This window comes from Typopeltis vanoorti, chromosome 4 (genome assembly GCF_054136105.1).
Source record: "Typopeltis vanoorti isolate ZY-2024b chromosome 4, IOZ_Tvanoo_1.0, whole genome shotgun sequence".
In the NCBI taxonomy this organism is placed as follows: Eukaryota; Metazoa; Arthropoda; class Arachnida; order Uropygi; family Thelyphonidae; genus Typopeltis; species Typopeltis vanoorti.
Window position 1 is genome coordinate 151948002 of NC_143552.1, and position 265247 is coordinate 152213248.

The following is a 265247-nucleotide window of genomic DNA, read 5'->3' on the forward strand; positions in this document are numbered from 1 at the left end:
GAAGGTGCTTCGAGAAATTTGCCTTGCCTTTTCTTCTCTGCTTGGGCTCGCCGAAAATGCCTGGACGACTGCCTTCTTTTTCTGCAGTTTCAACAGCTAGAACTGCTGTCAACTGTTAACTGGCTCCCTTTCTGGCCTGAAAACTTTTGTCCGGGAATTGGAACTCTTCTCGGCAATTTGAAACCTTGTCTGCAGCCTAGAAGTAGTCTCTCTCTTGCGACGCTCGAACCGAGAAGCTCCTTTCTGGAAGCGGGAAACTCCTCTCTCAAGCAACGTGGATTCGGGCAGCCTCTCTGTCTCTCTGACGGCGACTCTCGACAGGGGGGGAGCCTCCTCTCTGACAGCAATTCTAGAACCCGGGATCCCTTCTGCTTGCTTCAGTCCCTTTTTATCAGGGCTCCTCTGAGACCTCGCATGAAGTTTGGCAACTCACAAAGAATCGGTATGAGGCTTTCATCTTAAGTTTCAAGTTCAGCATGCCTTTTGTTCTCCTCCGCTTTCTTTTGATTGTTAGTTGCCGGCTATCAGAAAGTTGTTTGAACTCTTTCTGACTGACTGACTTCGAAGATGTTTACACTTAGAGCCTGCAAGCCTTTCTCATATATACAAGTTTCAATAACAATCTTTCTAATGCCGCCGTGTACAGCCTTCGGTGACAAAAACATTGACTTTGTTTTTAACACTCTAACATAATCTTATTAAAGCAGTATATACAGTTAGCTTCAAAAGAATTATTTACAGAAATATCTAATACAAACTATACCGAGACAAACAAAGTTTATTCTTTTAGCATATTCACATGGGACTTAACCTAAGTAAAAAAATCAATGTAATGTTCTTTGGAATAGTTAATATTTAAGCTACAATCGAGTTTTTGCACTTTGCTTATAATCGTATTCACTCGGCTCGCTGTTTGACTTCCACTGATCCAAATTAATTCATTTACCCGGACTTATAAGAAAATTACTGATTTGACAATTTTAACGAAAAATAAATAAACAATAGCAATACACTTAAAGCGAATTAAAAATAATACAAAATAATGATAAATTAAATATTATGTTTTCAGTTTTAATTAAATTTGTAAGTAAGGAGGAATACACAACAGATCAACCAAAAATCGCTCCTCGATCGACCGGTCGATCGCGATCGACGGGTTGAACATCCCTGCTGTACATTTATATTGATCTGAACAAAGACGTCAGAACAGGCTTCATTTCACACCATCTCGACATGTTTCTTGACAAATCGCGATGTCCTCCAAAGGGACACATTAAAATTCATTCATCCTAAATTTAGTTTCTTTTAGCCCTCTAGTGATCACATGAACAGAGACCCAAATCGCTATTGGTGGGTCCTCTGAGGGTCGATTGTTTTTCAGTCTTACAAAAGTTAAGAAATGATTAAGTTCGAAAAAACTAAGATAGTGCGTTCCCCTCATTCAAGAAAACATGTTTCAGCACTTTTTGGTGCCTCATCAGAAGATAGCTAGGGAGGAGGGAACAGTCTTATTTAAACGTTTCTTACCCTATTTCAACTGGAATTGTTCTGATTCTTTCTTTCTTTCTTTCTTAGCAACAACAACAACAAAAAAAACATTAAAATTATCTTCCGCCTTCATTTTGCCTGTTTAATGCTGACTTACTAATAAATAACAGAGTAAAGAATTTTCAAATTTTGTAAGAGAAACCTAGCTTATACTTTTGTATATCATTTAGATTTTTCTTTTAATACCCACGATTAGCTTTTAATATTGGGTTATAATTCGTGAAACAATTTTTTACTCAATCGAGAAAGAAAGATACTTTAAAACAGTGATTCAAGATGATAAAAAGATAGCATGAAAGCAAGTAAGAAGAGAAGGAAAACAAGAGGATGTAGACTGTCTCAGATTATTATTATTATTATTATTATTATTTTAACGGTGTCTCCATGGAGTCAAAACACTCATCGCGGGAGACCCGACATTGACACACTAACCATTATTTACACAATACCTGTTATACTTCTTAAATTCATTCAAGCATTCACAACTACCTCTGGCAAAGCATTCCACCCATTCACAACCCTCCAAGTAAAAAATTTAGTCCTAACACTCTTGTTAACCACACTCTTACACAATCTCCAGGAATGGCCCCTCATTCTCTCATATCCTGCACTGGTCTTAAAAATATCATCAGTATCAATCCTGTAAAATCCCTTTAACAATTTAAATACCTCTATCAGATCTCCTCTCCTACGTCTATCAGCTAGTTTTTGGAGCCCACAGATCATCAATCTATCCTCATAGGGAACATCCCACAGACCTGCAACAATCTTTGTAACCCGTCTCTGAATCCTCTCCACCACTTCTGCATCACCAAGAAATCCTGGCGACCAGATCTGTGCACAATAGTCCAAACGCGGCCTTATTAATGCCTTATAGAGTGGAACAATAACTTCCCTGTCCCTGCTTCTTAGTGTGTTCCTCAACAACCATGTAATTTGATGTGATGTTTTGGCAATCTTTGCAATATGCCGTTTAAACTTAAGTTCTCTGTCCACAATAACTCCCACGTCTCTTGTCTCATCAACTTCCTGCAGTTCAGTTCCGTTAATATAGTAAACGGCATGCGATGTCATCCTCCCAAAGTGCATCACCTAACAGTTAGCCACTTACCGCAGTCCATACCATCAGCCTATTTAAGTCATCCTGTAAAATATTTACATCATTTGAATTGATTATCGCTCTTCCAAATTTTGCATCATCAGCAAACAAGTGGATATTTCCATTCAAGGTATTTCCAATATCATTGATGTACAAATTAAACAATAGAGGACCAAGCACTGAGCCCTGAGGTACACCACTAGTCACTTGCCTTTTCCTGGACTTAGCTCCTCCGTAAACCACTCTTTGATATCTGTCCACCAGCCATCCTTTAATCCAAATCACCATCTTCGGATCCAAACCCATTTGCACTAATTTATGTAACAGAGTTCCATGTGGAATCCTGTCGAAAGCCTTTGGAAAGTCAAGCAGTATCACTGAGTAAGGATTTCCTTTATCCAACTCCACTGTTACTTTATTATAGAAAGTAAGCAAATTACTTAGGCAAGACCTACCCTTAACAAAACCATGTTGCCCCTTATAAAGTATCATATTGCTGTCCACCCAGTCCTGAATTCTAATTTTAACCAATTTCTCCAAAATCTTAACCACCACTCCAGATATATTGATTGGTATATAATTTGCAACCTCAGTCTTAGAGCCTCCCTTGTGCAATGGAACTATTTTCCCCTCTTTCCACTCTATTAACACTTTACCAGAACTGAAACTTAAATTAAACATGCTGGTTAGAGGAGTTGCTAATTCTCTTGCACATTTTCGTAACACATGGGCCGATATGCCATCTAACCCAATGGCAGTGTTAGCATTAAGGTGCTTTAATATATTAAGCACCTCAATTTCGTCTATATCTATGCTCTCATCAGTCAATGGCACATTTGACACTGCACTATCACTACGAATATGGTACACGTTTGCGAAATGATCACTAAGCAACTCAACTATTTGATTAGCTTCAGTAATTTCCCTACCATCAACACTTTTTAAAGTAATCTTTCCATGGGTATTCTTCCTTTTACTAGCCACATAGCAAAAGAACTCTTTAGGGTTTCTTTGCTATGTGGGGAAGCTAGATTCATCAGCTAGCTTCCTCTCATAATTAGCTTTGGCTTTTCTTACCATACAGGTTACTCTTTTTGCCTGTACCTTATATTGCTCATTGGAACGCTCTTCACCTTTTTCTTTAGACGTCCTCCACAACCTTTTCTTTATCTGCAACGCCTGTTTAATAGTATTATTCATCCATTTTACTCCTACTTGATTTCTCCTTCTGACTCTGAGAATACAGTCTGATACAGCTTTCTTCAAATACTCCTTGAGAATCTCCCACGCACTATCAACATCTCTCCCCTTGAATTTCTCATGCCATAGTACAGCTGAAAGCTGACTTCTCAGCTTGTCATAATCACCAGCCTTGTAATTCCACATATACCAATTCTTAATAGAATATTCAGCACATCTTACAATCTCACAGGTCAAGACCACATGATCACTTTCCCCAAGTGGAGACATTGTACTAAATTACTTATTGATATGTTTTCCAACCAGATCTAACACTCTATAATCTCTTGCCCCTTCCATCACATGCTGTCTGAGGTAATTATCTCTTAACAACTGTATAAACTCCATTTCCTTTGTTCCTTATGACCATTCCTCCCCCCAATCTATGTCCCCAAAGTTAAAATCCCCCATAATAATTACTTGACCTTCACTCATCGTGCTAATTTGCCAATACATGCTATCTACATTTTCCCTTATTCCCCTTATATTATAGCAACAACCAATTACATATTTCGCCTTGTTAATCTCTATCTCACATCAAACAGCCTCTAATGAACTGCCCTCTACATACCTGTCACAGTGAGATACTTCTATCTTTTTTTTTTTGGCTTTAATGTTTGGTCTATCATTAATAAAACCCCTCCCCCATTCTGTCATCTCTGTCCTGCCTGAAAATACTGTACCCCTTACATTCAATCCCAATAACTACATCATTCTTGGTTAACCAAGTTTCGCTAATTGCTATAATTTTTGGCCATGTTGTACTAAGTAATGACAAAAATTCTTCACCCTTATTCCTAATACTTCGAGCATTACTATACATAAACTGCAATACTCCCTTCCTCCCATAATCTCCCTGTGTGCGAATTAGCCCACTCTGTATACTGTTAACATTCTGCGAACAATTAATCCCAATTTCACAGTAATTAATGACCTTAATACTATTTACAGCTGACTCTATCACCTGCCTCCCTAGCAAATTCCATTTCCCTGTTTATGACCCTTTACTCTGTCCTTTATCAATAAATGTTCTAAATGCCAAGCTCCTAATCCATTTAAGTGCAATCCATCTCTCTTAAAATACTCCTTCCTTTTATCAAACTCATCCCAGACATTCATGAAACGAATATTCAGTTTCATTTCTTTGCAAAACCTTTTACACAATCTTGACACCATTCTATTTACTATAATTGCTCTTCTGTTCATTTCATCACTATCAAATCGTGGTAGCACACTCATGATCTTTCCACTCTCACTCTTTGCATTCATTGCTATCATTAAATCCTTCAAATCCCGTCTTACAGAAAATCTTTCGCTACCTAGATCATTCGTCCCTATAACTGCAATAATCTCACTTACTCTATCTTTCTGCAATTTCACAGTCCCAGTTATATCCTTAATCTTTGACCCTGGATAACACGCTTTAATTACTCTACCATCCTTCACACCCTTAATTATAGAATTCCCATACAGATTGATCAATGTTCATTGGAGTGAGAATTAAACTCTACAGAAAACAAAAATGAGGAAAGAACTCACAGTCGGCCATCTGTAATAAAGCAAAAATATATATAAATCATGCCATATAAAGTACTAGCTATCAGTAATTCATGAACAGATAAGACGAACATTAAGAAGGAAGTCGAAAAAAAAACAAGCTTCACGTAAAACTAGATCTTGAAGAAATGAATTTAAAGAAAATGTTAACGATCAAAACTCATCAGATATAGAAGAAAAGGATTAACCACGAAGTGTGAGCGAGATCTCAGCCGGAAGTGCCATCGATTATGAATTCTATCATCCTGCATCCCCCAAAGCACCCAAGAGCTCAACCACCAGTGTTCCTGATGCCGTCACTGTTTTGTGACAGCGTTCACCTTTCACTGTAACCGCCCAAACGCTCTACTAGTGCAGACATTGCACTAATGACACGCCACTGGTAAGGAACTAGCGTTTACTTTGGCGGTGTGACGAATCAACAATCTAAAGCAGGAGTGTCAAACTCAAATTGAACTGCGGGACATTTGCTATAAAACTGTATCTCAAGTGGGCCGCAAAAATATTTCGACTGCGCTAATTAGAATCGAAGGGAAGTGAAAAAATTAGTATAAATAAATTGGAAAATGAATAACAAAAATTTTATTTATTCTAAGCATTTACAAGACATAAAATAATAGTATTTTATGTCTTGTAAATGATTATGACAACTCAAAAAAATATAATATAAAGAATATTTTTATTATATTAATATTTACAATAGATAGCATTTAATCCAAATTAAAACGAAATTAAATTTTATTTTAATAAATCAAATATTTATATATTTATACATTCCAAAAAAAAAAAAGTATAAACTCTCATTAATAACCATCACAAAAATTTAGCCTCCTGTCAGTTTGAAATTTTTTGTGTTTGCGTTGAATTAAAATACTTCTATTTTTTTTTTTTTTTTTTTTTTTTTTTTTTTTTTTTTTTTTTTAGGTTGGGGGAGGGAGCCTATATTTTGAATTTTTAAAGGAATTTTTAAATGTTGCTGAAATATTTTGGGGGAAAATTATAATATTTTCGGGTTAAAAAAAAAAATATATATATATATATATATATATATACTTGCATAATATAATTATAATAATTTAATTTCAGTATTTTATTTTTTCCCGCCACTTGACAACGTTTATTATTAACCAGCCTGTCAAAATTTGGACTCAAAGATTGTGAGCATACGACCTTCATTGTGGCAGAACGGTTAACGGCGGTTAATCTTGATCTGTGGGCTGTTTTGTTACCTTTCATACATGAGAATAATTGTTCACATAAATAGGTGCTTCCAAAATAACAGAATATTTACTGCTAACTTTTTTATTTCGGGATATTTTTGAGCTAAATAACTGTATATTTTTGGTACACCAACTTCTTGGTATTTCGCTTTTAGAATGGAATCATTTTGGAAATCAATAAGTTCCATTTGAATACAATAGGAGCTTTTTCGAAATTAAAGGAAAAAGGATCCGTAAAAAGCGAAAAAACTTCTTCTTGTTCCTTGAAATCTTTAAATCGCCTATCAAATTCTTCTTTTATCTTTTCTAATTTGGGACAATATTGAGAAAAGGTAAAACTTTGATTCTTATTGTTCAACTGTTGACACATAGGAAAGTAATTTAGAATATTCTCTTTTAAATGATTTTGAAACAAAACTAACTTACATCTAAAACTTGCCAGTGCATCATACATGAGTATTATTAACTGATCTTTCCCCTGAAGTTTTGACATTTAAATCATTCAAATGTCCTGTAATATCAACTAAGAATGCCAGATCTTGTACCCATGTCTGATCATTAAGAAATGCAACATCGTGATTTTTCATTTCTAGGAACAATTTGATCTCCTCTAAAAGTAAAAAAAAAAAAAAGCTTTTTTAAACCTTATGACAAAATAACCAACGAATATCTGTGTAATAAGGTAGCCCTTCAAATTCATTCTCCAAGTCTTAGAAATTGTGCAAACTGGCAGTGATTGAGGCCTCTGGATCAGATGAAGTTCACGGTATTTGTCACAGGCTTAAGTACGCTGCTCATTTCCAACATTTTGGAGCACAGGACCTGCTGATGAATAATGCAGTGGAAAGATTGCAGTTTGGGAATGCCTGGATGCATTTCCTTCAACTTTGCTGCAAGTCTTGACACAAAACGTTTATTTTTGCCTGTCATTTCTGGAGCACCATCAGTTGTCACTGCTACGAGCCTGTTCAGAGGAAGTTGATATTTTTCAAAAATACCCCACACGGCGTCAAAAATGTCTTCCCCTGTAGTGGTTCCATGAATGGGAATCATTTCCAAGAACTCTTCAGTAATATTCATATTGTCGTCGCAAGCCCGAAGAAACAAAGCAACTTGAGCCACGTCGTGAATATCGAAACTTTCGTCAACTGCAATTGAAAAGCACTGTACGTTTGCGGATATTTCTTGCAACTGGTCATGCAGATTATCTGCCATTTCGGTTATTCTTTCGATCACAGTATTTTTGGACAAAGAAATATCGCGAAATACTTGCACATTTTTGGGACATACGTTTTCGGCTGCTTCTATCATACATTCCTTAACCAAGGAACCGTCACTAAAAGGTTTGGAATGTTTCGCCAATAAATAGCTGATTTCATAACTGGCTCTCACTGCTGATTCATTATCTTTCATAATTTTTGAAAACACTGTTGTTGACATTGAAGTGAATTCTTCATACTTCTTAATTTTTCTTCTCTCAGTTTACCCTCAAAGCGTGAATATTGTTCTTTGTGAATTTTATCGTAGTGCCTTTTTATATTATATTCTTTGGCGACACTAATTGTTTCATTACAAATAATGCACACACTTTTGTCCTTTGTTTCAGTGCAGAAGTAATTTAATTCCCATTTTTCTTGAAATTTTCTCCTCTCATCGGCAATTTTTCTTTTTTCTTGTTGGCTTGGAAAGCGACATTGCCTCGGTGAATAAATATAGAATTAATATTATTAATAACTTTTATAAAAATGTTTGAATAAAACCGCATAAAACTGTAGACCAGTGAACGATACTATTGCTACTAAAAATAAAAAATAATAATAAAAGGGATTCTTTCACTGCTAGATTGTCGTTGAATTGTATTCGGCGCACTGACTTCAAAGATCACTGATTGATTGTAGCAGGTAATTATAAACTCATGGCTGAATTCCCATGAGTGCGTATGCTGCGCGTCACGTGAACAGCTGGTAGCCAATAGAATTCAATTTTTTCAGTACGCTACCAGGGATAGAACAGATATGAGGATGGGGATATGATTTGTGCAATATTAACAAAAGATTGCGTTACCAAAACACAGAGTCAAGCCGACATTTTTGAGCTGAAACGCTAATTCTCTTCAACCAAATTCCATAATATCTGAAACTGTCTTAACAACATTCACTCTATATGTCTTAGTTTTAACACGTTTACGAATTTTATTGCAGCTTTGTGTTTGAGTTAGTGGGCACTCACACACATCTAACTAAAAACAATAGATTTTAGTTTGCTACTGTGTTTGCCGGTGAAACATATGGTTTTGCTTAAATCTAAACAGCATGGTTAATGTGGGAGGGGACATGTGATTCATTAGTTAGTGCCGTTTTTATACCAGTTGTCTCTAATTGCAGTTGGGGAAGGCATGTTGTTAACCGTGGGGAGCGAGTTATTGTTCCGACGTGAAAATGGTTAAACTTTATTTTCGTGTGCGATGTTATTTAAACTTAATTTCTTTTTTCATAAAGTAAAATCAGGATACAGAGGTGTGAGTCATATATGCGAGGGCGAGTTATATTCGAGTAAATACGGTATTTCTGTTTTATTATAAAAATCAATCATTCTTTTTTTTTAAATCTTTCCTTGAGGCATCGGGGGCCGCCAGTTTGACACCCCTGCTCTAAAGGATAGGATGGTCTTGCATCTCACTTCGAAGATGGCACTCAACTCCTACACTTCACAACAACAACAAAAACAACAACAACAACAATCATAATAATAATAATAAAACATTCTAGAAATTACGAAGAGAATCTTATCCAGTGTTTCAAATAAAACTACATTCAAATATTATACGTCCAATGAAAACAGAAGTAAGTGGGTTAACCACGAAGAGTGGGAGAGAGAGATCTCCGTCATAATGCTATCGATTGTGAATTCAGTCTGTCATCCTAAATCCTTTAAAGCATACAAAAGCTCAACCTCAGTGTTTCTGCATGTCATTGCTAAGCACCCTAACGTTACACTGCTGCAGACCTGACGACCCAACACTAGTGATCCGCCATCAGGAAGGAAGTATCGTTTAATTTGGCGGTGTGACGAATCAACACCCGAAGTTTTCGATGGTGTTACATCTTAATTCCACATGATACTCTGTTCACTCCAGTGCATTAAAAATATTTGTATAAGGGATTAATAAAAGTGTGAGTTATTCAAAGTTCCAACTGAACCTGTACAAAATCCAGTAGAGACAGAAGTAGATTGGTAAGATGACCGAAAGAAATCGACTCTAGATTATCTTTCATTATGGTTATGTCTGCAGCTCAAATGACAAATGCTCTACCAGTGTCTGATCATGGTCAGAAAAGAGAAGAAAAATTAATAAAAAAAAATGGTACACAACATAACCTAAACAGAAAAGATATTCTATTAATGATGTAGAAAAATCTCCCTTTATCAATGGAATACGGTGTGATGTGATGTCCTCATCTAAGATGCTATCCAGAAAAAACCTTATGGAAATGGCTTTTCAGAGTAAAAGTTACTAAAAAGTAAATATGCAAATTTTAACATGAAAAAGTCTTTGCTATTGTGGTATTCTTCCACCCCCCCCCCAAAAAAAAATTTAACTTTTAACTCCAGGATTATCGAAAAATAAACGTTATCTCTAGGTTCATTTTATTCACTCAAGTTGGAACTATACATGACACTCCATATAGAATTTTTTTCTATATGGAGAATTGGGGGAAAAGGAGGACTTGACAAGAATATTTTAAGAATGTAGAGAGTGTTATGACCTTTAAGTTGCAGTGTGATAAATATGTTGTGGGATTAGTGATTCTCCCACGATACATCTCCCGAAAACTCTGGGTTTTGATCCTGCATCCACGAAAATAAGCCTTCAGAACACACAATTTGCATATAAAAATACTAGTGGTGGTACTGTTTGACAGTAGATGCATTGCATGTATATGATGGTAGTAGCGGTTTGTTTAGTTGGTGGATTAGATAGTTGAGAGAAGGGGTTCAAGAGCATAGTGCCCTCACTCGATGAGTCTTTGGACTCCTTGGAGGTTTCATGCAACAATAATAATAAATCATTTAATGCCTTTCATTTGCTTATATGAGGTAGGTGAGGCCTTTAAACCCTATCCAGGTTTTGGAGACTATGGGCAGTTCAATATCCACGGATAGCCAACAGAACTAGCTGACCCATGACAATAACTAATTTTAAATGGCAAACTAGTGCTGCCAACTATTGGTACCTAAGCCTAACAGGATATGTTAATGTCTGAATTAATATGGATTCTATGGTCGATTTTCTTGAGTACAGAAATAACTGCTTTCAAGTGCCAAAGATTAACTAACTTCGGAAGTGGTCGAAGAAAGACTTAGAAAAAATTCCTCCAGTTGGCAGTTGTCTTCCTTGAAGCTTCTACCGAGCTTGTCTTCTTCTTTTCAGCATTTTAGTGCCAGACAATACTGAGGTCGGCGGCTTGTACAATTTTCTTCCACTTATTGCTATCTTAGGAATCCCACCTTTCCATTCCAATTTCTTCCATATCCCTTGTGATGTTTACCCACCATATTTTCATTGGTCTTCATATTTTCTCTTATCCTTCACTTCCATTGTTAGGACTCACTGAATTGGGTGATCTACTGGTCTTCTCCAGAGATGGCTGCCCCACCTCAATCTAGTTTCTCTCACCTTCTCGCTAATTTTTCTAACCCCAACTTCTTCCTTATATCTTCATTATTCCTATGCTCTTTCCTTGATGTCCCACATATCGATCTTAGCATCCTCGTCTCAGTTCTTTCCAATATTCCTCCGCAGTGAAAGTTATTCTTGCATCCTCTGCTCTAAGCAGCCTAAAGATTGACTTAAGTTCAAGTCTAGTCGCCGACTGGAGGAAACTTTTTCTAAGCTTGTCTTCGACTGGTTCCCGAGTTAGTCGATAACTGACACAGGCGACCATCGTTTTTCTCCAGGATATTCGGGTTTTTCATCTGTAAACGCAAGAAAATCAACCGTAGAACTCACATTATTTCAGATAGTAATATATTCTGTTAGGGTTAGGTACCAACAGACGGCGGCACTTCTTTGCCCGTCTCTTCATAGGTGGTTGACATGGGCAAGCTATCTCTGATTGGCAACCGGTGAAGATTGAACTACCCACTCAGTCTCCAAAGTAAGATAGGATTTAAAGGCCTCATGTACTCACTGTAACAGAATAGGGTGTTTGCTAGTATTAGCTTTTTAATGAAAAAAAATCAGCTAACGCCTTTTATTCCCGTATAGGGAGTTCATCAGGGTGGACAATTCAATCTCCACTGGTACCAATCAGAGCTGGCCCAAGGCTATCACAAATTTAGTAGCGTGCAGTGAAGAGAGAGAGCTCAACAAATGCCACCATCTATTGCACCTAACGCTAACATGATATGTTACTGTCTGAAATAATGTGGATTCTAAGGTCAATTTTCTTGTGGGACGAAAAACCCGAGTTTCCTGGAGAAAAAAACCCACTTTCCCGTGCCAGAGATCGACTAACTCGGGAACAGGTCGAAAAAAAGGCTTAGAAAAATTTCCTGTAGTCGCCAACCAGATTTGAATCTAAGCCTCACTTCGTGCGGTCAAGCATGTGGGGTGCAAACGCAACATCCACCGCTTAGTTTTTTTTTAATACATACATACATACATCTTCGAAGCCCATCTTTCCTAATTAGGTTGTGGGGGCAGCAGCTGCAAGAGGAACTTCCAATGGTCACGATTCTCTGCCACCAAGAGATCGACTAACTCGGGAACAGGTCGAAAAAAAGGCTGAGAAAAATTTCCTGTAGTCGCCAACCAGATTTGAATCTAAGCCTCACTTCGTGCGGTCAAGCACGTGGGGTGCAAACGCAACATCCACTGCTTAGTTTTTTTTTAATACATACATACATACATCTTCGAAGCCCATCTTTCCTAATTAGGTTGTGGGGGCAGCAGCTGCAAGAGGAACTTCCAATGGTCACGATTCTCTGCCACCAAGCTCAAGTGTTCTGGTGGGACTCCCAAATGTGTCCACCCAATGTTTTGGATATAATTTTTCCAGCGAATCCTTGGCCTTCCACCCTCTGGCTTGCAAAGAGGGCCTGCTGGGGAGCCTCTCTTGTGGCATTCTGACAACAAGCCCGTACCATCGTAACTGTGATCTCTCAACATGGAGAAGCAACGGTTGAGTATTGAGGGTTCCCGAATTGCAGAGCTTCTGACTCTGTCGAGACTTGACAGCGTCACAACCCCTCGAAGGAACCTCATTTCAGCCGCTTCGATTCGTGTCCGTATTCTTTCAGTCATTACGCAACTCTTTGACCATAGGTGAGGATGGGGACATAGACTGTATTGAAGACCGCCTGTTTTGCCTTCTGGCTTAACTCCCGCTTCAATACTACCGAACGGGCAACCTCCCGCAATATTACACTTGCTGAGCCAATCCGAGTATTTAGCTCTACATCCCTCTTCCATCATTCGTGAGTATGGACCCAAGGTATTTAAACTTCTCCACCTGCCTCACTGGGACTCCAGTCACATGTAGAGTGCACTGGGATGGTTGTCTTGAGATCACAAATGTTTCAGTTTTGGCCACTCTGATCTTCATTCCAACTTCTGCACAAACAGCTACAAACCTATCCAGGGTCCGCTGGAGGTCATTTGTGGATGAGCTAAGCAGAACCAGGTCATCTGCAAAAAGCAGATGTCCAGTGTAACATCTTCCAATTCTGACACACTCACTGCCTCGGCTGTGCCTATCAATCTAGTCCATAAATATTATGAAAAGGAGGGTTGACAGAACACACCCTCGGCAGAGGCCAACGGAGACTGTGAAAGGTTCAGACTTTGTGCTGTTCACCTTGACACAAAACTCCAGGCATTCATACAGGGACTTGATGGCCGCTAATAGTTGCCAAAGCTTATCCGAGGAACCCAGTCATATGCCTTCTCCCAGTCCGCGAAACATGTGTAGCCATTCTTGGTATATTCCCAAGATTTCTCGAAGACTTGCATTAAGGTGAAGATGTGGTCAGTTGTGCTTCTACCAGGACGAAAGCCACATTGTTCTTCCTGGAACTTTGACTCAACTATGTTTCTGCACCTTCTTTACAAGCATCTAGCATATACTTTCCCCGGCAGGCTGACAGAGAGATGCCACGATAGTTATTGCAATCTCTCTGGTCTCCCTTCTTGAAGAGTGGTATTATTGTGCCTGTCTGCCATTGCTTTGGTGCTCGACCAGATATCGAAGCAGCCTGACACACTGGAGTCAGCCAAAGAACGCCGTCTCGATTTAAGGCTTTTAGTATTTTAGTATGCCATAGATAAAACAAACAAAACTGAATATTTACTGCTAGCAGGAGATTTAAATGCCAGAATAGGAAACAAAAAATACAAAACAAACATAGGTAAATTTGGCGAAGATACATGTAATCAAAATGGTCGCAGATTGCGCGATTTTGTCATTTATAATAATATGAGAATAATGAATTCAATGTTTAAACACAAGGAAATACATAAATATACTTGGTCAGCCAGAGGATACAAATCAATAATCGACTACGTTATCACAAATTTTAAATTAGCGGAGTTAATTTTAGACGTAAGAGCATATCGAGGCTTTGAATTAAACTCTGATCATTATATGGTATCAGCAAAAATTCGTTTTAAACCAAAGTGGCTAAAAACACATAGAATTGAAAATTCTTACCAGCCAAGCTACAAAATTTCTTCATTACAGGATCCTCAAGTTAGACTACAATATCAAAAATGCACAAACTTAAAAACAGAAACCACACATGAATCAAGGGACATAGAAGATGAATGGGAAAATTTGAAACAAATTCTCACAAAAGCAGCAACAGAAACCTTAGGAATAAAGCACAAATGGATTAGAAAAAGAGGACTACGAGACTGGAACAAAGAAATAGAAAATATAATAAAAACCAAAAAGGACAGTTACCAGAAATGGCAAAATTCCAAAACAATAGAAGCAGAAATAGAGTATAAAAGAAATAGTGCAATTGCAAAACGAGAAGTAAGGAAAAAATATAGAGAAAGATGGAACAATTTCGTAACAGAACTAGAAAAGGATTTATTTAAGCCACAACCCAAAACCTATAAAGTAATAAAATACATGAATAAAGAAATAAAAGAAAAGATAAAAATACAAACAATAGATTTAGAAAAATGGGTGACCTATTTCCAAAATCTCTGGACAGATGAGAACAATGAATTAAAATTTTATAAGACAAAGAATGACCTAATAGAAAATATCACAATGTTAGAACTGAAAAATATAATAAAGAAGATGAAAAATAGGAAAACGCCAGGAGAAGACAATATAAATATAGAACTCTACAAAAATGCAGGTGAAAAATTTAATGAAAGACTTTTGAAATTTTTTAATATAGTTTGGATGTCCGGAAAAACTCCTAACACTTGGAAAAAAGTACTGGCTATCCCAATCTGTAAATAAAGGAAACAAAGACGATTGCAATAATTATAGGGGAATTAGCCTGCTGAATACAGGATATAAAATATATGCAGGAATATTAAAAGAGAAACTAAGCAGCATTGTAGAAAACAAATTACTAGAAGAACAAAATGGCTTCCGAAAAGGCCGATCCTGCATAGATCCAATTTTTACTTTAAAATTATTAATAGAAAAGAGAAGATAATTTCAAAAAGAAACACATGTGGCGTTTATTGATTATGAAAAAGCTTTTGACAAAATTAGTCGACAAAAATTGTTTAAAATATTAACCAATTTAAACATACCAAACCAACTTTTACAATCTATTCAAGAAATATATACAGGAAATAAAATAGCAGTTAAATTAGAACACACCTCAGAATGGAAAGATATATCAAGAGGAGTACGGCAAGGATGTACCCTCTCACCTCTGCTTTTCAATATATATATATAAATGAAATATTAACAATCTGGAAACAGCATAACCCATTTGGTATACAAATGACGCCGCAAATGAAGATAGATACACTACTATTTGCAGATGATCAAATAGTATTAGTTACATCAGAAGATGACTTACAAAGATCATTAAAATCATTAAATGATATCTCAAAGCAATATAATATGACAATATCCAAAGAAAAAACAAATATAATGGCATTCAAAGGAGAAAACCCAATAAGAAGTAAAATAGTGATAGATAATAAAATACTAGAACAAGTAAACACTTTCAGATACTTGGGATGTGATCTATCATACGAAGAAGAAAAAGACATAGACACTAAAATATCAAACTTTGTCAAAGTAAATAGCATAATAAACAGTATATTTAAGCCATCCCTGGTACAAAAACACACTAGAATCAGACTATATAATGTCTTGTCAAAACCAACTCTACTATACGGAAGCGAAACATGGACCATGAAAAGGAAAGATGAAAAACGAATTCAAACAGCAGAAATGAAGTTCCTCAGAAAAACAGCTGGATATACCAAGTGGGACCACAAAACAAATGAAGAAATCTTACAATCCCTAAAAATCAAACCAATTAATTACTACATAAGACAGTATAAACAAAAATGGCTAGAACATTTAAATCGAATGGACAGCAGCAGACTACCAAAAATATTATACAGATACAAAATAAGTGGAAAAAGAAGAATCGGAAGACCAAGAAAGAGATGGCATGAGACCGGAACAGGCCACAGCCTATATTTCATGTTAGGAAGAAGAAAGAAGTATTTCTGGCCGAATTTCATCATCACCAGCAGCCTTGCCCAATTTTAGCGATTTTATTGCTAAATTGACCTCTTCTGCTGTGAGACTAGTCATAACCCCGATCTGCACCTCTTAGATGTCCGCAACTGCTGGGCCAGCTGGGTTAAGAGGGCTCTCCAAGTATTCCTTCCATCTGTGGAGGATATCATTCTCGGTTGTTAAAAGTGCACCATCAGAGGCCTTAATTGTCCTAGCTGTGCACGATTTCCTCCCTCAAAGGCGGTGGATGGTCTGCCAGAATACTCTGTTTGCATTTGCATAGGACGAATCTAATCTTTCTCCAAAGGATTCCCAAGCTTTCTGCTTTGTTGTCTTTACTTTCTCATCAGCAGCTTTTGGTGCCTCAGTGTACCGGAAAGGCATCTCGGGTGACCTGACCCTAAGCCATGTTAGGCAGGCTTCCTTTTTTTGTCCGGACAGCTTTTTGGATTTAATATATATATATACACACACATTAAAAACGCCACATCCACTGTGTAGCTACAGTGTAACACGCTTTTGTTAGGTCGATAAAAGCAAGTAATCCTATTATTTTTTTATCTGTCACACCGTTTATTAGATAGTGGTGGTTTCGTTTCATGTCCCACAACAAATCAGGTGTCAATTTCTGTGCGCGCGCACGCACACACACACACAAAGGGAATTTTTGTTGTGTTAGCATGTAGAAACGAATCGAATCTATGTGCCCAAGGACAATCACTGCAGTGTGGGTTTAACCTTTTTGATGGGCGAGTTGGACAGAGTGAGTTTGCATGCCAGTATGGTTTTGAGAGACCTTCATTATGATTTTTAGTAATACCTCTCTAATTTCTCAACTCGATATAATATAATATTTGATCTGCCTCTGTCCATCGTCTGTGTATTGGAAGATATTACTTTTCTTAAGGGAAGTTGGGTAATGACATGTGTATATATGTTAAACAGAATTGGAGAAAGAACAGCTCCTTGTAATATTCCACATGTTACCAGTAGCTCCTTGCTGTGCACTGATGCCATATGTGTGATGCGCTGTCTGTTTTCCATCTATTATTTGAACCACAGGAGTAGATGTCCTTCGATTCCAATATGTGTTAGTTTGTTCAACAAGGTTTTTTGTGTGTTAGTGTGTCAACCGCATTTGTTAAAAGAAAAAAAAAATTCACTGCATCAATGACACAAAATCATGGATATTTCTCAAAAGCGAAAGTTATCAGTGTTTTGTATTGAAGTGTAAATGTAATAATAAGTTTCAACTGACAGACTGACTGTGTAGCGCTAGGATGCCTGAAGAAAGACGACCTAAGTTCAATTCAAGTCGTCCACTGGAGAAACTTTTACTAAGCGTTTCTTTGACTGGATCTGAAGTTAATAGATCCCTAGCAAGGGCAAGCTGGTTTTTCATCCTGCAAACTCGGGAATTTCATCCAGTAAACTCAAGAACTCAAGAAAATCCACCTTAGAACCCACACTATATTTCATACAGTAAATATAGTGTTAGGATTAGGGACCACGAGATGGTGACACTTGTCAGCAGCCTCTCTTCACAGGATGCCGTTTATAATTAGTTCTATTTTGGTCAGCTATCTCAGATTAAGTACTAGTGAAGATTGAACGTCTCTCCCCCTCAGTCTCCAAAAGTTAAAGCTATTCCATATATAGGAATAAAAAGTGTTAGCGGATTTTTTTAGAGTTGAACTTTTAAAAAATGTAGAAAAAAATATTACTTATCTAAAATGTAATGCTAATATTTTGAATTTTATATATATAATGTGCAATGTAACGATGAGAATCTGTAAAGTTCTGATAAACACCTAGAACAAAAATAATATTAAAAGCAACTGATATAAGAATATAAGAACATAAGTTACCTTCATAAATCTGCTAGTAGTATGTTATTTCTTGTGAGTATATCAATTGCTTTAATATCATTTCTGTTCTAAGTGGTTATCAGAACTTTCCAGATCTCACTCGCATGTTATTATTATTATTATGTGACACCTCCAAAGAGTCCAAACACTCATCGAGGGAGAGTCTGCCAACAGCATCGAACGATTAACCCCTTCCAACTACTAACCGCGCTCAAACTTGCTTAATATTTTGCGTGAACCATTAGTAGCAGAGGCTCTACCAATCGACCAACCTTTGTTAAACTGTATGTTTTAATTGCATATATGCTATTTAATAATGAACTTTGATACCAATAAAAATTATTATTTTTATTTTTACGTGACTCCTCAAAGAATCCCATGAACACTTCGTGGGAGGACACTGCTCCACAGCGCTAAACTCACTTTCAATTGAAAGACTATATAAAACGTTGGATGAATTCCAACGCTACCTAATTTTCCATTTACACAGAACGCCACTATTCATCTAGCCATAACACTATCTACCCTTCGTTGATTCTATTTTTATGTCTGTAAATGTTTGTGTGATCTCCGGCCGATTGGCCTGTATACTGGCAATAAAACCCTTCTACCCACGTGTGTGATCGGCTAACTCACTTTCAATTGAAAGACCATATAAAATAATACCTGGCTCTGTTTACGCAAGGGTTGATATTTTTCTCAACCTTGGTGCTACACACAGATTAAAATTGCATCTGTTCTACTCGTAATAGTATCTTTCTTCACACGTTCTTCTTTCAATTTCATCTAGTTTGTTTTTAATAATAATAACACCAACAAAAATTACAATCCATACACGATGACCATTGATCAAGTTTCAGTAGCTGAATTTTCTATGTAAATGAGTCTCTGTTATTATTAGCAGTAGTGGTATGATAATAATAATTATTATTATTTAATATCAAATGATTTTATATATTTAAGCAATAAGTAAATATTTACATAATCTATTAATTATAGTCTTATTTATTAATAATTTATTATATGTTAAATACAACATTATTATTATTATTCGTGTTTTGTAGAGTACTGATAGGACACTCTCGAAACATCTTATTTATTACTAAGTGTGAAATATTGAGAATAGTTATATTTGAAATGTGGTGTAAGTATAATTAGGTTGAAATCAAATACAATATTAATTTAACATATTTATAAGTAAAAAAAAAATCAAATGGATTTCATATTCGTAGTTAAAGGGCCACACACTCTTCCCTGGATTTTCTGAAATATTATCTTCAGTTATCAATATATTTTATTATTATTTTTTTTTTTCCGCTTAGATGTCATCACACTAGTACAAAATTGTACGCTAATCTCAGAGCCTAGTAGCGTGATATTACTTGATTTTATTAACAAATTCAGCATGTTGAGAGGAAATTTTCCTTTAATGTATATTCGTTAAATGATTAAAAATTGGATATGTGAAACATTTTGTTCCAAATTTTGAAACAGAAATTGCATTTTTTTTTTCTGCCTTTTTATTCTTTTCCAGTGCTTGTTATGTTCGATGTGTCATTGTGCTATGACCATTTTCATTTCCGCTTATTTGATCATCCAGGTTTCGGAAAGGAAGTACGCATGCACTTGATAGTTTTTATTTTTATGAATGAAAATGCGAAAAATGGCAACTGCTGTGTACTTGGAACATTATTTAGACAGTAAGTGTTATCGTTGTATTGTTTAGTTTAGAGAAACTGGCGAAATAATTTGTCCGATTAAGTATCCGTTTATTGTGTTCCCGTGTAAACGAGAGTTGTGGAGGAAAATTATTTGTTATAATAAGTTTTTTTCCCCTCCTAAGTATTAAAATTAATATGTAGTCCAGTTTCAGTTAATATAGGATAATCCTTTGATTTGCTTAGTTATTTGAACGGTTATTAATCTAACAGAAACGTAGTTTTCTGAGTCTGGAAAGTCTTCGTTATCACGAAATTATTGTGATTGGGGCCTTCTCGCCACGCGTATACTTATGGATAAATTTATACACATACATAATGGAACTGATATTATATTTAGAATTGTCGATTATGCATACCTAAAGTTTGCCATCACGCAAGAATATAACTATCTTTTGATTTCTGGTTGTTGCCGTAAGAGATTAAAAATTACATATCTGTGAATATCGTTATCCGAAATATACTGTGGGTCAGTAATCAAATCCCGCTGATACTCACCAATTCTCTCCTCTTCGTTCCCCATGGCACAAGGCCGAGATTCATCTTCTCCTGTCGTTTGAATCTGATTCTGCTTCTCTCCTAACCAGATGTCTTTCGTTTTCTGTTATTCTTTGCCCAGTTAGTTTAGGCCTGCTTTATGTTCCTTTCTCCTTCTAGGATCCTTACCAAAGAGAAATTCCTATCCTTGGAATTTCTCTTCTGTAAATTCACACAACATGCCTGTCGCATTTCCAGTAGCATCTTTGTATTTCACCGGTGATTTTCACTGTTTTTTTTAAATTATTATTTGCTCTGTATTTATAAATAAGTCATTTGTTTATAAACTGGCCAAACCGGTTTTAATATTCTGTGCAAACGCTTTGTTTGAAGACTATTTAATTTGATTTCCTCTTTCCTCATCGTTTTCCATGTCTTTTATCCATGGTCTTCACACTGTTATTGAAAATCTCTATTATGGTTTTTATTATATTTTGATAATAACCATATATTACTGAGTCTTCTAAAAGCTGTATTTACTGTTGTGAATCTTTATTATATCTTTGTCATTTCCACCTGTAGAATCAACATTTGTTCCCAAGTGTGTAAAATATTTAACTTCTATATATTGGACCTTTTTAATTTTTAATTTTTTTTTTTTGTTTGGGGGGGGGAGGTATTTAGTGATGTGGTGTGTTAATGGAAGATGAAGTAGTACAAATAGTGGTGTACTTCCTTGCCAAGTTTGAGTCTTTAGACTCCGAGATGTCATGTAATAATAATTTGTTGTTCAGTTTAAGAACTTTTTTGTTTAATTTATATTTAACTCCAACTTTTTCAGCTATCTTATACAATGGATCAACATCTCTCTCTAATCCAGAGTATTTTAGTAATAAGGTGACACCTTTTGACTACTTGTATATGGAAATATGACTTACTTCAACCTTGGTATCACTTCTGGGTCTGGCTCCCATTAATGAGACCTCAATAAAGGTCGAAACTGGTCTGGGTAGTGGCCCTTCCCATAATGCATAGCATTATACATGAACATAAGATATGTGCATTGCATTATGGGATACTAAGATAATTGATGTGAAGTCATTAGCCTCTATATACATGTAGCCCAGTCATGAAGTGACTTCATGCATAAACTTTGTTTGCTTACACTTGGATAAAGGATGAAACTAAGAATATAATTTCTTGGCATCTTTAATTTAAAATACAAATGTGATGTACAATACTTCCAGTTGTTCTAAAACCAACTATTCATACCTTAAAATCTCTTTTTTTTATCATATTTATCAAAATTTGACAAAAAAAAAAATTAGGGAGGGTTCTGAGAGTGGACTTGTTTTCTTCTAATTTTCACATATAATAAGATTGCCTTCTTTAGAGTTACAGTTATCATTACTTCTTTCCATTGTCTAGTTATCTTTTCACTCTTTAGTGCATTATTGAATATCACTTGCGGTTTATCAGCAGCAATTTTTTGTTTAAAGCATTTCTGTTTATTATTATTGCCATATGCCTCATCTTTATTACATTCATTACCTAACCTTTAGAATTGGTTTTAGTGTAATATTTACAGGTTGACTGGGTTTACTGGAGGTAGTTGTGAGTGCTTTGTCAGTGACTGAGTTTAAGGTAAGATATGATGGGTATTGAAAGAATAATGGGTCTCCTGCGATAAGTCTTCTGACTACTTGAATATACCTGTACAATATTTAAATCCATACTTATAGGAAGTTCCTTGATTATTGTACTTCTTATTGATGATATGATGATATTCAGCCTGTTTTTCTACCCACTCCCATTGCGGGGAGGGTTGGGTTTGCTGTCCCCCATGGTGACCCATTCCATCTTGGGGTAGTGTTTATTCACTTGGAGAGTGACTGGAGAGTGGATATGCTAATCACTCGGCCAACCAGGCCAGCTTGTGCATCTCTTTATGTTAGTTATATTGTTTTCTGCATTTAAAATTTCATCCAAATACTTTATTTCTCTCTTTCATCTTTCCATCTTTCAACAGTCTTATCCTCTTCAGTTAGTAGCACACAATTTTTATCCCTTATTGCGTTTGCTTACTTCTTTCTTTCTGAGCACATACCTTCCTTATCACCTCATACAATTTTTCAACATGGTGTAATACTGCATTTAGGTATTATCTGTTCTGTTCTTCCTCTGCTGTGCTGTCAATGTAATTTATCCTCTCTTACTGATTTTATAACTAATTTGTCTTTCTCTCTATATATATCATTTCTTTGTAGATTTAATTTAGTGAGACCTAACATTTTCAAAGGTACAAGTGTATAACAACTACTGCTTTCCAGTAACTGAGAAATTGACAAAACTAGAACATACATAGGAATGACTTTTAATGGGATTATATTGATCAAGTGATATAATAAACAACTATGTTATGCCAACTAGTTTTACCAACTAAGGCTGTTGGCATCTTCGAGGTACATAACTGATATAAGGCACTAAAAAGTAAAAAACTGTTACAAACTATAATCAACTGATTCCAATTATATTAAACAAAGAACAGAGCATGTACAATACATGCATAGAGCGTGCATGATATCACTTGTTATTTAGGAACGTTCTATAGTTGGCACTATAATTCAGTTCTGGCGAGTTGAGGGATCTAATAAGGGTCTTCCAGATCACGGGCAAGATTAGTCCCTGGTTCCTGTTAAGGTTTTGTATACAGCGGGCAACTGTTGTGGCCTCCTTAAAAATTCGGGAGCAGAAGTCCTCCTCCATGTAAGGAATTGTGCTTCTATCCCACTCTATGGTATGGTTCATTCTTGAGAAATGAAAAGCTAACCCCGATTTTTCTTCTCTGTTATTATTGACATCACCTATGTGTTCTTTTTGCCTAATTGAAGTTTGGCCGATGTAATTCAAGCCGCACGAGCAGGGTATGTTATAAACTCCAGCATATTTGGAGAAAGGATGGTTATCTTTTGGAGATCGTAAGAATTGTCTAATTGTTTCTGTAGGTTTAAAGGCCACTCTTATTTTATGTGGTCTAAGGAGTCTAGCAATCTTATTGGAAACTGTCCCTAAGTATGGAATGACGATGGTAGAAATATAACGTATATCATCTTGTTGTCTTTGTCGGGGTTCAGAGAAAAGTATCTTGTGGATGAGTCTTCCAGGAAATATATTCATGGTAAGGTTGGTGGATATCAGGGATAGTTCTTCCTGGAGGTCTTGTTGATCTGTTGTAAGGAGAGAGGCATGGTTCTTCAACATGTGTACAATACTAAGTTTCTGAGAAATGTGGTGGCAGGAAGTGAAATGTAAATAACATCTATTGGTAGGTTTGCAGTGAACTGAGAGGTTGATACCACCATTCGGAAGCTTCTTAATTAAAGTGTCCAGAAATGATAATTGGTTATCTTTTTCAAGTTCTAGAGTGAATTTGATTGTGTGGTGTAGAGAGTTGATTTTGTTAAGAAAGTCGAACAGGTCCTTTTTTGTGTGGTTGCAAATGATAAAGATATCGTCCAACAACAGATCAACAAGACCTCCAGAAGAACTATCCCCGATATCCACGAACCTTACCATGAATGGATTTCCTGGAAGACTCGTCCACAAGATACTTTTCTCTGAACCCCGACAAAGACAACAAGATGATATATGTTATATTTCTACCATCGTCATTCCATACTTAGGGACAGTTTCCAATAAGATTGCTAGACTCCTTAGACCACATAAAATAAGAGTGGCCTTTAAACCTACAGAAACAATTAGACAATTCTTACGATCTCCAAAAGATAGCCATCCTTTCTCCAAATATGCTGGAGTTTATAACATACCCTGCTCGTGCGGCTTGAATTACATCGGCCAAACTTCAATTAGGCAAAAAGAACACATAGGTGACGTCAATAATAACAGAGAAGAAAAATCGGGGTTAGCTTTTCATTTCTCAAGAACGAACCATACCATAGAGTGGGATAGAAGCACAATTCCTTACATGGAGGAGGACTTCTGCTCCTGAATTTTTTAAGGTGGCCACAACAGTTGCCTGCTGTATATAAAACCTTAACAGGAACCAAGGACTAATCTTGCCTGTGATCTGGAAGACCCTTATTAGATCCCTCAACTCGCCAGAACTGAATTACAGTGCCAACTATAGAACATTCCTAAATAACAAGTGATATCATGCACGCTCTATGCATGTATTGTACATGCTCTGTTCTTTGTTTAATATAATTGGAATCAGTTGTTTATAGTTTGTAACAGTTTTTTACTTTTTAGTGCCTTACATCAGTTATGTACCTTGAAGATGCCAACAGCCTTAGTTGGTGAAACTATTTGGTATAACATAGTTGTTTATTATATGCACTTGATCAATATAATCCCATTAAAAGTCATTCCAGATCTTTTTGGTCAAGAAAATTAAACGTTTTTTAACATAGAACATACATACATATGCTTCTTGTGATTCATATATTGATGCAAATATTCAGCTTCGCACTTCTCACCAATGTGTGGGAGTGATTGTGAATTGATCACCTTGGTTATGACTAGGCATATGAAAACTTCTGTGAGGCAAGGATATATGTGGAAGTACAATGCTGGTGATTATGACAAGCTTAGGAGGCAGCTTGGAGCTATAGCATGGGAAGAGGAGTTCAGTGGTAAGGAAATAAATGCTGCTTGGAAACCGACAAAGAAATACATACGGCATCAATGTGTGAATGTATTCCAAAGGTAAGAAGGCTGAATAAGATAGGGATAATGAATAAATGAGGGGATTAAGCATGAAATCTGGAAGAAGAAGGCATTTTGAAGATGGCACAAGTTGAATAATGGTAATAATCATTTGCATGAAGCATATAAAGGACTGGCCAGGAGAGTGACTCAGTTGGTAAGGACAACAAAAGTGCATTACAAGCAGAAATTAGAAAATCAGGCCAAGAAAAATCTTTGGGAGTGTTTTTGATATGTGGCAAGTAGAAAGAAGAATGACTTGGTAAAATGATATTAATGGATGAAAGTGGGAGATTGGTAACTGCTGCAGAAAACATAGTTGAGGTGTTCATTGAGCAGTTCAGTAGGGTGTTGAGCTGCTCAGTATGAAATCAGAAGTTCAAGTGTAGAAAATGAAATGAGAGAAGACTTAATGGTGAGCGAGCAGGAGGTATTGGAGTTAAATTGGCTAGATGTCAGTAAGGCAATATGATTGACATATCACCGCATATCCTAAGGGAATGTTCGAACAAGTTGGCATCGGCCTTTGCCTGCCTGTTTAATAGAGTCTTGCAACAGCACACGTCATAAAGAAGTGGAAGGAAGGTAAAATTATTTCACTTCACAAAAATGATGATAAAGCTAAAGTTACAAAATATAGGCTAATCTGTATATCTGAGGTTGTAATTAAGACATTGGAGAGGTTGTAAAAGTTATTATTATTATTACGGGTTACTCCAAGGAGTCCTTAGACTCATCAATTGAGGCCCTAAACATCGTGTCCATCACAACTATTCGACATTCACACAGTATCTATCATACCTTGCCTTGAACTCATTCACAGTCATGGCACCCACAACAGACTCTGGCAGCTTATTCCACTCATTCACCACTCTAAAAGTAAAAAACCCAGCTCTAACACCATTACTAACCACACTCTTGCCCAGCTTTCATGGATGTCCCCTAGTCCTTCCACCACCAGTCCTGTTCTCAAAAATATCCTCTGAATTAATGCTATAGAAACCCTTCAGCAATTTGAATGTCTCAATCATATCTCCCCTTTTCCGCCTATCAACCAATTTCTGCAACCACAAATCTTCAACTTGTTTTTCATAAGGTTCATTCCATAGACCTGTTATCATCTTGGTCACTCACCTCTGGATGAAGTGACCAAGAAGAAGAAATCAAGAAGAAACCTAGGTGACCAGATCTGGTCACAGTAGTCGAGATGTGGTCTTATCAAGGCTCGATACAGAGGAACAATAACTTGATCCCTCTCAATTTAAAATACGAAAGCAAGTCAGTCTGATTCTGATAAGGGCTCAGATCATCTGAAGTTTCTAGAACATCAGTACAAGGAAAGTACGGAGAAACAAGATGTAGGTAGGAAAAGAAGGAACCTTGGTACACACCATAGTGGGTCAGTCGGCAAGGGCGATTTTAGTGATTTCAACATTTGCAGAATGCAGAGTGTAGCATTAGCAGAGGTACAAGGAAGAGTACCACTGTTCCTAGTAGGAGGTTTATCAAGGAAATCCCATGTAGTTTCCTGTTTGACACTGGGACACATGTATCTGTGATTCCCATGTCATTGGTTAAGAAATTCAATACTTTGACTCTCGATAACTTCGTTGAATTACAGAAACCAGTTGGAATCATGGGAATTGCCAAGGTTGAACTCCTCTCAACAACCAAGGTTGTTATAAGACTTTCCATACCGTGTTTCCCAGTGAGTCTCACACATGAAGTGCTAATCCTCCCTGAGCTCACAGATACGAGCAATCAGGTCATATTAGGTCTTGACTTCTTAGAAAAACATCACTTCATGTGTGACTTTGCTAGTGAAACATTATCCCTTTGTGGGAAGAAGTTCAGACCAAGGTTTAAGACAGGAAATGAATGGGAAGCAAACAAGAGTATGAAAATTGAATTAAATAACTTAGAACAAGATTCAATTGAATGGAAAGTTGGTGCATGATGCTGTAAGTTTATCTAGCTCGGATCATGAAAGAACGGAGATCAAGAAATTTTTTCACTCTGTGTTCCATCAATATCCCAATGTATTTACAGAAGAGATTGCCTCCCTATCCTGCACTGATAAGGTTGAACATGCTGTGCAGATCACATCAGAATCTCCCATATATGTCAAGCAATATCAAATCCCCCTCAAGTACCTAGACAAACTAGAAAAGTTGTTGCAGGAATATGAAAGGGCGGGGATTATCGAGAGGTCTGACTCTCGGTGGAACAGGCCTTTTTTCCTCGTAGAGAAGCCAAATGGTAACCTGAGGTTTGTTTTAGATTTACGGGAAGTTAACAAAGTCACCAAACCCATAGATTTCCCTGTGTGTAAGATCAAAGACTTGTTGATGGGCCTGGAAGGAGCAAATTATGTTTCAAAATTAGATCTGAACTCTGGCTATTTTCAGATTCCCCTCAGGAAGGAGAATAGGAAATACTTTGCCTTCACCACCAGATGGCAAAAGTATCAACTTTGCCGACTTCCTCAGGGAGCCAGAAACTCAGCTATGAGTTTTCAGTGTCTAATGAATACTATTCTTTCTGATATGTTTGGGAAGGGAGTCATATGCTTCCAGGACGATCTGCTAGTCTACTCGTCTAACTTAAGGGAACTCCTGGTGGGGATCTGGATAGACTAAAGGGAGCCCGTTTATCGCTGAAATGTTCAAAGTGTCAGTTCTTCCTAAGTGGAGTATCTAGGACACGTGGTAAGTAAGGTGGGGATAATTCCCACTAAAAGTAATGTAACAGCCATATTGAAAGCCAGAGTCCCCATCACCGTGATGCAGATTCGAAGATACCTGGGTATGGTCAACTTCTATCGTAAATTCATTCCCGAGTGTTCTAAGCTAATGGAGCCTATAATGAGACTGACAAAAAAGGGGGCAAAATTCACGTGCCCACCAATCCCTAAACTTAGCTTTGACTAAGTCACCTGTTCTCACTTATCCCAGGCTCGGACAAACTTTTTTTATTTTAGCCAATGCCTCCAATGATACAATTGGTTCGGTAGTGGAACAAAAGGAAGGAGAGGATTTCAGACCCATTGCTTTCATTAGCAGAAAGCTCTCCTCTTCCGAAAGGAACTACTCCGTGATAGAAAAAGAGGCTCTGGCCATTATCTATGCCCTCGGGAAGTTCAGGTATATGTTATTGGGGCAACATGTCATCCTGAGATCAGACCACAAGCCTCTGTCCTTCATCTCATCCATGAAGGATAAAAATAAGAGGATTATACGTTGGTCTCTCGAAATGCAGGATTTGATATATAAGTAAATTATATCCTTGGGAAGGCAAATGTTGTGGCAGACTACCTGTCAAGGTCTCTAGGTTCTGAACCAGTGGACTGCCCAGATAAGGAAATTATCGACTCCATACTTAAGGCCGACGAGAAGAGGGAGAGAGAACTTACTCCTCCCCAATTTCAGATCTGGGAGAAACCTGTTATAATTGAGGCTCAGAAAATGGATCCAATGTGGGTGGGGGGTTATACCAGAAATTATCAAATGGTGAGAAGCTTTCGCACAAGCATTTGTTCTATTACACCTTGTACATAGATAATAATGGTCTTTTGTTGTCAAAACAAAATGTTAAGGGGAGATGGAAGGACAAAATCCTGGTTCCGAAAGTCATGATTCCTTGGGTGCTCTACACGTTTCATGGCAGGTCACCAAGGGTTTAATAGAACATGGAAAAGAGTAATGGACAGATATGTATGCAAGGGAATGAGAGTGGATGTTGAATCCACTCTCATTCATGCCACTTATGCCAACAGAAATCAAACATCACAGGAAAGGTTCCTCTCCAGCCATTCCCAATCCTCTCGTGTCCCTTTCAGGCTGTGGCCATGGATATTGTGGGCCCACTTCTCACCACCTCGAAGGGCAACAAGTACATTCTTGTAATAATAGATATGTTTTCGAGGTTTCCAGAAGCTACAGCCATGAAGGATCAAACAGCAAAGACTGTAGCAGGTAAGCTGTTTAAACTAATTTTTTACAGATATGGAATGTCTCAGACTCTCCTATCAGACCAAGGTCCTAACTTCACAGCTGAGGTCATGTTACAGCTTTGTAAACTGTTAAAGATAAAAAAAATTGTTCACCACTTCCTATCACCCACAGGGAAACGGAATGTGCGAGAGGATGAACAGAACTTTGAAACACACTCTTTCCAAACTGGTGGATAGTCGAATATCGGACTGGGACACTCATTTAGCACACACCCTGTTTGCATGCAGGACTGCTCTTCATGCTGCCATTAAGGAGGCCCCCCTGCAGTCATACTTTATGGTTTCGAGCCCCTGCTCCCAAATGATTTCAGAAGTTCCTAAGTCATTACAAGTTTCCCTGACATAGATTACTATCTAAACAACTTAATCAGGGAGAACAAGGTGGCATATGAATTGGTAGCTGAGTCTAGCAATACTTGTTCACAATGTGCAAGATCATATGTAAATAAGCTAAGAAGATATAAGGATCTGAAACCAGGGAACCTGGTCTTCCTGGAACAAAACTCCAGCAACAAGAAAAGGGGGAAATTTGGAAGGGGCGCCGCCGGGCGCCATTTGAGATCCTAGAAAAGTTGTCTCCAGTGACCTTCAAGATAAAAGAGAGGGCACGTCGAGGAAAGACTATGGTTGTGCACTCGAACCGGTTAAAGTTGTACAAATGTAGATCAGATAGACCGGTGTGTTTGGGGGATTCATTAGAAAGTATATGGGGAAAAAAGGAGGAACTCTCGCCTAATGGATAATTACCGTAGAAACAATGACGAAGTGGAGTCTACGGCATACAAGGCAGAGAAAGGCAACAACCAAGAGGAGGAAGAACATCCTGCCGCGAATGACCCATTCCCCAACTACAACAGACATAGAAGTCACTCTGGCACAAACTACACGGTGTCCCAAAATTCACGCAAGATTTAAATTTAGCGCCATTTGTGCGGTAAAGTGTTGCCAACGAGGAAAAAAGACAGCGTGACAGTGACAGTTCAGGGTTATTAAAAATGGAGCGCTACATGAAAGAACAATGCATTTTCATTGTTGAGCAATATTTTAAAAATAATGCTTATTTTTCGAACAAAATCTTCTTCAGCAATGAGGCTCATTTTCATCGATGGCTTTGTTAATCGACAAAATTGTCGCATTTGGGGTTCAGAAAATCCACGAGTGATTGTTGAGAAACAAATGCATCCACAACGTGTTACTGTTTGGTGCGGATTTTGGGCTGGAGGCATCATCGGTCCATTCTTCTTCGAAAATGCGCTGGTAAGGCAATAACAGTTAATGGTGCTCGCTATCGCGACATGATAATCCAGTTTTTTGTGCCTAAATTGCAAGATATAGATGTGGACGACATGTGGTTTCAACAAGACGGTGCCACATGCCATACAGCCCGAGAAACAATTCAATTACTGCATGAGTCATTTCCTGGTCACGTAATTTCTCGTTTTGGTGATCAGAATTGGCCGCCCAGATCATGTGACTTAACGGCGTTGGACTTTTTTTGGGGGGGTTTTTTGAAGTCTAAAGTTTATGCCAACAAGCCCACGACCACCCACGCCTTGAAGGAGGAAATTGAGCGCTGTATCAACGAAATTCAGCCACATTTATGCAAAATGGTCATAGAAAATTTTGACAAAAGAGTGCGTATGTGCCAGCAAAGCCGTGGAGGCCATTTACCCGATATGCTATTCCATGCATAACCCTATACTGTATACTTTATGAATCAATAAGAAATTACAATTTTTAATTAAAAACCTGTGTTTTCTATCAAAATTACTTCTTGCGTGAATTTTGGGACACCCTATATAAGGATGAGCAAGCTCAAAAAGATGAGAGAGGAGAAAGGCATATGATTGGACTGGAAATTTAACCCAGTCAAGATATGATCTGAGACCCAGGTGAAATGGCCAGGTCTTTCCCAGAGACTTGAGGGATTACTTAAAAAAAATTTTTCATCATCATCATCATCAAATTCCTGCCATGTACCCTCAAGGGGTGTACAGGATATGACAGTACTACATGAAAAAATTACATCATTACTAACTTCCTATCTACAATTTTCCTCCAAATCAGTCTGTTACTTGTCAAGACTCCAACATTATCAGATCTTATATTTCTATCATCTAAGGCACTTTGTACCTTATCAATCCACCTATATCTTGGTCTTCCTCTGGGTCGTTTTCCTGCCAACCTGGCAGAGAACACTTGTTTTGCTAATCTTTCCTTTCCCATTCTATTTAAGTGACCATACCACCTGAGATTAGCTCTGCTAACACATTCCTGGATGCTGACAATGCCAAGTTCTTTCCTAATATCCTCATTTTTAATATGATATTGCCATTGATGCCATCTGTTCACGCCTCTAATCTTTCTCAGGACTCTCATATCTGCAGTCTCTAGTCTTTGGTCAAGTGTTTTATTTCTGACCCAGCTCTCAGATCCATAAGTTAAAACTGGTTTGAACACTGTCTTGTATACAGCTAATTTAGCGTTCCGACTAATTTCTTTCTTATTCCATATGAATTTATTCAATTGACTTCCCACCATACCGGCTTTGCTGATTCTGTTGCCTATTTCTATATTTAATTTACCATCTTCAGTAAAAATCGTGCCTAAGTAGCTGAAATGTTTTATTTGTTCCACAGGTTCTCCATTCACAACACAGTTGACATTTTCAATGATTCTGCCTATTTTTATTGTCTTTGTCTTTTTATTGCTGACCTTCATACCATATCTATTACAACAGTTATTCAATTTAGTCAGAGAATCTTGCAGACTTGTAGCGGATTTATTTAGAAGTATAACATCATCTGCATAAAGCAAAGAGCTGACATTAACATCTCCAATTTTGATATCAGGTTTAATACCACATTCCTTCATAATGTGATCCATATAGATAATGAATAACAGAGGGGATAATGTACATCCTTGTCTCACACCAGATTTAACATTAAACCATCTTCCTATACTTCAATTCTAACTGCTGACTTACAACTCAAATAAAGACTAAGTATTGCTTGATATAATGCCCCATTGACACCATATAACTGCAGCGTATTGAATAGCTTCTCTCTTGGCACTTTGTCATATGCCTTTTCCAAATCGACAAAACTTAAATACAGATCTTTGTTATATTCCCATGCTTTCTCGACTATTTGTCGTAAAGTGAAGATCTGATCCTGACAGCCTCTATTTGGCCTGAATCCAGCTTGTTCTTCATCAAGCTTTTCTTCCACAATTCTTCTCAACTCTTTCTCAAGTATACTTGCATAGATCTTGCCAGGAACACTCAGTAGGGAAATACCTCTGTAATTCTCACATTCAGTTTTATTTCCCTTTTTATATATGGGTACTATGAGAGCTCTACGCCAATCATCGGGAATTCGTCCCTCTGTCCAGGCTTTCTGAACTTTTATGCAGTGCAGCCACTGTAAGACTTTTATACCACTATACTTCAGCATTTCTGGTCGAATATCATCTACTCCTGCTGTCTTTCCACATTTCAAGACTTTGATGGCTTTTTCTACTTCAAGTATGGATATGTATTCCTGACTGCATGCCTGGTCAGTGTTTTTTCCGACTGTACTGTCATCACTGCTTGTTTCATTTAGCAGTTTTTCAAAGTAATTACTCCATACTTCAAGGATATCTTTTTCTCCCGTTTTCATGTCACCTTGATCATCTCTAACTCCGTTTACAGCACTCTTTCCTCCATTCCTAAGTTTCTTCAACAACCTCCAGAATATTTTGCCACCTTCTTGATATTTATTTTCTATATTCTTGCCAAAGTCCTCCCATGACTTTTGTTTAGCTAGTTTTACACACTGTTTAGCTTTCTTACATTTGTCTCTGTATTCTGTAAGAGTAAAAGCTGACTTATTTGCCAGGAACTGTTGATATGCTTTCTTCTTTTCCTTCACTGCCTCTTTAACTTCCTGTGTCCACCAGGAGTGCTGATTTTTTTATCCTTGCACACAACCTCACCACATGCCTCTCTGGCAGAATCAATCAATGTTTTCTTCAGAGTTTGCCACTGAATCTACAAGGTTTGATTCCTGTTCTCAAACTCTTTCATTTTCTTTTCAATAATCTTTCTGTATTTTAGTCTAGTTCACATCTGAGAGCTGCTCAACTTTTATTCGCTTTAAAAATTTCTTACATGTTATTCTTTTCAATATGAAATTCAATTTTAACCTGCTCAAGACTAAATAGTGATCACTTCCAATTTCAAATTCTCTGTACGCTCTGGTGTCCTGCACCAGGGAGAAAACATCACTATCAACAATAACATAGTCAATGAGACTTTTCTTATTCCTAGCCTATTCTCTCCATGTGAATTTGTGCACATTTTTATGTTGGAACATGGTGTTAGTAATAACCAGTCCCTGTCCTGAGCAGAAATCCAACAGATATTTGCCATTATTATTAGCTTTGCTCTTTTCTCCAAATTTTCCCAAAATATTTTTGTATGTCTCACAATCATTTCCTACTCTGCTATTTAGATCCCCAACAAGGACCAAATTTTCCTTTTTCATTGTGTCAGCTGCTTTTTCTAAAGCCTCAAAAAATTCCTCCACTTCTACCTTAGTAGAACCTTCTGTGGGACCATAGGCACAAATAAGTCTCATTGTCCAATTCCCCATTCTCATATTTGGCCACATTACTCTACTTGAGACTGACTGCCATTCAAGAAGATTAGCCTCGTATTTTGTGTTGAATACTATGGCTCCTTCTTTTCCTTGATTGTCATTGCCTGAATATAACATTTTGTATTTATTGCTCAGAAAGATCTCACCAGTTTTGGTCTTTTTTGTTTCAGTCACCCCTATTATGTCGATCTGGTACTTATCTAATTCCTCAGCTAGCTCCATTTCTTTGCCATTCAGGCTTCTTACGTTGATAGTACCGATCTTTAACTCTGGTGATGTTGAGTTGGGGTTTGTTTTCAGATTTGTTCCAGTAGCTGACTTTTCGCTGTTCGCCCTGGTTCCCTGGCGAAAACAACGGGGGCCTTGTTTAACCGGGCGATGCCCCAGCCGGCATGAAATTTTGTCATGTTGTACCGTCATTTTTTATTTTGGTTTAACCAATAAGAATACAATTTGGTCAGCTAAATCCCAAATTGCCAGCCCATGCTCGTTCGTTCAGTATCAAAGTAGATACCCAACAGGGTGCACCACGAGAAGGTGAGGATTGGACATTAGGTCAGAAGCCCTGGTCGGTTCTCCGCATTCCTTTAAAGGCTATGTGGAGGTCTCCTCTCAGTTATACAGCTTTGACCCTTAAGCACCCCAAAAAAATTTTTTTGGGGTGCTTAAGCTGCTAATTTCAAAAAAAAATTTTTTGAAAAAAAAAAAATTTTTTTTTTTAAAAAGCGGAAACCTTTGTTAGATCTTGAATGAAGAGTTTTTTTTTTTTTTTTGAAATATTTCATTCAGGATTTCACTAGTTCAAATCAACAAAGATATACTTGTGCATAGGTAAACATGCAGATTGTTCAAGGATTTATAGATGAATATCTTTAATGTAGAATTACTCTATAGAAAAATAATAAATGTAATCTATTTTGTAAAGTTTAATGATGAAAGAAATATTCTATGAGAAATGTTCATTACGATGTAAGAATAAGAGTTCAAAGTTCACTGGCAAAATTTTCGGAAAAATGTTTGACCTGCGGCAATCAAGTATGCACGAGGAGTGGCGCGAGCTCGTAATTTCCCGGAAGATGCCGCAAAGGAGATCGTCTCGCGTGCAAAAAGATCGGTATCAGGGAGAAAACGTAATGCAGTGACAGGGGCACTGAAGGAGGAAAAGAAAAGGAGTCTGCTCCCCTTTCTCAGGGCTTTTTTCTTCTCGTCTCTTCTTGGGTTCCGGAGTCCTCTGCTGCTCGGCTCGGCATCGACACCCGTGGTTCCAGGGTCCTGGCTCGAGACATCTTCGGAGATGAGTAGCTGAATACAACCTTCAAAACTGCATGTCAGATGGAGACAAAGCGGGCAAAGGAGTGCACCAAGCGTGGACACGTGGTCAGCCTTCCGTAGAGATCTGTACCCGATGATCGCCATGAACGACCACGTGTATCAAAATTAAGCTGAGCTAATTCTAGTCCATTTTGGAGGAAGAAACCTAATAATGAGTTCCAGGTCAAGCCATGTGAGACAATCGTCCAGATAAAGAACAAGCATTTCGTAAGAATAGTTGAAGAATAAGTGATGGACCTGATGAATTTCCTGAGAGTTGGTAATGTACAACCTTTAGTGTTTCTTTTGTTGAGAACAGGAAGAAATGTTATGAATTAGTTAGCAGGAACATTCTATTATAGAACTCTTAGTGATTATTTAGTAGCAGTGTCTTAGCTGAACATATTAATGAGTGATTGTATAGATGAATTATGTTATGCATGTCATGTAAAGTAGTTAACGAAGTTAATAGAATAACTACTTTGGAGGAAATTGTAGATCGGTGTATTGATGAGAACTAAGAATTATTCTAGTAGTAATAATTCATGATAAGGTTCAGTAGTATCGAATTTTGTTGTCATAATTAGCTTTATAACCTAGAATGCCATTAATTTAGTTGAGTGTATAATTTGGATATGTATTCTAAGACTTCAGTAAATGTATTTTTTGTATTTTAACCTGACTTGTGGCCTGAAATTGAATCCAATGCACCACTGATTTTAATCAGAACCTGAGCGGGATAGAATAACGTAATTGAGACCACGACTGCAAGCGAAAAGTAGCATAAGTGATTTAGGTAATTTGATATTAAGTGTATTTGATAGATTGATCAGTTTTGTATATTTTCTGGAGTTGTTGCTTCGTTAAGAGTTCTTCTAACCTAAAGGTATTGGCTAGCACAGCTAAAACAAATAAATTTGTCAGTACCTAATTGAGGAGTAACTCCAGATAGTCATTACAAAGGATTTGGCTCTAACTTGAGACAAATCCTTTGTTTAATTAATTAATACACGTGATCAATCACAGGGTCGGTCATATGTGTAGATAGCTCTTCTACCACAAGTAGCGAAGAACAATCAAGTTAGTCTCGCATTTTAGAGTGAACAAAACATATAGGCAAAAGCAATACTTACATCAGCGCTTCCCAAACTGTGGGCCATGGCCCCCTCTTGGGGGCCATAGGTTTTGTTGAGGGGGGCCATGAAATAATGAAAACAAATTTAAAATGTTTTAAGACTAAGCAGATTTTTTTTATCGTAAAAGAAACGTATTTAATTTTTATTATTTACTATTTCTTTTTTGTTATTTTTTATATTTTAATGGGAAAAAATCACACAATGGTTCACAAATTTTGCTTCCTGCATATTTCGGTGCTTAATGAATATTAGTAAATATATGCTTATTTATATAAGTTTCATTTCAAAGCAGAAGTTTAAGAATAGCAGCTTCAAATATTTCACCTGATATTGACTTTTTGTGTAGTAGTATTGAAACACATCCTTCACATTAAATTGTTATTAAACTTCTTTTATGTTTTTAATTCTTTCTCTATTACTAATAGTTTTATGTTTCATGTATGCAAATGTACAATAACAATATATCTATCTATATAAAAATATGAGATAATGTGCCATGCCAAATGTGTATGTAAGATGCTAAAAATGTAATATTTGCATTTGATTTTTGCAATATTCGCTGTGTATGTTTTGTATTGAATATAAATGCAATAAATATTATAATAATATATGTCTATATTACGATTTTTTTCAAGGGGGCCGTGAAATATTTAAATTTTTCCAAAGGGGGCCCTGACATCCAGAAGTTTGGGAAGCACTGCCTTACATATTAAGAACAGTAAATTAATGTAGTAAAGGATACGAAATATCCTTTAAAAGAATGAGTTATAACATCAGTACATCATTGTAGGTTGTATATGTGTATATGCTTTTTTTTTTAATGTAACTTCCACCCACAAAAGGTTATAAACCTATTTATATATTAGTACCATGAGTAGGCTAAAGATTTTTTTTTTCTGTTTTTATAAACAATTATAATTTGTTTTGTATTTCTTATTCATTTTTTGTCTGGTTCAGAAACCCTGCTCTAGAGGCCAAACATGGAACTTTTACAAGCCAATTCAGTACTTCAATAAATGATGCATTAATCTCGCACTGGACAGTGAAATTCATCTAAAAAGACAATCGTGTACATCTGTTCCTGTGGCAGGATTGAAACCCACAACCTGTTGGTTGGAAAGTGAATATGCTAACCACTTGACTAACCAGGCCAGCAGTTTGAATCAGACATCTATAACCACCTCTTAAATATGCTTAATTAGTTTTGTAGTTATATTTTTTCCTGTTATTCTCTGCATTGTTATTATTATTAAGAGAGACCTCCAGGGAGTTAGGGACTTATTGAGAGAGGCCACATACTACATGCACCAGCTATCATACTTATTCTTGAATTCAAATCATTGCTGGAATGGTTGGCCAAGTGGATAGCATATCCGCTCTCCAGCTTAAAGTCTGGGGGTTCGAATCCTACCTTGGGATGGATGTTTGTGATTGTCTGATTGTCTGTGGAAATACCAGTGGTGGTAGATGGTGTTGGTGTAGTTGCTGTCAGTTAGTGATTGAATGGTGGAGACAGAGTTGTAAAGCATGCACCCCCTCCATTGATGAGTCCTTGGATTTCCTGAAGGTGTCAAATAATAATAATAATAATAAATTCACACTGCTTGCACTCACAACATCCAAAGGCAATCCATTCCAATCACACACCACTTTATGAGAGAAAAATCTAGCCCTCACCCTTCTTAGCAGCATTCATTCTTAGCTTCCAAGGATACCCTCTTGTCCTTTCCCCCACCCTCCATAAATTAAAAAATTCCATCAACTAAAATCCTGTATGACCTTTCCAAAGGTTTGTAAGTCTCAGTCATATCACCTCTCTTTCTCCTGTTTGCTAATGTCTACAGTCTATAAATTCTCAATCTTTCTTCATAATCAGTACTCCACAATCCTGATATCATCTTTAACACTCTCCTTTGCACACACACACACACTCTCTCTCTCTCTCTCTCTCTCTCTCTCCGCTGTATGAGAAGCACAACAGAAATCAGGAGATCAGACCTGTGCACAATAGTCCAAGTGAGGTCTTATATTTTAAATATGATAAAATCATTTCCACTGAGAGATAATTAACTGATTTTGCTAAATGTATTTATTTATTTTATTTATTCTCATAAAGTTAATATTATATATATATATTTTTTTTTTTTTGTGAATATAGGTTTGGAAACACTTCCATCAGAACTACAAAGGAATTTTTCATTAATGAGGGATTTGGACACCCGTGCCCAGGGTATGAAATTATTAGCCACCACTTTTGTTAATTAATATTGAAATTACAGAATGTTTAACAGGTGTTCTTCTTACTCATAATTCTCTTAGTACTATTCATCACTGAACAGTTGATGTTTGTTATCTTCCAGAATAAGGTGGTGAATTCCAAACTATTTGAGTGTTGACGAGTTGATGTTTGATCTTTTTTTTTTTTTTTCAGATAAGGTGACAAATCCCATATCACTATGTTGCTGGGTTGATATTTGACTTCCTCTTCAGAGGGATAAGGCAGTGAACCTCGCACTCAGTTTTTTATATCTGTCTTTATGGACCAGTTGCCAGTATGTGGGAAGAAACTCTTGAGTTAGGAGAATAGCAAACAAACAAAAACTATCTTTGGCAGTAATTTGATTAATTTTGAATAAGACCTGTAGTAAATGTATTCAAGAAGTTAACCTCATCTACAAAAGAAATGACTGGAAACTAATATCTCATATTTAATATCATGTTTATGATAATCTTCATTAATAACATGATCTGTATAAAGCATAAATGACAGTTGATAAAAGTACTATTACCCCAGTCCTGAAGATATTTTCAGGTGTAAACTTTGTTTGCTCACACTTGGATAAAGGATTAAACTAAATTTATTATAGTATACAACCCTGTCTTTATATCTGACTTATCATCAGATTGTCTTCTTACGCTTTTAATTTTAACTGTTGATTTGTAGCTTGCTTTTCTTATAGCAACTGCTCCAGATCCAATTTTGAGAAGAGGAGGGTCAGATGTAGAGGACATGTCTTTTCTTGAGTTTCTTTCACCTCTCTTGCAGCCAGGTAGCATCATCTCCCCCCCCCCCCCCAAGCTAATGTTCTGGCTTCATTCCTCACCTCCCGTTCCTGCACAGATCATCTTCCACTGTACTAGAACATGCCTCCTTTGGTATTTTACTTGAAAGAGAAGAATCCTGAATAGCTTCAATACCAATAGGTTTTTTGGTTCAAATGGTTATCCTCTTGCTCTTGTTTGGGATCAGGACTTGTACTCCAGGATTGAAGCCTGTGTTTTTTATACTCTATCATACTCATCTGGTATTTGTCCTACAGCATGGAAGGGCCTATATTTAGTCCATGGGGAAGATGATGTGTGCAAGTCAGCCATTGGGTCATTTTCCTTATATTGATTCTCTTGCAGGTGGTAGTCATTGACAGTCAACTTCTTCATCACTTGAAGTTCCACCAATTACCGTATTTGCCGGCATAAAAGACGCACCCCCCCCTTTTTTTTGTACACATTTTTTAGGAAAAAACTTTATCACTGAATATTATAATGAATTTACAGTATTTCAAATATAAAGTAATAAGTAGGTCTACTTTCAACAAATACCTAATCTAACTAGGAAAGAGTACCCACCTTTTAATCTTCTTCGTCAAAACCCAGAAATTCATCTTCACAGCTAAATGAAGAGAACTTGAAACCTCTTTTAAATCAGAATCTGAGTCCTCATACAACAAATTGTCCTCTGTACCATCCAGTGCATTACTAATATCATACTTCTTAAATGATTTAACCACTGTTCTAAGTTTTCACAGCATCCCATGAAGTTTTGACCCACTTACAAACTTGTGAAATGCTATGCTAGGCCTCTTCCTTCTTCCTGGTGGCATAACCTCAAAATCTGAAGACTGCATGCAGCTGTTTCACTTGTCCTTCAAAAATTCCTTAAATTTATTAATACAGACATCTAAAGGTTGAAGCTGACTAGTTAGACCTCTTGGAATTACAGCTAACTGAGTTTTCAATTCCTTGAGTTGATTTTTAACATCTTCTATTCTGTGAGTATCTGAGTATCGGCATATAAGATGCACCCTGTTTTTCAGCCCTATTTCCAAAGGAAAAAAGTGTGTCTTATATGCCGGCAAATACGGTAATCAGTACTGTGACTGCCTGTATGGATTTTACTGACTAACCTTAACCACCTCTAGGCACTGGCCATGGAAAGTTTGAAGAAACTTATGTCATTGCTCATGGCACGATCTCAGGACAGTTGGTCGGTTCTAGCATACAGACCTACTTGCTGAACTTCTTTTTAAGATCCACTTTATGCACTTATCATTATTGTGCATCTTCCATGGAGTTGACAGAACCATGGGAAGTCCACTTAACTAGCAACACTTGGTATATCATATTTAGCATTAAATCATTTATATTCCCTGCATTCACAATACATTTCTGGGATTGCATTCCACTCACCCGTCACTCTCCATCTAAAAAATCTACTCCTCACAAGTTTCTTCATCATAAAGGTGGTCTCTCATTTTTTCTTTCTCACCATTTACTCTTTTTTATAATCCCTCTGTATTAATCCATTAAAAAACCAACTTAAATATATCTAACATCTCTTTTCCTCCTATCCACCAAACCTTCCAGTTTGTATGCCCTCAACCTTTCTGTATAATCAGCATTCCAATGTCCTGATATTACCTTTATTCATCTCTGAATCTTCTCCAGGGTTTCCACATCACAGTGAAAATCAGATGAACAAATTTGAGCACAATAGTCTGTGTGGTCTGACCAGTATGTTATATGGTGGCACAACCACCTTCTTATCTCTACTTTCAGTGTACTCCTTATTATAGCAGATTGCAGAAAGTGTAATTATAGCAGTAATCTTCTATAATAAGGAGTACACTGAAAGTAGAGCTAAGAAGGTGGTTGTGCCACCATATAACATACTGGTCAGATCACACATATACTATTGTGCTCAAATTTGTTATTTCAAAGACTTTGCAATATGATGTGCTTGAATTTTAGTTGACTGTTAATCATCATCCCCTAAATCCCAAATCTCGTCTACTTCCCGAAGCACCATTTTGCCAATGCAGTACACATCCATATCTTGGCACTCCAAGGTGCAGCACTTTGTTTATTTATTAATATTAAAACTACAACCCTACTCATTTGTCCAAATTAATATATTACTAATTTGGCAATATACTACTTATATCTAGGTGGTATATTGTATCTTGTATTGTATTTTGCATCTAGGTTTTTTATTTTATTTTATTTTTTTTTTATATTGACCCCACCCATGAAAGGTCACAAGACCTATAACATTACAGTGCGATGTGTAGGCAAGTGATTAAGGAGAAAACATAGCCTGTTAATGTTTTTTAAAGAGTGGGAGATTGTGTACTCATTGAGAAAAACAGAAGGGGGAGATTGTTCCAAAGAATAGAGGTGGATGGAATGAGGGAAGCTGATGAGAAGTTAGTTCAGTGTGTTCAAAGCTGGACAGTGGTTGCTCTAGTTCAATGGTTAGAAGAAAGTAGAGGAATGGTAGCAGCCAGTTCAGAGGAGCAATGCCCATGAAAGTACCTATAGAAAAGGTATAGTGCTGAAACAGAGCATCTATGATAAAGTGATTGGAATCTGTGAGGGAAGGGTCATCAATTAAGCGGATCAGCCTCTTCTGAATATCATCAAGAATTCTTCCAGAGGTCTTAGGTGCTCCACTCCAAATGTGGGAACAGTACTCCAAAGTGGAATGTATTTGAGATTTATAGAGTGTTAGGAGTTGAGAGGAAGAAAAGTAATGTTTAGAATGGAAAAGGAGGCTATGTGAGTAATATGTTTGTGCCAGGATAAACTGGATGTGACAGTCAACCCAAGAAGAAAAGTTGATCTTGAAAGGAAACTGGAACCTTATCAAAAATGAGAGGGAAAGGAAGGATTTTTCTTGCAGGTAATGAGATAGGATTGAGTTTTTTTGGCATTGAAATTTACTATTTCTCAGGGGCTCACATTGGTGAGTACGGGCATGGCAAACCCAAGATATTCAAGCTAGACCTGATCTTACTTCATACAATATACACTTGGTATATCATATCTGGAGACTGGCCTTCTACTATTCTTTCCCTCCACTCTCTCTTACTTCTTACTCCTTCCCTCAGTGCTATTAGAGCAATTCGAGGGGGAGGGTGACTCTTTCCTCTCAAACTGTAGTTTCCACTATCTACTAAAAAAAGGCAAGCCTAGTTGTCTTAAGGTGGCAGCCCCACCACTAGGATACCTATCGTCATGCTAGTCACTTGACATAGGGAAACACATATTTCTTTCAAGTCTCAATGAAATCCAAACCGGACAGTGGGAAACAACCGCAAACTGGAAAAGGTTAAGAAACTTTGGAAAAAGAAAAACGTGGTGAAATATGCTACATGGAACATTAGAAGCATAGTACATAAAGAAGAAGAATTAGATAAAATTTTAAATGATGAAAATATAGAAATTGCAGTTCTTACAGAAACTTAAAGGAACAAAAGAAACAGCTAACTACAATATTATATATAGTGGAGTGGACAAACAAATACATGCAAAAGCTGGTGTAATGATTTGGATCCATAAATCAATTAAAGCAAAAATAACTCATTATACATACTGGAATGAAAGAATATTAGAAGTGTGATTAAATTAAATAAAGTGTGATTAAATTAAATGAACTGTTAAATTAAATAAAGAAAATTTAACAGTTGTTTGAGTGTATGTCCCTGAAGAAGGAAACGAAGAAGAAAATTACTTTTACAAAGAGTTACAAGGAATATATGTAAAATTAAATAAAACAGACCATATAATTATAGCCAGAGATCTTAATGCCAGAATAGGAATGAAAAAAAATTAACAATAATATACAAAAATTTGGAGAACCAATAGTAAATGAAAATGGAAAGCGACTCATTGATTATACAATATATAATAATTTAAAAATAATGAATACATTTTACAAACATATAAATATACGTGGTGTGCAAGAGGACAAAAAAAAAATAATAGACTACTTTATAACACATGAAAAAGCAGCAAACCTCTTCCTAGATGTTAAAGTTAGAAGAGGGCTAGAAATTGACACAGATCACTATTTAGTACAGGCAAAACTAAGATTTCCACCAAACTGGCTACAAAAAATAAACTAGAGAAACAAAATCTAATTACAAAGTAAGACTACTAAATGATTCAAGTATAAGAAATTTATACTGACAGAGGATTAATAACTACTTAGGAAAAAAACAAGAACATGAAGACATTGAGAAAGAATGGAATAATATTAAAGAAATTATCGCATCAGCAGCATATGAAAGTCTAGGAACACACAAAAAATATCATAAAAATAAAAAATTACATATATGGGACAATGAAATAAAAACAATAATTGGAAATAAAAAGCTGGCTTTTAAAAGATGGTTAAGTAGCAAAAAACAAGAATATGAAATTAAATATAAAAAAAGATGAGTAATGGCCAAAAGAGAAACCAGAAGACACAGAGAAAGCTGAGAAAAATTTGTATCATATCTAGAAAATGATATATACAAAATAAGACCCAATGCGTACAAAATACTAAAACACATCAATGCAGATATAAAAGAAACTGCAAATATAAATTGTGAAATAGATGTAAAAGAATTCTTGGATTACTTTACAGATCTTTGGAAGGATAATACTGGCATCAAAAATAATTACACCAGAAACTTACAAAATACCTTAAATGATAGATAACAATGAAAGAATTAAAGGACAACCTAAATAAAATAAAAACTGGCAAATCAGCAGGATAAGATGGGATAAACTCCGAACTGTATAAATTTGCTGGAAAAAAATGTCATCAAAGATTACTAAGATCTTTAAATAAAACATATACAAATGGACAAATACCAATACAATGAAATACAAGGATAGTAATACCTATATTTAAAAAAGGCAATAAAACAAAACCTGCTAACTACAGAGGTATTAGTTTATTGAATACATGGTACAAAATATAAAGCAGAATACTTAATGAAAAACTAAAAATATACAGTGAAAAAAAATATTATTAGAATGTCAAAATGGATTTAGAAAAGGATGCTCTACAATGGATGCAGCTTTCTGTTTAAAACTACTTATAGAAAAAAAGAAGAGAATTTAATTTGGAAACTCATTTTTTGTTTATAGATTACGAAAAAGCATTTGACAAAGTAAAAAGATATATGCTGTTTGATATATTACAAAGAATAAATATGCCTAATATTTTACTACATGCAATATTGAATATATATAAAGATAATAAAATAAAAATAAATTAAAAGTTGTCTGAAAAAGAATCTATAAACCAAGGAGTAACACAGGGATGCCCTCTGTCTCCAACACTTTTTAATATTCATATTAATGAAATATTAATACAGTGGAACATCTTAAACAATCAAGGTATAGAAATTTCCAGGAATAACAAAATAAATATTCTATTATTTGCAGGTGATCAGGTAATAATATCAGATAAGGAAAACAATTTTCAAAGACAATATATAATTTAAACATTATAGTAGAACAGTTTGGAATGAAAATTTCCATAGATAAAACAAAAACAATGGCATTTTGTGAACAAAATCCAGTTAGAAGCAAAATAGTTATTAATAATAAAATAATAGAACAGATAAATACTTCCAGTTATCTTGGATGTGAAATATCATATGAAGGAGAAAAAGACATAAAATTAAAAACTTCAAAATTTTTAGATTATAGACCAGATAAATAGAATACTAAACCCAAATATAGTACAAAAAGAAACACACTTGAAAATATACAATACTTTAGCAGTGCCCACATTATTATTATATGCAGTGAAATTTGGGCAATAAACAAACAAGATAAACAAAGAATAAAAACAAGTGAAATGAGATTTATGAGAACTGGAAAATACACATTATTAGGTCAAAAAAGGAAGACATTTTAAAAGAACTAAAAACCAAATCAATAGAAGAAAAACTAAACAATTATAAACAAAAATGGATTGAACATGTAAACCGAATGGTCAGCACCTGACATCCTAAACAAATACTAAAATATAAGCCAATTGGAAAGAGAAGGCAGGGTAGACCTGCCTTCTCTTTCCAAAAAAGGATGTTGGATGGATAATGAGACCGGAACAGACCAATATGGTCTGTTCCAACAGACCAACCCCGCAGTACCCAATATGATCTTGGGTATTGCAGGGTTTATCGAGTGATGAAGAGTATGTATTGTCATCGGTGAAGCTGTGATAGGATTTGAAGTCAGAGAAAGGAGGTCATTGATGTCATTAATATAAAAAAGGAAGAGCACAGAATCTTGAGGCACTTCAGCATTGATGGGGAAATCTGATGAGAGGATGCCATCAACCATGACACACATTCATTGTGTGTGTATCATGTCATCCACCATGACACAATGAATGACCAGTGAGGAAGCTGGTAATCCAATCACAGAGTACAGGAGGGAGATCATAATATGACAGTTTGTTCAGGAGGATCTTAGAAATATCGAGAGTGATAATTCAAGGTTAAATACCCCACCCTGCTTATTACAGACCTGAAGTGGCTGCAGCCATGTTTGGTCACTAGAGCAGAGGTTCAGGTTTCTGTTTCTCCCCCCCCCCCTCTCTTTTTACATGCATTGAAGAGACCTTCAATGACTTACCAGTCATACTGTAGGGGTGACCTGAGACCCTCACCCATTGGAGGGTACAGCAGTAAAACAGTTCCACAGGCAAGCTGCTAGTTAATGCATGGGACTGAACTAGTCAGTAATGAATCTGAAGACTTCCTGATCAGCTAACATCAAATCCTGCAGCCAAGTATTTTGCGACTTCATGACTGGATAGAAAGACCAAATATGCTAGCTACAGAGGGAACTTGGTCTCAAGTTCCCACTGTGTGGATGGTATGTTTGTAAGTTTATCACCTCTCAGTGCTTGTGCCACTCGTTTCCTTTTATCTTTTGCTTATTACATACACTGGATCACAACCCAAATAAATGTGATTTTGCTCTGGATCACAAATTTTTTCCCACAAAAAATAGTTGAAAATTGATCTGTTTTGGCTCAAAGTTTCCCTCCATTAAAAAAAAAAAAAAAAAAAAAAAAAACCAAATAACCCACCACCATTAATTCTTACCAAAAGTGATAAGTGGTCTGTGATGTTGGTAATCGACATCACAGACCAACATCTGTGTCCTAAATAGCAATATAAACAGTGTGCACCACCACCACCACCACTGGTCATCTCAACCAGAATTACTGTTCCTTTCAGAAACCCAACTGGTAATCTAAACAATCGCTGTCTGCCTCAATTGATGTCAGTCTTGATGTGCATTCATCAAGACTGACATACCATTCCTGAGATGGCAAAACTTTGAATCACCACAGTTTGATCTGTTTTGGCTCAAAGTTTCCCTCCATATCAACCTGTTCTTTTTGTATACTCTCTCTCTTGCCCCATTTCCCTTCCCTTCTCCAGTTTTGCCAATCAAGGAGGCAGGGATGCCAAGGTGTTTGACCTATCACAGATGATCCATCTCCCTACCAGAATACTTGACAACTCCTCCAATTTCTCCCCCATTTCCCTTCCCTTCTCCAGTTTCACCAATCAAGGAGTCAGGGATGCCAAGGTGTTCGACCTATCACAGATGATCCATCTCCCTACCAGAATACTTGACAACTCCTCCAATTTGCCAACACACTTGACTTCTTCCTAGCAAGTTCTCCTTCCAAATATACTGTTGATGTCAGTTCTCCACTTGGTAACTCAGATTACAAGTCTCTTTTGCCACAGAACAATCTTCACCCACTAGTTCTCAGTCTCATGTCCTTTGGCACTACTTCCTGCATTAACCTTCACCTCTGATCTTTTCTGGCACTACACATTAAGGCTGTTATTCCTTCACTTTCTTCTGAAATCGTTAGAACAAGAGCCACTGCTAACCAACAGCCTTATACAGTCCATCTTAAAGTTTTCTTAGTGGACCATATTGAAGTTGGTCCATCAAACCAACTTCACTACCTCCTCTTTCATTCCATGTACTTCTGTTCTTTGGATCAGTCCCCCCCAAAGAATACAACTTTCAACTCTTCCAACAAAATATGAACAGATTCCTTCTTTCTTTCTTCTTATACTCTTGCCCACGCATGGCAGTAATGTGCTGGGTCTTGTGGCCTTTCATATGTGGATCAAATGTAAAAATACATTTGTGTGTGTGTGTAGTAATATAATAATATACTACTCATTCATATATTATCCAGATATGATAGAAATGAATTAAGAAGGGCTATAATAGCAAATGATTTGTTGCATTAGCTGTGTAGAAAGAATGGTTACGAGTATTTAGATGTGTGGAGTGAGCTTGAGGGATGAATGGATTTGTAGAAGAGGGAGGACCTACACTTAAATGCATTTGGTATCAGGAATCTGGAAACATTATTAATTGATATGAGACATAACATCGAGGGTCAGGGAAAGTAGATTATGATAAGAGGAATGCCGAGAATCTGCATAAGAGCAAGCATGTTGTGTAACTGTGTTAATGAGAGGAACATGTATTATTATGAAGATAAAACAATTGTGTGTTTGCCCAGTTTAGACATTAAATAAGTGCAAAGATGTCAGCATAAACAAGGCATTGAATAAGAATAGAAATCTGAAAGTTATCCAACTGGGTCACACAGACTACAGAAGTGTGTATACAAAAAAAAAAAAAAAAAAAAAAAAAGAATGCAGGTAACTTATTATTTCTGTACACAAATGTTAAGAGTATCAGAAACAAAAGGATTTGCCTTGGTGAGCATATTGGATCCTCAGATTGTTGGTATTATAGAGACCTGGCTGTCAGTACAGAATTTTTAGGAAGGATAGTAGAGAAGATAACGTGCTGCTAATGATACTGGATGATTTGGATATAGTTAGGGTAGAAAGCCATGACTGCAATACTAGTAACAGTTTTCCATTTGGCAGTGAGTTTGAAGCCATTTAGTGAGGTGGAGAGTAAGGAAATCAAAATAGCACAGTGGGGTGTTGTTTATGGACTTAGTGGATCAGTTACTGGTGATGATGATGAAATGCATTGACCAATAAACATGAGTAATCATCATGGGGGACTTTAATTGTCTGAACATTGATTGGGTAGCAGTGAAATCACACGAGAAGAATGAAATGGAATTTATCTACAGTATCATCAAGCCATAAGAACTGCAACTAGAGCATTTCGATGCTGATCCCTAGTCTTTACATTGAGGCAAATGAACCACTTTTGTCACTTCAGTGTTAACAGCTATCTCTATTATAAACAATGAAAATAGAATCCCTGCCAGACCATCCCACATGGCCTTTTTTTTTTTTTTTTCCAATGCTGGGAGAGTCTGTACTGTTCCTGTCAGACTGCCATATGACTCTTTGGTTTGTGAAGAAAAGCTCTCTTACAAGCTGTAGATATTGGGATAAGTAACATAGACACCATCAGATATATCACAACTGTGACATACATACATACACACACATTACCATGCAGCTTTTCTTTCTGCAGGCTACTCAAACATTCCACCTCTCCTGTTATCTACCAGTGGCTCTTTCTAGCACATAGAAGGGAATACGCTGATTTTGTGCCTGCCTACACAGGCAATTCAAAATCAGAGAATCTAGTTGGATCCTCTACTGTCTTCTCAGACAGCATAATATTTGCTCATATTGCAGTGAAATTTAACAACTTCACTGTATGTGATAGAGCCTTACTTTAAACTACATCAGGTCTCTACAGGTAATAAGATCGCTAGAGCTGCAGAAACATCCACGGATCTCTCAAATCCAGCCTGTCTTTTTCTCAGTTATAGAAGTTATGCTTGGATGTACACTTCTGTTGGATTCCAAGTCACATTCGGATTAAGAGAAACAAGGCTGTAGATGTTACAGCTAGCTGCTTGTTTCTCTTTCACTAAATGCCTGTCCCATACAATGATTACCAGCAGATTATTAGATACAAGCTTTTATCCCAATGGCAGCCATCATGGAGTAGAGAGACCAATAATAAGTTCCATGAAATCAAGCCCGAAATCAAATTGTGGTAGCCTAGTCTATGTAGACTGGACTAGATTGTAAAAAGGAAGTTCCTCATAGGTAGTAGTAGCTATCTTACACACTCCTTCCTATTGAGGAGTGACGACATGCCTTTGTGTCAGTGGTATGGAACCGGACTAACCATCATTCATATGTTAATTGACTGCTCTCTTTTTGTCAATGAGTGCAAGTACCATTTTAGTCACATTCATAATCTGTCTGAGCACTAATATACTCAGGCAGATTTCACCAGAATCATCAAGTGCCACTCCTGGTTTTAAATTTTTACAGAGCATCAGTTCATATCATTTTATATAAATTATGTATATATTAGTTTTATCAGTTTAATTTAGTGTGTATAAGCTTCAGTGGCAGCCCGTGGCTTGAAATCGTGGGGGTGCTGCAACTTTCGAAATATACACACATACTGTAAGTACAGTGTATACATGTTTGGATAAAAATTTAAAAAAAATATTGTTTATTATCGATAAAATTATACAGTTTAGTATAATTCAAAATTATGGTAAAAAATAAAATCCGTTCCTTTAATTGTAATGCCCAAATATTTAAAGAGACAGAGTAAACACGATAAGCACTACAAACACTCTACTACTGGTGCAAACTGCATATAAACAACAGTAGAACTGCGCGACGGACAGTGCCGCATTATGCTAATAGCTCGCATCTCACTATGACATGCATATGCTTGCGCGCGTAGCAATATGACACTGGTAAACACAGTGCTGCTAGCATCCTTCGCCCTCCTAAGTGCTACAAGATGGATTTTTATTATTTTTTATACAAAATAAGAGAATTGTATAGGATTGTGATAAAATTAAATATTACAAGCAAATATATAAATAAATTAATAATTATATTTATGTATTGAGAAAAATTGGGAGTTCCGCAGTGACTATGCATGAGCTGCCCCTGATAAGCTTTTAACACCTGGTTTTTTATTAATGTTTTTCTACACTTATTTTTATACTCCTTTTTACATTTGTTTCTACACACCTGTTACATTTGTCTGTATATACTGATTTTTATACCCATTTAAGCTGCTTATTTATTAACAATGCAGTATGAATATAGCTCTTATTGCATCGTTAAACCCAAAGCAATCAAGCTTTTGCTCAGTCAAGCTTTGTCTGACTGTTGTATTAATATCCTTTCAGTTCTTCTGAAGAGGCACACCATGGCATATAAGAAAACTAGGAAGATCAATTAAATTCTTTTTTATGGTTATACTTACCTCAAGGGCTCACTTTAGTGAGTACAGGAGTGGCAAACCTGAGGTACCTGATGCCGGACCATGCCTTACTTCATCTAATACAGATCTGTTATATTATCTGTAGACTGGTCCCTCCCATTCTTTTTTTTTTTTCCTTTTTTTCTTTTCTTCTTGTCCTCCTCCCCCAATACTATTAGAGTATTTGAGGGCTAGGGGTGAATCTTTCTTATTTTGCTATTTCATTTCGTTTTATGCAGTGTGAGTCTCTCTCACCTAGTAGGCAGAAGTCCAACTCACCTGGCCAACTTGGGATGAATTGAGGAACAAAACTTCTCAGATATGTGGAAAGGGTCTCTTATACCACTTATTTTTCTTGTGGGTAACTTCATAGATATCAGAGGATTCATCTCAAGCCTTTCCTGACCTATCATTCCTAGGATCAGAAATCTTGAGAAATTGTGCAGTGCACTTTTATAATCTAAGTTATTGTTGCTATTACTGTTAAATCATTATAATCTTATTTTTACACACATTACTATGTTTCCATTTTCCCATTTTTCATTATATCTTTTCTTTAATTATAGAAGAATCTAAAAATATTGACCGGCTTGCTACAGAATACCTCAAGAATGTACGTAATATGTCACCTGAACAAAGGACTGAGTATTTAGATAAAATACACAGGTTGTTCAAAAAAGCTCAAGATTTTGGAGATGATAAAGTTCAGTTGGCAATGCAAACATATGAAATGGTAAGCTAATTTTGGTTTTGAGTTACATGCTCTTTAAATATTTGTAGATTTGCAATGTTTTAGTTTTTTATTCCATATTTATACATCCTTTATTTTTAAACACAATTTAATTGCAGTTTATTTATTAATTGAGATGGGAGCTGGATGGTTATATAGGTTGCCATAAATAATAAACATATTAAACATTGGTCTCCATGTAATTGATAATGTCGTAAGATGCCTTCTTAATTCAATCCCAGGTCACTTCAGGTGTCTTAGTCCCTTAATCTGTTGTATGCAGCCACAAGATTAGTTTTTTTCTAACCAATTATCATCGCAAATCATCTTAATGCAAACTGTCATCTTTTATAAGTTTTAAAATTTCTTAGGATAATTTTACTTTGATTCCCCCTTTTTTGTGAAAAATCTTTTAGATGCTTCCTTTTTATTGAAGTCCTTTTTTAGTATACCAAAGTTTTCTCTGTGTTCAGACAGTGTTCAAACCAATTTTAACTTATGGATCTGAGAGCTGGGTTAGAAATAAAACACGACCAAAGACTAGAGACCACAGATATGAGAGTCCTGAGAAAGATTAGAGGAGTGAACAGATGGCATCAATGGCAATATCATATTAAAAATGAGGATATTAGGAAAGAACTTGACATTGTCGGCATCCAGGAATGCGTTAGCAGAGCTAATCTCAGGTGGTATGGTCACTTAAACAGAATGGGAGAGGAAAGATTAGCAAAACAAGTGTTCTTTGCCAGGTTGGCATGAAAAAGACCCAGAGGAAGACCAAGATATAGGTGGATTGATACGGTACAAAGTGCCTTAGACGATAGAAATATAAGATCTGATAATGTTGGAGTCTTGACAGGTAACAGATTGATTTGGAGGAAAATTGTAGATAGGAAGTTAGTAATGGTGTAAGTTTTTAATGCAGTACTATCATATCCTGTATACCCCTTGAGGGTAATCAGGAATTTGATGATGATGAAGTTTTCTCTAAGCTTTATTTTAGTTTCCATGTTAAAAATTCTTTAGATTCTTCTTCATTGTCAGTCGTTTTTCACTCAGACCAGTTTCCTCCATACTTTTCAGTTTTGAATCAAAGAGCCTTAAGCACTTTAGCTAAGCAAATGCGATAATTTTTAGTTTAATTAATTGTAAATTACTTAAATAATTAGAAATTACTTGTATAATAAAGATACTATGACTATAGCCTATAGGCTGAGACTGTAGGCATTTCAAAAGAACATGTAATATGTTTTGCATGAAGAATTGCAAAGGAAAAAGATTTGTGCAAGATGGGTGGCGTGCTTAATCACAGCAGATCAAAAACGCACTCGCATAAAAATCTCTGAACAGTGCTTGAAGCATTTTAACAAAAATAAAACTGATTTTGTGTGTGGATTTATTACTATGGATGAGACTTGGATTCACCATTACACAGCAGTCAAAACAGTAGCCAGAAGTGGAGAGTGGACAAATGGATAAAATCGAGTATCATGCGGTTATAAAATTCTTTGTAAAAGAAGGTTTAATGCCAAAAGAAATTATTTGAAGTTCATGCGAGTTTATGGGCACTTGTTTCCTTTATTTTCAACAATTAAGAAATGGGCTTCTGAGTTTAAACATTGCCGTACCAGCCTTGAAGATGATCACGTGAAGGACATCTAAAAAGTGTAACAACACCAGAAATCATTGATCAGGTGCATGAGATGGTATTGTGTAAAAATGGTCATAATTTAAAATTATAAATATTTTTACAAATTGTTTATGTTAGTACATTATTAGTTTTGGTTTCATAATACATATTGTCGGCACTTGCGATGTGCCCGTTATTGATGTTATTTTTGTCAAAATGAAATGTGAAGCATTTAAAAAGCAATTATGTACTTACTGGATTTGGGTAGTTGTGTTACTTTCAGAAATTTTATTGTAGTTTAAAATTATTAAGTGTTGTGTTTTATGAAGAGATTCTCTTGTCGCTTACGAAGTATAATGACTGACACTTACGAAGTGTCAGCCATTATACCTAACTTCTTGCTTGCCATTTTCATGGACTGCGCATGCTCGCCGAGGAGTTTGATAGGTTGACAGCTGACAGAGAAAGCGTTCAGTATCGAGGTAACGAAAACAAAAGAGAACGTTCGTATCGAAATAACAGAGGAAAAACAAGGGAGAGCTAGCTAATGGAAGTTTAAGAACACAGATGAAGGAATTTTGTTTTTACAAAGTTTATTTAATTATATGTGACAGTGGGAGGAATATTAATAGAAGATTCCGAAAAGGGAATCGTAATTGTGAGCCTTTAAAGTGGAGGAGTTAATACTGTAAATAAGTATTGGTAAATAAAAGAAAATATTGCAATTGATGTTCTATAGGAATGTTCGAGGAAACGCTGATTGAAATTTCATCTGTTTTAAGGACGCTGGATCTATCTGTTATTTCTACTGGAAAAGGAGATGGAATTTAGCAACTTAGATAAAGCAGTAGAAGAAACCTTTTTTGTTGGTACAAAAATTAACAAAATTGAACTGCATGAAGTAAGAGTACTTATACTTTGGTGAATTCAGAATATCTTACTTCAGGAGGAATAATGTGTGTTACATAAGGGGGATGAGAAAGGATTCTATGGAAAAAGAAGAGGATCCTATATCATCAGAAAAAGGCCTTAACAAGGAAACTGACGATGAAAATTTTGTTATTGTGTAAACAAGATGTTTAGTCTAGTAGGGATGATTAAGTATTTGTTAAACAAACCAGTAATAGAATGAGTCAGAGAATGAGTGAGCTCTAAAGTGAAATTTTATTCTAAAAAGCCTCGGATCCAGTTAATTTTGTAGTTAGTTGTGTAATTTTATTTGAAGTGTATATATTGTTTTTGTTTTATTAAATGTGTATATATTGTTTTTGTTTTATTAAATGTGTATATTTTGTATTTGGTCTTGAGTCAGTGATTTTTCAGATTCTGAAAGAAACAGTTAAATCATTGCACCAATCGGAATTGAACCCTTGTGCATATAAATAAAAACACTCTGAAATAGAAATAATCATTATAGAGAAAATCTCAATAACAAATGAGGATTGATAAAAATTAAATAATAAATAATCCCTCTGTATAACAAATGGCTACAGAGATTTAAAATCTTTATAACAATTGGATGACTGGCGAGTCAAAGTACGTGAAATTGCTGAGACCATAGGCATTTCAAAAGAATGTATAGGATATATTTTGCATGAAGAATTGCAAATGAAAAAGCTTTGCACAAGACAGGTGCCGCACTCACTTGCTCACAGCAGATCAAAAACAGACTCGAATTAAAATCTCTGAACGGTGCTTGGAGTGTTTTAACAAGAATAAAACTGATATTGTGCATTGATTTATTACTATGGATGAGACTTGGATTCACCATTACCACCAGAATCCAAACAGTCAAAACAGTGGAAAGCCGGTTGTTCAGTGCCAAAGAAGATCAATTTGGTTCCATCAGCAGGAAAGGTCATGGTATCAGTGTTTTGGGATGCTAAAAGCATTTTGTTTATTAATTATCTTGAAAAGGGTAAAACAATAACCGGGGAATATTATTCCAATCTTTTAACCAGACTGGACAAAAAAAAAAATTCATGATAAAAGACGCTGTTTGCAGAAGAAAAAAAATCATCTTTCATCAAGACAATGCACCTGCCCACACAGGTGTTTTGGCAATGGGAAAATTAAGGGATCTGCACTATGAATTTTTGGAACATCCACCCTATTCCCCAGATTTGGCTCCATCTGACTTCTATCTCTTCCCAAAACTAAAACTCTTCCTTGCTGGTCAGTGTTTTTCTTTGAATCAAGAGGTGAATGCAGCTGTAGTGGGGTATTTTGCAGATCTTACTGAGAACCACTACAGAGACGGGATAATGGCACTGGAGCATCACTGGAATAAATGTATTAGTCTTAAGGGAGATTATGTTGAAAAATAAAATTAATTTTGAAATTATAAATTCATTTTTTAATTGTTAGGCTGAGAACTTTTCAGACCACCCTTGTATGAGTTCTTATGTACTCTTAAAAAAGTTCCCCGTTTCTTTTTTTGAATAAAGTAGATAAAAAAAAAGTCTGTTCTTATTCACTTCAATCAAAGCTGTTCAAATCATTACAGTTATATTGTGTGAATGGGATATATTGAGCAATGTATTCCACACCCAATTATTGAGCAACAGATACTCTGTATGTAAGGTGTAAATCAGCAGTTAAAATTGAAAGAAGTACAGGAAGGGACTATATTCATCATCTACATATCACATTATAATGGAAATTTCCATTAGGCCTTATATCAGAATTGGAGATGTTAACCTTATGCAGATGATGTTATGTTCTTAAATAAATCCAGTATACATCTTTGGGATTCCTTAACTATATTGAATATCTGCTGTAATAAATTTGGTATGAAAGTCATCAATAAAAATAATAACACTATGAAAAAGGCAGGAGCATTGAAACATGAACTGCATCTTGAATGGAAACCTAGATAACATATAAAACACTTCAGGTATTTATGCACAGTATTTAGTGAAGATAGCAAATTAAATATAGAAATACACAACAGAATTAGCAATGTTTGATAGGAAATCAGCTGGATAAATTAATATAGAATAAAAGTGAAAAATTACTGAAACACTCACTTAACACCAATTTTAGCTTGCAGATTTGAGTGTTAGGTTACATGTAAAATATTTGATCTGGAGACAGTTCTGAAAGTTTTGAGAAGTGAACAGATAGCATAATTGGCAGAATCATATTAAAAATGAAGATATTAGAGGGAAATTGTGAACAGGATAGATATAATATAAACTTTTCATGTACTGTACTATCAAAGTATCCTGTACATCTCTTGATTTCACATATCAGATATATCTTCTTACACCTGTAGCCTCACTCATAAGCAGCATCCATGGCCTTCTCTGCCTCAAAAAAAAAAAAAACCTAGGCACTTCCTTTCTATGCAAGACACATGTACAACTCCTCAAACTATATAAATCCCACATCCATGCTACACTACAGAATGTTGTTCTGACATATGTGTGGTAGTATACCAAAATCCTCTGTAAAAAAAATACTTGATGCCATTTAGAAAAGGACTCTCTGTTTAAAAAGCCAAACGGCTATTTTTTTTTTCTGGTGAAGTTAAATTTATTTAACTCTCTGTTTAGTCGGCAAACCCTCTTTCATGAACTTACTGCATCACTGCATTTACTGTATCAACTGGTACAACGATTCCTTCACCTTCCCTTAAACCTGTTGCATGCAACTGCTGATTAAGATCTGTTTACATTCCAGTTTGAAACATAATGAACTAACATCTTGTTCGCATCTTTCAGCTACTCCTGTGCTTTTGAACAGTCTCCTCCCCTCCCCAATACACATTTTCCCCTAAGGATTACAACCTGCATCTATTCAAAACACACTAGCAGGCTTCTTCTTTCTTTTTGACCACCTACCAACACATAGCACTAAAGTGCTATAGGCTTTGCAGCATGTTGCATGTGGATTAATATGGGTGGGGGGGGGGGAGCTGAGTTTTTGAGTGGCCGCTTTCATAAAGAGTATACATTCCTTTCTAGATTCCAAGGAATAACTAAACAAAAAAATAGAGGTGAATTTAGAGGTATTGAAGCTATTGCAAGAACTTAATTTGAATGCAGCAGCGAGATTGAATGGAATATCATCGTGTGCTAAAGGAATATGCAAAAAGGATTAGCAATTCCAATGATTTTGTTGTTCAGCTTGTGTCTCAGCATGAGAAAATTTCCTGATGAGTGGAAAGAGGACAAGATAATTCCCATTATATAAGAGTGGAGCTAAGTGCTGATGCAATGAATTATAGACCATTTGGTATCTCTGAAGTAGTCATTAAGATATTGCAGAGACTGGTAAGGGCATGCATCCAGAAGTGGGTAAATAGCACTTTGATTCTTTATATAAGATGAGATGGCTTTGTTTAAGTTGTCTTACTTTAGCAGTCCACTCACATCATAGACAGTAAGGACACTAGAAATGGATATGCCATAATATGGCTCACTGTGAGATAATAAGATGTGATTTTATATTGCGGTATTATTATCAGGTTCATTCCTGTGTATTGTCTAGCAGCCCATCTGTAGAACCACTCAACTGCAGTACCCCTGCATGAAGAGACTCAATATAATAAGGCATGTGCTCTTTGGAGGTGAGATGGAGTCCTTGCTCTCGAGACTAAACATGGTAGCGACCACTTCAAGTCTCCAGTAAGCAATATCAGCAAGCACAGTGGTAAAAAACACTGACCAGGCATGCAGTCAGGAATACATATCCATACTTGAAGTAGAAAAAGCTATCAAAGGCTTGAAATGTGGAAAGGCAGCAGGAGTAGATGATATTCGACCAGAAATGCTGAAGTATGGTGGTATAACAGTCTTACAGTGGCTGCACTGCATAGTTCAGAAAGCCTGGGCAGAGGGATGAATTCCCGATGATTGGAGTAGAGCTCTCATAGTACCCATATATAAAAAGGGAAATAAAACTGCATGTGAGAATTACAGAGGTATTTCCCTACTGAGTGTTCCTGGCAAGATCTATGCAAGTATACTTGAGAAACGGTTGAGAAAAATTGTGGAAGAAAAGCTTGGTGAAGAACAAGCTGGATTCAGGCCAAATAGAGGCTGTCAGGATCAGATCTTCACTTTACGAGAAATAGTCGAGAAAGCATGGGAATATAACAAAGATCTGTATTTAAGTTTTGTCGATCTGGAAAAGGCATATGACAAGGTCCCAAGAGAGAAGCTATTCAATACGCTGCAGTTATAAGTATCAAGCAATACTTAGTCTTTATTTAAGTTGTAAGTCAGCAGTTAGAATTGAAGGAAGTACAGGAAGATGGTTTAATGTTAAATCTGGTGTGAGATAAGGATGTACATTATCCCCTCTGTTATTCATTATCTATATGGATCACATTATGAAGGAAAGTGGTATTAAACATGATATCAAAATTGGAGATGTTAATGTCAGCTCTTTGCTTTATGCAGACGATGTTATACTTCTAAATAAATCCGCTACAAGTGTGCAAGAATCTCTGACTAAATTGAATAACTGTTGTAATAGATATGGTATGAAGTTCAGCAATAAAAAGACAAAGACAATGAAAATAGGCAGAATCATTGAAAATGTCAACTGTGTTGTGAATGGAGAACCTGTGGAACAAGCAAAACATTTCAGCTATTTAGGTACGATTTTTACTGAAGATGGTAAATTAAATATAGAAATAGACAACAGAATCAGCAAAGCTGGTATGGTGGGAAGTCAATTGAATAAATTCATATGGAATAAGAGAGAAATTAGTCAGAACACTAAATTAGCTGTATACAAGACAGTGTTCAAACCAGTTTTAACTTATGGATCTGAGAGCTGGGTCAGAAGTAAAACACTTGACCAAAGACTAGAGACCGCAGATATGAGAGTCCTTAGAAAGATTATAGGCGTGAACAGATGGCATCAATGGCAGTATCATATTAAAAACGAGGATATTAGGAAAGAACTTGACATTGTCAGCATCCAGGAATGCATTAGCAGTGCTAATCTCAGGTGGTATGGTCACTTAAACAGAATGGGCGAGGAATGATTAGCAAAACAAGTGTTCTCTGCCAGGTTGGCAGGAAAACGACCGAGAGGAAGACCAAGATATAGGTGGTTTGATACGGTACAAAGTGCTTTAGACGATAGAAATATAAGATCTGATAATATTGGAGTGTTGACAAGTAACAGACTGATTTGGAGGAGAATTGTAGATAGGAAATTAATAATGATGTAATTTTTTTCATGTAGTACTATCATATCCTGTACACCCCTTGAGGGTACATGCAGGAATTTGATGATGATGATGATGCTTACCTGGATAAATTAAAGTTATCTAGGAAGGATGTGCTATCTAGATCTTAACTTTTAGGATCTAGTTGGCACTTCCTCTTACTGGGAAAAGTATATGACATCAATACTCACCTTATATCAGATTCCCATTGGTGAAAATGGACCACATTTCAGAAAGATGGCATTGGCTTGACTGGAGAGGCTATATATATATACTACCCCCAGCATACTTGAGAAAAGGTTAAAAAAAATGTGGAAGGGAAGCTAGGAGAAGAATAAGCTGGGTTCAAGAAAAATAGAGGTTGTTAGGATCAGATTTTCACTTTAAGACAAATAGTTGAAAAATCATGAGAATATAACAAGGATCTGTATCTAAGTTTTGAAGATCTGGAAATGGCATGTGACAAGAGAAAAGCTATTCAAAACACTGCAATTACATGGTATAAATGGTACATTATATTGAACAGCATTTATATTTGAACTGTAGGTCAGCAATTAGAATTGAAGAAGGCACAAGGTATAAGACAAATTAGGTATAAGACAAGTGTGCATATTATCTCCACTGTTATTCATCATCTTTATGGATCTATTATGAAGAAAAGTGGCATTGGACTTGATATCAGGATTGGAGACATTAATCTCAGCCGTTTACTTTATGCAGGATGATGTTCTTCTTCTAAATTAATCTAATACAGGAACGAAAAAAAATGTATTATAATCCCATTGCACAAGGGTAGTGAAGAGATTGATGTGTCTAACTATCAGTATCTCTGGAATAATTGTAAAGATTTTAGAGAAGTTGGTAAGAACTCGCATACAGAAATAGGTGAACAACCTAGATATATTCTGCAAGGAACAGCATAGGTTTACTAAAGGGAAGTCGTGTAGGAATTTACTCATACATTATAATGATGTTACAGCTGAAATGGATAAAGGGAATGGATACACTATGATACTAGACTTTGCTAAGGCATATGCTAGGATACCACATGAAAGACTGTTGCATAAACTAGAGAATATGGAAGTGGAATATTAACTATTAGCTTGGATAAGTGGGTGGCTGACAGATAGGTATCAGAAAGTGGTATGTGAAGAATGTGAATCTGCTAGATTTAAGGTGACCAGTGGTGTGTCCCAGCGATCAGTCCTTCGACCATCGTTGTTTAATCTATACGTTAATGATATTGGAATAGGGCTGACAGGTTCAGTTGTTTGCTGATGATGCAAAGATAGGCAGGTCAATTAGAGATGCTACTGATATACAGCATTTATAGGGTGGTTTGAATAGGCTGGATGTGTAGGCAAACAATACTGGCTGTCAATTCAATGTTAGTAAGTGTAAAGTTATGCACTTTGGCATGATGTGATATCATACAGCATATTTATTCTTGGGATTATGCTTGTAGTAGCTGATGAGGCTGGAAATCTTGGAGTTATGGCAGATAGAAAGTTGAAGTTCAAAAGTCACATTACAAAAATTGCAAATATATCTCAGAGAATAATTGCAATGTTGAAATGAACATTGACATGTAAGTAATAATAAATTTAGTTTAATCCTTTATCCAAGTGTGAGCAAACAAAGTTTGTGCCTGAAAGTATCTTCAGGACTGGGGTAAGATAGTACAACACCGGGAAACTCGTTGCAAAGATGGAGCAAGCTAACATCACTCCAATCTCAGTATCTCCCATAATGCAAAACACATCTCCTTGTGGATATGTATAATGTTATGCATTAAGGGAAGGGCCACTACCCAGACTAGTTTCGACCTTTATTGAGGTCTCTTCAGTGGGAGCCAGGCCCAAGTGGAGATACCAGGCAGAAGCATTAGCAAGGTTATCTCTACCTATAGGAGTTGCCAAACGGTGTGCCACCTTTTTTTTTTTTTTTTTAATTACTCTGGATTTAGAGAAAGATGTTGAAAGTTTATTTTTCACTTGGTTAGACTATAATAAATTTAGTTTAATCCTTTATCCAAGTGTGAGCAAACAAAGTTTGCACCTGAAAGTATCTTCAGGACTGGGGTAAGATAGTACAACACTAAGCTAACATCACTCCTATCGCAGTATCTCCCATAATGCAAAACACATCTCCTTGTGGATATGTATAATGTTATGCATTAAGGGAAGGGCCACTACCCCCCCCCCTAAAAAAAAGGTGGCAAACCGTTTGGCAACTCCTATAGGTAGAGATGACCTTGCTAATGCTTCTGCATGGTATCTCCACTTGGGCCTGGCTGCCACTGAAGAGACCTCAATAAAGGTCAAAACTAGTCTGGGTAGTGGCCCTTCCCTTAATGCATAACATTATACATATCCTCAAGGAGATGTGTTTTGCATTATGGGAGATACTGAGATAGGAGTGATGCTAGCTTGCTCCATCTTTGCAACGAGTTGCCCGGTGTTTGTACTATCTTACCCCAGTCCTGAAGATACTTTCAGGTGCAAACTTTGTTTGCTCACACTTGGATAAATGATTAAACTAAATTTATTATATTAAAGTGTTGTACCACTTTACCCCAGTCAGGGCCGCGCTGTGGGTTGGAGGCGCACTTGTGCAAAATTTTTTTCAGCGCCCCCATAAAATAAGTTTCAATGAAAAATTTTACTTTTTTAAAAGTATAAAAGTTTATACGCAAGTATAAATGTAGATTTATTTTATATATTTATCCGTCTTGCTTTAACCACCACAAAATTTTTAATAATATCTTTAATGTCTAATGAATCCATAATATTATTTTCAATTGATATAATTGATAATTTCTTCATACAATTGATAAATTACATATAAATATAATTGATAAATGCTCTCCAGACATTGTTGACAGCAAATAATTTTTTATTAGTTTCAGTTTTGAAAAACTTCTTTCCCCTGATGCTGTGGATATTGATAATGTTAAATAAATATGCATCACAATCGCAGTATTTGGAAACGTGTTGGTTAATTTATTTTCATATATATAATTAAAAACATCCTGAGGAGCCGACTCTTTTTTAATAAAACACATTACTCGTAGTAGGGGTACAAGTTCTGTTCGCTACAAACTTGATATTAACCAGGTCTGGCTACTCACTGATGAGACCTCAATAAAGGTCGAAACCGGTCTGGGTAGTGACCTTCTCTCATAATGTGAACAAAAATACAGTTCCTAGGAGCTAAGTTCACATTATGGGCAAATATCAAGAATAGTGATCGGAGCTCGCTCCACCTCTACCACGAGTTGCCCCAGCTTGCACTACCTTTTGGGATCAGTGCTGCAGTATCCAGGTATTTGCTTACGCTTGGAATCGCCGAACTTTATATATAGTTTTTACCATATTCGGCATGAAACTCTTTGAGTTTCTTATTCGGCTAAGAAACTATATGGGATGTAATATCCCTTAACTTAAACAAGTTATATATGTCGCCGAATTGAAGCCTTTGGCTCTTCACATATCTAATAATTGCAAAGTTTTTTAATTCCTCAAATAAAGTTATACCATCAATATCACGATTGTCTCTCAGTTTTAAGTGCAAATCTTTATGATGTCTCATTAAATCTTCATCGCTCCAATCTTTTCATTTGCTAATGTCTCTTATAACTTTAAAGTCCTCACTATGTTGTTTTAAGAGTATGAAGTGATTGAATCTTTCCGTGACTGAAGTTATTATCGTGTCTAAAATCGTGAAGAAAAAATTTATTTTAAAATTTTGTTTAGGATCATGCGTTGTTGCATCTGATGCTTCGTAATCAAACATTTTTGTTTTTTCTTTTGCGAATGTCTGGAAAAATAGGATGAATATTAAGATCGTTTGCTACTTCTTTTGCAGTTCTAATAATATTTTCAAAATACTGGTCTGTTCGGCAAGTATTTAATTCTTATATAACATAATCAAGATTTTCTGTAATTTTTCCTATATCAAATGTCGGATTCTGCATTCTGCAAAGATATCGATTCTAAACTCTAGAATCGGTATCTTTAGTTTCATCTTCCGTAATATCAAAAAGAGCCTGGTAAATTTTCTTGATATTATTTTTAAGTGGTTTTATTGCTTCTACTCTACTTTCCCACCTAGTAGCAGAAAGTGGTTTCAAATTTAAAACACGAATGTTTTTTTAATATAACCCACGCTTCACAGATATTGAAAAATAATTATATAATTCCTGTATTATCCCAAAAAAATTTGCAGTTTCACAGGATATCTTAGCTGCATCATTAACTACCAAATTTAATGAATGAGCAGCACATGGAATAAAAAAAGCCCTTGAATTTATTTCAGGGATTTTTTTCTACAGTCCATTATGTTTGCCTCGCATATTTGAACCGTTATCATAAGCTTGGCCACGTAAATCCGAAATGTTAATATTCAATAATTTTAAATAATTTTTTATAAATTGAAATAGTCCTTGCCCAGTGGTGTCTTCTACAGATTGAAAACCCAAAAAATGTTCATGAATTTCTGCTATATTTGTATCTTTATTTTGATTAACAAATCTAATAACAATAGATAATTGTTCTGTGTGGCTTATATCTGAAGTAGTGTAAAGAATTAATGAATAATATTTCGCCTCTTTAACCATTTCTAAAATTTTTTTTGTTTTATAGCTTCAGAAATTATACGGATGATTTCATTTTGTATTTTATCACTAAATAATGAGCAATGTTCCTTTTTTGTGATGTTTGGATGCGATGCAAGTGTTCTGCCATTATCGAATCAAATTTAGCGACAGTTTCTACTAACTTTAAAAAATTGCCGTTATCATTTTCAACAGGTTTTGTGAAGAACCTCTAAAAGCTATACACTGTCTTGATAAATATTGTATTATGTAGATTAACCGTTCTATAACAGATTGCCAATATTTTTTCTCAGTTTCGTATAATATTTGTGTGCAATCAATAATGGATTTCTTAATCAACAACATTTTAAGTTTGCTGAATTTTGAACAGTTTTTAATGTGCGTGGAACTTGTCTCGTGTATTTTTAGTATGTGACTCAAATGTTGCCAATCGTTACAACCGTATTCGTTAGTAAGTTGGGAATTTTGACTACCAAATATTTTGCAATAACAGAAAACCTAATTTCGCGATTCTAAATAAACTAAATAACTTCGTAAAAGTTTTTCTCCATTTGCTAAAGTTCAATAATAGTATGAATCGGAAAACTTGCGGCCAGATTCATCTTTGGGAAATTCTTTATTAACTACTTGATGTGGGCAATGCTCAACTAAACAATCTCTAACTTTGGTAGTTATATGATTTGATAGTTATAAGTACCTGGATCATTAACATTAAAATTTAAAGTAAAATTTGAAGTTTTGTGTTTCTCTGAATCGGAATTCAGTATTTCTTGTGCAGCAACTTCTGTAGACAGTCCAGTCAGGCTAGTTTCATTTTCACATGTAACATTTGTTTCTTCATATTTATCTTGTGTCCTCTCTTTTTCTGTAGTAGAGCTACATGGAGTACCTGCTTTGTCAGAACTTTCTGTTCTTTGTTTTTTAAGTGGTCCTGAAGTTAAACATTTATTCAGCAATCCAGCCAATTTATGTTGCAATTGTCTTTTCCTGTTTTGTGCACCAGATAACTTCTTTGGCTTTTTTCCCGACATCTAGGGGTTAACGCACTTGGTTAGACTTTAAAATAAGAAGAGCGTTAAAAGTTGTCCACCAAAATAAATAATTTCCGAAATTTCCCCTTAAACTTATTTTCTAAACCCTTAACCGACTATTATTTTTAAGATGAATGGCCCAAGACTGACTTTTTTTTTTTATTATTATTATTACAGAATTTGACTTTTCAGATGTTTTGAATAATAAATATGCTTACATTTTAGGTAATTTTTGAAAATTAACATGTAGAGATATTAGCCACTGATTGATTTCTCAGTGATATTTATTTAATATTTTTCAGATTCTGGTAATTTCTTTAATTATTAAGAAATATCTAGAATATTAAAATTATTTATTAAAGAAATTAGTAAAAGGAACCCAACCCCAATGTCTTCCAACCAGAACAAGAACAAATATATAAATAAATCTCTTATTGAAAATTATTTATTTTCTAGACGTCTACCCAACATAACATAAAAATCTTTTGTTTTCAAAATAAGATAATTAACTAAAATGAAACAATTTAACTGATTTTCAAACTTAGCAAAAATATAATAGACGTACTTACTTTATGTGAATAATAATCAAAATTCACAAAAAATTTACTAAACAACAATAAATATATTTTATAAAACAAAAGGCAACTGCACAGTAATACTGTTACTGTAACGCACAAAATGATATAATGCAAAAATACACCAAAAAAGTATCAAAGGGCCAATTGCAGTATGTGTAAACAAAGATCATCTAAAGGGTTTAGATGATCTTTGTTTAATTAACAGTTTTATAGCTCATTAATGAGCTATAAAACTGTTTATTAATTCGAGCTGCATCAGCCTGACGTGCCGATAGTCTATCCACATATATACATGATTTTTAGCTATGGTCCCTCAGCTGATTAATATGTTTATAATATATAAACTATTATCTTTAAAATTTTGTCTATCAAAAATCTAAAAATAAGTACACAATTAAAATCAAAGTCAAATTGTCCAAAGTCACTTAAACAATTCAGTGTATTGTGAATACACAATACACTGAATATGTTTCACATTTAAAATTGAAATAACTCCGAAAAAAATGTAAGTGCGTATTTGGATAGACGCTATTTCCATCTATCCAAATTCGAATCGGAATTTAAGAAAACGAACATCGTAATGTACACCTATGTTTCAGACTAAATATTTTTGGATGGATCAGTGATTCTGAAACTTCAGATATCTGTGTACCCCTTCTTTAATTTTCATTATTACAAAGTATCTTTTCAAAATACCCTTATCATAATAATAATAAATAAAAATATATTTCATTGTAAATGTCTGTTTTATTTGAATTTAGATGTACATTTAAACAAAAAAAAATATGATTTATTTTTAATAGAACAAAATTTATAAAGATACTATACATTTTTACTTAATATAATTAATTTATTATCAACAAGACAAGTGAAATTGCTTATTTCTATATCTACTATATTGCTCTCTTTTGTGCGTTTTATAAATCCAGTCTTTAACCAATGATCCATACTTCACAATTTGAAAGCTAAAAAAAAAAATTACCGTATTTACTCGACTATGACTCGCACTTTTTTTCCCAAAATTAAAGCTAAAAAATCGTGCTGCGATATATATGTGGGGATATTCGGAAATTAAAGTTTTCAGGAGAAAAAAAAAAAACTAAAAATGGTTATGACTTACCAAGAAGCTTCTATTCTCCATCACTTCTGTCCTCAAGAGCAGTTTCCTTGTGTGCAATCAAAGTTATCTACCCAAATAGAGTCATCTTCTTTCCCATTATATCAAGCAAAAATTACCAGTAATTTAAGACTTGAGATACATAATGAACAATCCTTGACAAATTACTAATGAAAAGTGAAAGATGTGCGTGATCGTAGGCCAGTAGAGAAAGAGCAACTATTAAAGAAATGCATATGATTGGTGCGATATTAACAAACGATCGTGCGACCCAAACAAAACAAGCTGACAATTGAATTGAAATGCTAATTCTTTTAAACCGATTTCCATAATATCTGAAATGCATTCACTATATATTTCTTAGTTTTAACACATTCATGATGGGGTAGTGTCAAGCAAAACCATATGTTGCACTTGCAACATGTTGTTTGCTTGAGTCTATAGCAGTTTCTGTTGGGGGGAAGATGTGATTCATTAGTTAGTGTTTATATTCCCAGTTGTCTGTAATTGCACTATTTGTTGAGAAATATATTACACAGTCTGCAAATGACGTCTGTGAACCTTATCCAGTGAAATGATAAAACTAATTGGTTTTCTGCAGTATAATGGCTGTTGGGGATAGCTTATTATTTACTGCATGGAGCGAATTATCACTCAAATGTGAAATTCAGGGCGATAGAGATTCGCAACTTGAGTAGGAGAATTCATGCATAATAAAATTTAATATATATATATATATATATATATAGACTATAAAAGTTTATGAAATTCACATCGTATGATATTTTATGGGTTTTTTCCTTAAGTATCTAATAAGTGGGTTCTAAAATGTTTATTTTTATATGTATGACTATAATTTGTTTATTAATAAAATATAATAAGCACATTTAACTGTCAATGGGAAATGGCGCCTTTTTTATTTGGTAAACTAAATGCTGTATTTTTGTAAAATATCTTGTTGCCGTAATACGGCTGAACGAGTGCCCTTATTAAGCAGTGCCATGAGGCAGGCTGCCTCTATGCTACATCCTGTCGACGGTACTGGGCAAAGCACAGCATAAGAATGAATTCACGGTCTGTCTTAAACTAACAATTTCCACTAAAAATATAATAAACAATTGAGAATATTTATAAAATTTTCGCTGAGTCGATGGCTTACTCTGTGAAATTAAATCTGTGGTAATATTGATAACGTTTCACTTCAAACGATATAATTCAAGAATAAGAAAATTTATATTTTTTTATTATTTCCCTTGGTGAAATGGTGTCCCTATCTTCTAGCGCCTTTGTGCGGCGCACAATCTGTACAACCGCACGGCTCGGCCCTGACCCCAGTCCTGAAGATACTTTCAGGCACAAACTTTGTTTGCATACACTTGGATAAAAGATTAAACTAAATTTATTATAGTCTGACCAAGTGAAAAATAAACTCTCAACATCTTTCTCTAAATCCAGAGGAATTTAATAAAAAGGTGGCACACTGTTTGGCAATTCCTATAGGAGGAGATGACCTTGCTAATGCTTCTGCCTGGTATCTCCACTTGGGCCTGGCTCCCGCTGAAGAGACCTCAATAAAGGTCGAAACTAGTCTGGGTAGTGGCCCTTCCCTTAATGGATAACAGTATACATATCCGCAAGGAGATGTGTTTTGCATTATGGGAGATACTGAGATTGGAGTTTTGGTAGCTTGCTCCACCTTTGCAATGAGTTACCTGGTGTTGTACCACTTTACCCCAGTCCTGAAGATACTTTCAGGCACAAACTTTGTTTGCACACACTTGGATAAAGGATTAAACTAAATTTATCATAGTCTGACCAAGTGAAAAATAAACTTTCAATAAATTTATTATAGTCTAACCAAGTGAAAAATAAACTTTCAACATTGACATGTAAGGTTATGGAAGTCATTTTGCCACTTTTAAAGGCCTTGATACAACCACATCTGGACTGCTGCATGCAGATTTGGTCTCCTGGTTACCAAAGGGATAAAGAAGTGCAAAGGCTCCAAAGTATGTCGACTGCAGACACTTGTAGATAGAAGAAAGGGTGGGTGGGTGATATGATAGAGGTCTATAAACTTTTCAGAGGGCATTATAGGATATCGCTTGATATAAATTTTCATTATATGAAAGGTGGAGTGGGACAAGGGACATCTGGAGAAGTTAAGTTTGTGTGCAGTTAAGAAAGGGGTTAAATGCTAGATTTTTTTCTCTCATTGAATCATGAGTGAGTGTAACAGTTTGCTTGATGAAGTAGTGAGTGTGCATCTAGTTTGAATGAGTTTAAGAAAAGGTATGGCAGTTCTTATAGCCTACCTCAATGAGTACTTGACTTCCTGTAGGTCTAATAATAATAAAAGTCTAAAGGATTCAATAACTAAATTGAATAACTGCTGTAATAAATTTGGTATGAAATGATCAGAAATAAAAAGACAAACATGAAATAATGAAAAACAGTGAAAATAGGCAGGAACATTGAAAACATCAACTGCATGCTGAATGAAGAACCCTTAGAAAAAGAAAACATTTCAACTATTTAGAAGCAATTTTCAGTGAAGATAACAAATTATTGTAATGAGCATTGTATGTCCGTGGAGTCCGAAGACTCATTGTGGGAGACCCAAACTACCCACACATCTATCATGCCTCTCCTTGAATCCATTAATGGACAAAGCACTACCAACTGACTCTGGCAATCCATTTCATTCCTTCACAACTCTCCAAAAAGTAAAACATTTCAACTATTTAGATGCAATTTTCAGTGAAGATTACAAATTATTATTATTGTATGAGCATGTCCGTAGTGTCCGAAGACTCATGGAGACCCAAACTATCCACACAATCTATCATACCTCTCCTTGAATTCATTAACAGACAAAGCGCTACCAACTGACTCTGGCAACCCATTCCATTCATTCACAACTCTCCAAGTGGAAAATCTAGTCCTCATGCCCCTACTAACCACATTTTTACTCAACTTCCAAGGATGACCTCCTGTTCTACTCACCCTCTAGCCAACTGCTGAAATCCAACCCCTGCATCAATCCTATAAAAAACTTGAAGTAACTCAAATGTTTCTATTATATCCTCTCTGTTTTGTCTATCAACCAACTTCTGCGGTTCACACACACACAATCTGTACTCATAGGGAACATGCCACAAACCACTCACCATCTTAGTTGCTTGTTTCTGAATTCTCTCTCTCTCTACCACTTCCTCAACCCAAGAAACCCAGGAGACGACCAGAACACAGTAATCTAGAAATGGATGTATGAAGGCCTTATAAAGAGGAATGACAACATTTTTTATCGCTACTTCTTAGTGTGCTCTTCAGTAGCCAAGTAATGTTATGAGCTGCCTTAGCAACCTCTAAAGGTTGCTAAGGCAACTCATAACATTACTTGGCTACTGAATAAACCCTAGCGATATGTCCTCTAAAGGTTCAATCCTCTGTCTATGACCACCCCTAAATCCCTTGCTTTAGCTATTTCCTGGAGTACAGTTCCATGAGTGTGGTATACAGCTTGTAATCTGTTTATTCCTAAATGCATAACTTTACATTTCTTCACATTAAACTGACACCATTGTCTTTTGCATATACTGACAGCTTATTTCAATCATCCTGCAATTTCTCCATATCCCCTTAATTCACTATTACTGTACCTAATTTTGCATCATCAGCAAATAACTGAATATTTCCTTTTGGGAATAAACAGTGGTAGTCCTAGCACTGAACCTTGCAGCACACTTCTAGTGTTTAATTTGTACATAAATGCCATTAATCTGTCCAGCAGCCACCTCCTTATGTGGATAATGGAGATTTTTTTTTATGTTGTGCCCATACACAAGAGGTTGGTTGATCAACCTATAGTACTTTAGTACCGTGTATGAGTAGTGGGTTGGGAAAGGAGGAACTTGTTTACATTTAATTTAAATGACTGTAAATTGTATTCCTTGGGAAACACAGCAGGCGGAGACTGTTCCACAGTGCAGCAGTTGCAGGGATGACGGAGGAGGAAAAGAAACTTGTTCTGTTTTTTTCTAGGTGTACTGTGAAGGGATGTTGAGCAGCAGCTGCACATGTTCCAACGAGCTTAGTACTCAGTGGAGGAATTATTGATGTTATTTCAGATGAGCATTTCCCATGGAAATATTTGTAGAATACACATTCTGCAGAAACTATACATCTGTGTGAAAGTGGGGGGAGAGAGAGTTGGTAAGAGATGAGTCATTGACTTCTGTATTGAGTCCAGCATTTTGAGAAAGCTTTTAGGGTCCCCACCCCATATGTGAGAGCAGTATGCAAAAGCTGGGTGGATTTGTGATTTGTGTAATGTTAACAGTTGTTCAGGGGTGAAGTAACGTGAGCGAAAGGGAAATCCTAGGGTTTTTTTTTTTTTTTTTTTTTTTTTTGAAGCTGAGGATGGAGATGGTTGCTGGACAAATTAACAGATTAATGTGGAAGAAAATTGATGATAGGAAATTAGTAATGATATAACATTTTCATTTAGTACTGTCATAACATCCTGTATATCCCCTGAGAAATTAGATATATCAGATATTTGATGATTATATACTTGTCTTAGTTTAAATTTTTATTTTTCCATATTGTTGTGTTTAAACATTCAGAAATCTTGTTTGTCTAAGCTGTTCTTTTATTTTATTTTGACATAGAAAAAAGATTTTATTTTTATTTTTGATTTTTATTTTCCGAAAAAAGATTTGATTGTAACCAAAATTGAATTGACACACTTTAGCGTGTATCCTATATATGAAATTTCATTTAATGATATTATTGTTTTATATAATTATGAAACATTTTATCATATTTTGCATTTGTGCAAGTGATTTTGAAACAAAAATTGAAATTCAGTGAAAAATTTTCAGTTACTGTCTTTCCCTATAATTAAAATCTGTTTAGTCAAAGCCAAGGAATAGTGTGTGTGTTTGTGTGTGTGTGTGTGTGTAATAAATGGATGTATCGATGGGGGAAAAAAAACAAACTGAATATGTTCTTACACATTTGACAAATGGTATTTGGAGTGACATTCATATGCAATTTTAGCACAAAAAACATCGAGTTCTAATTGACATCAGAATTGATATGGCTCAATAAATTTTTGTAATGATTCCAAATACTAAATTTCAATAAAATCTGTTCAAGTGGAGCACAGAAATGACTTGATTCGTGCAAATGACATTGGGTAAGTTGCCATCTTGGTTGGCAAGTGATTAGCTTATCTGCTCTCCAACCAGCAGGTTGGAGAGTAGGCTGTAGGTTTGAATACTGACATGAGTTTGGATTTTAGGGATTGTCTTTAGGAGGGAGATGAATTTCATCATCCAGTGTGAGACACTGTCCCGCTTATCGGAGCTTGAAGTGGCTTGAAAAATTCCATGTCTGTTCTCTAGAACAGAGTTTTCAAACTTTTGAAATTTTTAATTTTATGATTAATTCATTTTAATCATAAAGTGTTGGTTGGGCTACTCTTTACAGCCTACTCTCCAACCTCTACTAGGTTGGAGAGTAGGCTGTAGGTTCGAATACTGACATGAGTTTGGATTTTAGGGATTGTCTTTAGGAGGGAGATGAATTTCATCACCCAGTGTGAGACACTGTCCCGCTTATCGGAGCTTGAAGTGGCTTGAAAAATTCCATGTCTGTTCTCTAGAACAGAGTTTTCAAACTTTTGAAATTTTTAATTTTATGATTAATTCATTTTAATTTAAAAAGTGGATTAATTCATGTTAATTCTCTATTTTTACTTGGGAATGGAAGGGACTAAATTGTATAATAAAACCTATATTATTTTATTTTGTAAAATTTCTCTTAGGTGGATAAGCATATACGTCGACTTGATGCAGATCTTGCAAGATTTGAAGCAGAGCTGAAAGATAAAGCTCTTAATATGCAGTGCACAGATTCTGATGGTTCCCATAAAAGTAAGTGTTTAAAGTTAATAGAGTATACTGGCTGCTGTCATCTATGCTATTCCAACAGGCTATGAGATTAGTTCTTAATTTTGGGCAGTTTCTTGTGAATAGGAGGTCAGGTTACAATGTTTCATATGGATCATCTACATGCATTTTCAGACCACTTTTCTTTTTTATTTTTAGTAGAAAGGAAAACCAGGTAATTTACATCTGCATCTGCTTGGTAATTTGTTTAGTTAACTCACTTCACTTGAAAAAGTCTAGAAAATTGCTTTCATCCATTACAGAATTTGAATCCAGGTTGCACCAACGAAGTGATGTCAAAGTGATTATGCAATGAAAGCCTTACTGTAAATCTAGCAACAAAAAATATAGCTGAAATTTCTTATATAGCAAACTTTCTATATATAATACACTGTTGTAGTGATTATAATTATAACATCTCTAACTGTAATAAACTACCAGAAAACCCTGATTAAGCACATGAATGTGCTGATGAATAAAATTCATGATGATTCATAACTACAAACTATTTCTTTGGTCCTTACAGTTTAACTATATAAGATACTATGTTACAAAATAACTGGAACATTATCAGAATGGGAATGCTGTATTCAATGAAGTACTAATTATTGTGTAAAGTATGCCAAGTATTATTATGTATGGACACTCAGTGATCAGGGGAATACTTAATGAAAGTGTGAGAAAATCATGTTTCCCAGGTACAAAAATTCATGATATTAGTCACACCATCCAGATGCAAAAAAGGAAAGTCAAAGAAAATGATTGCCTTAGTTGGTATAAATGATTTGAGAAGTGATAAGTATTCTATTAACGAGGATGTAAAGGAGTTGTTAGAATAGGCAAAACTGAAGAGCAAGAAGGTGAAGATTGTAAGTCTCCTACCATGCTATTATAAAGACGAACTGAGGAGGGCATTGGCAGCCAATGAGTGTATATATAGATTGTGCAAAAGGAATAATGTAGAATTTGTGGATCTGTGATCTCTGTTTGACGGAAAGAAGGATTTGTACAATGTTGATGGACTGTATCTAAATGGCTTTGGTGTTAGATGTCTGGAGAGAGCTTTGTTCATCAAGCTTGCTGAACTGGAAATTCAGGGAAACTTAAGCAATTAGGATGGAAGCAAATGAGTTTGTGTGGAGGCACCCATGAAGTGAGTAAGTGTGAGAATGACCAAGTGAGGAATCTAGTTTCACAAGCAAAAATATTGAATAGGTAGTCAATTCAGAAAGTAAACGTGGGTGGGAGACTAAAGGGATGCTGCAGTTTTTGTATTAGGAAGTATCAGAAGTATTAGGAACAAGAGGTAGGAGTTTTTGGCATTGGTTGGTACCACATCTCCAAAAGTTATAAGCATTGGTGAGACATGGCTAAGAGCAGATGTAGTTGCAGGGATTGAATATGAAGGTTTTAGTATTTTTAGGGAAGATAGAGAAGATAGGAGGGGGAGTACTGCTGATGATAGCAAATGAATTGCAGCCAAAAAAAATAGGAGACAGGCAGTTCATTTGAAGCAATCTGGTATGATATTAAAGTCAGGTAAGACAAAATATACAGTTGGTTGTTGCTATAAGTACAAATTACTACTGATCGAGTGATTATTATGGGGAGCTACTTCAACTATAGAGATATAGACGGGAAGGAAGAAAGATCACATGGCAGGAAGGAAATAGAATTTATACACCTGCTTAGAGATAATTACTTAAGGCAGCATGTGAAGGAAGGGACTAGGGCTGGAAGAGTATTGGACCTAGTTATAGAATCATAACAGCTGTCCATAACCAAGGTGACAACATCGCCATCAATTGTCACCTTGGTTATGTACGTGAAAGTAACCATGCGGTCTTGACTTGGGAGATTGTAAAACATGAGAAATATTCTATCAAGAAGGGGAATTTATGGAACTACAAGGCAGGTGATTATGACATGCTTAGGAAGAAGCTTAAATCTGTATCAGGGTATAAAACACTGCAGGGTTAAGGGGCATCTAGAGCAGTGCTTCCCAAACTTATGGATGTAACCCCCTTTGTAAAAATTAAAATATTTTGCGGGGCCCCCGTCAGAAAAAAAATCATGATACAGACATATATTTAAACTATACATATTTGGTCGTTTTATAATAGAAATACAATTTTATTAATACAGACCATTTTAAAATAAAACTTATATTAAAGCCTACCAGTTTCATCAACAGACTGTCTGGCTTTTTCAAGGCATTTATAGAAAGACATGAAACCTAGTAAATGCAAATTGAAGAAACATAAAAAACGTTGTAAACCAACTAGTAGCTAAGGTTACACGTTCACGGTGACAGAGAGGACTTATTGTTCTTATTCATTATCACGCATGCGTGTTTGTTGTAAACATGTAATGTGATTACTGGCTAGCTGTAGTTCAGATTGATTGAGAGAGAGAATCAGGTTTTTCCATGAACTGTTTAGAATTACACCCTGATTTCTGTTGAGGTTACCACTGGTTATTGATACTATTGTGGCTTCCTTGAATAAATGATGTCTGTAGTCGTCATCGAGATATGGCATGGAGCTGTTTTACCAATCTATCATGTGGTTAGACGTACAGAAATGATGTGCTAAGCTGGAAGAGATGCTTCTGTTGTGGTTTGCATCACCAACATGTTCTTTTTGTCTAATTTCTAAACTTCGTGAAGTTTGTCCGATGTAGGCAAGACCACAGGAGCAGGGAATGTAATATACTCCTGGATATTTGTAGAACGGCACCTTATCTTTTGGGGATCCTAAAACTTGTCTGATGCTGGTGGTTGGTTTGAAGACCACTCTGATGTTGTAGGCTCTTAGTGTTCTTGCTATTTGATAAGAAATTGACTTGATGAAAGGGATCACTACAGTAGAAATGTGCTGACAGTGGGATTCTTCTTGTCTGGGATTGTCATTGTATAGATATTTTTTGATGATGTTTTGAGGATATCCATTTTGTGATAATGTGTTAGCTATTAGTGAGAGCTCAGTCTGTGTATCCTCCTCTTCTGATATAAACTTTTTGGTTCTATATTTCAACATGTGGATAATGCTCAGTTTGTGTGTCTTGTGATGGTGACTGAGCTCTCACTAATAGCCAACACATTATCACAAAATGGATATCCTCAAAACATCATCAAAAAATATCTATACAATGACAACCCCAGACAAGAAGAATCCCACTATCAGCATATTTCTACTGTAGTGATTCCTTTCATCAAGTCAATTTCTTATCAAATAGCAAGAATACTAAGAGCCTACAACATCAGAGTGGTCTTCAAACCAACCATCAGCATCAGACAAGTTTTAGGATCCCCAAAAGATAAGGTGCTGTTCTACAAATATCCAGGAGTATATTACATTCCCTGCTCCTGTGGTCTTGCCTACATCGGACAAACTTCACGAAGTTTAGAAATTAGACAAAAAGAACATGTTTGTGATGTAAACCACAACAGAAGCATCTCTTCCGTACAGAAGCATTTCTGTACGTCTAACCACACGATAGATTGGCAAAACAGCTCCATGCCATATCTCGATGACAACTACAGACATCATTTATTTTATTCAAGGAAGCCACAATAGTGTCAATAACCGGCGGTAACCTCAACAGAAATCAGGGTGTAATTCTAAACAGTTCATGGAAAAACCTGATCCTCTCTCCCAATCAATCTGAACTACAGCTAGCCAGTAATCACATTACAAGTTTACAACAAACACGCATGCATGATAATGAATAAGAACAATAAGTCCTCCTGTCACGCAACGTGTAACCTTAGCTACTAGTTGGTTTACAACGTTTTTTATGTTCCTTCAATTTGCATTTACTAGGTTTCATGTCTTCTATAAACGCCTTGAAAAAGCCAGACAGTCTGCTGGCGAAACTGGTAGGCTTTAATATAAGTTTTATTTTAAAATGGTCTGTATTAATATTTATTGTATTTATATTCAAGATTTTGCTTTGTAAGTTTTTTTGTGCTTGTTATCAATACCTTTGAAATGAAACTTATATGAATAAGCATATATTTACTAATATTCATTAAGTGCCGAAATACACAGGAAGCAAAATTTGTGAACCAACACCAATGTATGATTTTTTTTCCATTAAAATATAAAAAATAATAAAAATTAAATACGTTTCTTTTAAGATTAAAAAAAAAGAACTACTTAGTCTTAAAACATTTTAAATATGTTTTCATTATTTCACGGCCCCTCTCAACAAAACTAATGTCCTCCAAGATGGCCGTGGCCCACAGTTTGGGAAGCGCTGATCTAGAGGAAGCAGTATTAAGTTACCTAGGGTAAGGAGGGTTAATCAGGTAGGAGTTACATGGATGAGTAATATCATTAAGCATGAGCTGCAGAAGAAGAAAATGTTGTGGAGGGTATATAAAGAGCAAGGTGACCAGCAAACTCATGAACATTACAAGGCTCAGGCAAGGAAGGCAAAAATCAGATTATGAGAAGAATCTAGCCAAGTAGGCTAAAAGAAATCCCAAAGAGTTCTTTAGTTATGTGGTAAGTAAGAGGAAGAATGACTATGGAAGATTAATCTTAATGAGTGATGATGGTTACAAGTAGACAGAAGCAGATAAAATAGTTGAGTTACTGAGTGACCACTTTGCAATGGTATATTGTTCTAGTGAGGTTATTGCTTTAACCTATGTGACAGACACTAATTTGGGAACGGAGATGGATGAATTGGAGGGTCTTAGGATATTGCAGAATCTCAATGTAAATATAACTGTGGGTTAGATGGGATATCAGCTAGGATTTTGCAAAAACGTGCAAGGGAACAGGCAGTGCATTTGACTAGGATCTTTAATTTAAGTCTCAGCTCTGGTAGAGTTCCAAGGGAATGGAAAGAGGACAAAATTATTCCTTTGCATAAAGGAGGTTACAAGACTACAGTAGCAAATTATAGACCCATCAGCATCTCAGGTGTGGTGGTAAAAGTACTAGAAAAATTGGTCAAAAAGAGAATTCAAGAATGGCTAGATAAAAATATGATACTGTATGAGAGTCAACATGGCTTTGTGAAGGGTTGGTCATGCCTTAGTAATTTATTAACTTTTTATAATAGAGTTATAGCTGAGTTGGATAAAGGAAATAGCTACTCTATGATTTTGCTTTATTTTGCAATAGCATTTGACATAATACCACATGGAACTCTGTTACACAAATTAGAACAAATGGGGATGGATATGACACTCGTGAAGTAGATAAGAGGGTGGGTGCTGGACAGATATCAAACAGTAGTATGGATGGGCAGAATTGAGGTGAAAACAGGTGGCTAGTGGTGTGCCATAAGTTTGGTGCTGGGATCATTGTTGTTTAATTTGTACATAAATGATATAGAAAATAACCTGAAAAGAAATATTCAGTTGTTTACTGATGATGCAAAATTAGGTTGAGTAATAATTAATCAAGGCAATGCAGAGAACTTGATTTAATGATTTAAATAGGCTGTCAAATAATGGGTGTCAGTTTAATGTGGTGAAATGTAAAGTTTTGCATTTTGGGAAAAGCATTTGTACGCCAGGAAATAGATGAAGCTAGAGATTTAGGGGTAGTGGTAGATAGAAAGTTAAAGTTTAGAGGACATATTGCTGAGGTTGCTAAGGTAACCCATAAGATTATTTGGCTATTGAAGAACACATTAACAAGTACAGATAAGGAAGTTGTTATTCCTCTTTATAAGGCCTTGATATGTCTACATCTGGATTACTATGCTCAAGTCTGGTCCCTGGGTTTCTTGAGGATGAGAAAGCAGTGAAGAGGATTCAGAGGCGAGTGACCAAGATGGTTTGTGGCCTGTGGAATGATCCCTATGTGGATAGATTGAGGATGTGTGGATTGCAGAAGTTGGTTGATAAGAGAAAAAGAGGGGATATGATTTAAAGGGTTTTATAGGATAGATGCAGAGGAAATGTTTCATCACTTGGCTAGAGGGAGGATTTAAAGGGTTTTATAGGATAGATGCAGAGGAAATGTTTCATCACTTGGCTAGAGGGAGCAGAACAAGTCATCCTTGTTCTGCTCACATCCTTGTTAGTAGGGATGTGAAGACTAGATTTTTTGCTTGGAGAGTTGTAAATGAATGTAATTGGTTGCCAGAGTCATTTGTGAGTGCTTTGTCTATTAATGGGTTCAAGGAGAGGTATGATAGATTGGGTCTCCCGCGATGAGTCTTCGGACTCCATGCAGATCCCCTTATAATAATAATCTTCTTCTGCAGCTTATCCCACTTAAGTAGGGTCACTGTTTTTAATGAGCCTCCTTCACATCCAAGTTCTTTATCCTCAGGTACTCCTCCACAAGCTCCCCCATCTCTTCTTTGGCTACCCCCTGCTTTCTCCTCCTCTGCACATCCATCTGCATAACTTTTCTTCCCACATACCCATTCTCCTTCCTCATCACATGACCAAACCATCTCAACCTTGTCTCTTGTATCTTTGTTCCTAAGTTCATGACTTTCACCGTTTCCATCCTGCTGATGTTATTTTTCCTCAGGGCCACAATTTCCATTCCATACATCATAACTGGTCTCACCACTAAACTGTAGATTTTTCTCTTTAGAGTGACTAGCACCAGCATCCAGCCATCTCTCTCTAGTTCCTCCCACTTGTATCCTGTATCCCACTTTCTTCTTAGCCTCTCCATCCTCTTTCACTGTTGAACCTAAATACCTAAAGTCACTAACCTTCCTGATGACATTTCCTTCCAGCTCCAGATCTCTCTTGGCTGCCATTCACTTTGCAATACGTGTATGTTGTCTTACTTCTGCTCAGCCTCATACCTCTCTTTACCAGTACTCTCCTCCATCTTTTTCAGTTTACCTGCCACTTTTCTTGATTCAGCACATAGCACAATCTCATCCACATACAACATTGTCTAAGGCACGTCTTCTGTCACCACTTCCATCATAATATTAAACAGAAATGGACTTGATGTAAACCAACTGTCACTTGAAAGCTTTCTGTCTCTCCCAAGCATGTCTGAACTTGTCTTCATATTTCTGTACATCTTTGCATCAACCTGACATATTTCTCTGGTACCTTCTTCTCCCTCAGACACTTCCAGACTTCTTGCCTTGGCACTATTGTACGCTTTCTCCAGATCAATAAATACCAGATGTAGCTCCCGTTGTTTCTCTCGAAACTTATCCATCATCTGCCGTAACCCAAAGATAGCATCCATCGTTAATCGACCAGGCATGAAGCCAAACTGCTCCTTTGCAATCTCCACATCCTCCCTCAGTCTTCCATCAAGAACCCTTATAATAATTATTATTATTAATATTATTATTATTTTCATTAATATATAATCATAAATAGAAAGGTTAGTACATTTATGAACATTGAAAGGAAATTATTATTACTAAACTAGCAGAAACATTAAGTTTATGAAAAAGTTACCTATACACTGAGCAGTTGCAGGTGGAATTTGCTTGAATTTACCTTGCATGTTAGTATTTCCATTGTACATACAATATTTGCACCTCTATAATTGTTTTATTCTATTACTTTTTAATAACAGGCAAGCTGTAAAAGTACTATAAAATAATTAATTTATTAAGCTTGTTACTGTATTTAGTATCTGTACTGATACTAAAGACTGATCGACCTCCAATCTCTTCAAATATCTATCACAATGTAGCACTACACATAGAAAAGCAGTCCTTTATTTTTCAAAAAGCACAGTTGATTGAAAAAAAAAAAAACAATTAATGATTGAATCACATGACCTTCTAGCAAGCATAGTTGACACAAATTTGTGTACAAATGTTTCTAGAGAGGAAACTTTAAATCTCTTTCTGCCAGATACTTCTGACAGTCCAAACATTGCATAGTAAAAACATTCTTCTACTTTCATGAAAAATACTGTGAAAAGAAACAAGGCCTTCCAAGGGCTAACCTTTGTCTCCAGTTCTGGTCAAAATTATTTCAGCAAAAATCCATAGAAACCTGCTATCATAAACTAAAACATGGTTATGTCATCCAGATAATATATTCACCATCTGGTCAGGTGCAACGTAATAAGTAAAAGAATTTACAAACTAGTTCAACATACTGCATCTATGCATACATTTTACTCTGAGATTAAATGTATCTCTCACTTCAACAAATTGTATTCCTTTCTCCTCACACAATTTTGCCAACTTTTTTCACCATTTCTACTCATTATTGTCATAGCTTGGCAACATATGCACACAGACTACCGTTTTTACCACATTTTTGTCTTTCGTTCTCTTCAGTAACTTTCTAATATCCATCCTGGCATTCTCCATCTGTCTTACCAAGTTATTTGTTCCCACAACTACCACTCACCCTTTCTTGTTTACTTCTCGTATTCAAAGCATCAACCACCTTGTTTATCCCCCACCCCTTCCTGGAAATCAAATCTCGTGCATCCTCTCACTCTCCACACCTTTAATAATGAATCTCCATACAGCACCAGTCTCCAGTCATTCATCACTTTGTCTCTCTACTTTCTTTCATTCTGTTCATTTGTGCCTTTCCATCTGTATCCATCTTGATAGGTTCTTTCTTCTTGCATTTCTCTCACATCCACACTCATACATTCTAACACTTTTACTCTCTTTTGTGTCAATTCAACAATCACACTCTCTTTTCTTCCATACTCATACTGTCAATCTGTCAAATTCTTGGCATTTATTTTCTTACTCACTCTTCTGACTAACACACTGCCTATAATCTTAAGCTCTTCAAATGTATTGATAGGTTTCATTGTAAAAAGTAGGCCAACACATCTTGGGACACAAAGAACCTAAAGGTTCTTCATGTATAAGGCTTTTCAAAAGTGAATTGGGCAGTCTAATATATGATGATGAGGCAACAAAGCAATCAGAAAATACATGCAATGGGCAGACATGACATCCTGTATAGATAGGATATAATTGCCCCATCATAGAATTTGTTTTCAATAAAACCTGGTCAACTACTTAGCCCTGATAGGTCATTGAGCCTAATAGGTAATGGGGAGATGAACATATATTTGATATGTATGTTTCTGTCATCATACATAGCCTATACTCTGAATAATGCAATTTTCTTTCATTGTGGCAGTTGTAAGGAAAACAGTGCTGTCTTTTCTGCAGTATGATAGTGCACCATGCTTTATTACAGATGTTGTTGTTGTTGCAGGATGTGGATCAGATCAATGCATCCAACCACGAGCAGTTTATATTCTCAAAAACATACTGCTGGTCTATTATCTTAACATAGTGTATACGACCTATTGTTGAGTTTACACTATGTTATATGTTGTATAACATAACTCACTATATGATAACTAATAATTAAGGAATTGACAGTATACACTAGAAATATAAATTAAATAAACTTAATAAAATAAAATTAAATAACAGCATTTGCTGTTATGTAGTGCTTGCGTGCACTTGTCTTTGTATTAAGTTCCCAAGAAGATGGCAACGTGACGTTTGCCGAAATATTGGAAAGTATATATTAAAGTTTATTTAATTTGTATTTCTAGTGTACGCTGTCAATTCCTTAATTATTAGTTATCATGTTCAACCAGCGTATAAGCCTCTCTACAAGAATAACTCACTATAGTAAACTCATGGTCACCCAAAGAATGGTTTGCTTGAATTGCTTTTAGCATAGCATTGATGCTATGTGACTTTGGCCAAGACTTTGTAATGGTTTGTTATAATGAGTGAGTTCACCATTGCAGCATTAGCTTATACTATGAATTTTTGGCATTGCAAGCAAGATATTTTTGAGAAACCGTATTTGTCTTTGGCTACTAAAGTCTTGCTTAGGTGTGAAATAAATTTATTAAAATTAGTTATTAGAGTTTAATTGTCATTTTGTATGAGCTGTCAAAAGTTTTGCAATGTTTATGCTATTTGTATGTAAACATAACACTTTATGACATGTCAATTTTGAGAGAAGCAAAAGTTACCACAGTAATTCACATTTCACACGAGTGTGAAAATATTGTGAATTGAAGAACTGTTATAATTTCAGACTGTTTCATTATGTTAATATAATTAAATAAATTTTTCTGCACTGTAAAGAATTTCATCATTTCAAGCCCAACATTAGAAAGCACTAATGGCTGCACATGATGGCAGACTTGAGCAGAAGTTTCCCAGTTGCATTTCCAAGTGTGCATGGTAGTGAAAAGAACGTTATCAAATGTTGCTAAGTGTTCAGCTGTCCAAGGAGTAGAAAAGGAACACAGCAGAAGGAAGCTGTAGAGTTTCTGTGTCTTCAGTATATGAAGACCAGACAGAAATTAAAAAAGTTAGAAACAGAAGACTGAGAGACTATATCCTTGTTATAAAGAGACAGCTGACGTTTTTGTAGTTATTAATCCATATTGGATTTATTTCAGTTGAAGCTGAAAGGAATTTTATTGATTTCCAGTTCACATAGAATGGGCCCAGTAAAGTTTGCTTCATTTCGGATTCTCAGTTTGATGAATGATTTCTAACTGTTGACATGTTTTAGTTGTTTCTTTGGATGCTCTCATATAGAAGCAGAGTTGATCTGAAGTGACAAAACTGTTGATATGGTTTTAAGAAGATTTATAATTCTAAATTTTTAATTCTAAAGTGATGTTGTAGTTTTTAGTGGTTTATTCAGTGAAGCTTGCTGCTACTTTCATATAGAAAGTAAAGTTACAAAAGTAAAAAAAAGATATGTTCAGTGTTCTGATTTAAGATGCAAAGAGTTTTCACTTGTGTTGCTGTTATATGCAGAGCCTTGTTGTATTGTGTTAGTCTTTCTCCTGTGGGAACTCAAAAACGAATAAAGGTTCTGTAGGAGGAAGCAAGAGACTAAGTGGTTATTTGTCCGTATAGGACAGTATTTGTTGGTTTATGTGATTGTAAAGACGTTGTGTAGTTATAGTGTTTCTCTTATTGTGAATTGAAGAATACACTGGTGGCATTGTTAAGTAGTCGATTTGATGTTGTATATTTGTCCTTTTTTATGAATTAAAGATTTTTATTTTGGTAAAAAAGAGTGTGAAGGCTCAATCTCTTAATAGGTTAATAGGTCAATTTAATTGGTTAAGTTACATATGAGATATCCCGGAATACAAACCTGTGTGCAAGCAAGTTATGGTGCATTTTTCATCATTCATCATCATCATCAAATTCCTGCCATGTACCGTCAAGGGGTGTACAAGATATGATAGTACTACATGAAAAAAATTACATCATTACTAACTTCCTATCTACAATTTTCCTCCAAATCAGTATGTTACTCGTCAAGACTCCAACATTATCAGATCTTATATTTCTATCGTCTAAGGCACTTTGTACCATATCAATCCACCTATATCTTGGTCTTCCTCTGAGTCGTTTTGCTGCCAACCTGACAGAGAACACTAGTTTTGCTAATCTTTCTTCGCCCATTCTGTTTAAGTGACCATACCACCTGAGATTAGCTCTGCTAACGCATTCCTGGATGCTGACAATGTCAAGTTCTTTCCTAATATCCTCGTTTTTAATATTATATTGCCATTGATGCCATCTGTTCACGCCTCTAATCTTTCTCAGGACTCTCATATCTGCGGTCTCTAGTCTTTGGTCAAGTGTTTTACTTCTGACCCAGCTCTCAGATCCATAAGTTAAAACTGGTTTGAACACTGTCCTGTATACAGCTAATTTAGTGTTGCGACTAATTTCTCTCTTATTCCATATGAATTTATTCAATTGACTTCCCACCATACCAGCTTTGCTGATTCTGTTGTCTATTTCTATATTTAATTTACCATCTTCACTAAAAATCGTGCCTAAGTAGCTGAAATGTTTTACTTGTTCCACAGGTTCTCCATTCACAACACAGTTGACATTTTCAATGATTCTGCCTATTTTCATTGTCTTTGTCTTTTTATTGCTGAACTTCATACCATATCTATTACAACAGTTATTCAATTTAGTCAGAGATTCTTGCACACTTGTAGCAGATTTATTTAGAAGTATAACATCATCCGCATAAAGCAAAGAGCTGACATTAACATCTCCAATTTTGATATCATGTTTAATACCACTTTCCTTCATAATTTGATCTATATAGATAATGAATAACAGAGGGGATAATGTACATCCTTGTCTCACATCAGATTTAACATTAAACCATCTTCCTGTATTTCAATTCTAACTGCTGACTTACAACTCAAATAATGACTAAGTATTGCTTGATATAATGCCCCATTGACTCTGTATTCTCTCTTGGCACCTTGTCATATGCCTTTTCCAAATCAACGAAACTTAAATACAGATCTTTGTTATATTCCCATGCTTTCTCGACTATTTGTCATAAAGGGAAGCTCTGATCCTGACAGCCTCTATTTGGCCTGAATCCAGCTTGTTCTTCACCTAGCTTTTCTTCCACAATTCTTCTCAATCGTTTCTCAAGTATACTTGCATAGATCTTGCCAGGAACACTCAGTAGGGAAATATTTCTGTAATTCTCACATTCAGTTTTATTTCCCTTTTTATATATGGGTACTATGAGAGCTCTACTCCAATCATTAGAAATTCGTCCCTCTGTCCAGGCTTTCTGAACTATGCAGCAGCCACTATAAGACTTTTATACCAGCATATTTCAGTATTTCTGGTCGAATATATCATCTATTCCTGTGCCTTTCCACATTTCAAGCATTTGATTTATTTTTCTACTTCAAATATGGATATGTATTCCTGCCTGCATGCCTGGTTAGTGTTTTTTACCACTGTGCTGTCATCACTGCTTGTTTCATTTAGCAGTTTTTCACAGTAATTACTCCATACTTCAAGGATATCGTTTTCTCCTGTTTTCACCTTTATCATCTTTAACTCCTTTTACAGCACTCTTTCTTCATTCCTAAGCTTCTTCAACAACCTCCAGAATATTTTGCCACCTTTTTGATATTTATTTTCTATATTCTTGCCAAAGTCTTCCCATGACTTTTGTTTAGCTAGTTTTACACAGTGTTTAGCATTCTTGCATCTGTCTCTGTATTCTCTAAGAGCACAAGCTGACTTATTTGCCAGGAACTTTTGATATGCTTTCTTCTTTTCCTTCACTGCCTCTTTAACTTCCTGTGTCCACCATGGAGTTCTAATTTTTCTATCCTTGCAGACAACTTCACCACATGCCTCTCTAGCTGAATCAATCAGGGCTTTCTTCAAGGCTTGCCACTGAATCTCCAAGGTTTGATTCCTGTTTGATTCTCAAACTCTTTCATATTTTCTTCAATAATCTTTGTGTATTTTAGTCTACAGTTCACATCTGAGAGCTACTCAACTTTTATTCACTTTAAAACTTTCTTACATGTTATTCTTTTCAATATGAAATTCAATTTTATCTTGCTCAAGACTAAATAGTGATCACTTCCAATTTCAAATCCTCTGTACACTCTGGTGTCTTGCACCAGGGAGAAAACATCGCTATCAACAATAACATAGTCAATGAGACTTTTCTTATTCCTTGCCTCTTCTCTCCATGTGAATTTGTGCACATTTTTATGTTGGAACATGGTGTTAGTAATAACCAGTCCATGTCCTGAGCAGAAATTCAATAGGTATTTGCCATTATTATTAGCTTTGCTGTTTTCTCCAAATTTTCCCAAAATATTTTTGTATGTCTCACAATCATTTCCTACTCTGCTATTTAGATCCCCAACAAGGACAAACTTTTCCTTTTTCATTGTGTCAGTTGCTTTTTCTAAAGCATCAAAAAAATTCCTCCACTTCTACCTTAGTAGAACCTTCTGTGGGACCATAGGCACAAATAAGTCTCATTGTCCAGTTCCCCATTCTTATATTTGCCCACATTACTCTATTTGAGACTGACTGCCGTTCAAGAAGATTAGCCTCGTATTTTGTGTTGAATACTATGGCTACTCCTTCTTTTCCTTGATTGTCATTGCCTGAATATAACATTTTGTATATATTGCTCAGAAAGATCTCACCAGTTTTTGTCTTTTTTTTTTTGTTTCAGTCACCCCTATTATGTCGATCTGGTACTTATCTAATTCCTCAGCTAGCTCCATTTTTTTGCCATTCAGGCTTCTTATGTTGATAGTACCGGTCTTTAACTCTGGTAAAGTTGAGTTGGGGTGTGATTTCAGATTTGTTCCAGTAGCTGACTTTTCGCTGTTCGCCCTGGTTCCCTGGCGAAAACAACGGGGGCCTTGTTTAACCGAGCGACGCCCCAATTGGCATGAAATTTTGTCATGTTGTACCATCATTTTTTATTTTGGTTTAACCAATGAGAATACAATTTGGTCGGCTAAATCCCAAATTGCCAGCCCATCCTCGTTCGTTCGGTATCCAAGTAGATACCCAGTAGGGTGCACCACGAGTAGGTGAGGATTGGACATTAGGTCAGAAGCCGTGGTCAGTTCTCCTCATTCCTTTAAAGGTATGTGGAGGTCTCCTCTCAGTTATACAGCTTTGACCCTTAAGCACCCCTAGTGCATTTTTATATTTTTGAATTTAAGAGTTTATAACCACTTGGAGTGTGTGAGTGAAGAGAGAAAGTTAAGGTAAATAAAAATATACTCTCCTATACGTTACTTGCATACAGTACTGTATACAGTTGACATTCACTATGGCAAACCCATGGTCATGAAAGGAATGGTTTGCTTGAATTGCTTTTAACATAGTATTAATGCTATGTGACTTTGGCCAGAACTTTGTAATAGTTTGTTATAATGAGGGAGTTCACCATTGCAGCATTACCTATAGTGTGAATTGTGTGCCTTTTTTTTTTTTTTTTTTTTTCGTAAACATGAAAAAAAAAAGAAGTGGAGTGGAATATTTAAAAAAACTTTTTAATATTCCACTCCATTTTCAAATTTTAATTGCAAAAATATATAATGAAATTTAAACTTGATTTAAAAAAAGATGTAGAAAAACTGAAATATATTGAATGCAGTAACATTCAGGAACATAACTTTAATTTTGAATTATTTTTCTTTACTTTGTGAATTTTTAAAGAGAAAGGACGTAAAGCTGGTGAGAAGCTTGAAAAGAAAAAGGGAAGAATAAGAGGAGCATCTTCTGATGATGAAGTGCCAAAATCTGCTCGAAAGAAAATGAAGGGACAGCCGCCTCCGTAAGTATAAGCAGTTTTAAAAAAAGTTCTTATATACATATAGCTTATTAAATTTCTTATTATGCTTTTTTTTTTTTTTTTTTTTTTTTTAGGCATTTGATTATTTTATTTATAACAATCCCACTTTCCAGAGATTGAAAAAATTTATTTCTAGTTGCAGGCCAAGAATTAGATAACCTGGAATGTATTTAAACTTTTTTCATCCCTGTTTTCACAAATGAAACTAAGATGCACAAGATAAATATTGCCATATAAGAGCATACCTTCCACTTTTGAGGAAATTGCTAGTTAGATCCCCAGGTGCATTGCTTATTGAAGGCTTCATGTGGCTGTTATGTTTGGCCTCCAAACAGGGATCTGTTTTTTTTATCATCAGTGTTGGTTACATTCTTCAAAAGCATGACTATACCATATGGAACCAGTACCTCCTCCATTCAAGGTTACTTCATAAAATGGTTTGGCAGCTAGCTTCTGGTAGTATGCAAGACCAGACTACTTGATAATACATTAGCTTCTTTGCAACTAGCAAGCAGATGATCTTGTTACTACTTTCTCTGGTTATGCCATTTGAGTCCAACATGCCAGTATATGCGTGGGGGGGGGGGGTCAAGACAATGCATAGACTAAAGACGATGCTCTCTGGGTGCAAGACATGATTGTAGGTGTTTCACTCCTACATTGCATCCTCCTGCTCTTTAGAACTCTTTTCAATTACAAGTTAATCAGCACTGATACCAATCAGTCAGCCACTAACCTATGTATTTCACAAGCCTTTGTATACCATCCCCTTGAATTTGTATAACAGTCTCCCATGTTAAATCTTGTCAAATGCTGTAGCAAAATCCAGAAGTATCATAGTATATCCATTTCTCTTATCCAGCCCTGCGTTTGCTTTATTGTGAAATCCGAATGGATTATTAAAGCAAGCTCTACCTTTAACAGAGCCATGCTGTACTCTATAAAGAATCAAGTGCTATCTATCTGTCCATCTCTGAATTTATGCTCATTCTGCATCCAGCTTTTGTCATGGAAACAAGCCTGTATTCAGCCTAATAGCTTGTTGGGGTTGCCATCAAGCTATTTTCTCATTGCCTTCATCTCAGTTCTTTTTCTCAAAAACTATAAAGGTCATCAGGACCTTCGCCAGATCAGATCGTGCCCTGAGGCAAACAGTAAAATATCGCCCCTGATGGATTATAAGATAAAAATATAAGAAATTCTCCAATTGCTATTTTGTTTTTATTGCAAGAGAAACATTAATGCAAAACGATTACATAATAATAGTAATTAAATGTTTGCTCTATGGAGATATCACACAATAAAACTGTTTATAAGCTCTTCTAAATTTAAATTATAAGCTATGTCTGCCTCTATCGATATAGTTGCTAGACCAACCAATCTTTCTTGGGTCATTGCTGTTCGCAAATAATTTTTAATCTGTTTAAGCTTGGAAAAACTTCTTTCTGCACTTGCTATGCTAACAGGAATTGTTATCGTAGTGACGCCGCCTACTGTAATATGGCTGAACAAGTGCCATTATTAAGCTATGCCGTGAGGCAGGCTGCTTCTATGCTACACCCTATCGATGCGACTGAATTTCATCAACAACCAACTTTACCACTTCTAGGCTATTAATTATTGACCTCCAGAATCGATTCCACCACTCTCAGTCCACTTCAGATCTCATAGCCAGTATTACATACATTATTTAGAGACATCCATGTTAAGGTTTTGAAAAACTTAAGCAGTTGCTCTTGATATTTCCATAATATTTAATTTAGGATCTGGCATACAGGCCTCCATACAAAACTACCAGTCTGAAAGTTATCATTAGATTTCTTCCATCTAAAAGGAGGTGAAATCTAATCCATCCACATGATGCATAATTCGCTACATATTGTGGTGAATAGATTCTTCTCTTTTCAGATTTCCCAGCCAATGTCAGTGTATTCCAAGGATCTGTACTTTTGCTCATACTCTTCATTCTATATGTTAACAACCTTCTTGCACTAACCTCATTTATAATCCATAATTTTGCTGATTATATCATATTACATTGCTCTTCTTCATTTGACCTTGTAGTGCTCAGTTGATCCAAACTTCACAATCATTCACCAGTTTTAAACATCGATCTCTTTGTTATTCTCCAATGGGGTGTCTAATTTATTTATTTATTTTATATCATTGATACATGAGAGATCGCCGAACTTATAGCCAGTTGATGCCATGTGTGGGCATAGGTTAAATAAAAGTAATCTATTCTGCTTTTTTGAATAGTTGGGGGAATGGGAGTTCATATCTCTAACAATACTTTATTAGGAAGGCTCTTCCACAGAACAGACATGAATAGAATGAAAGAAGAATGGCAGTAGTAGGTTTGGTGAGTTGACAGTTGAATTGTTCTGTTGAAATATGACCATGGAAAGTATCTCCAGAAAAGACACAATACAGAAACCAACTGCCTATGAGACAATGCCTCGAGACAGTCTGTGAGAGAGGGATCATCAGTTAGCCAGTGTGGTTGGTTAGCTTATCTGCTCTTCAAACAGATTGTGGGTTCAAATCCTACTGTAAGCATGTATGGTTGTAATTGTCTTTGGGTAAAACAGTAGTTTGAAGTTAGGTACTCAGCATAGGTTTCTCCAAACATTTCCATGGCACATGTGTGGAGGTAAGTGATGAAGTTGATTCTTGTAGATCGCCATTATTTTAGAGCATGAGGTGAAAGCAATAGGTTCATAGTATGATTACAGATATTTTTTTTTTTTTTAAATGGGCTGAATATTGGCATCTACCCAAGCTGTTGGATAGATGCCAGCTGAATATAATAAAGGACAGGTATTAGTTCAGTTGTGAAGGGGGGGGATATACTCAACTAGCAGCCTATTTTGGTGTCTAGGTTGTTCAATATTTTTCTGATGTCTTTTTGGCAAAAGGTCACAGGTCAAAATGATCCTTGATCAGTTGTGCAGGAGCTGGAAGAAAAGGGTGATAACCAAGAGGTCAGCTGTATCTAGGTGTTGTTGCCATAGTACCATCTAGGTTAGAGAGATGAAGAGCACAGATGGACTGAAATTGCACTTAATGGCCTTTAAAGAACAGAAAGATATGACTGCCACTTGTGCAAGAGGTGAATGTTCTACATTTAGCTTGCTCATAATCAGGCTTGGATTTGATAATGGTTTGATTTGATGATTTGCAGTTCTTTCTTAATTGAAAGATCTAATTTCACTTTTATCTTTGAGAAGACTCAGATCTCTAGCAAAAGCAGATTTTTTTCCTTGAGCTAACTGACATCTCTATCCTTTCCTGCCACAAGCGATTGCATCTAGAATGGGAACAGGTAACAAATCTAAGCTTTGTTACCTGTTCTATTCTACCCAATACTTGGTATTGTTGAATTTTGAATGAAAATATTTTTACTAAGAAATATCTCATTCAGAATTTAACAAGAAAAAGAAAAAACTAAAAGGGGAAATGCTTGTAAATAAGTGAAGATACCAATTTTTTTTTTTTAAAGAATTGTACTAATACAAACTTTGTAATATTAATTAAAGGTGAAAGATGTCAATTTTTGTAAGAAGTTTTTCTATACAGATATATGTTAGAGCATAATAACGAAGGATCAAAGTCCATTAACCACAATCTCGGATAAATTTGTGTAGCCGAAGGCAATTTGCTTACATGCGAACGGCACGCGCACACTGTTTTTTCCGGGAAGACATGGCAATCGTACAGAAGATAGGAATGAAACAGGAGTTGGGCAGAAAGTTTTGAGTGAAAGAGGGTGCTAGAGATAAGAGGTATAAAAGGAGCTCATTAACAGTGGAGTTTCTTGAGAAGCATTATAAAAAGCATAATGTGGGAACATAGCACCTACGAAAAAGTGACTGGAGGGAGTCTGAGAGAGAGAGAGAGAGAGATTGGGTCATTTATTAGGCGGATTGCTTTCTTCTGTATACAGTTAGATTTCTTAGGGAGGTTTTGGGTGTACTGCCTTCTTCTGTATATAGTCAAAATTTTTAGATAGGTTTTGGGTGTACTATGTATGATATTATGTGAGCCCAACATTCTAAGGTCAATTAGATTTGGGATTATAAGAGGTTTACAAAAGTCATATGAGTATTCATATTTCAGAGAAGAGATCAGCATTTAAGATATTAGTTATGGAGGATCTTAAAGCATGAAGCTTATTTGAGTGCTACAAAGTTTCTGAAATGAAGAAGAGGAATGGAGAGGAATAACTAGACACTGGAAATATATAGGAGGGGCCTGTATCCAACAGTGGATGGAAAGAGACTGAAGAAGATTCATTGTGTTAACAAAAGCTTATAGGCTGTAGCTCTTCCCTGAAATATCATGAATACTCATATGACTTTTGTAAACCTCTTATAATATTAGAGCTGTTATTTTGCAGTGCTGGCCACTGAAGTGTCCGTATGTTACTCTCTTCAAATCATATGACACAGTGTTATCATATTGGAAGATTTTAAACAGTAAGCCTCAGACTCATAATTCATGTTTTGTAACTAACTGCTAGATCTAATCCATACCTAAACTTCATCATTAGGACAACACACTGAGATAAAGCATTCTCCTTACAAACATGACGATAACCTTTCTCTTGTGCCTTTTCCTTCTCTCTAAGGAAAAAGTACTCTAAGAAAAAGATGAGGTAACCATACTTCTCAAAGAGCATTGGTTTCTCTCATTCAATATGTTTGATCTACCTGTTGTTGGATTCTGAATGAAGAGAAATTAAAATTATTAATACTCCCTTCAGAATCCAACATAATCCACCATATCAAAGGCTACATTTGTAGATATTATTTAATGTAAATCTCTTGTTATAAACTATTATTCATGTAATTACCTTTGATTTTTTTTTATTTAATTATTTAATCTAAGATATGTATAAATATTGGAAAGAACTCTGTATAAAAATAACGTCCAGATTATTTTATTTATTCCTATATTAATAGTAGAAGAATTTGTGTTCATCTTATTTAATTATATATTATTTGAATTGAAATATATCCTTTTATTTTATTTCTGTATGTAAAGGTAAAATGTTATGTAATGCGTATGCTTATGTACTGCTCTAATTGTTGTCATGGAGACTGAGTTAAAAGTAGAAAGCACGAGCGTGGTAGCGCGTGAGTTATGGACGTGAGATGGAATTGATATAAGCTAGACGGTGAGAACAAGTTTTGGCAGGAAAAAAAAGAGTGAAGGTATATAAATGGACAGCCAGAGTAAACAAGGGGAGTCGAGCAGTCAGGAGTCAGCAGAGCAGTCAGCACTAGAACTGGGGAGCTAGGGACTGAGTGCAGAGGGTACACTCAGCACAAGAACCGCACTCAGAACAGTACAATAGAGATGAGGAAATTGTTTATTTTATTAGCAGCACGGAGTTAAGTAAGAGGCTGTAGTAATAAGAATTAAGTGCTGTAATTAGATTACGAAGGATCGAGATATAAATTAACTACTCAGAATATAGATATGGAATTCTGAAGTTAATGTTGAATTCCAGAGTTTCCAAGGAAGATTAGTGGAAAGCTGATTCTATTGCAAAGTAGTATATGAGGAATAAGTGGATTTTCTAGTGCAAGTGTGTCTGCATTTGTGATGTGCTGAGATTAATGATTAAGTTATTTTAAAGAAGATTACTTTTGAAATGTGTAGCTCCAGTGTGATAGTTAACTAAAGTTTTAAGTGTGCCTCAATGAATAATATGTGCAAGGATTTATTCTGGTAAGAACAGTTGTACTTTATAGCATTTTAGAGTGAGGTTATAAGAATTAACTCCTCCTGTTAAATCCTAACATTAACTGTGGTACTTATGCTGAAATTAACCGAAGCTAGAAGAATAATAGTCTTCCCCACCTTAAAGTGATAACTACCTCTTGACTGAACTATGTGATTTCTGACTAAAGGATAATTAGAGAATACAATTGTTAAAATATTTGCTGTGAATTTCAGTGATATTGAACTTTAGAACTATCTTTGTTTGTTAGGGAGAAATCAGATTTTAAAGACTCGATGTTTGATACCAAGAGTTGAGTGAATGTTATGAGTTGTTGAACAGTTATTTTTGAACAGAGATATACAAGATAATGTATCCAAAGTATGTTTATATTATATAACCCTGCATTAAATGTTTTGTTTTATCGATTTCAATTTGTTGTTAGCCTGATTCTTTTTCACTGCACCGTTCATAAAATTATCGGACCTAACGGGAACCTTAAATGTTGATGTTAAACGGCCTATATATATAAAAATTAGACTGCTAAAGTTAATTAATATTTGATTCCGCTATTTTGCATAGACTAATCTGAATATAGGGTAGCACAGTATAATAGAAATTTCCCTATATTTGTCTTAGTAATCAACATACAATTAATTAACCTTAATAAGAACAATGTTAAAACAAGATGGTGGATCAAAAGACAGGATGTACTATTACTACTATGGAAGGACGATCCAACACTGTAAACTTAGCAGTGCTTAATGTGTGTTGACATAAACATATCCCCCACCCCCCCCACCCAGATAACATCTCTCTCTCTCTCTCTCTGAAGCACTAGTAATTATGTATGTACTATGTATGCATCATTTGACAAATAAGAATGAAATGACTTCTGAGCAAACCACTGATCATCTCCATTTTAGGCAACAAAGCACCCATATTGCATAACTGCATCCATTTTTATGTATTCAGAGGAATGTCTACTTTTGGTAGGATAGCAGATGATATAATTATCATTTATGTAATTACTAACAATTATTATTATTATTATTATTATTATTACACGACACCTCCAGGGAGTCCAAAGACTCATCGAGGAAGGACACCTGCTCTACAGCTGTCTCCACCACTCATCCACCAACTGACCGCAACTACACCAATGCCATCTACCTCTGAACACCACCACTAGTATTTCCACAGACAATCACAAACATCCATGCCCACGTTGGGATTTGAACCCGCAGCCTTTCAGCTGGAGAGCAGATAAGCTAACCACTCGACCAGCCTGGCTGGCCATTGTAACATTGGTAACATTAATTATATTAATGTTACCAATCAATAGGCAATAAAATTGATTTATTTACTTATTGCTGATTAACATTATTAATTAGTAACATTTATGTAATTTTGCATAGCATACTTTTATCTTGTTCCTGAAATAGCCAAAATAGATAAATATATTTATTATTGTACAATTATTAATTAATTTTATTACTGATTTATTAATAACATTATTAATATTTTCAGGCCAGACATAAATTCTTTAACAACTATTAGCATAACTCATCCTTCAGATGTATTAGATATGCCTGTTGATCCCAATGAACCTACGTATTGCTTGTGCCATCAAGTTTCTTATGGAGAAATGATTGGCTGTGATAATCCTGATGTAAGTTAACACTTTAAATACTAAAATTTACTTTTCTTTATTTATTATTATTATTATTTCATTTATTTATTTTTTATGGATGAATGTATATTTATCCTTTGTTTTAGTTTTTCTCTTGAGTTATTTTTGATTTCTGTAAATAGAAAATAATTTGCAATCTTAACAGCAGTAATATTTACTTCATTACTTGTTATTTTCCATTGTAAGTATATTTTAAAAGAGGCTAGAATATTTTCCTTTGAATCAAGTTTCAGCCAGTAAATTTAGATTACTAGAAAAAAAAAATTTTTTTTTACCAATGAACTTGACAGAATATCCAAGCATTCTAACCACACTCTTGCCCAGCTTCCATGTATGGTCCCTAGTCCTCCCACCACCAGTCCTATTCTCAAAAATATCTTCTCAATTAATCTTATAGAAATCCTTCAGTAATTTGAATGTCTCAATCATATCACCTCTTTTCCTCCTATCAACCAATTTCTGCAACCCACAAATCTTCAACCTGTTCTCATAAGGTTCATTCCATAGACCTGCTATCATTTTGGTCACTCATCTCTGGATCCTCTCCACCTCTTCCCCATCAAGAAGAAACCCTGGCGCCCATATCTAGGCACAGTAGTCTAGATGGGGTCTTATCAAGGCTCGATACAGAGGAACAATAACCTGTTTGTCTCTGCTTGTTAAAGTATTTTTCAGCAACCAAGTGATTTGATGATCTGATTTAGCCACTTTTGCGATGTGCCCCCCTAAACTTCAACTCCCTATCCACCAACACTCCCAAATCCCTGGCCTCATCAATCTCATGAAGTACGGTTCCACCAATGTGATATACTGCTGCTAATCTTTTCACCCCAAAATGCATAACTTTACACTTTGCCACATTAAATTGACATCCATTCTCCTTAGCCCAGTCCTCCAAACTATCCAAATCATCCTGCAAAATTTTGACATCCTGTGCACTCACTATTGCTCTACCCAACTTTGCATCATCAGCAAACAAATGAACACTTCCTCTCAGATCCTTTCCTATATCGTTAATGAACAAATTGGTGCAAGAACAGAACCCTGCGGCATACCACAAGTCACAGGCTGTCTTTTGGACTCTACTCCTGAATAAACCACTCTCTGATATCTCTCCATCAACCACCCTCCTATCCATCTCACCAACCCTATATCCATCCCCATATGCTGCAGTTTACTGATTAGAATTCCATGTGGTATCCTGTCAAAAGCCTTAGCAAGGTCCAGTCGAATCACTGTAAACCCATTATCCTTATCCAGTTCAGCTGTCACTGTGTTATAAAACGTGAACAAGTTACTGAGACATGATCTACCCTTCACAAAACCATGTTGTCCCCCATACAGTATCCCATTTTCATCTATCCAATCTTGTATTTTCCTCTTGACTATTTTCTCCAAAGACCTGGACAACGATTCCTGATATGCTGATAGGTTGGTAATTTACAACAGCAGTCTTGGAACCACCTAAGCTTTTCTAAGCTTTTTGAAAAGGGAACAAAAAAAGAATTTTTTTTTCTGTTTATTACACTAGATGAAAAAACTTATAAAAGCTTCTTGTGTCACAAACCGGATTCAAACTGTTTTGACTTATCAGACATAAATGGGAATGATGCTCATAAAGAATAATGTGAGATAATTAAGTATGTCTTAACCTCCCTACTGGCCGATGTGGTTGAAATAGTGACACCAAATTGCACTTCTTATCCATGTTATTCAATGGGTGTTAGAGCTTCGTATCCAGATTTAGCTGAACATCTATAGACGTCGTGGCCAGTTGGGGGGTTAATAAAAGAAACATTATACAGGAATCCCTCGATTAATGTACCTAATGCGTTCTTTAAAACAGGCGCATTAATCGAAAACGCACTCATCGAATATAATAACCTATGGGAAAATATATAATTCGTTCCTCACATTTCTTTTTTGACTCTTAATTTTTTTAGAAAAGAATTGGGGTATATGTCTCAGGGCCTAGTTAAAGGAAAACCATGAAGCTGAAAGACAATAAAACATATTCGTAATATAAATTTATTATTCTGCTTCTTAACAAAGAATTGAGCTAACATAGTTTGGCAGGCATTCTGTTTCTTTTTTCATACAACTGATGGTATGGCCCGCCTCTTCTGCACATTTTACTGGTTCTCTCTTCACCAGGATCAGTCTCTAAGCATTGCTGCTTAAAAACTTTGATTGTAAGAAAACTATTTTCAAGTTGTTTCTGTGAAACCTCTTTGGGCTTGGCAGTGATTAAATTTTCTTCATATTCTTTAGGATCTTCCCACTGTGCATCTAAATTTAGCAGGTTGGAATCACTCAACTTCTCAGAATGACATTTAACTAACTTGGATTGATTTGAAAAACTTCTAAAATCATTTGCACAATGTGGAAGAATGTGCTTCCAGACAGCTCGCATATTGCTAGCAGTAATTTCATTTGACTTTGTGACTTTATAACAAGGCTGAGATTTCTCTGATTTGGCTAGAAAAGTCTTGGAAGGCATTCGCTTCCAGGAAAAGGTCAGTTTCATCAACATTAAATATTTGTTGATCACAATAGTTTCCTTCTTACACAATTTTCTCCAAAATCTCTGGATATCTCCTTAACTGCACTTGCAGCTTCTCTTGTGATTAGAACATTATGTAGGCTATTTCTCTTTTTGAAACGCTCAAATCACCAGCACTAACTTGGAATTCTTCTTCTTTTCCATCATTGATGGCCCTTTCTTTCCGGGTTACAAAGAGACAATGCTTTTGATTTAATAAGGCCAGTGTTTAGCAGGATCTGTTTTTGGTTACAATCTTCGATCCATGTAAAAAGAAGTCTCTCTAATTCAATCATTATAATTTGATTTTCAGTGTATGCGTGATGAACTTGAAGCAGCCTTACCTTTCTCTTTGTATTCAGCAGTTGATTCACCCATTTTTGTGTTCTTGTCCTATCTTTGCTCTGGACTTGCCTTGTTCATTTTTCTTTATTATTTCAAGTTTTTCTTTCAATCAGATTACTTTTTGAATCATTTTCACACTTCTATTTTTTTTTCACTAATTCTTTTACTCATGATTAAAGGTTAGGAAAATAATCTCATCTCATCTCATCTTCTTTATACCCTCTTTTACCTTGCAGTGTCGAGGTCAGGAAAATAATTTAAAATAAAAAAGTAAGGAAAACAATTGCACGAGATATGATCAGCAAAATACTATGTAAAGCAGCGACATAAATTTTGGCGGTAAATTTGGAACATAGTGTACATGGAAATAGTGTAGTATGCCATTAAAAAATAACTTTGTAAAATGTTGCAAATCGGTAACTAAATTATTTAATCCTAGTGAATGATTTTTTTAAATAGTTAGCCATAAAAAATGTATAAATCGAAAATTTTTAAAATCTGTGACATTTATTTTTTAGATGTATATAGGTACACTTATCGAATTTTAGAGGCACACTAATCGAATTTGGATATCGAAATAACTACGCACTAATCAGAGGCGCATTAATTGAGGGATTGCTGTACATATAATTATGTTATTGTGTAAAATCAGTTATATTATAAATTCAGTAGATATTTGCATATATATCTTTGGAATTTGAGTTTTTACCCTCATTTTGTCATCTGAAATGACAGTATAAGCAGAAAACATTTCTGACTTCAGAGCAATTATCTTATTGATGGATCCATTTGTATAGTATAGTATTAAGTATAGTACACATTTTTAATAGCTCTCTTTTTTTTTTTAGTGTATGCATGGTCTAGCATGAATATTTGAAAATTGTACTTACAGTCACCTCTCACTATAGCAAACACAGCTATAATAAATTCACCCACCATAACAAGCTACCAAAGTCCTCACAAGCCCATTACCATTATAAAGGAAATTTACTATAGTGAACTAATCTCTCTGACATATTCCTGTAGTTCTTATCAATTCACTATAGTGAGAGTCAACTACTTACTTGTTAGCCAAAGAAGAATATAGAACAGAAACTGCTGTAATCTTTTTTTGTTTTAGGTATTACTGAACAGAAAAATATCAAAGATTTGTTTTCTGTTTAAGTATTTTTGAGCGTAATGTTTATAACAGATTTTAACTGAAGATTGAATTAGCTAGCTCATATGGAGGTGTTAGGAGCCCACAGATACTCACATAATTAACATATCATGCAGAGAATACATGCAGTTAGCTGACATAATAAACTTATTTGATAGCCTTAGCTGACTCAGTAATAAACCAAAACTAGCTAACTCAAAGACAGCAGAATATTAAATCTAAGCTAAACATAAAGTAAACTTATGTTTAGCTTAATCATTTGCAGTATTCTCTCTCTCTCTCTCCCTCTCTGAATACACCTTAAGCTGAACTTTTTCTGCAGGATGATATTTACTGAACCTATGTGAACATGTTTGATTTTAATATAATATTGGAATTTATATTTAAAATGCATAAAATATTAAATGCTTATCTGTTTTTGATAGAAGTGGAAATTTCCCTATCTTTTTTGTCTGAAATCCTAGATCAAGTATGTATGTATGTATGTATGTATAGTAATGGGTTTCCATTTAAACAGCAAGTGAACCAAACCACGAAACTCAAGCATAAAAGATTTTCTTCAGCTCCACTCTTTGGTTTCCCAGTAGCCATTGAGTATCAGACAAAGATAATAAATTTTACCACTAAAGAAACTAGTTATATCAAACTATATAATGGATAAAGAAATCAAACTTTTATAACACACAGTTTACATATATGCTTCACATATGCTTTCCACATTATGGCTTCACTTGCTTTATACTAATATAAATCCAGTCAGTATTTATTAATGAATGAACACATCTGTCATGTGTTAGCCATACTTTCCTTATTTAATGTCTTGCCTTGAACACTTGTGAAATTCCTTGTGTGTGTGTAAATTAACTGTATGATGGAATAATTATATTTCGTTACATTCAAGCATAAAACATTTTAAACAAGTTGCAGTTTAATCTTGTGTATTTAATTTGAGCTTGAGCTGACTAGTTATTAACAATAATCACTGTTTTCAGTGATAATTGAAAAAATATTGAATATTAAAAAAAATACTTAAAATGTTTAGTAGTTTAGTTACATCAGTCCAGCAACATAATCTAAACTTATTATTATTATTGCTCAATTGCATAAAACAAGATAATATTTAGTTTGGAAATTATCTTTGCTTGGTTTTTTCCCCCTCACCCATAAAAATTGTGCATATGGTATTTTTAATCACTCGCTCAATTTATTCTTCTTCCTTTCTTTTCCACATATACATGTCAATTTAATTATTTGCTTTCTAATCTAAGAAGCAGAGTAACTGGATGTAAATATTTATACATGCCTGAGAAAGATAGCATATTAAATTTATAGTAAAGTATGTTCCAAAACTTTTCTCTACTTAAATTAGTTAAACATATTCCTCATCGTATCCTATTAAGTAATTCTTCCCATACAATAGAATCCCAAATTATTCTAAAAAAAAGTGAAACTTGTAAATTCAGAGGAGAAAATTTTAGAATAAAGGAAAATTTTTGTAACAGATGGTTGAAACATATTTTAAGGATGAAGTTGGTTAGACACTCATATTATTCCCTTATAATATTTCTTAAATCTCTTTTCTGCTATTTCTTAGTCATCAAAAATTTTCCTCCGCAAAACCTCTTCCTAAATAACTATATAATAGCTAGATTCTTGTCTTGAGTTTAACTATTTTCACTTTGTTTCCACTTTTAATTTTCTAACCTGTTTTGCCACTCTGTTGTCCAGACAGGTTGGAATCTTTTTGTATTTTATAATAGATCTCTTTTTTTTTTTTTTTAATTCTGTATTTCTGCATTTTATGGTTTCTACAACTTCCCTAATTTTCTTTGTATATCATTTAACCTCCACTCTCTCTCTATTGATCTAGTGTACTTTTGATATTTTTTGCACAGTCTCCTGCATCTTTATGTTGAATATCTTCCTCATCTCGACTCTTCCCTTTAAATTCACTTTACTAGAAGCAGGCATGGGAGCTTTGAATGCATGCATCCTCTCAGTAAGTACACTCTCAGTTAATCTTGTTCTATTAGCAAATCATGCCTATCTTATACTTCTCATTTTGCTTGTTATTTATTCTCTTTACATTGTATTCCTCATCTGCTATTATAACATACAGTAATGATGAGTTGCATGTTGCGTCTAAAAGTTTCAGTGTTTCCATCTCTGTAATATTTCATATTTTATTGCCCGAACATTGTCAGTAGGTTTACAGTCTCTGCATCTATTTATTTGTGATGAACAATATTAACTGTAAAACATTTTTTTTTCATCAGCATAAATTAATCCAAACGCATAAATTATATAATCCACTAGGAAATTAATTGAATGATTAGGAACTTTCTTGCTGTGCTGTTTTTGTTTAGTATATTTAATGCTGCATTGATCTCATAAGTCTGTAAAATATATAAATGAAAAATTAAACATTAAATAATATAAATTATTTTCTGACCAGACTGACTTAAAAAAATGATAAGCTCTTTCACTATACTTTAATTACATAACAAAAATTAATAAAAAGACATTCTGCTGAAGAGCTCATATAGTTGCCTTTTATTAGTTTTTCATTAAAGATTCAGTGACCCAACAGCTGTTTTGAACTTTTGTTCTTGTAAGAGACAAGCCACAATCCAGCAGACTACCTGTAATTCACATTTAAAGAATGAGTCACACAGATATACAAAAAGAGATAGGCATAGTTTGATTGCTTGGTATAAACGTTTTAGTTATTACAGCATCGATGCTATTTTGGATGCCCTCTTTTTCGAGAATACAGTCCAGGAACTCATGATACAATGGGTGTCTGCTTATCATAATATCTGTATTACTATGATTTTTCCTTTAGAATACAGTAAAAAAAAAAAAAAAAACGCAGTCAAATCTGTTTGACACTATTTGCCAAGGCATGTGAATTCCCCCCCCCCTCACAGTTGAAACCAGTGAAATTTGATATCACCTGGATGTACTTAGGGTAAAGCAGTAAACCCACAAGATGTCATGCCATAAAATAAATGTTAAAGAGAAATATGTACTCTGTGCATGTTTTTAAAGCCCACTAAACTTTGACCTTATTTTTGGTATATTTACATACTAGTTAGACTTTTTTTTTAGAGGGAAACAAATCTTTATCTTTACTTCATCTTGTATAAGATAAATAATGGAGGAGATGTGAGGTTCAGGAGTGCTGGGTCTGTACATAACATTAGAAAACTTAGCAGTAACCAAAGTAGCAATACTGCATATGATGAGGAAAGTAGTCATGCAGTCTTGACCTGGTAGATTGCGATATATGCAGAATTTTTTGCTAAAAATGTTTATATGTTGAATTACAAAGCAGATGATTATGACAAACTGAGAAATCAACTTAGACATAAGAATGATTAAGCTGACTAAGATGTTAGCAGTGCATGAGAAATGGTCAATGAGGTGTTTGAAGAAAGCAATATTAGACTGTATACCCAGAGTCATGAGGATAAATCAGATAGGAATTAGACGGATGAATAACAGTATTAGTTGCAGAAAAAGTTGTGGAGGAAATACAGGAATACCTTGCATAGCGCAGTTTTGAATGACGTGGGTTTTGGTCTAACGCAGTTTTTATTATTACACTTATCATTATTACAATGACATTGTCAACACTGACCGGCGACTCCCGGGTACCGCAAGTGACAGTCGAGAGCCAGTAATTATTCGATTGGCTCTCACGTAGACACATTATTTTCCAGCGGCATTTTGTTATTTACGTTAATATTAGTATTTAAAATTTTTTTATTATTTAAGTATGAGTGAAAAGAGACAAAACAAAGAAGACACTGTTGGAGTAATAGAAAAACGCAAGTGGTTGACATTAGAGAAGAAACTTGAAATTATAAAATGTCACGAGAATGGCGCTTCATTTGCTAAAATAGCACATGAGAATTCAATGAATGAAGCATCTGTACAAAGAATTATTCAGAGCAAAGAAAAGATTAAACAACATGGAATGAGCACCGCTTCTTATCTGTCAAAGTGATCACGAGAAATCGATCTTTTACTATGGAAAATATAGAACGCCTTCTAATGATCTGGATTGAAGATTGTAATCAGAAAAAGATTCCTTTGAGTTAAATGATAATCCTGGCAAAAGCAACAAGTCTATATGACAAAATAAAAGAAAATGAAAGCGAAAATGAAGAAGTTACGACCAGTGAAACTTTTATAGCAAATCGTGGGTGGTTCTACAATTTCAAAAAACGTATGGGACTCCATTACGTAAGAATCCAAGGTGAAAGCGCATGTGCTGCACTAAAACTGCAGAATTATTTCCCAATGAATTGAAGGAGCTTATTGAGAAGGAAGGCTACACAGATGATCAAATTTTTAACGCTGACGAGACTGGCTTGTTCTGGAAAAGAATGCTATCGCGCATATTTCTAGCAGAGAAGGAAAAAAAACAAGCTGGGTATAAAGTGTCAAAAGACCGATTGACACTTTTACTAGGAGGTAATGCATCAGGTGATTTAAAATTGAAACCACTGTTAGTGTATAGAGCGGAAAACCCAAGAGCTCTTAAGAGCTTTACAGAGAACAATTTACCTGTTCATTGGCGTTCGAATAGAAAAGCGTGGGTGACTTGTTCAATTTTCGGAGACTGGTTTAAAACTTGTTTTTGCCCTGAAGTTAAAAGCTATTATAAAAAGAATGATATTCCTTTCAAAATTTTGCTTTTATTAGACAGTGCGCCAGGCCATCCAACTCTATTGACTGACTTAGATGAAAATGTCAAGATTCATTTTTTCCCTTCAAACACAACATCAATTCTGCAGCCGATGGATCAAGGCGTTATCTCCACTTTTAAGGCTTACTATTTAAGACGAACTTTTGCTCAAGCTATTAAAGAAAAAAGGAAATCTCAACAGAAATTGTGCAGATGGGCAAAGATCTTGGTTTTACAAGTTTAGATTGTAACAATGTGAATGAATGTATCGATTCTCATTCAAATGATCTGGATGATGAAATCCTTTTGGAGTTGGAAGAACAACGAGCCTATGAAGCAGAAGAAGACGAAGATGACCCCACTGATGTCATGATTGAAGAATTTTCCTTTGCTGACCTTTCAACTTTTGTGAGAAAAATGGACGAAGCTTCCGACTTTCTCATAAATGTCGACCCGAATTTGGAAAGAAGCATCAAAGTGAGACAAAGTCTCAATAATGCCATCAAATGCTACAGAGATCTAGTACTTGAAGAGCCAAAGAAGACAAGGATGGTTCAACGAACACTAAAAGACTACTTTAGTAAAAAGTAAATTACTGTATGCTAAAATTGAAGCAATATTTGTTTTGTGTTCTACAAATTTTATATTAGTTTAAACCTTTATAAATAGACCTCGAACAACGCGGTTTTGCATAACGCGGACACTTCTTGGAACCAATTAACCGCGCTATACAAGGTATTCCTGTATAAAAAAAAAATCAAGTCCATGACTGGCAAAGGTATAAGGCAAAGGCAAGAAGGATGACCTGTATGTTAATGAAGGTGAAGGCTAATTATGAAAGGAAGTTAGCAGATGAGACCAGAACAAGAAATCCCAAAGAGTTCTTTCACTATGTGGCAAGGTAAAAGAAATGATGACTATGGAGGATGAATTAAATGAGTGCCATTGATAGGGAGGTAACAGAAGAAAATAAAGTCATCACCAGGTGGAGATATTGCAGCGCTAGATGTGAGAATTGGAAGTGTTTATGATATTGCAAAACCTTAATGGAGATAGCTATTGGATTAGATGGGATATCAACCCTTGTATTATGAGAATGTACAAGGGAATTAGCATCTTTTCTAGCTTAAACATCAGTTTTGGGAAGGTGCCAAGGGAGTAGAAAGAGGTCAGAGTAGTTCCACTGCATAAAGGAAGCTCTAAGACAGGCATAGCAATTTATAGATGAGTCAGTATCTCAGGAGTGGTGGTTAAAATAATGGAGAAGACAGGACTGGGTTGGACACGAATGCTATACTGTATATGGGAAAGCATGGTGTGAAGTGTAGATCTTGCCATAGTAATTTTTATCGTAAACTGGCTATTCAATTGGATGAAGGAAATGGCTGCACAGCAATACTGCTGGTCTTTGCAAAAGCATTTGAGAGGATACCATATCGAACTCTTGCATAAATTGGAGCAAATGGGGATGTATATAAAGGTGGTGATTTGGATAAGAGGGTGGCTGATGGACAGATAACAAACAGTGATGAATAGGGGAGGAGAATCCAGGAGGGAATCCATTGGGTGGCTAATGGTATACTACAAGGCTCAGTACTTAGTTTGCTATTTAATCTGTACATCAATGACATAGGAAATTATTAAAGGAGAAATATTCACTTGTTTGCTGATCATGCAAAGCTGGTTAGTGAACTGATGTAGAGGTCCTGCAGTATGGCTTAAATAGATTGGCAGTATGGGCAAAGATAAATGGCTGCTAGTTTAATGTAACCATGTGTAAGATCATCTGCTTTGGAATCAAGAGATCATAAGCTGTGTACTATATTGATGGAACTGAATTGCAGGAAATTCACAAGTCAGGAATTTGTGGGTTAATGTGAACAGGAGTTGAAGTTTAGACATATTTCCAAAGATGGCCAAAACAGCACATCAGATTATGAAGCTGTTGAAGAATATGCTGGCAGTCCGAGATAAGAAGTTATTATTTCTCTTTATAAGGCTGTAATAATCTCTCCTGTGTTATTTTTATTGTTATCTCAGATTTTGTATACTAGGATTATAAGCGTTGGGTTAATCACTCTTATATAACTACTCATTAGCAAAACAAGTGTTCTCTGCCAGGTTGGCAGGAAAACAACCGAGAGGAAGACCAAGATATAGGTGGATTGTTACGGTACAAAGTGCTTTAGACGATAGAAATATAAGAGCTGATAATATTGGAGTGTTGACAAGTAACAGACTGATTTGGAGGAAAATTGTAGATAGGAAATTAATAATGATGTAATTTTTTTCATGTAGTACTATCATATCCTGTACACCTTTAGGGTACATGGCAGGAATTTGATGATGATGATGATATAACTACTCTCAAATAGATTCTTAAATGAGTCTTTAAAATTTTAATACGGGCTATTAATGTGACTCCTTATCACTTTACTTTAACTAATCATACCTTACACTTGACCACCCTTTTTTGCCCTTTCTTAACTCTGTTCCTAGTTCCCGCTGCATACAAAGCAGGCCTTAAGGTTACTATTTTGTCTGATTTGCAGTTCCCCAAAATTCTGGCAATTCTCAACTAGACAAATTTGTTTGATTATTGACTGCACCAGCCTATTTAAATTAATATAGTCTGATAATTTTAAGAAGGGCAACATAGGCAAAAATTACAGCTAATTTACATCTACTCATGCAGCATGTTGTGGCGATTCTCTATCAATTTGCACACAGGATCGCAATTATTTCGAGACAGTGCATTGGCAAAAGATCAGGCAAAGTTATTAATCAAATAAAACAAGTTTATTTCTAACTAGTAAGAGGTTACAAGTAATACATTCATGAGGAGGAACCTACTTCTCTTGACCAAACTGTACTGAATCAGCTTAACATATATTTAATGGTCAAACACTTAGCTTTCACGTAACCTTAGGATGTTGTTCAAAATAGTTACAAGATAGGAGTAATTGTCCCTTTATTTCTAATCTAATTTAGTTCCTTCCATTCTTTGCACATAATCATAACACTTTACTCTTCAGCTCTAAACTCAAATTCACATTTCAACTCCTTTCTGTAATCACAAATATCACTCATGCTAATACTAATCTTATACATCTAAGAAAATAAAATATTAACAAAGAGTGCCTACTCACAGTACCTTTTACACTCACAGTCCAGTCACATGAATAATATTTCAGTCCGGATTTCTTGCCTCTGTTCCTTTACTTCAGGGCACAGTAGCCTCTTGGGTGCTCCATAGACAATTACGGTGCTCTAAGCTAGGGTTGCAGACGATTCCTTTCTTTGAACTTCTTACGACTACAGCTGTTTCTGCCCTCACTCGTCGGTCACTTGGTCTTTACCGGGGAGAACTCGCATCCATGCTGAGGGTCTCGTCCTGGAAACAGTCCGATGATATCGGGGAGATATCCCATTGACACAACCGCTAAGATCTTCCATCGGGTTGCTAGGAATTAACTGCCGATCTCTCTATCATGTCCTCGAGGAGTCGCCTTCTCATCATTCTTCCATCGAAGCAGGAAGACCACAAATATGGCCTCATCTCCTCACCGTCGGAACTGGATCCTCCGAGCAGGGTAAAGGACAAAAAAAAAAAAAAAAAACGAGTCCTCTTCTCAATCCCCTTAAATTGAGCCCTTCTCAATCCCCTTAAATATCTTTCTAATCCTTTTAGAACAAGATTACACTGGTTTTTTTTTTTTTTTTTTTTTTTTTTTTTTTTTTTTTTTTTTTTTTTTTTTGACCAATAAATTTAATGATAAATTATGCCAACAAGTTTCACCAACTGGGCTGTTTGGCTTCTTCAGGGCATACAAATGGTAAAGACAACTCAAAGTCATTAGTACATAGAACAAACATATAAAATATAACAAAATTAAAAAGACGCATAACATCATACACATGGAGCGTGTGTTTCATTAGTTATTGTTGCGTGCGCTCGCTGTGTAGTTTGCAGCAAAATTAAATTCTGGCAAGCTTAGCGATCTTATTAGTGTTTTCCATATGTCAGGCAGGATCATTCCTTGATATCTGTTTAGGCTGCTTTCAGAACGGAGAACCACTGTGGCTTCTTTGAAATTGCGACACCGGAAATTTTCTTCTAAAATAAGGTGCGGAGAGCTAATCCAGAACTATCTATTCTGTTGTTTTTAACATCCCCTGCATGTTAATTTTTTTTTTTATTTCAAGACTTCTTGATGTCTGACCTATGTAGTTTAGACTACAAGAACAAGGGATGTTGTATACTCCAGTGTATTTCAAGAAGGCATTGCTGTCTTTTGGTGACCTTAATGTTTCGGATCGTCTTGATCGGTTTGAAAGTTACTCTAATTTCAAAAGGTTTGAAGAGTGTGGCAATCTTTTTTGACACCATTCCTGCATAAGGGATGGAAATTGAGGATTTATATTGAGTCTTGGCAAATTTGTTGTTGCATCGGGTTGCTATGAAGAATCTTTTTAATTAAATTTCTTGGATAGCCATTGTTTACCAGGGTCTGTGATATATGAGTTAATTCTTCTTGGAGGTCTTTTTCTTTTGATATGATGCTGATGGCTCTAAGGCTGATATGTCCATCTCCATCTTTTTGATTTTGCTGCAAACTACAGAGCATACACACACAACAATAACTAATGAAACACACACTCCATGCATATGATGTTACACGTCTTTTTAATTTTGTTATATTTTATACGTTTGGTCTATGTACTAGTGACTTTGAGTTGTCTTTACCATTTGTATGCCCTGAAGAAGCCAAACAGCCCAGTTTGTGAAACTTGTTGGCATAATTTATCATTAAATTTATTGGTAAAAAAAACCCCAGTGTAATCTTATTCTAAAATTAATTAAGTTAGTTGCCAAAAAAAAATACTCACAATGAGTTTCTAATCCTTTATTTTAGTACTGAAGTTTCGGTGATTGCCTCTTTGTATGATTACATCGCTTCACTACTCTCCCTTTAAACATCTGTAATGTGGGTGCTTAATTTTGTTCCCAAGACCTTGTGAACTTTTACTGGTTCACTTTTCCAATCTTGTTTAATCCCCTATCTTTAGTATATCATACAACTTTCAGCAGGAATTATTTTATGCACTTTACAAGAATATAAAGTATTATTTAATTATTATTCTAATTTCACATTTTTCATTATATATACGTGTTTGAAACCCCTGTAAAAGAGCCTGATACATTAACTAATTTAACTTATCATGCGAGATTTTACAAGGCCACATTTGAACTACTTTGTGCAGATCAGGTCACCTGGATTCTGCAGGAATGAGGAAATCTTCAAAGACTATCAACTGATCTTTGAAGGTCTGTAGACTTCAAAGACTAGTTGATAGCCATAATAGAAACACATAAGTAATTAAAGGGGTTTTGTAAGACTGACACCAAAAATTTTTTTCAATACATGGCAGTAAGGGAGAGAACAAGGGTTCACCCTTTAAAATTATGTAAGAGTTTGATTAATGCAGATATTAGGACTAGATATTTTTTGCTTGGAGGGTTGAATGAGGTGAAATCAGCTGTCAGAGGTAGTTCGTCAGTAAATGAGTTCGAGGTAGTTTGTCAGTTCAGAATTTCATCAGTGAACAAGTTTAAGGAGAGGTTGGATAAGTACTGAGCAAACAGTGGTTAGAGTGGACTTCTTGCAATTAATCTTTGACTACTTCCTAGAGATGTCCAAGAAAATAATATTGATAGTGATATATCATGCAGGAGTAGCCCAAAGTGAAAAACACATGAAAAAAAAAATGCATGAAACTCTTGTATGCTTTCATGTTTTAGGATTTCAGAACATTTGAACTGTTCTTATTATTAAAAGTGAATTTTAGTAATTTTTGAATTTGTAAATTGTTTACCTAGTTATTACCCAAATAAAAAACAAGGTATGCTGAATCTGTTTCAAACAAAAGCAAAATTAGTGATTATAGGCAGATTTTAACATTTTCTATTTAAATTTTTTGTTACAATTTTTGCATTTTTTAAATTATTATAAGTGCAGCGGATAGATAGCAGTGTTTATGTGTTTAATTTTTTTTTTTTTTGGTTAAATTTATAAATTTCTTTTATTTAAAAATTTTTTGTAATTAAAGTAGTTTTAGTTTTGTTTACTTTTTTTAGTTGTTTGTGTTTAGTTATGTTTATTTTAATTAGAAACCAAAGAACTGGATTATATGGGTATATAAATATACCCTTAATTGAACAGAAATGCTGAGAAGAACCAAAACTAAATTATGAGGATGAAGTAAAAATCACTTTACCTGAAAACTTAAAAAAAACAAAGATTTAGAAATAACATCACACCACACAAAAAACATTGGAAAAATTAGAAATAAGCTGGAATAGACAAATTATAGAATGAGTTATTAAAATATGGAGGAAGAGAAATAATGTTTTCCTGTTAGTGTTTTTTAAAAATCAAATACCAAGATGAATTGAGAAAATATATCATAATGCCAATTTTTAAAAATGAAGATAAAGCAGATCCAAATAATTATAGAGAGAATAATCTGTTACCAATAACTTTTAAAATCTCTACAAACTTTATTCATGACATTATGAATCTTTGATATTAAATAGTCAACAACATGGTTTTAGATCTGGAAAATCATACACAGATGCAATATTTGCAGTAAAACAACTAATAGAAAAATCACTAGAATATAACACTCCTTGTTTTATGCGTTTTAGAGATTTTTTATACAACATTCAGTGATATAAAATTAGAAAATATTTTAAATATTATTATTATTATTATTATTTGACACTTCCAGTGAGTCCAATAACTTATCGAGGGAGGGCACCTGCTCTATAACTTCGTCTCCACTATTCAGTCACCAACGGCATCTACTGCCGACCACCACTGGTATTTCCATAGACAATCACAAACATCCATGCCCAGGGCAGGATTTGAACCTGCATCATTTTTGTTGGAGAGCAGATATGCTATCCACTCGGCCAGCCAGGCCGGCAAAACCAGCACCTTAGACCGCTTGGCCACACTACCTTATCAAATATAGTGAAAAGAAAATACGAACATAGTAAACCTTATCAAAGATGTTGAAAGTTTATTTTTCACTTGGTCAGACTATAATAAATTTAGTTTAATCCTTTATCCAAGTGTGTGCAAACAAAGTTTGCGCCTGAAAGTATCTTCAGGACTGGGGTAAAGTGGTACAATACCGGGCAACTCCTTGCAAATGTGGAGCAAGCTACCAACACTCCTATCTCAGTATCTCCCATAATGCAAAACACATCTCCTTGCGGATATGTATAATGTTATACATTAAGGGAAGGGCCACTACCCAGACCATAATGCAAAACGTGTTTTGCATTATGGGAGATACTGAGATAGGAGTGTTGGTAGCTTGCTCCACCTTTGCAAGGAGTTGCCCGGTGTTGTACCACTTTACCCCATTCCTGAAGATACTTTCAGGTGCAAGCTTTGTTTGCACACACTTGGATAAAGGATTAAACTAAATTTATTATAGTCTGATCAAGTGAACAATAAACTTTCAACATCTTTCTCTAAATCCAGAGTAATTTAATAAAAAGGTGGCACACCGTTTGGCAGCTCCTATAGGAGGAGATGACCTTGCTAATGCTTCTGCCTGGTATCTCCACTTGGGCCTGACTCCCACTGAAGAGACCTCAATAAAGGTCAAAACTAGTCTGGGTAGTGGCCCTTCCCTTAATGTATAACATTATACATATCTGCAAGGAGATGTGTTTTGCATTATGGGAGATACTGAGATAGTGATGTTAGCTTGCTCCACCTTTGCAACGAGTTGCCTAGTCTTTACTATCTTACCCCAGTCCTGAAGATACTTTCAGGCGCACACTTTGTTTCCACACACTTGAATAAAGGATTAAACTAAATTTATTATATTCTTATCAAAGATATTTATACAAGTAATAAATGTGTAATAAGACACTTAATGAATCAAACAAAAGAAATTGAAATGAGGAAAGGAATTAGACTGGATGAGTCATTAATCCACTATTGTTTTTAGTGATGATGAAATAGTCAGAGAACTAATAACAGATAACAAGCTAAATAGAAGAAAAATTGATAATAATCTGATCTGATATGTGGATAACATAGTAATAGTAGGAGACAAATTAGATAATTTCGAATAGAAGTATTTCATTTCCAACAGATTTGTCAAAAATATAACATGGAAATATTATTATTATTATTATTATTATTATTATTTCGGGCGACTCCAGGAGTCCCTAGACTCATCGAGGGAGGCCCTAAACATCATGTCCACACAACTATGCGATTACATGCTCACAGTATCTATCATACCTTGCCTTGAACTCGTTCACCGTCATAGCACCCACAACAGACTCTGGCAGCTTATTCCACTCATTTACCACTCTAAAAGTAAAGAACCCAGCTCTAACACCCCTGCTAACCCACTCTTGCCCAGCTTCCATTGGTGTTCCCTAGTTCTCCCACCACCAGTCCTGATCTCAAAAATATCCTCTGAATTAATCCTATAGAATCTCTTTAGCAATTTGAATGTCTCGATCATATCTCCCCTTTTCTGCCTATCAACTAGTTTCTGCAACCCACAAATCTTCAACCTGTTCTCATATGGTTCATTCCATAGACCTGTCATCATCTTAGTCACTCGCCTCTGGATCCTCTCCACCTCCTCCCCATCAAGAAGGAACCGAGGTGACCAAATCTGGGCACAGTAGTCGAGATGAGGTCTTATCAAGGCTCGGTACAGAGGTACAATAACTTGCTTGTCTCTGCTTGTCAAGGTATTTTTCAACAACCAAGTGAGTTGATGAGCTGATTTAGCTACTTTCGCAATGTGCCCCTTAAACTTCATCTCCCTATCCACCAACACTCCCAAGTCCCTGGCCTCATCAATCTCTTGGAGTACAGTTCCACCAATGTGGTAAACTGCTGCTAATCTTTTCACCCCAAAATGCATAACCTTACATTTTGTCACATTAAATTGGCATCCATTCTCCTTAGCCCAGAACTCCAATCTATCTAAGTCATCCTGCAAGACTTTGACATCTTCTGCATTCACTATTGCCCTACCCAACTTTGCATCATCAGCAAACAAATGAATTGTTCCACTTAGATCCTTCCCTATATCGTTAATGAACAGATTAAACAGCAGTGGTCCAAGAACAGAACCCTGCGGCACACCACTAGTCACTGGCCGTCTTTTGGACTCTACTCCTGAATAAACTACTCTTTGATATCTCTCCATCAACCAACCACCTATCCATCTCACCAACCCTATATCCATTCCCATATGTTGTAGTTTACGGATTAGTATTCCATGTGGTATCCTGTCAAACGCCTTTGCCAGGTCCAGCAGTATCACTGTAAACCTATTTCCCTTATCCAGTTCTGCCATCACCTTGTTATAAAACTTGAGCAAGTTACTGAAGCATGATCTACCCTTCACAAAGCCATGCTGTCCCCTGTACAGTATCTCATTTTCATCAATCCATCCCTGTATTTTTCCTTTGACTACTTTCTCCAAGACCTTGACAACGACTCCTGATATGCTGATCGGTCGGTAATTTGCAACCGTAGTCTTGGATCCTCCTTTATGCAGTGAAACTATTTTCCCCTCTTTCCACACCTTTGGGACTAAACCAGACCTGAGACTCAGATTAAACAACATGGTAAAGGGCACTGATAATTCCTTAGCCGCTTCACGCAAGACATATCAAGTGAAAGGGCCAAAACATTCATGATTAGTAGGCAAGCAATCAAGTGTAAGTTAGAAATAAAGAGAAAACTAATCAAGCAAGTGATGAATTTTAACATCAATTCATTTAAGGCAAACAAGATTTGATATTTAAAAAGATCAATTTGGAAAAATAAAATGTTTTAATATTGTAACTAAGACAAATACTATTCCCTTGATTGCACAAAAGCTTCTGGTCATCCACTGTATACTGAATTGACCTAAATGAAACCTGAATTATGAATGAGATGCACTCTACATGTATAAAAATTATGACTATCTCTCATAATACAAACATCTTAATATTTTGTAATACAAAAAAATTTGGGTCACTTAAGGGTTAAAGCTGGATAACTGGGAGGAGACCCCCACATTGCCCTGTAAGGAAGTGGAGAACTGACTACAACTTTTTATCCAATGTTCAAACCTCACTTTACATGGCGTGCCCTGTTAATAAATATGTACTAGATATTGAATTAATGAGGATGGGCTGACAATTTAGGACTTAGCCAACCATATTGTACTCTCTACCAGAAATACACATGATGGCACAAACTGATGAGATTTTATGCTAGCTGGGGCATTGCTCGATTAAACAGGGTCTCTCCTGTTTTTGTGAACCACAAAGTACCAGGTGAGCTTAATTGATGTTGAAGAGGAAAAAAACTAGATCCTACTAAATAATAAGTATGGGATATTATATTCAGGCAATAACAATCATGGAAAAAAAACTAGCAGCAATAGCATTCAACGCCAAATGGAAAGATAAACTTCTTGATTTGAAGGCAATTTCAAGTAGAGTTATCTGAGCAAACTTCAAAATGGAGAAAATAGACAATAAAACTTTGTGCCTATAGTCCCACAGAAGATTCTATTAAGGAAGAAATGGAGGAATTGAGATAAAGTAGTAGCTGATATAAAGAAATGAAAAAGTGGTCCTTATTGGAGATCCAAACAACAGAGTAGAAATAAATCTCACCAAGCATACAGAAACGTTTTGGGAATGTTTGGAGAAAAGAGCAAGGATAACACTAATTGTAAGTACCTGGTACTTTGTGGTTCACAAACACAGCAGAGACCTTGTTTAATTGAGCAATGCCCCAGCTAGCATAAAATCTCATCAATTTGTGCCATCATGTGTATTTCTGCTCAGGATATGGAAGAGTCATTATTAACGCCATGCTCCAACATAAAAGATGTGCAGAAGTTGATGTGGAGAGAAAGAACATGCAAGAAATAAGAAAAGCTTCATTGGCTTTGTTATTGTTAATAGTGATATCTTCATGCTGGTTTAGGATACAAGAATATACAGAGGATTTGAAATTGGTAGTGGTCATCACTTAGTTTTAGGTAGGATAAAAATGAATATCAGATCAAAAAGAAGAACATGTCAGAAAGTTCTGAAAATAATTAAAGTAGAACAGCTATTACAGGTTAACTATAGACTCAACTGCACAAACATTATTAAAAAAAAATATAATAATGAAACAGTTCAAAAACCAGAACCAAACCTTGGAGTGTCAGTGGCAAACTATTAAGAAAACATTGATTGATTGATTCAGCTAGGGCAATTTGTGGTGAAGTTGTCTGCAAGGGTAGAAAAATAAGGGCACCATGGTGGACACAAGAAGTTAAAGAAGCAGTTCTGGAAAAGAAAAAAAAGCAAATGAATAGCTCCTACTAAATAAGTTGGCAGATGTCTTAAAAGAATATAGAGAAAAAAAGTAAGAGAGCTCAGCTTTGCGTAAAAATAGCTAAGCAAATGTCATGGAAAGACTTAAGTTTGGATATAGAAGATAAATATTAGTAAGGTTGTGTTCTGAAGTTCTGAAGACTATTGAAAAGGCTTAGAAATGGAAGAAAGAATACTTTACTTTAAAAGGAATTAAAGATGATAAAGTTGATATGAGTTATCAACATCTGACCATCTTTCTACAGTTGGAACTCTTTGGCACCGACAAGCTCAGGATAGAAACAGATGGGGAGAGAGAATTGGGAGACATCTGTAGCCAGAAGTGACTATAAAAAGGGTTAAAAGAAAGAAAGAAAAGTTGATATGAAACTGAAGAAAAAGATATTATAATTGTCTGGAGTAATTACGTTGAAAGACTGTTAAACGAAACAAAAAGTAATAGAAAAGTGGAAGAAAATAGTCAAGAGGAATGCAATTGGGAGTTTATATTAAGCCATCAAAAATTTGATATGTGGAAAGGCAGCTGAAGTAAAAATGCTCAGATATGGAGTTAATTTTTTGTAGTATCTACACTGCATAATTCAGGTAGCCTGGTCAGAAGGTCCGATTCTAGATGATTGGAGTAAAGTTCTCATAGTTTCAATCTATAAAAATGGAGATAGAGCTGAATGTAGAAATTACAGAGAAATTTCTCATACTAAGTATTCTGGGTAATGTTTATGCAAGCATACTTGAGAACAAGTTAAGAAAAAATGTGGAAGAGAAACTTGGAGAAGAACAAGCTGGGTTCAAACCAAACAGAAATTGTCAAAATTAGATTTTTACTTTACAATTGATAATTGAGAAATTGTGAGAATATAACAAGGATCTGTTCTTCAGTGCTGTAGAGCTGGAAAAGGCATATGCCTTGATGTTCAGGAAAAAACTTTTCAAAATGAAATATACAAGGAGAGGGGGTGGTTATAAATAAATAAATTCCGTGTGATGATACAGCGTTCCCCCTTTTTACGGGCGTTCACGATACCATCTAGTCCCCCCAAATTTTATCCAGGCTCTGGAACCGGCATAGGCTGACGAATCAGACCTATGGCTGGTCAATATTCCTGATTGTAATCTGTGTGTATCCTCGGACCGGTTTGCCTGCTTGCGGGATGAAAAACACCAGATAAACTGGCGGAAAAAACCCTGCTGTCCATGCCCAAGACCGGCTAACTTGGCTATGGCTGAGGAAGATCCTTAAGCCTCCTCATGTCATTGACGGGAATCGAACCTAGGACCCTCCTTCCTGAGGCATATGGTTGCGAAGCGCAAAGCCACTAGGCTAACCGTGCAGACAGCAGAGTTATGAAGACAACTTATGTCATCATCATATCCTGTACACCCCTTGAGGATACATGTCAGGAATTTGATGATGATAACTTATGTTATATTCTTATATCCTCGTAGATTCTTTCTTGTGGTTGTATCAGTTGTTTTAATATTCATTTTTGTTCTAGGTTCATTTTAGACAAATTATGGACTCTACAACCATGTTATAAGTAATCATTTTTAATTTCCTGACATTTCGACCTTCATATTATGGTCATCTGGAGTATACACACACACACACACATATATATATATGTGCGTGTTAAAGATACCATGAAATTTTATACTTGGTTTTAAGAACTTAATCACATACACCACATCTTCTTATGTAATGGCTACAGTTCCTATAGTATCAAGAAGAGAAAAAAAATCAAATCCTTATCCCAATCCTTGACCTTCTCTTCAGAAAGATTTTAGTAATGCTATCATGATCCATTAGTGCCTGTGTAGCTCAGTGGATGTGGCGTTTGCCAACCACGGCGCTTGGCCGCACGAAGGAAGACTTGGTTTTGAGTCTAGTCGGCGACTAGAGGAAATTTTTCTAAGCCTTTTTTCGACCGGTTCCCCGAGTTAGTCGATCTCTGGCACCGGCAAGCAGGTTTTTCCTCCCGGAAACTCGGGTTTTTCGTCCTGTAAACTCAAGAAAATCGACCGTAGAACCCACATTATTTTCAGACATTAAATATATTGTGTTAGGGTTAGGGACCCCACGAGATGGTGGCACATTTGAGCCGTCTCTCTTCACTGAGTACCGCTTAATTAGTGATAGCCTTGGGCCATCTATCTCTGATTGGTACCAGTGGAGATTGGACTGCCCACTCAGTCTCCAAAAGTTAGATAGGGCTAAATGGCCTCGCCTACTCCCCGTATACGGGAATAAAAAGGCGTTAGCTGATTTTTTTTTTTTTTTTTTTTTTTTTTTTTCTGATCATGATCCATTATGTCCCAGGCACTTAAGAAAAAATAGCCAGAGTTAAAGAATTGCAATATCCTCATGGCTTTCAAGCCTCACTGAGAGCTTGCTACCCTTATATTGCTCAAGATCAGCTCCCTCCTCTCTCTCTCTCTCTGTGCCTGGAGTATATAAAGTGCCCTGTTCCTGCAAGTTAGCTTATATGGACAGACAGGAAGATCAGCCAACATCCACATGAAAGGACAGAAAAAATATATATATATATATACACACACGCACATCTGCAGTCATGACTATGATCAGTTGGGCCTTGCAGACCATTCTTTAGATGTGGCTCATAGAGTCAGTCAGAAAAAAGATCACAATGCTCCACTGCAGTAAATTTAAAAGAGAAAGACTATTTTTGGAATTTGCAGCTGCTCTCAGAAATCAGACTAATTTAAATAACTATGTTTACATTAAATGAGTAAAATATGGGAAATACTAATATTTTGAGATCCCAGTTTACATCCTAGGCTACCCACAGAGGATACCTCATCTAATTAGAACTCTAGTCTTCATCCACATGTTTCACTTACTTTTGTCTTGCTTTGTGTGTTGCAGGTCTCTCCCTGATAATGTCTCAGTGACAGGTGAAATATTGGAAGAATTAAATAAGATTTTAATCCTTTCTCAGTGCTATTTCACTCTATAAGCCTCTAACATGAGTTTCTTCCAGCACTTAAGCTTGAACACGAAGGCTGCAAGCTCCTGGTCACTTTGAAACTTTAAGCAACCAACAGTGTGCCAATGGTGGTACAGTTTCATCTATAGCACCATATGGTACAACATCAAAGCGGCTACATTGTAGCCACTTTGATGTTGCAGGCACTGAAGTTGTCTTCTATGTACAGCATGGAGCTCTTGTCCCAATCAATGTTATGGTGAATGTGGGAGAAATGGAATGCCAGACTTCAGCTGTCTTCTCTGTTGTTATTGATATCTCCAATATGCTCCTTTTGTCTTATTTCTAAGCTTCATAATTAAGACCACAAGAACATGGAATATTATAAACTCTAGGATGTTTGTTAAAGGGGGTTGTGATCCTTGGGTGAGCGTGACAGATTTCATACCATCATAATGGGTTTGAAGGGCCGTTCTAATGTCAGGAGATTTGCGATTTTTAGTGAAAGTTTGCCAATAAAAGGTATGGAAACCTAGGCTCTGTAATGAATGTCATGGATCTGTTGAGAAGAGGGATTAGAGAATAGTATTATTAGTGTCATTTTTTTTTTTTTAGGATATCCATTGCTGATCAATAGTTGGAGAAGAGAATGTAATTCTTCTGTTAGTGTTTCTTCATCCCTTATAATAGAGATTGCTCTCTTTTTCAGCATATGAACAATACCTAATTTTTGTGAAATATGGTGCAAAGAGGGGAAATGTAGATAATGACCTGTATGAGTTGGCTTACAGTACAAGAGAAATGCTTCTGTCTGCTTTTTTCATAATTAAAAGTGTAGAAAAGGTCATTTTCAAGATCTAAAGTGAATTTGGTTTTATGGTGGAAAGAGTTAATAGATGACAGAAAATGTAACTCAGCCACACTGTTTCCATATTATGAATATGTCATCTACATATCTCCACCAAAGTGGTGGTTTAGGATTTGTAGATAACAAGACATCTTTTTTGAAGTTTTTCATGAATTAGTCTGCACAAAGAGGAGATAGAGGGCTTCCCATTACAAGGCCCAAAAGAGGCTACAATGGTAAGTCTCTTTGTGTAGCCACAAGGCACTCTCAACAGAAACCAAGGGATGATTTTGCATGACACTTATCAGATCTTTAAACACATCAGACTTTAATTATTCTGCAAACTATCGGGCACACTTGCTGAACAATAACTAACCATGTACCAGCTTCTGCACTCCACATGTTTCTGTTTTACTTGTATTTTTGTGTAATGGTTCCTACATATTCAGTGTTTTTAGTTATATAATGATTCATATTTAATGCTTGTATATTTGTGTGTTCATCCTAACCCAGATGAAGTCACTAGCTTAAGTGGTGAAACTAGTAGGTTTATTAAATAATTATTATGACCTGTAAACTCAGTGTTGGGGTGCTTAAGGGTCAAAGCTGAGAGGAAACCTCCACATAGCCTATAAAGGAACGCGGAGAACCAACCAGGGATTCTGACCTAATGTCCAATCCTCACCTTCTCATGGTGCACCCTGTTGGGTATTTACTTGGATAACGAGGATGGGCTGGCAATTTGGGATTTAGCCGACAAAATTATATTCTCATTGGTTAAACCAAAATAAAAAATGATGGTACAACATGACAAATTTCATGCCAGCTGGGGCATCGCCCAGTTAAACAAGGCCCCTGTTGTTTTCGCCAGGGAACCAGGACGAAGAGCGAAAAGTCAGCTACTGGAACAAATCTGAAAACACACCCCAACTGAACTTTACCAGAGTTAAAGACCGGTACTATCAACATAAGAAGCCTGAATGGCAAAGAAATGGAGCTAGCTGAGGAATTAGATAAGTACCAGATCGACATAATAAGGGTGACTGAAACAAAAAAGACAAAAACTGGTGAGATCTTTCTGAGCAATAAATACAATGTTATATTCAGGCAATGACAATCAAGGAAAAGAAGGAGTAGCCATAGTATTCAACACAAAATACGAGGCTAATATTCTTGAATGGCAGTCAGTCTCAAGTAGAGTAATGTGGGCAAACATGAGAATGGGGAACTGGACAATGAGACTTATTTGTGCCTATGGTCCCACAGAAGGTTCTACTAAGGTAGAAGTGGAGGAATTTTTTTGATGCTTTAGAAAAAGCAACTGACACAATGAAAAAGGAACAGTTGGTCCTTGTTGGGGATCTAAATAGCAGAGTAGGAAATGACTGTGAGACATACAAAAATATTTTGGGAAAATTTGGAGAAAAGAGCATAGTTAATAATAATGGCAAATATCTGTTGGATTTCTGCTCAGGACATGGACTGGTTATTACTAACACCATGTTCCAACATAAAAATGTGCACAAATTCACATGGAGAGAAGAGGCTAGGAATAAGAAAAGTCTCATTGACTATGTTATTGTTGATAGTGATGTTTTCTCCCTGGTGCAGGACACCAGAGTGTACAGAGGATTTGAAATTGGAAGTGATCACTATTTAGTCTTGAGCAGGATAAAATTGAATTTCATATTGAAAAGAATAACATGTAAGAAAGTTTTAAAGCGAATAAAAGTTGAGCAGCTCTCAGATGTGAACTGTAGACTAAAATACACAAAGATTATTGAAGAAAAAATGAAAGAGTTTGAGAACAGGAATCAAACCTTGGAGATTCAGTGGCAAGCCTTGAAGAAAGCCCTGATTGATTCAGCTAGAGAGGCATATGGTGAAGTTGTCTGCAAGGATAGAAAAATTAGAAATCCATGGTGGACACAGGAAGTTAAAGAGGCAGTGAAGGAAAAGAAGAAAGCATATCAAAAGTTCCTGGCAAATAAGTCAGCTTGTGCTCTTACAGAATACAGAGACAAATGCAAGAAAGCTAAACACTGTATAAAACTAGCTAAACAAAAGTCATGGGAGGACTTTGGCAAGAATATAGAAAATAAATATCAAGAAGGTGGCAAAATATTCTGGAGGTTGTTGAAGAAGCTTAGGAATGAAGGAAAGAGTGCTGTAAAAGGAGTTAGAGATGATAAAGGTGACATGAAAACGGGAGAAAAAGATATCCTTGAAGTATGGAGTAATTACTTTGAAAAACTGCTAAATGAAACAGTGATGACAGCACAGTGGTAAAAAACACTGACCAGGCATGCAGTCAGGAATACATATCCATACTTGAAGTAGAAAAAGCTATCAAAGGCTTAAAATGGTGAAAGGCAGCAGGAGTAGATGATATTCGACCAGAAATGCTGAAGTATGGCGGTATAAAAGTCTTACAGTGGCCGCACTGCATAGTTCAGAAACCCTGGACAGAGGGACGAATTCCAGATGATTGGAGTAGAGCTCTCATAGTACCCAAATATAAAAAGGGAAATAAAACTGAATGTGAGAATTACAGAGGTATTTCCCTACTGAGTGTTCCTGGCAAGATCTATGCAAGTATACTTGAGAAACGGTTGAGAAAAATTGTGGAAGAAAAGCTTGGTGAAGAACAAGCTGGATTCAGGCCAAATAGAGGCTGTCGGGATCAGATCTTCACTTTACGAGAAATAGTTGAGAAAGCATGGGAATATAACAAAGATCTGTATTTAAGTTTTGTCGATCTGGAAAAGGCATATGACAAGGTCCCAAGAGAGAAGCTATTCAATACGCTGCAGTTATATGGTGTCAATGGGACATTATATCAAGCAATACTTAGTCTTTATTTGAGTTGTAAGTCAGCAGTTAGAATTGAAGTGTAATGTTAAATCTGGTGTGAGACAAGGATGTACATTATCCCCTCTGTTATTATCTATATGGATCACATTATGAAGGAAAGTGGTATTAAACATGATATCAAAATTGGAGATGTTAATGTTTGCTCTTTGCTTTATGCGATTGATGTTATACTTCTAAATAAATCCGCTACAAGTCTGCAAGATTCTCTGACTAAATTGAATAACTGTTGTAATAGATATGGTATGAAGTTCAGCAATAAAAAGACAAAGACAATGAAAATAGGCAGAATCATTGAAAATGTCAACTGTGTTGTGAATGGAGAACCTGTGGAACAAGTAAAACATTTCAGCTACTTAGGCACGATTTTTAGTGAAGATGGTAAATTAAATATAGAAATAGACAACAGAATCAGCAAAGCTGGTATGGTGGGAAGTCAATTGAATAAATTCATATGGAATAAGAGAGAAATTAGTCGCAACACTAAATTAGCTGTATACAAGACAGTGTTCAAACCAGTTTTAACTTATGGATCTGAGAGCTGGGTCAGAAGTAAAACACTTGACCAAAGACTAGAGACCGCAGATATGAGAGTCCTGAGAAAGATTAGAGGCGTGAACAGATGGCATCAATGGCAATATAATATTAAAAACGAGGATATTAGGAAAGAACTTGACATTGTCAGCATCCAGGAATGCGTTAGCAGAGCTAATCTCAGGTGGTATGGTCACTTAAACAGAATGGGCGAAGAAAGATTAGCAAAACTAGTGTTCTCTGTCAGGTTGGCAGCAAAATGACCCAGAGGAAGACCAAGATATAGGCAGATTGATACGGTACAAAGTGCCTTAGATGATAGAAATATAAGATCTGATAATGTTGGAGTCTTGACAAGTAATAGACTGATTTGGAGGAAAATTGTAGTTAGGAAGTTAGTAATGATGTAATTTTTTTCATGTAGTACTATCATATCCTGTACACCCCTTGAGGGTACATGGCAGGAATTTGATGATGATGAAACTCAGTGTTAGTTATATTTATGAGATTAGTTTTTTGGTCCAAAAAAATCAACATGATCATCAAATTATATTCTTGTTTAATCCTTTATCCAAGTGTGAGGTAAACAAACAAAGTTTGCACTTGAAATATCTTCATGACTAAAGTACCTGTCAGCTGTCTTCCATTTTTCCTCTGGAACAACCTTCCTCAAGAAGTATTCCCAAACAACTACAGCCTGTAACTCTTCAAAAAAATAAATAAATAAACTTCTCTCTCTGTCCTCATCTGCACTCCTGCACATGGCACTGATGTGCCTATAGGCCTCAACCTCTCATATATGGGATCAATATAAAAAAAGAAACTTGTATGTGTTGGCTAATGATTTCACTTATCTTCATTCTGTTTAAGTGAACATTAGATTAGCTCTGCTTACACTCTCTAATCTTAATAACCTACTTTTATCTATGTTTCAGTTCAATTCTGTTTTATGTAATCTGTAGATAATCCCTCCCTCCTCGATTTATTTTCCTGAGAACTATACTGTGCTCAAAGAAACATCATTAAATTCCTGATATATATATATACCCTTAGGAGATATGAGCTATTATAATACTACATGAAAATAAACATTTACCAACTTCATATCAAAAATTTTCATGCACATTAATCTTAATCACGAGTCCAACATCATCAAATCTTATGTATAAGTCTTGTAGGTCACTTTGTATTATATCAGTCCACCATCTTCCTCTGGATCTTTTTTCCTGCCATCCTTGCAAAAATAATTGTTTTGCTAAACTTTCTTTTCCCATTCTGTTTAATTGACCATACCACCTTAGATTTGCTCTACTCACATATTTCTGAACATTAACAAATGCTAAGGTCCTTCCTAATGTACTCATTTTTAATATAATTCTGCCATTGATGTCATCTGTTCAGTCCCCTAATTTTTCTCATAAAATTGTCTTATCTGTTCTCTCCAGTTTTTGATTAAATGTTTTCTTTCTAACCCAGATCCATAAGTTAAAATTGGTTTGAGCATTGTCTTGTATACAGCTTTGTTAGTATTTTGGCTGGTTCTCTCTTATTCCATATATATTTATTTAGTTGATTCCCATGGGAGGTACACACTACAATATGCAATGCCCCTCAAACTGTGCCTTAAATTCATTCACCACACTTTCAGGTGATGCATTCCACTCATCAACCTATCTGTCTTTCTTGTCAGTTATCCAATTCCATCTGTTTAGGCTCCATTAGCAGCTTGTAGTGTGGCAATCTGTCAAAAGCCTTTTTAAAATTTAAGATGCATATACAGTATACCACTGTATATTTGCATCTTCTCATGTCCAATGCATTTATCACCATGTTATAATACATAAGCAAATTTGTAAAATGTGATTTACCTTTAATAAACCCATTCTGAGATTCACAGAGAATACTGCTGTTATCAACCCATTTCTGTATCCTAGCTCTCACTAATCTCTTAGATCACCAATTGACCTATAATTTATAGCCATAACCTTATCACCACATTTATACAGTAGAACAATTTTATCTTCTTTCCACTCCCTTGGGACTTTGCTGCTGTAACACTTGTTAAACAAGTATGTCAAAGCTACCACCAACTCCCTGAAACATTCCTTTAAGATGCATAGTGATGTCATCAACTCCTATCACCTTATTAAAATTGTGCTTCCTTAATTCCTGCTATACCTCCTGATATATTCTGATATACCTCCTGCTTGCTACCAATTAAATGATTCTCTCCTATTTCCTTATTTGAGCATTCATGATTTCACACTGTTTGAGAATAATATAGTCTAATGAATTGTTCACTGAATATCTTAATTGTATCCTCTGCAGCACTTATCAATCTACCATCTTCATACATTAACATCTTACTGTAATCATTCTTCCTTCTATATACTTGTCACATATCAGGAAAACTTTCTAGAACTTTCTTGGCCTGATTTGCTAATTTCTGCTCATACTGCACTTTTGCTATCCTTGAGTCAACTTCCTGGCCTGTTCTTTATAGCCTTCATACAACTGATTGTTACCAGTACCTTCTTCCAGATTTCATGTTTAATTCATCCATTTGACATCTACCTTATTCAACTTAATTATCATTAAAAATGAAATTAAACTTTTAGATATTTTACTTTTTATAATTATTTCAACAGTAAAAGAAAAATTAATAATGAACAATGCTTAAAATCATTGTATGTAAAATTCTAGGTAATTGGATAGCTTGAATTTTCTTTCATGTATTGAAAATATGAGAGATTGGGGACACTTCTGATATATTTGCTGACAGTAGTGCAGTAGTTCAAAGAAAATTAGGTATAGCTGTGTTAATCAGGTTTATTATAACAGCTAGCAGTCCCAGTCTCTTCCACTAATCGCAATGATGTTTTTGTTCTATTTGCATGTTGTGAAAATGGTGTTCTAAAAATGAAAAAGCACAATATTCAGTCATGACAGAGAAATAATTAAAGGTAGGTGCAACAGATTATTGCACACTGCCACTATTAAAAAAAAATTCATTGTTAAAAAAAAGTATTGCATACTTTTTTCTAATAAAGTGACTAAAATTAGTAAAGATAGTCCATATCTCACTGAAAGAATTGTCTCAGTTTTATCAGTGTAGATTAAGAGAAGCAAAATTGAAACATATGCTGTAGACTGATTAGGACACAACTAAGAGATTATTGTAAATAATTTTCATTATGGAGTCATTTAAGGGTTCAAAGTAGATAAGTGGGAGGAGATCTCCACGTTGCCTTTTAAGGAATTCTGCTAACATCCGATCCTTATCTTCTCATTGTGCACCCCATTAGTAGGCATCTACCTTAATATTGAATGAATGAGAATGAGCTGGCAAATTTGGATTTAGCCAGCCAAATTGCACTCTGTATTTGTTTATAACAAAAGATAGTAATGGTACACCAAAATGCAATGGGCATGCTTGCTGAGCACATTGCCCAGTTAAACAATCCTCCCCTCCTGTTTTTGCCAGAGAACCAGAGCAAACAGTGAAAACTGACTTACTGGAAATGTACCATCTCATTATCAAGAAGTATCAATGGAAAAGAAGTGGAGCTGGCAGGAGAATTAGAAAAGTACTGTGTCAACATACTTGGTGTTACCAAAGTATTCTTCTAAACAAGAAATACAAGATGTCATATTTAAGCGGTCGGGATCAGGAAAAAGAGAAGTAGCTATAGTATTCAACACTGAACATGAGGATAATCTTCTTGAATAGCAGGCAATATTAAGTAGAGATCAAAAAGATAATTAGAACAGTAAGACATTTGTGTCTAGGGTGCCATGGAGGTTCCACCAAAGAAGAAGTAGAGGAATTTTTCAAGTCATTAGAGAAGGCAACTAACAAAAAGAAAAGGAAGAGTTGCTCCTTGTTGGAGATCTTAATATCAGAGAAGAAAATGAATACCAGACATAGAAATATTTTGGGAAAATTGGAAGAAAATAGCAAAGATAATGGTGAATATCTGCTGGATTTCTCTTCAGGACACGAATTAGCCATTACTAATACCATATTTCAGCATAAAGATGTTTCACAAATTCACATGGAGAGAAGACACGAAATATAAGAAATGCTCATTTACTAGTATTATTGAGAGCGATATCTTCACACTGGTTTGGGACACAAGAAGATATAGGGAATTTGAAATATGATCATTTAGTTTTGAGCAGGATGAAATTGAATATCATATTGAAAGAAAGGTATGCGAGGAAGTTTTAAAAAGAATCAGTTTTCAGCAGTGAACTATAGACTCAAATATACAAATATTATTCAAGAAAAACAGGAAAGGAGTTTTAAAACACGAACCAAACTTGGAGAGTGGCACACTAAGAAGAAAACGTTGATTGATTCAGCCATGGAGACATGCTGAATCAATCAGCATGAAAAGGCATACAATAAGGTTGGAGTTCTCCGGAAGGATAGAAAAACCAGATATGCATGATGGACTCAGGAAGTCCATCAAATCAAGCAATCATGGAAAAGAAGAAAACATATCAAAAGTTCCAACAACTAAGTCAGTCTGTATATGCTTTGAGAGATTACAGACAAAAATGTAAGATGCTGAAGCAGTGTGCAAAAGTGACTAAACAGAAGTCATTGGGAAGGTTTTTGTAAGAAAGAATATAGAAGATAAATATCAGGATGGTAGCAAAATGTTCTGAAGGCTATTGCAAAAGCTTAGAAATGGAGGTTAGAGTACTGTAAAAGGAATCAGGTTATAAAATGACATTATGAAAACAAAACGTAATAGAACATTGGAAGAAAATATTCACTGTTTTGGCAAATACAGATTGTCAGGATCAGATTTTCACTTGAAGACAAATAGCTGAGAAATCATGCGAATATAAAAATCTGTATTTAAGTTTTGTAGATCTGGAAAAGGCATACAATAAGGTATCAAGAGAAAAGTTGTTGAAAATGCTAGTATGTTGTAAACAGGACATTATGCCAATTAATTCATATTTGATTTGTAAGTCAGCATAAAAATATTTTTTTAAATATTGAGATCCCTGTGTTGTGGTATAAAAAGTTTTGATTGTTAAAAATTTGCTTTTTTTTGCTCTGATTTGTTTTGGGATGATCTCCCTTATTACACCTATCTGGATTCTGTTACCTGCATGAATGATATATCAAGGCATGAACCTTAATTTGATGTTTGGAATTGTTTATAATATTACTTTCTAGTATTTTTATTATTCGGTTTTTTTTTTAATAATTATAAAAATTAAAATATGTAAAAGAGGTTATTTAATTAATTTTTTTTTTTTTTTACTAAATTCAAACTTGATAATTACTCATATATTTTTCATCCTTGTTAGATTTGTTTTCCCTTTACTCATATCTATTTTGAGAGTTTAAACTTGCCTATATATATATATATAGAGAGAGAGGCAAGCTTGAACACAGTACTCTATGGAAGCACTACAGAGCAGATTCTGTGCTCTCATATGGAGGTATCAGGATTATTTCCTCCAAGAAACTTCAGGTTTTCATCCCACAAAACAGATAAATAGGAGAATATACACAGTTAACACGTTCGCTGCCACGCTACTCGGGCATAGTTTGTTCCCGTACGCCAAGCAATTTTACTTCTTCAAGGTCAGTATGGGTAATCTCATTGCTGGCAGTAATCAACATACGAGTATATTCATAGTTGGCTTGTGTGGTTTATGTACCATCTACGAGTATACACACTTTTGCTGCTAGCTCCACAAGCCAAGCATTTTCACTTCTTCAGGGTCAGTACGGGTAATCTCGTTGCCTGCGGTAAGCATCATACGAGTATATTCGTAGCTGGCTTGTGAGGCTCATATACCAACTACGAGTATATTCATAGTTGGCAGCGAACGTGTTAATAGACATAATACACCTGCCGCATAACCTTAGTTGCTTTGGCCATAATCTCAAACAACAGCAGACCCTAAGTATTGTATGCAATTTCAACCAATCCTGAACATGTGTGTACATGTTCATTGAAATGGAAAAGTTGCTGTGCAGGTTATCACTAATTAGCCTCATTGCCCTCTGCTAAATTAAATCTAAAATTTTTAAGAAGAGATTTGTAAAGCACAAGCAGTTGTTCAGATGTTTCTTTGAATTACAAGGCAACTATAAATGTGAAATATTTTTGCCACAAAAGCTTTGATTGTTATTCCACTATTTATAGGGGAAATCTCTTCTTGACTGAAAACTAGAATGATATAGACAAAGTGGATTTTAGGGTATATGGCAACCCTACATTCAGCTTTTTTTTTTTTTTTGAAAAAAAAATGTTTCTTAATGTTTGAAATTTTCTGGATTTTCCAACTCTTTAAGCCCATTCCTAGGCATTGCCTTACTTTCTTATTGGATTATGACCCAGCTTCGATGTACATTATGTAAACGAACGATGAGAACTCTTGAAGTAGAAAAAAAAAGGGCATGAAGATTTCTAAGGAATGAGCAAACAACAGAGTTGCCTGTTTTGCCAAAAGTAGACAGCAACAACAACTATTATCTTTGAGAAAGAAAACATTATTGAACTACAAAGTAACAATAAGGTATAAATATCCTTTAAATCTTCAGTTATTCAGGCTGCGAAGAATGAGTACCACAACATATATTATATATAGTGCATTTAGGAAAGGATTTTTATTTTTACTTTTTTTTTACAGTGTCCAATAGAATGGTTTCATTTTGCTTGTGTGGGTCTTACAAGCAAGCCAAAAGGAAAGTGGTATTGTCCAAAATGCTCAGCTGAACGCAAAAAAAAATAACAGGTGCAAGAAGCCATTTCCATTATTTATCAAATATTATATTATTCATATGGTAGGTAAGAACTGATCATCTGAAATTCATTGTAAAAATATTTTCTTCAATAAAATTTATATCGGCTGCTTTGTGTTTTTGCATTACATTTTTACGACACAGAATTATAAATTGAATATTGATATGAAGGAATTTGTGCTGCTCGTGTATATTTAATTTAAAGTATCCCAAATAATTTTACTTTAGATTAAGTTAAATTAAAAATATCAAAAGTTTGCATCACTTTTAACTACTGCCATGCGCAGAAGATTTCTAGATTTGTGCTTTTGGACCATATAGCAAATTCTGAGGAAATTTTTAAGTTTATCTTTAAAATAGCATTTTTTCGTAGTTTTTCTTGCTTGGTTAGAGGACATTGTATTCTTGTAAATAGATAGCAACAAATTTATATACAGTTGACCTTGAACAACACGGGAGGGGTTAGGGCCACCGACTCCTCATGTTATTTGAAAATCCACATATAACTTTTGACTCTCCCCAAAAAATGAACCACTAATAGCCTAGTGTTGACCAGAAGCCTTACCGATAACATAAAATTAGTTGATTAAGATATATTTTGTATGGTATGTATGTATTATATATTATATTCTTACAATAAAGTAAGCTACAGAAAAAATATTTTGGAAGTTTTATTTTTCACTTGGTTAGACTATAATAAATTTAGTTTAATCCTTTATCCAAGTGTAAGCAAACAAAGTTTGCACCTGAAAATATCTTCAGGACTGAGGTAAGATAGTGCAACACCAGGCAACTCCGATCAAAGGTGGACCAAACTCTCATCACTCTTTGTCTCAGTATCTCCCATAATGCGAAGCACATCTCCTTGCAGACATATATACTGCTATGCATTAAGGGAAGGGCCACTACCCAGACTGGTTTCAACCTTTATTTAGGTGTCGTCAGTGGGAGGCAGACCCAAATGTGGAGATACTAAGGCAGAAGCAATAGGAGAAGTCATATTTACCTATAGGAGTTGCCACCTTATTATTGAATTACTCTGGATTTAGAGAAAGATGTTGGAAGTTTTATTTTTCAAGTTTTATTTTATGAGACGAGTGATGAGAGTTTGGTCCACCTTTGCTCGGAGTTGCACTACCTTACCTCAGTCCTGAAGATATTTTCAGGCACAAACTTTGTTTGCTTACACTTGGATAAAGGATTAAACTAAATTTATTATAGTCTAGCCAAGTGAAAAATAAAACTTCCAACATCTTTGCAGTTACAATTATTCACAATGCAGTTGACATTTTCAACGATTCTGCCTATTTTCATTGTCTTTGTCTTGTTATTGCTCAATCCTTGTTTGTTCAGTATCCAGGTAGATACCTAACAGGGTGCACCACGAGAAGGTGAGGATTGGACATTGTCAGAGGCCCTGGTTGGTTCTCTGCATTCCTTTAAAGGCTATGTGGAGGTCTCCTCTCAGTTATACAGCTTTGATCCTTAAGCATCCCTAAAATTTTTATTTTATGCTAATTAATTGATTTAACTAATTAATAGCAGTTAATTGTATGCAGTTAGTATTTAATACTGCAAATGGCATGTACGGTCTGTAAGTGTTTGTGTGCATAAGTTTTGATAAATTTTAACTTTTTATAATAGATTTGTGTGTATTTTATGGTAGTAAATGATATGGACTACAAAAATATACCTACATATATTTTATGCATTCATGACATACCTTTTTCTTAATTTTTTTGATATTTCTAGGCTACATGGTTTGTCTGAGAGTTTTTTTAAATTGTCACAAATCTCAGAAAAAGATTATCCAATATATTTTCCAATTTTCTAATATAATTAAAAAAAAATACATATAAGTGGACCTTTGCAATTCAAACCCACATTCTTCAAGAATAAACTGTATATCTAAAATAGTCACATGGTGGTGAGAAATGGAAGAAAATTTAATGAATGATGAAATAAAAAAAATAAATAAATAAAAAATGAGTTAGTTTGCAATTCTGATTCTATCAACAATGCACTTTAGTAAAGCAATAGTGAACTAGATTCTGTAGTCATTCAGCATAAAAGGAGTTGGAAAGGGAGAATGAAATTGTTTGCTTGCCCTCATTGCAGATATATGATTAGGACATGGTAGAATTACCATGCTTAGAGGAGGATTCAATAAACACTTGTGAAAGCAACAAAAGCTTGTTGCAGTAAGATGGATGGGATTGACATGTTCAGATTCACTATTGTTTTGCATATAATTTCATTACGTAATCAAAAATGTACATTTTATGCAAAACAAAACTTTAAAAAAATAGTCTTTAATTTTGGAATTTGGGTGTTAAAGGTATGTGTACTTTTTTTGGTGTGAAAGGGCACTGTTTCTTAGGCAAAAAACAAACAATTTGTTTGTTGAAACCATATTATTATTACTTGAATTGGTTGGCAAATTACATAAAGGAATGTAAAATCTGTCATATTTGTTTTTACAGTGAAAAAAATGCAAAATAAGTCTAAAAGAGATTAAGTTAAAGCTATATGTAAAAGTAGGCTAAACAAAAGTAATGGAAAGGTTATATCATGAGAAACATCGTGAATATAAAAAAATTTTCCTGAGGCTATTGAAAAGAATCTTAGAATAAAAGAGTACTGTAAAAGGAATCGGAGATTAAAAGGTGACACAAAAGCTAAAGATAAAGAAAGATCGCCTTGATGTGTGTGAATGTTAATTATTTTGAAAGATTGTTAAATGAAATAAGTATTGACAAGACAATGGTAGAAGATGCTCAAGAGGAATACAATCAGGTTAGCATATCAGTACTTGAAGCCATCAGAAATCTGAAATGTGGAAAGGCAGCTGAAGTAAATGATATGCAGCCAGAAATACTCAAATGTGAAGGTATAAAAATTCTACAGTGGCTGCACTGCCATTGTTCAGAATGCTAAAATCGAGAAGGCCAGAATCGTACTCTTGCAGTTGGTCGTCTTCAGAGTTTTTTTCCTGCCATTTGACTGGCAATAAAACAATCCTCCAATCCTCACCAGTACCCTTAGGTATACAGGATATTATGATACTCTATAAACACACGTAATAACCACAGTAATGACTGTTTAATTTGTAAATATTTCATCCCAAGTTTCTTAGGACATCATCAGTACAGTAGTTCAAACAATACTAGGAATAACATACAGTTAGGGCGCATGATTACAATGGAATCTCAATATGTGTGCAGTAATGTGTTATAGAAGTAAATTAAATATAACTGAAAAAAAATAATAAAATAAAATAAAATATATTATTTTATAAGTTTTGTGTTATTTCTTACTCACCTGAAGAAGTCGGGACACCGATCAAGTCGTGATTCATTAAAGTTTTTTTTTGCGTTATACTCGGGTTCTAGTCAGTACAAATGTTAATTTTCTAAATATATATATATATATATATATATATATGTATGCAGAAAGTTTTTTTACCTTGGGTATAATATATGTTAAAGATACCAAGCTATTTTAAACCTGGTTTTATTCTATTTCCCAAGTAAGCAAACAGACAAGTAAGTCAAATTTGCACCTGCAAAGCTTGGTATCTTTAACATATATATATATATATATTTTTTTTTTAATTGAATGACTAGAAACTGAGAAAAATGAAAACAAAATTTAATAGCACAACTAGTTTTAGCTTGTATCAGCCTTCTTCAGGTGCACATTAAAATATAAATAGCCGGTAAAACATAGAGGAAATAATTGTAAACACCACGGAAAGTTAGTTTTGAATGCGGAGAAAAAAGATTAGAAAGAAAGATAATAGAATCAAAAGAAATCATTCTCAACCCCCTACATCTCAACAACAACCTGAGTTACAACCTTTCAGACTGTTATTGTGCTACGATCAAACACTGGCGTTCACAAGATGCTATATGCCCAACAATGAAGCCAACGAGAGAACAGTTTTGAATGCGCAGACTTCATTGTTTTTACGTTGTTCTTATATCTTCGTATATTCTTTCTTGTGGTTATATCAGTTACTTGAATGTAATTTTTTGTTCTAGGTGTTTATCAGCACTTTCCAGACCTTCTTCGTATTATCCATGTGAGCAGCTGTGTAGTTCAGTGAAAGTGGCATGTGCACCCTAGCTAGACTGCCCGAAGAAAGAGAGTCGAAAATTCTATTCTAGTTTCCAACTAGAGAAACTTTTACTAAGCCTTTTTTTCGACCAATTCCCAAATTAGTTGATCTCTGGCACGGGCAGCGGATTTTTCGTCCTGTAAACTCAAGAAAATCGACCGTAGAACGCGTACTATTTTCAGATAGTAAACACAGTGTTAGGATTAGACCACGAGATGACAGAACTTCTCAGTGGCCTCTCTTCGCTGGGCGCCATGTATAATTAGCGATAGTCTTAGTCCAACTATCTCTGATTGGCATCTGGTAGAGATTCAACTACCCCCCTTCAGTTTATCGTGTCAGTCTAATCCCTAAACGGGAATAAAAGGCATTAGCTGATTTTTTTTTTGTTTATTCATGTGTTCGTTTGAGTGGTTAAAGAAATAATAGTAATTATGTGCCATGTAGAAGAGAATTGGAAGATATCTGTAATCATGTCGAGGCTGACACGATAAAATATATGGTGGGATCTTGCTAAAAACCAGCTAGTTCCGTTGCTGCGGATGATAAAATGCATTGCCAAATTACTCTGATGGGAACTAAGCATTTAATCATTATACACATACTGGACACTGAATTAGAAAACTTTATGCATAAATAAGTACGTAAACATAACTTGCAACGTATTCGCTATATAAGTACTGGTCAGAAAGAATTGTTAATGATCAGAAATCGTCAATAGTGTTTATCACAATGGAAAAAAGAGGATCTTTTGGAGTTCGATAAAGGATATATTGTGGATACTGTCTGGAGCCAGGATTTTGAAAACAGCTGAGCTGAATGATTTCTCAAAAAGTGAGATATCTCGGATATCTAGTCAGTGAGAAAAATGACCCACATTGCTTGTCTAAGAGGTGACAATAGTTCCTAAGACAGTCCTGTCAGGAACGAACTGCCGTCTTTTGAGAAGGCCTTGTACAAGCAAACAAAACTGCTGTGTGCAGCAATTGACCAAATCATTTAATGAAGGCTGTTCCCACCCATATCTCCCTGATCAATGTGCACGGAATTGAAGAGGATCAGTATTGGAGATCATATGCATATACGGAAACCTCTGATTTCTGTGAAAAAGAACCGTAAAGTTCATCTACAGTGGTGTCAGGACACTGGAAGTCTGGAAAAAAGCAATGTTTCCAAAGAGTGAAGATACACCTTGTTCTGTACCGATGGTAAGCAGAGAGTTTGGCGGGAGCACTATGAAGCAATGAACCGAGGTTACTTTGTAACCGCAACTCAAGGTTCTGGAGGTGGTGTCATGGTGAGAAGCATGTTCTATTGGTATGGAACGTGTCCTATGATATTGCTGGAAGGTCGGGTGTCCTCCAATGAATATTTGAACATTGTTGCCGATCAAGTCAATCATGTAATGTTGTCTTTTTTTATATCCAGCAGGTGAGGATTGTTTCATGGACGAAAATGCTACTGTCCATCGTGCAATAATTGTTCAGCACTTGTTCACCGAGCACGAAAGCGACTTGCACCATCTCCTTGGCCACCACAAACCCTGGATCTGAATCCCCACTGAGGATGTATGAACATATTAGAAAAACAGATTTGGGAGCAAAGTCCACTTCATTTACATCTGAGCCAGTTAAATTGGTGAATGTGTGGTATGTTGTAGATGTAAATGCAATCCACCTTGTGGAATTTATGCTAAATGGCATATATGCCATAATTCGGCTAAAGAAGGTCCAGCACAGTAGTAAATAAAACTTTCTAATTCAATAGCCAGTATGTGTAGGAAGTAAGCAATTAATTATTATAAGTGATTTAAATTATCCAAAATATTGATTGGGTAGAAGAGAAATCTCATGATAAGAATGCAGGAGAATTTATTCAGCTGATGCGAGACAGTTTTATTAAACAGCATGTGAAAGGAGAAATTCCAGGTCAAAGAGTTAGATTTGATCATAACGTGAGAAAGGGTCTCAGTTAGGAATATGAATGTTTGCTACCAGTCAGTAACAGCGATCATGCCATACACTTTTAGGAAGTAGATAACTATATGATGATCCAATTAAGGCAGGTTACATGCTGAACTCCTAAGCCGAAATTATAACAAACTTAGGATAATACTATCTTTAGTCTAATGGTATCAGTTAGTGAATGAGATGGATGTCAGCAGATGGATAACTTTAAAAAGATGTTTAAATAAGGCAATATCTGAATCTGTAACTACAGTTCGAAGAAAAAAACAAAGGAGTGCAATGGATATTCCAATGTCATTAAGAAATAAATCTGCAAGAATGAGATGATTTGGAAAGAATAACCGCGGGTTTGAATCCTGCTGTGGGCATGGATGTTTGTGATTGTCTGTGAAAGCACTAGTGGTGGCAGTCGGCAGTAGATGGCATTGGTGTTAGATGATGAAGGTTGGTGGAGTATTGAGACGAAGAGTTGTAGAGTTGATGCCCTTCCTTGATGAGTCTTTGGACTCCCTGGAAGTGTGATATAATAATAATAATATTGTGAGAAGACTTGAAATATATAAAGTGCAAGAAAAGTTACAAAGCATTGTTTAGAAAGCTAAATTGAATAAATGAAAAGAAATAGGCAGTTCAGGCTAAAGCAAAACACAAAATAATGTGGAAGAATAACTTTAGTGAATGTAGATGGCATGATTGTGTCAAAAGCAGATGAAATTGTTCAAATAATTGGTGCTCACTTTGGTGAGAACTATCAACCAGGTATGTGTAATATGGTGCAAAATGCTACCACTACACTGGATGAACAGATATGGGTGCATAAGAATTGGATTCAAGAACTGTTGCATAATCTGGATATCAATTCAACAATAGTTATATAGGATATCAGCAAGTGTGCTAAAGAATGTTTAGCTGAATTAGCTTGAACCATGACACGTCTGATAAGTTTGGTCCCAGCCTGAGAAAGATCCCTCAGGAAGGAAAGAATGTATGATAGTTCCATTGTATAAGAGTGGTGCAAAAACCAATGTTTAAATCTGCCAACCTATCAGCATCTCAGGAGCGGTGGTAAAGATCTTAAAGAAGTAAGAACTCGTATACAGAATTGGGTTGGCAGGCAAGCTTTGGACAGGATTGGAATATAAACTGTTGACTGTGATAAGTGGATGACTGATGGATAAGTATCAGAAAGGTGTATATATATATATATAGATAGATAGATAGATAGATAGATAGTAGGAGTGAATCTACCAGATTTAAGGTAACCAGTTGTGTACCTCGGGATTGGTCCTTTGACCATTGTTATTCATTCTATACTTGAATGATACCGGGAAGCACCTTATAGGAGATGAGATGTTTAACTGATTGCTGATGATGAAAAAATAGGAAGGTCAATCAGAGATGCCACTGATATACAGCCCTTACAGAATGATTTGAATAAGCTGAAACTGTGAAGAATTGATAATGGCTGTCAATTCAATGTTAGTAAGTGTAAAGTTATGCAGTTTGTTGTGATGGGATTTCAGCCGGCATATTATATTTGTAGGATTATGTTACGAGAAATTGATGAAGCTAAGGATCTTTGGAGTTATAGTTGATAACAAACTGAACAGTAGGAATTGCATACCAAAATTTGCGAATACAACATATAAAATAAATGAGCAAACGCCTTTTATTCCCTTATAGGGAGTAGGCGAGGTCTTTATACCCTATCTAGCTTTTGGAGACTGAGCGGGCAGTTCAATCTCCACCAGCAGCCAATCAGAGATAGCTGGCCCATGAAGAGGCTGGCAAACAAGTGCAGCCATCTCTTGGTACCTAATCCTAACAAGATATGTTACTGTCTGAAACAATGTGGGTACTACGGCCGATTTCCTTGAGTTTAAGGGATGAAAAACTCGAGTTTCCCAGAGGAAAAACCCGCTTGCCCGTGCCAGAGATCGACTAACTCGGGAACCGGTCGAAGAAAGGCTTAGAAAAAGTTCCTCCAGTCAGCGACTAGACTTGAATTAAGTCTAACTTCGAGCGATCAAGTGCAGAGGACACAAGCGTGACTTCCACTGTGCTACACAGGCTGCAAATGCAACTCAGATTATAATTGCGAAGTTGGAATGAATATTGACATTAAAAATAAAGGAGTTGATTTGTCTCTTTACAAGGCTTTGAAACGACTGCATCTGGACTATTGTTTGCAGATTATGTCTTCTGGGTTTTGAATGGTCTTTACATGTCAATGTAAAGATAAAGAAGGCATTTTAAAGATAAAGAACTCATATTTGTTAAAGACTAACCAAGTTGAGTTTGGGATTATGGAATGTAGATTACGAAGTGACATAAACACGTTCATTGCCAATCACGCGATATCGCGTGTTGCGAGTTCTCACCGGGCGGCCGATCACGTGTTATCGCGTAGACGTCGCTAACTAAATAAAAAAATAAAAATAAATTGGCCACCACACGAAATTCCAATTTTCAGCTTGGCAGTGAACGTTCATTGCCAATCACGCGGTGCGAGTTCTCACCAAACGGCCGATCACGCGTTATCGCGTAGACGTCGCTAACTAAATAAAAAAATGAAAAAAATTTGGCCACCACACGAAATTCCAATTTTCAGCTTGGCAATGAACGTGTTAAGAGTATGTAGACTGCAGACACATACACTGGTAAACAGGAGAATGATGGGCAATATAATAAAGGTCTAGGACCCCAGTGGTTTCGTGTTCAGCTGACACTGGGCCTTGCCCATTTCAAATGCTCTCTCCTGTGGCATGGGGACACAGAAAGCAGATTACTGTCCCCTAGAATACAGTTAAAGCAGATGCCAGTGTTTTTGCAGTCAATGGGAGGGAAGGTCGTAGCTGATTTAGAGTAGCACTCCTAGTTTGACGGCTTTGGGGACATCAATTAACATTGCAGTTGTAGCGCATGACCTACCTACTTGCCCATCCATGAGGACCTCCAAAATCAGCCACCTATTCGCTTAAAGTCCTGCAACCCGATCTGGGAAACTCAGCAACTATACATATTCTCCTAAAACTGAATGGAAGAATTGCTGGCTTACTTCAACAATAAAAATGGACACCTCATCACAGACCCTGCAACAGAGGCCCCTGGATTTGACCTGCTCAGATGACAATAGCACATTCAACTGCTTGAGGACAGGCCATGCAAGCTGTACTACCATGAGGTACAAGTAAGTGGAACTTGCATCAATTCCCAACATGCAAATGTGGTGCTGATCAACAGACCTTCAATCATATTGTCCAGGACTACTCAACTACTCATTGCAGAGTTTTAATAGCACATTGACCAACCTGTTCCAGGCTAGCCTGGATGCAGTCCAATTGATTAGAGACAATCTGAACTTAAATTTGTGATTTTTAATATATATTGTTTTTCTGTTTTTTATCTATTGGCACAAATCCAACTCATACGAAATGTATGTACGTGAAGGTAAAAGTACCTACCTTCACTGTATCTCTGAGATTCTGATTGTTACACTTGGAATTGTTTCCCGTCTGTGAACCATGGAACAAAAAAGTGTCACTTTTGACATAACGTACCTGACTCTCATGTTTCCCTTTCCCTGAGTTATTTTTTTCTTTGCTCTTTAATTTATAGAAACCATTGTATGTGTCTGTGGAAAGTGCAAATGACATTTGCATCCACACAGCTAGGATGCCTGAAGAAATACTGCTACCATTCTGATTCTGATCAATGGTCAGAGCTTTTTTAAAACCTTTCTTAGGCTTGTTCCCGAGTTAATTGATGTTTGGCATTTGGAAGCAAGAGTTTTTCCTAGCAAAGACTTGGATTTTAACTTTGCATCTCAAAACATTGATCACAGAATTCACATTATTACTGACAATTATACGAGTGTTAAGATTTAGGCCCTTAAGGCCTGTGTAGCTAATGAAAGTGATGCTTGCATCCTCTGTACTAGGCAGTCCGAAGATAGACTTATAGTTCAAGTCTGATCGTCATCTGGATTAACTCTAATCCTTTCTTCTACCGGTTCCTGAGTTAGTCGATCTCTGGCATGGGCAAGAGGTTTTTTCATCTTGGAAACTCAAGAAAATTGACTGTAGAATCCACATTATTTCAGACAGTAACATATCCTGGTAGGATTAGACAACAAGAGATGGCAGCACTTGTTTGCCGTCTCTTCATCAGTTGCCACCTATAATTAGTGACAGATATGGGACAGCTATCTCTGATTGGCTACTGGTGGAGATTGAACTGCCCACTCAGTCTTCATCAGTTGCCACCTATAATTAGTGACAGATATGGGACAGCTATCTCTGATTGGCTACTGGTGGAGATTGAACTGCCCACTCAGTTTCCAAAAGCTAGTCAGGGTTTAACCACGTTACCAGCTAAGACATTAAGTTTATCATGGATGCAAAGTGCATATTAAAATTTTAATACCATTGATATTACATTGAAATATATGATGGATACGAAGCATGTGAGGATGCGTATTTGATCCATAATGGCCAGTACGGTGGTTAAAGGCTTCATCTACTCCCTATAAGGGAATAAAAGACTATTATTATTTAGCTGATTATTTTATTATTATAGGTTTAGGCCCATGAGATAGAAGCAATATAAAATCTTGACTCATTGATAGTTTTGAACTATTAATGAAGGCTTTCTGTAAGATGGAACCTGGTAATACCTTGATTCAAAAGGTCAATGAAGACCAAAGGTGCTCTGCCCTGTCTTAGGAAATAAACAGCATTAGATTATTACTACTTCCATTATGAAACTATGCAGTTGAATCGAGGTTTTCAAAAAAAAAAAAAAAATGAATAGAAACAAGTTTCAATCCCCTTTATGCATGAGCATCTTCAAAATTTATAGTGTCTTAAAAAGTTGGAATCAATACAGATTTGCCTTTTTCATTTGAGATATAGATGAATTAGATTATTAGTCAACTAGCTGTTCACATATGACATTATTTTGATGCTGTATATGACAACTCTCATACCTGATTAGATTTTGGGAGTGAAGCCTTCTGCTAAAATAAGTAGTAGAGGCAAAGATGCACTTTCCACAGTGTCACAACAATTACAAACACCCATGACCCTGTCGGGATTCGAACTCTCAGCCTCTTGGCTGGAGACTGGATACGCTAACCACTCGGCCAAGTTATTAAACTATGCATAATATAAAAGAAAATTTGCAACATATGAATTTCATAAAAACAGGTGTTAATCTCCTTGAATCTATAAACATATTAAAATTTGTTAGTTTCATCTTAATGTATTAGTCTCAAACATCTATCATGGTATTTATGAAGCCAACTTAACATGAATAATAAATAACGAGTGACCTTTTTTTCCAACATAGGGAGTAGGCGATTCCTTTTAACCTGATCTAACTTCCATAAACTGAGTGGGAAGTTCAATCTCCACCAATAGCCAATCAGAGATAGCTGACCAAAGACTATCACTAATTATAAGTGGCAACTGATGAAGACAGGCAAATAAGTGCTGCCATCTCTTGGTACCTAACCCTAACTTTTGTCTGAAATAATGTGTTCTATGGTTGATTTTTTTGAGTTTATGAGATGAAAAACCCACATTTCTGGAAGAAAAAACTGCATGCCTGTGCCAGAGAATCAGTTGAAGAAAGGCTTAGAAAAAGTTCCTCCAGTTGGCAACTACATGAATTTGTGTTTATCTTTAGGCGGCTTAGTGTAGAGGATGTAAGCACTACCTCCAATGAGCTACAAGGTTAATAAATACCTATTTAATTACAGTAGGTACACAGTTCTACAACTTGTTGATGGCAAACTCTACAGTTTGCTAAGTCTGTCAGCTGGTGAATTCTGTCTGATTTGTCTGTTTTGCAGGATATAAAAGCTCTGTTTCTGTATGACTCACCTTCAATTGAAAAGTCCTTATAGAGGTTCTTTTTATCACAGAATTCAAATTTGGGTTTTTTCAGTAAAAGAGTGTCCTGGTGAATTTGTTTTTCATGTGTAAACACTACATTGAAAAAGAAATATCTAATTAGCTGTATTTCAGAGAAATCTAGATTTCACATACGTGAATGGTGAGTGGACACTTTTGCCTTAAGCACACTTTCTACTCTTCTAGGCATATGCTCTAGTTTTGCATTATCTGCAAACAGTTGTATATCACCAGTTAAACCCATCCCAATATTAATGTACAAATTAAATAATAATGGCCTAAAAACAGACCTGTGCAGCAGATCACTAGTGATACCCTCATACACAACTCGCTGACCTATCCGAGAACCAGTTGCCTATCCAACTCACTAATCTATCATTCAATTCCATCTGCTCCAGTTTAGTTACCAACTTATGGGCTGGCAATTTATCAAATGCCTTTATAAAATTTAAATATATATCACTGTATATGCATCTCCTTTGTCCAATACATTTGTCACCTTGTTCTAGTACATAAGTTGGTTAAACATAACTTCCCTTTAAAGACTCATGCTGCCAAGCACAGAGAATACTATCAACCCACTTGTGTATCTCAGCTCTTACCAACCTCTCCAATACCTTAACTACACAAGTCTAAATATTCAGATTGGCATATAATTTTTAGCCTCAGCCTTATGATGACCTCCATCGAGTAAAAAAATTTTACTTTCCTTCCGCTCCTTGATGACTAGTACTGTTGCAAAACTTGTTAAGCAGGTAGGCCAAGGCTGATAACTCTCTGGAACATTAACATAAGACATGCAGTGATATGTCAAGTCCTATGCCTTATTCACATCTAGCTAACAAGTTTGAAGCTGGTTTCCCTTCTCTTCTCTGAAGGATCTCCTTCCTCTCCTCTCTCTTCCAGGTGTTTACAAGGTTCCTTGTTCTTGCAACTTATATTATAGTCAAACTGGGAGATTTGCTAACGTCTGCCTAGATGAAGACAAAAATACATCCATTGCCACAACAATGGTCAGTCATGTCTAGCTGACCATGCCTTGGATATCTCGCACAGAATCAGATGAAAAAAAAACCTATCATGCTTCATCATAGTACGGTAAATACAAAATTGAAAGACTTTATAGAATCAGTAGCAGATTCAAAAATCAGTCTAATCTTAACATGGATGTGTTAAATCTGCCAAGATTTGGGAAATTTTAATTCTTAGGTCACCTGCCCAACAACTAAGGCTAGCACCAACAACCACTGAGGGCACTCCTCATTAGACTTTAGTTTTTATATAATCTAATTTCATTTCTTCCACTTATTGTTTATGTGCGTTATTACAATTTTAACATTGTATTCCTGAAGATGTCTCTGTAACAGACAAAATATTGAAACAATTAAATCTGCTATTTAATTATTTCGGGGTGCTTAAGGGTGAAAGCTGTATAACTGAGAGGAGAGCTCCACATACCCTTTAAAGGAATGAGAAGAACCAATCAGGCTTCTGACCTAATGTCCAATCCTCAAATTCTCGTGGTGCACCCTGTTAAGTATCTACCTGGATACTGAACGAACGAGGATGGGCTGGCAATTTGAAATTTAGCCAACCAAATTGTATTCTTATTGGCCTAAACCAAAATACAAATTGATGGTACAACATGACAGAATTTCATGCCGGTTAGGGCATCGCCCAGTTAAACACGGCCCCTGTTGTTTTTGCTAGGGAACCAGGGCAAACAGCAAAAAGTCAGCCTACTGGAACATCTGAAACAGACCCCAGCTCAACATTGGAACTATCAACATAAGAAGCCTGAATGTCAAAGAAATGGCGCTAGCTGAGGAATTGGATAAGTACCAGTTTGACATAATAGGGGTGACAAACAAAAAAGAGAAAATCTGGGGAGATTTTTGTATTTTTCAAATAAATACAAAATGTTATATTCAGACATTGAAACCAGGGACAAGGTGTAGCTATAGTATTGAACACAAAACACGAGGCTAATCTTCTTGAATGGCAAGTAATATCAAGTAGTACAATATCAATATCATGTGGACAAATATCAGAATGGGGAACTGGACAGCGAGACTTATTTGTGTCTATGGTCACAGAAAGTTCTACTACAGTAGAAGTGGAGGACTGTTTCGAGGGCTTTAGAGAAAGCATCTGACACAATGAAAAAGGAAAAGTCGGTCCTTGTTGGGGATCTAAATAGCAGAGTAGGAAATGATTGTCAGACATACAAAAATATTTTGGGAAAATTTGGAGAAAACAGCAAAGCTAATAATAATGGCAAATACCTATTGAATTTCTGCTCAGGACATGGACTGGTTATTACTAACACAATGTTCCAACATAACAATGTGCACAAATTCACATGGAGAGACGAGGTAAGGAATAAGAAAAGTCTCATTGACTATGTTATTGTTGATATAGTTGTAAGTCAGCAGTTTGAATTGAAGGAAGTACAGGAAGATGGTTTGATATTAAATCTGGTGTCAGACAAGGATGTACATTATTCCTTGTTTTCATTATCTATATGGATCACATTATGAAGGAAAGCAGTATTAAACGTGATATTAAAATTGGAGATGTTAATCTCAGCTGTTTACTTTAAGCAGATGATGTTTTACTTTTAAATAAACTCAGTATAAGTCTGCAAGATTCCCTGACTAAACTGAATGATTGTTGTAATAGATTTAGTATGAAGGCCAGCAATAACAAGACAAAGACAATGAAAATAGGCAGAAGCATTGAAAATATCAACTGCATTATGAATGGAGAACCTATTGAACAAGTAAAACATTTCAGCTACTTAGGCACGATTTTTAATGAAAATGGTAAATTAAATATGGAAACGTTAAAGCTACCAAGCTATTTTAAACCTAGTTCTACTCCATTTCCCAAGTAAGCAAACAGACAAACAAGTCAAGTTTGCAGCTGCAAGTGTTGCAAGTCTAGCTGACCCTGCATGTAGTGCAAGACCAAGGCAACTCATGGTAAAAGTAGAATAAGCTCTGATCACTAATCTTAATATTTACCCTTAATGCAAAGCACACCTCCTGGAGGAGATGTATGATGCTTTGTATTAAAGGCAAGGGGCCACTACCCAGACCGGTTTCGACCTTTATTGAGGTGTATTTAAGTAAAGACCTCTCTAAAAATTAGGACGATCCCTAGACCACTCCATAGTGGCCGAAAGACCGTCCAACTCAGCGTTGTCCCACTCAGTGACAGGCTCACCCTGTCACCAAGAAGAACTTCTCAGCGTTGGCTCTAACCAGTGGCAGGCTCACCCCACCACCAGCCAGAGCCATAATCTCAGCAGTGGCCCTACTCAGAGACAGATAAAATCCTATTCCCAAGGAGAGCCTCTCAAACCCAGCCCCCACCAGTTCCAACCCCCATCAAGGTCTCATCAGTGGGAGGCAGGCTAGAAATACCAAGATTTTAATAATAAAGAGCTTATAAGTATTTTACCAGCACAAGTTACCATAAGGTGTTTTAACCTTATTAAATAAAAATCTCAGGAGGAGATATTAATGTAGAAAGTATTTTACCTTGGGTATAATAAATGTTAAAGTTACCAAGCTATTTTAAACCTGGTTTTACTCCATTTCCCAAGTAAGCAAACAGACAAACAAGTCAAGTTTGCGCCTGCAAGTGTTGCAAGTCTAGCTGACCCTGCACGTAGTGCAAGACCAAGGCAACTCATGGTAAAAGTAGAATAAGCTCCGATCTAGCCTGGCTCTCACTGATGAGACCTCAATAAAGGTCGAAACCGGTCTGGGTAGTGGCCCCTTGCCTTTAATACAAAGCATCATACATCTCCTCCAGGAGATGTGCTTTGCATTAAGGGTAAATATTAAGATTAGTGATCAGAGCTTATTCTACTTTTACCATGAGTTGCCTTGGTCTTGCACTACATGCAGGGTCAGCTAGACTTGCAACACTTGCAGGCGCAAACTTGACTTGTTTGTCTGTTTGCTTACTTGGGAAATGGAGTAAAACCAGGTTTAAAATAGCTTGGTATCTTTAACATTTATTATACCCAAAGTAAAATACTTTCTACATAAATATGGAAATAAACAACAGAATCAATAAAGCTGGTATGATAGGAAGCCAACTGAATAAATTTATATGGAATAAGAGAGAAATTAGTCAAAACACTAAATTAGCTGTATACAAGGCAGTGTTCAAACCAATTTTAACTTATGTATCTGAGAGTACTGAGAAAGATTAGAGGCATGAACAGATGGCATCAATGGCAATATCATATTAAAAACGAGGATATTAGGAAAGAACTTAATATGGGTAGCATCCAGGAATGTGCTAGCAGAGCTAATCTCAGGTGGTATGGCACTTAAACAGAATGGAAAAGATTAGCAAAACAAGTGTTCTCTGCCAGGTTGGCAGGATAAAGACCCAAAGGAAGACCAAGATATAGGTGGATTGATACAGTAAAAAGTTCCTTAGAAGAGAGAAATATAAGATCTGATAATGTTGGAGGCTTGACAAGTAACAGATTGATTTGGAGGAAAATTGTAGATAGGAAGTTAGTAATGATGTAAGTTTTTCATGTAGTACTATCATATCCTGCACACCCCTTGAGGGTACATATCAGGAATTTGATGATGATAACGGTTTAATTATTTCTCTTTGTACTGTATTAATTCCATTAAATTGTATTATTACTGAATTTCATCTTTTTTCTGATTCTTTTGACATTTGTAACACAGCAGTTCACTTTTAGGCCCATAACCAATCCTACCCAAGCCACCTGTTGGTTGTCATTTCCCCACCATCCCTTGTCCAATCACCTTTATCACCACATAATTCATATCTTCTCAGTCTCAATACCCCCTCCCCCAACATCTCAATCAATTCCATTTCATGCTGATCATCCATATATGCACATTCACTACTATTTTCAATGTTCACTCTCCCTATGCCTACCATAAATGATTGATCATTTCTGTATCAAACTGTCTTCCATACAAGACAGATCTTTGTATCACCTTTTGAGCATCCTTTGGGACTTGGGGTGTTTACTGTTTTCTTGATTTGATATGTGCTAGGAGCACAGTGTCAAATACTGGAAGAAATCAGTATGAAAATAGACAAACACTGAAAACATCAACTGCATTCTGAATGGAGAATCTTTTAAATAAGTAAAATATTTCAGCTATTAAGGTACATTTTTAATGAAGATGGCAAATTAAATAAAGAAATAGACAACAGAATTAGCAAAGGTATAGTAGAAAGTCAGCTGAATAAATTTATGAAATAAGAGAGAAATCAGTCAGAACACAACTAGTTACATACAAGACAGTGCTTAAACTAGTTAAAATATCGATTTGAGAGCTAGGTTAGAAATAAAACACTTGATCAAAGACTGAAAAACTACAAATACGAGAATTCTGAAAAAGATTAGGGAAATGAAGATGGTATCAATGACAGTATCATATTAAACGAAGGATATCAGAAAAGAATGAGACATTGTTAGCATTCAGGAATGTGTTAGCAAAACAAGTGTTCTGTGACAGGACAACTGGAAAAATACCCAGAGAAAAACTAAGATCTAGGTGATTTCATACAATAAGAAGTGCCTTAGAAGACAGAAATATAAAGTCCGATAATATTGGAGTCTTGACAGATAACCCATTAATCTAGAGGAAAATTGTTGATAGGAAGTTAGTAAAGATGTAACTTTTTCATGTTATAGTATCATAATATTTTTATGCAACGAAACCTGTGGTGAATTCATCACTAAAAACACACGTAATAACCACAGTAATGACTATTTAATTCGTAAATATTTCAGCCCAAGTATCTTGGGACATCATCAGTACAGCAGTTTAAACAATACTAGGAATAACATACAGTTAGGGTGCATGATTACAATGGAATCTCAATATGCATGTAGTAACATGTTATAGAAGTAAATTAAATATAACTGAAAAAATAAATAAAATAAAATAAAATAAATAAATATATATATATATATAAAGATTATTTTACACAATTTTGTATGGCAATTTCCCATACTTTAGGAATAGTAAGAACATCGTTGCGGTTTAAATTTGGTCTGTGTAGTAGGGCTTCAGCACTTTCTTTATATAAACATTCATATTTATATAAAGATCTGTGTAAAAGTTTCGACTTCTCCCAATGGATCCTATGGTTTGGTTTTTTAACTCCGTGTTGGGAGAGACCAGATTTCTGCGGTTTGAAAAGACGAATGTGGTCTTGATGTTCTGAGATGCGTTTCTGAACAGACCTACCTGTCTGACCAAAGTAAGACAATTTGCAGGATTGCAGGAGCATGGGTTTAGAGGAACTACAAAACTTCCTAAACCATTTAAATAATCAACGTCAGAACATCAAATTCACATCAGAACTAGAGATTAAGGCGTCTCCCCTTTTTGGATTTAAAGATCAGTAGATTACCTGACTGTCTTAAATTTTAGATTCTTCGGAAAACCACCCACACTGATAGATATTTGCATGCCTCTTCTCATCACTTCCCTCCTCAAAAACTTGGCACCATCTCCACTCTTGCCCATCATGCACGATGTCTTACTTCCACAGAAGAAGACCTTCAAACAGAACTCAACTTCCTGAAAAGCACCTTCTTAAATAATGGATATTCATCTCGTAACATCACTAAACGTTTTAGACCATGTCAACTACCTCGACAAGAAGATGAATCCATCCCTATCACTCACATCCAGTTACCATTTATTAGTTCTCTTACCCCAAACTAGCTAGGATTATGAAGAAATTCAACATAAAGACCGACTATACCACTCTGCCAAAACTTCGTTCTTTTCTGAGTAGGCCAAAACCAAAACACAACCAACTACATTTTCCAGATTATAAAGCTATGTGTGACTGTGGTCAACCTTATTTTGGTCGGACAGATAAATCTATTTCACTACGTCTTGAGGAACATAGACATGACATCTCCTGCAGAAGAACACGAGCGAGTGCCCTTTCCAGTCATGTTCTTTTCTCCATCAACTCTAACCTAGAAGAACGTCAACACCAAATTGATTGGGACCGCACGACCAATTTATATATATGCAAGGATGAATTTGAAAGACGAATTGTAGAATCTAAAGAAATAGTTTTGGACCCTTCACACATGAACAACAATCTGAGCTACAGTTTGCCTGATTCCCATAGCGCAGTAATCCAGTATTGGCGCTCTAAAATCAGCTGTCACTCACATTCAACTCACGCTAACAATAGCACGCAGTCATCATTTCAAATATGACTGTTGCTATTCTTCTTCTTTTTATTAAGCTGAAAAGTCCACGTTTTTTACCTTGTTAGTTTTATAAGTTTTGTGTTATTTCTTACTCACCTGAAGAAGTTGGGACACTGATGAAACTAGTCGTGATTCATTAAAGTTTTTTTGTGTTATACTCGGGTTCTAGTCGGTACAAATATTAATTTTCTAAATGTATACATCCCGAGTCAATTCTAATAACAATATATATATATATATATATATATATATATATATATATATATATATATATATATATATATATATGTTAAAGATACCGAGCTATTTTAAACCTGGTTTTACTCCATTTCCCAAGTAAGCAAACAGACAAGTAAGTCAAGTTTGCACCTGCAAGTATTGCAAGTCTAAGTGACCCCACACGTAGTGCAAGTCAAGGCAACTCGTGGTAAAGGTGGATAAGCTCTGATCACTATTCTTAATATATACCCTTAATGCAAAGCACATTTCCTGGAGGAGATGTATGATGCTATGTATTAAAGGCAAGGAGCCACTACCCAGAATGGTTTCGAGCTTTATTGAGGTCTCATCAGTGGGAGCCAGGCTAGAAATACCAAGATTTTAGTAATACAGAGCTTATATATACACCTGATTTTATATATATATATATATATACCTGATATATAAACTTGATTTTTGATTGTTGCTTGACTTTTGATATATTTTATTCAGTTTTGTAATAAATTATATTTAAATGTGGTAGAACCAAGTAGGAGTTTTGTTGAGTTGCTTTTTTTAATCATGCAACTTCCTTTGGGGATTTTTTTTTTTAACTGTATTTTAAAACCCACTCTGTCTTTAAGTACAAATATTCCTTAATTTTGTCACATGTTTATAGTAGCATTGTTGAGATTGCAAAGGAACAATTTGCAATCTCAACAAGCTTTATTGAGGTCTCATCAGTGGGAGCCAGGCTAGAAATACCAAGATTTTAGTAATACAGAGCTTATATATACACCTGATTTTATATATATATATACCTGATATATAAACTTGATTTTGATTGTTGCTTGACTTTTGATATATTTTATTCGGTTTTGTAATAAATTATATTTAAATGTGGTAGAACCAAGTAGGAGTTTTGTTGAGTTGCTTTTTTTAATCATGCAACTTCCTTTGGGGATTTTTTTTTTAACTGTATTTTAAAACCCACTCTGTCTTTAAGTACAAATATTCCTTAATTTTGTCACATGTTTATAGTAGCATTGTTGAGATTGCAAAGGAACAATTTGGCTTCAAGCCTGGTAGATCAACAACAGATGCTATCTTTGGGTTACGGCAGATGATGGAAAAGTTTCGAGGGAAACAACAGGAGCTACGTCTGGCATTTATTGATCTGGAGAAAGCATACGATAGGGTGCCAAGGCAAGAAGTCTGGAGGTGTCTGAGGGAGAAGAAGGTGCCGGAGAAATATGTCAGGTTGGTGCGGGAAATGTACAGAAATGTGAAGACAAGTGTTCGGACCTGTCTGGGACAGACAGAAAGTTTTCAAGTAACAGTTGGCTTGCATCAAGGGTCAGCATTAAGTCTGTTTCTGTTTAACATTGTGATGGAGGAGGTGAGAGAAGATGTGCCTTGGACAATGTTGTATGCAGATGACATCTTGCTGTGTGCAGATTCAAGAGAAGAAGCGGGAACTAAACTGGAAAGATGGAGAAAAGTAATGGAAGAGAGAGGTATGAGACTGAGCAGAAGTAAGACAGAGTATATGTGTTGCACAGTGGGTGGCAGCGAGGAGACAGATATGGAGCTGGAAAGAAATGTCATCAGGAAGGTGAGGGACTTTAGATACTTAGGTTCAATAGTGGAAGAAGATGGAGGAGCTGAGAAGGAAGTGGGATGCAGGATACAAGCGGGTTGGAGGAACTGGAGGGAGATGGCTGGAGTGTTATGTGATAAGAGGGTGCCGATCAATCTGAAAGGCAAAATCTATAGGACAGTAGTGAGGCCAGCTATGACATATGCTATAGAAACTGTGGCCCTGAGGAAAAATAACATCAGCAAGATGGAGGTAGCAGAGATGAGAATGCTTAGGTGGATGTGCGGTGTGACCAGAAAGGATCATCTGAGAAATGACTATGTGAGGGGAACAGTGAAAGTTACGAACTTAGGAGCGAAGATACAGGAGGCAAGGTTGAAATGGTTTGGTCATGTGATGAGGAGGGAGGACGAATATGTGGGAAGAAGGGTCATGCAGATGGATGTGCAAGGAGGAAGCTTGTGCAGCCAAAGAAGAGATGAAGGGAGCTGGTAGAAGAGGACTTGGGGATGAAGAACTTGGATGTGGTGGCAGCCCAAGACAGGAGAATGTGGAGGAGACTCATCATCAACAGTGACCCCACTTAAGTGGGAGAAGCTGCAGAAGAAGAAGTTTATAGTAGCATCGTTGGTGATTGCTAATGTAAAAATACATAATAACTGAGGTACGGCCTGGCCTACTCAAACTGCAAAGTCTCGATGTGGTCCGCGCACATCGGACCAAGATAATTTCATGCCGCGGGCAGACTTCGTATATGTCATATACTGTTCGCCCACATTGTTAGAGCTTCGCTTGGCTTTGTGTCAAGAATAGTCGATTCATGCTGAAGGGGAGAAAGAAACGAAGGATGTACGAATCGGTCGCCAACACGCGAAATCACGTGCTTCATAGGTAAATTTTTCCAACTGTTATACAAGCAAAATAGTTACCACTTTAAAAACTACAATGATCATAAAAGAGAAGTTAATTTTCCAACGTGTAATAATAAACAACTCATCCCACAATACGGATTGATTATCCTATTATCGGAATGGATCCTCCTTCTGCAGAAGTGTCGAAGAGTCTTGTATCTGTGGGCATACATTAGCAGGATCATTATACTGAAAAGTACTTTCAGAAACGAGAATAATATTCTCGTTTCTGAAAATACTTTTATATAAAATTGGAAGAACGACGGTACATTGCGCCCTTCGATTGGAACAGGCCTAAGTTCGATTCTCGTCGCGACGGGAGGAATCTTTATCTGGTCGATTTCAATCGAAGGTGAGTTAGCCGATCTCATATGGAGGTAGCAGGGTTTTTCATCCCGCATACATACAATTCGGCCCTTCAGAACACACGCAATTTACAAACAAAAATTACTAATTGTGGTGGTGTTGGAAGTGGGCGGTAGATGGCGTTGATGGAGATGATTCGTAAGAGAGGTTAGGTGTAGTGACAGTTGTAGATGGCCTCCCACGATGAGTCTTTGGACTCCTTGGAGGTATCAGGAATAATAATAATAAACATGAGTCAATATACATAATAAAACGCTTGTGTTCAGCTGATGTTCGGATTTAACCGCAATACTTCGGAGGGGAAGAAAGTATAGCAATGCTTCCATTGCACGGTAATTATTTTTTGGAAGGAGCGCAGGCTCTTAGTTTTGGCTACCCCTACGTTTGTTGCCGCGGCGAGTGCCCAGTCATCCCGCCTCTTAACTCGGCACTGGGTCCGCCTCATTAAAAATTTGCTGACCGTTGTCCTAAATTATCGGCGTATGCTTCAAAACAGATATGACGCCATAGAGGCATTATGTCACATGTTTCAGACTGTCATTCCGAAATTCTTTTAATTCCGTATGACATATGACATCCGCTAACCCATGTTAAGATTCTTCAAATTCTCGACCACGTTCGAATCATTGTGTTTCCTCAAAGACATCAATTGTTTACTGACCAAGCTATTATCGAACATGTAAAACTTTTATACAACTTTTATGTGCAGAGAGCAAAATGTTTTATAATCTAAATAAAGTTGTTTTTCAGTATCCAGTTGTCATATGAGGACATTATTGGAGAAGTTATTGAACCAGACGACAAGTGAATGAAAAGCCGCTAATGTACAGCTTTTGATAACCTGATCTGATTAGCAAGTTTAAATTAGATTGCAATGATACTTTAAATCAATAAATTATATCTACTAGCTAATCAGCTCTCTCTCTCTCTCTCTCACACACACACACACGCGCGCGCACACACACACACACACGCACACACAGAAAGCCTTACAGGTGCCTAAAGAAATATCAGCTTAAAAAAGATATAAAGATAATATTACGTTATAATTTTATAATTTGAAAAGCAAAGTTTAAGAGTAATTTAAAAATAAAATAAGATAAAAATAAAAAACGAGTAATAGAAGCAGTTCCTCAAGTTATAATCCGCTCTCCCCACATATTTGAATTAAATTCTCAGTTACGTGTACAGTAAAACCTTAAGATAGAAATATAATCAGACGTAGAATATATATGAAGATTAACTTGTCAACTTCCACAAAAAATTAAGCCGGTGAAACACAACTTAGTTTCGTCACTAGGATTATCTAATTGCATCATTCTATGCTATTTATCAGGATTACTGTATGTAGGTCAGAGAAAGATCTCGGCTACGACACACGAAGACTGAAGTTATATTCTTTTCTCCTTTTTTTGATCATTTGTAGCAAAATAAAATTATAATCCATAATATATTAGATTACTCGATATTTGTTTACTTGTATTGCAAATCCTTATCAGATGAGGAGTAAATATTGATGTTTCAAGGACGTTTCTGGCTTCGGGAACTTTTTTACGTCATACTTTGCAACACTAGAGGCTGGTCTATTAGAAATTAATTCGTCTTATTTGAAACATGTCATCGAAAGAGGATAGAGCTATTCTAAATAGCATTTTCAATCCACTTCTTCCCCTGGGAGAATGCGTGTTTGATGAGGATATTCCTTCTCACTTGCAAGGTAAGATTTCATCTATTAATTCACTCACCTAAGAAAGGAATTATATTACGAGCGGGGGGGGGGGAGCTGAAAAGTTCTGATAAACACCTAGAACAAAAAGGACTGGTTTGTGCGACAAGGGAAATACTTTTTTTCTCAGAGGATTGCAAATGATGCATCAGAGTTGTAACAAGTGTATAACACTTCGTTGGGAATATGTAGAATAATGTGTAAGTTACGTGGTTCTACCTCAGTTCCTTCATGGTGATTATCACAACTTTTCAGTACACCTTCGTATGTTCTGTATGAAGGAATGGTTTTCCTTGTAATAAAATTTTAGATATTGAATCAATTCGAAAAAGCGGAGTAATATAGACTAGGTTGTATAATGCAGAGTAACCTCCCATAATGAGCCCTCGGACTCCGTGGAGTTAGGCTGACCGTTTTGAACGGGACAGTACCGTTTCGTATTTCCCGGCTGGCCCGTCGTTTTAAGAAAAATATCATTTTTGTCCCGTTCTAATAAAAACTATAAATATACTTTAATATTGGTCAATCATAAATTATTATTCATAACCTATAATCGTATATAAATATCATGGATACAGTAATTTGTATAACCATGGAGTCGCATTGTTCGATACTAAATATCGATATCTGCAGTGATTTATTCAAAGAAATTAAAAAATGCATGTTGGCAACACTTGTGCTTCTCAGATGCGGCTGGTTTTGCTGTATCGTTAGTTTTTCTTTTGCCTGTATGCTAACCGGTGGCTTTGTTATCTGATGTCGGTGGTTTAAATTTCATATGAGTTAGCCGATCTCATACGGAGGTAGCAGGGTTTTTTCTCCCAGAAACTCGGGTTTTTCATCCCGCATACATACAAATCGGCCCTTCAGAACACACGCAATTTACAGACAAAAATTACTAGTTGTGGTAGTGTTGGAGGTGGGCGGTAGATGGCGTTGATGGAGATGATTCGTAGTAGCGGTTAGGTGTAGAGACAGTTGTAGATGTCCTCCCGCGATGAGTCTTCGGACTCCTTGGAGGTATCAGGAATAATAATAATAATAATAATATTTTTTAAAAAAGCTTTAAGTCTATCCTTGCAATGTCAAAGAAGCGAAACCGCAGTTTTAATGACGATCTCCAGAAGTAATTCAAATTTATTATACTGGACAAGCGGTGTAGCGATGGAACAAAAATGGTATGCCAACATTGTATTGTCCATTTTTCAGTTGCTCATGTAAGCAGAAGCGACATCAACCAACATCTACGTAGCCAGAAACATAACGATGCTGAAAAGACTCTGGATTCAGTTAACTGAATCCACAGCTCGTTTATGGTGAGACGTGATGGTGAAAGCGATAAAACTGCAGCAAGTGGAGCTCTTCTTGCTTATCATACTGCATCATGGCCAAAGCTTTCGGGCAAATGACTGCTTGTCGACATTTTCATGAACCAAAATTTTCATCAGCACGTAACTAATTAGAAGCAATAATTACCAAAGTTTTATCATCATGCATATTGGATGAAGTAATAGATTATTTGAATAAAACAAAAAGCATTACAGTCGGTTTAGATGCATCAAACAAAAAAGCCATCAAACTTTTTCCAGTCGTTGTGCGGTACTGTTTGCTAAATTGTGTTCAAGACAAAATTACAGACCTTAATTCCTGACCTGAAATACAGCCTCCCCCCTCTACGTCTACCTAAATTTTTGTATGGGTTCTGTCACTTAAAAATTGTAAGCTCGGTAGGTTTATGTAATAAAACTTTTTTTTTTTTATCGTCTTACTTTTTCATGAATACAGAATATTACATAACCCCCGTCCCAATGTCCCGTTTTTTCCTCAAGGAAATATGGAGTGATATCACGTAATAATAATTAATGATTTATTATTATTATTATTCAGCTGCCATATTTTTTTCAAGCTCTCTTCCCTCCCCAAGAAAAATACCATCTGCTAACAACAGTAAATTTGAAAAATACTTTAAGTGATAATGCCGTAGGTATTTTAACAAGAAATAAGAGAAAATTTTATACACATAAAATTAACAAAGTACTGCGTCAATACTGTATATGCTATCTTTTAAATATCATTTATCGTGATGAACAATTAAACTGTACACTTACGTACTACTTCAGATATCATCATCATGAGAAATCTACAGTGTTGGAAAACATAGCATGAGCAACTGTGGGAAGGGATTAAACAGAGAACCAATCGGATAGTAATCTAATTAAATATTCAACTATAGAAAAAGTCGTACTTCCCCGAACTGATAATACCACGCAAAACATCAAAGGAAGAATATGAGTCATTTAAAAGGTCAGTACTGCGATTTAAAGTTAACGCTCGGTTCCGGATTATTACTCATGAAAACCACACGATTTAGGATATGTGTGTCACAATGAACGAATCATGTGAATGCTAAAAACATATAGTCACATCACAAACATCGTATGACCCTATGCTAAGGAATTAACACTGGACCAAACGGACAGAAATCTAAGGAACAAAAGTCAAATAGCTTTTCAGATTATTACAGAAATTTCGTTCTTTCAAGATTGTGTTTTTGTGTGTTGTGGTGTGGATAAAAATTCAACTATTTTGGAATATCTATTTGCATTAAGAAGAATCATTCTGGAAAACTAAGTAAATTTAAATTATTATTAGAATTTCTAGACTACATACAAAAAAGTTATTGTAACCTTTTAAGTCTCCGTTTATTTTTAAAATACCGTTTGGTTTTTTCTCTTCATGTAAACTAAAAAAACCATTACCCAAACATTGTAAACAAGATAAGGTTAATTCGAAAAAAGGTGTTGTCATTTGCCAATAATCTTTTAGTAATGGCACCTCCAACTGATAATGAAAACTTCGGAGCAAAAAAAAAAAAAAAAAGAGTGTATGTTTGAGAGACACCAGCATATAATTAAATTATTCAGAAAAGCTTGAAACACAACCGGCACTAGACTCTACTCTAAGAATTCCCACCCTTTAACAGGAAAGAAATACCCCAAAATATATTGGAAATTAGTACTACCATCTATAGAAGAAGAAAAAAAAACTGTATGTTTGAGTGACATTAGCATATAATAAAATTATTCAGATAACCCTAAACACTGCCGCCATCACGACTCTACTCTAAGAATTCCCAATCTTTAACAGGAAAGAAATATCCCATAATGTATTGGAAATTAGTACATCCATCCTTAGACAACCAAACAAAACATGACGACAATGACGGATGTGTGTCACTCTGGGAAAATTCTAAGATATCTTTTGTCAAAAACATCGCCCACAATTCCATAGCCAAACCAAAACACCATGTGATATCACACAGAGAGAGAGACATATGTTCCCCAGAAATTTCCAAACATTCCAAACTCAATAACAACAAACATTCACGTCACGATTCCTTATCTTATCTTGATCTTGTCAGAAGTGTCCACCAATCACGACACGATTCCTTAACCACTAAAATTATCCTTTCCATTCAAAACAATAACGTCACTTATTTACAACTAACAAATGACGTCACTTATCTACATCTCATAACAACACACACCCACGTCACGATTCCTTATCTTATCTTGATCTTGTCAGAAGTGCACCACCAGTCACAACACGAATCCTTATCTCTATCATCACCCATAATGCCACACGCGAACCAAAACACAAGAACTGAAGCCATTGACACATATGCCCACAGGGAAATTCCAAACATTCCAGACCCATGGCGTCATCAACCAACACGTCACGATTCCTTATCTTATCTTGATCTTGATTTTGTCAAAAGCGCCTGGTATACTACTTATGTATATAGTCAATAAAATAGAAAAAAAAATCCTTAGCCTGTCACAGTACGATACGAGAGATTTACTAATAAATCTTTCGTGGATGGGAACCACATGAAAAAAATAATAAATAAATAAAACACAAAGTAAAATAACAGATGGTTCTGCGACTTCAAAGTCACCCAATGCTTTTTAATATAACGTAAGTCTTTGGTATCACACTTCTTATAAGACGCGATCTAGGAAACCCATTTGTTTATCTACTGTATTAATAATGCATTTTTAAGAAAGTAATTCATATATTCATAGAAGACTGTAGATCTGTAATTATGTAATTTTATTTTGGAAATCGTTTGTTCCAAAAACCGCATTATTTTTGACCATTCCAACGGACATGACCAGCTGAGATGTTGGCTAAATTAATAGCAATTTGTGGAATGTATCATCGTCATCATCAGAGCTCCATGGAGTCAAAGGCTCATCGCAGAAGGTCCTGCTGTCTCACACACACGACAAGCTTAGCTCGTCCAAGACATTGTTATGTTTCTAAGTTCCCAACCTTTCATGGACGAGGTTAAAAATAAATAAATAAACTGCTGCAATTCTAGAGTCATAGTGAGATACAGTTTTAAAAAAGTGCAATAACTATGCACCCAAGCAATTTTAATTAATAAAGCAAAAGAAACAATCACAAATAATTGCATGAATAAATTTACATAAAAATATTTTGAACCTCGTTTTATTGAAGGTCCGATAAATGCACACAGACTGCAGAGTAGATTATAATAATATTACAATTATTATAATAGTAGATTGGTGCGTTGGATTGGAGATTAACTGTCTGATAAGTAGGTATCAGCAGGTAGTTCATGGAGGAGCAATATCCCAAAAGAGTAAAGTTACCACTCGCGTGTATGCTCTGTTTTGGTGATGTTTGCTGTTTGTCTTGTATGTTAATAATATTGGGAGAGGTCGGAATCGTTATATGCAATTGTTTGTAGATGATGCAGAGCAGGAGAGAAATATGAGAAGTCCTCCGAGGTCATTCGCTCGAAAGGCACACTGAATAGAAATCAAGAAATAATCCTTCATGACATCTGGAAGTCATTAATTAATGTGTAACATTAAAGATCTGTCCTATGCAAGCAATCACAGACAGAGTTTACTGAGATTACACATAACATGCCTAATGATACACGTGATTACACTGTCATTCTAATCTTTTCAACTTACAGATATTAACTGCTGTTGGAAAACCCTTAATTTTTGTCAGTTTTTATTTATCTCAAGCAACCTCCCGATGATGCTGTTAGCGATAAAGACAGTGCAACATGTTTAAGGAAATACATCTACTATAAAGAAAAAAACATAAACTAGTTAAAACCTGATGTTTGTCATTTAACCAATATATTCGTAGTGAACAGCATAAAAAATTCCAAAATTTGCTATTGGTACAGTGTTTCGAATCTTAAAAATATCAATTTTTTTTCTAAGAAGGCCTGAAGTCATAAGCTTCTATATACGAGTTGCCCCAGTTCTGATAATAGTTCATGCAAACTTGTTTGCTTACACTTATATAAAGGATTGAATCAAGTATATAATTCCTTGGTATCTTTAATTTATGGTATAATCAAGTGGAAAAATTTCCAACAGCTATCTCGAATCCAGAGTATTTTAATAATAAGGGATGACACCTTTTAGTTACTCATATAAGAAATTATGACCTCAAGGTTGGTAGTCTGTTTCCTTAAAACTGCTGAGTGATAATTGGCCGGGAAAAGTGAAATTGTATGACACGTTTCCCTCCGAATGTGTCTCAGACGTTGTCGCTGAAGATTATTTAGAATCAGTGCCTTCTACTCCTTCAGACTGTAGAGGTGCACGCCCGCAAAAAGCGAAGAACAACAGATGAACCACACAATGACAATACTGAAATGGAACAGGATTCTCAGGGTTCGGACGCCGCTATTTCTCCCGAAGAAAAGGTGCCTCCGAACCCTGAGAATCCTTAAAAGTGGTCCTTCGTGGTGTCTGTGAAGACACTGACACAGCAGAAATAGCTGCTGACCTAAATTCTCAGGATCTGCCTCCAGTCAAGGTCAGCAGAATGTACAAAGCAGACAAGACTCCCATGCCATTAGTCCTTGTTGAGATTCATAAAATATACAAGGATATCTACAACTTAAAAACAGTCTGTGGTCTCATCGTCACACCAGAACCACTCCGTAAAAGATCATCTTCTGGGCAGTGACACAGGTGCCAGAAGTTTGGCCATGCCCAGAATCTATGCAGAGCCGAATATAGATGTTTAAAATGTGGAGACAGCCACCCAACCAATACCTGCACAAAGCCGAGGACCACTTCGGCCAAATGTGCCAACTGCAGTGGCCCTCATCCTGTGAACTACAAAGGATGTACTCAGCACCCAAAGAACAGACGGATGGAGACAGTCAATCAGCCCTCCTCCTACAGTACAAGAACACCAGAGGCCCAGACATCAAAACCAGAGACTCAGCGGCCACAGTCGGAGACCTCCAATAATAGAGACATCCAAAAGCAAAAAAGAAGTTATTCCGTTTTAACACTTTCATTGCCAAGCTGAAAATTGGAATTTCGTGTGGTGGCCAAATTTTTTTTATTTTTTTATTCAGTTAGCGACGTCCACGCGATAACGCGTGATCGGCCGTTTGGTGAAAACTCGCATCGCGTGATCGCGCGATATCGTTCATTGCCAAGCTGAAAATTGGAATTTCGTGTGGTGGCCAATTTTTTTTTATTTTTTTATTTAGTTAGCGACGTTAACGCGTGATCGGCCGTTTTGAGAGAACTCGCATTGCGTGATTGGCAATGAACGTGTTAACCGTACAATTAGACCAATTCCAGAACAAAATCAACCAACAGCACCTAAAAATCTAACAGCTGTTATTACGGCCTCACTAGCAAACATGCTACAAAATTTCAGCCTATCAAACCCTACTGAAACCTCCACTAAAAGATTTCTTCGTGAAACGCAGGTCATCCTCACAGCTCTCATAAATGAATAGTAACAAACTCATTCCAGCATCTCTTCAGATAGTTGCTTGGAACGCAAATGGCCTCAAAAAGAAAATTCTGGAACTCCGAGATTTCACATATAGGTATCAACCAGATGTTATTTTAATCAGTGAAACTCATTTAAGACCCTCAGGCAATCCTACAATAAGCGGCTATCACCTATACAGAAATGACAGACTACTCTACAGAGACGGCGGCACTGCCATCATTAAAAACTGCATTAAGCGCCACTCTGTGAGCAATACTCTGTGAGATCACAGGAGTGGAAGTAGTCACCAGCTCCACTGGCAAACTGAAAATCTACTCAGCTTACAACCCTCCCCAAAAATTTCTACTTCACTCTGATCTAAATGCCATCTTATGCATCACCATTATCGCCGGGGATCTGAATTCCAAGCATCATACGTGGAATTGTACAACCTCAAACAAGAATAGTTGCATCCTTTCCAATTACTTAGGATCAAGCAACGCTGTTGCGGTAGGCCCCCACCGAACCAACTCATCTCAGTATGTTCGGCACTGCTGACATCCTGGATATAGCTATCCTGCAGGATATTAAACTTCAATACAGCATCATATCTATGGATGAACTATCATCCGATCAGAATCCAATTCTACTACAGGTGGGAAATCAAGAATACCTGTGTCCTCTTCTCACTCCTACATTGCATGGGAAAGACTGTCAGCAGCACTCAAGGATTATATTAGACCTGTTCCTCACATATGCACAAAAGAAGAAGTAGAAACTGCAGTTACAAATATCACACAACAAATTAATTCTGCTATAAAGGTAGATTCCTCCTACAAATCTGCCAGCAAGCCAGATCGTTTGCCTGACGACATCATGAACTTGATCGGAGACAAAGACAGAGCTAGGAAAAGATTCCATAACACGTGTGCACCACAAGATAAAATAAATCTAAACGATTAAATGGGGCAGTAAGAGATGCACTCAAAGCTCATAGAGACCAAGTATGGGATGAAAAGTTATCCTCCATTTCACCTACTGATTCACTCCATCTGGGGACTACTGAAAAATATCAAAAACAAAGACAGATCCCTTCCCCCAATAATCTCTGACCAGGGCCTTGCTCACACAGATGTAGACAAAGCAGAAGTTATAGCATACAACTTAGAGGAGCAATGCAGGCCTTCGTATGGAAACCTTGACTTTGACCACATATATAAGATTCACAGCAAGGTCAGACACTCACTCCAACTTCCTATCACCAGCACTGACCATTTTGCACCAACATCACCTGCTGAGATATATGACATTATTAAAAAATTAAAGAACAAAAAAGCTCCCGGGCCAGACGGCATTACTAATCGGGTGATTAAATTTCTGCCCCAAAAAGCAGTAGTGCACCTGACCAGTATAATAAATGCAATTTTAAGATTTCACTATTTTCCTTCCACCTGGAAACTGGCTGACGTAATTCCTATACATAAGCCAGGCAAAGACCCACACCTACCGCAAAATTATCGTCCAATCAGTCTCATCTCAAATCTGGGAGGGATTGCAGAGAATGTCATCCTCTCTCGACTCGAAACCTCAGTAAATGACCTAAACATCTTCCCTAAAGAACAGTTTGGTTTTAGGTAACACCATAGTACTACCCAGCAAATCCACAGAATTGTCGAATACATCACTACCAGCTACAACTGGTGCCAGTGCACAGCCGCTGTTTTCCTCGACTTATCTGAAACATTTGACAAAATCTGGCATTTTGGACTCCTGCACAAACTTATCTCAGCCGGTACCTCACTAAAAATGGTTCATTTAATCCATTCATATCTTCAGAATAGATCAATGCAAGTAAAAATCAACGGTTCTACATCCGCCCTGCGCCACATCTTTGCTGGAGTGCCGCAGGGATCTCTACTGACTCCATTGCTGTTCTCTATATGTACATGTCAGACATCCCGCGCAATCCGATGACTTCCATTTTGGCCCTGCATGCGGACGATACGGCAATACTAACCAGATCTCTCAGACCCCATTTCATTACTAGAAAGCTTCAAGAAAACATTCTAAAGCTGGAGGGTTGGTTCTCTAAGTGGAGATTGGAAGTCAACCCCCAGAAAAGTTCAGCCGTTCTTTTCTCAAAAAGGCCAATGTCTCTTGTAGGAGATGTGTTACTATTCAATACTAAAATTCCCTGGCAGACAGAAACAAATTACCTGGGTGTAATTCTCGACAAAAAGCTATCTTTCAATCAGCACACCAAGTCTGCGTGCACAAAGGCATCTAAAGCCATATCTCAGATCTATCTGCTAATTAACAGAAATAGCAAGCTCAGCAACAGAATCAAATTGCAACTATACCAGTCGATGATTCGTCCTATAATCACTTATGCCTCTCCGGCATGGAGCCACACCTCTAATGCTAACATTATCAAAATACAGCGAGTGCAGAACAAGTGCTTGAGAATGATTCTGAACGCCCCGTGGTATGTTAGAAACAATCAACTTCATAGAGACACAATTATTCCCTATATTTTTTCTTTTCTACAATCCTTAGCAACCAAGTTTTTCCTAAAGACGTACACACATCCTAACGATTTGGTTCAGCAAGCTGCAGCATACGATCCAACGGACATATTCAAATATAGAAGACCAAAAGCTATATTAGCATCCCATAGCGATGCATAATCTCCATGCCCATTCAGGGCGAGCAAAGTGCTCATAAATGTTACCCTCACTGTAACCACAACAGATAGCGGGGAATATGAAAAGCATCTTGCTTCACCCCTAAAGACATAATTGTCAATTGTTACCCTTAAAATATGTTAGTACGTAGTGTATTCTTCAAGATTGATGGTGAATTGTGAATTTGGTTGATATGTTTTTTAGCGATTTATGCTTATTCATTAGTAATAGTAGTTAATTGCTTGCTACCATAAACAGATCCATAGTGGTTTATCCAGGTAAGTCAATTGAAATAACAAGGGCGATATGCTAGGTCTACTGCGACTAGTATCACCATTGTTTCATATCTTGTAATCATAAGCAACTGTCTATTTGCACTCGTGACAACGGCAAGGTGTCCTTCCCCACAGAACAGACTTTGGGCCAATCATGGAGGCACCATATGAAGAACTAAATTTCAAAGAACTTCTGGCTATCTTCAAGCATGTAGGCAATCTACTGCGCACTAAATGGCCAGGTAAAGTCGTAATTCATCAAATAAAAGAGATTGATTCAAATGACCCTCAACTCACTCTGAACGTCTTCCCAGTATCCGTCAAGATAGCACCAGCGTATTGGAAACAACTGCTGATGAAAATTCCATTGCAGATCACAGCGATTATCAGGAGATTCGCTCTCGCAAAAAACGCAAAACTGCAGCCTCTGAACCAGTCAAAGCAGATCGAATGGAAAAGACGGTCTGGACTCTCCTACCTCCGATTATTCTGCGAGAAAAGAAAAAATGGATGTCCCTAAGGACTATGATGTCCAATTTAAAGATTTCATACAGTCAAGCAAAGAATGTCACAGAAGGTATTAAAATACAGCCCTGCTCAGTGATGGATTATCGAAGGTTGACTGGTGAATTGGATGCCAAAGGTATAGTGTCACACCTTTTCACTAGGATCAGAAAGAAACCTCAAGGTGGTAATCAGAGGTGTCTCGGAAGACGTATCCATAGAAGAAGTGATTGCGGATCTACATCAACAAGACCTACCACCCGTTAAGGTCAGTAGAATGACTGAAAAAGACAAGACTCCAATGCCACTAGTTCTAATTGAGATCAGCGAAGCATATAAGCACATATTGGAAGGCGCTAGTGAGCCAAGCACTGTGGACGTGTTTAAGAAGAGCTGCTGATTGAGATAAGTTATTCTAGGAATAATTAAGTATATATTAAGTATTATATATTACATAGTATTGTTTACTTTAGTAGTTTAACGTGTCTGGGTGATTTTCGTGTGATTTTTGAATATTTTAACAGTAAACTGATAGATCGATTATCTGTGCTCATGGCTCCCATAAAGAGGAACACTAAGATGGCGTCCAGGTCGCCATATTTGTCTGGAAATCTCGATTTAAAAGACTTGATTCAGTGTTCCGTTTGCGAAATGTATGCATCGAGGAGAGCGGTTGGAGTCTGGTTAAACAACGATTGTGGAGTAAATGTGTGCAAAAAGTGTAAAGAATGTGATGATTTAAAGAATGTTTCGGGTCGTGTGAGTGATATCATTGTCGAAAGTGAGGAACTAGATAACAGCGATATTTGAGGTATGAACGAGGATATTTGCGAGGTAGTACCTGATAGCTGTGAGACTGGCGTTTATAGAGTGAATGAAGTTAAGCATACAGGACGATTGAATGAATCATCGGAAAATAAAAATGACGACACAGATGCAATGAGTGAAAAATAGCTTTATTACGCGGAGCGATACATAGTGTAAACCAACAACTGGAACGTTGGCAATAATCGTTAACAAGCGTACCGACTAATAATCAAAAGTATGATAGAAAAAAGAAGGGTATGATAGTGAGTGTAAATAAAATGAAAGAGCGTGTATTGTATGGAGATTCCCTAGTAAGAGGTGTGTTAGTTGAGAGTTTAACAAAATCGTACCAACCCGGTGCGACCGTAAAGAATGTAAGCGAGTCGATTAGGATGCAAAAACAACGGGTGAAGGAATTGATAGTGATGGTGGTGGGTGCAAATGATTTGAAAGGAAATAAAAAGGCTATGAGTGAGAATGTGAAGGAAGTGCTTGAGGTGGCAAAAGAAAAGAGTGAGAGAGTTAGGATGGTGAGTCTGTTGCCACGGCATGACAGTGAAGAGTATAGAAAGAGGGCCATAATTGCTAATGACTTTATGCATGAATTATGTTTGATGACTGGTGTGGAATTTGTGGATGTGTGAAATGCGTTTGATGGGCAAAAGGATTTGTACAAAATGGATGGATTACATTTCAATGGATTTGGTGTGTGGAGACTTGAAAAGCTGTCGAATGTGGTGGAAGTGAAGTTACAGAACCAGGGAAACTAGACTTATTAAAGGGAGGGGGTAGATTTGCAGATTTTAGGGAGACAGTTGAGTGTGTGAATGTGTGTAATATGCCCAAGCGAGTGGGAATGACAACGAATCAGAATGGGGCAGTTAGTATAAGGCGTCAAAATAGGGATGGGACAAATCGGCTTCTCCAATTCATGTATACAAATGCCAGAAGTATTAGAAACAAGAGGGAATTTTTGGCCTTGGTTGGCACTTCCAGACCACAAGTTAGTGAAACATGGCTGACCGAAGATAATACAGCTAGTGGGATTGAATGCGAGGGGTATGGTGTGTTCAGGAGTGACAGGGAGAATAAAATGGGGGGGGGGGGGTGGAGTGCTATTGGTGATAGCTGATGAGCTACAGCCAAAAAGAATAGAAGTGGAACTTCAGGATAGAGAAAAAGAGCACATTTGAGGCTATTTGGAGTGAGATTGAAATTAGCAGAACTAAATATAGTTGGGTGCTGCTATAGACCAGGTGATGGAATAGATGGTGGAGATAGTATGCATAAGCAAATAGAAGAAATAAGTGGAAGGAGGGTAATTATTATGGGAGATTTCAACTATGGTAACATTGATTGGAAGGAGGAGAGGACACATGTGAGGAAGGAATTGGATTTTATGCGGTTATTAAGGGATAACTATCTGTGACAGCATGTAATGGAAAATACTGGGTTTCAGAGAGTGCTCGACTTGGTAATTGCATCTGAGAATTTGACTGTAACGAATATGACCACGTTGCCACCAATAGGTGAGAGTGATCATAGGGTCTTGACTTGGGAGATGGTTGAAGGTGTAGATTTTACAACTAAGAAGGGATAGACAACATGTGGAATTATTGGCCTGGTAAGTATGACAAGATTAGGAGATTGATTGCTTCAGTGCCATGGCATGTACAACTGCAAGGGCTAGAAATTGATAGTGCATGGGAGGTGGTAAAGAAGTGTTTGCATGAAGCAATGGCTGACTGTATACCGAGAGTCCGAATAATAAATCAAGTAGGGTAATTAAATGGATGAATAACAGAATTAAGCTTGAGCGGCAAAAAAAAAAAACAACTATGGAGCGAATATAAGAAGAAAAGTGACCTGCAGGCACATGAACAGTATAAAGCTCAGGCCAGAAGGGTAACGAGTGTGGTAAGAAAAGCAAAAAAAGGATTATGAAAGAACATTGGCCATACAGGCTAAGGAGAATCCTAAACAGTTTTTTCGATATGTTGCAAGTAAAATAAAAAATGTATATGGTAGAATGATTTTAAAGAATGCCGATGGTAGGGAGGTAACCAACTCAGCTGATATAGTTGAATTACATTCTTGCAAAATTATATTCTTGCAAAATGCTCATTTTGCAAGAATATATCTTCCAGGTGGTGACATTGCAGAAATGAATGAACCAATAGATTATATGGGAATTGTGGTGAATGAAGTAGAGGTGAGTAGTCTATTGCAAAACCTCAATGTCAATACATCTGTGGGATTGGATGGTATACCAGCTCGTGTTGTACGTGAAGCGGCTAAAGAATTGTCAGTACCCTTGACCATTTTGTTTAATTTGAGTCTCCGATCTGGGTTAGTCCCGAGGGAGTGGAAAGAGGGGAAAATAGTTCCACCACATAAAGGAGGTTCCAAGACTGATGTTGTAAATTACCGACCGATTAGCATATCAGGCATCGTTGTCAAGGTCTTGGAGAAATTAGTCAAGAGAAGAATACAGGACTGGATAGATGAAAATGGGATATTGTATGGGGGACAACATGGTTTTGTGAAGGGTAGATCATGCCTCAGTAACTTGCTCATGTTTTATAACAGTGATGGCTGAACTAGATAAGGGTAATGGGTTTACAGTGATTCTACTGGACCTTGCCAAGGCCTTTGACAGGATACCACATGTTACTCTAATCAGTAAACTGGAGAAGATTGGGATGGATATAGGGTTGGTGAGATGGATAGGAGGGTGGTTGATGGAGAGATACCAGAGAGTGGTTTATTCAGGAGTGGAGTCCAAAAGATGGTTTGTGACTAATGGGGTGCCGCAGGGTTCTTCTCTTGGACCACTACTTTTCAATTTGTTCATTAACGATATAGGAAAGGATCTGAGAGGAAGTGTTCACTTGTTTGCTGATGATGCAAAGCTGGGTAGAGCAATTGTGAGTGCACAGAATGTCAAAATTTTGCAGGATGATTTGGATAGTTTGGAGGACTGGACTAGGGAAAATGGATGTCAATTTAATGTGGCAAAGTGTAAGGTTATGCATTTTGGAGTGAAAAGATTAGCAGCAGTATATCACATTGGTGGAACCTTACTCCAGGAGATTGATGAGGCCAGGGATTTGGGAGTGTTGGCGGATAGGGGATTGAAGTTTAGGGAGCACATTGCAAAAGTGGCCAAATCAGTGCATCAAATCACTTGGTTGTTGAAAAATACTTTAACAAGCAGAGACAAACAAGTTATTGTTCCTCTGTATCGAGCCTTGATAAGACCCCATCTAGACTACTGTGCCCAGATAAGTGCACCAGGGTTTCTTCTTGATGGGGAGGGAGATGGAGAGGATCCAGAGACGAGTGACCAAGATGATAGCATGTCTGTGGAATGAATCTTATGAGAACAGGTTGAAGATTTGTGGGTTACAAAAATTGGTTGATAGGTGGAAAAGGGGTGATATGATTGAGACATTCAAATTACTGAAGGGTTTCTATAGGATTAATCCAGAAGATATTTTTGAGAATAGATTGGTGGTTGGAGGACTAGGGGGATACATGGAAGCTGGGCAAGGGTGTTAGAGCTAGGTTTTTTACTTGGAGAGTGGTGAATGACTGGAATAAGTTGCCAGAGTCTGTTGTGGATACTATGACCGTGAATGAGTTCAAGGCGAGGTATGATAGATACTGTGTCAATGTCGAATAGTTGCTCTTGACATGATGTTAGGGTCTCCCTCGATGAGTCTATGGACACTCCTTGGAGTTGCCCGCGATAATAATGATAATAATAATATATGATCTGACATCCATCTATGGACTAAAAATTACTATAGAACCACTAAGAAAAAGACCTTCAACAGGGCACTGCCACAGATGTCAAAGATTTGGCCACGCCTAGAAGATGTGCAGGGCTGAATTCAGATGTCTAAAATGTGGGATTGCCCACCCTACAAATACATGCACTAAACCAAAATCTACCCCGTCTAAATGTGCCAATTGTGGCGGTCCTCACACTGCCAATTACAAAGGATGCATTCACAATCCAAGAAATAGAAAATCAGAAGCAGAAACATTTTCTTCCTCACTCAGCACACCTACATCAGAGATTACTTCACAGTTTCCTGAAGTTCAATATAAAAGATCAGACGCCCTTCAGACCAAGCCAGAGGTTCCCAAATGAGTAACTCCGCAACATGAATCTAGGACATATGCGGATGTGACTCGTCCTAAACAGTCATCCCTTGGACAGACAACACCACACACAAATCTGAGAGCTATCATTATCTCTTCTCTCGCAAATATGCTGTTGGATTTTAGCAGATCTAACCCTTCGCAAAGTTCTACTAACAGATCTATAAAGGACACACAAGCCATTATTTTAGTGCTCACTAATGAACAGTAACCAATTAAAACCAGAATCTCTAGAGATCATGGCGTGGAACGTGAACGGCCTGAGGATTAAGATTTTAGAACTTCAAAATTTCGTCCAAAGACATCAGCCAGATGTCCTTTTACTAAATGAGACGCACCTAAGACCTTCAGACAACCCCAAAAATTTGTGGATACCAACTGTACAGAGCTGATGGACTATCCCACAGAGGGGAGAGGCATGGCCATTTTCATTAAAAATTTCATCTTTCATCACTCCATAAACATTTCTCCTACCACCAACCTCGAGGTCACCGTCATTGAGATTCTCACGAGTTCTGTCGGCAAATTAAAAATCTTCGCAGCATATCATCCTCCACAAAAATCATTACTGTTTTCGGATTTGAACGACTTATTCGATACTGGAGATCCCATCATTGTGGCAGGTGATTTAAATGCCAAGCATTCAACCTGAAATAGCCGTTCCACCAACAAAAATGGACAAAAAAAAGATACTACAAAACTATGCTGGTTTCAACAACCTTCATATAATAGGTCCCACTGACCCCTCCCATCACAACACTCATGGTCGGGCTGATGTGTTGGACATAACTATATTGCAGCACATCAGACTCCAATACAATTTAATGACGATTAACGATCGGTCATCAGACCATAACCCAATACTGTTAAAATTAGGAAACCTTGAAAAATTATCTTTTCCCCTCACTCATTCATTCCTTAGGAAAGGCTCTCCAAGGTACTTCCAAAATATATTGGTCCGGTTCCCATCATTAAATCAATAGAGGAAATTGAAACAGCCAATAAAAATCTAACAGAAAACAGATTAAAGCAGCCTGTGCAGCAGTTACTGTCCCTGCAACTACCTGCAAATCCAACCACTTGCCAGAAGATATTATGAATCTGATTAGAGAAAAAAAAAGGCAAGAAAAAGATACCACATCACCAGGGCGCTTCAAGACAAATGGATCTTGAACAGATTCAAATCTGCAGTGAGAGATGCCCTCACAGCCCATATAACTCAACTCTGGGAAGAAAAACTCACCTCCATCTCTACTGATTACCACTCCATATGGAATCTCATCTGAAAGATTAAAAACAGAAATAAACCTCTTTCCCCCCCCCCTCCAAACAAATTCAGGTCTCATCCACACTGATGCTGATAAAGCTGAAGCAATAGCAAATCATCTTGAAAAACAATGTAAACCTGCATACCATCACCTCAATTTTAACCATATATACAAGATCCACCGTAACGTCAAATATTCACTCAATTCTGCTCTCACATATTCCACTCAAATTGCACCCACCTCACCTGCTGAAATATATGCTATTATTAAGAAGTTCAAGAACAAAAAGGCTTCACTACAAACATTTCCCTTCCTACTGGAAACTGACGGACATAATACTGATCCAGAAACCTGGAAAAGATCCCAGGTTGCCTCAAAATTACAGACCAATCAGCCTCATCTCAAATCTCAGCAAAATTGCCGAGAAGGTAATACTTACCAGACTCCAAGATTCAGTACTCCGACTTAATATCCTGCAGCAGTTTGGCTTCTAATAATCGCATAGCACCACGCAACAAATACACAGATTAGTGGAACACATCATCACGGGTTTTAACTGGCGTCAGTGCACTAGGGCTGTTTTCCTTGACATAGCCAGTGCATCTGACAAGATTTGGCATTATGGTTTGCTATACAAACTGATGTCACCTGGTGTACCAATCGGAATCATTCATCTTATAAAGGCATACCTCTACGATTGCAATGCAAGTCAGGATGTGTGGGGTAGTCTCGACACAAAAACGCATCTTGGCTGGAGTTCCACAAGGATCCTCATTAGCACCAATCCTATTCTCCTTATACTTGTGATATACCGATGATATACCGCACAACCCATTATCTTCAATTAAAGCTCTATATGCTGATGATACAGCGATATTGGCCAGATCTTTAAAGCCTCACCTAGCCATCGAGAAATTGCAAGAAAACCTACTGCTAATCGAACAATATTTCTCCAATGGCGACTCCCAGTGAATCCCCTGAAGAGCATAGCCATCCTATTCTCTAGAACAGTGTTTCTCAAACTTTTTTCGACTACGGAACACTTCAGAAATCCTGAAATTTTGACGGAACACTTTGGTTATTTTGTAATGTATAAATTAATAATTAATTGGTATTTTAGCTGATTTTTTATTATTAATCAATATTTGATAATTAATCATGGATTAATAATTAATCCATAAATTAAACCAGCATTAAATTAATTTGTGCTGACAAATTAATTCAAAATTTGTCAGCACAAATTTTAAATTCCAATTAAAAACAAATTTGTGCTGACAAATTAATTTAAAAATGACATATTCCAGAACTTCTCGCGGAACACCTATTCATCTTCCGCGGAACGCCAGTGTTCCAGGGAACGCCGGTTAAGAACCACTGCTCTAGAAGATCAGTGCTTCCTAAAGAAGATATTTTCCTTTTCAACACTAAAATTCCGTGAAAACTGAGATCAAATATCTTGGTGTAATATTAGACATAAAACTGACTTTCACCTCCCATATCAAGACTCTGTGCAAAACATCAAAAACCATAGCCCAGCTCTACCCACTAATTAACAAAAACAGTAAGCTGAGCACCAGAATCAAACTTCTCATATACAAACTGATGGTTCGTCCAATACTCATCTACGCTTCGCCGGCCTAATATTCTCAATTACAACGTATCCAGAATAAATGTCTCACAATGATCCTGGGCGCCCCTTGGTTCATCCGAACTGTCCAGCTACATCGGGACACAAATGTCCCCTATATTTACACTTTCATGCAGACTATAGCAATTAAATTCTTCTCAAAAGCATCTGTGCACCCTAACAAACTGATCAAACTGGCTGCAGATTATGACGCAATGGATTATTTCAAACATAAAAGACCTAAAGCCATCCTAAACTTAAACACTGAGGACTAATTTCCTAGCCCACTCAGGGCGAGCAATTGGCTCATAAACTTTCTCCACTCACAGTTTCTCTCAAGATAGCGGGGCATATGAAAAGCTTTTGATTCACCCCTTATGTCAGTAAAGTTGATAGTTAATATTTGATTCCGGGGGAGCAGAGTTTTGCTCTTTTAAGGTTTTTGCCTTAGGAAACTTTTGAGCATCCAGGGATTTGGATCCGTTGGAGGATTTCTTGGCTGATGCTTTTCCCTGCAATACGAGCAGTTCTGCTTGGTGATAGAGCGAGCCTGTCAATGAGCAGAGGCACCACTGAGTTAAATGATTCTTCAGGTCGCTCATTGTTGGGTGATCTGAAGGACTATACGAGTTTTTGGAGAAGTATCCCCATACTTGAACAGGGAAACCGATCTGGGTAGTGATCCTTCCCATAATGCATAGCATTATACTGTCCGCGAAGATATGTGCTTTGCATTTTGGGATATTAAGCTTCTATATACGAGTTGCTCCAGTCCTGAAAATAGTTCAGGTGCAAACTTTGTTTGCTTACACTTGGATAAAGGATTAAACCAAGTTTATAATTTCTTGGCATCTTTAAGAAAAGTGGGATTGTAAAAGACGAAAACGAAAGCAAAATGCCAGTGTGCAGAGAGCGATACAAATCATATGTTCAAACTGATTTCCAACAGTTTTGTATCGTTTCAATAATTAAATACTGTGAATTGGCATAATCATTCTAAAACAGGAGGAAAACTCAGGTTAATAATTTATTACTGTAGAATTTTCGCTAAAGTATCATAGGTATCGTCAGTATAGGATCACAGAACTGCACGAAAAACCCAAGGATGTATGCTATTTATTTAAGGTCATACTATTTTTCTACACCTCAGCTATGACAGCAGGAACTCTTAAGCATCAAACGATATATGAAACTCGCTATTGTGTGGCTTCTCAGAAAGGATCACGCAACAGCTTTTTAATTCCTCTAATCCTAGCTCAATTAACAAGGAAACAGTACATCGAGTTCCAATCCCTTACATTTCTGGCATCTCAGAACCCATTTTAAGAATTCTTAAGAAATACAATTTAGTGGCTACTTTTCTTCCTATCCACAAATCATCAGCATGGTTACCATCAACAAAAGATAAACGGTTTCCTCTAGCTCTCCCTGGTGTCTACCAAGTTCCTTGTGGTGTCATCGTTCTTACTTTGAACAAACTGGTCCCTCTGTGGAAAAGAGAATACAAGAACACCAATCTTATATTAGCAGCAGTAAATCTGAAGAACCTGACTTGGCACAGCACGAAATAGATACAGATCATATTCTATGGTCTGAAACATGCTTACTTCATCGATGTCAGTATAAATTTGAACGCTTGTTTAAAGAAAGCCAGGCTTTGTATCGCCGTCGGAACTTAAATCATAACGACTGCATCTCTCTATGTAAGATATGGAATCACCCATCAATAATTTCTTTTTAAATTGCTAATGAATTATCAATATCGCAGTATATCATCAGTTATAGCATTGTGTTGTTTTACGTATAATAACGGCTCTTATTTTTTCAGAGCAATCCATTGTTCGCGTTCTGTTTTGTAATTAACTGTTGTCGCCTCTGATGATGACCAGTAATATTCAGGTTGAAAAATATGGCTTTAAATAAATAGTATTACTTATCCTTTGTGCTTTACGTGTTAATTTTGAAGAAACCTCTCATGGCACGAAGAAGACAGGTGTTGCCTATCGGATCTGTTTTAGTTACAACAATGAAATAAAGTTTCACACGTTTCTTTATAAAGACTTTCAATGAGGAAATGACTTTTATGATGGACTCTTGTCTTTTTCCATTAAACTCTATTATTATTATTATTATTATTATTTGAAGCCGCCTCCAGGGAGTCCAAAGACTCATCGAGGGAGAGTGTACCAACAGCATCGAACGATTGACCCTTCCAACTACTAACCGCGCTCAAACTTGCTTAACGTTTTTCATAAGCCATTAGTGGCAGAGGCTCTACCAATCGACCAACCTATGTTTAGTGTCGATAGCATGTTCTGCAATCCAGCTGTTGAGGCTCATGGTATTTAATAAAAGAAATGAAGAAAAGCAGATCTTTCACTTTGTCCAGAATAAGATAACCCACAACAGCAAAGAATCTGGTAGACGCCTGGATAACTGAAAAGTGAAATCTTGTCCTTAGGAGAAGCGAGAAAGATGGAAATTTTTCTGATAAGGCGAAAGTTTCTACATGAGTTTTCCTATTTTTAGAATTCTTTTATGTGTCGACTGTTTTATATAGCACAGAAAATTGTGATATTCTTGGGTTGCTTAAAATTAGTGATATTCTTGGATATCAGTGGCGTTGCGTGCCCATTTCAGTTGGGCGTGCTCAGTGGGGTAGCTAGGAGGGGATGGCACTTTTCACGTGAGACACAATGTTATTTTTCGATGATTCTTTTATTTATGTTAACTTAGTATTTTTTATTAATTAATAATTAGTTTTTAACAACAACTATACTTACAACTAAAATAAACATAAACATATTGTTTAAATTTATTTCCCTATACGTCGTTTTGACTTTTTGTAGTATTTTTGGGGTGTATTGAGGGGGTGGCAAACTCAGGAACCGCAAGGGCAGTAAAAGCTCTAGCTATACCACTGGGTGTGCTGTCGTGGCTTATGCAATCCACGCTACAAAATTCACGTCAGTTTGATTGTATGATTGCATCTTTATCGATGTATGAAAGTTTTAAGAGTGTAACCAGAACACAATATTTTTAATGTCTGAAAAAATGTGGGTTCTACGGTCGATTCTCTTCGGTTTACAGGACGAAAAACCCGAGTTTCCGGGAGAAAATACCTGCTTTCCGTGCCAGAGGTCGATGAACTAGGAAACAAATTCCTCTAGTCGGAGGCTGGACTTGAACTTAAGTCTATCTTTGGGCAGCCCCTAGTGTGCGCTACTTCCACTGAGCCACACAGGTCTACCTTAGAAAACATTCTAATTGCTCTTTCCATCTTGGCTGGTTGAATGTTACGCTTAAAGAAAAGAAAAACAAAAGGTACATATTTTGATAATAGAAATAAATTCATGTATGACCTACAAGTTGTCAGAAAATAATAGTACCTTGTATTTAAATAACTTTCCCAGCCTACACATGTAAATATATATATATATATATATATATATATATATATATATATATATATATATATATATATATATATATATATATATATATATATATATAATTTTATTCAAACACTCCAATATATTTCGTACTGTGTTATGTAGACATCATCAGAAATACAGGCCGTTAACCACATTCAAAACATAAATCACAATAATGAGTTATCAATCATGGATATATTAGTTCGTGTCTCGGTTGTAGCTGAAGTACAAAGTGATCAAAATTTAAGTGTCCCTATTTAAGGCCTTGTGGAGCGCCACCAAATGATCCCAATGCCGCGAAATTTTGCAAGAATACATTGGTGCGTCATGCGGAAGCAATATCTGAAAAATAAAAATTGTTTCATAATTCACTACAAGGGGCGTTGTATGATGTTCTGAATGTAGATGTAGTAATTTTTCCGTGTGTAAGAAAGAAAAAGGCGATATTAGCATAAATAACATTTTCATTCGCTTCTGTTATACATTCACGAGCTGTACGGTTCATTGTTCTGCCCATCTCGTATGCCACAAATTGCATCCTTCGCACAGTGTGTTCAGCAGCTGATCAGGACTGATGTTGCCACATGTTGCATTATGCATTCTTTCAGCACTGGCAAGGTTTCAGGATGATTTCGATAATCCCTGTCTTTGAGAAATTCACAAATTCAGAAGTCACAGGGGATCAGATCAGGTGAAGGAGGCGACCATGCAGTGGGAAACGCACGCCTGATCACTCTGGCTTCCGTGAAATATTCTCGACGAACCTCCTATACGGATCGACTGATGTGTCAAGGAATTCCATCCTGTATGAAAATGACTGAATCCATGCACAGGCGCTGCTGTAGCTATGGCACAACAACATCATTTATCATATCGCGATACCTCTCGGCAGTAACTCAGCAGATAACAGGACTTGACTGGCAAATGTCCTCAAAGAAGAATGATCCAATGATAAAACAAAGAAATTTGTTGGATTACATGCGGATTTTGTGTAGCCTATACCCGGTGGTGGGTATTCACAGCTCCGTTCAGGTGAAAGTGAGCTTCATCTCCCCATAAACTCATCAATGGCAAGGTAGTGTCCAAATTCACTCCAGCAAGGAATGTCAGTCGATTTTCAAAATCCTGCAGGTGGGTGCAGTTCCTATGTCAGGGTTATCTTGAATGAGTAGAAATGCAAAATCTTCGGTAAAATTTTCCAAACAGTTGTGTAAAGCATCCATGTATCTTGATACAGCAAGAGCATTGCAGGAACGAACGCTGTTATCCATGACTTGGTCCACAACGGCAGCAGCAACTTCCAACATCACTTCTTGTAAACTGATTGGTTTGTGACCTCTACAAGGTCTAACTCCCAGCAATCCGTTTCTTCAGAACGACTAATCATTCGTAGTAGAGCACATGGACATAGTGAACCTCATCGACATTTGTTCAAGCAACAATTTGTTTAGGTAGTACAGCTTCACGAGCAAAGCACGTTGAAGCAAGGTTAGTGCCATCACTGTGGACAGCATTAACAACCAGATACAGGGAAAAATCATGTGTCCAACTTTTTAACAGCCCTTAACACCTGCCGAGTTGCAGGATATACAAATTCCATGCATTTGGTGTTTACAATTCCTTTGGTGGTGAATTTTTGAACTTTTTTCTCAAATATCGCTTCCTCATGACATACAATGTACGAGGGTGGTCTAAAAAGTTCTCGGCCTCGACAATAGATGGACACTATCGGCAAGATTTTTTTTCTAAGTTATTACATCTGTCATAAACATCCATGTGAAATTGCAAGTCATTCTATCCAGTAGTTTGTTTTATACAGCTGTCCGAAGCAAAAGTGTTGTCTGTATCCATTGAAATGGATAACATTCTGTATCGTGCGGTTATAATTTTTTTTTGTAAAAGCAGGTTTAACGCTAAAAGAAATTCATTTGAAGTTCATAAAAGTGTATGGGCACACTTCTCCTTCGTTTTCGACAATTAAGAAATAGGCTGCCGAGTTTAAACGTGGATGTACCAGCCTTGAAGATGATCCACGTGAAGGACGTCCAAAAAGTGTAACCACACCAGAAATCATTGATCAAGTGCACGATATGGTGTTTGATGACCGGCGAGTCAAAGTGCGTGAAATTGGTGAGACTATAGGCATTTCAAAAGAACGTGTAGGATATAATCTCTGAACAGTGCTTGGAGCGTTTTAACAAGAATAAAACTGATTTTGTGCGCCGATTTATTACTATGGATGAGAGTTGGATTCACCATTACACACCACAATTTAAATATCAATCAAAACAGTTGACAGAAGATGGTTGTTCAGCGCCAAAGAAGAAAAAGTCGGTTCCATCAGCAGGAAAGGTCATGGCATCGGTGTATTGGGATGCTAAAGGCATTTTGTTTATTAATTATTTTGAAAAGGGCAAAACAATGACCGGGGAATGTTATTCCGAACTTTTAACCAGACTAGACGAAAAAATTAGTGAGAAAAGACCCAGTTTGCCGAAGGAAAAAATCATCTTTCATCAGGACAATGCACCTTCCCACAAAGGTGTTTTGGCAATGGGAAAATTAAGTGATCTACACTATAAATTGTTGAAACATCCACCCTATTTCCTAGATTTGGCTCCCTTTGACTTCTATATCTTCCCAAAACTAAAACTCTTTCTCGCTGGTCAGCGTTTTTCTTCGAATCAAGAGGTGATTGCAGCTGTAGAGGGGGTATCTTGCAGATCTCACTGAGAACCACTACAGGGACGGGATAATGGCGCTGGAGCATCGCTGGAATATGTGTATTAGTCTTAAGGGAGGTTATGTTGAAAAATAAAAATAATCGTGAAGTTATAAATTCGTTTTTTCATTGTTAGGTCGAGAACTTTTCAGACCACTGTCGTATTCCTGTAAAGTTTCACAGTACTTGAATCACTGGATGGCACTCCACAAGGCCTTAAACAGAGATTCTTTAATTTTGATTACACTTACGTGATTACCAGTAGAGGCGCCTTTGCGCAAGGAGTTTTTTTTTTGTGCCACTTTGATAATCTTTGCCGCCCTCTTGATAAAAAAATGCATAAAACGTTTTTAAGCAAATGTAAGTATTAAAATGTGTTTATTTAAACGAAAACATATTGTATATTTTGTGCTTTCCTTTCTTGAAAATCTGACTATACTTTCGCATATACCGAAATAGCAGAGAGCTCCAATTACGATCAGCGCATGAATAGCAATGAAACCCTTCACAAACTCGTTGCAGACGAACGATTTCTCTGAATTGATATACAGCACTTGTTTAGGAAGAAGCGAAATCTGACGTAACATATGTGGATGGTGTTCGTTATGGAAAACTGATTTTTAAAACTTTATTTTGCGTCCCACTTTCATGTCGCCTTTGTACTGTGCACAATATACCTGCTTGCGGGGTTCTGATGATTACATTAGCAAAGTTCAAAGTAACAATTGTAAAAAGTTGTGTATATAAAAATATAACTTAAAATAATTATTCATTTAAAAATGGTGAACAATTAATTGTGATCATTTTCCAAAAATTAGAGATTGGTTAGAAAAAGTGGATAGTGTTTCATTGGGAAAGTGGTTAGTTTGTTGTCCAGATATGACAGTAGTGAACTGAGAAAGAGAGCAATGATACTGAATGACAAGATGGCTGAATTGTGTCAGGCAGAGAGTGTTCAATTTCTGAATGTATGGAATGAATTCGAATGGAAGTAAGAATGATAGAGTGCATTTGACTGGGTTTGTTGTTGTTGTTCATTTGGGGCGATTGCTTTTTACTAAGAGCACACAGGGTTCATACGAAATAACTACCGCTTAGAGTAAGAGAGAAGTTGAGAAGCAAGTTGTGGAAGGACAGAAAGAGCATGGATACAAAGGTGAGGAAGTTGATTATAGCAGGGCAGAGTAACGCAGTGCAAAACGGCGGGGATGATAAGAATATAAATGAAAATCAGAGTCACGATCAGGGAAACGTGGTTTTTCAGAACGAAGATAGGTGTGCTATAGCAGAGAGAGCAGAGTGAATCTATTGATGGGATGGTCTCAAGGAATGGAGAATTGTTATGCTTCTTACATTAGAATAATCAGAAATAAAGTGGCTGTTATAGTAGCATTGATTGAATTAGTACGTCCAATGATAATTGGCATAAGTGAAACTTGGTTACTGAGGATGATATATTGTCAGGACTGGAAATGATAGGATATAGAATTTTGTAAAAGTACAGGAAGTGGAGTGGGGGTATTGTTAACGATTGCAGAAGAAATGTCCTTCAAGAGTGGAAGTGGAAAATAGTATTAAGTTTGAATATTTTAAAGCTGTTTGGTGTGAAGGTGAGATCAATAGAATATTATATCTAATAGGATGCTGCTCTAGGCCAGGGAATGTAGAAAGCACTGATTGTGAAATATTTCGACAAATTAGTCGAGCAAGTAAAATAATGTGATTCTAATGGGAGATTTTAATTATAGGAATGTGGATTAGAAAAAAAGAGATGGTGTATGTTTACAAGGAGAGTGAATTTGTTGAGTTTCATGTTATTCAGTTTCAATAAAGCAGCACGTAATGGAAGGAACACGAGGTTTATCTGTGTTAGATTTAGTGATATCCTCACTCACAGGATGTGGTCGTGAATGATGTATCAACACTGCCACCTGTTGGTGAAAGTGATCATGAGGTATTGGTTGGGAAGGTAAAAGTCAAAACAGTCAAAAGTTGTTATCAAGAAGGTCTATGTGTGGAATTATGAGGTGGGCGATTATCAGAAGCTCCGTAGTCAACTAGCATCAATAGATTGGGTTGATGAACTGTGAAAAGATGTTGACAATGCATGGGAAATAATAAGGCAGCATCTAACACAAGCAATGCATAACTGCATACGAAAAGTTAATCGAATAAATAGAGCAGGAGTTAAATGGTGAAATCAAGCATGTAGTTTGCAGTAAACAAATGCATGAAGAATAAAAGTGCAAGCTCCAGAAAAGTGACAAGCATGGTTAAAAAAAGAAAAGGTAGAATATGAGAGGAGATTGGCCAGTTCAGTTCAAAGCTAATCCAAGGGAATTTTCCTATTATGTGGCAAGCAATAGGAACAATAATTATGGTAGCAGAGTAATCATAGCAAATGACTTAGTGGAATTATTTAACAAACACTTCATCAATGCATATCTTAGTGGTGTGAATGATACTGTGCAACATATAGAAGCGAGACAAGGATTAGGAGAATTAAAGGTGAAAGAATCAGAGGTGCATCATGTGTTGCTTATGACCAAAGCGATATCAGGACTGTGGAGTGTTGGTTATTAAGCGTTTGAGGGAATGTGGATTACAGAGGTTGGTGGAAAGGAGGAATATTTATACCTTCAAGTTAGTTCAGGGATTCTATCAGATTAATACAGAAGAAATTATAAAAATAGTGGATGTTAAGATGTGAAGAGCGAGTGGCCATCCTTTGAAGTTGGCCTCTGAGTTATCCAAATAATAATAATAATAATATTAATAGTAATTTACTAATGTTTCGCATATTTCAACGAAAAAATGATCAAATTTAAACTTGGTGGAATGAAGTCGTTTTGTCAGGTTCCAAATAACTCTTTGCCTAATGATAATAGCATAAGAAGCAACATCAGACTCGGATTGCAAAAAATGTAACACTATCTTGATGTTTTCAGATTCTAATCGAGACAGAATGGCTACTCTGTCCAAAATAGTAAAGATGACAAGCTGGGTACTTGATAGACACCTGGGAAGGAAAGAGTCGGCAATGTATCCTTTGCAGACGGTAACAAGGAAGACAGTTTCTGATCTGGTTTGAAGTTAGCATATAGATTGAATTTATGAAGAATCATTGCTATTTGTTTCGAGGTTTCTTTAACGCAGGGTATTGAAATTATTTTCACATCGGATTGTAGTCTGGTAGATGGATGATAATTATCAATAATATTTTTAATGGTAGTTTTTGTTGTATCCATTACATATCTGATTGCTTTAATTTTATTCAGTTCATTTGACAGCGTTTTCCTTGAAACATGTGAAACCATACGAAATCGTCCAAACCTCACCTGATCGGACTGTATGTCAATCTCTAAGTTTTGGGAGGTTGTCATTATCAATTGTTCATAATTTTTTTTAATTAATAATTATTTTAAATTATTTTTTATTTACACAACTTTTTACGATTTCAGTTCCTTTGAACTCTTATAGCGTAATTCTACACTTGAGCTGCGACCGAAACACGAGTTTTATCCTCATTATTATGAACCATAATTGTATTCATGTTTAAGGTGTAGTTAACGGTCTGTCTCCCTGATGATGTCTAAATGACGTTGGATGAAACATATTCGAGTTTTTGAATAAAATTCTATATATATTTTTACATGCGTAAGCCATGGGAGTTATTTAAATGTCTGATACACATGTTCCATTAAAACTATTTAATAATACTTGTATTTCTGCAGCAGAAGGTTGTTTTATAAATGTTACATGAAAGCGCTTCGTCTTTGAAACCGGATATTGAAAACATGACATACCATCCATAAAGCGTGTTCAGGAACACCTGGAAAAATTTTCAGAAAATATAACAATTTGTTCAAAACGGGACGGATGGTCATCCAACTTAATGAAATAAATCCCCAATACCTAATTATTTTAAATTATGCGTTACACAAAAATGATAAAGGAAAGTGTAGTTCAGTAGAAGTGATGCTTGCATCTTCTGCGCTAGGATGTCCGAAAATAGACTTAACTAGTTCAAGTCTAGTCGCCGACTGGTGAAATTTTTCTAAGCCTATCTTCGACCAGTTCTCGAGTTAGTGAATCTTCGGCAAGGAGGTTTTTTCTCCCAGAAACTCGGGTTTTTTGTCCCGTAAATTCAAGAAAATCGACCCTAGACCCACATTATTTCAGACTAACATATCCTGTTAGGGTTAGGTACCAAGAGATGGCAGCACCTGTTTGCTGTCTCTTCATCGATTGCCACTTGTAATTAGTGATAGTCATGCACCAGCTATCTCCGATTGGCTACAGGTAGAGATTGAATTGCCCACTCAGTTTAAAAGCTAGATAAGGTTAAAGGCCTCGCCTATCTCTATAAGGGAATAAAAATCGTTAACTTATTATTATTATTACCATAATGATTCTATCTGTGATATGGCTGGGATTGGATTAAATATTATTCTAGTGACTGTACATCGATATGCCAGGAAAAGGACTTAAGCAACATTATCGTGGAAATGTGAGTGGTTACTTTATCCAAGAAAAGCACGTGTTTCAATCTGGAGTTCAAACATGACATACAGTCTCGGTTTCTACAGAAGGCAGCTGCATTATAAGCCGAAAGTTCACCATGGCAAATCAACAGTGCGGATTTTATCGTGAGCGATTGGTAGATCTTGGAATTCCGTGATTTGTCAAATGACTCTATGTACTCTTTTTTTTTTTCAGATTCTTCGGTAACGCCCGATGTGTTATCTCATTTGTGACGTTTATTGGTGGAGACATAATCGTCTATAGCTAAAGTCCTGATAGGGACTTTAATTTTTGTTTGTATTGCCTGAAATAATGAACCCCAACAGATATATATATATATATATACACATACTCGGGGGTGACTCATGCATAGGCACTGCGGAACTGCAGCACTCCCAATTTTTCTCGATATATAAATATACTTATTAATTTATTTATATTTGCTTGTAATATTTAATTTTAGCACCAACAATCCTATACAATTCTCTTATTTTGTATAAAAATAATAAAAATCTATCTTGCAGCACTTAGGAGGGTGAAGGATGGTAGCAGCACTGTGTTTACAACAGTGTCATATTGCTACGCGCGCAAGCATATGCACGTCATTGTGAGATGCGAGCTATTAACGTAATGCGACACTGTCTGTCGCGCAGTTCCACTGTTGTTTATATGCAGTTTGTGCCAGTAGTAGAGTGTTCACAGCGCTTATCGTGTTTACTCCGTCTCTTTAAATTCTTATAGTTTGTTATAGTTTTTATTTTGGAACATTATAACGGTTATGATAATGGATTTTATTTTTAAGTAACTTTGAATTATACCAAACTGTATAATTTTATATACAGTGTTTCGAAAGTTTCAGCATCCCCACGATTTCAAGCCACGAGCCGCCACTGTATATACTATATATAAGGTTTGAAAAAGGAACGTTTTTACATTGTGGCAGTTTTATGTAGTAGATATATGTCTCTTTCTACAACAAGGACAGTCATCTGAAAATGTGATAAATGATAGTCTATATTTTTTAAATAGGCAAAAATATAGTATGTCTCTATGAAATAACTAGAGAAAAAAAAAGATACAGTGGCATAGAGTTTGAAGCTGTCGCTCATATTTTTCTAAGCCTTTTTTGACCGGTTCCCGAGTTAGTCGATCTCCGGCACGGGCAAGCGGCTTTTTTCTCCCCATAACTCGGGTTTTTCGTCCCATAAACACAAGAAAATCGGTCGTCGAACCCACACTGTTTTCAGCCATGAAAAATATTGTGTTAGGGTTAGGGATCACGATATGGCGGCACTTGTTGAGCCGTCTCTCTTCATTGCGTGCCACTTAATTAGTGGGAGCCTTGGACTAGCTATCTCTGCTTGGCTACCAGTGGAGATTGAACTTCCCAGTCATCCCCCAAAAGTTAGATAGGGCTAAAACGGCCAAACTTTACTGACAAACTTCTAATTTCCTCAAAACGTCATATTAGAAAATGTACTCCGGAAAGAGTGATAGGATCTCGACCTTTCTTTTTTTTTTTTTTTTTTTTTTTTTCGTGAAACTTTCGTAAAGCTTCCGCTGCCGATTCCCCGCTTATGTAAAAGAACTTCAGTAACAATATGCGTTATCCAAAGGCGGCAACACAGCAAACCTTTCTTTTCACGAAAACATTTCTGTTCACACCAACGACTGGGAATTCGCATGCATTCATTACGAGCTGCCAGCGGTACACCCTGCGTTTTATAGGATTCACACTTGCATGAATGTTACAAACGAGGCATGTGGTTCAGCACTCTCTATTGGTGAAAATTTGAAGTAAAATTTTTTTCCTGCCCAAAAGAAAGAAAAAAAAAATCCGCCTCCTTGTAATTCAATTTCGTTCAAACCGCACTCTAATATACCAAATTGTTTACAAATTTATGGGTTTCCACACACACACACACACACACAGATACATATGTGTGTACCTATATTAAATAAAAGTAATTAACACGTCTAGATGATGAAGAAGTAACAGAAATCGTGAGAGAAGCGAAAGAACTGGAGATTGAAGGGGTAAAAGCAGCTGAGGAAGGAAAAATAAACAAATCGATTGAGATTTTTACAAAAGCCATTCAAATAGCGCCTAACAGGGCTTCTGGTTATAACAACAGGGCACAAGCACTTAGACTCAAAGGTGAAATATCAGGTAAGTTATATATTAAGAAAAACTGTTAATGTTTATTTATTTAACTGATTATGCAGTTTTCCAAGATCGGTTATTCTAAATTTTATTGTCCAAAGAAAGTTACAGACACAACAAAATTAGAATATCCAATCTTCTCGTCTTTCAGACAGATGAATGTTAAAAGGATTGTAATTTGAATACCGAACTTTGAAACCCAAGATCTCTTCATGGTACAGTATAAAAATATACCTTCCTTATATTATTCGTTTCCTTATGCGCTACGTAATAAAGGAATTTCAATAATTTACCCTGATAAAAAAAAATTGGTTTATTTCAATGCTGAAAATCTAGTAACCTAATATCGAATTTGTTGAAGTTCAGTTGAATAAGGAATACAAAATCCTCTGCTTCACCTATTTCTGTTATTATTCACACACCAAGTCTCTGTGACACACGCACACAATCATAGACATCAAATTCTTCTACACCATTTCAGACAACAGTATATTGCATTAGGGTTATAGAAAACGAGATGAAGTGACACTTGCCTGCCTCTCTTCCCAGTATGCCATTTAAAATTGGTGATAATATTGGGCCAGCTATTTCTGATTGGCTACAGTACAGATTGAACTGCCCATCGCTGCATACCGTCGACAGGGTGCAGCATAGAGGCAGCCTGTCTCATGACACGGCTTAATAAGGGCCCTCGTTCAGCCATATTGCGGTAGGCACTGTTGCGGAAAATAGATTTCCAGGTTTGTGCGCAACTAGTCATTTAACATGCAACCCTAATTTTTATACTTTGCTGTGATATATACTTGATCAAGGAAATGCTGTATTGGAGAAAAATGTGGATATCCAAATATTTTTTGCAATACTGTGTGTGTGTGTGTGTCTTCTAATATCCTGTCATTTGCTAAGGGATTCAGCTAATCCCTTTCATTTCCTTATAGGGAGTTGTAGAGATCGTTTTATCCCCCATCTTTCTTACTTTTGGAGACTGAGTGGGCAGTTTAATCTCCACTATCAACCAATCAGAGATAGCTGGATCAAGGCTATCACTAATATAAGTGCCACGCAGTGAAGAGATGGACACATGCCGCCATCTCGTGCTTCCTATCCCTAACACAATATTTTTAATGTCTGAAATAGTGTGGATTCTATGGTTGATTTTCTTCAGTTTATGGGACGAAAAACCCAAGTTTCCAGGAGAAAAAACCCTCTACCCATGCCAGATATCGACTAACTCGGGAATCGGTCTGGACTGTGTTCGAACTCACGACGCTCGTTCGTTGGGCGGTCTAACACCGAGAAGTGCAAACACCACTCCCACTGAGCGACACAGACTCTTTCCTAAAGTAAGGAAGTTCAAAGTTGTTTGCAGAGAAGAAGAGAACGATGTGAGAGAAAGCATTATTCCTGGATGAGTGGTGCTTTCAGTATGATCCTGAGCACTGGCGCACCCGGGGGCCCTACCCCCCCCAAAAAAAAAGAAAAAGGACAAAAACACTAGAAAAATTTCCAAAAATCTTTTCCTGATTAAAATTTTTTTTTTTTTAAATTTATGTTGTGTCGTGTCTTCTATTTCTATGCTACATATGAATTAGCGGTCACATAAGATGCCTCTATACCTCTCAGGAATCCTGGCTGCTGTGAACGCAAGGTGAATGAAGTAATGCTCAGGCGCTACTTCATTTGACCGAGCCGGGCCAGAGGAGATCACAGGTATCATGTATTGGCGATCAATGCAGATGCTCAATCATAGCTCGTATGCAATGCGTAGTGTGTATTCTCAAATCATCTACTCAACTCGTGCCCCTCCCCAAGATTAAATCTTGAGTGCTCTCCCCCCCCCCCCCCCCCAAGATTAAATCCTGAATGCACCACTGATCTTGGATCTAAAGAACAAAGTATAGAAGGTAATCACTAATATCTCCAAAACCAAAAACATTTCCAGAAATCGTATTTGTGTTGATCACATAGTTCAATCACAAACGGATATGCTTGTGGCATTAGAAGCAGTGGCACACTCAGGATTTAATATTGGGGGGGGCCTGAGCACTCAAGATTTAATCTTGGGGGGGAGGAGTTGAGTAGACGATTTACGAATACACATTACGCATTGCATACGACCTATGACTGAGCATCTGCAGTGATCGCCAATACATGACAAGTGGTATAGAAATAGAAGACACAACATAATTTAAAAAAATGAATTTTAATTAGGAAAAGATTTTTGAAAAATTTTCTATTGTTTATTTCCTTTTTCTTTTTTTGGGGGGGGGGGGTTGAAGTTGAAGTAGCTTTTGCACTCCACGATGCTTGACCACATGAAGAAGGACTTCGGTTCAAATCCAGTCACTGACTATAGGAACATTTTCTAAGTCTTTTCACAACCAGTTTCCGAGTTAGTCGATCTCTGGTATGGGCAAGCGGTTTATTTTTCTCCCGGAAAGTCAGGTTTTTTGTACTGTAAGCTCAACAAAATCGACCGTCGAACCCATACTATTTTCAGACATTAAAAATATTGTGTTAGAGTTAAGGACCACGAAAGCTAATTAATACTATGATAGAGTGATTAATTCTACCTGCTCTGGAGTCTGTCACTTGCATATATAATCTAGCCAGTTTGTGTTTTTGTGGAATGAGAAACCTGAGTTTTGGGGATAGGTGAACTTGCATCCCTACGAGACTGGACAGCTCACCTTCAATTGAAAATCTCTTATAAAAGTTCTTCACATACTAGATGAGATGTCCAACCAAAGGACATTGTCGATACCAAATGAGCCATTCAGACTTTTAATATCAAAACAAACATTTGTTTTGATATTAAGAGTCTGTTTTGATATTAAGTCGATACTGAATGAGCTATTTAGACTCTTAATATCAAAACAAATGTTTGTTTTGACATTATTGATCTGTCATCTTTCATCCTAGCTACATGGCCAGCTTAATACATGGTTTTATAAATACCAGTAACAATTACATAGGCAGGGTGGATATTAAATCCAACATTATTTCAAAGCCAAATGTTTGTAGAAACTATGAAAGTTTCGTAAGTTGACCTGAGAGTTTACGAGAATACAATCTTCAGTATCCCCGAGTTGCATTAGCTTGGACTACTTAAAATACATGGCATTGCCAAAGTGTCCATATATTCGCCTTTTATTAGTCCATTTAAATAAAAGGTTTCACTGGCCTGACAGCTGTTTTGAAACTAGTTGGTTCTCTTTGGAGACCACTGTATAAGTAAAGGGTCTGCTCCAAAAACTAGCGATCTCCCAGATCACTCTAAACTCAATGAGTGATATCTTTTAATTCAGTAGTGGTTGTACTCAGTGACAAGGTCATCCTACCACTGAGCAGAACCGCTCATATTCCAGGGAAAGGTATTCACCAACACAGCCCCGATAGAGGCCGCCCCAGAAAACACCAATCGCTGGATGCTCAAAAGATCTCCCACTAATTATGTAAAGGGAGTTTCTCCAAAACCTAAGCATCTCCACATCACTCTTAACTCAACGAGTGACACTAGGATCATTTCACTCAGTGGTGGTTCTACTCAGTGACAGGCTCACTCCATAACTGAGCAGAATTGCTCATATTCCAGTGGAAAACCATTCACTGACATGGCCCCGATGGAGGCCACACCAGAAAACACCAACCCCAGATACACAAAATGCTCTCCCAAATTTTAAGAGAGCAAAAATTTTCGTTCAGTACCAAGGAAATAGGAATGTTACAGAAAAGTAATTTTTGTAAGTGAACTCTCAATTTGTGTGTAAAAATAATTACTAAAGAAACAGCCAAAAGGCTAATTTTGGCGATGTGAAATTACATAGTCAGAGTGGACATTAAATCCAACATTATTTCAAAGTCGAAAGTTTGTAGAAACTATGAAAGTTTCATAAGTTGAACTGAGAGTTTGCGAGAAAGAAATCTCGGCATCCCTGAGTTACCTCAGTTGGACTACTTAAAAGACATGAGCACTGCCCAAGAGTCCATGTATTCACCTTTTATTAGTCCATTTGATAAAGGTTTCACTGTTCTGACATTTGTTTCTAACTGGTTGATTCTCTTCAGAGACCAGGCAGAAACCTTAAGATAGCAAAAACTCTTGTTCAGTACTAAGGAAATCAAAATGTTTTAATCACTAACCGAGAGTTCACTTACGAAAGATATATTTCAATGACATTTCAATTTCCTTAGTACCAAATGAGAATTTTTGCTTGCTTAACATTTCTGCATTGGGAGAGCATTTTGAGAATTCAGGGTTGGTGTTTTCTGGTGTGGCCTCTATCGAGACCATGTTGATGAATGCTTTTCATGGAATATGAGCAGTTCTGCTTACTGGTAGGGTGAGCCTGTCACTGAGTACAACCAGTTAAATGATCCTTCAAGTCACTCATTGAGTTAAGAGTAATCTGGGGGATTGTCTAGTTTTTGGAGCAGACCCTTTACTTATATAGTGGTCTCTGAAGAACCAGTTCAAAACAGCTGTTGGGCCAGTTAAACCTTTTATTTAAATGGACTAATACAAGGCGAATATATGGACGCTTGGGCAGCATCCATGTCTTTTAAGTAGTCCAAGCTAAGGCAACTCGAGGATGCTGAGGATTGTTTTCTCGTATGCTCTCAGGTCAACTTAAGAGACTTATTTTGGAGCAGACGCTTTACTCATATAGTGGTGTCTGAAGAGAACCAACCAGTTTGAAGCAGCTGTCAGGCCAGTTAAAGCTTTATCAAGTGGACTAATAAAAGGTGAATATATGGATGCTTGGGCAGTGCCTATGTCTTTTAAATAATTCAAGCTAAGGCAACTGGAGGATGCTGAGAATTGTTTTCTCGTAAACTCTCAGGTCAACTTATGAAACTTGCATGGTTTCTACAAACACTCAGCCTTGAAATAATGTTGGATTTAATATCCACTCTGCCTATGTAATTTTACATCACCACAGTGAAGCCTTTTGGGTCTTTCTTTAGTAATTAACCAAAGAGCCAAAAGGCTTTATTTTGAACACACAATGGATCACAATTTTTGTGATCTGTTGAATGTCTACATTTTTAGGGCTGTGTGTGTGTGTATGCCTCAAAGTTCTATTGTGAGATAAAAAAAGTTTTAGTTACAGACTTTAAAAATGTAATCAATCCTGTCAAATATTTCTGAAGGAATCTAGACTTTCGTCCATTTCAAACAGGGAGCTACAAGGTGGATATTCCACATACCAATCAACAGTAATATAATTATACCAGGCAGAACCAAATAAACAATTTGCAAACTCCTTTTATTCCCTTATAGGGAGTAGAAAAGGGTATTTTAGTGTTATCTAGCTTTTGGAGACTGCATGGACAGTTCAATCTCCACTGGTAGTCAATCAGAGATAGCTGGTCCAAGACCATCACTAATTTTAAGTGACATCTAGCGAAGAGATGACTAACAAGTGCCACCATCTCGTGGTCCTCCACCCTAACACAATATATTTATTGTCTGAAGTAGTGTGCATTCTATGGTCAATTTTCTGGAGTTCATGGGACGAAAAACCCAAGTTCCTGGAAGAAAAAACCTCCTTGTCCATGTTGAAAGTTTATTTTTCACTTGGTTAGAATATAATAAATTTATTTAGTTTAATCCTTTATCCAAGTGTGAGCAAACAAAGTTTGCACCTGAAAGTATCTTCAGGACTGGTATAAGGTGGTACAACACCAGGGCGACTCCTTGCTAAGGTGGAGCAAGCTATCATCACTCCTATCGCAGTATCTCCCGTAATGCAAAACACATCTCCTTGCGGATATGTCTAATGTTATGCATTAAGGGAAGGGCCACTATCCAGACTAGTTTCGACCTTTATTGAGGTCTCTTCAGTGGGAGCCAGACGCATGTGGAGATACTAGCCAGAAGCATTAGCAAGGTCATCTCTACCTATAGGAGTTGCCAAATGGTGTGCCACCTTTGTAATAAATTACTCTGGATTTAGAGAAAGATGTTGAAGTTTATTTTTCACTTGGTTAAAATATAATAAATTTATTTAATTTAATCCTTTATCCAAGTGTGAGCAAACAAAGTTTGCACCTGAAAGTATCTTCAGGACTAGGGTAAGGTGGTACAACACCAAGGCAACTCCTTGCAAAGGTGCAGCAAGCTATCATCACTCCTATCTCAATACCACCTTACCCCAGTCCTGAAGATACTTTCAGGCACAAACTTTGTTTGCTCACACTTGGATAAAGGATTAAACTACATAAATTTATTACATTCTAAACAAGTGAAAAATAAACTTTCAACATCTTTCTCTAAATCCAGACTAACTTATTAAAAAGATGGCACACCATTTGGCAACTCCTATAGGTAAAGATAACCTTGCTAATGCTTCTGGCTGGTATCTCCACTTGGGCCTGGCTCCCACTGAGGAGACCTACCTCAATAAAGGTCGAAACTAGTCTGGGTAGTGGCCCTTCCCTTAATGCATAACATTAGACATATCCGCAAGGAGATGTGTTTTGCATTATGGGAGATACTAAGATAGGAGTGATGATAGCTTGCTCCACCTTTGTACCACCTTACCCCAGTCCTGAAGATACTTTCAGGTGCAAACTTTGTTTGCTCACACTTGGATAAAGGATAAAACTAAATAAATTTATTATATTCTAACCAACTGAAAAATAAACTTTCAACATCCTTCTCTAAATCCAGAGTAATTTATTAAAAAGGTGGCACACCATTTGGCAACTCCTATAGGTAGAGATGACCTTGCTAATGCTTCTGGCTGGTATCTCCACTTAGGCCTGGCTCCCACTGAAGAGACCTCAATAAAGGTTCAAAACTGTTAAAAAAACGTTTAATTTTCTTGACCAAAAAGCTCTGGAAAAACTTTTATTGGGATTATATTGATCAAGTGTATATAATAAACAGCTAAGTTATACCAACTAGTTTCACCAACTAAGTCTGTTGGCATCTTCAGGGTACATAACTGATGTAAGGCACTAAAAAGTAAAAAACTGTTACAAACTAAAATCAACTGATTCCAAAATATTAAACAAAGAACAGACCGCGTACAATACATTCGTAGAGCATGGATGGTATCACTTGTTGTTATTTAGGAACGTTCTATAGTTGGCACTATAATTCAGTTCTGGCGAGTTGAAGGATCTGATAAAGGTCTTCCAGATCACGGGCAAGATTAGTCCTTGGTTCCTGTTAAGGTTTTTGTGTACAGCGGGCAACTGTTGTGGCCTCCTTAAAAATTCGGGAGCGGAAGTCTGCCTCCATGTAAGGAATTGTGCTTCTTTCCCACTCTATGGTATGGTTCGTTCTTGAGAAATGAAAAGCTAACCCTGATTTTTCTTCTCTGTTATTATTGACGTCGCCTATGTGTTCTTTTTGCCTAATTTCAAGGCTCCTTGAAGTTTGGCCGATGTAATTCAAGCTGCACTAGCATGGTATGTTATAAACTCCAGCATATTTGGAGAAAGGATGGCTATCTTTTGGAGATCTTAAGAATTGTCTAATCGTTTCTGTGGGTTTAAAGGCCACTCTTATTTTATGTGGTCTAAGGAGTCTAGCAATCTTATTGGAAACTGTCCCTAAGTATGGAATGACGATGGTAGAAATATAACGTACATCATCTTGTTGTCTTTGTCGGGGTTCAGAGAAAAGTATCTTGTGGACGAGTCTTCGAGGAAATCCATTCATGGTAAGGTTGGTAGATATCAAGGATAGTTCTTCCTGGAGGTCTTGTTGATCTGTTGTAAGCAGAGAGGCACGGTTCTTCAACATGTGTACAATACTAAGTTTCTGAGAAATGTGGTGGCAGGAAGTGAAATGTAAATAACGTCCTGTATTGTTAGGTTTGCGGTAAACTAAGAGGTTGATACCACCATTCGGAAGCTTCTTAATTAAAGTGTCCAGAAATGATAATTGGTTATCTTCTTCACGTTCTAGAGTGAATTTGATTGTGTGGTGTAGAGAGTTGATTTTCTTAAGAAAGTCAAACAGGTCCTTTTTTGTGTGGTTCCAAACGATAAAGATATCATCCACGTATCTCCACCATACTGTGGGTTTAGGGTCTGTTTGAGTTAAGATTTTACTTTCAAAAATTTAACGATCTTTATACAAAACGTTTTAAGTCAAATCCTTTTCTACCAGACAACAAAGTTATTTTTAATTTATCGGATCATGTATTAACAAAACCAGAGATCAATATACTTAAAAAAGGGTTCAATTTTGCGATAACACCTCATAATGTCCCTGAAGTGGATATCATTTGTAATATAGAAGAGGCAATCTCGTCGTTACCGGAACCCATAGCTAATGATATTAGATTAAAAAGTAGTATCATCCTCTCATCTTCCAGAACTCCTAACAAAAACATCACTACTCTGGAAAAAAGAACATTGTACAGTTTGAAGAAAAAGAAAGACATTATCATATTGAAGGCAGATAAGGGAAATGCAACAGTGATTTTAATCACCAGTGATTATGAAGATAAGATTAACAGCTTATTGTCGGATACATCAACCTACCGTGTCCTAGTCACAGACCCAACACTAAAGAACCACAATGATACCAACGATTTAATATGTCATATGGAGAACTGGTCTATAGACTTAAAACGAAGATTGAAATCCATGCATCCACTAACACCAAGACTATATGGCGCTGCTAAGGTACACAAAAATGGAATACCACTACGCCCGATTGTGGATGGAATCAGTTCGCCAACTTATCTGTTATCTAAACACCTGGCAGGCCTCCTCAAACCTCATATCCATAATTTGGACACTTATATATGAAATTCACAACATTTCGTTGAGAAACTGAACAACATCTCTATCTCCAATGCGGATTTACTTGCCAGCCTGGATGTTACATCTCTATTCACTAACATCCCTGTGGAGGAAGTCATCAACATTTTAGGAAGTTTGCTCCCACAAGACATTACTTCTCTGTTCTGTCATTGTTTAACATCAAACCTTTTCTTATGGAATAAAACCATATAACAGCAATTGACTGGCCTTGCAATGGGTAGCCCCCCCCCTCTCTCCATCTTGTGCTGATCTCTTTATGGAGGCTTTTAAAAGTAAAATCTTATCTCAAACAGACCCTAAACCCACAGTATGGTGGAGATACATGGATGATATCTTTATCGTTTGGAACCACACAAAAAAGGACCTGTTCGACTTTCTTAAGAAAATCAACTGTCTACACCACACAATCAAATTCACTCTAGAACTTGAAGAAGATAACCAATTATCATTTCTGGACACTTTAATTAAGAAGCTTCCGAATGGTGGTATCAACCTCTCAGTTTACCGCAAACCTACCAATACAGGACGTTATTTACATTTCACTTCCTCACACCACATTTCTCAGAAACAGTATTGTACACATGTTGAAGAACCATGCCTCTCTCCTTACAACAGATCAACAAGACCTCCAGGAAGCACTATCCTTGATATCTACCAACCTTACCATGAATGGATTTCCTCGAAGACTCGTATACAAGATACTTTTCTCTGAACCCCGACAAAGACAACAAGATGATGTACGTTATATTTCTACCATCGTCATTCCATACTTAGGGACAGTTTCCAATAAGATTGCTAGACTCCTTAGACCACATAAAATAAGAGTGGCCTTTAAACTCACAGAAACGATTAGACAATTCTTAAGATCTCCAAAAGATAGCCATCCTTTCTCCAAATATGCTGGAGTTTAGAACATACCATGCTAGTGCAACTTGAATTACATCGACCAAACTTCAAGGAGCCTTGAAATTAGGCAAAATGAACACATAGGCGACGTCAATAATAACAGAGAAGAAAAATCGGGGTTAGCTTTTCATTTCTCAAGAACAAACCATACCATAGAGTGGGAAAGAAGCACAATTCCTTACATGGAGGCAGACTTCCGCTCCCGAATTTTTAAGGAGGCCACAACAGTTACCTGCTGTACACCAAACCTTAACAGGAACCAAGGACTAATCTTGCCCGTGATCTGGAAGACCCTTATCAGATCCTTCAACTCGCCAGAACTGAATTATAGTGCCAACTATAGAACGTTCCTAAATAACAACAAGTGATATCATCCACGCTCTATGAATGTATTGTACGCGGTCTGTTCTTTGTTTAATATTTTGGAATCGGTTGATTTTAGTTTGTAACAGTTTTTTACTTTTTAGTGCCTTACATCAGTTATGTACCCTGAAGATGCCAACAGACTTAGTTGGTGAAACTAGTTGGTATAATTTAGCTGTTTATTATATACACTTGATCAATATAATCCTAATAAACGTTTTTCCAAGGTCTAAACTAGTCTGGGTAGTGGTCTTTCCCTTAATGCATAACGTTAGACATCTCCACAAGGAGATGTGTTTTGCATTATGGGAGATACTGAGATAGGAGTGATGATATCTTGCTCCACCTTTGCAAGGAGTTTCCCTGGTGTTTTACCACCTTACCCCAGTCCTGAAGATACTTTCAGGCACAAACTTTGTTTGCTCACACTTGGATAAAGGATTAAACTAAATAAATTTATTATACTCCTTGTCCATGATCAACTAACTTAGGAAATGGTCAAAGAAAATCTTAGAAAAAATTCCTCTAGTCAGTGTCTAGCATAACCGAACAGTAATTCTTAAATAATGATCTAGGATTCCAGGTTAGTTACTTAGTAATATTGCTACTACTGATCTTTGAGATTGAGTAATATTTAAGGAGGTTTGTTGCCAAAGTCGTGATATGATGATAAGTTAAGTAATTTTCCCTTAGACATAGATCATTTATTAAAAATTCATTATATCACAATCGTGTTTCTCCAATCCCAGTCTAAAAATCAAAAAGAAATGTTACCTGTTTTTCTTCTGAAGGATTTTTTAGATGTTCAAATCATCGTCAGCAGTAATAGCTTTAGTGCTCTAAAAACTGAAACAAATAATGAAAATATAAATGCTACTATACACATTTAATAATACCTAGATTGTGTGTGTGTGTGTATGGGGGGGGGTAATAATATAATATGAGTCATTGATGTACTGTGCTTCTATGCACTAAACCATACTGTAAGTCATTTATTAAAGTGTTCAATTCAGTAAAATTATGGAGACTACAACCGTGTTAGGAATAATTACTTTAATTTCCCAACATTTTGACCTTCATATTAAGGTCACATCTGGAGTATACACATATATTTATATATATATATACAAAGACAAGCTATATTACATTTCAAATGTAATATAAAATAATTTGAAATGTAGTATTGTCTTTGTATATATATGTGTATACTCCAGATGATGACTTTAATATGAATGTTGAAACATCAGGAAATTAAAGTAATTATTTCTATCACAGTTGTAGTCTCCATAATTTTACTGAAATGAATGCTGATCACCGTGTAACACTAAAAGAAAGGATTTATTAAACTGAATTGTCATGTAGCTCAGTGGAAGTGGTGTGTGTGTGTGTGTGTGTGTGTGTGTGTGTGTGTGTGTGTGTGCTTCCACATGCTAGGGTGTCTAAAGACAGACCTAAGCTCGGTTCTAGTAGCCGACTAGAGGAAAGTTCTCTGAACCTTTCTTTGACAAGATCCCGAGTTCTCCTGGAAACTCAAGGTTTTCAACTTTCACAGATAATATTCTTCTCATTTGCTGAAGTTTGTATCCAAGCTCTTACCAATTTTTCCAATATCTTAACAACCACAGAAGTAATGCAAATTGGTCTATAGTTTAATGCCTCCATTCTCCCACCACCCGTATGCAGTAGCACTGTCTTATCCTGCTTCCAGTGCCCAGGGACTTTTCTAGTTATTACAAGCTTTCATTAAACAGCCAAGTCAAGAGGGCTGTTATTTCTTTAGGGAATTCCCTTAAGACTTGTGGAAAATTTTCATCCAGTCCCACTGCCTTGCCGATATCCAGAGCACTTAGTATTGTAAATACATTCACTTACTTCTAATGCATCAATCGTCTCCATTCCATTTCGGATAAGACTCATCTTGCCAGAATAAATCACTAATAAAGTATTCATTAAAAAGCTCTACAATATTATTTGCCTTGGTCATTCAACCATCTATTCCATCTACCAGGACCATTCATCCAGGAGTTGAATGATTTTTTCCCTTTCAATTTTTTGAAAGGGACAGTATTCATAAACATATATTCTTGAAAAAATGTTATTAGTTGTGTAGGTTCATTCTGTTAAACTTTTATCATGAGTTTTTCCCAACATTTAAGCCTTAACACACAGACACAGATATGATTGGAGGAATGGAGATTAAAATGAAGAGTGAACAGTCCTCCAGTACATATGGTGAACAACCTAAGAGAAAACTGGCAACCAAATTACAAAAGATAGAAGGCAGACCATAAGATGGCAATTTGCTGAGAATTCCTGTCAGATTCTATCAAATGTGAAGTACAACAGCCAGGTTTTTCCAAACCTTTTCATGGTATGTGTGAGATTTGCTATAGATTTTGAGTTCCACTGTTATATTCCCTTAATCAGGTTACAACTGGACTACTGTATGCATATTTGTTCAGAGCAAATTAGAGCGTAGTAGAAGAGAAGTGATATTATTGTGACATATAAGTTATTAAGGAGGATTGTACTAGATTAATGCACAAGAAATTTTTCTTAGAGCTGAGGGAGACATGGAAATAATGAGGCCATTTTAGAAGTCAAATAAGGCCAACTTGAGCAAGGGATAAAAAGCAAATTTTCTGCTTGGAAGAGCATTAGATGAGTGGAATATATTTGAGAGGGTGGTATGTGTATAAATGGTGAAGCAGTTTATTATGCTTTACTGTTTTTGCATTTACCACCTTTCAGTTTATCCTCATAGCCAATGTTCTGATGTATTGATAATATTTTGTTTATTATTATTATTATTATTATTATTATTAAACAAGACCTCATGGAGTCAAAGACTCATCTAGGAGGTCCTTTTATCTCACACACATCTCATCATACCGGGTCTTAAACACATTCAAACTCCTTGCAGACACCACACTCTCAGGCAAGGCATTCCAATCATTCACAACTCTGCACGAAAAAAACCTGCCTCTCACTCCCCTACTCACACCCTCTTTATATAGTTTCCAGGGATGACCTCTGGTTCTCCCCTGATCTCCCACTATTCGCTGTAGAACTTCTCCACCATTGATCCTATAACAACCCCTTACCAACTTGTAGGTCTCTATCATATCTCCCCTCTTCCTTCTCTCCCCTAGACTCTGCAAATTACATCTTTTCAATCTTTCCTCATACTCGACATTCCAGAGGTCAGAAACTACCTTAGTCAGTCACCTTTGGACCCTTTCCAACATCTCTTCATCCTTCTGAAAACCAGGTGACCAAATCTGGGCACAATAGTCCATGTGTGGCCTAATCAAAGCCTTATACAATGGAACAAGAATCTCCCTACTTCTACACGTCAGTGTCCTCCTCATCATTCCCAGAAGTCTTTGTGTTGTCTTCACAATTTTGGCGATGTGTCCCCTAAATTTTAGATCCTTATCCACTATCACTCCCAGATCTCTTATTTCCTCTACTTCCAACAATATATTCTCACCAAGCATAAATTCTGCATCCCATCTTTGTTTTCCAAATTTTAAAACCTTACATTTTGCAACATTGAACTCACATCCCCATTTGCTTGCCCAATCACTCAATTTATTCAAGTCTTCTTGCAAGGCCACAACATCTTCACTACTCTTTATGGTTCGTCCCAACTTTGCATCATCTGCAAACAACTGAATATCTCCATCCAAATCTTCGCTAATATCATTAATATACAAGTTAAATAGTAATGGCCCTAAAACATCCCTGAGGCACTCCACTAGTGACTTTCCTTTTCCTGGATATTGCACCCCCATACACAACTTGTTGATACCTATCAGATAGCCAGTCTCCAATCCAATGCACTAATCTAATATCCAACCCCATCTGCTCTAGTTTGACTGTCAACTTATCATGAGGTACTCTATCAAAAGCTTTTGTGAAATCCAAGTATATTACTGTGTATCCTTCTCCTCTGTCCAAGGAAGCAGTCACTTTATTGTAATAAGTAAGTAGATTACTAAAACACGACCTCCCTTTAGCAAATCCATGCTGTCCATCAAAGATTATACCATTGTTGTCAACCCAACTCTGGATCCTAGTTCTCACAAGCTTCTCCAACAACTTAACCACAACACCTGACACACAGATAGGCCTATAGTTTGATGCTTGAGTTCGATCACCACCTTTATGAAGTGGCACAATCTTGCCCTCCTTCCACTCTTTAGGGACTTGACCAAGTGCAAGACTCGTATTAAAAAAATATGTCAAGGCAGGTGTCAACTCTCTGGCACATTCCTTCAGAATACGCGGTGATATATTATCAAGTCCCACAGCCTTATTTACATCTAGTTTACTCAACTCCCCAAACACCTCTTGCTCACTTACAGTCAGTCTCTCCTCCCCATCATCAACTGCTCTCAATCTCTCCATGAAGTCACATTCACAAGATTGAAAGATCTTTATGAACTGCTCATTAAGTATCTCCACCACACATTCTGCAACAGCTGTCTTTATACCATTTCCTCCAATCAATGTCATCCTTCCATAATCATTCTTTCTTTTGCTGGCTACATATCGAAAGAACTCCCTAGGATTCTTTTTAGCTTCATTAGCTAACTGCTGTTCATACCTCTCTTTAGCTATTCTCACCAACCAAGTCACTCTCCTTGCCTGGTCTTTGTAGAACTCATGAAATTGGTTACTTCCACTTCTCTTATGCTGCCTCCACAATGCCCTTTTTCTCTGTATTGCATGCTTAATCTCTTTATTCATCCATCTCACACCTAACTTATTTAACCTTCTCACCCGTGGTATACATTTAGACATTGCATCCACTAAATATTTTTTGAAAATCCCCCAAGCTGCATTGATCTCTTTTCCAGCTAACTCCTCATTCCATGCTACACCTGCAAGCTGTCTCCTGAGCTCTTCATAATCACCCCCTTGTAGTTCCACATATACCCTTTTTTCACAGGGGTCCTTGCACTGCTGGCAACCACCCAAGTAATCACCTCATGGTCACTTTCACCAATTGGTGGATGATTTGATACCTCATTGATAATTACATCCTCCGATGAGATGACCAAATCCAAGACCCTTAATCCTCTTGTGCCCTCTGTTACATACTGTCTGAGGTAGTTATCCCTCAAAAACTCAAGAAACTCATTTTCTTTACTTCCAGTTGTTATCTCTTCATTCCAGTCTATATTGCCATAATTAAAATCACCCATAATGATCACCCTTTTCTTATTTGCTTGGCTTATTTGACTATACATTTCACTATCACCACCATCCACATTACCAGGTCTATAACAACATCCCACCAAGTATTTGATTCTATTCACCTTGCCTTTTTACTGTGTTTCTTGCTTTTGTACTGTGTAAAGTTTTTTCTCTCCCTTCTATTTCCAGCAAACCATATCTGAACACAGTAGTGTAGAAGAGAGGTCTGATCAGGACCCTGTACAGTAGAATCACCACGACTTATACCTGCAAGTCAATCTTCCTTCTTGAGTGTATCAAAACCTCACATCTCTATGTACCAAGATCCAGTGATTCCTTACTTTCTCCACTTTCTGAAGTACAGTTCCATGTATAGTGTATGCAGGCATCTGTCCATGGATCCCAAAGTTCAAAAAACTGTCTCTGAACTATATTAAACTGTTATCCTCACTCATTTGTCTAACATTTCCCATTCACCAACTCTGTTTCCCAGCCTTTAGTAACATCCCACTAAATATTCTGTTCTGTCCACTTCTACCTCAGCAAAGCATATACTCTCATAACCATTGGTGCTGTTTTATTTCTCTTCTGATTCTGTATCCTTGAGTTATGAACACCGCACTCTCCTAGGAAGATGACTTTGCTATAAGGAATGTTTGACTGGAAAAGCAGAATTTAAAGAGATCTTGATGAATACTCTACTTGCCACTACATGGAAGCTAGACAGTGAAAACTTGCTAAAATCTTAAAATTCCATCATTAAATTCATTTAACAAATTTATTTAGTAGATACTGTATAACAATTGTTTTAAAACAGAAGAAAAATTTCATTTCTTCATGATGCTCATTTGAATCCTTTAAACATCATTTATATTATAAAGCAACAAAAGTGAATAGAGAAAAAATAACTCATACTTTGTTCTAAAGTCTAAGCATAGTTTTGACCACTTTAAGCCACTAATCTTAAGCAGCATGTGATGGAAGCAACATGAGATTTATTGGTGTTGGATTTGTTGGAATTCACAACTTGGAAGGTGGTGATATCCTCACCAATTCCAAGTTGCGAATAAGATATCAGCACTGCTACCTGTTTGTGAAAGTGATCATGGGATACTGGTTTAGAAGGTAGTGAAACAGGAAAAGGTCATTGTCCAGAAGGTATATTATTATTATTATTACCACCCCAAGACCTCATGGAGTCAAAGACTCATCTGGGAGGTCCTTTTATCACACACAGCTCATCATACCGTGTTTTAAACACATTCAAACTCTTTGCAGACACCACACTCTCAGGCAAGGCATGCCAATCATTCACAACTCTGCACGAAAAAAAACCTGCCTCTCACTCTCCTACTTACACCCTCTTTATACAGTTTCCAGGGATGACCTATAGTTCTCCCATGATCTCCTACTATTATCTGTAGAACTTCTCCACCATTGATCTTATAACAACCCTTTACCAACTTGTAGGTCTCTATCATATCTCCCCTCTTCCTCCTCTCCACCAGACTCTGCAAATTACATCTTCTCAAACTTTCCTCATACTCAACATTCCAGAGGTCGGAAACTACCTTAGTCAGTCTCCTTTGGACCCTTTCCAACATCTCTTCATCCTTCTGAAAACCCGGTGACCATATCTGGGCACAATAGTCCATGTGTGGCCTAATCAAAGCCTCGTACAACGGAACAAGAATCTCCCTACTTCTACACGTCAGTGTCCTCTGCATGATTCCCAGAAGCCTTTGTGTTGTCTTCACAATTTTGGTGATGTGTCTCTTAAATTTTAGATCCTTATTCACTATCACCCCCAGATCTCTTATTTCCTCTACCTCCAACAATATATTCTCACCAAGCATTAATTCTGCATCCCATCTTTGTTTTCCAAATTTTAAAATGTTACATTTTGCAACATTGAACTCACATCTCCATTTCCGTGCCCAATCACTCAATCTATTCAAGTCTTCCTGTAAGGCCACAACATCTTAACTACACTTCATGGTTCGTCCCAACTTTGCATCATCTGCAAACAACTGAATATCTCCATCCAAATCTTCACCTATATCATTAATATACAAGCTAAACAGCAATGGACCTAAAACAGACCCCTGAGGCACTCCACTAGTGACTTTCATTTTCCTGGATATCGCTCTCCCATACACAACTTGTTGATACCTATCAGATAGCCAGTCTCCAATCCAATGCACCAATCTAATAATCAACGCCATCTGCTCTAGTTTGACTGTCAACCTATCATGAGGTACTCTATTGAAAGCCTTTGCGAAATCCAAGTATATTACTGTGTATCCTTTTCCTCTGTCCAAGGAAGCAGTCACTTTATTGTAATAAGTAAGTAGATTACTAAAACATGACCTCCTTTTAGCAAATCCATGCTGTCCATCAAAGATAATACCATTGTTATCAACCCAACTCTGGATCCTAGTTCTCACAAGCTTCTCCAACAACTTAACCACAACACCTGACACACAGATAGGCCTATAGTTTGATGCTTGAGTTCGATCACCTCCTTTATGAAGTTGCACAATCTTGACCTCCTTCCACTCCTTAGGAACTTGACCGATTGCAAGACTCATATTAAAAAAATATGTCAAGGCATATGTCAACTCCCTGGCACATTCTTTTAGAATATGTGGTGATATTTTATCAAATCCGACAGCCTCATTAACATCTAGTTTACTCAACTCCCCATACACCTCTTGCTCACCTACAGTCAGTCTTTCCTCCCCATCATCAGCTGCTCTCAAATCCTCCATGCAGTCACAATCACAAGATTGAAAGATCTTTAATTTTATTTATTCTTTCTTTTGCTGGCTACATATCAAAATAACTCCTTACAATTCTTTTTGGCTTCATTAGCCAACTACTGTTCATACCTCTCTTTAGCTTCCCTCACCAACCAAGTCACCCTGCTTGCTTGGTCTTTGTAGACCTCATGGAATTGGTTATTTCCACTTCTCTTATGCTGCCTCCACAATGCCCTTTTTCTCTGCATCGCATGCTTAATCTCTTTATTCATCCATCTCACACCCACCTTATTTAACCTTCTCACCCTTGGAATACATTTAGACATTGCATCTACTAAACAGTTTTTGAAAATCCCCTAAGCTGCATTGATCTCTTTTCCAGCTAACTCCTCATTCCACGCTACACCCACAAGCTGTCTCCTGAGCTCTTCATAATCACCCCTCCTTGTAGTTCCACATATACCCTTTTCTCACAGAGGTCCTTGCACTGCTGGCAACCACCCAGGTAATCACCTCATGGTAACTCTCACCAATTGGTGAATGATTTGACACCTCATTTACAATTACATCCTCTGATGAGATGACCAAATCCAAGACCCTCAATCCTCGTGTGCCCTCTGTTACATACTGTCTGAGGTAGTTATCCCTAAAAAACTCAAGAAACTAATTTTCTTTACTTCCAGTTGTTATCTCATCATTCCAGTCTATATTGCCATAATTAAAATTACCCATAATGATCACCCTTTTCTTATTTACTTGGCTAATTTGATTGTACATTTCATTATCATCACCATCCACATTACCTGGTCTATAACAACATCCAACCAAGTATTTGATTACATTCACTTCTATCTCTCACCATACTGCCTCAAAACCACTGGAACTATTTCCCTCTTGCATCTCTACTTTGTATGGACATAACTCTTTCTCTATCATAAATAGCACACCCCTCCCTTTTTACCCCTTCTATCCTCACAAAACACATCGTACCATTCCATCTCTATTCCTGTCAGGATGTCATCCTCTTCCAACCATGTCTCACTTATTCCGACAATCTTTGGGTGAACAGATGCAATTAGTGCAACCATTTCATCTGCCTTGTTTCTTATAATTCTAGCATTTGTATACAAACACAACAGATCATTTCTGGATCTACATCTAGTTCCACTGATACCACTCACTCGGTGTGATCTCTCCATGCTCGACTGGGACCATTTCCCTTTCTGCTTCTTTTGTATGGACATAACTCTTTCTCTATCATAAATAGCACACCCCTCCCTTTTTACCCCTTCTATCCTCACAAAACACATCGTACCATTCCATCTCTATTCCTGTCAGGATGTCATCCTCTTCCAACCATGTCTCACTTATTCCGACAATCTTTGGGTGAACAGACGCAATTAGTGCAACCATTTCATCTGCCTTGTTTCTTATACTTCTAGCATTTGTATACAAACACAACAGATCATTTCTGGATCTACATCTAGTTCCACTGATACCACTCACTCGGTGTGATCTCTCCATGCTCGACTGGGACCATTTCCCTTTCTGCTTCTTCATTTTAGAACCCTTTTCAATTCCAACTGTTTCCTCTTGATCCCTGGTCATTCCATTCCTTTCCTGCCTACAGATGCTCTGATCTCCTCTTGGAGCATCCACCTTTCTCACGCTGTGTACCTCTGTCCACCCTGAGCCTCCCCGTTTACCTGCTCCTCTTGTACACACATTCTCTCATTTTCTATACTCATACCACTCACTTCCCCATTCATATCCACCTCTTCAATCTCTCCTATCTTACTTTCCTGCTGTTCCACATTACTCCCCTCTTGATCTGATTCATTCTCTCTATTCACCTCTCTACCTTCCAGCAGCAGGCTCTCCAAGCGACTCACACCATAACCACTCAAATGCAGTCGATCACTCCCATATACAGCTCACTTCGTCCCTCAAACTCATTCCACACATTAATAAACTGTACTCCTGTCTCCTCACACATTTCAGCCAGCATATCATTCATAATCCTTGCTCTCTGCCTCATTTTACCACAGTCATACCTAGGCAACATGCTAACTACCCTTCCTGTCACACTTCTCTTTTCTCCTTCTAAGCAGCCTCCTGATATCCATTCTGACACACTCTTTGTCCTCTCTCAAATCATTCGTACCTATTAATACTATTAACTCTTTTGCTTGCTCCTGCCTCATATCCAATGCCTCAATTACTCTACTCATTTTAGCATCTGGAAAACATACCTTGTGCTTTCTATCTTCCAGCATACCTTTAATAATGGAGTCGCCATACAATGCCACTCACTCATCTTTCGTTAACTCTTTCATTCCATCATTATTTATTTTAATAGTTTTTACCTGAATTTTCTTAATTTCATTCCGCATCCATTTCATATCTTGCCTGATCCAATCCAATTCAACTTCTGACTCTCGCGACACATCCTCTCTATCATTCAATCTTTCTAACTTTCTATCTCTCAACCCCCTCTTCTCACTTTTTCATCCTTCTTTGTTTCCGTACTTTCGGTCCAACAGGCGTCCAACTTTCGCTATGTGGAACTATAAGAGGTGTGATTATGAGAAACTCTGTAGTCAACTACTATCAATACATTGGGTTGAGCAGAAAAAATGTTGACAATGCATGGAAAATGATAAGGCATTGTCAGCCATTTTTTCTGAGATGAGTTGAGCAGCTCTCCCCCCCCCTCCCTTACACACAATGACAAGACTGCATGGTCACTTTACCCAACTGGAGATAGAGTTACTACTTCAGTTCTATTATTATTATTATTATTATTATTATTATTATTATTATTATTATTATTGTTATGTGACACCTCCAAGGGTCCAAAGACTCATCAAGGGAGAGCACCTACTCTATAACTCTCCATCTCCACCACTCAATTCACCAACTACATCATCTACACCAATGCCTTCTACTGCCCACTACTACCACTAGTATATTTCAAAGACAATCACAAATATCCATGCCCACGGCAGGATTTGAACCTTCAGCCTTTTGGCTGGAGAGCAGATATGATACCCACTAGGCCAACCAGGTCAGCAGATAGATAGATCTTCTGATGCCATTACTAGATCCAACATGCTCAAACCCCTGGTTCCTTCCATCACATGCTGTTTCAGGTAATTATCCCTTAGTCACTATACAAAATTACCATAATTGAAGTCTCCCATGATAATTGCTCATTGTGCTAATCTGCTGACACTTGTCGTTCACATTTTCTTCTGGACTCCCAGGTCTATAGCAGCAACCAACAATATATTTTATTGCAAACTTGAAAGACTCTTTTTGGAATCAGCAGCAAATATATATATATATATATATATATATATATATATAAATAAAAAAATTAAAAAAAACATGCCTAATCTAATAAATCTGGTTGTTTTAAATTTCCCAAGATCTGAGAAACTTTAATTCATAGGCCTCCCACCCAACAACTAAGGCCAGCAAATAGCATCCATAGAGAGTAGCTCCCTCATAGGAAAATGATCTAATTTCTTCCACTTATATTGGATGTGTGTTATTACAATTTTAATATTGTATTCCTGATGATGTCTCTATGAAAGAGATGAAATATTGGAATAATTAAACCTGTTGTTTAAATTAAGGCGATAAAAATCCCTTATTATTTTACAGCCAGTATGCGAAACTCTAAGATTGAAAACTACGATCTAAGAGTTTCATGCCGAAGAACTATTGGCGAATCCAAGCGTAAGTGACCACCACCAAGCAACTCTAAGCAAAGGTGAAGCAAGCTCCCTCACTATCCTTGATATTTTCTCATAATGTAAAAACACACAGTTCCTAGGAGATGTAATACTGCTTTACATTATGAGGAGAGGTCACTACCCAGATCGATTTCAACCTTTTTTGAGGTCTCATCAGTGAGTAGCTACACCTGGGTGATATCAAAGTTTAAGTGAAAAGAACTTACATACCTTCACTATACGAATGCCAGAAAGGTGTGTCCGGGTGGTTGAGCCGTGGAATGCATTGCCTGATGGAGTGGTGAGAGCGGTCAATGAGTTTAAGAAGTGGTATGATAGACTTTGTGTTTCTTAGGGGGGGGGACCTCTCCTCGATGAGTCTTGACAGACTTTATGTTCTTAGGAAGGACCTCCCACGATGAGTCTTTTGACTCCATGGAGGCCTGAATAATAATAATAATAATAATATATTATATTATATTATATTATAACTAAGATGAAAAGCCAAACAGCTATTTTTCTGGTGAAGTTAATTAAAGTAAGGGGATAAAAATCCCTTATTATTTTACAGCCAGTATGCAAAATTCTAAGATCGAAAACTACGATCTAAGAGTTTCATGCCGAAGAACTATCGGTGAATCCAAGTGTAAGTGACCACCTGATAGTACAACACCAAGCAACTCGAAGCAAAGGTGGAGCAAGTTCCCTCACTATCCTTGATATTTTCTCATAATGTAAAAACACACAGCTCCTAGGAGATGACTCACTGATGAGACCTCAAAAAAAGATTGAAACCGGTCTGGATGGTGACCTCTCCTCATAATGTAAAACAGTATTACATCTCCTAGGAGCTGTATGTTTTTACATTATGAGAAAATATCAAGGATAGTGAGGGAGCTTGCTCCACCTTTGCTTCGAATTGCTTGGTGTTGTACTACCAGGTGGTCACTTACACTTGGATTCACCGATAGTTCTTCGGCATAAAACTCTTAGATCGTAGTTTTTGATCTTAGAGTTTCGCATACTGGCTGTAAAATAATAAGGGATTTTTATCCCCTTAATTTAATTAACTTCACCAGAAAAATAGCCGTTTGGCTTTTCATCTTAGTTATAAAACCTGTTGTTTATTTATTTCTCTGTGCAGTATTTATTCCATTAAATTTAATTATGAGTGTAAACAATAACATTATTGACATGTGAACTCCATGAGGTCAGAGACTCATCATGGGAGATACATACAATCACATACACAAAACTCATCCACCTGTGCCTTAAATTAATTCAATATGTCTACGTTTACAACACACACACACACACACTCAGCCAATGCATTCCATTCACCAACCACTCTCCATTCAAAGAACCTTATCTTCACTCCTTTACTCACACCCACCTTATACAGTTTCCAGGGATGGTTTCTTGTTCTACCATTCGTCTCTCGTTCTATGAAAACTTTCTTCCGTGTTAACCTGGTAACAACCTCTGACCAACTTATATGTTTCAATCGTACCCCCCCCCCTCATTCTATTCACAAGTCTTTGAAAATTACATTCTTACAATCTGTCTTCATACTCCACATTCCAAAGACTAGATACCACCTTTGTAAATCTTCTCTGGAACTTTTCTAACACATCCTCATCACCATGAAAACCCAGTGACCAAATCTGTGCATAGTAAAGGTCCTCTACACCATTGCCATTATCCAATGTGATGACTTTGCAAATTGTGCAATGTGGCACCTGAATTTCAAGTCCTTAACCACCATCACTTACAGATCTCTTATCTCCTCTAACTCCTTTACAGTTTCTCACCAAGTGTATACTTTCCATCCTATCATTGCTTACCAAATTTCAAAATCTCACACTTTGCAACATTGAACTGATAGTTCCACTTACCTACCCATTCATATAATCTATTCAAGTCCTCCTCTAAGGCCATAACATCTACTTGACTCTGTATGGTTCTGTCCAATTTTCCATCATCTGCAAACAGTTGCATATCACCAATTAAATCCATCCCACTATCATTAATATACAAGCTGAAAAATAATGGCCCTCAATGCTCAAAGAGGGTGTGAATGTGTATGTGTAAACAAGAAGGGAATGGGATTGCCTGGAAGGTAGTGAAAACAGTTGGATTTCAAGGAGGTTCTTCTGGAATGAGTAAGTAGAAAAAAGAAATGACTTGAGGAAGATATGGAAAAGGTTAAATAAAGTAGGTGTGAAATGGATGAATGAAGAGATTAAGTATGCGATACAGAGAAAAAAAAAAGATATTATGGAGGCAGCATAAGAGAAGTGGTAATAATCAATTCCATAATAATCATTCCATTACAAAGAACAGGCATGAAGATGACTTGGTTGGTAAGAATAGGGAAAGTGAAGTATGAGCAGCAGTTAGCTAATGAAGCCAAAAATAATCCAAGGGAGTTCTTTCAATATGTAGCCAGTAAAAAAAAGAATGATTATGGAAAGATGACATTGAGTGGAGAAAATGGTATAAGAACAACTGCTGTGGAAGAAAAAGTGAAGATATGTAATGAACAGTCCATAAAGGTCTTTAATTCTTGTGAATGTGACATCATGGAAAGATTGAGAGCAGTTGATGATGGGAAGGAGAGACTGACTGTAAGTGAGCAAGAGGTGTATGGGGGAATTGAGCAAACTTGATGTTAGTGAGGTTTTGGGACTTGATAATATATCACCACATTTTCTGAAGGAATGTGCCAGGGAGTTGACATGTGCCTTGACATATTTTTCAATATGTGTCTGGATTGGGTCGAGTTCCAAAGGAGTGAATGGAGGGCAAGATTGTGCCACTTCGTAAGGGAGGTGATAGAACTCAGGCATCAAATTATAGGCCTATCTGTGTGTCAGGTGTTGTGGTTAAGTTTTTGAAGATGTTGGTGAGAACTAGGATCCAGAAGTGGGTGGTTGACAACAATGGTATTATCTTTGATGGACAGCATAGATTTGCTAAAAGGAGGTAAGGCTTTGGTAACCTCTTACTTATTACAATAAAGTGACATCTTCATTGTACAGAGGAGAGGTATACACAGTAATATACTTAGATTTTGCAAAGGTTTTTAATAGATTGCCGCATGATAAGTTGATAGTCAAACTAGAGCAGATGAAGTTGGATATTAAATTAGTGCATTGGATCAGAGACTGGCTATCTGATAGGTATCAGTAAATTGTGTATGGGAGAGCAATATCCAAGAAAAGGAAAGTCACTAGTGGTTTGCCTCAGAGGTCTGTTTTAGGGCCTTTGCTGTTTAGCGTATATGTGAATGATATTAGCAAAGATATTGATGGGGATATTCAGTTGTTTGCAGATGATGCAAAGTTGGGAACACTATGAAGAGTAGAGAAGATGTTGTAGCCTTACAAGGGGACATGAATAGATTGAGTGAATGGACATAGGAACAGGGATAAAAGTTCAATGTTGCAAAATGTAAGGTTTTAAAATTTGTGAAACAAAAATGGGATGTAGAACTTATGCTTGCTGGGGATATATTGTTGGAGGTGGAGGACATAAGAGATCTTGGAGTGATAGCAGATAAGGATCTGAAATTTAGGGACACATTGCCACAGTTGTGAGGACAACAGAATGAATTCTGGGAATGATGCAGAGGACACTGACTTTATTATTATTATTATTATTATTACCCAAGACCCCATGGAGTCAAAGACTCATCTGGGAGGTCCTTTTATCATACACACAGCTCGTCATACCATGCTTTAAATACACTCAAACTCTCTGCAGACATCACACTACCAGGCAAGGCATTCACAATTCTGCATGAAAAAAACCTGCTTCTCACTCCCCTACTCACACCGCTTTATACAGTTTCCAGGGATGACCTCTAGTTCTCCCCTGATCTCCCACTATTTGCTGTAGAACCTCTCCAGCATTGATCCTATAACAACCCCTTACCAACTTGTCGGTCTCTATCATATCTCCCCCCCCCCCTCTTCCTCCTGTCCACCAGACTCTGCAAGTTGCATCTTCTCAATCTTTCCTCGAAGTAAGGAGATTCTTGTTCCATTGTATAAGGCTCTGATTAGGCTGCACATGCACAGATTTGTCAGCTGGTTTTCAAAAAGATGAAGATATGTTGGAAAGAGTCCAGAGGCAACTGAGTGAGGTAGTTTCTGATCTCTGGAATGTCAAATATGAGGAAAGGTTGAGAAATTGCAATTTACAGAGTCTAGTGGATAGGAGAAAAGGGGTGATATGATAGAGACCTACAAGTTAGTAAGGAGTTGTTATAGAAAAGAGGTTTTACAGAAAACAGTGGGAAATTAAGGGAGAACTAGAACTCATTCCTGGAAGCTGTATAAGGAGGGTGTGAGCAGGGGAGTGAGAATCAGGTTTTTTGCATGCAGAGTTGTGAATGATTGGAATGCCTTGCATGAGAGGGTGGTGTCTGCAGAGAATTTGAGCATGTTTAAGGCACAGTATGATGATTTCTGTGTATGACAAAAGGACCTCCTAGATGAGTCTTTGACTTTATGGAGTGTTAGGATAATAATAATAATAATAATATTTCATATCTACATTACTCCATGAAAGATGGTAGAGAAAACAAAAGTTACAATTCTGACAAAATCAAACACTGCAAGACAGTTGTCAGAATGTATGAAACATGCAAACAGTATATCCTTCACTCTAAATCTGTTTAGTATTTTATTATTATTATTATTATTATTCGTGACACCTCCAAGGAGTCCGAATACTCATCGTGGGAGGACACCTACTATACAACTCTCCGTCTCCACTACTACACAGAACCTCTACTACCAATCACCTACATCAACGCCATCTTCTGCCCACAACCACTACCACCACAGCGAGTATTTTTTTGTCTGTAAATTGCATGTGTTCTGAACGGCCGATTTGTCTGTATGCGGGATGAAAAATCCGACTTTCCATATGAGACTTTCTCTGCTACCTCCATATGAGATCGGATAACTCACCTTCGATCGAAAAAGTCCATATAAAGATTCCTCCCATCATGACGAGAATTGAACTTAGGCCTTTTCTAATCGAAGGGAACAACATACCGTCATTCTTCCAGTTGCCTACGGAGGCGCTATTTATTCTTACTTCTGGTAATGTTATTACTCAAAAATGCCATCAGTCTTAAAACATGGTAGTATTATAATTGTGATATGTAATGATAATAAAATCTCAGCAATTAGGATGCACAGAGGGTGTTAAACATCCTAGCTGGTGTATTAAAATATATAGCAATCTCTCAATTATCTGTCTGACCTTCAAACAATTGAACCTTCAATTACCCATCTGTTGAATAAATTAATGTGTCAACTTGGTACACTGCCATGCTACACCTTCACTCACTCAAGCCTTCAATTATTCTACCACCAAATTAAATTTCTGTTGTGGCTGATTTGCTGGGTTGGGGGTGGGGATACTATATTAAACATCCTTAAACATGCCTTTAACATTGTGATGTAAACATTCTTGAACGTTTATGAGTTATTAAACATCCTCAAAGAAGTTCCAAATACTGAGTACAATGGATACCAGTAAAGCTGTGGGACAGGATGGTATTTCACCACGGGTTTTGAGAGAAGGTGCTAAAAAATTGACAGCTCCGTTGACCTAGTTCTTCAATAAAAGTCTGGCTGTGGGAAAGGTACCCAAGGAATGGAAGGAATGAAAGATAGTGCCGCTGCACAAAGGTGGTAGCAGACTGGAAGTGTCTAATTATAGGCCAGTTTGTGTGTCATCAGTAATTGTTAAGGTAGTTGTTTGAAGAAATTAATGAAGGACTATAAACAACAATGGGCAGAAGAGGGTAATGTTATTTGTGAGAATCAACATGGATTTGTTAAGGGGCGCTCTTGCTTTAGTAATATGATTGCCTTTTATAATAAAGTGACAAGAGCAGTTCATGAGGGAAAGGATATATACTGCCATTTTTTTAGATTTTGCAAAGGCGTTTGACAGGGTGCCACATGATAAGGTGATATTTAAGTTGCAGCACATGGGTTTAGATATAGGGTTAGTCAACTGGATTCAGGATTGGCTGTCTGATAGGTATCAGAGAGTTGTGTATGGTGGGGCAATATCAAGGAGGCAAAGGTTAAAAGTGGTGTTCCACAGGGCTCAGTACTGGGACCTGTATTGTTCAGCCTTTATATCAATGACATTGTCAATGGATTGCAAGGGAATATTCAGTTGTTTGCGGATGATGTGAAGCCGAGAAGGGTTATCAGTAATAGTACAGATGTGGCAGCCCTGGAAGAGGATTTGAATAAGCTAGATAGATGGGCAAATGAATGGGGATGTCGGTTTAATACAGCAAAATGTAAAGTCTTGAAGTTTGGGAACCATCGATGGGAGGATGCATACTCGATTGGAGGAGCTATAGTGGAGGAAGTAGGGGAGACAAGAGATCTGGGATTGGTAGAAAACTGAAATTCAGGGAGCATATTGCAAAGGTGGTGAAGGTAATCCAGAGGTTTGCTGCAATACTGAGAAGGACGCTGACCTGCAGAGATAAAAGAGTTATCATTCCTTTGTATAAGACCCTGATCAGACTACACTTAGACTATTGTTCTCAGGTTTGGTCCCCAGGATTTGAAGGGGATAAATTAACTGTGGAAAGGGTACAGAGGTGGATAACAAAGATGGTTTCAGGACTGTACAATGTCAGTTATGAGGATCGACTGAGGGAATGTGGGCTGCAGAGTTTGGTGGATAGAAAGAGAGGTGATATGATTGAGACTTTTAAACTGTTGAGAGGCAGTTACAGGGTAAACATTGGGGAGTTCTTTTGCTTGGTCGAACAGTGGGAAGGAGTGATGACAAGGGGCCATCCCTGAAAGTTACGAAAAGAGGCTGTGAGCAAGAGGGTGAGGAGTGGTTTCTTTGCATGGGAGGTGGTTGAACTGTGGAATGCAGAGAGTGGTTAGAGCAGGAATGGTTGAACCATTCCTGAGAGAGTGGTTGGAGCAGGAACGGTCAATGGGTTCAAGGAGTGGTATGATAAACTTTGTTTCCTAAAAATGACCTCCCACGATGAGTCTTTTGACTTCATGGAGGCCTGGATAATAATAATAATAATAATAATAATAATAATAATATTGAAAGCAGAGTACTGATTTTGTGTATGGATGCAGTCAGTAATGGAATGGAATGGCTTAGGATGTAAGAGGAGTAGTTAAGCCTGAGGATATATGGGGTAAGTAGTGATAAAGGTGATTAGGCATGGACTATTGTACAGAAATTGCAGCTTATAAGTGATATAGGTAGACTAGCTGTAGACCTAAAAATGAATTTCTGTGTTTATTTACAAATGAGAGGGTACCAGAAATAAGGAGAAGAATTGCTTCAGTCATTAAGACCCAGAAATTGTTATAATAAGTGAAACATGGTTGAATGAGGATGATATCTTGACAGAAATAAAACTTCAGTCTTAGAAAGAATAAGAAGGAAGGAAGGTGCTGTTTGTTACAGTAAGTGAATTAGCTGCAGCTGTTTGCTGATGATGCAAAGTTGGGAAGAACTATGAGTAGCAGAACGGATATTATGGCCTTGCAGGAGAATCTGGTTAGACTATGCGAGTAGGCAAACTAATAATTAGTTTAATTATTAGTTTACTTCACAAAGTGCAAGGTTTTGAAATCTGGTAGGCAAGGTTGGGATGCAGAGTATACAATTAATGGGAAAATTTTAAAGGAAGTGGAAGAGATGAGAGATCTGGAAGTGATGGTGAGTAGAAACTTGAAGTTTAGGGGTCACAATGTTAAAAGTGCAAGAACATTACAATGGATTACAGAAATGGTGAGGAGGACTTGGACATGCAGAAGTTATAAGGCCATGGGCTACAGTGCACAAATTTAGTTGCCTGCTTTTCAAAAGATGTTTTGGAGAGGTCCAGAGGTTTATTAAGTCGATGTCAGGTCTATGGAATGACAGATATGAGGAGAGAGAGATTGAGGGATTGTAACTTGCAGAGCATTGTGAATAGAAGAAGGAGAAGGGGATATGATTGATACATACAAGTTGATGAGGGGTTGTAACCAGATTAATGTGGAAGATATTTCTCATAAAGTGGAAAGACAAGGGTAGAACAAGCAGCCATCCCTGGAAGCTGTATAAGGTGGGTGTGAGAAAGGGGTGAGGAGCAGGTTCTTTACATGGAGAGTAGTTGATGAGTGGAATGAATTGCTTGAAAGTATGGTGAGTGCAGTAACTGTGAATGGATTTAAGGCACTGTTTGATGATCTTTTTCACTCTATGGAAGTCTGATATGAATAATAATAATAACAATAAATCCTGTTGACATTCTTTTTTGTGATATGTAATGATAATAAATAAAATCTCAGTTAATTAGTTGTTTTAATAAACATTGTTTTGGTACAATTTGTTGTTAAAGCACTTTATGAATTGCACTATATGGAAGATATAAAGAAAATTTAAGCAAAGAAATGTGAAAAACCAGAATTTTGATGGAGAGTGGTGAGTGAATGGAAGCATTGTAGAGAGTATATCTAAGTCTGTGGAGAGGATAGAAATAATAAATGAGTTTATGGCAGTCTGATGAGCATTGTGAATGAGGACATGAATGATGAGTCTTTAGATTCCATGGAAGTGTAGTGATGTGTGATTTGATCTAATAATGATATAATAATAATATATGTGTATATTACATAATTAATATAATTAATGGATAATAATAATAATAATAATAATAATAATAATAATAATAATAATAATAATATATGTGTATATGTGGGGGAAAGAGTTGGTTTATTATTAAAAATGAGTTAGATATTTATTCATCTGAATAAAATTAAAGATGAAATGCTTACATTTTTTTTTCTTTTTCATTTTTCTTTTCCTCTCTTTCACTCACTCACTCTATCTAAAGATGCTATGCAAGATTTAAACAATGCTATAAACCTTAGCCAGGGAAAAGGAAAAGCAGGATGTCAAGCATATTGTCAGAGGGCATTGATATATTATTTAAATGGAAATAAAAACAATGCAGTTGAAGATTTCAAAAAAGCTGCTCAGTTAGGGAGTGAATTTGCTAAAGCCCAAGTTGTACAGATGAATCCTTATGCTGCACTATGCAATCAGATGCTTGGAGAAGTTATCTCAAAATTACAAAAAGGTGAAAACATGCAATAAACTTGAAGGGAAAATGACAATGATATTTGTATATGTAAACCATAAAAATATAACTCTTTCTGAACTTTATTAAAAATATCAAATATTTACTTTCTTTCTGTGTTTTAATTACGCTCATAAAATGTTAATTATTAAATGTTTATACATGTTTATTGGCTTGTTTATTTAAACAGACATCAGATTAATATGCTTATTATATTAATTATATCTTAAATGATGAAAATACAGTTATCAGTTCATTTTTACCAACTATAAAAATGTACAAAGCGACGAAAGCCATGAAGCCAGTATATAATGTTTCTTAATTGTTCTCTTTCCATTTATCCTGTTTTAGGTTTGGGGAATAAGACACCCAAACAACAGGAAGATAAAAACCATGACATCTCTGTATGAGATCAATAAAATAGTATACATCATAACATAGTATGATATATGCACATTATTATTATTATTATTTAGTAACCCCCATGGAGTCAACAGACTCATCGTGGGGAGGACCACTCAAACAGCAACAAGTCTATCATAATGAGCTTTGAAGTTATTTACACTACCTGCACTCACAATGCACTCAGGCAATGCATTCCACTTACTAACAATTCTCCACATAAAAAATCTACTCCTTATGCCCTTCTTCACCATATCTTTATATAACTTCCAGGGATGGCCTCTTGTTCTTCCCATCTTAACATCCTCTCTTTTTATAATTTTTTCTGCATTAATCTAATAGAATCCCTTAACTAACTTGAAGGCCTCTATCATATCTCCTCTTTTTCCTTCTATCCACCAACCTCTGTAATCCACATTCTCTCAAACACATTTCATAGCAAACACTCCAGAGTTCTGATATCACTTCGGTTATTTGTCTTTGGACCCTCTCTAGTGCTTCCACATCACAATGAAACTAGGTATCCAAATCTGAGAACAATAGTCCATATGTGGTCTGATCAATGCTTTATATAGAGCAGGGTTTCCCAAACTATGTTCCGAGGAACACTGATGTTCTGTGGAAAGTGAATAAGTGTTCTGCGACAAGTTCAAACATGTTTGAAAGTCAGGCGCTCCTCCTTTGCATGTCGATTTTGCTATTAAGGCCAGCATGCGCTGATCTTGACTCAGCCACTGGTTGACAGCCGCCCATGGTTGTCAACACCTCCGAATACCTCTGTACTCGTTTTCTTTGTAATTATTATTGTTGTTACGTGTGCCTGAATCTTGCTGATCTTTTGAAGATGAGCTCTTCATCTTACTTGGTGTCTCTTTTCTCTTTGTTTCAGCAGTTTTAAAATTTGTGATGGAGCATTCTGTGTTTATATTTCTAAAACCTACTTATTAGTCATTCTTACAGTTCAGTTCATGGAATTCTTAATCGTTTCCTCCATATCCATAATTCAGAACTATGAATTTGTTTTCTGTTTTTATTCCTAATGATCCAGCTTTCACTTCCATATACAGTATATCACCCAGAAATGCCTTTGCTTTGAACAATTCTAACTTTCATGGCCTTACCAACATCTCTATCTTTCATAATTTTTGTCAAGTTTAGTGTAGTTTTTTCATTTTCTCCCCTCCCCAGTTATCCTTCTGTTAATTTCATCTTCACTTTGGCCATCATTTTTTATTCTGAACCCCAGTACGTCATAACTGTCAAAAACCTCTATTTTACCTCCCTCGATCAAAATTCATCGAAATTACCAGAAGCCATTACTTTTGTTCTGATGATGTTTAAATTAAGCCCAACTTTTTTGCTTTCTCTCTTAGCTAAGAGAATCATCCACTCCAGGCATTCTTTACTTCCTATCATCTGCATATCTTAAATTTTTTTTTTTTTAAATGTATTTGCTATAGATATTAAAAAGATAGGCAGATGATATACAACCTTACCACACCTCCTTTTCCACTCGAACACTATTAATTTCTACAAATACTGTTTTTATTGATGCTTCTTAGTTGTCTCTGAATTAAGAGAATTAAATCTAAGATATTCCCATTCCTATCATAATATTCTGTAGTCTGTTATGATCAACACAGTCAAAAGCTTTCTAATAATCAATAATACAAATGATTACTTTCTTTTGAAATTTTCTTGTTCTTTCCAAATTCCATCTCATGTTTGCTTGCCATCTGGGTCTTTAGTTCTTCTACCTCTTCTAAAATCTGTAAGTTCTCTCTCATTTCTCTATTTACACATGGTTCTAGCTTTTTTTTTTTTTTTTTCAAGATCGCTTTCAACATAATTGTACTTGCATATCAAATTAAAGCAATGGTTCTGTATTTCGCAGAATCTCTGGAATTTGACTTTTTTTTTTTTTTTGACTTAAGATGGATACTCATGCTTTCCTATCTCTTAGGCTCATATATTTTCTTCTAGATCTGCTGAAATAATTCAGTAAATTTATTCACTACTTCATCCCAGCTGTTCTTAATTATTCCAACTGGTACTCTATCTATCAGTTCCAGGAGTTTTTCTTTTTGGCACCTGTCCCATTGCCCATATTGCTTCACTTTTGATTATCTCAAATTTCTGAAACAAATTCTCTGAAAGTCAACATTAATCAATACACAGTCTATCATACTACTCCATAAACTTATCCACCATCCTCATGGGATGGTGGATGAGTTTATGGAGTTTATGCTCCTACCACTCTCCAGGAAAAAAATTTACTTTTTTCCTTTTTATTATTATTATTATTATTATTATTATTATTATTATATACATATAAATACAATAATCACTACGGAAAGGCCACGCGAAACTTCTACATCCCAGACATGATAAACAAATTACCTTTTGAATACAGAAACCTTACAAACTACAATAGCCTGAAAAGAGCTCTAAGGACATACTACAAACAAGAAACACGCACCCAAAATACCATACAAACTTAATGAAATACAATATATTCGCTCAGGCTTCCAGTTCAGCGACGCATCAGTACATTCCAATTTATTGTGTGTGCGTGCATGTGCGTGTGAGTGCGCGCGCACGAATTTCTCAATCATAGATTCCGTAGCATCCTAACACAGCAAAAAAAAAAAAAAATACATAATAACCAACTGGTGTCATCCTCAGATAAGCTTACATTTAAGCTTCGAGGATGAAAGGAAAAAAAAAATTAGTTCTCATCCAAGATGTATCATATGTAATGAAATGCATGTAATGTACTTATCACAAGAAAACCAATGTATGTATTATATGTAAACCAATGTACGTAATATAAATATCACATGTAAACAAATTTAAAGTAATGTATCATATGTAAACAAATGAATGTAATGTATAAAATAATTGTAACAAATGTATGTAATGTATATAATAACTGTAACAAATGTATGCAATGTAAAAAAAAAAATTATCTTAAAAAAAAAAAAAATATTATTATTATTATTATTATTATTTATTATTATTATTATTATTCAAAAATTCCGTGTAATCTCCATTGTTAATATTAGAAGAACACGTGTTGTAAATATATGTGCAAAAAAGTATTATTATCAAAATTTTAATTGAAATGCAATGTAGAAAATGTACCACATATGCAACACTCAGTGCTGAATTTTGTAAAAATTACAAGCTGGAATGTCACTAAAGACGATTATTATAATTGTGTAAAAAAAAAAAAAAAAAAAAAAAAAAAAAAAAAAATTATTATTATTATTATTATTATTACCACCCCAAGACCTCATGGAGTCAAAGACTCATCTGGGAGGTCCTTTTATCACACACACACACAGCTCATCATGCCATGTCTTAAACACACTCAAACTCTCAGGCAAGGCATTCCAATCATTTACAACTCTACATGAAAAAAAACCTGCCTCTCACTTCCCTACTCACACCCTCTTTATACAGTTTCCAGGGATGACCGCTGGTTCTCCCCTGATCTCCCACTATTTTCTTCAGAACCTCTCCAGCATTGATCCTATAACAACCCCTTACCAACTTGTAGGTCTCTATCATATCTCCCCCTCTTCCTCCTGTCCACCAGACTCTGCAAATTACATCTTCTCAATCTTTCCTCATACTTGATTCCAGAGGTCAGAAACTACCTTAGTCAGTAGCGTTTGGGACCCTCTCCAACATCTCTTTGTCCTTCTGAAAACCAGGTGAACAAATCTGGGCAGGCACAATAGTCCATGTGTGGCCTAATCAAAGCCTTATACAATAAAACAAGAATCTCCCTACGTCTACACGTCAGTGTCGTGTAGGTATGAGCAAAGATTGAGAAGATGTAATTTGCAGAGTCTGGTGGAGAGGAGGAAGAGGGGAGATATGATAGAGACCTACAAGTTGGTAAAGGGTTGTTATAAGATCAATGGTGGAGAAGTTCTACAGATAATAGTGGGAGATCATGGGAGAACCATAGGTCATCCCTGGAAACTGTATAAAGAGGGTGTAAGTAGGAGAGTGAGAGGCAGGTTTTTTTTCGTGCAGAGTTGTGAATGATTGGCATGCCTTGCCTGAGAGTGTGGTGTCTGCAAGGAGTTTGAGTGTGTTTGAGACATGGTATGATGAGATGTGTGTGTGATAAAAGGAACTCTCAGATGAGTCTTTGACTCCATAAGGTCTTGGGGTAATAATAATAATAATAATAATAATAATAATAATAATAATAATATCCTCACCAAGCATAAATTCTGCATCCCATCTTTGTTTTCCAAATTTTAAAGCCTTACATTTTGCAACATTGAACTCACATCCCCCATTTCTTGCCTTCCTTCCAGTGGAAGGAGGGCAAGATTGTGCCACTTCATGAGGGAGGTGATCGAACTCAAGCATCAAATTATAGGCCTATCTGTGTGTCAGGTGTTGTGGTTAAGTTGTTGGAGTGGTTGTGAGAACTAGGATCCAGAGTTGGGGTGACAACAATGGTATAATCTTTGATCGACAGCATGGATTTGCTAAAGGGAGGTCATGTTTTAGTAATCTACTTACTTATTACAATAAAGTGACTGCTTCCTTGGACAGAGGAGAAGGATACACAGTAATATACTTGGATTTCACAAAGGCTTTGATAGATTACCTCATGATAAGTTGACAGTCAAACTAGAGCAGATGGGGTTGAATATTAGATTAGTGCATTGGATTGGAGACTAGCTATCTGGTAGGTATCAGCAAGTTGTGTATGGGGGAGCAATATCCAAGAAAAGGAAAATAACTAGTGGTGTGCCTCAGGGGTCTGTTTTAGGGACATTACTGTTTAACTTGTATATTAATGATATTGGCAAAGATTTGGATGGAGATATTCAGTTATTTGAAGATTATGCAAAGTTGGGACGAACCATGAAGAGCAGAGAAGATGTTGTCATCTTACAAGAAGACTTTAATATATTGCATGATTGGGCATGGGAATGGGGATGCAAGTTCAATATTGGAAAATGTAAGGTTTTAAAATTTTGGAAACAAAAATGGGACGGAATTTATGCTTGGTGAGGATATACTGTCAGAGGTGGAGGAAATAAGAGACCTTTGGTATGATAATGGATAGGGATCTGAAATTTAGGGGACTTATTGTCAAAATTGTGAAGATAGCACAAAGACTTCTGGGAATGATGCAGAGGACACTCACTTATAGAAATAGGGAGATTCTTGTTCCATTGTATAAAGCTTTGATTAGGCCACACATGGACTACTGTGCCCAGATTTGGTCACCTGGTTTACAGAAGGATGAAGAGATGTTGAAAAAGGTCCAGAGGCGAATGAGTAAGTTTTCTGACCTCTGGAATTCGAATATGAGGAAAGATTGAGAAGATGCAATTTACAGAATCTGGTGGATAGGAGGAAGAGGGGGAGATATGATAGAGACCTACAAGTTAGTAAGTGGTTGTTATAAGATCAATGTTGGAGAGGTTTTACAGAAAACAGTGGGAGATCAGGGGAGAACCAGAGGACATCCCTGTAAGCTGTATAAGGAGGATGTGAACAGGGTAGTGAGAAGCAGGTTTTTAGCATGCAGAGTTGTGAATGATTGGAATGCCTTGCCTGAGAGTGTGATGTCTGCAGAGAATTTCAGTGTGTTTAAAGTGCAGTATGATGAGCTGAATTGGACCTCTTAGATGAGTCGTTGACTCCATCGGAGTCTTGGGTAATAATAATAATAATAATAATAACTTAAATATAACTTATGTGGAACTCTGTCAAATGCCTTTGCAAAATACAAAAAAAAAGGAGTCTATTAGAGGGTAAGGTATACATTCATCCACTGCTCTTGTTATTTTATTGTAGAAGGAAACCAAATTACTAAAACAAGAGTGCCTTTTAACAAATCCATGCTGGCCTGCATATATAATATTGCTCTTATCTGCCGAATTATGTATATGAGTTCTTTCCAATTTATCTGAAATCTTATCTTAATATTAAAAATCTTTACTTATTAGTTTTGAAGAACACATTGACACGCATCTTGACTACTGTGCCCAAATTTGGTCACCTTAGTTTCTTGTAGATCAGGAGGTGGTGGAGACGATTCAGAGACAATTGACCAACTTAGTGACAGGTCTATGGAACACTTCCTATGCAAGTAGATTGAGGGCATGTGGGTTGCAAAATTTCATTAACAGGCAGAGAAGAGAGCACATGATAGAACTTATAAGCTACTAAAGAGATTCTATAAGACTGACACAGAAAAAAATAATTTAATACATGACAAATAGAGAAAGAGAACTAATGGGGTCACCCATGGAAGTTGTGTAAATGTGCAATTCATAAGGGTATGTGGACTAGATTTTTTGCATGAAGAGTGGAATAGATTGCCAGAATTAGTTGTGAGGTTCACTATCAGGAAATGTGAGTTTAAGGAAAGGTATGATAAGTTTTGTATATATAAAAGTTAGTGTAAGTCTCTGGACTACATGGAGATACCTGTATAATAATAATAATAATAATTACAGACATTTTTATGTTTATTTCTATTACTGGAAATTTACTTATGGAAAACACTTTGACCTATGAATGAGTGCTTTTTTGAAACTTGTGAATGCTCTGTGAGGATGACCTTCATTACTAATATTATAGATGATAGAATGATTTATGTGAATCAAAATTTAGTTGAGTGTGAGTTATGAAAGTCATAGCTCACACTCAACTAAACCTCATTTTGAGCTAATTCATGCAGTTCAGCATGAAGAACATTTATTTTAAGCTGTTCACAAATTGACTATCATCTCTAAGGTCTCAAGGAGAAAAGAATATATGGGTAAATGATTTTTAGGCATACAGTGATTTTCAATTATCAAAAATCAACGATCAGTGCAAAATGTAGCATAAATGTGTTCAATGAGAAATATGATAAGTATTTAAGTACAAGTGACTGAAAAGGCTCATCCTCAATAAGTTCCTGTATGGCAGAACCTGCATAAATCATTGTATAAATTATATAAAGCAGCAGTGAGAAAGGGAGTTAAGGTAAATTTTTTACATTTGTGTGTGTGTGTGGGGGGGAGTTGCCTTTAGAGCAGATTCTCCTTTATGGAGATCCAGCTACAAGGATGTTATGCTAAAGATTATGGGCTCCTGCCTCACCCAATGTGTATTTTATAAAATTATTATTATTATTAATGAAATTATATAATTATAATAGATATTACAATGGAGTCACAGCATCATGCAAAGCCCATGACCACCCTATTGGGCAATGCATTCCATGAACCAACAACCTTTCATGCAAAAAAAACCAACAAAAAACACACTTCTGAATCTCTTCCTCACTATTATATTCACAATTCCAACAGCAATGGCTCTTCATCCTTGCTCCTGTTCATCCTACCTCTTATTCTACCATATGCAAGCTATCCTTAGTGTCAATCCTATAACTACTCTCAACAGTTTAAATGTTTCAATCATCACCTCTTCATCATTTTCTCTCCTTCAAATTCTGCAGTCCACATGACCTGAATCTATTCTCAAAACTAACAGTGTGCAGTCCTGATATCATTTTTATCTGCTGCTGTACTCTCACCAAGATTAATTTATTCCCTTCAAATGCCAGTGGCCAGATTCAAACACAGTAATCCAAATGTGGTCTACTCAGGGCTTTATACAATGGAACAACCACCTTTCTATCTCTGCTGGTCAGTGTCCTCCTCAATATTACATCACTCTTCTGAGTTACCTTCACTAAATTTTGTAATATGTCTCCTATATTTCCAATTTCTGTTGATTACCCCAAGATCCCCTACCTCCTTCAATTCCTCTAATATAGTTATGTCAATAGCATGTGTAGCCTACCATCTGTGGATCCCATGTTTCAAGAATTTACATTCAGCTTCATTAAACTGATATCTTCATCTTTTTGCCCATCTGTTCAGCTTAAATCCTTCTGAAGGACACCTATGTTGGCCAAATTACTAATAACCCTTTTCAGCTTTAAATTATTATTATTATTATTATTATTATTATTATTTTCCTGACCTCCATGGAGTCACAAGGCTCATCATGGGGAGGTCAGCACAATGTCTAGCATACCACTCCTTAAATTCATCCACTGTCTGCACATTCCCCACCCTCTCAAGTAATGCATTTCATGCACCTACCACTCTCCATGCAAAAAAACTTACTTTTTACCCTTTTATGCACCACTCCCTTTTGCAACTTCTAAGGAATTTTTACAATATGAAAAATCTCCTCAGTGTTAACATGATAAAAACCCTTCAGCAGCTTAAATATTTGATCATATCCCTGCTCCTTTTTTTGTCTTTTGTCTACCAAAGCTCTGCAATCTGATGTATATATATATATATATATATATATATATATATATATTGGGATATTAGGATAACCAAGTTATTTTAACTCCTCCTTTTTTTGTCTTTTGTCTACCAAAGCTCTGCAATCTGATATATATATATATATATATATATATATATATATATATTGGAATATTAGGATAACCAAGTTATTTTATAAACTTGGTTATTTTAACTCCTAATCCCAAGTTATTTTAACTCCTTATTACATATATATATTGATATATATATATATATATATATATATAATATATATATATATTGGAATATTAGGATAACCAAGTTATTTTATAAACTTGGTTATTTTAACTCCTTATTACATATATATATATATATATTATATATATATTGATATATATATATTATATATATATATTATATATATATATACAATATATATATATATATATATATTTAGTATTTTTATACAGCATTTTGGGTTTGGTGTCATAGCATCAGAAAAGCTGATTATAACAGAGATGGCATCTCTGTCCCCAGTTGGAGAGAGAGTGACCATGTGATTTTGACTTGGAAGAAGAACAGACATGCAGGAGTATCAAAGAGAAAGGAATTTATGTGGAATTATAAAGCAAGTGATTATAATAGCCTTAGATATCAACTTGAGGAAGTTCCATGGAGGGAGGAATTGGAAGGGAAAGATGTCATTAGTGCTTAGGAACTTATGAAGGAATATTTATTAGCAGCAATAGCAAGCTGTATACTGTGAGTGAAGAAGAGAATGCAGTTTGGTGTAAAGTAGATGACAAACATTATCAAACAGGAACTGCAGGTGAAAAAGAGGTTATGGAAGAGATAAGGAGAAGGGTGAAGAGCAGATGCATGAAAAATATAAGACCCAGGCCAGGAGAGTGACTAGTATGGTAAGAAAGGCAAAACTGGAATATGAGAAGAGATTGGCCCTAAGATCCAAAGAAAATCCTAGGGAATTTATTAGCTATGTGGTCAATAGGAGGAGAAATGATTGGAAAAATGACATTTTTGGATGAAAATAGAAATAGGGTGACTGATGCAAAGAACATAGTGGAGTTGTTCAATGAACACTTGGGGTATTTCATCCTGGAGAATTAGGTTTTAATACTAGAGTGATAGGGCAGTTTCAAGGTTTAGAAGTGCAAGAGGAGAGTGTGTTTCAAATACTGAGTAATTTGGATGCCAATAAACCAGTGGGGTTGGATGGAATTTCACCACGGGTTTTGAGAGAATGTGCTAAAGAACCGACAGCTCCCTTACCTGACTTTTCAATAAAAGTCTGGTCATAGGAAAGGTACCGAAAGAGTGGAAGGAGGGTAAGATAGTGCCATTTGATAAGGGTGGTAGCAGACTGGAATTGTCAAACTATAGACAGTTTGAATTTCATCAGTAATTGTTAAGATCTTGGAGAAATTAGTGAGGGATCGTTTACAGCATTGGGTCGATGAGGGTAATGTTATCTGTGAAAGTCAACATGAATTTGTTAAGAGTTGCTCATGCTTTAATAATATGATTATCTTTTATAATAAAGTGACAAGAGCGGTTGTCACTTTATTATAAAAGATTTGGATTTTATAAAGGCATTTGACAGGGAACCACATGATAAGCTCATATTTAAGTTGCAGCACATGAGTTTAGATGTCAGGTTAGTGAAATGGATTCAGGATTTGGCTATCTGATAGGTATCAAAGAGTTGTGTATGAGGGGAGTAGCATCAATTAGGCAGATTATAAGTGGGAGGGTTGTCCCACAAGACTCAGTCTTGGGACCTGAATACATTGACAATGACACTTTCAATGGATTATTCAGATTCAGAAGAGGATATTCAGTTGTTTTCAGATGATGTGCAGCTGGGAAGGGTTATTAGTAATAGTGCAGATGTGGTAGCCCTGCAAGAGGATTTGAATAATCTGGACAGATAGGCATATGAATGGGGATATCAGTTTAACACAGCTAAATGTAAAGTCTTGAAGTTTGAGATACGTTGATAGGAGGCTGCATATTCTGTTGGAGGAAACTGTACCGGAGGAAGTGGGGGGGGGATAAGGAATCTAGGGTGAGGATTGATAGAAACCTGAAATACACGGAACATATTCCAAAGGTGGTGAATGTAACCCAGAGGATTGCTGCAATGCTGAGAAAGACGCTGACTTGCAGAGATAAGAGTTTTCATTCCATTGTATAAAGCCCTGATAAGACCACACACATACTTGGACTATTGTTCTCAAATTTGGTCCCTAGGATTTGAAGGGGATAAATTAACTTTGGAAAGGGTACAGAGGTGGATAACAAAGATGGTTTCAGGACTGTACAATGTTAATTATGAGGATCGGCTGAGGGAATGTGGACTGCAGAGTTTGGTAGATACAAGAAGGAGAGGTGATATGATTGAGATTTTTCAACTGTTAAGAGGTAGTTACAGGGTTGACACTAGAGAGTTCTTTCGTTTGGTGGAATAGGGGGAAGGAGTGAGGACAAGGGGCCATCGCTGGAAGTTACAGAAAGAAGTTGCAAGCAAGAGGGTGAGTAGTGGTTTATTTGAATGGAGGGTGGTTGAGCCATGGAATGCATTGTGTGATACAGTGCTGAGAGCATGAATAGTCAATAAGTTCAAGGAGTGGTATGATAGACTTTTTGTTTTCTAGGATGGGCCTCCCACAACGGATCTTGTGACTCCATGGAGGCCTGAATAATAATAATAATAATGATGATGATAATAATATTCTCTGATCTGTAGCACCATCCTACTAAATTTGTCTTATAAACATCCATCTCACACCATATACTCTCAAAGTCATTAGTTTTATCTCCTCTATGATTTTCCACCCTGAGAGGGCACAATTTATCTCATAAATAACACTCCACCATCACGACGTTTACTTTCCCTCCTGCTGAAATATGTTATACCCTTCGATTTCTATCCCTATTAGAACATCTTCCTCAGTTAACCAAATCTCACTGATACCTCTGTGATACAGGACATCATCTTTATACATATCATTTGAAACAACTGTGCATCCTCTTGCAATCTACTGACAATGTCATTCACATAAAGGTTATACAGTAGATAATAGCTTTAATGGAACATGTGCACTAGACATAAAGTAAGTTTCACTGCTTATACATGTAAAAAAATTATATAGAATTTATTCAAAAACTCCAATATATTTCATTCACTGTTATGTGGACATCATCAGGGAGACAGACCGTTACCTACATTCATAAGATGAATCAAAATAATGAGTCATAAATCATGCATATATTAGCTTGTGTCTCAGTCGCAGCTGAAGTATATAATATTACATGATTAGAGTTATTATTATTATTATTATTACAGGCAACTCCAAGGAGTTGATAGACTCATCGAGGGAGGCCCTAACATCATGTCAAGAACAACTATTCGACATTCACAAAGTATCTATCATACCTCACCTTGAACTCATTCACAGTCATGGCACCCACAACAGACTCTGGCAGCTTATTCCACTCGTTCACCACTCTCCAAGTAAAAAACCTAGCTCTAGCATCCTTGCTAACCACACTCTCGCCCAGCTTCCATGTATGGTCTAGTCCTCCCACCGCCAGTCCTATTCTCAAAAATATCTTCTGAATTAATCTTTTAGAAACCCTTCAGTAATTTGAATGTCTCGATCATATCACCCCTTTTCCTCCTATCAACCAATTTCTGCAACCCACAAATCTTCAACTTGTTCTCATAAGGCTCATTCCATAGACCTGCTATCATCTTGGTCACTCATCTCTGGATCCTCTCCACCTCCTCCCCATCAAGAAGAAATCCTGGTGCCCATATCTGGGCACAGTAGTCTAGATGGGGTCTTATCAAGGGTTGATACAGAAGAACAATAACCGGTTTGTCTCTGCTTGTTAAAGTATTTTTCAGCAACCAAGTGATTTGATGAACTGATTTAGCCACTTTTACGATGTGTCCCCTAAACTTCAACTCCCTATCCACCAACACTTCCAAATCCCTGGCCTCATCAATCTCCTGGAGTACGGTTCCACCAATGTGATATACTGCTGCTAATCTTTTCACCCCAAAATGCATAACCTTACACTTTGCCACATTAAATTGACATCCATTCCCCTTAGCCCAGTCCTCCAAACTATTCAAATCATCCTGCAAAATTATGACATCCTGTGCACTCACTATTGCTCTTCCCAACTTTGCATCATCAGCAAACAAATGAACAGTTCCTCTCAGATCTTTTCCTATATCATTAATGAACAAGGTGAACAGTAGTGGTCCTAGAACAGAACCCTGTGACACACCACTAGTCACAGGCTGTCTTTTGGACTCTACTCCTGAATAAACCACTCTCTGATATCTCTCCATCAACCACCCTCCTATCCATCTCACCAACCCTATATCCATCTCCATATGCCAGTTTACTGATTAGAATTCCATGTGGTATCCTGTCGAAGGCCTTAGCAAGGTCCAGTAGAATCACTGTAAACCCATTACCTTTAATTTCATTACCCTTGAGTTCAAAGGAACAACTGTAGTAAGTTTGTTGATCAAAAAATATAAAATAAATAAATTAATTAATTAAAAACTTATGAACAATTAATAGTGATGACTTCCAAAAACTTGGATATTGGCATTCGGTCTGATTGGTTGGGGTTCGGATGATTTCTTAGTGTTTCACATGTTTCAAGGAAAAGATAATTGACTTTGAATTTTATTTATTTATTTTTAATCTATGCAAATTACTATGATTGTTCCTTTGAACTCTGATAGTATAATATCACATACTTCAGCTGTGACCAAGACATGAGCTAATATACACATGATTTATGACCAATTATTTTGATTCATCTTTTGAATGTAGTTAGCAGCTTATCTCCCTGATAATGTCACCCCCCAGATCTCTTGTCTCCCCTACTTCCTCCAGTATAACTCCTCCCATAGAGTATGCAGTGTCCCATCGATGTTTCCCAAACCTCAAGACCTCACATTTTGCTGCATTAAACTGACATCCCCATTCTTTTGCCCATCTATCTAGCTTATTCAAATCCTCTTGCAGGGCTACCATATCTGCACTATTACTAATAATTCTTCCCAGCTTCGCATCATCTGCAAACAACTGAATATCCCCTTGCAGTCCTCTGACAATGTCATTAATATAAAGGTGAAACAATATAGTTCCCAGTACTGAGCCCTGTGGAACCCCACTTGTAACCCTCTGCCTCCTTGAAACTGTCCCACCATACACAACTCTCTGATACCTATCGGACAGCCAATCCTGAATCCATTTGACCAATCTGACATCCAGACCCATGTGCTGCAACTTAAATATCAGCTTATCATGTGGCACCCTGTCAGATGTTTTTGCTAAGTCTAAGAAAATGGTAATATATGCCTTTCCCTCATCTAATGCTCTTGTAACTTTATTATAAAGGGCTAGCATATTGCTAAAACAAGATCGCCCCTTTACAAATCCATGTTGACTCTCGCAGATAACATTACCCTCATCTGCCCAATGCTGTATACGGTCCTTCACTACTTTCTCCAAGATCTTAACAACTACTGATGACACGCAAACTGGCCTATAATTAGACACTTCCAGTCTGTTACCACCCTTATGCAGTGGTACTATCTTACCTTCCTTCCATTCCATGGGCACTTTTCCTGCAGCCAGACTTTCATTGAAAAGCCAGGTCAAAGGCACTGTAAGTTCCCTAGCACATTTTCTCAAAACATGTGGTGAAATACCATCCAGTCCCACAGCTTTACTGACATCCAGAGTACTCAGTATTTGGAACACACTCTCCTCCTGTACCTCTAAACCTCAAACCTGCCCTATCCCTCTAGTATTAAAACAGACTCCTCCAGGATGAAATTACTCCAATAAAGTGTTCATTGAATAATTCCACTATATCCTCTGCATCAGTCACTCTAATCTCATTTTTATCGCTCAATATCATTCTTCCAGTGTCATATATCCTCCTACTGGCCACATAGCTAAATAATTCCCTAGGATTTTCTTTGGATCTTAGGGCCAATCTCCTCTCATATTCCAGTTTTGCCTTCCTTACCATACTAGTCATTCTTCTGTCCTGTCTCTTATATTCTTCATGCATCTTCTCTTCACCTGTCTCCTTATATCTCTTCCATAGCCTCTTTTTCGCATGCAATTCCTGTTTAATATTGTTTGTCATCCACTTTACTCCAAATTGTATCCAGTTTTGTTCCGTACTATACTAGTCACTGGCCTGAGTCTTATATTTCTCGTGCAACTGCTCTCCATCCCTGTCTTTGTATTTTATCCATAACTTCTTTTCATTATGCACTTCCCATTTAATTTCACTATTTAACTATTTTACACCCGAAACGTTTTTTCCTTCTTCACTTGATGTATATATCTTGCCATTGCTGCTCTTAGTTTCTATGTGCTGGTGATATCTTTCATTTCCCATTCTTTCTTCATGGAACAGCCCCATGCTAATTTCTAAGATTATTATAATAACCTGCCTTATAATTCCACGTAAATGCCTTTCTTTTTGATACCTCTCTATGTCTCTTCATCCTTCAAGTTAGGGCTACATGGTCACTCTCCAGCCAGGAGCAAGAATGACATTTCAGTTACAATCAGATCCTCTGATGCTTGGACCAAATCCAAAACTCTTGAACCACATCTACTAAATGTTGTCTAAGACATTTGACTCTCAAGAATTCCAGAAATTCCGTTCCCCCTATTATACCATAGTATATTGCTGCTTCCCAATTTTTACTGCTTCAGTTAAAATCTCCCATAATAATCATTAGTTGCACTTACCAAACTTAATTGTCTAAACATCTGGTGCTCTTCTCTTTCTGTGTTCCCTGTCCTGCCTCCCTCCACCTCATGTTATCAAAACCATTAGTCCCATTTCCTCCAAATTCTTCACTCCAAGAAGACACCACTCATAACTTATCATAAGTAATGTTCCACTTCCCTGCTTATCCTTCCTAACTAACTGAAATATGCTATATTCTTCTACTTCTATTCCTTTCAGGACATTTTCTTCTGTCAGCGCCACATTTCAGTGATGCCAACAATCGTTGGAGGGGCTGAGACTATTAAGGCCACCTATTCATTCCCTTCATTCCTGATTATCCTGGCATTTGTATAAAGAAGCATGGAGTTCATCTTTGCTATACCAACTGTTATTCCCTCAGAATACATTTGATTCTGTGATATACCATGCATTCTCTCATCTCCCAACGGACTATCCTGACAAGATGCAAAAGACTCATTCCAAGAGTCTTTCCAACATCTCTGTTCACCAGAAAAGTGTTCTTATGAAAATTTCCCAAAGGACTACAACCTTTTTGTTCAAAAAGAATATTAACAAGCAATATTACTTCTCTCTATCCTTAACCCTTGTATATACATGATACTAATTTGCTATAGGTCTTAACATGTCTCTTGTGTAAAGCTGATAAAAATAAATATAGTATTATTATTATTATGATTAATATCTAACCCCCATGGAGTCAAAGGATTCATCATGGAAGGTCTATACTCTCTTTCATGGCACAAGATCATGAAGCTATGCCTTTAATCCATTCACAGTTTCAGTCACATTTCATTCACAGTTTAATCCATTCACAGTCTCACCACACTTTCAGGTAATGAATTCCACTCAAAAATCATTCTGCATGCAAAAGAACCTGCTTCTCACTCTCGTGCCCACACCTTCCTTATATAGCTTCCATGGATGGCCTCTGGTTCTATTCTTGTCTCCCTCTATTGTATGAAATATCTTCTTCACATTAATCTAGTAACAACCCCCCCCTCCCCACCAACTTATATATCTCAATCATACCTCCTCTTCTTCTATTCACAAGGCTCTGTAAGTAGCATTCCATCAGTCTCTCTCCATCATATATTTCATTAACTTAGTAAACCTTCTTTGGACCTTCTCCAATACGTCATCATCCACCCAAAAACCAGGTGACCAAATCTGTGTAAATATGTAACCAGATCAAAGCTTTATACAGAGGGAACCATAACTTCTTTGGCTTCTGCATGTTAATGTCTTCCTCATTATTGCCATAATCCATTGGTATGTTCTTAAAATTTTAGCAATGTTATTCCTAAACTTCAAGTCTCTGTCCACCATCATTCCCCGATCTCTCATCTCCTCCACCTCCTTCAAAATTCTCCATTAATTGTATACTCTGCATCCCAACCTTGCCTACCAAATTTCAAGACCCTGCACTTTTCAACATTAAATTGTTAGCTCCAGTCATTTGCCCACTCTATTCAGATCCTCCTGCAAGGCCACAATGTCTGCTCTACTTCTCATAGCCCTTCCCAACTTTGCATCATTGGTGATCAGCTGCACATCTCCAGTTAAGCTGGTCCCAATGTCATTAACATACAAGTTAAACAATAATGGTTCAAAACAGACCCCTGTGGCACACTAGTGACTTTCCGCTTTTGGGATACCACTCTTCCATATATAACCTGCTGATACCTGTCTGACAGCCAATCAGCTATCCTACTCACTAGTTTGTTATATAATTCCATCTGTTTCAGTTTAGCTACTAGCTATAGACTGTGGAAGTCTATAAAAGGCCTTTGAAAAATCTAAGTACAGTACATCACTGTATAAGCATCTCCTTTATCAAGTGAATTTGTCATCTTGTTGTAATACATAAGCAGATTGATGAAACATCACAAACCCATGCTGACCATCATAAAGATTACTGCTATTGTCAACCCACTTCAGAATCCTAGTCCTCACTAACTTCTCTAATACCTTAACAACAATCCCAGACACACAGATTGGCGTATAATTTTAGCCTTAGTCTTATTTTCCCTTTTGTGAAGTGGAACAATTTCCACCACTTTCAGTTCCTTTCGTACTTGCCCTGTTGCAAGACTCATGTTAAATAGTTGTGCCAAAGATGCCATTAATTCCATATGGCATTTCCTCAAACACATGATAATATGCTGTCAAATCTCCTATTGCATTATTAATATCAGGTTTACTTAATTCCTCATGTACTTCCTGCTCATTCACCATCAGTCCCTCCTCTACCATATTCTCTACACTCCAGCTTCTCTTGATGTTGCCTTCAAGAGGATGAAATACACTAATAAACTGATTATTGAATAATTGAACTATATCCTCCACACTGGTTACCAATCTGCCAATCTCATCAATTAGCATCATCCTCCCGTAGTCATTTTTCTTTCCACTTGCCACATATTGAAAGAACTCACTAGAATTTTTCTGAGCTTGATTAGCTAATTTCTCATCATGCTCATTTTTGCTGCCTTTACCAAATGAGTTGCCTTCCTGTACTTCTTTGTACTCTTCACACAACTGATCATTACAAACATTCATCTTGGGTTGCCTTCTTCTTCTTCTTCCAGATATCATGCTTAATTTCTTCATTCATCCATTTTACTCCTATCTTGTTTAGCCTTTTCACAATTTGAATACATTCACAAATCACTGCTGCTAAAGAACTCTTTATCAATCCCCATGCAGCAGCATCTATATCCTTACTATTTAACTCCTCGTTCCACATTATAGCACACTGAGAAGACATATCCTTTTCTTCTCGGTTGTCTCCTAAGCTCTCCATAATCACCACCATGTAGTTCTATATATACTTGGGTGGTCTGAAAAGTTCTTGGCCAAACAATGAAAAAACAAATCTATAATTTCAAAATTATTTTTATTTTTCAACATAATCTCCCTTAAGACTAATACATTTATTCCAGTGATGCTCCAGTGCCATTATCTTGTACCTGTAGTGGTTCTCAGTAAGATCTGCAAAATACCCCCCCCCTCTACATTTGCAATCACCTCTTGATTAGAAAAAAAAAACAGTGACCAGCGAGAAAGAGTTTTAGTTTTGGGAAGAGATAGAAGTTAGAGGGAGCCAAATCTGGGGAATAGGATGGATGTTCCAACAATTCATAGTGCAGATCCCTTAATTTTCCCATTGCCAAAAGACCTTTGTGGGCAGGTGCATTGTCCTGATGAAAGATAATTTTTTTCTTCTGCAAACCAGGTCTTTTCTCACAAATTTTTTCGTTTAGTCTGATTAAAAGATTGGAATAATATTCCCTGGTTATTGTTTTACCCTTTTCAAGATAATTAATAAACAAAATGCCTTTAGCATCCCAAAATACTGATGCCATGACCTTGTCTTCTTTGGTGTTAAACAACCAACATCTGTCCACTGTTTTGACTGCTGTTTGGATTCTGGTGTGTACTGGTGAATCCAAGTCTCATCCATAGTAATAAATTGACACATAAAATCAGTTTTTCTTGGTAAAACATTCCAAGCACTGTTCAGAGATTTTCATGCAAGTGCATTTTGGATCTGCACGGCACCCATCTTGCGCAAAGCTTTTTCATTTGCAACTCTTCATGCAAAATGTATCCTACACGCTCTTTTGAAATGCCTATAGTCTCAGCAATTTCACGCACTTTAACTCGCCACTCATCCAATATCATATCATGTACTGATCAATGATTTCTGGTGTTGTTACACTTTTTATACGTCATTCATGTGGATCATCTTCAAGACTGGTACAGCCGCATTTAAACTTGGCAGCCCATTTCTTAATTGTTGAAAATGAAGGAAAAGAGTGCCCATAAACTCTCATGAACTTCAAATAATTTCTTTTGGCATTAAACCTTCTTTTACAAAGAATTTTATAACTGTATGATGCTCAATTTTATCCATTTTTCCACTGTCCACTTCTGTCTACTGTTTTGACTGCTGTTTGGATTCTGCTGTGTAATGGGGAATCCAAGTCTCATCCATAGTAATAAATCGATGCACAAAATCAGTTTTATTATTGTTCAAACGCTCCAAGCACTGTTTTCAGAGATTTTCATGCAAATGCATTTTTGATCTGCTGTGAGCAAGCACGGCACCCATCTTCCGCAAATCCTTTTCATTTTCAGTTCTTTATGCAAAATATATCACACATTCTTTTGAAATGCTTATAGTCTCAGCAATTTCACACACTTTGACTCGCTGCTCATCCAATATCATATCATGTACTGATCAATGATTTCTGGTGTTGTTATTACACTTTTTATACGTCGTTCGTGTGGATCATCTTCAAGACTGGTACAGCCGCATTTAAACTTGGCAGCCCATTTCTTAATTGTTGAAAATGAAGGAAAAGAGTGCCCATAAATTCTCATGAACTTCAAATAATTTCTTTTCGCATTAAACCTTCTTTTACAAAGAATTTTATAACCACATGATACTCAATTTTATCCATTTCAAGGGTTACTGACATATACTGACAACACTTTTGCTTCAGACAGCTGTATAAAAAAAACTACTTGATAGAATAACTTGCAATTTTACATGGATGCTTAAGACGGATGTACCAACTTAGAAAAAAAATCTCGCCGATAGTGTTGCCATCTATGTTGGAGGCCAAGAACTTTTCAGATCACCTTCGTAACTATGGCCCTGTATTCCTTGCCATTCTATTCTTATACTGACCATCCACATACATGCATTCATTACCACTTTCAGAATTCACTCTCCTTACTTCATGTCCCACTGAACTCCCTGACTCATCCTCTTTCCTGTTCAACTTGCTTTTGTGTTCTCACATTCTCTTCTCCATTCACAACCACTTCAATTTCACCTTGTCCATTCTCCTGCTCATTCACGTGATCTTTGATTTCCACTGATACCGTTCATCACTCATTACACCTCCTTCCAGCAGTATTCTTCCCAAATGACTTAATCCAAACCATTCAAATGCAGTCCATCACTCTTATACAGTACCACTCATCCTTCAAACTCATCCCACACATTCACAAACTGCACTCCTTTCTTTTCACATTTCTACTACCATTCCATTCAATATCTTTGCTCTCTGGCATCATCATCATCATACATGGGCAACACACAAACTATCCTTCTTACCACACTGTTGTCTTTCACTCTCCTCAATAATCTGCTGATATCCTATCTCACATTCTTCCTATGTCTAACGAAATCATTCATCCCAACCACAACCACTAACTCATCTCACATGCTTCTCATATCTAGTGCCTCAATCACCCATTATATATATATATATTAGAATTCATATTTACTAGGTGAAAATGATATGAAAATTAATAAAGTTTAAATGACTAAACACCGAGAATAATAAAGAATGGGGTTTAATAGGAACACTACTAGTTTTATTGATAAAACAACTTCTTCAGGTGTCCAAGTACAAAGAATTATATACAAAAAACTACAGAAACATTACATAATAACGACAACAGATCTACTATAAACTATAGTACAGTTTAAACTGGAGTATGTGCTATAGTTCCAGCTGTATGTAACTGCGTGTGTGAGATATCACAAGAATGCCAGTACTGGACTTTATATATATATATATATATATATAATATACATACACACATATATATATATATATACATATGCATGTGGTTAAAATTTAGAAAGTTTCTAAGGGCCAGAATTTAGAAATTTGTAGAACAGAAATATGATACTCTCTGTTAAGGGGGACATTAAACATTGTAAAGGGAAACTCCTGCTTAGTAATTTCATACACCTTTTATAATGAAATGATAGTGGAGTTGGGATAAAGAGAATGGCTGCATCATGATGCTAGACTTTGCAAAGACATTTCATAGAGCATCATATACAAATCTGTTAACTAAACTAGAATAAATGTGGATGGATAACTCATACAAGGTAGTTAAAAATACACATAAAAGAGTAGTACTTGGTGGAGCAAAATCACGAAAGCAAGTATTAGTGAGTAAATTATACTTGACAAGAAATTATATCCTTGTTATTATCCTTTACCCAGGAGTGGGCAAGCAAAAGTGGTTTTATGAAAATATTTCATATTAACTGCCTCTACATTTATGTAGAGGCAGTTAATCATGTCAAATAGTGCCATTACCTCATAATGCACTGCAACTTCCTTTTGGATATATATACAGGGTGTCCCTTAAATTTGTAAATATTTCAATAATTAATAAAAATTGAAAAAAATTGGTATATTAGAGTGCAATTTGCCCAAGTGAATTACAAGGAGGGGGATTTTTTTTGGCAAAGAAAAAAAAAATGTAGTTCAAATTTTTACAAAGAGAGGGTAGTGTACCACATACTTCATTTGCGAGATACATGTAAACGAGAGTCCTATAAAATGCAGGATGTACCACTGGCAACTCATAATTAATGTGTGCAAATTCCCAGTTATTTGTGCAAACAGAAATGTTTTTGTATGTTGCTGTGATAATTCAGTCCAGAAGATATTTTCAGGTGCAACTTTGTTTGCTCTCACTTGGATAAAGGATTAAACTAAATTTATTATGGATAATGCACTGTTGGTAAAGTTGTTTCACATAAGTGGGGAATGAGACCTATATGATAGATATAGATATGATATGGATATAATATGATAGAGACCTACAAGTTGGTCAGGGGTTGTTATAGGATCAATGCTGAAGAAATTCTACAGAAAATAGTGGGAGATCGGGGTTGAACCAGAGGTCATCCCTGGAAACTGTATAAAGAGGCTGTGAGTAGGGAGTGAGAGGCAGTTTTTTTTCGTGCAGAGTTGTGAATGATTGAAATACCTTTCCTGAGAGTGTGGTGTCTGCAAGGAGTTTGAATGTGTTCAAGGCACGGTATGATGAGCTGTGTGTGTGTGTGTGATAAAAGGACCTCCCAGATGAGTCTTTGACTCCATGTGGTCTTGGGGTAATAATAATAATAATAATAATAATAATAAAATAGCATCATCTATTAATACTGACTGAGCTATGGAGGCTCAGTCAGTATTCCACATCCTTCATGGTGTGCTAAACTTGTATCAATATAAGTTGTAATCTCTTCACCAGCTGTTACCAAGTGATAGCACTAAGTGGGGGAAATAGCAACGTGGGCTTTGACAAAAGTCGCAGAAGATCCAAATGGCTGAACAACATTTTATGGATAGACAGAGCACATTTTTTGTTGCATGGTACAGTTAATATGCATAACCATCAAATTTGGGTGCAAGACAATTCACACACCTACACACTGTGACTCAAGTTTGGTGCGGCTTCACTGCATCCATCATTGTAAGTCTCTTTTTCTTGAAGAGCCATGTGTGTGTACAAGGGGGGGGGGCTGAAAGATGTACTCAGTAAATGCAGAGCACTACTTTAACTGCTATGTGAAAACATGGTACCATGCTTGTGAGAAAAAATGTTCTTCACAGTCATGTTCATTCTGGATGGGGTGCCACCTGATATAACATCTCCCATGAAGCAGTTTCTCATCAGCACATTTGGTCAAGAATGACTCATCAGTCATAATTGCAACTCTGCATGGACTCCCTCGATTTCTGGACTTGACACTAGTAGATTTTTTGTTATGCAGCTATTTAAAGTCCCAAGTGTACCTGAGCAGCCCATCTTTCTTAATGGATTTAGAAGATGCCATTTGCTGCAGTTGTCTGCATCCAACTTAATATGCTCCATGGTTCTGTAAATGGCATTCTCACCCACTTGCAGCACGTAACTGCTTGTGCCAGCAGACATATTGAACAATTATTGTAGTGATACGTAACAGGTTTCCTGCAGCATATGAATAAATAAGTTTTCAATGCCATTTTGACTATCATCAATGCCACTAAGTGGGGGAATTAGCAACGTGGGTCTTGACAAAAGTCTCAGAAGATTCAAATAGCTGAACAACATCTTCTGGATAGACAGAGCACATTTTTTGTTGCATGGTACAGTTAATATGCATAACTGTCAAATTTGGGTGCAGGACAGTTCACACACATACACACTGTTCATTCTGGATGGGGATGCCACCTCATCACATCTCCCATGAAGCAGTTTCTCATCAACACATTTGGTCAAGAATGACTCATCAGTCATAATTGCAACTCTGCATGGGCCCCCTCAATTTATGGACTTGACACTAATAGATTTTTGGTTATGCAGCTATTTAAAATCTCAAGTGTACCTGAGAAGCCCATCTTCCTTAATGGATTTAGAAGATGCCATTTGCCACAAAGTTGCTTGCATTCAACCGGATATGCTCCATGATTCTGTAAATGGCGTACTCACCCACTTGCAGCACGTAATTGCTTGTGCCAGCAGATACGCTGAACAATTATTGTAGTGATATGTAATAGGTTTCCTGCAGCATATGAATAAATAAGTTTTCAATGCCATTTTGACTATCATCAGTGCCGTTACCCTCTCCAGGTGAAATTTTGAGCTAAAATTTTTTCCCCACCAAAAAAAATTCCCCTCATTGTGATTCACTTTCATGCAAACTGCACTCTAATAATATACCAATTTTTCTGATTTTTATGAGTTATTGATATTTACAAATTTATGGGGCACCCTATATATCAATATGCATTATGGAAAAGGTAACAATAAAGAATATTCAGAAGAGTTAGAGAATTGAAGTAGAGTTTGTCCAGAAAGGTTTCGTGGATTTCAAAATATGTGAGTAAACTATGAATGATCTAAAAAGATCACTCTCTCTCATCTCTTTTTTTAATTCTCAGTGCTATCTGTTAGTTCCAACAGATAGCATTGAGTATCAACAGTGCACATAAAAGCCCACATTTTGCTGTATAAACAAGCACCTGCTGGATGACCATTATTGGGCTTGTATGAGTGTGAGCTAGACCCATGCTTGCATCACTCATTACACTTCCTTCCAGCAGTAACCTTCTCAAATAACTCAATCCAAACCATTCAGATGAGTTCCACCACTCTCATACAGTACCATTCATCCTTCCAACTTGTCCCACACATTCACAAACTGCATTCCTTTCTTTGCACACATTTCCACTAACTTTCCATTCAATATCTTTGGAAGAATCCACATTTCCACTTGTTGCAGCAAAATGTGTATTATATTATTAAAGTATTATGGATTAGAGATGGTTGTAGCAAGTTTTTTCCTGAGTGAAAGAAAGCAAATTATTATTATCACAACAACCTGCATGTACTCAGCAGACTCATCATGGGAGACTCACTCAATCAATAAAATATTTATCACACGTCACCTTAAAATCATCAACACTCCTTGCATTCATAACACATTCTAGTAATATGTCCATTCACCCACAATTCTCCATCTAAAAAATCTACTCCTAACACCTTCACAACTTAGGGATGGCCTCTTGTTCCACTCCTCTCATGTTCTACTCTTTTTTTAATCCCATATGCATTAATTCAATAAAATCCTCTTACCTCTATCATATTACCACTTTTCCTCCTGTCTACTAAATCTCTCTCCATAACCAATTTTCCAGAGTCCTGATATTGCCTTAGTCACTTGTCTCCAATGTTTCCAGTTTACAGTGAAAACAAGGTGACCAAATCTGAGCACAGTAGTATAAGCATAGTTTAACCAGTGCTTTATACAGTGGCACAACTACCTCCTTATCATAGGAATACTGTAATATGCAGTCTTCACAATACTTGGAATGTGGCCTCTAAACTTCAGTCCACTGTCAACCATTATCTGTAGATCTCAAATATCACCCACTTCTCCAAACACAATTCCATTAGTATACATCCGTCTCGTAGACAGGCTTATACGTTGGTTATGCATTACTAAATCACTTAAGGAATTGACAACTTAGATACGAATATAAATTAATTTACACTTTAATAAATATTTCCGATATTTTACCCCACCCCTGGCCAATTTCTTTATGAAGACCTTTGAAGAAAAAGCCGTAGCCTCTGCCCCACAAAAATCAACCATATGGCTTCGCTACGTTGATGATGTGTTCGCTATTTGGCCAGATGGCTCTGATATACTCCTCTCCTTCTTAACACACTTAAACAACCAACACCCCAGAATCAAGTTTTCACCCTGGAAAAAGAGGAAAACAACAGCCTCCCTTTCCTAGACACACTAGTCACCCGCCAGCCTGATGGAACCTTAGTTTTCTCAGTTTATAGGAAACCCACCCATACAGGCAGGTACATTCACCAACAATTCCCCCCCCCCACAACAATATGGAGTAGTGAAAACACTATACAACAGGGCTAAACTAATCTGTTCTAACAACATGGCCCTAAACACTGAACTAAATCACATCCTCAACACTTTCTCAGCCAATGGCTAATCCCCCCCCCAAAAAATCCAAAAAATATTAGAACCTACAAACCACAGATCCCCTCTCCCCCTCCACAACAAGGATTACTCTAAATCCATCACCATTCATCCGAGGCACCTTGGAAAAGATTACCAAAATCTTAAAAAACATGACCTGACCTCCTGTTACAGACCTTACAGAAAATTGGCATCCCTTATCCGTTCCACTATAGACCAACCACTTCCCCTAGACCTACATGGTGTATACCAGGTCCCTTGCAGTTGTAAACTGTCTTACTTTGGCCAAACAGGCAGGACAGCAAATATCAGAATTTCGGAACACAAGGACTACATCCGTTTTCACAAGTACAGCCATTCGGGTCTTGCAGACCATGCTCTGGATACACATCACAGAATAAGATGGAAGGAAGCCACAATAATGCACCGTAGCAAGTTCAAATATGAAAGACTATTCATGGAATCAGCCTCAGTCCTAAGAAACTCTCCACACCTCAACAAATTTGGTTGTATGAGACTGCCCCAAATTTGGGAGGCTTACATCAGCAGACCTTCAGCCCAACGGTCAAGAACTCCTACTTAGTCTGCTAGAGGGCACCATCAGGACTTTTAGGAAAACAATAGTTTCATCACTTCATTCTCAGTTACTGTGTTGTATTGCCTACATGCATATGACTTTTTTTATAAGTTCCTTTTGAAGATGGCAACGTGAAGTTGCCAAAATATTGGAAATATTTATTAAAGTGTAATTTAATTTATATTCGTATCTACGTTGTCAATTCCTTAAGTTAGTATACATCCTTATATCTCTGCAATCTAAAATGCAACATCTTGAATTTATTAATTAAAAAACTGAGAATTCCCAATCAATCTACATGAAGTAACAGGCAGCACAAGAACAAATCCATAGCACACCACTAGTTACTTTCCTTTTTTTTTTGAGACACTTCTCCATCATACACAATTTACTGATATCGTTCAGAGTCAATCTCTAATCAATTATCCATTTCCATCCTCTGCAACTTGGCATTAACTATCATGAGGTAATCCATCAAATGCTTTTACAAAGTTCAACAATATCACTGTATATGAGTCATCCTTATCCACCATGTGTTACCTTATCATAAAATGAAAGCAGTGTACTAAAACAAACCTATCTTTAAAGAAACTAAGAAATTTTATACTTGGTTTTAATCCTTTTCTCAAGGAAGTAAAACAAAGTTTTATGAGCAAAATATATTCAGTCTGAGCTACTCGTATATAGAGGCTAATGACTTCATATCACTTGCTTTAGTATGTATCTCCCATAATGCAAAGCACACCCCTTTCAGGTGTGTATAATGCAATGCGTAATAGGAAGAAGGAAGGTCACTACCCAGACTGGTTTCGACCTTTATTGAGGTCTCATCAGCGGGAACCAGATCAAGGAGAGATACCAAGGTTGAAGTAATGCAGAAGTCTTATATATCTCATGTATAATTACTATTATTATTAGCAATAATAATAATCTCATGTATATTTCATGCACAAAACTTTGTTTTGCTTCCTTGGGAAAAGAATTAAAACCAAGTATAAAAGTTCTTGGTATCTTTAAGCTTATAATAAGGATGGTGCAAAGACCGATGTATCCAACTATCGACCAATTAGTATCTCAGGAGTGCAGGTGAAGATTTTGGAAAAATTGGTTAGGGTCCGTATTCAGAAATGGGTTGACAGTGAATATCTACTTTGCAATGAACAACGTGGGTTTACTAAGGGAAGGTCATGTTTTAGCAACTTGCTCACAATGTTAATATAACAATGTTACCATTGAACTAGACAAGGGGAATGGATACATCATGATACTTTTGGATTTTGCTAAGGCTTTTGACAGAATACAGCATGGCAGACTGCTGCATCAATTGGAGAAAACAGGTTTGGGTTATACAATATTAGCATGGATGAGAGGATAGCTGACTGACAGATATCAAAAAGTGGTATAAGGGGGATCTGAGAGTCTGCAAATTTTAAGGTAACAAGTGGTGTACCACAAGGATCAGTGCTTGATCCACTGTTATTCAATCTGTACATTCATGATATTGGGAAGGATTTGACAAGTGACATACAGTTATTTGCTGATGATGCAAAGATAGGTAGGGTAATCAGGAATGCTGCTTATATACTTATCAGGAATGATAAGCAGTCGAATGATTTGAATAGGATGGAATTGTGGGCATGTGAAAATGGGTGTCAGTTCAATGTCAGTAAATGTAAAGTCATTCACTTTGGCATGATTAGATATCCAATGTCGTATTATATTGGTGGGATTAGGCTAGAAGAAACTGATGAGGCTAGGGATCTTGGAGTGTTAATAGATAGGAAGTTGAAGTTTAGGGGCCATGTGGTAAAGATTGTAAATAAAACTCAAAACATAATTGCAATGTTCAAACGAACGTTGACATGTAAAGATAATTATGTTATTTTGACTCTTTACAAGACCTTGATAAGACCTCACTTGGACTATTGTGTGCAGGTCTGGTCTCCTGGTTTCCATTGTGATTCTGATATATTGGAGAGAGTACAAAGGAGAGTGTTAAAAATGATATCAGGATTATGGAATACTGATTATGAAGACAGATTGAAAATTTTTAGACTGCAGACACTAGCAAACAGGAGAAAGAGGGGTGATATGATAGAGACCTACAAACTTCTGAAAGGGTCATACAGGATTTCAATTGATGGAATTTTTCAATTTATGGAGGGTGGGAAAAGGACAAGAGGGCATCCTTGGAAGCTGAGAATGAAGGCCGCCAAGAAGGGTCTGAGGGCTAGATTTTTCTGTCAGAGGATGGTGCATGATTGGAATAGATTGCCATTGGATGTTGTGAGTGCAAGCAGTGTGAATGAATTTAAGAATAAGTATGATAGCTGTGTGTGTAGTATGTGGCCTCCCTTGATGAGCCTCTGACTCCCTGGAGGTCTCTCTTAATAATAATAATAAACCCAAGGCAAAAAACTTTCTAAACCTATCTTTTACAAACTCATGCCAAAATCATAAAGAATCCTATGGTTCATTTCCTATATTCTATTCCAAACCAACTTCTCCAATACCTTGACTGCAATTCTACATATACAGACTAGTCTATGATTGGAAATTTCTCTCAGAGAACCATGTTTGTGGAGTGGCAGAATTTTGCTTACTTCCACTCCTTAGGAACCTTCCCCACTGACTGCAAGACTTTCATTAAATAACCAAGTCAAGGGCATATCCAATGCCTTTGCATATTCCTTAAAAATATGTGATGACATGTCATCCATTTCCACAGCCTTATGAAAATCAAACTCAATCAACACTTGACACACACACACACACCTCTGATTCTTTCTCTTCTAATTCTGCATATATATGTGGCTTCTTTCTAGATATGTTGCACAGCATCATTTACCACCAGTATGATATATAGTTCGCCCACTGTTTGTAGGCCCCTGCTTCACGTCTTTCCAAGAATAGTCAATTCATGCTGAAGGGGAGAAAGAAATGAAGGACGTCCGAATTGGTCGCCAACACGCGAAATCACGTGCTTTATAGGTAAAATTTTCCAACTGTTATACAAGCAACATAGTTAACTACAATAATCATAAAAGAGAAGTTAATTTTCCGACCGGTAATAATAAACAACTCATCTCACTATACGGACTGATTACCCTATTATTGGAATGGATTCTCCTTTTTCTGAGATGCGCAGAAGTGTCGAGGGACCTCAAATCGGTGGGCGAACTATACTGATAAAATGCTTATTAAAGAACTCCACTACATCCTTTGCAATGGACACTCTGCTGCCATAACTATCCACGAGTATCACTCTTCCATAATTATTCTTCCTCTTGCTTGCCATATAGCAGAACAATTCCCTTGGTATTATTACTCTTGGCCTGACTGGCCAGTTTCCTCTAATATTACATTGTTTCTTTCTTAACCATACTTCTCATCTAGCCTGAACTTTATACTTCTCATATGCATCTGATCACTACTGACTGTTTTGTACCTACTCCATAACATTTATCCAAAACTGCTTGCTTGATTTCACTGTTCATCTATTTCATTCCTACTCTATTTATTTAACTCTTAGTATGCAGTCATGCACTGCGTGTGTGCGATACTGCCTTATCAATTCTCATGCACTGTCAACATCTTTTCTGCACAGCTCATCAACCCAACAAGCTAATGCTAGTTGACTATGCAGCTTCTCATAATGACCTATCTTCTAATTCTGCATATATTTTCTTTTTAACAGTAATCTAATGTTTCAAAGTGTGGATCAATACCCAGTAGTGGATGATATAGTCAATTTATTAAAAAATGCTGGTCACAACCAACATTTTTTAAAATGAAATAGAATAGAAAATATCAGAGTGGAACTCACAGATGTCAAGCTTTAAAACAAGTTTTTGATGTTTGCCGTTGGCAGATGGATTGTTTATTTTGAGTTTTTTTTTCTATGTTGTATTTAAATGATAATGAAATCTTATTTGAATATTAATTTTATGTGTTTGTTTTTACTTTATTATATGTAATAAGGGCATGTATTGTTTCCTGAAACTTTGTTTCAGTTTAGCATATATGGAAGGAAGGTAAGATAGTGCCATTGCATAAGGGCGGTAGCAGACTGGAAGTGTCTAATTATAGACCAGTTTGTGTGTCATCAGTAGTTGTTAAGATCTTGGAGAAAGTAGTGAGGGACATTATACAGCATTGGGCAGATGAGGGTAATGTTATCTGTGAGAATCAACATGAATTTGTGAAAGGGCGCTCTTGTTTTAGCAATTTGCCAGCCTTCTATAATAAAGTTCCAAGAACATTAGATGAGGGAAAGGCATATAGTGCAATTTTCTTAGACTTAGCGAAGGCATTTGACAGGGTGCCACATGATAAGCTGATATTTAAGTTGCAGCACATGGGCCTGGATGTCAGATTGGTCAACTGGATTCAGGATTGGCTGTCTGATAGTTATCAGAGAGTTATCAGGGCTCAGTACTAGGACCTATATTGTTTAACCTTTATATCAATGGCATCGGCAGTGGATTGCAAGGGGATATTCAGTTGTTTGCGGATGATGCAAAGCTGGGAAGGATTATAGTAATAGTGCAGATGTGGTAGCCCTGCAAGAGGATTTGAATAAGCTAGATAGATGGGCAAATGAATGGGGATGCCAGTTTAATGCAGCAAAAAGTAGGGTCTTGAGGTTTGGGAAACATCGATGGGATGCTGCATACTCTATGGGAGGAGTTATACTGGAGGAAGTAGGGGAGACAAGAGATCTGGGGTTGATGATTGATAGAAACCTGAAATTTAGGGGACATATTGCAAAGATAGTGAAGGTAACACAGAAGATTGCTGCAATAATGAGAAGGCCACTGACCTGCAGAGATAAAATGGTTATCATTTCGTTGTATAAGACTCTGATCAGACCACACTTAGACTATTGTTCTCAGATTTGTTCCCCAGGATTTGAAGGGGATAAATTAACTGTGGAAAGGGTACAAAGGCAGAAAACAAAGATGGTGTCAGGACTGTACAATATAAAATATGAGGATCCGCTGAGGGAGTAAGGGCTGCAGAGTTTGGTGGATAGAAGAGAGGTGAGGTGAAATGATTGAGACTTTTAAACTGTTGAGAGGTGGTTACAGGGTTGACACTGGGGAGTTCTTTCGCTTGGTTGAACAGCGGGAAGGAATTATGAAAAGGGGGCCATCCCTGGAAGTTATGAAAGGAAACTGTGAGAAAGAGGGTGAGGGGTGGTTTCTTTGCATGGAGGGTGGTTGAACTGTGGAAAGCATTGCCTGATGGAGTGGTGAGAGCGAGAATGGTCAATGAGTTTAAGGAGTGGTATGATAGACTTTGTATTTCTTAGGGGGGGACCTCCCCTCGATGAGTCTTGACAGACTTTATGTTCTTAGGAAGGACCTCCCACGATGAGTCTTTTGACTCCATGGAGGCCTGAATAATAATAATAATAATAATAATATATGTATATATATAAATGTAGAAAGTCTTTTTTTTTTTTTAAACCGAGAAAAATGAAAACAAAGTTTAATAGCACAATTTCAGCATATATCAGTCTTCTTCAGGTGCACATTACAAAAGAAATAACCAGTAAAACCTAGAGGAAATAACTGTAAACAACACGGAAAGTATACACTAACTTTCCGTGTTGTTTTACAGTTATTTCCTCTAGGTTTTACTGGTTATTTCTTTTGTAATGTGCACCTGAAGAAGGCTGATACAAGCTGAAACTAGTTGTGCTATTAAACTTTGTTTTCATTTTCTTCGGTTTCTAGTCATTCGATATCAACCGAGAAAATCAATCTTCCTACACACACACATGCACACACACATGCACGCACGCACACACACACACACACACACACATATATATATGTCCATGCGGTTAGCCTAGTGGCTTTGCGCTTCGCAACCATATGCCTGGGGAAGGAGTGTCCTAGGTTTGATTCCCGTTGGAGACGTGAGGAGCTGAAGGATCTTCCTCAGCCATAGCCGAGTTAGCCGGTCTTGGGCGTGGGCAGTAGGGTTTTTTCTGTCAGTTTATCTGGTGTTTTTCATCCCACAAGCAGGCAAACCGGCCCCATGAACATACAGGGATACAGCCAAGAATATCTTGAGGCATAGGAATGACCATTCTATCCTTGTATTTCGGTTACGAAATCCAAGCATGCTTGGAAGGTTGTGAGCCTTAAAGGCCTGTTAAAGCCATTATATATATATATATATGCACATCCATGGAATGGTGGAGAAGTTCTACAGAGAATAGTGGGAAATCAGGGGAGAACCAGAGGTCATCCCTGGAAACTGTAAAGAGAGTGTGAGTAGGGGAGTGAGAGGCAGGTTTTTTTCGTGCAGAGTTGTGAATGATTGGAATGCCTTGCCTGAGAGTGTGGTGTTTGCAAGGAGTTTGAGTGTGTTTAATGCTTGGTATGATGAGATTTGTGTGTGATAAAAGCACCTCCCAGATGAGTCTTTGACTCCATGAGGTCTTGGGGTAATAATAATAATAATAATAATAATAATAATTACTGATATTATATTTTTGCATTTCCTTTCAAAGACTCCCCAAACTGTTTCCTTGCTTTGCATGATTCCTAAAATTAAATACAATATATTAATTCTGCATATATATATATATATATATATATGTGTAATCCTATCATGAAGAGGGCACTTTTCAACATTTTGGTTACCGTCGGAATCGAATGCATAACGGTGGAAGGCAAAACGAAGCTAAGTTTTCATTACTGTATTTAGTTATATTTCATTTTATTTAGTGTACTTAAATGTTTGATTTTGCTTGTAATTGTTTGTACTTTTTTTCTTATTTATTTAACGGAATTTATTAATTGAATAATTAACGATTACGCTATTCGGCAGTAAGGAATGATGGCGGATTCAGCTGTAGTCGCAAATGGCATATCACCAAGTCCTCTGCCATTTAAGAACTCTATTATAAGCAATATCATAAGGGACTTTGTGGCATGCAGTACTTGCGGCATGTATGCTTCTCAGGAATTGGATATGTGGCTTGTGAAAGAGAGCGGAGAGCGTATGTTCGCAAAATGCAGGCAGTGGGAGGAAATAAGTACATTCGAAATATCAATATCCGACCTTGTTGCTCCAGGAACGGAGAATGAATGTAGGAAGACAAGTAGTGTGATAGGAGAGAATGAAAAAAATATATATATGAATGAGAAAATAATAGTTGATAGTGTGGAAGGCGTGAGTGACTGTGAAAGTTTAGGAGATGGTTTTGTTTGGGAGAGTGAATTTAAATTAAGAGTGACTGACCTGCAGAGGGAGAGAGATGAGCTGAAAGAGGAGGGTGGAATGTCTTGTGAATGAGAGCAGAAGTATGAAAGATAAGATTAGGAGAATGGAAGAGATAACTGCAAGCCGAATCAGAGTAGGGGAGAGAGAGAATTTTGGGAGCGTTAGAAGAGGAGAGAAAGGAAACAGTAGAAGAGAGGGAATGAGTGAGAGGTATGGGGGGTGCTAGAAGAGGAGAGAATGGAAACAGTAGAAGAGAGGGAATGAGAGAGAGGTAGGGGAATGCTAGCAGACGAGAGGATGGAAACAGTAGGAGAGATGGAATGAGAGAGAAATATGGAAATGCTAGAAGAGGAGAGAATGGAAACAGTAGGAGAGATGGAACGAGAGAGAGGTATGGGGATGCTAGAAGATGAGAGGATGGAAACAGTAGGAGAGACAGAATGAGAGAGGGAAAATGAAAACAGTAGGAGAGACAGAATGAGAGAGGGAAAATGAAAACAGTAGGAGAGAGGGAATGAGAGAGATGTATGGGAGTGCTAGAAGAGGAGAGAATGGAAACAGTAGGAGAGAGAGGTATGGGAATGCTAGAAGAGAGAATAGCACTAGAGGAGAGGGAATGAGAGAGACCTATGGGAATGAAAGAAGAGGAGAGAATGGAAACAATAGAAGAGGAGAGAATGGAAACAATAGAAGAGAGGGAATGGTAAGAGGTATAATGTATGGACACTCAATGATCTGTGGTGTTTAAGATAGGATGCGTGAGGAGGGTTTGCATGGAGGAACAATAGAAAGGGTGGCTATGGCAATTAAAAGAGGTGAAAGGGTGGATGAGATGATTGTGATGGTAGGAACAAATGACTTGAGTGGTAATGTAAGTCGGGCAGAGAGAGATATGAGATTTTTGCTTGAGGCTGTACGGAAGAAGACAGAGAGAGGAAAAATAATGTGCGTGTTGCCTAGGTATGAAGAACGGTGATATTGAATGGCATAATAGTGAGAATGTGTCACAAGAGAGGACTGGTATATGTGGATGCTTGGAGTGCATTTGAGAAAAGAGAGGAATTGTATGCAAGAGACTGCTTAAATTTGAATGAGGAAGGATGTAGGCATCTGGCGAGATTGCTGTTCTGAAAGAGTCAGCATGTCCCAGGGAGGATGATAGCAGGGGTGGCCTCTTGAGGGAATTGATACTTGGGAGAAGGGAGACGACATCAGGTAACACTGAGCCCAGTGGAGTCTAGAAGGGATAATGTTGGGTTTAGAGACAATGGCATTTATATGCTTTATACTAATGCCAGGAGTATCCGGAATAAAGGAGAGAAATTGGTGGCGCAGACAGCATCAGCCTGGCCAAAAGTTATTGGGATCACTGAGACGTGGTTGACAAAAGGGGATATAATAACAGGAATAGAAGTCGCTGGGTACAGCATTTTTCATCAGGATAGGAGGGGAAAGCGTGGTGGTGGTTGTGGGGTACTGCTTATGATAAGTGATGACCTATGTCCTCTAAGAGTGGAGGCTTTGGAAGGAAGTGAGACAAATGATTTTGAGAGCATATGGTATGAGGTAGAGGTAGGCAAGACAGGATATTTAGTGGGGTGTTTCTACAGACCCAGGAGCACAGAGAATGGGGACCAGGAGATGTTTAGACAGTTAAGTTTGGCAAGTGCAAGAAGAATGATTGTTATGGGAGATTTTAACTACAGTAGTATAAATTGGAGAGAGGAAGATGCATGTAGCAATAAGAGGATGGAATTTCTAGAATTCTTAAGGGACAAATGTCTTAGGTAACATGTAACAGAGGGAACAAGAGGTTCAAGAGGTTCAACTTGATTATAGCATCAGAAGAGTTGATAATAACTGAGATGACATCTCTCCCACCAGTTGGAGAGAGTGACCATATGGTTTTGACTTGGAAAATGAAAAGACATGCAGGAGTATCAAAGAGACGGGAACTTATGTGGAATTATAAAGCAGGTGATTATAATAGTCTTAGACGTCAACTTCGGGAAGTTTCATGGAGGGAGGAATTGGAAGGCCAGGATATCATTAGTGCGTGGGAAATTGTGAAGGAATATTTGTTAGCAGCAATGGTAAGTTGTATACCACGAGTGAAGAAGAGGACACAATTTGGAGTAAAGTGGATGACAAACAATATTAAACAGGAATTGCATGCAAAAAAGAGGCTATGGAAGAGACATAAAGAGACAGGTGAAGAGAAGATGCATGAAGAATATAAGACACAGGCCAGAAGAGTGATCAGTGTGGTAAGGAAAGTGAAACTGGAATATGAGAGGAGATTGGCCCTAAGATCCAAAGAAAATCCTAAGGAATTTTCTAGCTATGTGTCCAGTAGGAGGAGAAATGACTGTGGAAGAATGATATTGTGGGATAAAAATGGGAATAGAGTGACTGATGCAGAGGACATAGTGGAATTGTTCAATAAACACTTTATTGGAGTATTTCATCCTAGAGGAGTCAGTTTTAATGCTAGAGGGATAGGGCTGGTTCGAGGTATAGAAGTACAGGAGGAGAGTGTGTTTCAGATACTGAGTACTCGGAATGTCAGTAAAGCTTTGGGAATGGATGGTATTTCACCACGAGTTTTGAGAGAATGTGCTAGGGAACTGACAGTGCCTTTAAGCTGGCTTTTCAATGAAAGTCTGGCTGCTGGAAAGGTGCTCATGGAATGGAAGGAAGGTAAGATAGTGCCATTGCATAAGGGTGGTAACAGACTGGAAGTGTCTAATTATAGGCCAGTCTGTGTTTCATCAGTAGTTGTTAAGATCTTGGAGAAAGTAGTGAGGGACATTATACAGCATTGGGCAGATGAGGGTAATGTTATCTGTGAGAGTCAACATGGATTTGTAAAGGGGCGATCTTGTTTTAGCAATATGCTAGCCCTTTATAATAAAGTTACAAGAGCATTAGATGAGGGAAAGGCATATATTACCATTTTCTTAGACTGCAAAAACATCTGACAGGGTGCCATATTATAAGCTGATATTTAAGTTGCAGCCCATGGGTCTGGATGTCAGATTGGTCAACTGGATTCATGATTGGCTTTCTGATAGTTATCAGAGAGTTGTGTATGGTGGAGCAGTTTCAAGGAGGCAGAGGGTTACAAGTGGGATCCCACAGGGCTCAGTACTAGGACCTATATTGTTTAACCTTTACATCAGTGACATTGCCAGTGGACTGCAAGGGGATATTCAGTTGTTTGCAGATGATGCGAAGCTGGGAAGGATTATTAGTAATAGTGCAGATGTGGAAGCCCTGCAAGAGGATTTGAATAAACTAGATAGATGAGCAAATGAATTGGGGATGCCAGTTTAATGCAGCAAAAGGTAAGATCTTGAGGTTTGGGAAACATCGATGGGATGCTGCATACTCTATGGGAGGAGTTATTCTGGAGGAAGTAGGGGAGACAAGAGATCTGGGGTTGATGATTGATAGAAACCTGAAATGTAGGGGACATATTGCAAAGGTGGTGAAGATAACACAGAGGATTGCTGCAATTATGAGAAGGACACTGACCTGCAGAGATAAAAGGGTTATCATTCCGTTGTATAAGTCTCTGATCAGACCACACTTGGATTATTGTTCTCAGATTTGGTCCCCAGGATATGAAGGGGATAAATTAACTGTGGAAAGGATACAAAGACGGATGACAAAAATGGTTTCAGGACTGTACAAGGATAGCTATGAGGATCGGCTGAGAGAATGTGGACTGCAGAGTTTTGATGGATAGAAGAAGGAGAGGTGATATGATTGAGACTTTTAAACTGTTGAGAGTTGGTTACAGGGCTGACACTGGGGAGTTCTTTCGCTTGGTTGAACAGCGGGAAGGAGTGATGACAAGAGGTCATCCCTGGAAGTTACGAAAGGAAACTGTGAGCAAGAGGATGAGGAGTGGTTTCTTTGCATGGAGGGTGGTTGAACCATGGAATACATTGCCTGATAGAGTGGTGAGATCGAGAACTGTCAATGAGTTTAAGGAGTGGTATGATAGACTTTGTGTTTCTTAAGGGGGACCTCCCCTCAATGAATCTTGACAGACTTTATGTTCTTAGGAAGGACCTCCCACGATGAGTCTTTTGACTTCATGGAGGCCTGAATAATAATAATAATAATAATAATAAACATTGCATCACATTCACATTAATAGGCCACATGTACAGTCACTTATACTGACACTTTTGAGTCCTTTAAACAGATGTGCAGATGGCACAGCCTGTCAAATTCTTAGCATTCCAGTAGTTTTAAATGGCACAGAAGGCAAGGCAGGGTGTTCACTGAGACAATAGCATCCAGAAGTCATTAGTAGATGTGATTGGTTACTGTGTTGAGGTGCACATTACATGAGACATGTAAACATTGCATCACATTCACATTAATAGCTCAAGTCACTTATACTGACACCTTTGAGTCCTTTAAACAGATAGCATAGCCTGTCAAATTCTTAGCATTCCAGTGGTTTTAAATGGCCAGGAAGGCAAGGCAGAATGTGCACTGAGAAAATAGCATCCAAAAGCCATTAGTGACTGTGATTGGTTACTGTGTGAAGCAATGCAATTCAACATTGTCATTTTTCATGAGTTGCTATTTTTGTTTTCTGAGTTTCATCAGTTTTAAGTGCATGAAGTGTGAACTGACATGATTATGACACTGACATAGACAAGTTTTGAATATATGTTTATAATTTCTATATATAATTTATAACTTTTTGCCCATATTTATAATGGAAAACAGTGTTGACGATGTACTAAATGTCTCATTTTCTGCCAGAGCTTTCGTGGATTGTGTGATTATAGTCAATTGAGGTTGGAACTTGTGTATACTAAGTAAGTAAAACGATTTTTTTAAAGTAAGTTTTAAGTTTTACGTCAGTCCTTAAGATATTTTCAGGTGCAAACTTTGTTTGCTTACACTTGGATAAAGGATTAAACTAAATTTATTAAGTAAAACGAGTTAATTTAGCCTTTCTTTGGTTCAGTCCAAAAAAATAATAATCTCCCAAGTTATTATTTTTTCCGATTACATATTATATGGCTGCATTTAAAAATCGTACCAAAAATTCAAATTATCCGTGTATCACTCTAGTATTTGCCAATAATAATCTAATCTCACCACAAAGCTTAAAACCCTTTTGTGCTTTGCACATAAATGGCGCATGTGAAGCATAGCTATTGTTCCGTTGATCTTTATACTTTCCATATTTAATATCATAATTAATTGATAAATTAAAGTATTTGAAGTTATCCTACAATTAACTGTATCGGACCAATTAAGATGTGCTATGCACTCATAAAACTTTTATGGATCAATAATAATGCAATCATAGTCAAATTGACATGAATTTTGTAGTGCAGATTGCATAAGCCACACAACAGCACACCCATCCTGAATGGGCATGCGACACCACTGGTGCGTGCGTGCGTGCATGCGTGCGTGCGTGTGTGTGTGTGTGCTGGATTACAATTGTAAACTCCTATTTCTTACTGTGGGTAGGCAGCAGTCAATAAAAGTTTCAAAAACACTTCACTAACCATTTCCTGTTTTACCATTTCACAAACCATTACCACATGATGACAACATTAATACTTCATTAAGATCCACATCCTGCAAGGATATTACCAAACTAAACACTCTAAAAACTTGAGCTGTTTCCATCACACTTGAGCTGTTTAAGAAAGCTACCCCTCAGAGAAATTCAACAAATTCACTTTCTTTGTTCTCTTACTCAATCTCCTCCTTCCAATCCACATTCCTATAATTAAAAAAATGTTCACATTATTTTTACATTATTATTATTACCCAAGACCCCATGGAGTGAAAGACTCATCTAGGAGGTCCTTTTATCATACACACAGCTCATCATACTGTGCTTTAAACACACTCAAATTCTTAACAGACACCACACTCTCAGGCAAGGCATTCCAATCATTCACAATTCTGAATGAAAAAAACCTGCTTCTCACTCCCCACTCACACTCTCTTTATACAGTTTCCAGGAATGACCTCTGGTTCTCCCCTGATCCCCCACTATTTTCTGTAGAGCCTCTCCAGCATTGATCATATAACAACCCCCTAATAACTTCTAGATCTCTATCATATCTCCCCTCTTCCTCCTGTACACTAGACTCTGCAAGTTGCATCTTCTCAATCTTTCTACATACTCGACATTCCAGAGGTTAGAAACTACCTTAGCCAGTCACCTCTGGACCCTTTCCAACATCTCTTCATCCTTCTGAAAACCAGGTGACCAAATTTGGGCACAGTAGTCCATGTGAGGCCTAATCAAAGCCTTATACAATTTAACAAGAATCTCCCTACTTCTACAAGTCAGTGTCCTCTGCATCATTCCCAGATGCCCTTATGTTGTTCTCAAAATTTTGGCTATGTGTCCCCTAAATTTCAGATCCTTATCCACTATCACTCCCAGATCTCTTATTTTCTCCACCTCCGACAATATATCCTCACCAAGCATAAATTCTGCATCCCGTTTTTGTTTTCCAAATTCCACAACATCTTCTCTACTCTTCATGGTTCGTCCCAACTTTGCATCATCTGCAAACAACTGAATATTTCTATCCAAATATTCACCAATATCATTAATATACAAGTTAAACAGCAATGGTCCTAAAACAGATCCCTGAGGCATACCACTAGTAACTTTCCTTTTCCTGGATATCGCTCCCCCATACACAACTTCTTGATAGCTATCAGATAGCCAGTCTCCAATCCAATGCACTAATCTAATATCCAACCCCATCCACTCTAGTTTGACTATCAGTTTATCATGTGGTAATCTATCTTAAGCCTTTGCAAAATCTAAGTACAGTAAAACCCCGAAGTTATGCGGTAGGTGGGACCAACAAAAAGCGCGTAAGTCGAATTCGCGTAACTCAGGGTATGACTGTATATTAATTGTATCCTTCTCCTCTATCCATGGAAGCAGTCACCTTATTGTAATACGTAAGTAGATTACTAAAACATGACCTCCCTTTAGTAAATCCATGCTATCCATGAAAGATAATACCATTGTTGTCAATCCAATTCTGGATCCTAGTTCTCACAAGCTTCTCCAACAACTTAACTACAACACCTGACACACAGATAGGCCTATAGTTTGATGCTTGAGTTCTATCACCTCCTTTATGAAGTGTCGCAATCTTGCCTTCCTTCAATTATCATCAAATCCCTCCTTCAACATATTATCAAGTCCCACAGCCTTATTTACATCTACTTTGCTCAAGTTTTTCCCCATACACCTCTTGCTCACTTACAGTCACTCTCTCCTCTCCCATCATCAACTGCTCTCAATCTCTCCATGAAGTCACATTCACAAGATTGAAAGACCTTTAATGAACTGCTCATTAAGTATCTCCACCACACTTTCTGCAACAGCTGTCTTTATATCATTTTCTCCAATCAATGTCATGCTTCCATAATCATTCTTTCTTTCTTTTGCTGGCTAAATATTGAAAGAACTCCTTAAGATTCTTTTTGGCTTCATTAGCTAACTGCTGTTCATACCTCTCTTTAGCTACTCTCACCAACCAAGTCACCCACCATGCCTGGTCATTGTAGTCCTCATGGAATTGGTTATTTCCACTTCTCTTATGTTGCCTCCATAATGCCCTTTTTCTCTGTATCGCATGCTTAATCTTGATTCATCCATTTCACACCTACCTAATATAACATTCTCACCCTTGGAATACATTTAGACATTGCATCTTCTAGATAGTTTTTGAAAATCCCCCAAGCTGCATTGATCTCTTTTCCAGCTAACTCCTCATTCCATGCTACACCTGCAAGCTGTCTCTTGAGCTCTTCATAATAACCCCTTTTTACATGTTCAACCAGTTTTCCAAATATTTTACAATCATTAATCTTTACATTCTCTGTCCTACAGTAGCATCCTATTAGATACACTATTCCGTTAATTGCAACTTCACACCTAAAAACTAAAACTAAAAACTAAAAGACTAAAAAGAATCCCAAAAACAGTTTTTTCGATATGTTGCAAGTAAAAGAAAAAATGTATACGGCAGAATGATTTTAAAGAATGCTGATGGTAGGGAGGTAACTGTATCAGTTGATACACTGGAATTACTGAGCGAGCACTTTGCAAGAGTATATCATCCAGGTAGTGACATTGCATGAATGAAAGAACCAACAGCTTATACGGGAATTGTGTTGAATGAAGTGGAGGTGAATAGTCTATTACAAAACCTCAATGTCAATACATCTATGGGATTGGATGGTATACCAGCTCGTGTCATACGTGAAGCAGCTAAAGAATTGTCAGTGCCCTTGACCATTTTGTTTAACTTGAGTCTTGGGTCTGGGTTAGTCCCAAGGGGGGTGGAAAGAGGAGAAAATAGTTCCACTGCATAAAGGAGGTTCCAAGACTGCTGTTGATTCTCATAGACAGGCTTATACGTTGGTTATGCATTATTAAGACACTTAAAGAATTGAACAACGTAGTTAAGGATATAAATTAAATTATACTTTAATAAATACTTCGGCATATCGAAGTATTTAATAAATACTTCGATATTTCGGCAACGTCACATTGCCATCTTCTAAAGGAACTTACAAAAAAAAGCACGTGCACGTAGGCACTACAGCACAGTAACTGGGAATGAAGCTATTGTTCTCCTAAAAGTCCTGATGTAGGTGTTCTTGGCCATTGCTAAGTAGGGTCAACAACCAAGAACACTTACGTCACGAGCTAAGTAGGTGTTCTTGGCCGTTGGGCTGAAGGTCTGCTGATGTAAGCCTCCCAAATTTGGGGCAGTCGCATACAACCAAATTTGTTGAGGTTTGGAGAATTTCTTAGGGCTGAGGCTGATTCTATAAATAGTCTTTCGAATTTGTATTTGCTATGGTGTATTACTGTAGCTTTCTTCCACCGTATTCTGTGGCATGTATCCAGAGCATGGTCTGCAAGAACCGAATGGCTGTACTTGTGAAAACGGATGTAGTCCTTGTGTTCCAAAATTCTGATATTCGCTGTCCTGCCTGTTTGGCCAAAGTAAGACAGTTTACAACTGCAAGGGACCTGGTATACACCAGGTAGGTCTAGGGGAAGTGGTTGGTCTATAATGGAGTGGATAAGGGATGCCAATTTTCTATAAGGTCTGTAACAGGAGGTCGGGTCATGTTTTTTTTAAGATTTTGGTAATCTTTTCCGAGGTGCCTCGGATGTAGGGAATGGTGATGGATTTAGAGTAATCCTTGTTGTGGAGGGGGGGGAGGGGATCTGTGATTTGTAGGTTCTAATATTTTTTGGATTTTTTTTTTGGGGGGGTAGCCATTGGCTGAGAAAGTGTTGAGGATGTGATTTAGGGCCAAGGTGTTTAGGGCCAAGTTGCTTGAACAGATTAGTTTAGTCCTGTTGTATAGTGTTTTCACCACTCCATATTGTTGTGAGGGGGGGGGGGGATTGTTGGTGAATGTATCTACCTGTATGGGTGGGTTTTGTGTAAACTGAAAAAACCAAGGTTCCATTAGGCTGGCGGGTGACTAGTGTGTGTCTAGGAAAGGGAGGCTGTTGTTTTCCTCTTTTTCCATTATGAACTTGATTCTGGGGTGTTGGTTGTTAAGAAGGAGAGAAGTGTTTCAGAGCCTTGTGGCCAAATAGCGAACACATCATCAACATATCAAAGCCATATGGTTGCTTTTTGTAAGGCAGAGGCTAAGGCTTTTTCTTTAAAGTTGTCCATAAAGAAATTGGCCAAGGGTGGGGAGAGTGGTGAACCCATGGCTGTCCCCTCTATTTGTTTGTAGAATTTTCCCTGCCAAACGAAATAGCCTGAGTTCATTGTGAACTGAAATAAGGCTGAGATATTGTGAGAAAATTTAGCTTGGATTAGCTCTAAAGTTTCCTTGAGTGGGACATATGTGAATAAAGAGGAGACGTCAAAGCTGACCATTATGTCAGTACGTTGGAGTGTAAGGTTTTCTATGCTGGCTTTGAAATGGGTTGAGTTTAATGTGTGATGGTGTGTTGCCAGTATAGTGTGTGAGCTCTTTGGCCAAATGTTTGGCTAATTTGTATGCCATCCGCTATGGGACGTAATGGCACATTTTCTTTATGTATTTTTGGGAGTCCGTAAATATGGGGGGGGGGGGGGTATAGAGTTAAACAGCTTTAATCTATTGGTAACTTCTACAGGCCAAGAAGTGACTTTCTTAAGGAGCCTGTGAAGTTTTCTAATTTGAGAGTTGGTGGGATTGTATTCGATAGGGAGGTAAGTAGCCCGATCTAAGAGAAGAGCATTCAGCTTACCTGTATAATCCTTTTGTTAAGTACTACAGTTGCATTTCCCTTATCTGCTTTGGTGATAACTAATTCTTTATTATTCCTCATTTCCTGTAGAGCTTTATATTCCTTGTTGGATATGTTGGTTTTTGGTGGTTTTGCTTTGGAGAGGACACAAGCTACATCCAGTCTTACACTGTTGGCGACTTGATGTGGAAGGTGGCGGACTCTGCGTTCGATCTGGATCATAATATCCTCACTTGGTATTTTATTGGGAGCAATGGCGAAATTGTGGCCACGTGAAAGTGCATTGAGTGCTTCAGGCTTCAGGGTGACTGAAGAAGGGTTGAGTACGGTGTTGGTAGCAAGTTTTGGAAAGACATTAGAGTTCTTTTTTAATTTTTCAAATTTTTTCATCTGTCGGCCTCATATTTTTTCAAATTCTTTGTCTGCAGCGGTATGTGAGACGTCATGTTAAATCGACCAAAGTTCGTGGTTTAAAATGCACGAAAGCTCATATTCAACGGCACGAATACCTTCGTTAATGTCCGCTAAGAGAAACCGCGAGGTGGTAATTTGTTTGCATTGTTAGCGCAGTTATATATTCGGAGAGCTTTTTCTGAAACAAAACGGTGCTTAAATTTTACACAGTTCAGGATTACCTTATTATCCCGGCAGTGTTTCAGGAAAGTTAGACGATTTAATTGTCTAGACAGCTTCAACTTCAATTGACAAGTACAACTTCAACTTCAATTTCACAAGTACAGCCATTCGGGTCTTGCAGACCATGCTCTGGATACACACCACAGAATACGGTGGAAGAAAACTACAGTAATACACCATAGCAAATACAAATTCGAAAGACTATTTATTGAATCAGCCTCAGAAATTCTCCAAACCTCAACAAATTTGGTTGTATGCGACTTCCCCAAATTTGGGAGGCTTACATCAGCAGACCTACAGCCCAATAGCCAAGAACACCTACTTAGCCCGCTGGAGGGCACCATCAGGACTTTTAGGAGAACAATAACTTCATTCCCAGTTACTGTGTTGTAGTGCCTATATGCATGTGCTTTTTTTGTAAGTTCCTTTAGAAGATGGCAAGGTGACGATGCTGAAATATCGGAAAGTATTTATTAAAGTATAATTTAATTTAATAAATACTTTCCGATATTTCAGCATCGTCATGCTGTTGTAAATTACTCACCAATCAGCATATCAGGAATCGTTCAAGGTCTTGGAGAAAATAGTCAAGAGGAAAATACAGGATTGGATAGATGAAAATGGGATACTGTATGGGGGGGGGAGCATGGTTTTGTGAAGGGTAGATCATGCCTCAGTAACTTGCTCAAGTTTCATGACACAGTGACGGCTGAACTAGATAAGGGTAATGGGTTTACAGTGATTCTACTGGACCTTGCGAAGGCATTTGACAGATTACCACATGGAATTCTAATCAGTAAACTGCAGCATATTGGGATGGATATAGGGTTGGTGAGATGGATAGGAAGATGGTTGATGGAGAGATATCAGAGAGTGGTTTATTGAGGAGTAGAGTCCAAAAGATGGCCTATGACTAGTGGTGTGCCGCAGGGTTCTTCTTGGACCACTACTGTTCAATTTGTTCATTAACGATATAGGAAAGGATCTGAGAGGAACTGTTCATTTGTTCTTTGCAACTGATGATGCAAAGTTGGGAAGAGCAATAGTAAGTGCACAGGATGTCAAAATTTTGCAGGATGATTTAGATAGTTTGAAGATCTCGGCTAAAGAGAATGGATGTCAATTTAATGTGGCAAAATGCAAGGCTATGCATTTTGGGGTGAAAAGATTAGCAGCAGTATATCACATTGGTGGAACTGTACACCAGGAGATTGATGAGGCCAGGGATTTGGGAGTGTTGGTGAATAGGGAGTTGAAGTTTAGGAGGGCACATTGCATAAGTGGCTAAATCAGCTCATCAAATCACTTGGTTGCTGAAAAATACTTTGACAAGCAGAGATCAACAGGTTATTGTTCCTCTGTATCAGCCTTGATAAGACCCTACTAGACTACTGTGCTCAGATATGGGCGCCAGGGTTTCTTATGGATGGGGAGGAGGAGGTGGAGAGGATCCAGAGATGAGTGACCAAGATGATAGCAGGTCTATGGAATGAACCTTATGAGAACAAGTTGAAGATTTGTGGGTTGCAGAAATTGGTCGATAGGCAGAAAAGGGGTGATATGATTGGGACATTCATATTACTGAAGGATTTCTATAAGATTAATTTAGAAGATATTTTTGAGAATAGGATTGGTGGTGGGAGGACTAGGGGCCATACATGGAAGCTGGGCAAGAGTGTGGTTAGCAGGGGTGTTAGAGCTAGGTTTTTTACTTGGAGAGTGGTGAATGAGTGGAATAAGCTGCCAGTGTCTGTTGTGGGTGCCATGACTGTAAATGAGTTCAAGGCGAGGTATGATAGATACTGTGTGAATGTTGAATAGTTGTACTTGACATGATGTTAGAGCCTCCTTCAATGAATCTGTGGACTCCCTGGAGTTGTCTGTAATAATAATAATAATTATATTTGAGTATACTGACTCAATCAATGCAACAAACTTTGCTCTTTTATTTCTAATGCTCCTTACATTAGTATACAAACATCACAGTCCCACCAACACCATCAATCCTTACTCTAGCATACTACATCTGTCTGTTTTTGGTCTGACCATTCCTGTTTCCTGATACTGATATTCATTCACATCCCTTTCATTCCCTGTTTTTATGCATTCCATCACCTTGTCCTGCCATAATTATATCTTCAGCTTTGAATCTATCGTCCTCCTGTCTTCCACAGCCTGCTTCACAATCTTACTCTGATCCACAGTTACACTAACTTCATCTTGATTCTATGCTCTCTCAGCAAAATGAGTTTCTCTCAATGTCCAGCACCAAACCCATGCAAATGCAATCCATTAACCTTAAATCCATTTTAACTTTGCTTTAAATTTTGCAAAACTTTGCTTTGCTCTCCACAGCTTTGCAAATCTGAACATCCTTTACCTCATGCAACTAAGCCATCTTGCCATTCCTTATCTTTGCTCTACTTCTCAACTCACTAGTATTATATCTGGGCAATACATTAACTACTTTTCCAACAATACTATTTTCCTTTACCATTCACAATAACTTTCTCAAATTCCTATCCACGTTACATTTTTGCCATTCAAGTCATTTGTGCCTACAACTACTAACTAATTCTGATGCCTGTTCTTCCTCCATACAAAATATCAATTATCTATTTAAATGTTTCACCTGGAAAACAAGTTTTATGCACCTTGTTATTCACAACACCTTTAATGATTGAATCCCCATATAACGATATACAATTATCTTTTGACACATGCTTCATAACTTCCTCCTTCTCATGATCAGCTAATCTCTTCTTTAGTTGTTCTTTAAGAGATACTAATTATGCTATGAGGTTTCTTCAAGGTGCTTATTTTTTAATATTTGCATTATAATAAATGGCAAACATGTTAACCAATTTTAAATTATTAAATACATTTTTAGTTATAGGAATCCAATATTCATAAAGTAGTTTAAATTTAAATTTTAATTTTCAATAATAAAATTATTTAAAGATGAATGACAATGTTTCAGTCAATAAGTCTGGTTACATCTGGTTTAATAGTTGTTATTATAGGAAAAAGAAATGAAACCATCGCAAAAATGGTTTCATTTCTTTTTCAGTTCCACAAGTGCAGAAAACCCAACTTTGCAAAAATGTGAACAAGGGAACAACAGAAGGCACTCCACAGCTTTCTTGAACAGAAGTGGATATTCATTATTAATGTGTAGCCAAAATGACATTAGTGTATGGTAATTATATTCAGTTTTGTTCATGCCATCAGAAGCCAGTTTTGATAGTTGGAATGCAATTGTGCTGTCAACACAAGTTGTCCCTAAAGGAAATTAATCGATACATGCCAAGAAACACATTTTGTTTAACATGTCCTTTAGTAGATTTTTTAGTTATTGAAATATTAATTGTAGAATAGATCTGCAGCTAACTGTGACAATATGGATGAAAATTAAGTAAAAAAAAAAGGTAATTAAAATTGAAAAGAAAAGTGCAATGTATACACTAAAGACCTTTCAAAAATCTCCCCACCTAGGGTACACATATCATACTTTGAGAAACAAAACTGCTCAAGCCAATCATTATATTTATCACACATTAAGCTTTCCTTCTTTTCATTTGTCCTACATTATTATTATTATTATTATTATTATTATTATTATTAAAAAAAATCAGCTAACGCCTTTTTATTCCCGTATACGGGGAGTAGGCGAGGCCATTTAGCCCTATCTAACTTTTGGAGACTGAGTGGGCAGTTCAATCTCCACTGGTACCCATCAGAGATAGATGGCCCAAGGCTATCGCTAATTAAGTGGTACACAGTGAAGAGAGACGGCTCAAATGTGCCGTCATCTCGTGGTCCCTAACCCTAACACAATATATTTAATGTCTGAAAATGATGTGGGTTCTACTGTCAATTTTCTTGAGTTTATGGGAGGAAAAACCTGCTTGCCCGTGCCAGAGATCGACTAACTCGGGAACCGGTCGAAAAAAGGCTTAGAAAAATTTCCTCTAGTCACCGACTAGACTCGAAACCAAGTCTTCCTTCGTGCGGCCAAGCGCCGTGGTGTGCAAACGCCACATCCACTGAGCTACACAGGCTTTATTATTATTATTATTATTATTATTATTATTATTATTATTATTTCCCAAGACTTCATGGAGTCAAAGACTCATCTGGGAGGTCCTTTTATCACACACACATCTCATCATACCATGTCTCAAACACACTCAAACTCTTTGCAGACACCACACTCTCAGGCAAGGCATTCCAATCATTCACAACTCTGCACTAAAAAAACCTGCCTCTCATTCCTACTCACACCCTCTTTATACAGTTTCCAGGGATGACCTCTGGTTCTCCCCTGATCTCCCACTATTCTCTGTAGAACTTCTCCACCATTGATCTTATAACAACCCCTTACCAACTTGTAGGTCACTATCATATCTCCCCTCTTCCTTCTCTCCAGCAGACTCTGCAAATTACATCTTCTCAATCTTTCCTCATACTCAACAGTCCAGAGGTCAGAAACTATCTTAGTCAGTCGCCTTTGGACCCTTTCCAACATCTCTTCATCCTTCTGAAAACCCAGTGACCAAATCTGGGCACAATAGTCCATGTGTGGCCTAATCAAAGCCTTATACAATGGAATAAGAATCTCCCTACTTCTACACGTCAGTGTCCTCCGCATCATTCCCAGACGTCTTTGTGTTGTCTTCACAATTTTGGCGATGTGTCCCCTAAATTTTAGATCCTTATCCACTATCACCCCCAGATCTCTTATTTCCTCTACCTCCAGCAATATATTCTCACCAAGCATAAATTCTGCATCCCATCTTTGTTTTCCAAATTTTAAAACCTTACATTTTGCAACATCATTGAACTCACATCCCCATTTGCTTGCCCAATCACTCAATTTATTCAAGTCTTCTTGCAAGGTCACAACATCTTCACTACTCTTTATGGCTTGTCCCAACTTTGCATCATCTGCAAACAACTGAATATTTCCATCCAAATCTTTGCCAATATCATTAATATACAAGTTAAATAATAATGGCCCTAAAACAGACCCCTGAGGCACTCCACTAGTGACTTTTCTTTTCCTGGATATTGCACCCCCATACACAACTTGTTGATACCTATCAGATAGCCAGTCTCCAATCCAATCCATTAATCTAATATCCAACCCCATCTGCTCTAGTTTGACTGTCAACTTATCGTGAGATACTCTATCAAAAGTCTTTGCGAAATCCAAGTATATTACTGTGTATCCTTCTCCTCTGTCCAAGGAAGCAGTCACTTTATTGTAATAAATAAGTAGATTACTAAAACATGACCTCCCTTTAGCAAATCCATGCTGTCCATCAAAGATTATACCATTCTTGTCAACCCAACTCTGGATCCTAGTTCTCACAAGCTTCTCCAGCAACTTAACCACAACACCTGACACAGAGATAGGCCTATAGTTTCATGCTTGAGTTCGATCACCTCCTTTATGAAGTGGCACAATCTTGTCCTCCTTCCACTCTTTAGCAAC

General features: G+C 36.7%; 2 protein-coding genes across 3 annotated transcripts; both read left to right on the forward strand.

The window, feature by feature from the left end:
- The first annotated feature begins 19623 nt into the window (after positions 1-19623).
- On the forward strand, positions 19624-129285 carry Ing5 (inhibitor of growth protein 5). 2 transcript variants are annotated; one of them, XM_090391517.1, is made up of 7 exons: positions 19624-19965; positions 38446-38517; positions 51206-51372; positions 72361-72469; positions 87461-87578; positions 94855-94996; positions 129063-129285. In XM_090391517.1, exons 1-7 carry the CDS (start codon positions 19914-19916, stop codon positions 129162-129164), a joined length of 762 nt encoding a protein of 253 aa, XP_090247643.1. In that variant the 5' UTR covers positions 19624-19913; the 3' UTR covers positions 129165-129285. The 2 variants fall into 2 exon arrangements, with proteins under 2 accessions (XP_090247643.1, XP_090247644.1); XM_090391518.1 differs by lacking the exon at positions 129063-129285 and adding an exon at positions 100959-101062.
- Positions 129286-153002: 23717 nt separating this feature from the next.
- On the forward strand, positions 153003-215294 carry LOC150107761 (tetratricopeptide repeat protein 36 homolog). The gene is made up of 3 exons (XM_090391519.1): positions 153003-153226; positions 184030-184218; positions 214884-215294. Exons 1-3 carry the CDS (start codon positions 153124-153126, stop codon positions 215144-215146), a joined length of 555 nt encoding a protein of 184 aa, XP_090247645.1. The 5' UTR covers positions 153003-153123; the 3' UTR covers positions 215147-215294.
- Positions 215295-265247: the final 49953 nt, after the last annotated feature.

Bases quoted from the DNA above. Each gene is read 5' to 3' on its own strand.
- LOC150107761 (XM_090391519.1), top strand. From the start codon at position 153,124: ATGTCATCGAAAGAGGATAGAGCTATTCTAAATAGCATTTTCAATCCA. The intron at 153,227-184,029 runs GTAAGATTTCAT...TAACACGTCTAG, and splicing joins TATTCCTTCTCACTTGCAAG to ATGATGAAGAAGTAACAGAA. The intron at 184,219-214,883 runs GTAAGTTATATA...CTCTATCTAAAG, and splicing joins ACTCAAAGGTGAAATATCAG to ATGCTATGCAAGATTTAAAC.
- Ing5 (XM_090391517.1), top strand. From the start codon at position 19,914: ATGAAAATGCGAAAAATGGCAACTGCTGTGTACTTGGAACATTATTTA. The intron at 38,518-51,205 runs GTATGAAATTAT...CTTTAATTATAG, and splicing joins TTTGGACACCCGTGCCCAGG to AAGAATCTAAAAATATTGAC. The intron at 94,997-129,062 runs GTAAGTTAACAC...TTTTTTTTACAG, and splicing joins TTGGCTGTGATAATCCTGAT to TGTCCAATAGAATGGTTTCA.